The 269584-nt window shown below is 45.8% G+C and overlaps 1 protein-coding gene and 1 non-coding gene across 4 annotated transcripts; one reads left to right on the top strand and one right to left on the bottom strand.

Moving 5' to 3' along the window:
• Window positions 1-21177: 21177 nt before the first annotated feature.
• Window positions 21178-202548, top strand: ARNT2 (aryl hydrocarbon receptor nuclear translocator 2). Of its 3 annotated transcripts, none has more exons than XM_061158849.1 (19): window positions 21178-21247; window positions 53923-54037; window positions 61280-61327; window positions 72157-72370; window positions 77508-77721; window positions 115686-115788; window positions 118376-118441; window positions 118953-119038; window positions 149495-149571; window positions 160222-160356; window positions 162853-162927; window positions 169348-169499; window positions 178953-179025; window positions 180233-180356; window positions 185114-185213; window positions 187823-187961; window positions 188659-188824; window positions 196024-196185; window positions 198493-202548. In XM_061158849.1, exons 1-19 carry the CDS (start codon window positions 21217-21219, stop codon window positions 198540-198542), a joined length of 2130 nt encoding a protein of 709 aa, XP_061014832.1. In that variant the 5' UTR covers window positions 21178-21216; the 3' UTR covers window positions 198543-202548. The 3 variants fall into 3 exon arrangements, with proteins under 3 accessions (XP_061014832.1, XP_061014830.1, XP_061014831.1); XM_061158847.1 differs by having other exon boundaries at window positions 196024-196160; XM_061158848.1 differs by having other exon boundaries at window positions 188674-188824; window positions 196024-196160.
• Window positions 192751-192823, bottom strand: TRNAG-CCC (transfer RNA glycine (anticodon CCC)). The gene has a single exon. It is a non-coding gene; the product is annotated as a tRNA-Gly (tRNA).
• Window positions 202549-269584: the final 67036 nt, after the last annotated feature.

The raw sequence follows: 269584 nt of genomic DNA on the forward strand, positions 1-269584 counted from the left end.
GGATACATTGCTGTTATATAATCCTTAGTACGGAGTTTAAACTGAATTGTTTGTTGTGTAATCATCAGTTCTGGGCTTAAAGAAAAAAATGTTGGTGAAAAGACAGCCCTCAGATTGGGAGAAAATAATAGCAAATGAAGAAACAGACAAAGGATTAATCTCAAAAATATACAAACAACTCCCGAAGCTCAATTCCAGAAAAATAAATGACCCAATCAAAAAATGGGCCAAAGAACTAAACAGACATTTCTCCAAAGAAGACATACAGATGGCTAACAAACACATGAAAAGATGCTCAACATCACTCATTATCAGAGAAATGCAAATCAAAACCACAGTGAGGTACCATTACACGCCAGTCAGGATGGCTGCTATCCAAAAGTCTACAAGCAATAAATGCTGGAGAGGGTGTGGAGAAAAGGGAACCCTCTTACACTGTTGGTGGGAATGCAAACTAGTACAGCCACTATGGAAAACGGTGTGGAGATGTCTTAAAAAACTGGAAATAGAACTGCCATATGACCCAGCAATCCCACTTCTGGGCATACACACTGAGGAAACCAGATCTGAAAGAGACACGTGCACCCCAATGTTCATCGAAGCACTGTTTATAATAGCCAGGACATGGAAGCAACCTAGATGCCCATCAGCAGATGAATGGATAAGGAAGCTGTGGTACATATACACCATGGAATATTACTCAGCCATTAAAAAGAATTCATTTGAATCAGTTCTAATGAGATGGATGAAACTGGAGCCCATTATACAGAGTGAAGTAAGCCAGAAAGATAAAGAACATTACAGCATACTAACACAAATATATGGAATTTAGAAAGATGGTAACGATAACCCTATATGCAAAACAGAAAAAGAGACACAGAAGTACAGAACAGACTTTTGAACTCTGTGGGAGAAGGTGAGGGTGGGATGTTTCGAAAGAACAGCATGTGTATTATCTATGGTGAAACAGATCACCAGCCCAGGTGGAATGCATGAGACAAGTGCTCCGGCCTGGTGCACTGGGAAAACCCAGAGGAATCGGGTGGAGAGGGAGGTGGAAGGGGGGATCGGGATGGGGAATACGTGTAACTCTATGGCTGATTCATATCACTGTATGACAAAACCCACTGAAATGTTGTGAAGTAATTAGCCTCCAACTAATAATTAAAAAAAAAAAAAAAGAAATAGTGCAAATAATAAGTTTTGTACCTATGTACCATTATGTATAATAAATTAGGAGAAACATTAAACAAATTAAAAAAGAAAAAAAAAGAAAAAAATGTTTCATGTGACTAAGACTAAGGAATGTAGAGAAACAAAGATGTTTGTCCTTTCCTCCTCCTTGAGAATTCTAGACCCCATCTCCTCCTCTGCTTCTGTTAGGTCTATACCATTTCTGTCCTTTATCAAACCCATCTTTGCATGAAATGTTCCCTTGGTATCTCTAATTTTCTTGAAGAGATCTCTCGTCTTTCCCATTCTGTTGTTTTCCTCTATTTCTTTGCATTGATCGCTGAGGAAGGCTTTCTTATCTCTCCTTCCTATTCTTTGGAACTCTGCATTCAAATGGGAATATCTTCCCTTTTCTCCTTTGCTTTTTGCTTCTCTTCTTTTCACAGATATTTGTAAGGCCTCCTCAGACAACCATTTTGCCTTTTTGCATTTCTTTTCCATGAGGATGGTCTTGATCCCTGTCTCCTGTACAATGTCATGAACCTCCATCCATTGTTTATCAGGCACTCTGTCTATCAGATCGAGTCCCTTAAATCTATTTCTCGCTTCCACTGTATAATCATAAGGGATTTGATTCGGGTCATACCTGAATGGTCTAGTGGTTTTCCCTGCTTTCTTCAGTTTAAATCTGAATTTGGCAATAAGGAGTTCATGATCTGAGCCACAGTCAGCTCCCGGTCTTGTTTTTGCTGACTGTATAGAGCTTCTCCATCTTTGGCTGCAAAGAATATAATCAATCTGATTTTGGTGTTGACCATCTGGTGATGTCCATGTGTAGAGTCTTCTCTTGTGTTGCTGGAAGAGGGTATTTGCTATGACCTGTGCATTCTCTTGGCAAAACTCTATTAGCCTTTGCCCTGCTTCATTCCGTACTCCAAGGCCAAATTTGCCTGTTACTCCAGGTGTTTCTTGACTTCCTACTTTTGCATTCCAGTCCCCTATATTGAAAAGGACATCCTTTTTGGGTGTTAGTTCTAAAAGGTCCTGTAGGTCTTCATAGAACTGTTCAACTTCAGCTTCTTCAGCATTACTGGTTGGGGGATAGGCTTGGATTACTGTGCTATTGAATGGTTTGCCTTGGAAACTAACAGAGATCATTCTGTCGTTTTTGAGATTGCATCCAAGTACTGTATTTCGGACTCTTTTGTTGACTATGATGGCTACTCCATTTCTTCTAAGGGATTCCTGTCCACAGTAGTAGATATAATGGTCATCTGAGTTAAATTCACCCATTCCAGTCCATCTTAGTTCACTGATTCCTAGAATGTCGATGTTCACTCTTGCCATCTCCTATTTGACCACTTCCAATTTGCCTTGATTCATGGACCTAACATTCCAGGTTCCTATGCAATATTGCTCTTTATAGCTTCGGACCTTGCTTCTATCACCAGTCACATCCACAACTGGGTATTGATTTTGCTTTGGCTCCATCCCGTCATTCTTTCTAGAGTTTTCCTCCACTGATCTCCAGTAGCATATTGGGCACCTACTGACCTGGGGAGTTCATCTTTCAGTGTCCTATCATTTTGCCTTTTCATACTGTTCATGGGGTTCTCAAGGCAAGGATACTGAAGTGGTTTGCCATTCCCTTCTCCAGTGGACCACATTCTGTCAGAGCTCTCCACCATGACCCGTCCATCTTGGGTAGCCCCACATGGTGTGGCTGTTTCATTGAATTAGACAAGGCCATGGTCCTTGTGATAGATTGGCTAGTTTTCTGTGATTATGGTTTCAGTCTGCCTGCCCTCTGATGCCCTCTCGCAACACCTACCCTTTTACTTGGGTTTCTCTTACCTTGGACTTGGGGTTATCTCTTCATGGCTGCTCCAGCAAAGCGCAGCTGCTGCTCCTTACCTTGGAAGAGGGGTATCTCCTCATGGCCATCCCTCCTGACCTTGAACGTGGAGTTTCTCCTCTCGGCCCTCCTGCAACCACGCAGCCGCTGCTCCTTGGATGGGGGGTAGCTCCTCTCCGCCGCCACCCCTGATCTTGGGAGTGGGGTAACAGAAGCAGAAGATATTAAGAAGAGGTGGCAAGAATACACAGAAGAACTGTACAAAAAAGATCTTCATGACCTAGATAATCACGATGGTGTGATCACTCACCTAGAGCCAGACATTCTGAATGTGAAGTCAAGTGGGCCTTAGGAAGCATCACTACAAACATAGCTAGTGGAGGTGAGGGAATTCCAGTTGACCTATTTCAAATCCTAAAAGATGATGATGTGAAAGTGCTGCACTCAATGTATCAGCAAATTTGGAAGACTCAGCAGTGGCCACAGGACTGGAAAACGTCAGTTTTCATTCCAATCCCAAAGAATGCTCAAACTACCGCACAATTGCACTCATCTCACACGCTAGTAAAGTAATGCTCAAAATTCTCCAAGCCAGGCTTCAGCAATACGTGAACTGTGAACTTCCAGATGTTCAAGCTGGTTTTAGAAAAGGCAGAGGAACCAGAGGTCAAATTGCCAACATCTGCTGGATCATCGAAAAAGCAAGAGAATTCCAGAAAAACATCTATTTCTGCTTTATTGACTATGCCAAAGCCTTTGACTGTGTGGATCACAATAAACTGTGGAAGATTCTGAAAGAGATGGGAATACCAGACTACCTGACCTGCCTCTTGAGAAACGTGTATGCAGATCAGGAAGCAACAGTTAGAACTGGACATGGAACAACAGACTGGTTCCAAATAGGAAAAGGAGTACATCAGGGCTGTATATCGTCACCCTGCCTATTTAACTTATATGCAGAGTACATCATGAGAAGCGCTGGGCTGGAAGAAGCACAAGCTGGAATCAAGATTGCCGAGAGAAATATCGATCACCTCAGATATGCAGATGACACCACCCTTATGGCAGAAAGTGGAGAGGAACTAAAAAGCCTCTTGATGAAGTGAAAGAGGAGACTGAAAAGTTGGCTTAAAGCTCAACATTCAGAAAACTAAATCATGGCATCTGGTCCCATCACTTCAAGGCAAATAGATGGGGAAACAGTGGAAACAGTGTCAGACTTTATTTTTTGGGTCTCCAAAATGACTGCAGATGGTGATTGCAGCCATGAAATGAAAAGATGCTTACTCCTTGGAAGGAAAGTTATGACCAACCTAGATAGCATGTTAAAAAGCAGAGACATTACTTTGCCAACAAAGATCCATCTAGTCAAGGCCATGGTTTCTCCAGTAGTCATGTATGGATGTGAGAGTTGGACTGTGAAGAAAACTGAGCACCGAAGAACTGATGCTTTTGAACTGTGGTGTTGGAGAAGACTCTTGAGAGACCCTTGGACTGCAAGGAGATCCAACCAGTCCATCCTAAAGGAGATCAGTCCTGGGTGTTCACTGGAAGGACTGATGCTGAAGCTGAACCTCCAATACTTTGGCCACCTCATGTGAAGAGTTGACTTATTGGAAAAGACCCTAATGTTGGGAGGGATTGGAGGCAGGAGGAGAAGGGGATGACAGAGGATGAGATGGCTGGATGGCATCACTGACTCGATGGACATGAGTTTGAGTAAACTCCGGGAGTTGCTGATGGACAGGGAGGCCTGGCATGCTGCGATTCATGGGGTTGCAAAGAGTTGGACACAACTGAGCAACTGAACTGAACTGATCTCTTCCTCGAGAACCCCAGACCCCTTTCTCCTCCACCTCAAGGACCCCAGATTTCTTATCAACCTGCCCAAGGAGGTGACTCTCACTAACAAACAACCAGCCACGTATTGGGGGTATAAAACTGGGCCTCTCTGAAACATCAGGGTCCTTGTTGGGAACTGATTACCCTCAGACCCGCTGTCATAATAAACTGTTCTCCACTGTCTTGGGTGTCCTCCGAGGTGTGTTTTGTGACTCTGGATTCCACAACAGTCTGGAGTGTAAGAGCTGGGCTACGTTAATTAATTCACATCGAGTTCAGTTCACTTCAGTCGCTCAGTCATGTCCAACTCTTTACAACCCCGTGAACCGCAGCACTCCAGGCCTCCCTGTCCATCACCAACTCCCGGAGTTTACACAGACTCAAGTCCATTGAGTTGGTGATGCCATCTAACCATCTCATCCTCTGTCATCCCCTTCTCCTCCCGCCCTCAATCTTTACCAGCATCAGGGTCTTTTCAAATGAGTCAGCTCTTCGCATCAGCTCTTTGGAGTTTCACCTTCAACATCAGTCCTTCCAATGAACACCCAGGACTGATCTCCTTTAGGATGGATTGGTTGGATCTCCTTGCAGTCCAAGGGACTCTCAAGAGTCTTCTCCAACACCACAATTCAAAAGCATCAATTGGTCAGTGCTCAGCTTTCTTTATAGCCCAATTCTCACATCCATACATGAGCACTGGAAAAACCATGGCCTTGACTAGGCGGACCTTTGTTGGCAAAGTAAAGTCTCTGCTTTATACTATGCTGTCTAGGTTGGTCATAACTTCCCTTCCAAGGAGTAAGTGTCTTTTCATTTCATGGCTGCAGTCACCATCTGCAGTCATTTTGGAGACCCAAAAAATAAAGTCTGACACTGTTTCCACTGTTTCCCCATCTATTTGCCTTGAAGTGATGGGACCAGATGCCATGATTTAGTTTTCTGAATGTTGAGCTGTAAGCCAACTTTTCAGTCTCTGCTTTCACTTTCATCAAGAGGCTTTTTAGTTCCTCTTCACTTTCTGCCATAAGGGTGGTGTCATCTGCATATCTGAGGTGATCGATATTTCTCTCGGCAATCTTGATTCCAGCTTGTGCTTCTTCCAGCCCAGCGCTTCTCATGATGTACTCTGCATATAAGTTAAATAGGCAGGGTGACGATATACAGCCTTGATGTACTCCTTTTCCTATTTGGAACCAGTCTGTTGTTCCATGTCCAGTTCTAACTGTTGCTTCCTGATCTGCATACACGTTTCTCAAGAGGCAGGTCAGGTAGTCTGGTATTCCCATCTCTTTCAGAATCTTCCACAGTTTATTGTGATCCACACAGTCAAAGGCTTTGGCATAGTCAATAAAGCAGAAATAGATGTTTTTCTGGAATTCTCTTGCTTTTTCGATGATCCAGCAGATGTTGGCAATTTGACCTCTGGTTCCTCTGCCTTTTCTAAAACCAGCTTGAACATCTGGAAGTTCACGGTTCACGAATTGCTGAAGCCTGGCTTGGAGAATTTTGAGCATTACTTTACTAGCGTGTGAGATGAGTGCAATTGTGCGGTAGTTTGAGTATTCTTTGGGATTGGAATGAAAACTGACGTTTTCCAGTCCTGTGGCCACTGCTGAGTCTTCCAAATTTGCTGATACATTGAGTGCAGCACATTCACAGTATCATCTTTTAGGATTTGAAATAGCTCTACTGGAATTTCATCACCTCCACCAGCTATGTTTGTAGTGATGCTTCCTAAGGCCCACTTGACTCCACATTCCAGGATGTCTGGCTCCAGGTGAGTGATCACACTTTCTATTACCTCTAGCTTAAATGAGATATAACTGACATACAACACTGTACAAATTTATGATGTAAAATGGGCTTCCCTGATGGCTCAGTTGGTAAAGAATACACCTGCAATACAGGAGACCTGGGTTCTATCCCTGGCTCAGGAAGATCCCCCTGGAGAAGGAAATGGCAACCCACTCCAGTATTCTTGCCTGGGAAATCCTACGGACAGAGGAGACTGAAGGGTTATAGTCCATGGGGTTGCAAGAGTTGGACACAGCTTAGTGACTAAACCACCACTAACGTGTAAAATATGGTGATTTGTTACACTTACATATTATGAAATACTTATCACAATAGAGTTAGTTAACACCTCCATCATTTAGTGTAATTTCTTTTTTTGTTTTTTTTTTTGTGGTATGAATATTTAAGATTTACTCTTTAGAGAAATTTCAAGTTTATAACACAGTACTGTTAACTATGGCCCAGGGATCCCCAACCTATAGCCCAGGGGTCCCCAAGCTCCGCGATCTGATGCCTGCTAATATGAGGTGGAGCTGTCACAATAATGATAGAAATAAAGTACACAATAAATGTAAGGCACTTGAATCATCTCAAAACCGTCCTCCACACCTCTGACTGTGGAAGAATTGTTTTCCACACAACTGGTCCCAGGTTCCAAAAAGGTTGGGGACCACTGCTATGGCCAGGCTGCATGACCACGTGTTTTCATTGCAGAACTTCTCACAATGGCATGATAGCTCCCGTGCGGGATGCCGTTAAAAGCAAGAAAGCATCTACATTTAGCACAGATGGTCAGAAGGAAGCCTCTAAGCAGGACAATGTGTGTGTACTAAGTCACTTCTGTCATGTCCGACTCTTTGTGACCCTGTGGGCTATAGCCCCCCAGGCTCCTCTGTCCATGAGATTCTCCAGGCAAGAACACTGGAGTGGGTTGGCATGCCCTCCTCCAAGGGATCTTCCCAACCCAAGGATCGAACCACGTATCTTATGTCTCCTACATTAGCAGGTGAGTTCTTTACCACTAAAGCCATCCAATAAACGTGTTTAACTTCTGATTTATTTAAATATGAAGAGAAATTTAAGCACTCTTTGAGTGTCAACAATTCCAGCCTCATCAATTAGATACAACTATAGTAAATGTATTTGATAGCATTTAAGCTATTCTTTTTTTCTTTTTGCCTAATTGTAAAGCAAGGGGCTAAAATCACTCACTTTGATTTACCCAATTTCCTACTGTCAAGTCCTTGCCTGATGTGATTATGTTAACGTGCTAATTGAGTTTGATGTCCTTCATTGTACAAGTTACCTTCAGCAAAATAAGAACATAGTTCTGAAGTATGTTTTCTTTGACGGTGTTCTGGGATATAAATAAAACAAATGCCTTGTGAGAGCAGGAAATGTTATCTTTTGGGTTGACCTGGCTTAGGTACAATTTAATTTAAATAATTGAACATATTTATGAGGCGCAAAAGACAAATAAAAGAAGAGCATTTGAGCTGTGTATTGTTCTTTGCCTTCCCCGTTTGAGCTGCAATAACAGTGAGCATGCTGCTATGTGGGTCACAGTGTTTTAGGGGGGACACAAGCCAAGAATATTCTGCTTATGTGCCCCTCAAAGCCATCTTTTACTTGAATTTATATCATGTTCTATTTTTTCCTGACTCAGCTTACACAGACATTTTTGTTATCTTGCATGTTAATATTACTTCTGATTCTTATCTTGAAATCTCAGAAAAAGACCTGAGGCCCAGGTATTGTCTGAGACAAGGAATATTTTTTAAAAGAGACTGAAAGAATCCATTGTTTTCATTTGCAAATAGTCCCAAGAGTAGAAAGAACTTAGGAATGCCAGGTCCCTGCTCCCAAGATCATCTCAATGGGCTTGGGGATTTCTGGTGTTGACTTAAAAAAATGCACAATGCGAGAGTTGTGAACTAAGCTTTATTTGGGACAAAATGAGGTTGGTAGCTCAGAAGAACAGCACCTTAGAGAGCTCTGAGAAACTGGTCCAAAGAGGCAGTGGGGGAAGGTCATGTGATTTTGGTGAAGGGGGAGGACATGCAATCTAGCATGCATTTTTTGCAGAAGGTTACTGTTAGTCACAAGGAGCAGTGGTCACCATGAAGGATTTTAGTGCTTGTCTACATGTGAGGAGATACAAGAATTTGAAATCAGCTCCTGAAAATATATATCTAAAGACTTGTCCTGCCAGTTTTCCCAGAGCACAGAGTGCCTCATTTCTGCTCTCCACCCTGAACTCCTTTCCTGGGGTGCTGAAGGTCAGCAGCTGCAATAGCACCTGATTTAATCCTTATAGAGGTAGATGGCAAGTGCCAATTTATAGTTGACACTGGTTAACCTGTACTGCCTCAAGACAGAGCCAAACGTCTGTGTGTTAGTATCTGTATTAAGAGACCTGTAGGGCAAGTCAGGTGGAGACCATAACATCGAAACCAGAGCTGTGAACAGTGTGGTGCAGGCTGCCTAAGAGCTGATATGTGCAGTCAGACCTTGGATCTGTCTCTTACTCGCTTGGTGAGTTACTTAATCACCCTGAACCTCTGTTTCCTTATCTGAACAATGGGAACAACACTGTATTTCATTGACACCATCAATTGTAAAATATATTTATTTATTTATCTATATATTTATTTATAATTGATTTATGTACCACTGCAAAAATCACACACACACACACAAGAAACACTTGGGTTTTCACCATTTCCATAGGTGTGTGGCCGTGAGATGTTTCTATCAACATTTCAAAAACTACCCTCTGTGATACTGTAATAAGAGATGAATGTTTTTATATATTTGTTAAAACCCATAGAATACATACCACCAAGAGTGAACCATGATGTAAACTATGGACTTGGAGTGATTATGATGTATCAATGTAGGCTCATCAATTGTTTTTGCTTTAAATATTTATTTATTTTTATTTATTTGGCTCTCCTGGGTCTTAGTTGAGGCAACGAATTCTTAGGTGCAGCACGAGGGACCCAGTTCTCTGACTAAGGATTGAACCCCAGCTCCTTGCATTGGAAGTGCAGGGTCTTAGTCACTGGACCACCAGGGCAGTCCCTAGACTCATCAGTTGTGACAAAAGTACCACTTTGGAGCATGATGTTGATAGTGGGGAGGTTGCACTTGTGTGGGCAGGAGATATATAGGAACTCTTTATACTTTCTGCTCAATTTTGCTGTGACTCTTAAAACTGTTCCAAAAAATATACAGTCTACTAAAGAAAGAAGTGGAAACATTTCTAGATTAGAGGAAATGACAGAGACATGGCAACATGTGATCCTGCACTGGACTCTAAGTCAGAATTTTTTTTTTCTATAAGGGACATTTTTTGGGTAATTGGGGAAAAATAAGTAGGGTGTGTGGCTTAGATAATTATTTAATCAGAGATAACTTCTATATTTGAATAATTATAATGTGCTTATGTAAGACAGAGTCCTTGTTTTTAGGAAATACACACTGAAGTATTCAGCAAGGCTTCCCAGGTGGTGCTAGTGGTAAAGAACCCACCTGCCAATGCAGAAGACTTAAGAGACGTGGGTTCGATCCTTGGGTTGGGAAGATCCCCTGGAGGAGGAAATGGAAACCCACTCCAGTGTTCTTGCCTGGAGAATCCCATGGACTGAGGAGCCTGGTGGGCCACAGTCCATGGGGTCACAAAGAATCGGACACGACTGAAGAGACTTCGCATGTATTCAGCAGAAAGGGCTGTCATGTCTCCAGTTATTCTCAAATGGTTCAGAAAAATAATGTGAACATGTACAGAGAGAGAGGAAGTGAGAAAGCAAGTACTGTGAAATGTTAACGATTGGGGTGACTGGCAGGTGTCTCAGTGGTAAAGATTATCCACCTGCCAATGCAGGAGACATGGATTTGATCCCTGGGTCCGGAAGATCCCCTGGAGACAGAAGTGGAAACCCACTCCAGTATTTTTTCCTGGAGAATTTCATGGACAGAGGAGCCTGTTGGGACAATAGTCCAAGGGGTTGAAAATGAGTCAGACACTGCTTAGCGATTAAACAACAACAACAGATACAACAAGCAGAGAGAACTGGAAAATTTCAAAGGTTCACCTCTAAATCATATACTAGATGGGTTTTCAAGTTCCCCTCTAGAAGTCTGTGACCATGATTAAAACAGGTAGATATTCAAAAGACCAAAAGCTAACCCCTCAACAAGGGAGACTAAGCATTCCCAAAATAAATGTTCTTGAACAGAAACAGATTTCCCTTGAACACTGTGTCCTACAGGAAAGGAAATCATTGTCACCTGCCCTTTATTTGTGGTCATTTGCATTCTAATGATTGAACAGTCACAGACCAGTTGGCTGGATAATGAGTTTGGTCTAGACGTGTCGTATCAGAGAGACCACAGTGGATGCCAACAGAATTTCGAATATCACCTGGAAAGAGAGATTGATCATTAACTCTGTTAATTCACTGGGCATTTTTAAGCAAAAATTACCTCTGTAAATATGTAACATGTGAGAAGACCCAATGCACACAGTATTATCTGATAAAAACACCCCGAGAACCTGGTTACGCTGAGAAAGAAAACTGTTGTCGACTGTGAGGTGGTTGCCAAAGTGTATTCACACAAACGGGAATGTGATTACCTAACAAAATATCACTTTCACATGCTGAATTTCTTCATTTATAAGACCAAATCAAAAATGCCCTAGCTTGTGAAATAGTAGTGTCAGAGTGATGTGAGAGTCAGAAAGTGCTGTACATAGAAGAGGAGTTGTTATAATTCCTACTGGAAATGGAATTATTAAAATCCTTCTCATGCACTGGGAAAAAAGGAAGACTTACATGGGCTTTCCTGGTGGCTCAGCTGGTAAAGAATCCGCCCAAAATGTGGGAGACCTGGGTTGGATCCCTGGGTTGGGGAGATCCCCTGGTGAAGGGAAAGGCTACCCACTCCAGTATTATGACCTAGAGAATTCCATGGACTGTATAGTCCATGGGGTCATAAAGAGTCAGACATGACTGAGCGACTTTCACTTTCACTTCACCACATGGCATAGAGCATTGAGCTTTGGGTGGAAGACCTTTTTTCATACTCATTTCCCTCTTGTTCTCCAAGAGTAACTGATGTAGCTTTTCATATGGATCAAAACTATAGCAGGAAATTAAAATAAAAATCCAGCCTAGAAAAGTTAAAAAATATAGATGCTAGGGTTCCTTATCACTGGAAATGTGTGAGATGTTACAGAGAGAAGCAACATTTCATTCTGTGTATCCTATCAAGGAGGGAATAGTAGAGAGGCATGGTGGATCACATGCTCACTCATGTCTGATAAGATACTTAACCACTCTTTCCATGACTATTAGAATACTTCATGAAGAAAGAAAAAGAAAAATAGTCACTCAGTTATGTCTGACTCTTGTCGACCCCATGGGTTGTAGTCCATCAGGCTCCTCTGTCTGTGCAGTTCCCCAGGCAAGAAACCTGGAGTGGGTAGCCACTCCCTTCTCCAGGGTATCTTCCCTACCCAGGGATGGAACCTGGGTCTCCTGCATTGCAGGCAGGTTCTTTACCACTTGAGCCACCAGCAAAGCCCCAGAATGCTTCATAGGGGTCAGGATATGAACTCGGTATCAAAGGAGAAACAGCATAAAGGCAGTAGCTCACAGCTTAATGAAACAAAAACATAAAAAATCAATCCCAGTATAGTTAGATATGTGCTGAAACAAAGGAAACGGAGGGAAATGGAACCCCTCCGTGAGAGAAATCATGAAGTCACTGCTTTTAAGTGAGGAGGCAATAATGGTAAGAAGCTCATGGGTTGCTGTTGTTGTTTAGTCACTAAGTCGAGTCTGACTCTTGGTGACCCCATGGACTGTATAGCCTGCCAGACTCCTCTGCCCACGGGGTTTCCCAGGCAAGAATACTGGAGTAGGTTGCCATTTACTTCTCCAGGGGATCTTCCCGACCTAAGGACTGAACCCATGTCTCCTGCCTTGGCAGGCAGATTCTTTATCACTGAGCCATTAGGAATGGGGGCGGGGTGGGGGAGGGCAAAGGAAGCCTCTTGGTGTGTGTAGGAAATAATAAGTCCTGAATTTTACTGGAAGATAATTGTTGATGGGGAATGGAGATTGAGTGTCAGAGGTAAAGGTCCTTTCCAAAGGCTCAGCCCTTGGACTAACTGGTAAGTGCTTCTTTTGTTGCCTACTAACCGTGAACTTCCAGATGTTCAAGCTGGTTTAGAAAAGGCAGAGGAACGAGAGGTCAAATTGCCAACATCTGCTGGATCATCGAAAAAGCAAGAGAATTCCAGAAAAACATCTATTTCTGCTTTATTGACTATGCCAAAGCCTTTGACTGTGTGGATCACAAATAAACTGTGGAAAATTCTGAAAGAGACGGGAATACCAGACCACCTGACCCACCTCTTGAGAAACCTATATGCAGGTCAGGAAGCAACAGTTAGAACTGGACATGGAACAACAGACTGGTTCCAAATAGGAAAAGGAGTACATCAAGGCCGTATGTCATCACCCTGTCTATTTAACTTATATGCAGAGTACATCATGAGAAGCGCTGGGCTGGAAGAAGCACAAGCTGGAATCAAGGCTGCTGAGAGAAATATCAATAACCTCAGATATGCAGATGACACCACCCTTATGTAAGAAAGTGAAGAGGAACTAAAAAGCCTCTTGATGAAAGTGAAAGAGGAGACTGAAAAAGTTGGCTTAAAGCTCAACATTCAGAAAACTAAGATCATGGCATCTGGTCCTATCACTTCAAAGCAAATAGATGGGGAAGCAGTGGAAGCAGTGTCAGACTTTATTTTTGGGGTCTCCAAAATGACTGCAGATGGTGACTGCAGCCATGAAATGAAAAGACGCTTACTCCTTGGAAGGAAAGTTATGACCAACCTAGATAGCATATTAAAAAGCAGAGACATTACTTTGCCAACAAAGGTCTGCCTAGTCAAGGCCATGGTTTTTCCAGTGGTCAGGTATGGATGTGAGAGTTGGACTGTGAAAAAAAGCTGAGCGCCGAAAAATTGATGCTTTTGAACTGTGGTGTTGGAGAAGACTCTTGAGAGTCCCTTGGACTGCAAGGAGATCCAACCAGTCCATCCTAAAGGAGATCAGTCCTGGGTGTTCATTGGAAGGACTGATGCTGAAGCTGAAACTCCAGTACTTTGACCACCTCATGCGAAGAGTTGACTCATTGGAAAAGACCCTGATGCTGGGAGGCATTGAGGGCGGGAGGAAAAGGGGACGACAGAGGATGAAGTGGCTGGATAGCATCACCGACTCGATGGACATGAGTTTGAGTAATCTCCGGGAGTTGGTAATGGACGGGAGGCCTGGTGTGCTGCGATTCATGGGGTTGCAAAGAGTCAGACACGATTGAGCGACTGCACTGAACTGAACTGATGTCACTTTCTGCATTTCTCTTTGTTAATTTTCTCTCCTTCTTTAATTTCCTCTCACTTTGCAGCGGCCATCTGTGCAAACATCTTCCTAGCCATTCCATCCTTCTCTTGGAATGGCAGCCCCGTGTTCTTGAGTGCTGCTTCTTCATGGCTCCAGCCACAGGGCTTCATCAGGAGCCTTGTTCTTCTTACATGATCAGGCCTCCTATCCCAAGAAGGGACAGTTAAGGTCACCTGCCAAATGGGCACAGCTGGCATAAGGCAGGCATCCAAGCCAGGGCGAGCCCCAGCCTCTCTCTGTTCATGGGGGCCACAGAGAGTATCAGAGAGTTTGAGAGCATCTCCCAAGAGACAAACGTCTCCAGGGAGGAAGATAATGCCTGTCCTATATGGTCCAGTCACTGTCTGCAAACCCACTCAATCACAGCCACCCTGGGGACCAAGTGACTCTGGCCCATGCTAAAAGGAAGAGCTTCAGTCAGACTCAGGAGCAGAGTCTTAGGGTCCCAAGCTACAGCCAAGAGTAAACAATAAACTTCAAATCAGCATATCTTATAGTTGCTTTTGTTGTTGTTCTGTCAACAACCAGAAAAATCTTAGCTAAAATCTGTACTGCCACTGTGATTTTTGTCAGTTTCTTCTTGAATTCCATTTCATATATATTTTTAATTGGAGTACAGTTCCCTTACAATGTTGTGTTAGTTCCTGCTGTACTACAATGTGAATCAGCTATACTTGTACATATATCCCTGCCCTCTTGAGTCTCCTTCCCATCCCACCCCTCCAATTTCTTCTTGAATTTCTAGTAGCATCTGTTGTATATATTTTCATGCCATGTGTTTACATTCCTAGCCTCTTGCCATCTTAAAGTTAAAAGAAGACAACAATTCCTGGGATGTTATGCATCATACAAAGGAAGTCCTGTCTTTCATACCAAAGGGATACAAGCAGAGTCAAGGTGCTTGCTTTCCCCCACCCAGTCTTATCAGCATTTTGTCTGGCAACCCAAGTCATTTCTGGGAATACCATACCCAGAATCACATGCTATGGGCCCCAAGGGTCTGTGTGTGTTTTTTTTTTAAATGCAAATCTCAGCTTCCAAAGCAAGAGCCTCATTTGGAATTTAAAAGAGTTCTAGGTTGTTTAACATTTGAGTGGAATTCCTGAGCCTGTTAACTGGTCACAGTCTACTAGCTCTCATAATTAGCAAGAGACACTGTATTGTGCAAACACCACTCAGTATTCAACAATGACTAACCGCTCTGTTTCAGACTGTTTACTTAAGAGTGAGGTTTTCATCCACAATCGATGTTTCTGGGTAGTTACTTATTTAACACTGAGAGACGAGAGAGGATGAGCACCCAAATCACTCATTCCTCTACTACTTCTCAACACCCTCTTCATTCCACCGCCACCCCCTCGTCCCCTCGTTCCAAATCCCAGCATTGTGGGTAACTTGGCTCCACGTCTTATCTGGCTAGAAATACAGATCAATGGAACAGGATAGAAAGTCTAGGGGTAAACCCATGCACCTATGGTCACCCAATCTATGACAAAGGGCTTCTTTGCTTGGTGGCTCAGTAAAGAACCTATAATGCAGGAGATCTGGGTTTAATCCTTGGGCCAGGAAGATCCTCTGGAGGAGGGCGTGGAAACTCACTCTAGTATTCTTACCTGGAGAATCCTATGGACAGAGGAGTGTGGCAGGCTATGGTCCATAAGGTCGAAAAGAGTTGGACATGACTGAAGCATCTTACCATAGCACACACACAGCACGATCTATGACAAAGGAGGCAAGTGCATACAATGGAGAAAAGACAGTCTCTTCAATAAGTAGTACTGGGAAAAGTGGACTGCTACATGTAAAAGAATGGAATTAGAACACTCCCTTGTAACATCATACACAAAATTAAACTCAAAATAGATTAAAGACCTAAATGTAAGGCCAGATACTATAAAACTCTTAGAAGAAAACATAGGCAGAACACTCTGACAAAAACTATAGCAAGATCTTTTTGATCCACTGCTTAGAGTGATGAAAATAAAAACATAAACAAATGGGGCCTAATTAAATTTAAAACCTTTTACAGAGCAAAGAAAACCATATAGAAAACAAAAAGACAACCCCTATAATGTGGACGGTGACTGCAACCATGAAATTAAAAGACGCGTGCTCCTTGGAAGAAAAGTTATGACAAACCTAGATGGCATATTAAAAAGCAGAGGTATCACTTTGCCGACAAAGGTCCGTCTAGTCAAAGCCATGGTTTATCCAGGAGTCACGTATGAATGTGAGAGGTGGACTATGTAGAAGACTGAGTGCTAAAGAACTGATGGTTTTTTTTTTTTTTTAACTGATGGTTTTGAACTGTGGTGTTGGAGAAGATTCTCCAGGGTCCCTTGGACAGCAAGGAGATCAAACCAGTCAGTCCTAAAGGAAATCAACTCTGAATAGTCTTTGGAAGGATTGTTGCTGAAGCTGAAGCTCCAATGCATTGGCCACCTGATGTGAAGAGCTGTCTCACTGGAAAAGACCCTGATGCTGGAAAAGATTGAGGGCAGGAGGAGAAGGGGACGACAGAGGATGGGATGGTTGGATGGCATCACTGACTGAATGACATGAATTTGAGCAAGTTCCGGGGGTTAGTGAAGGACAGGGAAGCCTGGCATGCTACATGCAGTCCATGAGGTCTCAGAGAGCCGGACAACTTTGCAACTGAACAACAACAACAAATTATGGGATATAATGTGTGCAAATTAAGCAACCGATAAGGGATTAATCTCCAAAATATACAAACAGTTCATGCAGCTCAATAGAAAAAAAAAAAAAAAACACCAAATCTTGTCTAGCTATTGAGCTGTGTGACCTTGGCAAAGTCAGTTTCCTGCCCTGAGCCTCAGTTCCCTCATCTGCAAACTCTGGGGGCTGAATTGGGTGATGCCAAAAGTCCCTTCCACCTGGAAGGTGTGGGGATTGGGGGAGAAGATGAAACATCTCCTTCTCTGTTAAAACTCAAATATGTTTATTACTTACTAAAAACCACAGCACCACAGACTCCAGGCAGACTATGGGACGCAAAGTGTCCCAGTGTCTTGTAGCCGCCCACATTCTAACTTTTATTGCCATGGACAAATGCAAGAAGGACTAAAGATATTTGTAGAGTAACATTTTAGAAAAATGGGGAGAAGGCAACAGCACAGTTAAGGCTTCCCTAGTGGCTCAGACGGTAAAGAATCCACCTGCAATGTAGGTGTTCAATCTCTGGGTCGGGAAGATCCCCTGGAGAAGGGAATAGCTACCCATTCCTGAATTCTTGCCTGGAGAATTCCATGGATAGAGGAGACTATTGGGATACAGTCCATGAGTTCGCAAAGAGTCAGACATGACTGAGTGACTAACACTTTCACTTTTCAACAGCACAGTTGAATATATGTGTGCCTGCCAGTATAACGGTCATGTTCGCTACAATTTTAGTTTTTTAGGGAGACTATTAAAAATATGTTTGGAGATAATACCAAAATGAGCCACATGGAGTGGCTGACATGTGAATGCCAAGGAGAGGAACTAGCTTACTTAAAAGGGGTGTGGAAAGTTGGAGAAGGGAAAGAGTTTGGTGGCAGCGAGGGTACAGTGATGCTGGGGGCTACGTGAAGATGCTCTTACAGAGCAAAGCCTAAAAAAGAATCATCTGGGTAGCAGAAGCATTAAAGATGGATTTTTACCTTGCTTGAGATGGAGTGACAAATCTTCAGTCAAATATCCTTGTTGCTCTTGATTAGTCGCTAGTCATGTCTGACTCTTTGTGACCCTGTGGACTGTAGCCCCCCAGGCTCCTTTTTCTATGGGATTTTCCAGGCAAGAATACTGGAGTGAGGTGTTAATTCCTCCTTCAGGGGAATCTCCCCAACCCAGGGATCAAACCTGTGTCTCCTGCATTGGCAGGTGGATTCTTTACCACTGAGCCATCAAGGAGGCCCTGTGTATTTGTTAAGTGCATGGGGGTATTTGAGTGTACTGCCATTTGGGAGGATGTGGAAGAGAGCTCAGCTCTCATTTAACTGACGTTGGGAAAATCATGGGCAGCGACTTGATACAAGGATGGGGTGGTCCCAGCTGATACCTAGGCTGTTCTCTCTCTATACTGCAATATCTGTCTGGGCCTAGTCCACCTTTTTAAAATTATTTTTTAATATTTATTAATTTATTTGGCCGCACCTAGTCTTATAGTTGTGGTACGTGGGATGTAGTTCCCTGACTGATCTCGGGTAACCTTGGTCTGCAGTGGTTTGAAGTGGGGCTTCAGTTGCCCACCAGAGATTGAGATGGGGTCTTGGAGATAAAAGGACCGAATCCTAGCCACTAGGTCAGTGGTCAGTGACAAGGCCCTTCAACTTTGCAGAAAAGAGTTCCCACAGAGATAGAAAGTCGTGAAACCAGTATTTACTAGAGGACAGTTGGTGTGGATAGACACACAGGCGGGCCAAGAGAGAGAGTCATGCGCCTTGGTGGTAGTTTGAATCACTTTTAGGGGGTGTTTCTTCCCGGTTTCCTTTGGCCAATCATTTTTATTTGCCTGCTACTGACTCTGTATTTGGTTTATCTCAGGATCCCTTCAGTGTGCGTGTGGGCATCTCTTAGCCAAGACAGACTCGAGTGAAGAGGCCTATGGGTAGGTTGATACCACTTACTAGGGTGGCGCCCCCTCCCTTTTTGACCACCATGGAGCCTTTCTGTGCATATATAGCTGGGAAGGTCTCCTTAACTTTGAGAATGAGGAATATGTGGTCTTTTATGTCTTATTTGGGCAGGGCTCAGGGTCCTCCTTGGGCTTCCCAGGTGGCGCTAGTGGTAAAGAACCAGCCTGCCATTGTAGGAGACATGAGACTCAGGTTTGATCCCTGGGTCGGGAAGATTCTCTAGAGAAGGGCATGGCAACCCACTCCAGTATTCTTGCCTGGAGAATCCCATGGACAGAGGAGACTGGAGGGCTACAGTCCATGGGGTCACAAAGAGTCAGACACGACTGAAGCGACTTAGCAAGCACAGCCTCCTGTGTCATCCTGTTTTTGTGGAATTTCTGCTATTTTAAAAAAAATAATTTTTATTTATTTATTTTTGGCTGGGCTGGGTCTTCCTTGCAGCACGTAGGCTTTCTCTAGTTGCAGTGAGCAGGGGCTACTCTTTAGCTGCAGTGCTCCGGCTTCTTATTGTGATGGCTTCTCTCGCTGGGGAGCATGGGATCTAGGGCATGCAAATTTCGGACGCTAGGGCATGTAGGTTCAGTAGTTGTGGCTTTTCGGCTCTGGAGCACAAACTCAATAGTTGTGGCGCTAGGGATTAGTTGCTCCATGGCATGTGGGATCTTCCTGGATCAGGGATGGAACCCTGGGTCCCCTACATTGGCAGGTGATTCTTTACCACTGAGCCACCAGGTAAGCCCCAGGATTTCTGCTGTTATGGAGTTTCTGTCTATAGAGGAGAAACTGTTCAGCGTGGGGCCCATCTATCTCCTGCCTCATGACCAGGGATGGAACCCAGGGGCCCCTTGCATTGGGAGGTCAGAGTCTTAGCCACTGGACCACCAGGGAAGTCCCACCGGCCTGTCCCACCTTGGTGCTGGTTGCATTCGTGCCCTAGTTTTCCCTTGAAGTGTCTTTCTTTCCACCTCTCCATATTCTGCTCATTTTTTTCAGAATAGTTTGTGTGTTCTTGATCACTCTGGCCTCTCTCTGCCCCCATTCATTCACTCACCAGTGGCCACACTGAGCCCCAAGCAGCTGTGTGCTTCTGGAGTACAAACACCTTATTCTGCTGCCCTCATGGCCACGCAGACCAGAAGTCCAGGGAGGGCAGAGCCCCTGTGGCTCTCTTTCCACAGTCCACCCAGTACATCGCCTTGTCCAGGCACACGCAGACATTCAATTTCATGGAATCGATAAACAAATGAATATCATTAAGCGCCTATTAGTCAAATCAATAGTGACAAATACTCCCCTGGAAGACAATGCTGATTTGAAAAGAACATCCCAAGCATTTTTTTTCTCTACTCGCCCCCTCCCTCTCCTCCAAGTGCTTCTTTGTAAGGATTTAAGACAGTCTGATGCTTTTGCAAACGTGTCCACATTAAGAGGCCGTCTTGCCCTTTGTGGGTCTCACCTGGGAGGGGTTCATGCTTCACTGGAGCCGTCTCAGTGGGTGCCATCTCCTTCCTGTGAGCAACCGTGTTGTCTGGAGAAGAAACAGTCCCTCCCAGCTCCCTATGGCTAACTTCACCAGGATATGCAAACAAAAGCTCCCAGAGACTCTTAAATTCTCAGGTGGTTGTGTAAAAGCTCCTGCAACAACTTTGGGTGATAACCAAAGACAGTCACCATGCAGAAAGGAAAGTCGAGCTGACAGCCTTTCTAAGGGCCGAATCCTGCACAATTTCCCGGGTCTGGTGTTCGTTGGGTGCCCTCGGCAGCTGTCCTTCCGTGCCCGTGGCCTTGGAGGTGCCGGGGGCTTTAGGAGTCTCGGCCCTGGGAGCCGAGCGGCGCGGCGCCGGCATGCTAAGTGGACAGCACTGGGGCGCCTTTGTTTCTCTCCATCTTCCCTCTGAATCTTAATGGGCGGCCCCCCACCCTCTCGGGCCCGGCCCCCGGGCCCAGGGACAGCGCTCCTCCGAACTGTGTCCGGGACCCCCGGGGTGGGGGTGGGCGGGGGGAGACTCGGACCCGGAGAGCGGGGAGGGGGCGCGCCTCCAGCCCGAGCCTGGGCACCTGAGCGGCCCCGAGGGGGCGGCCCCCGACTCGGGGGTCCGGCAGCCCGCCGCCCCAAGTCTCGCGGTGCTGCGGCCCGGCCCGGGGAGCGGCGGCCGGGCGCCCCCCGCCGCGTGACAAAGGCTGAGGCCGGAGAAGGAGGCCGGGGAGGGGGCGGAGGCGACAGAGGCGGGGGCGCGGGCGGCCGGGCGGCGGGAGAGCGCGGAGCAGCGCCCGCCCGCGCCGTCCTTTGTGTGGCGGCGGAGAGGCGGCGGAGGGGCGGCGGCGGTGGCGCCTAGGCCTACGCCGGCCGCGCCTGCCCCGGGGGGCGCCCGGCTCCGCGCCGCCCCCGCTCCGCGCCCCCGCCCGGCGCGCGCCCAGCCTCCCGAGCAAGATGGCAACCCCGGCGGCCGTCAACCCTCCGGGTGAGTAGCGGCCGCGGGCCCCGCCGCAGCCCCGGGCCCTGCCGGGGGCCGGAGCGGGCCGGAGGGGCTGGGCGCGCCGAGCGACCCAGGGGACGCGGAGCCGGGGAGCTCAACACCCCCGTTCCCGGGTGGGGTTGGGGGGGTGGCGCTGTCATTCTGCGCGGCAGCCTCAGCACCAGCTCCAGGATCTCCATCCCGGTCTCTGCCCATCCCGGTCTCTGGACTGCGTCCCCTCCGACCCGGGAGCGGCGCACGCCGACCTCGCATCCCTGGGAACCAGAAGCGCCTGTCCGGGTTCCCCTGAAATTCCGAAAATATCCACCTTCGCCTTCCCCATCCAGCGCCTTTTTCTTTTCCGGCCCCTGCCCCTGTGGCATCAGGCGTCAGCCGGTCGGGACGGGTACGAGGGTACCGCGCTGACGAAGGGAAAAGTTCGGAGCCAGGATTCAACAGGGTGGAACTCCGGGATGGTCCCCTGCCCGCCCCGCGCCTCAAGCTTTGGTCCTTTGATCCCTTGGCGACTAGCTACTGTGTGTCCCCATCTTTAATGGTCACACACACACACACAGCCTGTAGAAACAGCGTGGAGAAGCCCAGGCCAATTCAACGTCCTCTGCTTTATAAGGCTGACCAGCTCCCAGGGTGCGGTCTATGACAACTCTGCTTACTGGACAGATTTCAAAAAAATGAGAAGAGGTCCTGATTCAGTGGGAATAGCGACATGGTTTGAAATAGTAGCAGAGAAATTCTATTGTGTTTGGAGAAATGCCCTATCTTGTGAATAGGACAGCCGGAAAGGTGTCCGAGAATGCAAAGGTGGACAGCTCGGCTGACTGCTGCAAAGTTTTGGTTGCTGTGCAGTGACTGCGATGGCCATGGCGTGGTGTTCGGGTGCGGGGGAGTCAGACGGAGGTCAGCCCTCGGGGAATTCCCGGTAGCGGGTAGCCGGAGCGCGTAGCGTGCAGGGTGGGGGGCAAACACGCGCAGTATCTAGCAAAGAAAGAAGTGTCCTCAAAAGTTAGAAAGGAAGGATCCCTTCCATCTGAAGTGGTAAGGCAAAGCCTTTGAAGACTGGGCACTTTAGAACTGGACTTTGAAGAGTTGGAAGTGTGAACACACAGACCCAGGTGCTGAAACCACTTGCAGGTGGAAGGGATGGTGTGAGTCACGGCGGGCTTACTCTGAGCATGCGCAGATGCAGTGAGTGATTGAGGCTCCAGGGGTGGAAGAGAGAGCCGGAGATTTCACAGGAGCGTTTTGGCAGTGGCCAGACTTTAGAGTAGGAGGAGAAGGGAACAACAGAGGATGAGATGGTTGGATGACATTACCAACTCAATGGACATGAGTTTGAGCACACTCCAGGAGATAATGAAGGACAGGGAAGCCGGGCCTGGTGCAGTCCGTGGGGTCGCAAAGTGCTGGACAGGACTGAACAACAACAACAAGGCTTTAGAGTGGATGGACTGAGGATGTGGACTCCCGCGTTCCTCATTAAGAGAATTCTCTATGGTATTGCACAGGGCAGTCACATGATCACAGTGCTTCTGGAAGATCAGTTTGTCAGCTCAGTTGAGGTAACATAGGAATGAGGGAGCAAGGATGGAAGCAGAGAGTCCGGGCTGAGATGAGGCAGGTGCTGGGGAGGTGAGACTTAGTGGCCCTGGCTTAGAACACAGAGAAGAAGGACAGTACTGTTGGGCAGGTGGAGGAGCTCAGACTTGCACCACTTAGACTGGGGGCAAGCCTAAAGGAGACACAGACACAGAGGTGAGGAGCCTGAGTAGCTCCAAGGATGGAGGTTCCATTTGCAGAAACAGGGAGTCTAGGAAGAACAGATGAGTCTCCTGTCCAGAATGCTGAGTTTGAAAGCAGCCTTGCCAGTTTGCTTGCGACTGAAGCCTGCAAGTTCAACCTGTTCAGCTACTTAAAGATCAATGTTAAGTTAATGGATTTAAATGTTATATTAGAAAAAGCAAGGGACATTAAATGAGGATATTTTAGTCCAATATAGGTTTACATTGGAAATAGGAATAAAATCAGAGGCAATGTACATTTATATATGTAGGCTATGGGGCTTGCCCAGTGGCAACCCACTCAAGTATTCTTGCCTGGAGAATCCCATGGAGGGAGGAGCCTGGTAGGCTCCAGTCCACAGGGTTGCAAAGAGTCGGACACAACTGAGCTACTTCCCTAGCTATTCACTAGCTTGCTAGCGTGTGAGATGAGTGCAGTTGTGCGGTAGTTTGAGCATTCTTTGGGATTGCCTTTCTTTGAGATGATGGCAAGATACATCATTGTTTTATGAGCTTCCAAGAAAAAAAATTAACTAATTCAACTCTGACATACTATCAATTGTTAAATGCACTTCCATTTCAGTGACATTTTAGATAATTGCATTTAGAACCAGTGAAATACCATGCCTTAAGAAAAAGTCAGTTTTGCTTCCTGACCACTTGTGGGTAAAACATACGGTCTTTTCTTTTCCAATAAAAAGCTATATAAAGTGTACCCTTTCGGCATCTACCAGGGAGTCCAGTGATGAACCAATAGCCTTTTAGCTTCTTCAAAAAACAGGAGTGATATCTGAAAAAGAGATATATTTATTTCTCAGTCACGATTTATTGAGCAACTAGTATGTGTCAGTTGCTAGGTACTGTGTTAGCTTGAAGTTGGGAAGAGCTGGGCTGGTTTGAGGACCCAGAGAAGGCCAGGGTGGCCAGAGGACAGTGGGTGAGCAGGGGTGATGGTGATGTGGGAGGTTGGAGAAGGGGGTAGAAGCCACACATGGGAGGCATGGATAGGGATAAGGGGTTGAGATTTGATGCTAAGAGCAATAGAGAGCTTGAAGGGTCTTGAGCAGTTGAGGTACGTGGTACCACCTGCAGTGACTGCTGTATGGAGAGTGGACTGGACGGAGGCAAGAGGAGAAGCCAGCATCCTGTTAGATCTTGCTGACATGGACAAGGGCGGCAGTGAGCATGGAGGAAAGGGGATGGATTTTAGATCTATTTGGAGGCCAGATTGCCGTGCTGGGCAGCTCCAGAGGCACCAGGTATATCCTTGGCCACATTGCCTGCAGCAGCCCTTTTTTTGGGTTAGCACCATAGCTATATGGTATGGGGTTTGGAGAAAGAACAGTTGAGGTTGAGTCCTGACACCTGGGTGGTAGGAGGTGATGGGGAGATAGTGAGGTGCATGTGGCCATGTGGTGTCCGTGAGGCTTCTGCACTGGACACTGGGGTGGAGGTGCCTGGGAGACACCGGAGAGGAGCCGCTGGGGAGGCCGTGGGCCACGTGGATTTGAGCAACCAGGGCTGGAGAAGTAAGTGAAGAGTGGTTTTTGCCAGGCTCTCAGCAGCTTCTCTAAGCCCTTTCCTTGGGGGACGTGAGCTCCCCGAGAGTGGAACACCTGGACCACATCCCCTGAGTCCCCCAGTGTCACCTCCATAACTGCCTCATCCTTGACATGGGCTGAGATGCGCGGGGAAGTCATTTTTGTATCTTTTCCAGAACCACGACTCCACTGTGTCAGCTCAGTGCTGGGCTGTTCTTAGGAAAGGAGTGTGCAGTAGACTTGCCCAGCAGTGGGATCCACTGCGTGGGGAGCCGAGGAGGTCCTCACACAGAAGCGGGTGGAGCTGCTGTCATGCAGGTCAGGCTGGTGGGCTAGCTGAACACACAGAACTTGTTCAGTGAAGAGAAACGGGGTCTCCCACTTCTGGTCAAGCCCTTTCCCTCTTGAGGGCTTTAGCCTGTGCTGCTGTGTTCTCTTCTGAGGATGAAGAACTGCTGACCTGTCCTTCCTGCTGTCTCCTACCCACTCCCCACACCTAACCATTTTCCCCCATGCTACTCCTTTTGTTTCCTTCTGTTCTCAGCTTGAATTCTTACTCCATTGGAAGAGGTTCTCCTGATCTCTTTATCAATGGCTCAGTGATAAAGAATCTGCCTGCCAATGAGGGAGACCCAGGTTCGATCCCTGGGTTGGGAACATTCCTTGGAGAAGGAAATGGAAAGAAATCCCACTCCAGTATTCTCGCCTAGGAAATCCCTTGGACGGAGGAGCTTGGTGGGCTCCAGTCCATGGGGTCACAAAGAGTCAAACATGACTTAGCGACTAAACAACCACCACCACCACCACAGCAGAAGGAGGACAGGTCAGACGGATAGCAGCCTGGGGACCAACTGGTGGTCTCTGAAGACCCATATCCCCACCAGGTTCCCTGTGGAAATCCCACAAGGTGCTCCCCTTCCCAGCCTCCTGCTCTGGGTGTGGAACTGCTGCTGTGTCTTGTGTGACCATCAGCAGTCACGGATAAGGCCCCCTGGGCTGTTCTCATTTGCCTGCCTCCCCCACCCTGCCAACCCAGGGGTCGACACGGGTCTCAGGAAGGTGGCATTGAGGACCACTGGCTCTGCAATTGAAAGCAAGGCCCTTTGCGGATAAGCAGAGCCTGCATGGTTTCCCAGACTGTGACAGTTGGGCCATTTTCCAGGCAAATTCATAGAAAAGCAAAAATGTTCACCGGTTAGGAGTTCTTGATTTTACACCTCTTGTGGGACATCTTACCGCTCTGGTTATGTTGCGAGGGCAGCTGAGCAGAGCCTGGAAGGGGGGTCTTCTCCTAGCACCCTTCTGAGGAATTGGATTCTTTCTTCCCATAATCACTTTTTCCCTGAATACAGCAAGAAAGATGTGTGGATTATAAGAAATTTGGAAAATACACAAAAGTGCTAAGATAGTTCTCCTAACCACCATTAATATTTTTGCATATGTTGTTACAGACTTTAAAAAACATTAGAAATTAACACAAAATAGAATTTTAGTGTATATTACATATCATATATTGTAAATTAATACTATATTGGAATAAAATGTACAGTTTACCATTTCCTTCTCCAGGGGAACTTCCTGACCCAGGGATGGAACCCATGTCTCCTGCGTTGGCAGTTGGATTCTTTACTGCTGAGCCACCAGGGAAGCATTTTATTCCTAGTTATCACCAGATGCTATTCTCTTTCTTATTTGAAGAGACTCTGACTGAGCCAAGTGGCAGAGCATCTAAGAACCCAGACATGGGGGCCCAGAGATGTGTCTGTACAGTACTTATGAACTGTGGGGGCACATTCCTGGTTGTCACAATACCAGGGTGGGTGGGAAGGTGGGGGGGTGGTGGCATCTTGGGGGTGGTGGCCAGGGATACTGGCAAACATCTTCCAGAGCACAGGGCAGCTCCCACCACAAAGAATGATCCAGCCCTAAGGGTCACCAGTGGGAGGCTGGGAAACCCCGGTTTACCGGGACAGGACTTCTCGTGGGTCTCTGGGCAGTGGCCACTGGGAAAGGAGCCTGAGAGTTCCATGGGGAATGTGGCTGACAGACACAAAGGGGCCGGCCCCTGAGACCACCAGTCCAGAATAAGAAACCACGGTGGCTTTAGAAACAAGATGGTACTTTTCAGAAAATTATGATATCCGCAGTGGAAGTTAATTTAAATGTGAAATAACAGAACTGCATGAATTTTTTTTATTATTATTTTTAGAACAGCATTGCTTTTTCTATCACATCAGCAAGTTCGAAATGAGGCCTCGTCTGGGTTCATTTGCTATAATTTGATATGCTTGATGGATTCCAAGCCCCCCAAAGAATGAAATGAATGAATGTGATCAAGGATCACAGCTGTGTTCTTTCTCTTTGAAAGCATTTCAGACCAGAAAACTTCTAATTCGGTTCAGCCAGCCTTCCCTGGGCACCCCTCTGCCCCCCTGTACCCGATTCTGGGCGGGTGGAGAGATTCTGAGTGAAATAGGTTGGCCGCACTGTGTGTGCAGCTGGTCTCCTCAACAGGCAGTATTGGGAGTCTTATGCCAATGACCGGGGGACTCTAATGGACAGGAGAGAATGTGGACCCCCACCAGCTCCTCCTGAAGGGCAGAGAGAGAGAGTTACAGGAATGGCTTAGGACAGGGGCTCCCAACCTCCGGGATCTAATGCTTAATGATCTGAAGTGGAGCTGATGTCATAATAATAGAAATAAGTGAGTGAAATGAAAACCACTCATCGTGTCCAACTCTTTGCGACCCCATGGACTGTAGCCCACCAGGCTCCTCTGTCTATGGGATTTCCCAGGCAAGAATACTGGAGTGGGTTGCCATTCCCTTCTCCAGGGCATCTTCCTGACCCAGGGACTGAACCCAAGTCTCCTGCATTGCAGACAAATTATTTACCATCTGAGCCACCAAATGTAAGGCACTTGAATCATCCCCAAACCATCCCCTCCACCCCCTCCCTGTCTGTAGAAAAATTGTCTTCCATGAATCCAGTCCCTGGTGTCAAAAAGTTTGGGGACCGCTGGCTTGGGGGTGCACAGCTCATTTTAGCACCAGAGTGTATGCCTTTTCCTAACGTCAGCCTCACAAATCACAGGTCTCTGTTTCCTGCTGCCTGCCCAGCATCTCCGTCCACGTGTCCCCCTCATTTTGCAAAGCCAGGTCCCACGCAGCAGTGAATGGCATCTCTCTCCATTTACTGGTCCAAGCCTGACATTAATTATTTTAATTGCTTATCCACCTAATTAAGCAAATATTAATTGAATGCCAACTGTGTGTGCACAGCAGTGTGCAAAGCCAGGCGTGGTCCCCACGCCCACGGAGATCCCTGTGGGGAGAACTGGTTGTTTATTAAAGAGTCATGAGCAGGAGGGTATTATTAAAGTAAGTATTAGGCGAAAAAGGTGTCTTTGTGTCCAGATGCAATAGGAAGCCATTGAAGTGTTGTGAGCAGGAGGTGGATTTTGAAAAGACCTCCCTGGCTGTTGAATCAGGCCTACAGACTGAGGGCATCCATCCCCATGGTCCAGGGAGGGGACTGCAGAGGCCCTCTCTAGGTGGCAGTGGACATGGAGAGAAGCAGGTTAACCCCTGAGATGAAGCCAACAGAACCAGATCAGAACCAGATGATGGATCAGATGGAGCTGATGAGCGCTGCAGTGGCCAGGTTCCTGATTCAGTCCCTGGAGAGGCAGGGTACCATTTCCCAAGACAGAGGTTGTTGATGAAGTCCCAGTGTTTGCGGAAGGGGCAGGGAAGTGATGGATTCAGTTCTGGACCTGTTGAGTCTAAGGCATCAAGAGTTCAAGGCATGCAGGTGGGGCTTTGCTAGAAACCCCAAGTTGCTTCATTTCGCTTAGAGCTGAGATTTTCTTTCCTGCTGTAGGAGCCTCGATATTAGGGGCTTCCCAGGTGGCTCAATGGTAAGGAATCTGCCTGCTAAAGCAGGAAACACGGGTTCCATCTCTGGGTCGGGAAGATCCCTTGGAGAAGGAAATGACAACCCACTCCAGTATTCTTGCCCATGGACAGAGTAGCTTGGTGGGCTATAGTCCATGGGGTTGCAGAAGAGTCGGAAACAACTTAGCAATTAAACTACAACAACATATCTAATATTCTTGAGTGAATGGATGGATGGATGGTTTGGTCACCCAGTCTCCCACATTTCAAACCAATGAAAAGCAGCGTGACCATGACAAGGTTCGTTTTTTTGTTTTAGTAACTTTGTTGTAGTAATTACAGGCTTACAGAAAAGTTTTGAGAAGACTATAGAACTCCTGTATTCCCATCATCTAGATTCTTTAAGTGTTAACATTCACGTTTGCTTCGTCAGTTTCTCAGGTCCTTTTTTTTTTTTCCTCTATTTTCTGAACATTTTTTTCTGAACCGTTTGATAATACCTGGTAGACAAAAATGAAAATGAAAGTGTTAATCTCTCAGTTGTATCCGACTCTTTTGTGACCCCGTGGACTGTAGCCCACCAGGGTTTTCTGTCCATGGAATTCTCCAGGCAAGAATACTAAAGTGGGTTGCCATTTCCAGATCAAATCTGTGTCTCCTGCATTGCAGGCAGATTCTTTACCATCTGAGCCACCGGGGAAACCTTTCCCCGTGTGCTCGGCAAACCTTGGTGGGTTCCATACACCATACATAGGTGGCTTCAGGTGTTCCTTGTCAAGTGCAAGTCCCAGGTTTTTTTCTATTTTTTAAAGACTGTAAGGGTAACATTTTCCTAAATAAGTATCGACTTCATTTGACAAATAATTATAATCTAACTATGTAAGGATTATCATATCTCTAATAAAGTCAATAGGGAGTTGAAGGGTTTAATTACCAACTTTCCTGACATACAAATTGGAAAGCTTTTCAGGTAAGTTGCTCATGTGGAATTCCTGAAACGCATTGCAATTAACAGTCGGATCTCCATTCAAACAGTAATTAGTGTGTGATTTGACCTGTTCTTTGTGGCTGATGCGTATCTAGGGTTAGATATATATTTGTGTTTATTTTAGGAAGTGAATTTGCTGCTTTTTTTTTTTGGCTGTGCTGTGTATGGAATCCTGCACATCCTGCATTGGAAATATGGAGTCTTAACCACTGGACCACGAGGGAAGTCTCTTGCTGCTGCTTCTACCGTTCATTTAAAAACACATTTGCATTTTACTGTAACTTCCTAAAGAAAGACCTAGTGACTTAAAAATCAGATTTGGGGGGTGCGTGATTTGCCTGCAGAAACTTGCTGAGTTTTTCCCAAGGTCCGAGAATGCCCCCCGCCCCGCTCTCTCCTCTCTGCTCCCTTCCCTCTCCTGTCTCCTCCGTCCTTTCTTCCTCCCTCTATCTCTTTCTCCTCCACCTCTTCCTTTCTTCCATTTGTCCTCCCTCCCTTGTCCTTCTCTCCCTCCCGCTCCCACTTCTCTTTCATCAAAGACCCAAAGGAACCAGACAGGGTGGAAATGTTCAGGTCACCCCAGTAGTTCATGCTGGGTCATCCTGCTGCAGGTATTTAAAAGCCCAGACTCTGACTGTGTGAGTGGTGACGATGTAAACACCGTCTGCTGGAAGATGGTACAGGTGAGGGCCTCAGTCTTCCTATCTGTAAAATACGCTGAATTCTCTATCAAGCACGACAGTGCTGTGTGCTCAGAATTCAGAGGCGAGGAGGACACTGCCCCCTGGGGTTGAGACAGGCCACGGCGGACCTGGTGTCCGTGGCTTGTGGGCTGGCTAGCTACCCCCTCGTTTCCACTGCTTCCTTACCTGTATAGTGGGGCTCCTCACTTGGTTTTGATGAGAATTAGATGGTTCTCCTTAAGAACTCTGGGGATGAGGCTTGGCACGTGGTAAGCACTGGGTCAGAGGGCACTTTGCTCCTTGTGATTGTCACAGGAGCATGGAACACAGCACAGGGTTCAGGAGTGAAGGGCGGCTTTCCAGCTGGGCAGGGAAAACTTGGGGAGCAAATAACCAAATGTGCTTGTGAAAGAGATGGGGTTCTTGTGCAGTAGGCAGTCTGGGGTTGCTGGGGCTCTTCTGTGCATGTGGGTGTCATTAGCTGTCCGTGCTCCAGTATTCCTCCTCCCAGGCTCAGGGTTGAGAAGGCCCTGGGAAGAAGTCCATCAGCTGTGGCAGCAGTCCCCTCCCCCACCCTGCTGGACTCCAGCTTTCCCCTCCTGTTGTGCTGTGATTGTCCTTCTTGCCATCCGTCCCTGTTTGCTAGACTTTCTGCCTTGGTCTTGCCCCTAAGTGCAGACCAGTACATAATGCCCTGTCACCCCCCTTTCTCCTCCCTCATTGGCATAGTAGGGTGGGGGGAGGGTCCCATCACCCTAGGACTAGTCTCCCTCTTCGCCCCTCCATCCTCTAGACAGACTGTGATGGGCTCCCCACCCAGGAGGGTCCCCATTGAATGCCCAGGGCTGCTGCAATTGCAAACATTATACCGGGATGCCTGGAAGTTGCCTCTGCAGGCAGTGGCTTGGCACTCTCCCCTACCGTGTCTCCTTCCACCTCTTAAACCTGGCTTCACTGGGCCTCAGGCTGCATCCTAAGACATTTCAATTTCCTCAAACACTTTGTGGACAGTATAGGCATTAGAACATGTGTGTCTTTTTAAGTTTATTCATTCATCTTCGTGCGTTCAACCAGTATTCATTAACTGTCTGCCTTTTATTAACCATGGTGCTTAATTGCTGGGATTTTCCTGGTTAGAAAGCACAGCACAGTCTGTGCCGTTGAGCATCCACAGTCTGCATCCATAGTCTGCTAGCAGCCCTTCCTTTCCTTGGTCATTCAGGCTGAGTATTCTGGTCCTTTCCCAGAGCATAGGCGCTGTTGTGCCTATTGACCACTAGGTGGCGGAGTCACACAGGTAGCTCAGTCACTGGTATTAGACCTGCTTGTTAATACCCAGTGCTGGCTAGAACTAGCCTCTAGCCCAGTTCTAGACCTCTGCCCGTAGGCGGTTGGTCAAGTCGGAAGGAAGTTGGCCTGACATTTGTATTTCTTTCTTTAAAAAAATTTTTTTAAAATGTTTATTTATTTATTTGGCTCTGCCAGGTCTTAGTTGCGGCACTCAGGATCTTTAGTTGCAGTGTGCAAGCTTTTAGTTGCAGTATGTGAGATCTAGTTCCCTGACCAGGGATGGAACCTGGCCTCCCTGTTCCAGTGGTTAAGACATCTGTTAATTAGATGCAGACCTCCTGGATTGATTCTCTATCTCTTCTCTCATTCCCCAGCTCCTTGATTGCTTTCTGTGTAGGGGTATATTTCTTTAGAAAGCAAACCTTCAGTCTCATTCCTTGGGAGAAATGTGTCAGCCCGTTGGCATTAGGGGTTAGAAGTTTGTTATTATCATTAATGGGGTGCTGTTGGGAAGGTAGAGAGGATGAGACATATGTCATTGTGCTGCCTTTAACTGGAAAATGTGACTTCTTTTTTCTTTTTCTCTTTTGGACTGTGCTGCACGGCATGTGGGATCTTAGTTCCCCAGCCAGGGATTGAACCTGCTGCATTGGGAGCGTGGAGTCTTAACCACTGGACCTCTAGGGAAGTCCCAGAAAATAATGGCTTTTAAAAGAAGCATCTATATTCACTTTTTCTTTTAAAAGATTTTCTAAACTATACCATTATGTACTACTGTTTACAGCTTGGAAAAAGTGATTTAAAGGTTTGAAAATAGAAGGACCAGCCTTGGTGTGTCAGGCCAGTGCAGACAAAAAGAAAGCTGTGGTCACAATGTTAAAATCAGTAAAAATGAAATTATTGTCAAAACATCTAATGGTAAGAAGAAATTATTACCCTGTGATTTGTTGGTTTTGATCTTAATACACCAAACAACATTTTATAATTGATATGAATTTCTTATCACATGCAGTGAAAGCCTATCTTATTGCTTTACTTTTAGCCATCAAATTAAACCTGTCTTATCCCTTCCAGCTGGCTGTTGGAACATCCAGTTTCATGTTTCCTGGGGAATGCCACCCCCCGCCCCTCCCTTGGTCATTTGTGACACTTTGGACCTTACAGCACTCAGGAGAATTGGAAACGGGCAGTCTGTTGTTTAGTTCAAGTGGGCCATCAGGAAGTTATAGTGCCAAAAAATAAGCAAAATTAGGAAATTGGTGGATGAATTATTTATTTTTAGTTAACGCATAGTTTGACAGTCTTTGTTTCCTAATCCAGAAAACTGAGTCCCTTTATTGGGGCCATTTATATGTACAGACTTATTTCTACCACTCTTTTTCCTTTTTGTCCCACTTTTTCTTTTTCTTTCCCCCTCCTTTGTTTTATTGGAGATGAGGGTTATATTTACCATTCTGTTCTTTCTTGCTCTGCTAGTTTGGAGGTCATATATAGTATGCATGTTAATTACCACTTTGGAAGCATGATTACGCACACTCAGCAGACTTTAGTAATACTGAATGGTCTAGCATCACCTCAGATCACGCCATGAAGCACATACTAGTATTATTTACTTATAGTCAATGCATATTTATATTTATTATGTGGTCATCACTCTCTTTGCTCAGTAAAGCAGAGAGTCCTCCCTGTGCCTGAGACCTTCCATTTGGGGTTGCTTTGGTTTCCTTATCTGTAAAATGGAATAATAACAAATACCTACCTTCAGGAGCAGATGAGGTGAGCTGTTGAAATGAGACGATGCATGTAAGGTGTTTAGCGGTGTTTAGCAGTGTGCTGGATGGTGTCTGTGCTCAGTATGTGTTAGCTCTTCCTATCATTGGAGTCATTTTGTCTCTGAGGACCATTTCCACAGGGATCTGAGAAATAATTTGTAATGGAGCTGAGCAATGGCAGCCTTGAGCAGTAAGCGTGGAAGCACACAGCAACTCCTAACACTAGGAACACAAACCTGTCAAAGCAACGAGTCCCATGATCAGTTATGTCACATGTCCTTTTCAGCGTCTATTGAGATAAACTCAGGTTTTTTTTTTTTAAAGCTTATTTAAGCTATTAATAGATCTCCTAATGGTGAATTATCTGCATCTTCCTGGAATAAGAGGAACATGGTAACCCTGCACGGTTCTCTTAATATTATTATTGTAAGATAATGCTGGATTTGATTTACTAAGATTTTATTTAGGAATTTTCCATCCATATTAATGAGGGAGATGTTTTTGCAAATACAGAATTTATAGTGTAGTCGGTGAAGTGTGCTTGTCGAATAATTCATATATACAGATTACAAATATTCATTGTGTCTGTGAGAGAGAAGAAGGAGAAAGAAGGGGAGGGGAAAGGAGAGAAGAAGGAGAAGGGGAAAAAAGGAAAGACGGGGAAGATGAAGCAGGGGAGGAGGGGTGCAGGGGAAAGAGGAGAGTAGGAAGAAGAGGAAGGAGAGGAGACACAGAGAAAAGGAAGTCACAATATATTTGTCAGGATTGTCTCACTCTCAAAAGACATCCCAGAGACTTCCCTGGTGGTCCAGTGGTTAAGACTTCACCTTTTAGTTCAGGGGCTCTGGGTTCGATCTCTGGTCAGGGACCTAAGATCCCACATGCCTGGCAACCAAAGAACCAAAACTATAAAACAGAAGCAATATTGTAACAGATTCAATAAAGACATTAAAAATTATCCACATCAAAAAAAAAAATCTAAAAAAAAAAAAAAAAAAGACAGCCCAATTCAAACCAGACAGTAATTGTTCCTAAAGTTAAGATAGCCAGGTGGGCATTTGGCTTCAGGTAAAGATCCAGAGGTGCTAGCATTGTACCTTTCACCCTGTTTATCTTCCGTAGGTCCTCTCGCCCTCCCTCCTTGTACTGGTTTTAATCTCAGGCAGAATCCCCCTAGTGGTGGTAACGTTTACATCTCATCAGCGAAACTCCGGCAGAAGTCAGATGACATTGCTGAGCCAGGGTCTCTTGCCAGGGCATGCAGTGCTCTGAACAGACCTGGGCATGTGCCCACCTTTGGGAAGGAGAAAGAAAGACTCTCTCTCTCAAAGGGAGTCTCCATCACAGCTTTAGATGTTCTCTCTGGCCTCACCTTGTCTTGACTTTAACATGTCTGGCTCTGTGTTTACAGGTCTTTTTTATTTTCACTTTTTGGCTGTGCTGCATCTGTAATGCAGCGCGTGGGCTTCTCCATTTGTGGCACTTGGGCTCTCTAGTTGAGGTGTATGCATTTGGATCCCACTTGAGCCACACAGACTATGAGTGGAAGGGGGGACATACCTGAGATGTGGTTCCTAGCACTGTCACTGAAGTGAAGAAGGGGAAGTCAGGACAGGCAGTACAAGACCTTCTGGATTATCCCTAATTGATCAGGTGCTTTTGTGTGTCCCAGATTCCAGTTACTTCATTTGGGTTGCACAAAACTCCCATGAAGTTTTTTTAAAATATTGTCTAAAATTTTTATTATTTATTTTTGGCTGTGCTGGGCCTTCTTGCTGTGTGCAGGCTTTCTCTAGTTGCGGTAAGCAGGGGCTACACTTCTTTGCAGTGTGCGGGCTTCTCATTGTGGTGGCTTCTCTTGTTGCTAAGCGCGGGCTCTAGGGTGATTAGGCTTCAGTAATTGCCCTGAGGCATATGGGATCTTCCCAGACCAGGGATCGAACCCATGTCCCCTGCATTGGCAGGCAGATTCTTAACCTCTGGACCAGCAGGGAAGCTCCCATGGAGTTTTATTTGATATCATCTTCCTCCCTGTATTTATGGAGGAGATGCTCAGAAGCGTTCCCACTTCAGCAAGACAATAGAGTGGGACAGCTGGTCCTGAATGAGGACTCCTCTCCCTCAGTGGGGCTGCATCTCCAGTCAGGATGGCCCATGCCTCCTCTTCCAGAGTATCTTCTCAGGCAAGCCACCATCTGTGTCCCTCGTGGCTTTACTATAGCATCCTCTCGTCTGTAACAGTCAGGTGAAATCTACCTGCAGGCGGAAGACAAAATGCCTGGACCCTTACTGCTTCACTGTCACCTAGAACCTTTCCTTTTCAGTTGTCTGAGTCATAATTTTCCTTTGGTCTATCGACAAAGCAACTTTTACTTTTTTCCTCCCAAACATTCCTAAAAAAAAACAAACAGGCCAACAAAGAATGGATTTGTAAAAGCTCACAAACTCAGGCTTCCAGACACAACTGAAGCCCAAAATCTTTGCCTCAGAGATGTGAATGTGGAGCTGTCTCTGTCTATGGTTGCTTCCAGGAATCTGACATGAACTTTGTCAAATTCCTTGTGAAAAACAAATCTTGTTTTGCAGCACAAAGAGCTCAAGTTGGAGAATCACATAAGACATATAGCAAATGAGTTGTTAAAGTAAAAGCATATCACAAAGATATTTTCACAAAGTACCTGGGATTATTAATCCATATCTAGTTGCTCTTAACCAAATTTTGGCACATTGGGTTTTTTTGCTTAATAGTATATTCTCTAGGGGACCCAAGGATTGAACCTGGGTCTCCTGCATTGCAGGCAGATTCTTTACCATCTGAGCCACCAGGGGTGTCCACTGAAGGTCTGCTTAGAGTAGCCTTGCTTCTGTCAAGATGAACACAAATGAGATAATCAAGATGAACAGGTACTCACAACAGGGACTTGAGCCTTTAAATAGCTCAAGAAAAAGAAGAATGTCCTTCCTGGGAGCCTGAAATGCTATGTAGTCATTGACTTTTTAAATGGATAGACTTTGTGCTTCTGCAAGTGTGGCTCTCTGAATGGCTTTTTTAAAATCTGAAGTCCTAATGGGCATGTTTCTTTTCCACTCTCTTCCATGAAGATGGCTATATCAGTAGCATCTCTAGAGGATGACCACTGAGGATCCTGATCCTTGTTGTTTAGTTGCTCAGTCATGTCTGACTCTTTGTGACCCCGTGGATTGTAGCCCACCAGGCCCCTCTGTCCTTGGAATTCTCCAGCCAAGAATACTGGAGTGGGTTGCCATTCTCTTCTCCAGGAAATCTTCCTGATCCAGGGATTGAACCCAGGTCTCCTGCATTGTTCTTTACCGTCTGAGCCACCAGGTAAGCCCATGATCTCTATTTTAGGTTCCCCAGTCCATCCATGAGGCTCAATTGAATTAAGTACTTTAGAACTGGAGGTTTATCATTTTATTGGTGTATGTATAAAAGAGAAAAGATGGAAATGTGATTGATTGCCTTGCTCCTTCTGTGGTCAGGAAGGTAGATTCTTGAGGTCTATGTTTCTTCTCAAGATAAATGTTGGTTTTTTACTGGTAGCTCCTAACAGCTCCTGGGTCATGCTGGTCTCTGTATTTACTTTAAAAAAAAATTTTTTTTTTTCATGTGGACCATTTTTAAAAAAGATTCCCAAGTGGCTCATTGGTAAAGAATATGCCTGCAATGCAGGCGATACAGGAGACTCGGGTTCAATCCTTGGGTCTTGAAGATCCCCTGGAGAAGTAATGGCAACTCACGCCAGTATTCTTGCTGGGAAAATCCCATGGACAGAGGAGCCTGGCAGGCTACAGTCCATGCGGTCACAGAGTAGAACCCAACTGAGCAACTAAGCGACAGAGCACATTTTTAAAAAAATGTTTTTATTGAACTTGTTACAATATTGTTTCTGTTTTATATTTTTTAGTTTTTTGGCTTTGAGGCATGTGGGATCTTAGCTCCTAGATCAGGGGTCAAACCTGCACCTCCTGCATTGCAAGGTGAAGTCTTAACCACTGGACTGCCAGGGAAGTCCCCTTGTCCCCATATTTTCTACTTTGAGCATAGCTGGACAAGTAGAGTTGGGTTTTAGAATATCATCTTAGAGAAGACGTAAAACAGCGATCACAGGAGCTCCAGGCTGCCACCAAAATTCACTTCCTCTCGATCTTCTTTCAATCAGAGCAAAACCCAACTTCTTAATGGCGCCTTTCTCCCAAGGCTACTACATAGGAGGGGCAGGGCCAAGGAAAGAAAGGATTTGGTGAACACAATGGTGTGGTCTTCAGTCATTGGGTGATTTTCTGTCTGTCTTTATGAAGAGGAACAAAGTTTTCACTTCTCCTAAGCTGGTTAAATTATCTTGTTTATTTTTTAAAAGAATATTTATTTATTTGGCTGCACTGGGTCTTAGTTGTGGTTTGTGAGATCTTTACTTGTGGCATGTGGGATCTAGTTCCCTGACCAGGAGTCGAACCTGGACCCCTTGCACTGGGAGTGTTAGCTCCTGGAACACCAGGGAAATCCCTAAATTATCTTGTTTAGAATCCATTTCACAAATGAAAGGCATTCTTTTTGACACAGTGCTGTTGAACAGCTATCTTCGCTTTGGCTGCGATAACAAAATACTGCAGACTGGGTGGCTTCAACAGCAGAAATTAATTTTCTCACCATTTGGAGGCTAGGAAGCCCAAGGTCAAGATGCCGGCCTGTTTGGTTCCTGACAAGAGCTCACTTCCTGGCTTGTAGATGGCCACCTTCTTTCTGAGTCCTCACAGGGTTGGGAGCAGAGAGACAGGGAGAGGAAGCCAGCTCTGTTCTATCTCTACTTAAAAAGAAACTAATTCTATCACGAGGGCTCCATCCTTATGACCTTATGACCTCCCAAAGACCCCACCTGCAAGTACCGTCCCATTAGGTTTTAGAGTTTCAACATGACTTCCAAGGGGACACCCTTCAATCCCTAGCATTGGCACAAAATTATTTTTAGGATATGCACGTGAGCTTCATCGAGTCCTACTCTTTGCAATGCCCTGGACTGTAGCCCACAAGGCTTCTCTGTCCATGGAATGTTCCAGGCAAGAACACTGGAGTGGGTTGCTATTTTCTCCTCCAGGGGATCTTCCTGACCCAGAGATCCAACCCACATCTCCTGTGTCTCCTGCATTGGCAGGTGGATTCTTTACCTACTGAGTCATTGGGAATGCTTATTGTAGTGATCCGTGTTTGGGTGTTAAGATCCTAGACTCTGGTGGCAAGAGTGAGAAGAGGAGACCTGACTTGCAAGGTGGGGCTCTGTGGCTGTGTTTCTTCTGCTGAGACCTGAGCATGTGTGCTTTATGTACCTGTCCGCCTCTCTTCTGAGACATGTAAGAGTGACTTCTTGGTTCACTGCTCAAATTCATCCTGCATTGAACTGTCTCACTCCATTCTGCATTTGTGTCAGTGACTGGTGGTACATGATAGAAGACAGGTGCTCAGAATACCTTAGCAGAAGGAAAGCAGGGAGTTTTGAGCCTCCAGACTGAAAACAAGCGAGGTTCTGCTGATGGAAAGACTGGAAATCAGCTTACCAGATGGTTTGGGAAGGAAAAACGGAGTTCCATTTTAGACTATGAAAGTGTGAATTGAAAGTTGCTCAGTCGTGTCCTACTCCTTCTGATCCTGTGGACTATAGCCCGCCAGGCTCCTCTGTCCATGGAATTCTCCAGGCAAGAATACTGGATTGGGTTGCCATTCCCTTCTCCAGGGGACCTTCCTGACCCCGGGATTGAACCTGGGTTTCCTGCATTGCAGGCATAGTCTTTATCATCTGAGCCACTGGGGAAACCCTTAAAATACGGAGGTTGACGTTAACTGTGACACTGCTGTGGTGGTGGTAGTTTAGTAGCTAAGTCGTATCCAACTCTTTGAGATCCCATGGACTGTAACCTGCCAGGCTCCTCTGTCCATAGGATTCTCTAGGCAAGAATACTGGAGTGGGTTGCCATTTCCTCCTCCAGGAGATTTTCCTGACCCAGGGATTGGACCCGCATCTCCTGCATTGCATTGCTTCTCTTGTTTTGGAGCACAGACTCAAGAGCACAGGCTCAATAGTTGTGGTGCACAGGCTTAGTTACCACTTGGCATGTAGGATCTTCCCAGAGCAGGGGTCAAATAGGTATTCCCTGCATTGGCAGGTCGATTCTTAACCACTGGACCACCAAGGATTCTTTACCACTGAGCCACCTCTATACATTATTGCCAAGTAGTTGAAGATCACATAGTCATACATCTTAGGAAGATACAAGTCCTTTATTTTAATCCTGTAGTCATGGCAAGGATCTCTAGGATAAAGGTGTGGCCCCATAGCCCCCCAAGCCCTGCTTGGTACTCTCTTGGTGACTTAATCATTTACAAGGCATTTAGACAGTCCCATCCTATCTCATGCAGCATTCTCTGCTGCTCTTCAAGTCTACTACAGTTCCTTCTTATTCCTGAATCTGTCTTCTGAGGGATTGCAGTTTGTATCTAAGTAGCTTGGGTCTTCACTGTTGTGCGTGGGCTTTCTCTAGTTGTGGCGAGCGGGAGCTACTCTCTAGTTGTGGTGCATTGGCTTCTCATTGCTGTGGCTTCTCCTGTTTTGGAGCACAGCCTCAATAGTTGTGGTGCACAGGCTTAGTTACCACTTGGCATGTAGGATCTTCCAAGAGCAGGGATCAAACAGGTATTCCCTGCATTGGCAGGTGGATTCTTAACCACTGGACCACCAAGGAAGTCCCATTTATCTTATATATAGGGAGGTTTTCAATCTTAGCTCATCTAGAATGCCTGTTTATGTTTGAAACTGAGTATTTGGAGAACAGTAAGTTCAAGTGGCATGCCTTGTCTTGGGATTGCTGTTAATATACTATCAATGTAGATGATGATGACCCATGTGATCATAGGGTCATTGATCACCCACAAGTTCAAGGATGCCAGAAATGATCCTGAAATAGGTATTCCACTGCTTGTCCATTCAAAATTTGAGTCATTCATTCAGAAACCAGGGCCAGATGCTAGGGCAAATATTGTAAAGCTGAATTTCATTGGATCCCTGACATCTATGTCTGCCTCTAAGCTTTTGTATCCTGCCCTACTAATGTACTCTGAGCATTTTCCTGTGACATTATTCTTTAAAATCGTGATATTTAATGGCTGAGTGATTTTTATCTGCGTGGGTGTTCCATAATTTATTAGCTTTTAACTTTATGTCAGATGTTTTAGTTCATTTGGTTTCTGTTCAACTTCAAACTGTATTTGGACAGTCAGTATGCATCTGAGTCATTCGTTTTTCCCTTATCCTTCATATCCTTGGCCACCATGCCAAGGCCTCAGCAATAATCAAGAAGTGGCCTCTTCTGCTTTGTACAGGAAGGTGTCTTGCATATTTGAAGACAGTTTCATCTCTCTTTCTGCCTGAAGGACTCTTCTTCAACCTGGGTTTTAAGCGAGGCTCCCTCTAAGATGCTCTCAGGGCAGCCTGTCCATTGATTGACCCCGAGCCTTCAACCCAGGTGACCTGCCCTGTCTTCTGCCCGACGCATGAGACCCACTTTCCTCTGATGGTCTCTGGCTGTTGATTTGACTCAAGCATGAGATGATCCATGGTGGAGGCCCCACTGTGGTTAAAGACATGGGCCTTTGTTTGTCATCTCCCAGAGGGGGCAGATTTGAGTGCCAAGTTCATGCTTACTGTCTTCCTCTAGAGTCATTACCTCACCGGTGACCTCCCGACCTTCTTCTTTGGCTGTTATTGGTTACTCGTCTTCTCCCTAGGTCTGTGGGTTTTGTCCTTTTTATAAAGCTCAAGGTGGGCTTGGACAGTGGCAGGAATACAAGTGCTGACACGCTAGTAGACTCTGGTGCAGTGTCTGCAATCCAAAGGGCACAGCATGGCCCAGGTGGGCCAAGGAGCAGGGCTCTGCATAAGCCAGCATTGTTAGCTGAGGTGGGAGGCTATCTCCCAAGGCTGCCTTGGGACTGGTTCCAGTTCCCTAATGCCAAACCTGCCTGCCAGCCAGAAGTGACTCAAGCCTGCAGACAGAGCTGTGTCCAGGTGGGAGGAATCAGCTGATGGAGGCAGGACCTGGCCTCTTCTTCTCCTGGGTCCGTTGGCCATCTCTTACCCTGTCCAGCACCTCCTGCCTTGCTGCAGAGAGCACCCTCCACCACCACCACTGCCTGCTTGTGGATGAAGGCTGCCTTACAGAGGGTGCACAGCTGGTTAAAGTCTAGCAAGGACCTGGAGTCAGAGTCCCTTGCCTCTCAGTCTAATGGCTTTTCTGTACATTGTTTTTGTTTTGTTTTGTTTTTTTTGGCCACACCTTGAGGCCTGCAGAATCATCCTGGACCAGGGATTGAACCCATGCCCCCTGCATTGGAAGTGCAGTGTCTTAACCACTGGACTGCTAGGGAAGTAAGTCCCTTTTCTATGTTGCGCTGTGCTTAGTCACTCAGTCGTGTCTGACTCTTTGTGATCCCATGGACTGTAGCCTGCCAAGCTCCTCTGTCCGTGGGGATTCTCCAGGCAAGAATACTGGAGTGGGTTGCCACTCCCTCCTCCAGGGGAGCTCCCCAACTCAGGGATCAAATGCAGGTCTGCCACATTGCAGGGAAGTTCTTTAGCATCTGAGCCACCAGGGAAGCCCAAGAATACTGGGGTGGGTACCCTATCTCTTCTCTAGGGGATCTTCCCAAGCCAGGAATTGAACCGGGATCTCCTGCATTGCAGGTGAATTCTTTACCAGCTGAGATACCAGGTAAGCACCCCTTTTCTATACATTGTGCTGTAAAAACCCCACCCTCCAGAGGATCTTGGGGAGTCCTGTGCGTTGCCTTCCTTCCAAAAGTGGAAGGGACCCTTTCTCCCTTGCTTGCTAGGAGGACTTCTTTTTGATCTCTCACTGAAATATTTTGATAACAATCTAGAGATTTCAGTATAGATTGTGGTTGCACAAGAAATCCAAGTCACCAATTTTTCAGAACCTAAGCAGTTAACATTAGAAATTTTGCTGCAAATAAATTGATCAGTATGCAAGACAGTTGTCACGGCTGAATCATGGTCCACAGTTAAGGTAAACAGATCTGTGATGACATTTTCTGAGCAGAATACAAATGTAGCTCATTTCCTCCCAGAGCTTTCTGACATTTCTTCTACACAGATAACAGATTCTTCCAAGAAGGTGTTGGTCACAAGGAAGAAAGATCTTTGTTTAATCCCTCTGTAAAGGTATGGCCGTGATATTTGATGTGCTTTCCTTGGAAAAAAATTGTTCTAAGAGAGATGAATAGTGGGGAGAGAGTTTTTCTTTGGTTAGCTGCCCCTCACTCCCTCCCAATCATAGGGGAAACCTTTTGGGTTTTTGCTTATTTGAATGGTTATTAAAATATTACATTGTCGTATTGTGAAAGTTTGCATGTCATTAATTTTTTTTTTTTTGCAATGTGACAATCAAGGGATATTTTTCCTTATTTAGATTCATATGAAATAGTAGTGGGGGGAGACGAAACAGAATGTTTTACCATTTCCTCCCGGTTTTTTCATCTGTAATGCTCTCAAGTTTCACATTTTCCCCCAGGTTTTCGCTGCCTGTACTGTGTTTTAGAAATTCTATACACCGCCTCTGCATTTGAAATGTGAAATAGTCCTTAGCTAGATGCTGCATCGTAAGCCAGCTCTGTATTCTGTGTTCTGGTGAAGCTTTCAAAAGCCTCAGCTTGTGCTGATGTTGAAATGAGCTGAAAACCTGCAACTTTGGGTAAGGGTAGGCAGAGAGTCATTCCATCCCTGTGTGTAACAGGAAACAGAGTTTCCTGGGGTGGGGGGATGGATATTGGCATTTGGGATGGGGTTGCCCTGGATAGAGCTATGTCTGTCTGTTTGTGCATTTGTCATTGGTTACGACCAGAGATCCTGAGCAAGGAGTTATGCCGGAGGGTTGCATTTGAGGTGGGGGTTTCATCCTAGGTCCTGTTGGGAGTTGCATTTGGGAGAAAATACCTGAAAGCTCCAGTGACTGGACATGAACAAGAGGGTATGCCCCTCAAAGCAGGGACGTGAGTCTGCTCAGAAATTATGGGGCAATCAGGGGAATCCATTTGGGAAAAGGGCATCTTTCACACCATGCTTCATTCCTTCCCAAAATATTTACAATCCTTGGCCAGGATAGCGTGGGTGCAGCCTCCTCCAGGAAGCCTTCTTGGATCTCCCCAGCCATTCTCACCACCCAGGGTCCAGTCTTTTGCACAACTCAGAGCTCTCAGTGTGAAATTACCCGACTGTGTGTCATCACACTCAGGACTGAACTTGTCAGCGGCAGGATGGGGTCTTTTCATCTCCAGCTCTCCCAGTTGAAGCACAGTTCTTGGCTCAAAATCAGAGCTTTGCAAATGCTGTTTGTAGTGGATACAGGCCCTGTTTTCTTATAGCAGCTTCTGCATAAAGAAGGGATGTCCTGATTAACCCCATTTCTTAGTTGAAGAATAGATGGGGAAACTGAGTCTCATGGCAATGAAGCCAGAACTAGAAGCAGATGCCTCTTTAGTGCGGAGGAAGGTGTAAACACTCATGTCTCCACTTTTTTCCAGTCCCCATGTATCAAGTGCATGGAGTGGTTGATGTAAATATGTGGCCAAACCAACCACGTTTTTCTTCCTCCTCCAGAAATTTTTTTGCCCCGTGCAGTCTCAGTGTAGGAGGATCAGGTGACCAAGGCTTTTTAGAATCTTCCTTTCTGGGCTCTGACGATGACACATCATGTATTCTGAGGCACTGACATCATCTCCTTCCTCCTGAACGCCCTCTTGGCAGCTCCATCATTCAGGCTCTGTCATCTTTCACCTGGACCATTGTGACCTTCATTCATTCACAGGAGAAGTGCAGGTACAAGAAGAATGAATCACCAGGGACCAGACCTAGAATGGGAGGGGCAGGGACTGGCCAAGGACAAACTTCCTTGGAAAAGTGATGTTTGAGCTGAATCTAAATGAGCGTTCGGCGTTAGCTTGGTGAAGAGAGAAGAGAAAACTTTCTGACCACAGGACACAGCGCATGCAAAGGCCCTGAGGTGGGAGGGAATGTGGTGTGTTCATAAAACCGGTGGGGCAGTGTGGCCAGAGCCCTGAGGTGGGCAGAAGAGGTGGATGGCAGTCTGACCACCCAGGGACTGGCTGGGAGCTCCACATTTGTGCTGAGAGCAGAGAGAAACTGCTAGGGGATAGAAAGACGCAAAGCCTGGACCGGTCAGCTCCAACTCCCTTGTGAATGATGAGAGGGGGAGAAGAGAAGCAGAGAGGCCACGGGAGGAGGCCCTGTGACAGGCCCGCAGCAGAACCCAGGGGACAGAGGGAGCGTGAGGACGTAACGGCAGGACTTGATGACTGGGTTTGGGAATTGTCACTGAAGAAATGGTATTGATGCCGGTGCCTGTGTGAGTTCACCTGGAGAGAGAGCAGAGCAGAGGGGGCTGTGTGAGTGCCTGGAGACCTAGAGGAGGGGGAGCTGGCTGAGGAGAGGAGGAGGAGGGGTCTGCGAGGTTGGAGGGAGAGGGTGCGGCCCCTGGCAACCAGGAGAGCCTGGTGATGGAGTGGGCAGCCACACCCCGCAGAGAAGGGCAGGGGTGGAGGTGAGATCCCCATGATGATGGCAGCTCCCTAGCAGGGCGACAGAGACACAGGCCTGATGGAGGGGGACTGAAAGGAGACTGCGGGGTGAGGAGATCCTGAGGGGGATGCGACGGGGAGCAGTGACTCTGCCCCATGTGACAACTCTTACTCTGACGAGTTCTTCATCTCCTTTCAGGATCAATTTGCATTTTGATATGTGGTGTTTTGGTCAGTAGGATGCATTCATGTTTCTGTGGCACTCAAGCTTCTCCTTTTGTTTATTTATTTATATATTTGGCTGCGCCGGGTCTTTGTTGCGGCATGCAGGATCTTTAGTTTTCTGTGTCCATGAGGAGGAAAAAAGTTTTCACTACTCCTACCCTGGTTACATTATCTGTTTATTTTATTTTTTTTAATATTGTTTATTTGGCTGCACCAGGTTTTACTTGTGGCGCTTGGATCTTTAGTTGTGACATGTGAACTCTTAGTTGCAGCACTTGGGGTCTAGTTCCCAGACAAGGGGTGAAACCTGGGCCCCTGCAATGGGAGTCTGGAATCTTAGCTACTTCCCTGGACATTCAGCAGGGCAGTCTCAAGCCTCTGTTTTTTTTTTTTTCAAGGTGCTGACCATGACCTCCACACACCTCTCAGTGGAATTCCTTTGCTGGTGTCCGCTTGGGACACCCAAGGAAAACCAGAGTGGAGAGGCTGTGGTTGGTTCACGCAAGATTTCTGGGCTCCCCTGCTGGGCTGTGTGAACCCTCTGAAGGCCGAGTAGAGCTGTGTAGGGCCGTGGGGCCCCAGGGCTGTGATGGGGGCAAGTGCACCTGTTTAGGTGAGGCTCTCATGGATGAGAGCATGGTGTCACCAGGAGGGAGTTGTGTCCACATTGGTTCAGGGCGGAGGGTGTGTGTGGGTGAAGTCCTGCAGGGGCCTTGGGAGAGTGGAGGTTGGGGGCAGCCAGTGGACGCACTCTCAGGGCCTATCTGCTGACCCTTCCCTGGGGTATGGGGTGGGCCAGCCAGGTTAAAGGCAGAACTCTGGGTAGGGAGCTGGTGTGACGTCAGTGAAGGACGAGAATCCCAGCTCAGGCTCCTGGGGCTGTGGCAGCCCCTCTTGGCCTCCCTTTGCATGGGTATCACCCTGGGGACATTTTGCGTGGGGGCTGCAGAGGAGTCAGTTGTATGGCCAACCCCCTTCTGTGGCCCACTGTCACCTTTCCTGTACTCCTGTGAGACATAGCCGTAAAAACCAAATCACAGAAGTGATCTAATTTCTTACAGAAAGTAATTATACTAAGTTTTGTTAGTGTCTATGTATATGTTACCTGGTTTCCCAAGTGGCACTAGTGATACGGCATCCGCCTGCCAGCACAGGAGATGTGGGTTCAAGCCCTGGTCTGGGAAGATCCCCTGGAGAAGGAACGGCAACCCACTCCAGTATTCTTGCCTGGGAAATCCCATGGACACAGGAGCCTCATAGGCTACAGTCCATGAGGTCCCAAAGAGTCGGACACGACTGAGCATGCGCACATGTATGTTACTTAGCAAATGCTTAGACGTCGTTTCTGTGTGCCAGACATCATGCCAAGTGCTTTACCTATATTAGCTTTTTTAATCCTCATGGCAATGTCATGAGGAATTTATATTATTATTATTATATAATAATATTATGGCTATTTTATAGACAGAAGACTGGGGCATAGAGAAGCTAAGTTTTGCTCAAGGGTTGTGGAAAAGTACAGACATGCACACACAATATCTGCTTTAAAAAACATTCTTGTCTTGGGAGGAAGTAAAAGGAGAAGAGGGACTATACCTTCTGCCAGGTATCTGACATAAGGGATCTTCCTTAAGCCCCAGAATAACTGTCAATAATGTGGGCATTTTTGTTATTTATAGATGAGGCGTCTGTAGCTTAAGGGGTGATCCATAACTTGCCTGTGGCCACAGTGACCCAAAGCATGGACACTTTGTGCACATCACACAATGTCCACCTGGGTCTGTGGTTTAGAGTCTGGACGTTATGATGGCTCCTGTTGCCCCTCCTCCCCTACCTGGGAAAGGGTCTGCTGGCTGCCCAGCCTCTGCCTGGGCCCCTTGAGGTGGCGAGGGCCCTGCAGGGGTGGGACTGACCCATGAGAGCCCGCTACCCCCCTTCTCAGCCCTGTGGCCGGGGCATGGCACTGACCTCTGCCCCAGCTCCCTCGTCTGTAAAATGGGCTGATTTATGCCTCTCTTGTAGGCTGGATGTAAAGCTCATGTGAAGAGATTACAATAGAGTGAGCACCTCATGTAAATCTTTTAGGTGAATCTCTGCCTATCAGTTGTAGGTGTACACTTAGCCCCTCCTTTTCAGATTTCCTCCCCAGTTTGGTCACCATAGAGCACTGAGGAGAGTTTCCTGCTCTGTACAGTAGTTCTCATTAGTTATTGATTTTATACACAGTGAAGGTAAAAGTGAGGTCGCTCAGTCGTGTCCGACTCTTTGCGACCCCATGGACTGTAGCCCACCAGGGTCCTCTGTCTGCGGGATTTTCCAGGCAAGAGTACTGGAGTGCATTGCCATTTCCTCCTCCAGGGGATCTTCCCGACCCAGGGGTTGAACCTGGCTCTCCTGCATAACAGGCAGATGCTTTACGGTCTGAGCCACCAGGGAAGCCCCTAGTAAGTGTATATATGTTGATGTTTATCATCATCATTAAGCCAACCCATTCCACTGTTGGACACTCTTTTTATTAAAAAGTCATCCTCTTCCTTTGACTCATTCATTCACTGCTTCTAGCTCTCCAGCTATATATGCTTTTGAATGTGTCTTACAGTGAAACCCTTTAAAAATATTTATTTCTCTATTTGTGATCATTAAATTAACACATCTTTTGATTAATGTTAACTTAGCACAAGTTATTTGGGAAAAAATCCTAGTATATTTAAAGGTAAAAAGAGCTTTTAGGAGAAAATAAAACCCACCTGTAATTTCCACAACAAAAAATAGCCAAGTTTAACACATTGGTGTACTTGTATCTGCCTTCCAGTCTTTTTCTGCACATATAGCAAGTACACACACACACACAGCCCCGGCATCCTCTTGTGCGTGCATGCTCAGTTGCTTCAGTCATCTCTGACTCTTTGAGACCCCATGGACTGTAGCCTGCCAGGCTCCTCTGTCCATGGGATTCTCCAGGCAAGCATACGGAAGTGAGTTGCCATGCCCTCTTCCAGGGGATCTTCCAGACCCAGAGATGGAATCCTTATACTCCTGTGGTTCCTGCATTGCAGGTGGGTTCTTTACTGCTGAGCCACCAGGGAAGTCTCTCTAATTGAATAGCATTTTCTATTCCACTTAAAACCATGCTCTGCCTTGGAGACCCTCACCTCTGACACCAGGTGAGTGAACTTTTCTGCCCACTTTTCCTGGGTGGATGTCCTAGGAGCTTTGCTAGTCAAATCATATGGAGAAGTTGCCAGGTTTAGGGAGCAGGTAGTCGCTTATCCAAAGAAGGCTGACAGCGGATCAGTTGGTAGATATGGATGTAGGTTATAGATGAGAGAGATGTATATTTTATATTTTTATTTGAATGTACTAAGAGTGGTTTTTAAAAGACGTTAGAGAAAAGTTTAACCTTCCAAGTGAATTTTGGTCCCATTGATTGCATGTTTCGCTTGGTTTGTTTGGTATCTAAAACACTATGTTAGTTACCACGATGGTATTTGGTAAAATGAGACATCCATTCCATGAATCAGTTAAGAAATAGGAACAGCAGCAGATTTCCTTGACGTCATAAAGTGTATTTGTCTTAAACCCACAATTATATTCAAGGACCAAGCAAGTTTACTTACCATCACCATAATCATGATCATTTTAATCATTGCTGCTTTAGAGTTTTTTTCCTCTCCCAGACACTGTTTGAGGCTCTTTATAAACATTATCCTTAAATTTTCAAGTGATCCTTTAAAGTAGATTATTATTAAGAAGTTTTTGGGTTGTAATTTGAAATCAGATATGTTTCACTGCAGAACCCCATGCATGACCTTTCTTTTCCCAGTTACTGGTCATTATTATCAAATATCTTGGAAACTCTGGCCAATGAAATAAAGACTTGAAAAGAAATGAAACATTTAACTCTTTGAAGTGAGAAAATAGTATCATTATTTGTAGCCCACAGGTTTGGTAAAATTAGAAAATTCATGAGACTTAATGACAAATTATTAGAACAAATTTGAAAATCTGGTGAAATGGCAGGACACATGGCAATGGCCCTAGAAACTCTTTATCCAGGAATTCAGAGTTTGAAAGCATAATACATACACAGAACAGCAAGGGAGGGGAGGGCAGCTCCTATCTTAGCTGCTGGTCAAATCAGTTGACATCACTTGTGAAGAGTTACTGCAGCACAATTGTCTTCATAGCTACTAACCAATCAGAAAGTATCTGGGAAAGGTGATCTCATTCATACTAGTAGCAATGATCATAATACACAACACAGTATCACATCTTAGTAGCATCATAAAGTAGAAATAAACCGAATGCTGGGACTTCCCTGGTGGTCCAGTCGCTAAGACTTTGAGCTCCCAATGCAGGGGGCCCAGGTTTGATTCCTGGTCAGGGAGCTAGACCCCACATGCCACAAGTAAGCATTTTCATGCTGCAACTCTAGATCCCATATGCTGCAATTAAGACCTGAAGCAGCCAAATCAATAAGTAAATAGAATGAAAGTGTTAAAGAAAAGTTAGTCATTATTAAAAAAAAAAAAAAACTTACGGGGAAAAGGAAGGACTAGAATAAATGAGGTTAGGACAATTGATCTTTTCTTCTGCTGTGGACTGAATTGTATCTTCCCAAAATTCGTTTGTTGAAGCCTTAGTGCCCCAGTTGACTGTTTTGAAGATAGAGCTTATGGCAGGTAGTTAAGGTCATGAGGTCATGAGTCCAGTGCCCTAGGATTGGTGGTCTTGTAAGAAGAGAAAATGTGATGACGTGGAGGGAAGGTGGCAGTCTGTAATCCAGCGAGAGGGTTCTGACTGGCAACCAATTTGGCTGGCACCTTCACCTTGGACTTCCCATTCCCTAGACTGTGAGGAAATACATTTCTTTTGTTCAGGCCACTCAGTGTATGGTATTTTGTTATGGCAACCGGAGCTGACCAAGACATCTTAGTTAACTCTACCTCTTAAGGCTTTGTCTAGTATTAAAAAATCTTTCAACCTAAAAAAGCTAGCAACAAATAGGAGAAAGATTGTCAAGTATTTTCAGAAAATTTGGCAAAGCTTCAGTATCTTTGTCATAAAAAACGTCTTACAACTTGATGAGAAAGAACATCTGAAACTTAGAATAGAAATGGATATAAGATATAGGAATGCAGGGGGAGGTCCAAGAGGGAGGGGATATATGTATACCTGTGCCTGATGCACTTCACTGTACAGCAGGAACTAACGCAACATTGTGAAGCAGTTATCCTTCCATCTAAAAAAAAAAGAAAAGAAAAAGAGATCTACAAATGCAATTTACAAGAGAAAAGCACAACTAGAATGAGCCACGTTTTCTTAGAAATGCTTCTTGAAAATGGGAAAGAAATCTAAAAGAGAGGGGATATGTGTATACATGTGAGTGATTCAGTTTGCCCTACAGCAGACACTTAACAGTGTTGTAAAGCAACTATGTTCCAATAAAAACCAATTGAAAAAGAAATGCTTTTCAAGTTGGGGAGGGGGTAGTTTTGGCCATTGTGGCTGATGAGCCGACATCCATCTGTATGTTTGGGTAGCCCTCTTTGCTGCGGATGCATTTGTGCCTCTCAGTCTTCAAATTCTGTTGATGTGTTTGCTCCCTTGCTCCTCTCCCTTTAAAGCCATGGTGCTCTGGCTTTATAGCACATGCATGTCACATGTAAAGATTGCAGCTGGCTCAGTGTACCCATCACGTGACCTTCATGAAACATACACTTTCTCCATGGTAGAAACTACTTGTTTCTACCTGCCAACTTACACTTGGCATCTTGTACCAAGCCGGGAGGGCACAAGAATATACCCAGTGGGCGTTGATGGAGGCAGGCTGGTTGTGGGCCTGTCCTCACTGGCCCTTCTTCTGGGCCGATGAAACTTAATCATGGGAAATGGTCACGAAGAATAAGATGACAGCAAGTCTGGGCCCTCCCCCTGGCCTGGCCCCTGGTCCAGGGGGCACACCTGGGCAAGTCACTGGATCTCTCTTTCCTTGCATCCCTCATCTTTCTGAAGAAAGGACTGGACTTTCCAAACTCCTCAACCCTTGCCCCATAGGCAGGGTTTTTGTGGAGCATTACAGTCCACAACTTTGTTTTCCCCACATAAAATGGGACAGATACCATCTTCTTTCCTAACTGCACATTGTCTTCCGTTTTCTGCTCCTTCCTCCTCCCCGTCAACCTCTGAGCCAGAAGGTAACTGCAGGTGGGCCTTTTCAAGTCTGCAGACACGGGTGAAGATCTCTCACAGCTTGACATGTCCTTAGTTCAAACCTAGGAACGAGGTAGTTGACTTTAAAAAACTAGAGTCACGTGAAACATTATTTGTTCAGAAAATGCGTTTTAGGAGTCTCCACATGGACTTCCCTAGTAGTTAAGTGGTTGAGAATCTGCCTGCCAATGCAGGGGATTCTGCATGGGTTCGATCCCTGATCTAGGAAGATCCCACATGCAGCTAAGCCCATGTGCCACCACTACTGAGCCCGCCCGCCTTGGAGCCTGTGCTCTGCGGTGAGAAGCCGCACACCACAACAAAGAGTAGCCCTGCTCACTACAACTTGAGAAAGCCTGTGAGCAGCAATGAAGACCCAGTGCAGTCCCCCTAATTAATTAATTAACGTTAATTAGAGACCTTTATGGTATCCTGGGATAGTCACAGTTGAATAAATGTCCTCCTATTAGGACTTCTCAGTCTATTTTGGGTGGACGTTGAAATCTTGGAGAAGGGAATAAGTGTGTGGCTTTTCCCCCGCCTGTATGACCACAGAACCCTTTTCTTGGAAAATCTTAAGGGCCTGATGTTCTGCGGGACTTACTTTGGGAAGTGGGGACTTTTGTTTTTGCCTGTGTTTGCACGGGCACTGAGTCAGCCTTCACTTTGAGGCCTTAAGACTTAACATGGTTTAGCCTCCATTTCAGGAAAAAATACAAATTTCTTATCAGAAGCAGACAGATGTCAGATTATGAGGTCATTGCTGTCCGTACTGCCTAGCTGTCACAATTACAGTACAGTCACTGTCTACAGTGGAGAGGATTACATTAGTTGAAAGAAAAACCTGATAGCTCTCAAATTTTTGTAAATATAGCGGAGTGGCTAAATTAAGATTATGTCTGTTAGTACTGTGAGATTCTTCTTCAGAAGTTTCGAGGAGACTAGTTCAAGTTGACCTTAGAATATGTTTATTAAACACAATGTCTTTGGACATAACTGAGGATCAGATGCCTCTGTGGTTTCTGGGAGGAGGCAGAGAGCTGTAACTTCTGAGCATCACCAGCATTCCTTCACTAACAAGGGTCCAGATTTTCATATTTATCCAAGACTGTCTTTCTGAAATAAATTTTTGTAGACTCTTGCTTCCCTTCTGCCCTGGATAAGAGTCCGGCTGAGAAAATCGAGCCCTGTGCAAGTCATTCCCAAGAGCAATAAACAGAATCAGAGAGGCCACTGGAGGATTGCTCTTGCCATTTAATGGTCTGAGGACAGGGCGTCTGAGTTCACGAACTCGAAGCAAAGTGGGAAGGAGAAATTCTTTAACTGTGGTTTCTTTGAAATGTAGAATGCTCATCATTGCCTTAACAAGCTTCCAAAAGTTTCTAGCTCGTAAGAAATAATATATTATGGTAATGAAGAACAGGGAAGGCACTCTCATCTAATGACAGGCCTACTTATGCTTTAAATTAATCTGCCTTGGAAGGCCTGGCTGTGGAGAGCCACCATCACTGGCTTACCATGCAGCCTGTTGTCGTTGTTCAGTCTCTGAGTTGTGTCTGACTCTTTGCGAGCCCAGAGACCGCAGCACGCCAGGCATCCCTGTCCTTCACTATCTCCCGGAGCTTGCTCAAACTCATGTCCATTGAGTCGATGATGCCATCCAACCATCTCATCCTCTGTTGCCCACTTCTCCTCCTGCCCCCAATCTTTCTCAGCATCAGGGTCTTTCTAATGAGTTTACATCAGGTGGCCAAAGTATTGGAGCTTCAGTTTCAGCATCAGTCCTCCCAATGAATATTCAGGGTTGAGTTCCTTTAGGACTAGTTGGTTGGATCTCCTTGCAGTCCAAGGGACTCTCAAGAGTCTTCTCTGGCACCACAACTCAAAAGCATCAGTTCTTCAGTGCTCAACCTTCTTTATGGTCCAGTTCTCCCATCCATACATCCCTACTGGAAAAACCATAGGTTTGATGATATGGACCTTTGTCAGCAAAGAGATGTCTCTGCTTGTTAATACACTGTCTAGGTTTGTCATAGTTTTCCTTTCTTGTGGCCTGAGGGGGTGTTTTTTTTTTTTTTTGTGAGGGGGTGTTTTTAAGGCCCTGGGACCTCACAGTCCTCATCGTGAATGGAGGGCCAGGAAGGGCTCTATAGTCAGGGATTCTGAGTCCAAATTTAAGTGGGGAGCAGACTTTCTGCTTGAACACAGATGCCCAGGGTGAGGTCGGAGCATTTGTGATGCTGCTGCAGGAGACTGGCTCTCTAGGTGTGCCCCAGTGGGCTAGCATTATTTGGGACCAACAGTGGTTCTTTCCCTGTAGCTTTTGCCATGTGCCTGAACTCCTGAACATCTTACCTGCCTCCAGGGGACAGGAAACAAGAGTTCTTTATGAATGCTGTTAGCTATGAGAATTTTTTTTTTTTAACCACCGAAACTAAATACAGGTGTGCTGCCTGGGATGTTGTTTTCCAGAGGAGAAAGGCAGAGCCCAGACTAGGGAAGGGCTCAGTAGGATCACATGACTAAGGAAGGGCCAGGACCCAGGTCCCCCGGTTCTCCTCCCAGGTGGTGCTTTTGGTCAGCCGGACAATTTTTCTGCTCATCCCTGGACTTTTCTGTCATTAACAAAACCTCTCCTCTTTGCCGAATTACAGAAATGGCTTCAGACATCCCTGGCTCAGTGACGTTGCCCGTCGCCCCCATGGCGGCCACTGGACAGGTGAGGATGGCGGGGGCCATGCCCGCCCGAGGAGGAAAGCGGCGATCCGGGTAAGCCCCCTCGTTTCCAACTGCGTTGGATACGCGTTGCACAACATTCTTGACCTGTTAGGAAAATATTGTCTCTCCCTGTCCCAGAGAGTAAGAGCTCAGCAGTTTGCATCCTGTTTATTAGATTCCGCAGGATTCCTAACCAGGCATGTGATTGCCTCTAAGTGTTTTTGGGCCTCGGCACCCAGCTGGGGACTTCTGTTTGCTTGTCCTTGCTGTGCGAACGGCTCTGTGGTCCTGTTGGGCCTCGCTCCTGCTGGGCCACCTCTCTCAGGGAGGGGGCTCACCCATCCCTCCACCTGAGCCCCCCAGCCAGAGGCAGCCCTGAGGGTCGAGCTTCAGCTCCTGTGGGCAGCAAGGATCCCGCTGGTGCTTTCTGTTCTTTGCTCTGGCTACCAGTCTTTGCTAGGTGCTGTGCAGGAATTCCTTTAAAAAAAAAAAAAACTGGCTCTAGTCCAGCACCTAAAGGCTGGGCAGCTTCCATTGTAACCTACTCTGCCCGTAATGTTGGTAAGAGTGATGAGTTCTGGTGGGACCAGAAAGACCATCACTCTTGAGCCAATGGAACCCAAAACAGCATCTACTCATGATGTCCCACATCTGTGACTGAGCTCAGGCCTCAGAAACAGATCAGCCATCACAGATCCCTGAAGGAAGAACACAGTCGACATTGTCAGACTCTTGTTTATCAACCAACTCCTTTTCTTCAATGGATCAACTTCATTTTCAATGAAATATTTGATATACAAAGTTTCTCACGTAGAGTCAGTTTGTCCTGTGAATGCATTTTCCCATAACACAGGTTCTCCCCGGGAAGACAAGGCTCCTCATTTGTAAAATGGTCGAGCATTTTAAACCCTAGAGTCTCCTCTTAACCAATGCGATTCTTAAAGGTGCCTGGACTGGCCCCAACAGGCGTGGAGGTAGGGGGCAGGTGCGTTTTGAGGATCTAGAATGAAATAGGGTAGGATGAAAAAGCGCCTTCAGCGTTATCATTTCAGATGGTGAGAAGACTGCTGCCTGTGTGCTGATCTTCAAAAGAGAGGCTAAGATTTTGGTGATTACGGAGGGGGTTATGGAGCCTGGTTCCCCACCTTCCCTTGGTTCAGCTCCCTCCCACCCCTAAATGCCCCCAGGGTGCTGATGCAGCCAGAGTTCCATCTTGACAGTGGGACCCATGGAGCTGTTGCGAGCAGTGGGGGGTTGCGAGCAGTAAGTCTGCCTCCGGGGCTTACTGCAAACCCAGATATCCTCCTTTAACCGGCTCTTCTTTCTAACTAGATGCTAAGCTCAGTGGAATCTGGGTTGTTAAAAGAATGCACTTCCTGTCAACATATCAACTTACTGCATGTTTTTTTTTTAAAGAATCCAGGTCTTTTAAAAATTATTTTAAATGCCTATGCTCTCTCACGTCCATTCCCTGGGGACAGAACCTCAGTGCGGGCCCAGTCCTTTTTAAGAAGAAGCCGGCACAGGACTCTCTGATGCCGGAAGGTAGGGCTGGGCCAGCACCAGGGACAGGCAGAGAGGGAAGTGGTCTCTGAGAGACTCTGCCGGAGTCTGTGCCACCTCCCACCCCCTGCCCCCACAGGCTGTGTGCTAGGCTTCAGCGAGCGGAGGCTCCTCCTCTCCTCCACCGCCGAGTTCCTGGCCCCGGCCTGACGTCTGGACCCTGACTTCCACTGGCTCCCTGACTGATGATCGGACCGTGGACTCAGGCGTCTTTGTGAAGGAGTCCTCCCAGCTGCCCCTTTCCCTCCCAGATCACATATACTCAGTGTGATTCTGGAGGTGGAGGGGGACCGTGGTGGGGGGAGACTGGGACACAGCCTAGAGCAGGGGTCCCCAGCCGGCTGGGTCCCCCACGGTACTGCTCCATGACCTGTTAGGACCTGGGCTGCATAGCAGGAGGTGAGCTGCAGCGAGCAATACTTGCAGCCGCTCCGCATCACTCGCGTCACCACCTGAACTCCGCCTCCTGTGGAGTCGGTGGCGGCATTAGATTATCATAGGAGCTCAAACTCCACAGTGAACTGCACATGCGAGGGATCTGGGTTGCCTCGCTCCTTGTGAGAATCATCCCGAAACCTTCCCCCCCACCCCATCGGCGGAAAAACTGTCTTCCATGAAACCAGTCCCCAGTGCCAAAAAGGTTGGGGAGTGCTGGCCTAGAGTTCTGCTCCACTTAGAACCAAGGAAGCCCAACGCCAAGCAAAGGAACCAGAGGTTCAAGGGGATGAGCAACGATTTGCTTGACACACCCTCCCAACCAGGAGAAGGAGGGCACACACCCCCAGAGGCAGATCAGGGAACCAGCCGCCTCCCGGAGGCCTGTCCTTCATTTTCTTCATTCTTAGAGCCCTGCACCTGCCTCCATTTCCCGCTTCAGAGGGAGCAGCCAGAAAACTGTGCTTCCTTCTGCTAAGGCCCTGGGCCTCACGGGGGGAGCTCTGTGTCTCAGCAAAGAAACCTCCCTTTTCACAGGGTGGTTTCCAGAGTAATTCTTACATCTGATATCTTTACACGTTTTGCTGAAATTCTGTGATGGAGGCCATCAATGTTGTAGAGTTGCCACAGCAGTGATAGGCTCTTCTGCTCTCAGCCCCCATGCTTGTACAAAGGAGACCCCGATGGAAGTCATGTTCCTCAAATAGCAGGTCACCCCACTCAGGGTCCCCGCCCGTGAACTGTGGCACATTTACACACGCTTCCCCACCCTTGCCGCCTTGCCCCTCCTCCTCTTCCTCTCCTAGAGTGTTTGGCACAGTTGGAGACACGGGGCGGGGGGTGCGGGGTGGGAGAAGGAGAGAGGAGAGGTGGGCTGTGTTGTTGTTCAGTCGCTCAATCGTGTCCAGCTCCTTGTGATCCCAGGGACTGTGGCACATCAGGCTTCTCTGTCCTTCACTGTCTCCCGGAGTTTGCCCAAACATGTCCAGTATTCTTGCCTGAAAAGTCCCATGGACAGAGGAGCCAGATGGGCTACAGTCCATGGGGTTGCAGAGAGTTGGACATGACTGACATGACTTAGCATATTAGCACACATATCCATTGAGTTGGTGATGTCATCCAACCATCTCATCCTCTGTTACCCCCTTCTCCTTCTGCCTTCAATCTTTCCCAGCATCAAGGTCTTTTCCAGTGAGTTGTCTCTTCACATCAGGTGGCCAAAGTCTTGGAGCTTCAGCTTCAGCGTCAGTCCTTCCAATGAATATTTAGGGTTGATTTTCTTTAGGATTGACTGGTTTGATCTCCTTGCTGTCCAAGAGGTGGGCTGTGGCAGGTAGAAAGTTCCTTCCTCCCGCTCCTCTTCCCTGCCCAGGTCTTCCCACTCTGACTTGGTTATTCTGGTGGAGGAACTTGTCCCGATTCCCAGGATAACTACCCAGCCCTGGGGTTTCAGAGCCAAGTAGAACTGACCCCTAGCGGGTTTGGCTCCCCTGGCCACATGCCTGGCCCAGTGCCGGGGATCCTCTGGCCCGAATGTTCCTTCCACTCCCTGACAGCCTCCCCAGTACACGTCTTAGCAAGCTGCGTGCTCTGCGGGCAGTGGGGACACAAGGTGAAGGTTCAGAAGTTTCAGATTCTTTGCAAAGTGATTCCACATGTGTGGGAGAAGGAAGCAGAAGCCAGTCACCTGGGCTGCATTTTTGTAGAGCGCTCCCTGATCCCAGTGAGGGGGTGGGACGGGGCTGGGGGCACCCAGGGGGCTCACCGGGCTCTTTCCAAAGACAGGGGAGTGGGCTGTCATTAGGTTGTGCCCGCTCCAGAGTCAGCTCCTGTTGGGAAGGGGAGCTAAGGGTGGTGGGGACCAGGAGTCCTAGCCCCTTCCCGCTGCCTTGGAGTCAGATGCGGGCTTCTAAAGCATCATCATTGAGGGGAACGATTTCCAAATCGTGTGCAGCCAGTACACCGGCGTCTCCCTGCAGTGTAAGTCCATGGCTGCTGGAATGTGGTGAAATAAAAGGCATGTTACATAAGTACATGTTTTGCTTGGTTCGGATTTATGCAGTAGTGATGTTGTCATCTGGCATTTGCTGGCACCCATGTCCCTTCTTCACCTTTTGTCAATAGCAGCTTTGAGCTGGCCCAGGGTTGCTCCTTTACTGAGCTCTACAACCAGCCTAGCGGGCACAGCCTCTCATCTTTTCTCATAAGAACAAAAGTGGATTCTTTGATGACTCACAGTGGATGATGCATTATTATTATTATTACACAATCGCTGTGAGGCAGATTCACATTGCTCACTGTGAACCAGATGCAAGCTCCAAAGTGCCTTTCATGACTTTTTATTGAGGGTAGAAATCATACAACAGGAAAGTGAGGCAAAAGGCATTTTCAGCCCACCTTTGGAGGACTCTTACATCATCCACTGATGGTACCGAATTCTTCAAAGTGAACACAGTAGGACTTAAAAGTCATATTTTGATTTCTGTCCTTTATTATCCAGATGCTGCGGTATAATAGAGATACATAAAAGACGTAAAACAAAGGATGATTTACTTGGAGGTTTTATAGCAGGAGAAATAAACAGAACTATTGGAGTCATATTTAAAGTGGAGTATTTGAATTGGTGACAGAAGACCCAAAGACAGGGTCTTGGCAAGGAGTCTTCCAAAAGATCCTTCTGTCCTCATAAGTTGCAATTTTTCTGTGTGGCTGATGAGCAGTGAGTCGTTTTGGGGTCAAGTGAGTTACCCTGAGGATCTGAATAGTCCTTTGTGTCCTGTTTTCTCTCCTGAGTTCACCCCGACACGATACCTTTCACAATTCCTACATATGATCGCAGCTCATATGTGATCACACACCTGCATGGGTAGAAAGGTACAGCTTGGTGGTCCCTGAATTTTCATAGAGAAGTCCTGCTTCCTCAGTTTTCAGCAGACTTCAGAAAACTGCCTCCAGAGCCTGGCACTCCGTCTCTTACACTCTGCCTGATTGAGTTGACGTGGTCCAGACTGGAACCGTTTACTGTAAAGCTCTCCTCTCTACCCGTCTGCCGCTTGAGGATGGGGTAAAGAATTGAGCTGTCCTTATGAAAACGAGGGTGATGAATAGTCCTGGTTGGCCTCGGGCTTCCCCGGTTTCAGCACTGAAGTCCTGTACCCCCACGGATCCCCTCCTTCTGGGAAAATCAGGACAATCGGTCACCCTCAATACTCCAAAGATCCTGCAGGCTGAGGAGGGACAGCTATCTAAAAAATTGCATCTTGCAGGAGTCAGATGATCACACTCCTATCAACTGGAGCTGAAAGGCATTTTAAAGATAACTGATCATCTCACAGCCACTTGAGGTTTTTCTAAATGCTTGCATAAATCCATTGGAATTCTGAAAATGCGATTTCTTTTTCTCAACAACTGAGCTGTTTTTGACAGCCCAAGGGTGTTAAGTAACCTTTCTGTCTGCAGCAAAGTCGCTCTTACGCATGATTACACTAGGTGGCAGTGTGGTTCCGCAGTGCTGCAGGAACCCAGAGACAGGCTTTTTGGTGCTTTCTTCTCCCAGATGTAATTTTCAGGAAAGGTGAGGCCAGGCCTTAGTAGCTAAGAAGCATATTGATGACTTTCCTTCGTTTAGAAAGTTGTGCATTCAGCCTTTATTTTCCCACAACGTAGACAATTCTGCTGCTGCTGTCTGGTATCCCGTTACCCAGTCTGCATTGTGGGGGGTCCCTGTCTCTCTCTCCCAGGGATGTTTTAATTCTGTTTTTCCTTTCTTATAATTTTCTTCCCTGCCTCCCCTCCTCTTTGTGCACGAGTATTTTTGCTATCGTTACCGTCGTCTCTCCAGTTATATAACCCCTTTCGTTCCTTTATTCTGAATGCAAGCCCTCATGTCTGGAAACTGGGGGTTCTACATGGGTATAAATCCCATCGGTCATCTCAGATCAGAACTCTGGTCACACTGCTCATGAAACAAGATAAAAATAAACAAATGATTGTAAAAAAGACAGTGTTCCTTTGCCCTGTGTCATCCCAGTCCTGTGGTTTCCCAAGTAATCCCAAGGCCTCGAGCGTTTACCTCTTTAGGGGGCTCGCCCATGTGCTTGTGGAGTGATAGCTCTTCTCTTGAAAGTTGGCCTGGGACCCCTGAGCCCTCCCCACATTACCACTACCCCCTGCGCCCCAGCCTGAGAGCTGAGGATGGGGTCATATCCCCCATGAGGCCAGCAGCTGTGGTCCTGGAGCACACCCGCCATTCTTGTGGCAAGCTCCTGGCCACCAAGCAGGCTGGACTCCCTTCTGCCTGGAGTCCACCGGAACTGTGTCCTACTCAATCCATCAGGTCCCCTGAGAACAAGACGGGGAGTGCAGAATGCCCGAGATGTTCTTCCCCAAGGAAGCCCACTCACAGTGAATGTCCAGGAGAGTCAAAACATCTGTACTGTTTTTATTTTGTTCCTGAAGACTCTGTACATCTCGTACTAATTAACTGTTCTGCCCTAACATCTTCAAGGAGTAAAATTAATTGACATTAGAGAGGGCTGCTTTGTTGTTTTTCTTTTATTGAGAAGGAGAGTTTGGGATATCAGCTAAACAAATATCAGTCAAAACTTTTTGTTCTGTGTTTGTTTGGAGAGACCCAGTAAAGTGGGAATCCGAGTATGTCTTGGGTGAGTTTCAATAAGCAGACGGCCACTCTGACTAGCTCAGGCACCAAACAACTATATCTCCTCCCACGTCCATTGACTTGGACCCAGAGTTTATAGGGTAATGGCCTTAAATGCCTTTTTCACTTAGACTCATCGAGGCCAGCCAAGTCGTCACATGGCACAACCAGCAGTATGTCTTCTTTGCCTCTAAAGCTTCTTGTTTCCCAAGCTCCCTGGAGCTCTCTCCATCTGTTAATATACCACTAGATAGTCAAAGGAGGAAGTCCAGTGTTGACACATGACGTAGAGGGGTGCAGGTGTCCCCAAAGACAGTGGGAGATAAGAGATGTTGACTTTTCCAGCACGGCAGCCTGTAAAGTGTTCTTGAAGGGTCGAGTCAGTATTTCAGCACTTTGCAGAAGCCCTCAACCATGTGATTAATAACGCTGGTACCGTAGACCTTTCATTTTGTCTTTTCTTGTCCCAAACCTGTTTGAGGACTGTGTGGAGATACTCTTTATTGCACTGTCAATGGCTGGGATTGTTGGAGAGCAGTCTGACCAAATCAACCCCCCTCTGAGCCAACAGCTCATGTGTCCAGTTAAATGTTCTACTTCTAATGAATGTTCACTTGTGAACTTGACTTTTCCAGAATGGACTTTGATGATGAAGATGGCGAAGGTCCCAGCAAGTTTTCAAGGTGAGTTTCCTTTATGTTCCCTAGATTTAAAGAAGCCCAAACAGGCAGTTATCACCTTGTTGGAATGTACAGGGGTTTGAATGTCTTTCATCACTGAAGAAAACCATTGCCTGTTACATGGCATGGGAGGGGAGTTTGGGGGAGAATGGATATGTGTATATGTATGGCTGAGTCCCTTCACTGCGCACCTAAAACTCACAAGGTTGTTAAATGGCTGTACTCCAATACAACATAGTTTTAAAACCTTTAAAAAAAGAAGAAAAAAGCCATTGCCTGTAGCTTGATGGCCTTGTCCTTCATTCTATGCTCATATTTGGCTCAGGGACAGGTCACTCTTAGCAAAACCTGCTATATCCCAGCCTAGATTTTCAAAAGTTAAGTATTAACAAGTGACTAACTCTCTTGGCTTTTTAAATTAAACAGACTGCCAGTTTTAATGGATCCCTTTTTAAAATACAGGCCTAAAGTTCAAGTTTAGAAAAACAATCAAGATAAAGCCTCTTTTTCTACCATGGGAAATAAGGAGAAATATAAGAAACCTGGGTGGCCCTGTTCTGGATGCAGAATACTGGACCTTAAGTTCCTAAGAGCTACATCACTCACTGGCCACATGACAGCATCTCTAACTAGGCTCTGCAGGGCTGTCTGGAGTGCAGACTGCCTTCCAGAAGGATGCTAGCCTATGGGTGCTGTGATGGTAGGTGCGTCACTTACATGAAGGGTGAGGCGTGCCCAGTCCCATGGCTCTTTATTATTATTATTATCTTGTTTTAAGTTACGGGAGGAAGTTTGGCAATGTTGAGAAAAAGAGCAAAGATCATTCCTTCAATTTTAGCAAACTTCCCATCTGGAAGGACCTGCCTTGACATTCCTCCCCCCCCCCCACTGCCCAAGAATTCCTAATTCTTGGTTGCTGATGAATTTGAAAACCTGCCCTGGGTGATGGGTACCTTTCTCTGGTATGCACAGCCCACAGTTTGGACTGACAGCCTCGGTTATTTTATAAAAGCTTTTGAGGACTTTCCCGGCGGTCCAGTGGCTAAAACTTCGCCTTCCAATGCAGGGGGTGTGGGTTCGATCGCTGTTCAGGGAGCTAAGATCCCACATGCCTCATGGTCAAAAAACCGAAACATAAAACAGAAGCAGTATTGTAACAGATTGAATAAAAGTTTAAAAATGGCCCACATTAAAAAAAAAACCAAAAAACTTTAAATGTTTAGAAGAATGATGTCTGTATTGAACTCTGTACCCATGATCTCCCCCAGTTTGCTCATTCCCACGGAAGTTACTTTTGGTCGGGTTCCTTTTACCCGTATTATAGGTGTGAATCCTTTCCCCAAACCCAAGAGGAACAGGCATCTAGTTCCTATTCCTGGGCCCGGACTCTCCAGGTCCATTGAAAGTCTCAGCCTTGATTCACTTTCCTCCCCGAGAACTCTTGAGTTCCGTCCTCCCCTCAGTTCCCGTGAGACAGGAGCGAGGAGGTGGAACCCTCTTTGATCTCGGATGACCCTTCTAATCAAATCAAGATACAGGTTTCAACAACAAGAGCATGTATTATTTTCCCCTGGGTGCAGACAGAACCCAAGGGACGTCCACCTCTTTCTTAGGATACAAATGAATAGCAGGGAGCACAGTGTTCCTGAAAGGAAGCTGGCCTGGGAAATAAGGGCACATGTCACCCCAGGTTGGTTTGTGCTAGCCTTACACAGCTTCCCTTTGTGAGGAAACAAAGCCTTGTGATTCCTCTGGATCAGAATTCCCCTGGAGATAACGTTCCATAGCATGTTGACCTTAGGAAGTGACGGTTCCTGGGTCTCAGAACAGAAGGAGGAAGAGAGAGATGAGGAGTGACATTTGTTTGACATGGAAGATCAGTGTCAGTGATGAAATAACAGTGCAGGGACACAGAGAACTCATTGTCTGAGGTCCCTCCAGGAAAAAACAGAAACCCTAGACTCTGTGCTGTAAGCCTGCCCTTGAGTCAGGTTGTACATAAGTCAGGGTTCAAACCTGGGCTTCTGTGAGCCACATCCTCCCCCCTCCCCGCACATTAAAAATAAGAGGGAAAGATGGGGTGAGCTAACAACATAGGCTGGTGCTGGCGGGAGCCTGGGGCTGCTTCAGTCTGTCGGCAGAAGGGTTGATGGACCCGTCGGCTGCTGGGGACATCTGAGCTGCTCCCAGCTGGGGAGATCACTGAGTCCACCCCTCCCTTCGCTTTGCCAGCTGCACTGGCCACCATCCAGAGGCAGGCCAGAGAGACTGCTGCAGGCTGTCTCCCTTGGTGGCAGGCATGGCATGCCTTGGGGCGGCTTCTGTTTCCTGCTCCTTGTTCACAGTCAGCCGAGGGAGCCCTCAGGCCAGGTGTTGGAAGAGAGAGGGGCTGAGAGGCAGGTGTCTCGCCAGCAATTTGCTGTCTCAGAACCCAGCCAGTGCACTAGACCATGGTTTCTGTCACCCTGAGCTACACTGGTGGCTCAGATGGTAAAGATCCCCCCTGCAGTGCACGAGTCACAGGACACGGGTTTGATCCCTGGGTCCAGAAGATCCCCCACAGGAGGGCATAGCAACCCACTGCAGTATTCTTGCCTAGAGAATCCCATGGACAGAGGGGTCTGGTGGGCTACAGTCCATGGGGTCACAAAGATTCAGACACGACTGCGCAACTGACACTTCATTTCTTTACATCACCCTGATGTGTGCAGCCAGCTTTCCCAGCTTCTCTTGACCGTGGTCCCAAATTCAAATGTCCCACCTGACATCAGGCGTTGTGTCTCAATTTCGGATTTGGGGAATATGGTCACAGTCACATAGGAGGTACATTGTGGCCAATTAGGTTTGCTTCCTATGTTCTCACAGCAGGTCTCAAATATTAAGCTGCTTACGGCTGGCTGCCTGATCACACAGATGTGCACACATGCATTTTTTAATAGATAAAAGAAGATTTATTTATATATATGTGTGTGTGCTAAGTCTCTTCAGTCATGTCTGACTCTGCGACCCCATGGCTATAGCACTTAAGGCTCCTCTGTCCATAGGATTCTCTGGGCAAGAATACTAGAGTGAGTTGCCATTTCCTCCCCCAGGGGATCTTTGCAACCCAGGAATTGAATCCTTGTCTCTTGTCTATTGCGTTGGCAGGTAGGTTCTTTACCACTAGTGCCACCTGGGAAGCCCTTATAAATATATACATGTATATATATCCCCTGCCTTGGGCTTGATCCAGAAAATACTGATGGTGGCTTAAAAAGGGATTGCAAAAAGTTTTTTTAAAGATTTATTTATTTTATTTGGCTGTGTTGCGTCTTCAGTGCTGTGGCAGGCTTTTCTAGTTGCAGCCAGTGGGGACTACTCTGTAGTTGTGATGCGTGGGCTTCTCATTGTGGTGGTTTTTCTTGTTGCCACCACCACAAGAGAAGGGCTTGTGGGCTCTAGGCATGCAGGCTTCAGTAGTTGTGGTGCATGGGTTTAGTTGCTCTGAGGCATGTGGGATCTCCGCAGACCAGGGATTGAACCTGTGTCCCCTGTGTTGGCAGGCGGATTCTTAACCATTGTACCACCAGGGCAACCCCATAGTAACTTTTTGGAAAATGTTCAAATTCTTAAGTATATTACTCTTCCCCTAGAGCTGGCTGCTTCCAAACTTAATATTTTGCATGTTTTCTCACTATTGCTTGGTGACTATATTTGCTTCTCCTTTCTGCAGTTGTCGTCTTACAGCTGATTTTTGCTGATTTGTCAACAGATGTTTTACTTTCTATTTCGCCAGTTCTGGAGGAAATGTGTAGGGGTACTCAGCTGCTGTGCACATGTCCACACCTGTGCACACGAAAGGGCACACACACCTGGTGCCAGGGCCAGAAATGCCCGAGACTCGCTTCACCGTCCTCAGGTCTCAGGCTTCCCTCCCACATGCTGTTAATGCTGCTCTGGGGGTTGGGACATGCAGGACAGGGCTCTGCTGACCAAGGTGCTCCCTTCCCCACACACAAAGTCACGGGCAACCTGGGGACAGAAGCTGGTCTGCAGGGGCCAAGGAGTAGACTGGGGATGAGGAACCGAAGACCAGAGGGGACAGTTTATTGAGCAGTTTGTTGTTCAGTCACTCAGTGGTTTCCGACTCTTTGTGACCCCATGCACTATAGCCCACCAGGCTCCTCTGTCCACAGGATTTCCCAGGCAAGTATACTGGAGTGGGTTGGCATTTCCTCCTCCAGGGGATCTTCCCAATCCAGGGATCAAACCCGTGTTTCCTGTGGCTCTTGTATTGGCAGGCAGATTCTTTACTGCTGGGCCACCTGTATTGTGTAGTGGTCATTAAAACAGAAGAGTGGACACATGAAATAGAGATGTTCTTAAATGTTGGTTTTTTTTTTTTTTTTTTAATTTTTGGCTGTGCTGGGTCTTCCTTGTGGTGCCCAGGCTTCTCTAGTTGTGTCACATGGGCTTTAGTTGCCCCACGGCATGTGGGATCTTAGTTCCCCGACCAGGGCTCAAACCCTAGTCCCCTGCATTGGAAAGTGGATTCTCAACCATTGGACCACCAGGGAAGTCTCTAAATTTGGAGTTTATATCTTAGGAACACCCAAGTGCTCACTCCCAAACCTTTCATTTTTGTTGCTATGTGCTATCACCCTGATTTTTTGCTGTGTTCTTACTCATTCTGCATCCTTTCTCAGAAGACTCAGAAGGTCTTTTTGGAAGGAGTTCTCATACCTGTTGCTCTGAATTTATTTATAGTGCATGGGGCCGTTTACAAACCTGGAATCAAAAGACCTGGATGGGTTTTATTAGCCTCTCTTCCACCCCTTCCTTCACCCTTCACCTTTTGAGGACCGTCTCTGAGCTTCCCTGTGTTCCACCTTTAATCTGTATGACTTTCAACTGTTCCCTCGGACATGGTCGAACCCAGTTGCATTAGTTCCTAAGGAGTTGTGATATTTTGCAGGGTTTCGCAAGTGAACTGCCAACATTATCTAAAAGTAAAGCTATCCACGATAGGAAGATTTTCACAGAATTTTTTTCCTTTTTCTTTTTTATTTTTCATTTATTTTTATTAGTTGGAGGCTAATTACTTTACAATATTGTAGTGGGTTTTGTCATACATTGACATGAATCAGCCATGGTTTTACATGTATTCCCCATCCCGATCCCTTTTTTTCCTTTTTCATCACACCCATTTTGACATTTTCCTCTTGGTTTTGTGCAGTATTTATGCTTGTGGGCATTTTTTTTTTTTTCTGTCTCTCTGGGTTGTAATGGTATTTTCATCTTTTCCCCTGAATTTACCACCCTCTTTTATTTAGAGCTCTGACCATCATAACCCCATTGATAAGGGGGAAACATGCAATGTGGGTGTGTCCTTTATTTTCTTCCCGGCAGGAAAAAGAACAAGATTGTCATTTCACAGAATTCTCAGTGTGCATCTTAGCTTAGAGAGCCAGGCGTTTTGTTTCACGGTGGAGGATGTTCAGAGTACTTCTGATGCAGAGAGGACGGCCAGGAGGGAGCAAGGATTACCCTCATCTTATCAGTCACCTTATGGGGGCCATGTGGACTGTGTTTAGAGTAAGGAGAATTTCAGCTGAGCCTTCTGACACTGCCGAATAAACACCCTTGTGAGCACTCTCAGCCTTTCCAGATGCTCTCCCTGCCTCGACAGCCTTCGTTCCTTTTATTTTTTACTGTGATTTTTTCTTTCCTTTTTTGATTGGATATAGTTGCTGTGCAGTGTCGCGTTCGTTTCTGCTGGACAGCACAGTGAGTCACTGTACGTCTCTGCCTCCTTTTTGGATTTCCTTCCCACTTCAGTCACCACAGAGCCCTGAGTAGAGTTCCCTGAGCTGTGCAGTAGGTCCTCCTTAGTTATCTGTTTTATACACAGTGTCAGTAGTGTATGTGTGTCAATCCCAATTTCCCAATTCATCCCACTCCCCTCCTCCCTTGGTAATTAACAAACTTGGTAAGTTTGTTCTCTGCATCTGTGACTTGAATTCTGCCTTGCAAGTACGTTCATCTCTACCATCTTTCTAGATTTAACTTGTAAGTAGTATTAGAGAACCAGCCTGTCAATGCAGGAGATGTAGGAGATGTGGGTTTGATTTCCGAGTTGGGACAATCCCGTGGAGGAGGGCACGGCAGCCCACTCCAGCATTCTTGCCTGGAGAATTCCCATGGACAGAGGAGCCTGGATGGTTGCAGTCCGTAGGGTCACAAAGAATCGAACATGACTGAGCGACTTTGCAAGCACATACAGTGTTTGTGTTTCTCTTTCTGACTCTCTTCATCCTGTATGACAGCCTCTAGGTCCGTCCCTGTCTGCAGATAGTACAGTTCTGTTCCTTTTCATGGCTGAGTAGGCCCACTCTGGTGTTCTTGCCCGGAGAATCCCAGGAATGGGAGAGCCTGCTGGGCTGCCGTCTAACTCCAGTGTTCTTACCTGGAGAATCCCGGGGACAGGGGAGCCTGCTGGGCTGCTGTCTAACTCCAGTGTTCTTGCCTGGAGAATCCCAGGGACGGGAGAGCCTGCTGGGCTGCCGTCTATGGGGTCGCACAGAGTCGGACACGACTGAAGCGACTTAGCAGCAGCAGCAGCAGTATTCCACTGTATGTAGGTACCACATCTTCTTTATCCGTTCCTCTGTTGATGGACATTTAGGTTGCTTCCATTTCCTGGCTATTGTAAATAGTGTTGCAATGAATATCAGGGTGCATATGTCCTTTAGAATTATGGTTTTCTCCAAGTATATGTCCAGGAGTGGTACTACTGGGTCATATAGTACCTCTGTTGTTAGTTTTTTAAGGAACCTCCATACTGTTCTCCATAGTGGCTTTGTCAGCCTTAGTTCTTATGAACCAGAGAAGTCTGGCAGAGAACTTGGGTAGAACCTACACAGTGTAGCCTGTGACGAACCCAATTACCAGGGGAGATAGCTTGAGACAGTCTTGTCGTTTTGGTGGGTTGGGGCTGAGATTAGGGCTGGAAGCTGTGGGATTAATGCTATGTCGCGTGGAGACAGTCCTCTGCCATCAGGCCTGTCTGGATCAGTGACCTCTTCATAGCTGTTTGGCTCTCATGTCATTGGCTTCAATTCTGATGTCCTTCTCTCCTTGTTCAGCGACCCCAGCTCCTTCTGTTCTCCTGCAGAGATTAACCTTGATGTGAAGTGGCCCGCGTATCCTGCACTGCAGGCGGATTCTTTACCCGCTGAGCCACTGGGGAAGCCAATGGTCCTGGATAGCCCCATGCTTTCTGGGGAAGAGGGGATCATTTCTGGAGGCATAAATAGCCCCAAGCTGTGTCTGTAGAAGCTACCAGGCTTCTCTTCCCCGTCGAGCCTTAGGTATCTCTGCCTGTCTGTCTCCCTGGAGTTCCAGCTCTGACTCTGGGACCAGACAACGCTCTGCTGGGGAGCTGAGTTCAAGTCCTGGTAAATCAGCCCCTCTCTGAGCCCCAGGGTCCTCCTCCACAGAGGACATTCCTGAAGACAGTGTGGGATGGACCTGAATCCCACTCCCTGGTTTCCCTTCGCAGACCCCCCGGATGCTGAGTTGGCAGAGAAGCGCGAGGCAGCGTGCAGCCGCAGCTCCTCCTCCTTGCTCTTGGCTTCCGGAGCCATGTTCCTGGGCCAGGCGGTGGGCCCTCTGGTCCTAGCGGAGGGGTCACGGCTGATGCTGTGCTGTGTCCCTAGCGGTCACCGTTGCAAGGCCCCCGCCCTGGTGCCCATGTGCAGAGGGGCTCATTGCTTTATCGATGCTGCATGTGGGGCCCATGGAACTCAGATGCTAAGTTCACAGGCCGCCCCTGCAACTCCTCCAAGCAGATTCCCATCACTCTGCACCCTGTGGAGGAGGTGGCTTTGGTCCTGGAGACACTTCCTTCTGTTTTCACAAGATGGCATTTTTCCTGTTTCTTGCCTCTGTGATCCTTCAAAATGAAACCATATATATATATGTATTTCATTCAAAATGAAACCACATATATACATATTTTATATATATTTTAATAGATTCAGTAGCTACACTCACTTGTTTATTGGAATCTTGTTGCTAGGTAATTTGCAGCTCTTCCTCATTTTGACCTTCTCTTGGTAGCTCTTTCAGTCTTGTTTCATGAAGCAGAGCATTTTCTGCACTAGCCAATCGATACTGTTTTAAACAGTTGTCTTCATGTCTCCTTCAAGCACCTGTTCTCATGAGTTGGGTTGAATCATCATGATGATGAAATTGCTTTAGATCCATTTTAAGAACTTCACAAAGACTCTTCTCAGATGTTTTACAAAACAAATTGGTCTATGGATCTTTTGGAAATGGGATCAGAAGTAGGCATGCCCTAGACCTGCCTTGGGGTGGTCGCCGTGGTAACTATCAGGAAGCGGGGAGGGAGGGGGCTTGGACTCTAACCTGTGTATTTGGGACATGCTTGTAGAAATGGAGAGGAAGGTCTGGGTCTGCGTTTTTAGGAATATCTGCAGGATCACAGCACACAGACTGAACTGAGGGCCTGTCTGCTCCTGCCCAAAGGCTTCACCCCAATTCCAGCCCTTTCTTTGATCCCACTGATACTCTTCCCATAGTGCACCCCCTTTACCTGCTGCCAGGTCAGAGCCAACTGCCTCTCAGCTCCTCTCCCACCCTCAGCCCCTGTCGCCCCCAGGACCACCTCCTCCTCTCCTCTCTTACTCTCTCCTGTGGGCTTTACTTTCCATGTGCCTCTCAGAGTGTTTGATCACTTCTGCCTTCATTTCCACTCTTCAGGGTGATGTTTTACTGTTCTGACCAAACGCAACGCTCCTTAAGGACAGGAGCGGGACGTGCCTTGGTTCCTTTGGCCTGTCCTCTTTGGGCACCTGGCTCAGTGCTTTCAATACAGAGGTGCTCACCAGGCCACCCAGATCCACTCACTGCAGTCTTTTATTTTTTTTTTTTTAATATTTATTTACTTATATTTATTTATTTGGCTGCACGGAGTCTCAGTTGTGTCACCCAGGATTTTTAGTTGAGGCATATGAGCTCTAGTTCCCTGACCTGGGATGGAACCCGGGCCCCCAACATTGGGAGGGCCGAGTCTTAGTCACTGGACCACCAGGGAAATTCCCTCACCAGTGTCACTCCCCCTGTTTTCTTTGTATGTTCAGGTGAGACCTGCCCGCAATCAGGCCCACTTGGCATCTGCTCCTGGCCTGGAGGGCAGGGTGTACAGAGTCCCGTGAATACGAGCGGTGTGTGAGGCAGCCTTGCCCGGGGCTCTTCCTTTCTTGCTGTCACTGTCACCCTCATCCTATGAGCACCTGTGAAACCCTAAATCCCACAGCAGACGTATGATGTCTTTTTAGACAGTTCTTTTACCCCACATGACAGCTTCGTCTCACTGTCGTGGAACTGGGCTGGCTGTTACTCCCTGTCAAGCCTAGAGGTGCTCATTTCGAGACAGAAACACTTTCCTGTCCCTTCTGTTCGTTTTTTATCTTAAACACATCACCGAGTGTCGCTTTCAGAATTCCTGGCAGCGCTGGGTTTTTCTTAGCTGGCTCTGTTGTTAGAGAGCAGGTACACATATTCTGTTACTAGGCTGTAGGAAATGTGCTGCCGGTAGAGCAGGGGCTTGTTCACAGTGTGATGGGATGTGGGTCTGTGGCATGGCTGTCTGCTTAGGGATACCAGGAATGGCGAGGAGGCTAGATGTGTTTCTCATTGTGGGTCAAAGTAAACCATTTGTTCAAGTCGGTGGTAACTATTACGTTCAATGTGTGTGTGGATATTTGTGCAAGCCTAGCATTCGTGGGTGCACTTGGAAAGCGTGTTTGGTTCAGTTTGGACGCCTGAAGGGTCATGTCTTCATGCTTTATGCTTATTTAAAAATATTAATACCTAGGTACATGAGAACAGTGGAAGCTTTGAGGACATATTTAGAGATGAGACTGAGGTGTCTGTGGAAGTCTGTTTCCACCCCATGCCCTGAGACAGAATCTTGCTAAGGTGTCCAGAAGCTGCTCTAAGATGTTTTCAAAGCATGGAGGTTCCTTAAAAAAAGTAAAAAATAGAACTGCCATATGACCCAGTAATCCCACTACTGGGCATGTACCCAGAGAAAACCATAATTCAAAAAGACATACACTCCCCAGTGTTCTTTGCAGCACTATTTACAATAGCCAGGACATGGAAGCAAGCTAGATGTCCATTCACAGAGAAATGGATAAAGAAGATTGGTACATATATATAGTGGAATATTACTTGGTCGTAAAAAGGAACGGAATTGGGTCATTTATAGAGATGTGGATGGATCTAGCCTGCATACAGAGTGAAGTCAGAAAAGCATATCATATATGTATGGAATGTATATTAACACATTTATGTGGGATCTAGAAAAATGGTACAGATGACCCTATTTGCAGGGCAGGAATAGAGATGCAAATATAGAGAATGAACGTGTGGGGAGGTGGGACGAATTGAGAGAGTAGGATTGACATATATACACTACACGTGTAAAACAGATAGCTAGTGGGAAGCTGCTGCACACCAAGCTCAACTTGGTGCTCTGTGATGACCTAGAGGGGTGGGATGGGGGATGGGTTGGGAGGGAGGTCCAAGTAGGAGGGGACATGTGTATATATGTGGCTGATTCACATGGCTGTACAGCAGAAACTAACACAGCTTGTAAAGCAACCATATACCCCACCGACACACACACAAGGCACTGAATGAGCCATCACGAGTTCGTCTTCTGGTGACTTGGTGTTAGGGGTGTGCCGTTTTACCCCATTAGACAGTAAGCCCTGGTCTGATCCGTCTCTCTTCCCCCACCCTGGTCTCGTGCTTTCGGGAAGAGAGAACCACAGTGAGATCGAGAGGCGGCGGCGGAACAAGATGACTCAGTACATCACCGAGCTTTCAGACATGGTCCCCACGTGCAGCGCGCTGGCCCGGAAGCCCGACAAGCTCACCATCCTGCGCATGGCCGTCTCTCACATGAAGTCCATGCGGGGCACCGGGAACAAGTCCACGGATGGTGCCTACAAGCCTTCATTCCTGACAGAGCAGGTACCCGTTCAACCCTCGTCTGTGCTTCTTGCTCCCCTGGGAACCACATTCCTGGGAGGGCAGAGAACGGTGAGAAGGATGCATCACCAAAAGGCTGAGGTGGGGACGAAGGCAGGAAATTTTATTCCTATGCTTCACCGGGAAACTCTCTTCTGGGGACTCTGTTTCTGATTTTGCATCCTCTGCTTTTTTTCCCTACCATGTACCTTAATAAGACAGGCTTCCCTGGTGGCTCAGTGGTAAAGAACCTGCCTGCCAGTGCAGGAGATGCAGGTTTGATCCCTCGGTTGGGAAGATCCCCTGGAGGAGGAAATGGCTATCTACTCCAGTATTCTTACCTGGAGAATCCCATGGTCAGTGGAGCCTGGCTGGCTACAGTCCATGGGATTGCGAAAGAGTCAGACACGACTAAGTGACTGAACAACAACCACCTTAATAGGACATCACTCAAAACAAAGCAAAAAGAGATATTGTGCTTAGCACATGCTAACCCAGGAAAAAGCCAGCAAACCCAATTCTGTGCTAGACTAGCAATGACGGTGTTATCATGATGAAAGTTTTGGTAGATGATGCAGCAATCATAGTGACAGGATTTACCAGCCAGCACGTAGCCGGCCTCTGCCCTGAGCCCAGTTGAAGTCATGTCCTTTCTGGGTAGGATTTCACTGAATCCTTATTCTGCTCAAGGAGGAAGCTGCTGTTATTCATCCCTGCTTTAGAGATGAAGAAGTGGAGGCTTTGAAAGTGTCTACTGCTCAGTGCAGACCAGGAGTTGACACAGGGTGGTCAGACCCCAGAACCATGTATTTTAACAGCTATCCTGGCCTTTGCAGACTTTGGAACAGTGAACCCATAAGGTGGTCTGTGGGAAGTATTGATATATTGTAACTTGACCATTCCACGCCCTGGAAGGCCTGTGTTCTGGGTCCTTGTTCTTCCCCGTGCTGGTCAGACATTGTCAGCTTGTATTCGCTCATCTGTGGACAAACATGAGCTTTCTGCCTTCCTGACCCTGAGGGCTTCTGCAGGATAAAGGGGACAATGGACTTGGTGCTGGCAGGGGGACAGGGAAGTGATGTGTTGTCAGGGACACAGGCAGGAAGAAGTGTTCAGCCTTGTCAGGGGCTGCCTGGGACAGAGTCAGAACTGGCCTGCTGGGAGGGAGCCCCACATTTGCGTAGAAAGAGAGCAGAGGAAGGGGTTACATGGGGAGATTTGGGAAACCAGTGAGAACAGAGCGTTGGAGGAAAGGGTGAGAGGTATGTCCAGAGACAGAATCATGTGTTTTGCTGGAGTGAGGAATCTAAGCATTAGGTTTAGAAAAAGAGCAAGGAAAGAGGAGCTCACGTGAATTCCTGTGCGGCAGACTTTTTAGCGAGGGTTTTTTTGTCATCCCAGTGCCCATGTGCTCTTCACCCCAAGGTGTGAAGAGGTGTGGCAGTGGGGAGACCCTCGCTGGGAGCCGTGGAACACAATAGTCCAGGGCAGAATGCCCAACCCATTTCCACCTTTGTAAAAGGGTTAGGGTTAACACAGCGATGGCTCCCACCTGGCAGGGTTGTGGAGACAGGTAAGGGAGGAAGCAGAGTAGAGTGTTTAACACGGGGCTGGAGTGGAATGAAGGATGACTAACTGGTGGATAGTGTGAAAGTAGTGTTGATTGCTTAGTCATGTTGGACTCTCTGTGACCCCATGGACTATAGCCTGCCAGACTCCTCTGTCCATGGAATTCTCCAGGAGAGAATGCTGGAGTGGGTTGCCATGCTTTTCTCCAGGGGATCTTCCCAACCCAGGGATTGAACCCAGGGTCTCCTGCATTGGCAGGCAAGTTCTTTACCATCTGAACCACCAGGGAAGCCTAGCTGGCAGGTCAGCAGACAGAAATGCATTATGCACATCCTGATCGCTGGGGTTGGTAAAAGGCTTTTGCTCTACATTTCTTTAATCCTTATAAAAACCTTGTTGGGGTCCATATTTGACATTAATCTCTTTAAGTGACTGGGGATTAAAAACATGGAGGGCCTTTCCTAGTGGTCCAGTTGCTAAAGACTGTGTGCTCCCAATGTAGGGGGCCCAGGTTTGATCCCTGGTCAGGGAACTAGATCCCACATTCCCTAACTAAGAGTTGTTACATGCTACAACTGAAGATCCCACATGCCATAAGTAAGACCTGGTGTAGCCATATTAATAAATATATTTTTTTAAATGCTGTTTAAAAAAGAAAGAAAATGGAGAGAAGAGAGAAGGCAGTTATGCAGGTCATATGCATCCTCTCCCCCTATTCATCTCTCAGTTCCTTGGTAGGCTGTTGATAATGACAACAGCCACATGTGTTAAGTACCTACTGTTTGCCAAGCCCTTACTAAGTCCTTCACATTCAAGATCTCATTTAACCTCACAAAATCTCCCCCCCTACCCCAAGAAAAGAGCATGAAAAAAAACAGAAGCCAAAGATATTACATTGGGAGCCCAGACTTGCACAGTGAAGTGGAAGAGCTGGAGTTGGTGGTCTCCTTTGACTCCACCATCTGTGCTTTTAGACCTTCATGTTGGCTTAACTGGAGGATAGGGGCAAGGCTGCTTCTGGATTCAGGGCACAGAACCTTGGTCATGAGTGGGGTGCTCCCAGAAGATGAAAACCAAAGGCGAGGGTGTAGAAAGAGGGGCCTGTGAGGAGGATGAGCTCTGGCCCATAAGCCCTTCCCATAGTCCCTAAAAAGGGCTGAAACTGTGAAAACATAAATGGAGTCAATTTGTCCACTTCCTCTCCTTCGGAGACACAGAATTCTCTACTTTCCCAGACAACCTGTTTTATGTGTTACAGTCCTTCCTGTTGGGAAGACCATCTTAACACTGAAAATAAAACTGCTGACCCAGTCTTCTGAACTAAGTCATCATCAAGAGGGATGGCACAGCGGAAGTGCGAAGCAAGACAAAGGGGGAAAATAAACGTTTCTTTAAAAAATGATTGTGTAGCCTGCTTCCGCACCCAGTTCCCAGGCAAAGGATGTTAGAGTTCTGACTCAGCCGAGGGCTCGGAGACCTCCCTGGGTTCTGCTCACCAGCTGACTCATGTTTCCTAGTCTTGGAGCTTTTGGGCGCCCTCAGGTCGGGCACGGGGGCGGGGCCGGATGCTCCAGGCTCCACACAGGTGGCCCTTACTCTGTTACAGCAGGGCTTCCACATACAATTTTTGTTGGTTGTTTAGTCATTCAGTCATTTCCAACTCTTTGTGACCCCATGGACTACTCTGTGTCTGCCAGTCTCCTCTGTCCTTAGGGATTCTCCAGGCAAGAATACTAGAGTGGGTTCCCATTTCCTACTCCAGGGGATCTTCCCAACCCAGGGATCGAACTCGAGTCTCCTGCTTTGGCAGATGGATTCTTTACCACTTGAGCCACCAGGGACGCCCACCTGCAATTACACGGAAGCAAGGAATTTGGGGCTTCCCAGGTGCTCAGCGGTGGAGAATCCGCCTGCTCATGCAGGAGATGTAAGAATTGTGGGTTCAGTCTGTGGACAGTCCATGGACAGAGGAGGCTGGCAGGCTACAATCCATGGGGTCACAAAAGAGTCGGACACAATTTAGCGATTAAACAACAAAACAGCAAAGAATTCCCAGTAAGAACTGTTTGCCAACTGCTAATCAGAAGAATCCCTTTTTGCTTTGGGGCCTGAGCAGTATGTGAGGTGCATGGAAGGCTGGCTGTGGACTCCGGTGCACGTGGAAGAGTTGGTCCCCAAGTCCTGCAAGGACGGAGCCCCTTGCATTCAGCAGGAAAGGGCCCCTGAGCCTGACATGAGACTGACAGGGGAGATAACTGCACCTGGGCTGCCTGCAGGCCCTGCAAAGAGAAGGCATCTCATTTGAACAAAGTTGATCTTGCCAGCTCTGCATCCCTCTTGGGATGTTGAGGGCTTCCTGCTGCCCATTCATCCTTCCTGCCGGCACCAACAGTCATGAGCTCTGTGAGTCAGTGTGACTCCAGGGCTGGCACAGCTAAACTCTCTTCTCACCGCCAAGGGACACAGACAGTGTAGGTATCCCTGCCACCTCCTGGGATTCCCCTGGGACTCTGTTGAGATGTCGGCTGTCACAGAGTTCTGGGAGTTTGACAGATAAGACAATGTAAAGTGATGCCCTTATATCTGCTGCCAGCCTTCAGCTCAGCAAGGAAGAGAAGAGGAGTGAGAGCCCTGGCAGCATGGCAGGCAGTGGCTGGGGGGACTCCTGGGGCCTCTCCTTCTCTCCTCCCACTGTCCCGCGGTCCTCCCCTCCCTTCCCGGACCATCCTGTGCTCCAGTGACATGACTGCAGTTTGAATATTTAGGAGAGGCCATTCACACCTCTGTGACCCAATACCTTCTGATTCCCTTGGGCTGGGAATTCCCTCTTTCCTTAAGAGAGAGCAAATTAAGGGACTTCCTTAGTGGTCCAGTGATAAAGACTTCACCTTCTGATGCAGGGGGTGTGAGTTTGATCCCTGGGCAGGGAGCTAAGATGCCACATGCCTCATGGCCAAATAAAAGCATATTGTAACAAATTCAGTGAAGACTTTAAAAATGGTCCATATTTTTTTAAAAAATCATAAAAAAGAGGACTAGTTAAAGACAGTTAACAGTGTTTGGAACAGCTGTTTCTTAGCACTTAGTATGAGCTTTCCAAACTTCTTTAAAAAAATAACTTATTCATTTATTTTTGGCTACATTGGGTCTATTTGGGTCTTCATTGCTGAGTAGACTTTCTCTAGTTGTGAACAGCAGGGAGTACTCTTCCTTGTGGTGTGAGGGCTTCTCATTGCAGTGGCTTCTCTTGTTATGGAGCACAGGCTCTAGGCGCATGGGCTTCAGAATTATGGCACACAGGTTTAGAGCTCCTAGGAATGTGAAACCTTCCTGGATCAGGGATTGAACCCATGTCCCCTGCACTGGGAGGCAGAGTCTTATCCTCTGTACCACCAGGGAAGTCTGTCTTGTGCACTTTTAAAGCTCATTTTCCAGAAAAAAAAAAAGAGTTCCCAAAAGCATTTGTGTATCATAATGAGCTTCTGAATGAAAGTTGAAGGTTGCTGATGAGACTGTTTACTTGACCTGGGTTCGTCCGTGTCGGGTCCTCATGGTGATCTTCTCTTCCCAGGAACTGAAGCATCTCATCCTCGAAGCGGCTGATGGGTTTCTGTTTGTAGTGGCAGCTGAGACGGGCAGAGTGATTTACGTGTCTGACTCTGTCACCCCTGTGCTGAATCAACCCCAGTCAGAGTGGTTTGGGAGCACCCTCTATGAGCAGGTACATCCTGACGACGTGGAGAAGCTGAGAGAGCAGCTGTGCACCTCAGAAAACTCAATGACAGGTCAGTGTTGCTGTCTCCGTGAAGCTTTCTCCCTAGAAAATCTTTCCTTAAACATACTGAGGAATAACACTGGAACAAGTGTATTACCATATGTAAAATAGATAGCCTGTGGGAGTCTGATGTGTGATGAAGGGCACCCAAGGTGCTCTGTGACAACCTGGAGGAATGGGGTAGGGAGGGAGGTGTGGGGGGTAGAGAATAGAGGGGACACAGGTTTGCTTACGGCTGATTCACACTGATGTATGGCAGAAACTATCACGATATTATAAAGTAATTATCCTCCAGTTAAAATAAATAAATTTTAAAAATACCAGGAAGAGGAAATTTGAGGTCAGAAAAAGTTGCCTAAGGTGAAGGACATGTTTGACTTAGCTTGTTTAGTAGCTTCATTTATCCTGTAACATGTTTTTTTTTAAATTTTTTTCATTTATTTGTAGCATGTTAAAAATTCATTTTTAATGCATGATTTTTTCCTATATTTTACCTCCAATTATGGGATGTTGCCACTAGGAGGCATTGTTGACACATTAGCCACAACCCACTCAAGTGTGTGATTATTTGTGAACCTAATTGTAGGTGTTGATTTTCCAGGCTTTACTTATGGGAAGTGAAATTTCTTATTGAGACATTTAAATACAGTTAGCTCTGCTATACCACAAAATAACATGTTATAAAAATCACTGCAAGAAACAAAATGATGAAATAAAAACCACAGGGCTTGGGAGGGGAAAGTGGGCTAGACATGACACTAAAAATTTGTCAGGGACAGATAAGAACAAAACTAGGAACCTAATAAAAATGGGAGCATGCTTGACACATTAGGTGGTTAAGAAATTTATGGCACTTGACCTTGAAACCTAACTTGAAGTTAACTTGTGTAAGTGAGCCTCAGAACTTGGGTGTTGGTGTGAAAATAGTCCAAGGACCATCATGTGAAATCAGGCAGAAATCAAGAACTGTAACATAATATGTGGATAGTTGTGGCTCATAACAGACGTGGTAAATCAAGGCAGCTTCTGTGTGCCAGACTGTGTACATTTTGTGAATTCCTGTGTGGCTGTATTCAGCTGGGTGCAGTTTCTGTGTTCATGTAGTACTTCTTAACAGATAAAATCAAGCATAAGCAAACACAAAATTCACATTCTGATCAAACTGTCGCCCAATGTGTCAGTGTCACTGGAGCAGAATTGCATTTTTAATTATTTTGTTTATTTATTGGGCTGTGTTGTGTCTTAGTTGTGGCATGCAGGTTCTTCATTGTGTCATGCGGAATCTTCCGTTGCAGTGCACAAACTCTCTAGTTATGGCTTGAAGTCTCAATATTTGCAGCACATGGGCTTAGTTGCTCTTTGGCCTGTGGGGTTTCAATTCCCCGACTAGGGAATGAACCCGTGTCCCCCTGCATTGCAAGGTGGACTCTTCACTGCTGGACCACCTGGGAAGTCCCAAGATTTGGTTTTTCAAAAAAAACCGTTATAGTAGAGCTGAGTATACCATGATAGGGCTTCCCTGGTGGCTCAGACAGTAAAGAACCTGCCTGCAATCCAGGAGACCTGGGATCGATCCCTGGGTCTGGAAGATACTCTGGAGAAGAGAATGGCCACCCACTCCGGTATTCTTGCCTGGAGAATTCCATGGACAGCGGAGCCTGGGGGGCTCTAGTCCATGAGGTTGCAAAGAGTCGGATGTGATTGAGCAACTAACACTTCATACCATGATCTCTATGTTCCGCTATATGACAGATCTGTTTGTGTATCGTGTTCTTCCTACCACACCGAGAGCCACTGGAGCCTCATTTTCTTCCGTGTCTGCCTAAAGTACCTCACTGAGTGCTCGGCACACAGTAGGTATTCAGCAGAAGCCTGGTGAGCAGTGAGGCAGTGCTTTTATACTGTAGTAGTCTGCTAGGGTTGACGTAACAAAACACTACAGACTGGGTGGCTTAAACCACTGCCATTTATTTTCTCACAGTTTTGGAGGCTGGAAGTCTAAGATCAAGGTGTTGACAGGTTTGGTTTCTGGTAAGAGCTCTCTCCTGGGCTGCAGACAGCCACCTTCCTGCTCTGTGTTAGGGTTAGTTTCTCAGTTGCGTCTGACTCTGCAGCCCCATGGCCTAGAGCCCGTCAGGCTCCTCTGTCTATGAGATTCTCCAGTGAGAATACTGGAGTGGGTTGCCATTCCCTTCTCCAAGGGATCTTCCTGACCCAAGGATCAAACCTGGGTCCCCTGCATTGGTGGGTGTTTTACTGTCAGAGCCACCGGGGAAGCCCCTCCCTCCAAAGGGCCCAAATCTCTGGATAGGAGTCCCATGTCCAATCTTCTCACCACTCAGGATGAGCTGGGTCTACACTATACTCCAATAAACCAAACTATACCCCAATAAAATTAATTTTAAAAATGTTTTTAAAAAGTGACAGGACAGGAGTACCACTGTCTGAACAATAATAGTAATTTTCTCAGTGTTGGTTATCAATGACACACACAAAGAAGGAAGATAATGAAGGATTAAGGTGTGTGGACAGATTCTATGATGTGGGGGGATGAGCTTTCCGTATGTGTAAAACAATGGTGCTGAAACAGACTCAGAGAAAAACATGGTCCGCCATCGCACAGCTGGGGCTGAATGAGAGAACTCCCTACAGACATCACAGGGGACACGCCTTGGGAAGTTAATGATCTTGGAAGGGATGTGAAAGGGAGAATACATCAGCCAGGAAGTGCTGGTTTGACAGCTGAAATCACCTTCCCTGAAAAGAGCTGTCTTTTTTCCCCCCGACTCCAGTATTTGAACACAGGATGTGGCTTTTGAAAGCAGTCAGGAGACCCAGCTGGAGCAGTCAGTGGGTGGGGGAAGTGATGGTCAAAGGCAGGTCAGTCTCCGGACCAAGGGTTTAACAAACCAGCTCGCCAGAGTTGGGTGGACACTTCTGTCTGTGGGAAGTCTTAATGTGTGTGGCAGTGTTGAAAGGGGCAGCGTGAACCACATTTGAAAAGAAAGGTCCCTGGAGTGAACGTTGGATGGTGGCCTTGGCAGCCAGAGCCAGTGTAGTGGAGTGAGTCCTCCAAGACGCCAGAGAAGAGCCAGTGAACCCTGAGTGGCTGGGCTCCATGAGGTGGGGTGGAGAGGGTGGTGAAGAGGACTGGGTCTCTTCTGGAACCAGAGAGCGTGCAATGCGAATCTCCCAGGACACACTATGTAAAAGCACGTTGATCCAGTGTAGGGAGCTTGGGATAGCTCACTGCAGCCAGGCTGCCACTGGCCTCAGGGTTTTGCTGGACCAAGGACTGGACAGGAGCTGGGCTTCGTAGCCAGCCAAAGTGCAGATGTAATGAAAACTAGTAATAAAAAACCACAGGGATGATATGATGCCTTCAGTGATTGGACTAGGGCTTCTCAACCCTCCTGTCCTTAGGCATGGTGGGTTTCAGGCCCGGAGAGAGGTAACATGGCCCGTTGGATGGAGTGTCAGGGTGGGAGGCAGGGTGTGGGGGAAAGGAGCCAGGCAGGGACTGCTGTGGTGGGGCTGGTTTACCCAGGGCAGCCTGGCACACTTGACCCAATGAAGTTCCCCTTCTCTGAGCCTCCCAGTCAGTAGAGAGTCCCTGTTCCGTACATAAGTTTTGCAGGGCGGCCTGGACTGAGCATGTGGGGCCTTGCGTGTGCATGGTAGCCGGGGGACAAGACGCCTAATGACAGTGGGGCCTGCAGACGCCCATGCTGACTTGAGGATCCCAGGAAAACAATGCTTGCACAGAATTGCAGTCACTGGGGGTGGTGGTGATGAGGGAGTTCTTCTTTGTGGAATTAAAATTTTCCCTGGCTGGAGGAGTGATGACAAAGAGTGGGTCAGAAGATTCACAAAGTCTCCTTAGAATGGAAACCAGGCATCATGGAATTGTTCAGTTGCTAAGTGGTGTCGGACTCTTTGCGACCCTGTGGACTGCAGCACACCAGCCTTCCCTGTCCTCCAGTATCTTCTGGAATTTGCTCAGATTCTTTGTCCATTGAATTGGTGATGCCATCCAACCATCTCATGGAGTGGTGTGGACCAGTGCAATGATGTGACTTGTCTGTGAATAAAAGCTGGGGTTTGTCAATGTGAGGAGGGGCTGGGGGAGCCCTCACCTGGCAGGAGCAGCACTGCTCATAGAGAAAGTGCTGGGAGGGCCTTGGGAGCCGCTTGCTGGTTTGCGCTCTGCGATCTTGGCTGGTCCCTCTCTTCTCTGCCTCTTGTTCTCCTTATCTCAGCCCAGGACATTGCTAGGCCCCTTCCAGCTCTGTTCTACCCTCTTGCCCAAGGCCCCAGTATAGAACCTAATCTACTGATTGGAGAAATGGTAGGAGGTTGGAGAAGAGGAGCTAAAAGCTGCCACCAGGTTCCTGGCTCAGGGCCACACCTGCAGGCCCCTCTGGGCCCCGTTCCCATGAACTCTGTGGATTGTCACAGCCTGGTGGGCAGGGTGGCAACATTGGCCCTGGAAACCCAAGAGCTATGCAGGACACAGAACATCAAAAGTAAGTGGGGAAATCTTTTCAGATCTCTAAGAAAAAGTTAATTGAATCTTAGCTTTCCATGAAAATTAAAATTATATTTTAAGTATTATTTTTAAATATTGTTTTAAAAATGCTACACAGAGACTTGCATCATGTAATAAGGGTGGAGTTTTCTCTCTCTGAACAGTTATATAAGTGGATTTTGAGTAGAAGGAAAAAGAGGTCAAGAAATGACTGAAACTTTGTGCATGCCAAGTCTCTCAGTCGTGTCTGACTTTTTGTGATCCTATGGACTGCAGCCTGCCAGGTTCCTCTTTCCATGGGATTCTCCAGGAGAGGGTTAACATGACTTCCTCCAGGGGATCTTCCTGAGTCAGAAATTGAACTTGCATCACTTTTGTCTCCTTCATTGGCAGGTGGGTTCTTTACCACTAGTGCCACCTGGGAAGCCTGACTGAAACTATAAAGGAATTCTCAATGGCCAGTATCCAATAGATTGAAATTGAATAGCCAGTGACCAGGAGATTTTTGCACATCCAGCTTCTTAGGTTCGAATCAACAAAGTTCCCAAAGGGAAAAAGAAGAGCCGTAGAGAAAGCATATTCATTCTCCAGGACTTGGATTGGCTATAGCTTGAGGGAGATCCTGCTGAGGAATGTTTACTCACAAGAAGAACCTAGCTCCTTGTGAGAACTTGTCTTGGTAGGAGGGTCAAAGGGATCTGTCATCTCATGCTGAGTGACTCTGGATGTAAACCTGGAAAATCTCTCCACCAGTGCCTTCCTCCCAGAGACCTCCATGCCAACAGGAAAGAGCAGCCATGGAACCGGCCTGGTTCAAGTGACAGAAGATCAACTCCTGGGGATTGAGTGAAGAAGGAAATTCATTGGCTTGGGGAACTGAAAAGGGTGTATTAGCTTCAGGCTCAGAAGGATCCAGGTGATTTGAACCCTGCTAACGAAAGCAGGCTATGGTTTTTCCAGTGGTCATGTATGGATGTGAGAGTTGGACTATAAAGAAGGCTGAGCACTGAAGAATTGATGCTTTTGAACTGTGGTGTTGGAGAAGACTCTTGAGAGTCCCTTGGACTGCAAGGAGATCCAACCAGTCCATCCTAAAGGAGATCAGTCCTGGGTGTTCATTGGAAGGACTGATGCTGAAGCTGAACCTCCAATACTTTGGCCACCTCATGCAAAGTGTTGACTCATTGGAAAAGACCCTGATGCTGGGAGGGATTGGGGGCAGGAGGAGAAGGGGTCGACAGAGGATGAGATGGTTGGATGGCATCATTGACTCGATGGATGTGAGTTTGAGTAAACTCCGGGAGTTGGTGATGGACAGGGAGGCCTGGCGTGCTGCGATTCATGGGGCCGCAAAGAGTCGGACGCAACTGAGCAACTGTACTGAACTGAACTGAACGAAATCAGTCAGTCTTTTATTCGCACATTTGGTGTTGATGAATTTGATAGTAGCAAAATTTACTTGTAACCCCAGCATCAGTACCCACGAAATGTTAGAGGTCATTTGAGGACTGGCACAGAGGCCAGGGTCACACGGGATGACACCCTGCCTTCTGGTTTCAGCCCCCATAACTAGAAACACGTGCTCTTCTCGTGTTTTGTGCTGTGATGTTTGGTCTCTGTGCTTTCTGCTGGTGACTTTGCTGTTTAACGTGACCCCCTAGAGCAGTGCTGAAGTCGCTCTAATGTCCTTAAGCACAGGGCTGTAGTGTGCCTCCCAGAGAGAAGACGTGTGTTGGATAAACCTTGTTCAGGCATGAGTCATAAGTGCTGTTGACTGTGAGTTCAGTGTTATGAATCAAGATGTGTTAAAGAAGGTGTCTTTAAATAGAAACACAGAAAATAAGACTCTACGTCCGTCCATTGATTAATAAGAGTGTTGTGACCAGAGGCTGGCGGGAATGTAACCCTCAGTCTCCCTTAGGAGCAATGGTTCAGTGTTTGCTCATTCACTGTTTGCAGTGACTTCACAGAACAGAACTACTGCAAATGGTGAGAATCAGCTGTATGTCTTTGTTTCTTTTTAAACCTTTATTGAGGTGCAATTGATATACCAAAGATTGCACATATTAAATGTATACAATTTGATGAGTTTGGACTTAGGCCCACACCTTTGATACCATTACCAGCTTCAAGGTATTAAACATACCCTTCATCTCCAAAACTGAAGAAGAGAATGGCTACCCACTCCAGTATTCTTGCCTGAAAAATCCCATGGACAGAGGAGCCTAAAGGGCTACAGTCCACAGGGTCGCAAAGAGTCAGTCAGACACAACTTAGTAACTGAACAACAAAGCTTTATAACACCAGCAGAAATAGGTTGCCTTTTCAATACTTCTAGCAAAAATCCTGGGACTGGCTATCCTGGATCAGCTTGGACCACCTGCCTTGCCCGATTCCAGGGGCCAGGGAGGCTGAGCTGGCGTGTGAGGCCAGTGTCTCCACCCAAGACACTTGGACCCAAGAGCAGGGGAGATGTGATTTCCTGGAGGAAGTTAGTGCAGTCACTCAAAGGAAGAGGGGGATGCTGAGCAGGCAGACTGCAAATTGGTGCTGGCTGGGAGAGCCAGGCTCAGAGTGATGCTCCTGGGGAGGGGTGGGTGTTCTCCCAGAGAATGGGGAGCACCTCCTCTTACCGGGAATGCTGGGGACACTGGGGTGACAGGATTCTGAGCTGAAGATGGAGCCAGTGTCAGGTATAAAGGAGGGCAGTGGTCAGATAGAAGTCTGATGGAGGAAGGGGCCACAGAAATAATTATTATGCATCTCAGAGTGACCCGAGCCCCAGCTTACTGTGGAGGGAGAGGAACCAAGGAGAGGTCCCAGTGGTACCAGAGTCTGTGACTGTAACAGGATGCGCCTGAGGGGTAGGGTTCAGAGAACCAGCAGTGCAGCCAGCTGCCCAGGAGAGCACAGAGGGGGCAAGCCCTTCTCTGTATCTTACATGATGTAGCCCAAGACCCCTCCCATCCCCCAAGCCTGTCTGCCGACCCTATCCCTGTGGGTACTGAAATCTGGACAGCCCTGGTCCTGGCTGGCAGACACAGGAGACTCCTGTTCAGTGGCCTCGAGCACTGTGCTGTGTAGGAAGTGCTTGGATCCGTGGACTTGTCAGACTGAGTATATCGGTTCCTTTCCCCACTTTCCTTTTCTGTGGCTCTGTTTCTGCTCAGCTCTTCCTTCGTTCAGAGAATTGGGTCAGCCTTTTGGTTTAATATAAGGAAAAACTTTGCAGTTGTTAGAAGTATCCAAAGGCACAGGGTATAAGCAAGGCTGGATTATCTTTCTTCTTCCCTCCTTCCTTCTTTCTTTCTTTTTCTTTCTGTCTTCCCTTCTTTGCTTCCTCCTCTCCCTCCCTCTTTCTTCCCTTTCTCCCTCTCTTCCTCCCTCCCTCCCTCCCTTCCTTCTTTCCTTTCCTTGTCTTCCTTCCTTCTTTCCTCTCTCCCTCTCTTTCTTTATCCAGTCATTACTTTTTCAAAGTCATGTATGTGGGACTTCCCTGATGGTCCAGTGGTTAAGACTTTGCCTTCCAATGCAGGGGGTGCAGGTTCGATCCCTGGTCAGGGAGCCAAGATCCCACATGCCTTGTAGTCAAAAAATCAAAACATAAGACAGAAATAGTATTGTAACAAATTCAGTGAAGGCTTTAAAATTTAAATCATGTATTTATTCATTCGTTCATTCATTCAGCAAATACTTGTTCTGCACGGCAGTAGAAAGCTCATCTGGGACACAGCCTCTCCTCATCACCGACAGGCGTTTCCAGCTGCTGTTGGATGAATGGATCCCCATTTCCTAACTGTTCCAAATGATTTGTGATAATCTGGGGCGAGCCCCAGCAGGGCTGCTCCCCAAAGGCTTTGGCAGGAAAGCTCCCGTGCGTGATTCACATGTCCCAATCAGCTGTGATTAAGCTTCCCTATCTCCCCTAGAGCTTTGCCGAAGTCCAGAGATGCTTTCAGTCTTGGATCACTGGGTTTGGCCAGGCCACGGTTGGGCCACAGGGAGCAGCTCCCCGGGAAGCCTGCTCAGCCAGCTCAGCTTGAGGACCTGTCATCACACCGCTCCCGGGAGGGGTTAGGATGTTACATAGGCTCTGCAGTCTCCCTGCTGTCTGTGAGAGGGGACGACGCCTGTGGGACTCAGTGCTCGTTTCACTTTTCTTTTTGCACCCAACTCCAACAGTGAACTATTCATAGCTATAGCAAACTCTTTTACCTTTTTAAATTAATTAATTAGCTAATTAACGTATTATTTTTGGTTGTGCTGGGTCTTCGTTGCTAAGCACGGGGTTTCCTCCAGTTGAGACGATTGGGGGCTTCTCCCTAGTTGTGGTGGCTTCTCACTGTGGAGCATGGGCTCTAGAGCCTGCAGTCTCTAGAATGTTGTGGCACACAGGCTTGGTTGCTTCGAGGCGTGTGGAATCGTCCCAGACCAGAAATCGAACTGGTGTCCCTTCATTGGCAGGCGGATTCTTAACCACTGGACCACTGGGGAAGCCCCATCTTACATTCTTATAGCACATTTCTACCCTGTTAGTAGGAACGTGCTGCAGTTTAGACCCAGTCATGTGAGGAGAGGTGACCAATACACCTGCCCAGGACTGGGGGAAGGTGTTGGCGCTGGTACTTTATAAAGGCTTTCTGCTGACTCTGCTGCATAGATGGGCTTCAGAACCCTCACTTCTCTGGGCCTGAGTGCAGTTCTGTTCATGGAGTGAGGGCGGGGGTGGGGGTGGTGGTATTGAACTTATTTCACAGGTGAGGAGCATGGTGCTTGACGTCACTGGGAGCTTCCCAGGACCACACAGCTGAGGCCCAGCAGCTCCTACAGATGGAGCGCGTCCTCAATGCAGACAAAGCATCTGTTTCTTCTGAGGCATCGAGATACAAAGAAGCCTGGAAAGCCTTGGCCTGGCCTGATGCAGCACATGCAGAGCAGTCCATCCATGAACTCTGGGGGCCCAGCTCAGAGGGAAGACAGGGCAGCAGCCCAGTTCAGGGTCACATGACTTGTAGATGGTGTCAGAGCTTTGAGACTACAGTCAGATTCCCCAGGGGTCTCCAGGGTCCCCTGGTCTAGCACAGTCATTCTCAAAGTATGGTCCATGGTCCAATTGTGTGAGCATCACTTGTAAACTTGTTAGAGAGGTTGATTGTGGGCTGAACCCCAGACCTACTGAATCAGAAGCTCCAGGGGCCCAGTAATCGGTATTTTTTTCCCACCCTCCACATCATTCTGATGCACACTGAAATCTGAGAATCACTGGTTTCCAGAAACCATCCTGGAACTTGAGCTCAAATCACCTGGATTGAGTCCACCTCTATTTTGACCTTGTCAAGCTCTTTGATGTCTTGAGTTTAGCATTCCTCCTCAGAAAGATTGAGGATACATGGTTTTATAAAGTGTCTTATGAACAATGAAGCTGAAGGCACATGTGTAGTTGACCTTGGAAGGTAGACCCTGGTAAGATGTAGTAAGTGTGCTCTGTGAACCAGCAGCACCTTCGTCTCCTGGGAGCTTCTTAGCACTGTAGTCCTAGGCCCCATCCTGAGCCTGCCGACTCAGAATCTGTTGGGTTGATCAAAAAGTTCATCTGGGTTTTTCTGTATGATGTTATGGAAAAACACAAACAAACCTTTTGGCCAACCTAATACATTTTAATGAAATGTCCAAGGGATTTATGTGCACAGTCTAGACTGAGAAGCCCTGAACTAAAGAATTCAGCAAGTTGTGGTTGGGGGCATGCAGCAGCTGGGATCAGGGGCATCCTCCGACTGCTAGGCATGGCTGGGTGCTGGCAGGAAGTGGTGGAGTTGGCCCCAGCAACTATTTTTTTTTTAAGACTTTTGATGTGGACCATTTTTAAAGTCTTTATTGAATTTGTTACAGCATTGTTTCTGTTTTATGTTTTGGTTTTTTGGTTGTGAGTCATGTGGGATCTTAGCTCCCTGACCAGGAATTGAACCCATATCCCCTGCATTAGAATGCAGAGTCTTAACCACTGAACCACCAGGGAAATCCTGGTCGCAGCAATTTCTGCTGACCAGCTTGGATTTGCCCTCAGGTCCAAGGCCAGGCCTTCAGGGAGAGCAGTTGGAGGAGCAGCCTTTGGAGGTTTGCAGCCCTGGGACCTCACTCAGTAATCCACACATGACAGATTCTCCATCAGTGTGGGGAGGAGGTTTGCAGGGTTGGTGGTTAGCATCCTCCGCTGGGGAAGAGGAGGGGAGCAAGGAGCTGAGGATGGCCCGTGAGAACCCGAGCTAGAGCAGAAGCAAGTCCAGTTATGAATGACACCACAGAGGACAGCAGGCACGCCTGGGAAAAGAGCCAACGGTTGTCAGCATTGAGCCTCACCCACCGAGGCAGCTGGGCCTCCTTCATGACACTTTGCACAGGAGAGCAAGGACAGAATTGTGTTAGACTCAGCCACACAGTTGGGTCCTTCAGCGAAAAATGTCAGGCTGATAATTGGTCCCACAGGGGTCCCTGAACTAGGAAGTCCACCCCAATGGTATCAGTTCTGGAGAAAGATGGTCTATTTCCAAATGTCAATCATAAAGGTAACTTCATGAAAACCAGACTTGAAAATCTATAGCTTATTTTCCTTGGAATAGCCAAACTCCATCTTTGGACTGATGCCAGACCCTGAAATCCTAAACACCTTCAGCAGTCCATCCGTTTGTTACCATATTAGGTAACACCAATACATGTGCCCCCCTACCAAAAAAAAAATCCCCACTTTATCCAAGTCAACTGTGAGCACTGTTAGAGCATTTCTATTGTTTGAAATAAAAATAAAGTGTGTTAGTGGCAAGGAAATCATGTTTATTTGATTCCAGCTCCTTAGAAATTGCCCAGTTGTGTAATAAACACTTAGGCCACTGGAAAAAGCCGTTTAGAGTTGGGTCGCCAGAGGTGCTGGTGAATGCACGTGAGAGTGAAATCTGAACCTCGCGGGCTGGCTATTTTCAGGTCTTCCTAGTGCCTTTCCCACTGGAAACCACAGCCTGCTTAGATGTGTTACCCCAGATGTCTCTCTGGCGCCTGTTCAGTTCTTTCTCATTGTTAAATATTTATACAACCTGCCTTGTTTTGCTTTCCTGTGTCCATAGCTTGCTGATGCTGCTCAAACATTGGTGTTTTTCTCTCCTGTTTATGGTGAAAGTTATTTCATGAGTCTGGACAGATTTCCAACTGGGGCTGCTGGGTTCATTATCACTGTGGTGTCACAGCAGATAAAGGGCTCGGGCAGTGTTTGCACACACATCCGCAGGTTGTGGCTGGAGAGTCAACTTCTCTGCCGGCAGGGAGAGCAGAGAGAGCTCCCCAGCCCGCGTGTGTGCTCACCAGGGTGGCTGGAGGATGACAGGGGTGGGCATGGGGGCAAGGCGAGGCCCCTGGGGGTCATGGAAGGATCCCTACATGTGGAGTCAGATGCACCTGGTGACAGTTATGGTTCATGACCCTTTCTTTTGGGTGAATGACTCAACCCTCCTGGGCTCAGTTCCTCACCTGTAGATACAGACCTATAGGACTGTGGTGAAGTTTGTGCAACATGACACATGCGTGTGTGCTAAGTCACTTCAGTCATGTCCGACTCTCTGTGATTCTATGGACTGTAGCCCGCCAGGCTCCTCTGTCCCTGGGATTCTCCAGGCAAGAATACTGGAGTGGGTTGTCATTCCCCTCTCCAGGGGATCTTCCTGACCCAGGGATCAAACTCACATCTCTTATATTGCCTCATGAACAGGTCGGTTCTTTACTACTGGAACCACCTGGGAAGCCTGACATGACACGTGGGATAGTATTAATGATTGCATTTGAGAACTGGGGAGATTTCGTTCACTTTTAAAAATTTATTTATTTATTTACTTATTTTTGTCTGTGCTGGGTCTTTGTTGCTGCAAGTGGGCTTTCTCTGGTTGTGGCACGCTGGGGCTACTCTCTAGTTGTGGTGCTCGGGCTTCTCACTACAGCGGCTTCTCTTGCTGCAGAGCAGCAGCTCTAGAGCACAGGCTCAGTAGTTGTGGCACAGGGGTTTAATTGCCCTGAGCCATGTGGAATCTTCCTGGGCCAGGGATTGAACCCACGTCCCCTGCATTGACAGGTGGGTTCGTAACCACTGGACCACCAGGGAAGTCCTCATTCACTTTTAAATAATTGAAAATTAGATTAAAACACCCTTCTGAATCAGTGGTTTTCCAGACTATCCGTCTTGCTTGCTTTATTCCTCTTCTTGCCCCAATAAAGCGTCACTGAGGATTTTGGCACTGTTGACAAGGGAATGCAGGTAGCCTGTGACCTTTCTGAGTTTTGTCCAATTGTGAAAGGATGGCTTCCTCCTCCCACCCTGTGCTCGAGGTCATCTATCACGCATTCAGGAGGAGGGGGTGTGAAGATGTGTGTGCTCTCTTTCTCTCTTTGTTCTGTCGATTCATTTGTTCATCCGGTATGTATTTATTGAGTACCTACTCACTTTGTGCAAGATGCTGTGCTAAGTGTTGGGGATACATGTGTGCTCTATTGCTTTAGTCGTGTCCCACTCTTTGCGAGCCCATGGATTGTAGCCCACCAGGCTCCTTTGTCCATGGGATTCTCCGGGCAAGAATACTGGAGTGGATTGCCATGCCTTCCTCCAGGGAATCTTCCTGACCCAGGGATCAAACTCACATCTCTTACATCTCCTTCAATGACACCACCTGGGAAGCCCCACGAAACTGATGCAGCCTATACCAGACTGATGCTCTCGTGGAGGTTACAGTTCAGTGAGGAAGAAAAACAGCAAAGAAATGATGACTTGCAATACACTGTGACAGGTGTTAAGAAGGCAGAGTCCAGAGGGCAGGGAGAATGAATAACATAGGATCTGACTCATCTGGGCAGGCTGGAGTGGGCTCCTGTGAGTGCGTGAGGCTTTGTGAGACCTGGCATGGAAGCTGAAGGCTACCCATGGAGAGAGTGGTGGAGGGTGAGGAACGTTGGTGCTTAGTCCCAGAGCAGTACGTAGCCAGGTCACTGCAGGTCTTTAGCCAGGAGAGTCCTAGCTTCCATGTTGCTTCTGAGAAGCTCATTGCAGCTACAGAGTGGAGAACATGTAGGGAAACCAGCCTGGGGGGTGGGAGGAGTCAAGGTAACAAGGGTGTTGGAATTGTCCAGGGGAGGTGATGGAAGCAGGGATTAGGATGGTGTCCTTGAGCTGCAGTCACAAATCACCGCAAACTGAGCAGCTTAAAACAACAGAAATTTACTGTCTCCCAGTTCTGGAGGTCAGGAGTCCAGAATCACGATGTCAGCAGGGCTGAGTCCTTCTATAAGCTATGAGGAGGCTGTACCAGGCCTCTCTCCTAGCTTATGGTGGTGGCCAGCAATCCTGACATTCCTTGACTTACAGACACATCATTCCTGTCTCTGCCTCCATCATCACATGCTTGTATGTCTCCATGTCCACATTTCTTCTTCCTATAAGGATGCTGATTGTGTTGAATTAGGAGCCTCCATGATAAGAGCATTTTAACTTGGTTATAGCTTGATTGGGCTTCCCTAATGGCTCAGAGAGTAAAGAATCTGCCAGTGATGCAGGAGACCAGGGTTCAATCCCTGAGTCTGGAAGATCCCCTAGAGAAGGAAGTGGCAACCTACTCCAGTATTCTTGCCTGGAGAATTCCATGGCAGAGAAGTCTGGTGGGCTAGACATTCCATGGGGTCACAAAGAGTCGGACATGACTGAGCAACTAAACAATAACAACACAGCAATATGTTTTCCATCCCATTATAAAAGCATGTGAATTAGACTTGAGAACTCTGAATCTTGCTTCAAATTCACTCTGAGATTTTACCACATAAAAGAACCACTGGTGCATTTCTTTGAAATGGTAAGATCACCTCCTAAAGACCTGTTTTCTACAGGACCATTTTTGTATCCTGGCTTTTCTTGAACTGAGGAACATGCAAGAAGTTCTTGAAACACAACCACTTTGTAAATAAGTTTTTAAAATTCCCAGCTCCTGAAATGGTGGTTCTCAAATCTCCATGCACATCAGAATCTCACTGGATGTTTTAACAATTGTGATATCAGGTCTTCACCCCATTTCTCTGGATTCAACTGTGTCAAGCCCAGCATCTGTGTTTGTAAAAGCAACCCTGGTGATTCCTGTATGAACTAGATGCTGCACCCTGGGGCACCTCCTGCGGGATAAACCCCCATCCAGTCAAATAATACAGCCTCATCTGCGTACACCAGGAGAGAGAGTTCAGCAAGATCAAAACCACAAAGAAACAAAATATTAAATATGTAATCAGTTAGCAACACCATTGAAAAATGAGCAACTTCAGCATTTTTGAACCTCTTTGCAAGTCTTGATTTCCTTCTATTTTTTAATGATTTTTTTTAATTTTTTTTTTTTTTTTTTGGCTAGGTCTTCATTGCTTAGCTTGGGCTTTATCTACTTGCGGCAAGCAGGGGCTACTCTGTATTTGTGGTATGTGGGCTTCTCAATGCGGTGGCTTCTTTTCTTGCAGAGCACAAAATCTAGGTGAGCGGGCTTCAGTAGTTGCAGCACACAGGCTCACTAGTTGTGGTACGTGGACTTAGTTGCTCCAAGGCATGTGGAATCTTCCCAGACCAGGGATGAACCCATGTCCCCTACATTGGCAGGTGGATTCATATCCACTGGATCACCAGGGAAGTCTGAGTCTTGACTTCTTAATGAAGTGTCTTTTGTCCTAACGTTGTGTCTTTTTTTCTTAAATGTATTTATTTAGCTGCAGGAGGTGTTAGTTGTGGCATGCAGGATCTTTAGCTTTGGCATGTGAACTCTTAGTTGCCACATGTGGGATCCAGTTCCCTGACCAGAGATTGAAACCAGGCCCCCAGCACTGGGAGAATGGAGTCCTAACCACTGGACCATCTGGGGAGTCCCTTTTGTCCTAACTTTGATGCTCAAGAAATACAGACAAGGACACTTTTCCCCCCTCCATGTATCAATATAAGAGATAAATATAACAAAAATAACCTAGAGTAGCATTGTTTTTAGACAGATGAAATTATCTGGACTCATTGCTTCTTGCTGGTATGATTTCAGTTTCAGTAATATTCTCACATGACGGTCATATTTTGTAATGCTTTGGTTAAAAATAACTCAATTGCAAAAACTCCAGTGTGATCAAGAAAATTAAAATAGTTTCCTTTCACTTCACTGAAAAAAAGAGACACATTCCCCTCTGAAAGGTTGTGACTCACACCTAACAGTTAAAGAAAATGCACTTTTAGCACTGATCTTTCCTGTTTATTGCTTGCTCAGAAGACGTTAATTGAGGAAAACATCTGCATACGTTTTTCCCGTTATTTTTGTAGATTGTTTTCTTATCCTCCAGTTTTCTCAGGCAGCCATCCGGGTTTCAGTTCTCCATTCTCTGGTGATGACATGAATTACTCTCCAGTAAGTAGCTGATAGTGTCATTCTTTAACCTTGAGTTGAAGGCTCGTATGATGGGGACCTAGAGCCACTAGAGCAGTGTGCTGTGTGGACCCAAGAAGTCACAGGGCCAACATTTCTCTGGGTCACTCTGCGCCTTCCAGAACACGCCTGACTCTTTGTGGAATGTCCACAGGGGCAGAGCTGACGACCTCGGCAGTCAGTCCCATCTGCTTTGGAATAATATCCTTACGCTCAGCCGGTTTGGTCACCCCTGTGGTGGTGGTTTAGTTGCTACGTCATGTCCGACTCTGCGACCCCATGGACTGTAGCCTGCCAGGCTCCTCTGTCCGTGGGATTCTCCAGGCAGGAATACCAGAGTGAGTAGCCATTTCCTTCTCCAGGGGATTTTCCCAACCCAGGGATTGAACCTGGGTCTACTGCATTGACAGGTGGGTTCTTTGCCAATGAGTCATCTGGGAAGCCCTAGGGCCTGGAGTGGCAAGCATTTCCCTAGCCATGGGACTGACATGTGCAAAGGCTCTGTGGCATGGAAGCTGCTGTAATGTTGGGGGAGGTGAATAAGGTCATGCAGTGTGATGAGGGGAAAGACCAGGCCATGGTAGCCCTGGAGGACAGTTATGCACTAGAATTCAAACCATGTGCAAGAAATGGTCCCTGAAAGCACATTCACATAATCTGTTCTTCATTTTTATGCCTTTTTTGCTCCAGGGAAGGAAATGGTTTCATTTGGAATCCAAGAATGAAGGGAACTAATATATAGAGAGATGCTCTGTGAAGTAACTTTGCAAATATTTCTCATTTAATCCTCATGACAAGATATGGTTTTTGGAGTTTTGATTTCTTTTTTTTTTGTATATGGATATCCAGTTGTACTGGTCACCTGATGTGAAGAGCTGACTCATTGGAAAAGACCCTGATGCTGGGAAAGATTAAGGCTATGAGAAGAAGGGGATAACAGAGGATGAGATGGTTGGATGGCATCACCAGCTCAATGGATATGAGTTTAAGCAAACTCCAGAAGATAGAGAAGGACAGGGAAGCCTGGTGTGCTATGTAGTCCATGGAGTCGCAGAATTGGACTTGACAGAGTGACTGAACAACAACAATCCATTTGTTCTAACACCTTTGTTTTTAAAAAGACTGTCCCTTTTCTACTGAATTTTCATATAGTTTTTTTTTTTTTTTTTAATGTGGGCCATTATTGTTTCTATTCTGTGTTGGTCTCCTCTGTCAACTCTGTTTTGCAGTTCCTGTGATGATCTCCTGATGATTCCCACAGAATGTTAGATGTTTGCTTGTCACACTCACCTCCTTTTTCTTTTTTTTTCCTGTGACTTCTGGGACAATTCTCAGAGGGTCCTTCTAATTCATCAATTGAGCTTTCAGCAAGGTCACTTTGTACTGCCTTCACTTGAGTTTTCAATGATGAAATCATGTTTTTCATCTAAAACTAATCTCTTCTGGTCTCAGGTTGTTCCCTTTTTTAATTATAGAAGATCTCCTCAAATATCACTGAGATTTGGTATTCCGAAATATTGTTTTCTTTCTCGGAATGTGTTTCATAGAGTGGCATGGTATTCTTCTAACTTTTCAGATCAACTTCCTTCCTTTTGGAGTAGAATTTTTTCATCTTTTATTGATTTTCATCTATTAAGCTAACCTTGCCCACTCCCTCACCTTTTTAATCCTGGGTTCCTAACATTTATTAAGACTTGAAATTACTCAAGTCTCTGTATATTTCTTTGAAACTTAATTTGTTTAGGTTGAGGGCCTGGTTGTTTGGGAAGGGCTGAGGTTTTGCAGGCAGCAGCAGCTATGTGCACTGGGCAGCCTCAAGCCAGCAAGAGTGTCACCCACTGCTCTAACTAAAATGCTGCCCCTTGGAAGTGTTATGCCTGATGTCCGAATCCCCGAGTGGGAAGAGAGAAGGCCTCCAAGACAATGCAACTCGCAAAAAGGGAAGTTTATTGCTGACTCGAGTCAGGGCTCCTGCCACATCCAACACAGTGGTGCGGGGTCAGAGAGCCCCGAGCCCAAGCTGTTACACAAATTTATAGGGTGAGCACACGCCGTTGGTAGTTGGTTTAAGCGGAATGGTTACAAGTTTGCAAAGCAATTTCATTGGTCAAACACACTCAAAACTTTCACGCCTGTGGGACTTTCTGGGGGGGGTTTCTGCCCCGTTCCTAATTGGCAAACAACGGTCAGTGTTAAGCTGATTGGTTGTATCCAGGTGGCCTGATAATCTTACCACCCAGAAGTAGGAAGGCCTACTCCTAATCTAAGCTGCCTGCCATGGCGTTACTTCTGCTCGCCTCACAGAAGCAGCCTCTCCTCTTTATGGGGCAGGTGGCTGCTGTATGTCAAGGTCATGTGAGAGCTCTGTCCTTGGCCTTTCTGGGTCCAGACCCTGGGCGACCTCTCCTCTGCTTTCTGACCCCCTGTCTCTTTCCTGCTTGCAGAATTTCTTGTTGGTCAGTCACTAAGTCATGTCTGACTCTTGGCAACCCCATGGACTGCAGCATGCCAGGTTTCTCTGTCCTTCACCATCTCCCACAGTATGCTCAGACTCATGTCCATTGAATCGGTGATGTCATCCAACCATCTCATCCTGTGTCACCCCCTTTTCCTTCTGCCCTCAATCTTTCCAAGCATCAGGATCTTTTCCATAGAGGCTTCTATTAGGGAACTCTTTCACATCCTTCTCAGGCAACCCATTCCTTTGCAATTGTTGGGCTACAAAACTGCTCATATCCATTCCCATCACATCCTTAGATGTACGATTTCTTGCAGAAATCCCTCCATGTTTCTGATCCCTCCATGTTTCAAGGCCCCTTCCACTGTTTTTCTACATAGGTGCAATTTTTCCCTGATACCTTTTTTTTTTAGTTTTTTTTTTTTTTAATTTTTATTGGCATATAATTGCCTTACAGTGTTATTTTGGTTTCTGCTGTGTAGCAAAGTGAATCGGTTATATGTGTACATATACATTCATGCATGCATGCTCAGTTGCCTCAGTTGTGTCTGACTTTTTGAGACCCCATAGATGGTAGCCCACCACGCTTCTTTGTTTTAGGGATTCTCCAGGCAAGAATACTGGAGTGGCTTGCCATTTCCTCCTCCAGGGGATCTTCCAGACCCAGGAATCGAACCCTGCATCTGCTGTATTGCAGGCAGATTCTTTATTACTGAAGCCCATACATACACACATATGCCCTCTCTTGTAGATTTCCTTCTTGTTTAGGTCACCACAGAGCACTGACTAGCCTTCCCTGTGCTGTACAATAAGTTCTCTTCAGTTATCTGTTTTATACATAGTGGTGCATATATGTTAATCCCAATCTCCCAGTTCCTCCTGCCACCACCCGCTTCCCCCTTGGTGTCCATACATTTGTTCCCTGCATCTGTGTCTCTATTTCTGCTTTGCAAATAAGATCATCTGTACCAATTTTCTAGATTCCACATAAAAGTGATAGTTGTTTTTTTCTGACTTACTTCACTCTGTATGACAGCCTCTGGGTCCGTCCATGCTCTTTTTGTATTTCTCTGATCATTTCATGAGCAATTTTCAGGGCAGGCGATGCATGACCTGCGTTTGCCTTCTTGAACTGCGTGTCAGTCTGGGCTCTGTTCACACCCCAGGCAGCCCTTCTCTAGCCGAGGATGGAGAGTAGGGTTAATCATCCCCCCTTGGGCTTGCATTTCTGGCATTTTTGTAGCATGATACCCCGAGAGGAATGTATTTCTTTAAATCACACTCCAGCATATTCCAAACGGGATGAGGAATTTGTACTTTGTCTACAGATTAAATAGCAGAAGAGGTGCTGGCCGCAGGCAGGCTGGGGGGTGACGATTTTATAATGAATAGCAGAGCCTGGGCTGAGCACGAGGCACTCATGTGATTCATGTTTGGAATGCAAGCACTGGAGAAAGTGGTCAGGCTCTCGGTCTTTTCAGGGACTTCTGAGAACTGTTGTTCAGGTGATTGAGGTTGATGTGGCCAGTCACCAGTGGTGGAGCTCTGTGCTTTGGATTTACCCCAAATGTTCTGGTCTTGGGCTTCTCATTGTTGTTGTTCAGTAGCTAAGTTGTGTCCGACTCTTTGAGACCCCATGGACTGCAGCATGCCAGGCTTCCCTGTCCTTCACTGTCTCCTGGAGCTTGCTCAAACTCTTGTCCATTGAGTCATTGATGCCATCCAACCATCTTGTCTGCTATTGCTTCCTTTTCTTCCTGCCTTCAATCTTTCCCAGCATCAGGGTCTTTTCCAATGAGTCAGCTGTTCACATCAGGTAGCCAAAATATTGGAGCTTCAGCTTCAGCATCAGTCCTTCCAATGAATATTCAGGGTTGATTTCCTTTAGGATTGACTGGTTTGATGTCCAAGGGATTCTCAAGAGTCATCTGCAGCACTCAGCCTTCTTTATGATCCAACTCTCACATCTGCACATGACTACTGGAAAAACCCTAGTTTGATTATATGGACCTTTGTTGGAAAAATGATGTCTCTGCTTTTTAATATGCTGTCTAGGTTTTTCATAGCTTTTCTTCCAAGGAATCTTAATTTCGTGGCTGCAGTCACCATCTGCAGTGATTTTGGAGCCCAAGAAAATAAAGTCTGTCACTGTTTCCATTGTTTACCCATCTATTTGCCATGAAGTGATGGGACCAGATGCCATGATCTTAACTTTTTGAATGTTGAATTTTAAGCCAGCTTTTTCACTTTCCTCATTGCACACAGTGATTATCCCTCTGATGCCCTCCTTTTGCAGAGATGTCACCTACTCCCACCTAGTTAGTGGCTCATTAGCGCCTTTCCCAGATGATGGGGGGAAACAGAAAGACTGACATGAAAACCAGACTGCCTGGCAGGGAGGCTCCTTCTCAGTGTCTGCTCAGAGGCTCTTAGTTACTGCACTCAGTCCTTTTGCCAGCTCTAGTCAAGGGTTCCCATGAGCCTGTTTTTTATTTCCCTGTTTCACAGCTACAGGCTAGAGTTATAACCCAAATCCAGTCACTAGTTCCCTTGGTCCAGAAAAGCTAGAGGGCTCAGAGGATCGATGTTACCCTTCAAAACTATCTCTGCTCCTGCAAACAGTCCACTCCGGGGTTGCCCAGGATCATGGTTCTGCTCAGTAAACATTGTTCCTGTTGCCAGTTACTTCTTTTCAATGTTGATTTAGGAAAAAAAAAAAATCACAACTTAAAGGTGAGAGTTATGTTCTATCTGAGGACCTTACTGAGGACTGTGGCCTGGGAATCAGCACTCAGATTGCTCTGAGGAGCTCCTGCAAAGACGTCAGGGGAGAGTCAGGATGTACAGGTGCTCCTGTGCTCATTTGCTAACTTGTGTCTGACTCTTTGTAACCCCGTGGACTGTAGCCCACCAGGCTTCTCTGTCTGTGGGATTCTCCAGGCAAGAATACTGGAGTGGGTAGCCATTTCCTTCTCCAGGGGATCTTCGCAACCCAGGGATAGAACTTGCATCTCCTGCATTGGTAGATGGATTCTTTACCACTGAGCCACCAGGGAAGCCCCAGATATATAGGAGTTTTTGCTAAAAACAAAAACAAATGCGCCAGATAGTTGAACATGCAAACATTATCGTTAATCACAAAAAACAGACATCTCAAACATGTTAGTCCTTTCTTTGTATGGGAAGATGCAAGAATCTGGGCTTAATGAAATCATTCCTCTGATCACATCTCTGCTATCTGGGGCCAGTATCCTGTTTTTCTCCATCCTGAATCCCCTCAGGGCACACCATCAGGCTGCTGCAGATGCTGATGGCTTGATGGCAGGCAACATTTATTGTTTACCTGAAAGACAGGCAACAATTTTCTGTCCACACCAGCCAGCTTTTTCACTGCAGACTGAATGCTGTCTGTGGACAGCTGGGGCCATGAATCCCCAAGTCTGGCATCTCTCTTTCCCTGAGTGGTAGAGGTGGGCAACATTAGAGAGTCATGCTCGCCTTACAAGTTTCTTGCTTCTGAAATCGAAATGATTGTTATTCTTGCACTTAAAGTACAAATCATGTGAGTTTCCCCAGGCAGTTCTGGGGTAGTTAGAAGGTTTGCTTTTTCAGTATGATGTGGCCTTTGCAAAGCACGTTCAGTATCTGCTGCCAGCGACATCAGGGGATGGGTGGGTCTGTGCAAAGCACATTTCCTAAAATCTGGCAACTCTGGCTCTTCTGCCTCTGTGTGAGAGATGGCGGAACAGCCCCGAAGACTGGGCTTCTCTGTTCGCTCCTGTTCATGCCTTCCTGGCCCCTATGGCTGGGCCTCAGCCTCTCACACTGAGGTCCATCTAGACAGGACTGCACCTCTTTTGCAGACCCCTCACTCCATTATGCCTGGGCTTGGGGCACCCTGCCTCTCCAGCTCCACCTCTCTGGACATCCAGGGCTTCTCTTCACACTGCCTCTTCCAGGAAGCTTCCCTTGATAGCCCTTGGTGCCCTCTAACATGAAGCACTCTCTGCTCTGTGCTGCCCTTGCATTGTCTCTCTGTGCCTTGTCTGGACTGCTCCTCCTTAGTTCAGTTGGTTGAGAAGCTGGGTGAGAATGGTGTCTTGTCTCCTTGTAACTGTGAACCTGCTGAAACCTGCACTTGGAAGTTTCCATCATGTGGAGCCGATTTATAGATTCCTGCTCCCTGTGAGCTTCTAGATGTTCATGAGCTTCCACGCACCTTCTGTTGACAATATTATTTTGACGAAAAACTGCTGTGTGATTTATTTCCGTTTTGGGGTAATTGGGCTGCCTTTTGTAGTCTATTCCTGTCCCAAACTCATCACATGGCTACTGCCCTCCTTTTCCCTCCTTCTGTGAGTTGTGAACACTGGATGTGATGTGGGAGAGCCTGCCCAGCACATGGTCTCGGTGGGCAGCGTGTAACTCTAGCTGGGTAGAATGGCCTCCCTTGGTTGCTGCCATTAAACCACATGTCCTTTCTCATAAAACACCTTCCAGAGAAAGTGCCAGTGTTCCCAGCAGATAAATAGCTCTGAATGGGCTAGTGTGACACTCATAGCCTGCCATTTACTGGAGAAGTGGGTTTAAAGGAGATGCAGCTTTGATCCCTGGGTCAGGAAGGTTCCCTGTAGGAGGAAATGGCAACCTATTCCAGTATTCTTGCCTGGGAAATCTGGGCTTCCCTGGTGGTTCAAAAGGTAAAGAATCTACCCGCAGTGCAGGAGATGCAAGAGATAGGGTACTAACCCTGGGTTGGGAAAATACCCTGGAGAAGGAAATGGCAACCCACTCCAGTATTTTTGCCTGGAGAATGCTATGGACAGAGGAGCCTGGTGGGCTACAGTCCCTGGGGTTGCAAAGAGTCAGATATGACTGAGCACCCACACACACAATAGAAAAGAATACAGGTACCATCCTATCAGAGAACAAAGCATTCCCTGAGCCGTAGGGGATTCCTAGAGGAATAAGACAGTGTCCCTTGTGACTTCCCTGGTGGTTCAGTGGTTAAGACTTCGCCTTCCAAAGGGGGTGCACGTTTGACCCCTGTTCTGGGAGCTGAGTCGGACATGACTGAGCACACATACACACTCACGGAAGCTAAGATTCCCCACATGCCTTGCAGTCAAAAAACCAAAACATAAAACAGAAGCTATATTGGAGCAAATTCAATAAAAACTTTAAAAATGGTCCACATTAAAAAAAAAAAGTCCCTGTCCTGAGAAGCCTGAATGCTGTCATCACTAGTAAATGATTGCATGTGGATTTGAAAGAGTAGAGCAGTGTTGCAGACGAGATAATTATGAATGTATTCTTGATGAGAAAAAAAGTGTGGAAAAGAAAAGTCTTCTTTCCAGAGCAAGAATTTTAGAGGCGAGGGAAGAGGGAAGCACTTTCTGATACATTTCATCTCGTAGCTTCAGCTTCATGTTCATCTCCAGTATCTGCAACTTCAGACCCCTGAATGTGACTCGGGCAGTGCTTCTGGGTGGCGTTAGCTTGGCATGGCTTGGAGCAGAGCAGCAGGAATCCACTCAGCCACTCCTCCTGGGCCCCCAGAGGCTTCTCTAGACAGGAGTTTTCTCACTCTCCTTTCCCAAACCTGAATGAGCTTTTGCTCTTTGTGAACCTGTCCCGCTGAACCATGGACTGCATTGCTAGCCCACCCTATTCTCTGAGAGGCTCTTGGGAAACGGCCCTCTGTCCCTAAAGACAAATGGAAACCTAGTTTTTTAAGGAATCTCCATACTGTTCTCCATAGTGGCCATATCAGTTTACATTCTCACCAACAGTGCAGGAGGGTTCCCTTTTCGCTCCACATCCTCTCCAGCATTTATTGTTTGTAGACTTTTTGGCGATGGCTATTCTAGCTGGTGTGAGGTGATACTTCATTGTAGTTATGATTTGCATTTCTCTAATAATGGGCGAGTTGAGCATCTTTTCATGTGTTTATTGGCCGTCTCTACCATATGACACAGCAATCCCACTGTTGGGCATATACCCTGAGAAAACCACAATTCAAAAATACACATGTACCCCAGTGTTCACTGCAGCACTATTTATAATAGCCAGGACATGGAAGCAACTAGATGTCCATCGGCAGATGAATGGATAAAGAAGTTGTAGTGCATATATATGGTGGATTATCACGCAGCAATGAAAAGAAACAAATTTGAGTCCGTTATAGTGAGGTAGATGAACCTAGAGCCTTCTAAGAGGCAAAGTCAGTCAAAAAGAGAAAAACAAATATCATATATTAAGACATGTATATAGAATCTAGAAAAATGGTACTGATAAACCTAGTAGAGAACAGACTTGTGGATACAGTGGGGAAGGTGAGAGGGGGACAAATTGAGGGAGTAGCATTGACATATATACACTATCATGTGTAAAACAGATAGCTGGTGGTAAGTTTCTAAATAACAGAGGGAGCCCAGCCCAGTGCTCTGTGATGACCTAGAGGGGTGTGGTGAGGGGAGCGGAGGGAGGCTCAGGAGGGAAGGTATATATGGAGATTTTATATATATATATATTTATATATATAAATATATACAAATTATATATATACACATAAATATATATATATGTATATATATAATGACTGATTCATCTTGCTGTCAGGCAGAAACCAACACAAAATGGTAAAGCAATTTTCTACCAATTTAAAAAAAAGGGAAACCTGTCCAGGAGCAGAGGAGCCAGAGTGAGGGACCGGGGGGCTAGGTAGCCTCAAATGTAGCCGAGTTTCTCCGTCTTCCTAGGGTAGGATCCATCTCTCACCCTGATTTCCTCTGAGGTCACCTGTAAAGAGAGAACATATGTATAGAGTCTGTCATCCAAACATGGACACTTTGAGAGTGAAAAGAGACCCCACTAATAACCATGCTGGGTCATTAGGCAAAAGCTAGTATGGGCAGGTGTGGTCATTCTAACCACACCTGCTCTGAGGGGTGCTGCCCCTTCCAGAACTCCATTCAACTACAGATGTAAATCCCTTCCAATGGTGTCCTTGGGATGACTGAGACGGGCTAGCATGATCTACAGGTCTCTAAAATCAGAAGGAAAAACTGAAAAGCAGTAAACACATGATAAAAATAACAAGGGGGGCAAAAACTGGCATTTTCCCAGTCTACGTTTCTGATCCTGAAACAGCTACTGGCTGGCTACAGTCCCCTGCAGATGGCTGACCTACTGTCCCCTCACTGCCCATCTGCTTCTGCTTGGTGGGTGCTATCTTGTTTTCTGCTGAGGGAAGTATGCTATGAAGAGCACAGACTTTAGATCAGATCCTGACTCCCCACTCCCCTGTGATGAGGCTCATCTTGGCTGGAGTTTTCAGTATCTTTGGGCTTCAGTTTCCCCATGGGAACGGGGCAATCCACCCAGGGGCTAGCAAGAAGAGGATGTTGTGGGTCTCTGCCCAGGGTGCCAGGAATAAAGGGCTGCATTGTTTATAGAGAATCACAAAACACATGTAGAGAATGAACTTGTGGACTCAAGGCAGGAAGGAGAGGGTGGGATGAATTGAGAGAGTAGCACTGACATATATACACTGCTGCTGCTTGCTGCTGCTGCTAAGTCGCTTCAGTCGTGTCTGACTCTGTGCGACCCCATAGACGGCAGCCCACCAGGCTCCGCCATCGCTGGGATTCTCCAGGCAAGAACACTGGTGTGGGTTGCCATTTCCTTCTCCAATGCATGAAAGTGAAAAGTGAAAGTGAAGTCGCTCAGTTGTGTCCGAATCTTAGCGACCCGGTGGACTGCAGCCTACCAGGCTCCTCCATCCATGGGATTTTCCAGGCTAGAGTATTGGAGTGGGGTGCCATCGCCTTCTCCATATATACACTACCATGTATAAAATAGCTAGCTAGTGGGAAGCTGCACTGTAACTCAGGGAGCTCAGGTCGGTGCTCTGTGATCACCTGGAGGAATGGGATGGCGTGGCTCCAGAGGAAGGGGATACATATATGCATATAGCTGATCCATGTTGTTTTATAGCAGCAACTATAGCAACATTGTAAAGAAATTTTATTCCAGGGGAAAAAAAAATAAAGCCTAATAAGTGTTAATGGCTGTTTATGATCACCCTGTACCAGCAATTCTTGGCAATATCAGTGATAAAATATTTCTCCCCTCTGAGGCTGGTGGGTCCCAACACCCTTCTCCCCAGTCTAACTTGGTACACCACTGTGACCTAATTCCTTAGGTTGTGATATAGATCAAACAAATAATGCACAGAAAATGCTTAATAATATTTTATGATAATAACCGGCCCTTAGTAAAATCCTCTAAAAGTTGATCCTTTGTCCTTCCTTTTCTGTCCAAAGTCAGAGATTGTTGTATTGATCTGGACTATTTGGTTGCATGCTTTAGTTGTGTCCGACTTTTTGCGACTCTATGGACTGTAGCCCTCCAGGCTACTCTGTCCCTGGGATTCTCCAGGCAAGTGACAGAAATTAAAATTGAACTAGTTTAAGCATTAAAAGAGGAAACTTTCTGGCACCAGTGATTTGAACACTGAGAGGGTACACTTTCACTGGTTTATGTTTTCATTGCTTTCTTAGAATCAGCTTCATTGTCTTAGATCCAATTCTCCATGAAGTTGGACTCATTACCACTGAAAAAATTATTTTCAGATTCCTAAAGAAAAAGAGAGGAGTGGTAGCAGTGGTCACATTTTGCCTTTGGAGGATTCTGACTGACGTGGCTGGATCATGTCCTAGTCTTCCAGCCAATCACTAAGGACGGAGGAGTAAGGTATGGTGATTGGTCCAACTTGTGTCAGGTTGCCCCGCCCTCACCCAGTCACTTTGGGCATAAGGTGGATGAGGTGCTAGGATTGGCCTCAGCTCAGTTCAGTTCAGTCGCTCAGTTGTGTCCGACTCTTTGCAACCCCAGGAATTGCAGCACGCCGGGCCTCCCTGTCCATCACCAACTCCTGGAGTTTACTCAAACTTATGCCCATCGAGTCAGTGATGCCATCCAGCCGTCTCATCCTCTGTCGTCCCCTTCTCCTCCTGCCCCCAATCCCTCCCAGCATCAGGGTCTTTTCCAATGAGTCAACTCTTCCCATGAGGTGGCCAAAGTATTGGAGTTTCAGCTTCAGCATCAGTCCTTCCAATGAACACCCAGGACTGATCTCCTTTAGGATGGACTGGTTGAATCTCCTTGCAGTCCAAGGGACTCTCAAGAGTCTTCTCCAACACCACAGTTCAAAAGCGTCAATTTTTTGGTGCTCAGCTTTCTTCACAGTCCAACTCTCACATCCATACATGACCACTGGAAAAACCATAGCCTTGACTAGACAGACCTTTGTTGGCAAAGTAATGTCTCTGCTTTTTAATATGCTATCTAGGTTGGTCATAACTTTCCTTCCAAGCTTGTGTCATTTACTCAGTCCTCAGTCAGTCACCATGGATACAGGGTAGATGAGGTACTATGATTGGTCCAACTTGTGTTAGGTACCCAACAGTCAACCCAATCACTGTAGCCTGTGAGATGGGATCTTATAAGATGACCGCTTCTTGTTTGACTTTCATAATAATGGAATATAATACGTGTTATTTGCTCAATCATGTCCTACTCTTTGCAGTCCCATAGACTGCAGGAGCCTGCCAGGCTCCTCTGTCCATGGAATTCTCCAGGCAAGAATACTGGAGTGGGTCGCCATTCCCTTCTCCAGGAGATCTTCCCAACCCAGGGATTGAACCCAGGTCTCTCTCACTGCAGGCAGATTCTTAACCATCTGAGCCACCAGGGAAGCCAATATTGGAATAGCACAAGGTAACCAACAAGGACCTACTGTATAGCACAGGGAACTCGACCCAATATTCTGTGATAACCTATATGAGGCAAGAGTGTTAAAAAGAATGAATATATGTTTATGTGTATGTATAACTGATGGACTTCCCAGGTGGTGGTAGTGGTAAAGAACACACCTGCCAGTGCAGGAGATGTAAAAGACATGGGTTCAATCCCTGAGACAGGAAGATCCCCCTGGAGAAGGACATGGCAACCCACTCCAGTATTCCTGCCTGGAAAATCCCATGGGCAGAGGAGCCTGGTGGGCTATATATAGCCCGTGGGGTCACAAAGAGTTGGATACAACTGAAGAGACTGAGCATGTCTAGCTGAGTCACTTCCGCTGTGCACCTGAAACTCACACCATGTTGTAAATCAGCTACAATAAAGTAAACCTTTTTTTAAAGAGAATACTACAAAAGCATTGTGGTGGAGGAAGTTCTGGGTGGGCAGAGAAACAGATGTCCCTAGTATAACTACTGCCCAGAGACCCCTCCTCTAGTTTGAGAGGAAAATAGTTTGGCTACAACTTGAGTACTAGAGAAGACTCTTGAGGGTTCCTTGGAAAACAAGGAGATCAAACCAGTCAATCCTAAAGGAAATCAACCTTGACTTTTCATTGGAAGGACTTGAAGCTGAAGTACCAATACTTTGGCCCACCTAATATGAAGAGCTGACTCATTGGAAAATATCCTGATGCCGGGAAAGATTGAAGGCAGGCAGAGAAGGGGGCGGCAGAGGATAAGATGGTTGGAGGCATCACCAACTCAATGGATACAAGTTTGAGCAAACTCCAGGAGATGGTGAAGGACAGCGAAGCCGGGCGTGCTGCAGTCCAAGGGGCCGCAAAGAGTCGGACATGACATGACTGAATGACTGAACAACAATAGCAACAACTTGAGAATTGGTATATTTGTACCCTTTAGCTGTGTCGACACCTGGCAGAGATAGTGAACTATGAAGAAGATGTATCCACCTCAGTGGCAGAAGGGTGGCTCTCTCCTAGGCTCCAGAGATGCAGTTTATGGTCTGGAGCATTTGTTCTGGAGCAGGCCTCGTGCACACTGCTTAGATTCCTGTGTTGTGGAGGTGGGGTGGGGGGTGGTGTTTGTTCCTGTGTGCACAGCTGCTCTCATGGCTGGGCTCTACCTCTTGAGAATGAGGAAGGACACATTGTCACTGGAACAGCAACCAAAGTCTCTTCCAGCCCCTGGGCTCCCCTTTCAGGGGCCACACATTTTTGGAACAACATCAAATATTGTCCATCATGGAGCCATCACTGTGCTTTTGTTGCTAATCATTTTCTCTTGTTTTCCTCCCTTTTAAACCAAGATAAGATGTTTCCAGTTTTCTTAAGGATTCTTTTGATGAAATAATTCTAATTTATATTTGTATTTCTGTGGTAGCCTGGGGAGCTGTTTTATGAGCACAAAGCCTTCTTTTGTGATCTTATCCAAGACAAACTTAGGATCCTTCTTTGTTTCAAAAACTTACTACCGACCAAAATAGTACTTAAAAAATCAGCTTACTGAAAACAATTATAGAAGGGCCCTCTGCCCATATAAAAGGCTACTCTGTTGTTGGAATCATTATAATCATTGCTCTTCTAATGTAGGAGTCAGCAAATGTTTTTTTGTAAAGGGTCAGATAGGAAATATTTTTGGTTTTGTGAGCCATGTATTTATTCTCTTTCACAATTAATTACTCAATTCTGCCTTCATAGCCTGGAAGCAACCGTAGGCAGTAAATAAGTGAATGACCAGGGCTGTGTTCCAATAAATATTTAAAAACCAGAGACTGAGCCAGCTGTGGGTCATAGGTCAGAGTTTGCCAACTCTTATTCTAAAGCATCTTTTCTTTTTAACTGTCTTTGAAAAATTGTAGTTAAAATCTGAGATGCGTCATAATTCTTTCCATTCCATGGAGTGGAAACACTGAATATTGGTCAATGTGTTGGCCACAGGGTTCACTAGGAGCTGGTATTAAGAGCCTTAAAATTTTTTTCATTTGATGTAGTAATTCCATTTTCAGGAATCTGTCCTAAGATAATACGGCTATTTTTTCCTTTATAGTTGTTTACCACTGCATTATTTGCTGTGGAAAACCTAGGAGTGAGTTAATATCCAATAATAAATTCTCTACTCAAAATAATACCACAGAGCCTTTCAAATAACATTGGTGATTAAATCCTTATGAGTTTATGTTGTAATAAAAAGTGGAAAAATATACACCATGAAACCTCATTTAGTTAAAAGAAATGAGCAGACACGCATAGAAAAAAGATTGACAGAAAATATGCCTAAGTGTTGATATTGGATTGGTCAAAAACGTGCTTCGGGTTTTCCTGTACAATGTGACGGAAAAATCTGAACGAACTTTTTGGTAACTCAATAGTTTAGAGAGGAAGATTATCTGGGCTTTTACTGTATGTATGGTTGCTTGATTTTTTTTTTTTTTTTTTAAGATCACTTTAGTTTTAGAGGCTTCCATGGTGGCTCAGATGGTAAAGAATACGCCTGCAATGCAGGAGACTGAGGTTCAATCCCTGGGTCAGAAAGATGCCCTGGAGAAGGGAAAGGCAACCCACTCCAGTATTCTTGCCTGAAGAATTCCGTGGATAGAGGAGCCTGGTGGGCTACAGTTCATGGGGTCATAAAGAGTCGGACACAACTGAGTGACTAACACTTTAGTTTTATAATTTAAAATTTTTTATTTTAAGGAAAAAAGTAAGGAGTTCTTCAACCTTTTAGCCTGAGGCAGTGTTGTGTGCATTATTCTTAGAGCAGCCAAGAGGCAGGGGCTGGGCCAACTCTAAAAGAGCTTCTCAGACCTTTGCTCTGTATTTCTTTCTTTTTTTTTTTTTTTTAATTTATTTTTTTTAATTTTTTTTTTTTTTTTTTATTAGTTGGAGGCTAATTACTTCACAACATTTCAGTGGGTTTTTTCATACATTGATATGAATCAGCCATGGATTTACACATATTCCTCATCCCGATCCCCGCTCCCACCTCCCTCTCCACCCGATTCCTCTGGGTTTTCCCAGTGCACCAGGCCCGAGCACTTGTCTCATGCATCACACCTGGGCTGGTGATCTGTTTCACCATAGATAGTATACATGCTGTTCTTTTGAAATATCCCACCCTCACATTCTCCCACAGAGTTCAAAAGTCTGTTCTGTATTTCTGTGTCTCTTTTTCTGTTTTGCATATAGGGTTATCGTTACCATCTTTCTAAATTCCATATATATGTGTTAGTATGCTGTAATGTTCTTTATCTTTCTGGCTTACTTCACTCTGTATAAGGGGCTCTGTATTTCAACACAGTTATCTTAAAGCTCACAAAGTGGCTGCCTGGAGCCTGCCAGTCACTTATATTCTAATTCTCAAAAGAGGTTATTGAGCTCCTCTGTTTAAGTCTTTGAATCCCCACAGAACTGTCAAAGCAGGCAGGTCTGATCCTGTTTCCAGTGAAGGAGACCAAACACAGAGAAAGAAGGTGACCTGCTCCTCTCCCACACTTGCACACACAGGAGCTATGACTCCTATTGTTGCTGCCCTGTTCACTTTGAAGTGGCAAACCTAGACAGTGTGTTAGAAAGCAAAGACATCACTTTGCTGACAAAGGTTCATATAGTCAAGTCTATAGTCTTTCCAGTAGTCATGCACGGTTGTGATAACTGGGCCGTAAAGAAGGCTGAGTGCCAAAGAATTGATGCTTTTGAACTGTGGTGCTGGAGAAGACTCTTGAGAGTCCCTTGGACAGCAAGGAGATCAAACCAGTCTATCTTAAGTGAAATCAACCCTGAATACTCACTGGATGGACTGATGCTAAAGCTGAAACTCCAGTATTTTGGCCACCTGATGTGAAGAGCTGACTCATAGGAAAAGATCCTGATCCTGGGAAAGATTGAAGGCAGAAAGAGAAGAGGGCAACAGAGGACAAGATGGTTGGATGGTATCACTGACTGAATTGACATGAGTTTGAGCAATCTCCAGGAGATGGTGAGGGACAGGGAAGCCTGGTGTGCTGCAGTCCATGGAGTCGCAAAGAATTGGACACAGACTGAGTTGTCTGAAGAACAATAACTTCAGATTTGGGCTATGTCATCAAATCTCTCCCAGATTTGGGCTATGTCGTCAACGGTTCTCCTTCGTACATTGAATTCAGACAAAATATCTGCTTCCGCCAGCTGCCTGTTGTGTGGAACATTTCTGGGGCTTCTTTGGCAAAGGGGCCATTGTGTAATGTGAGTCCTCTGCCCTGGTGACCAGCTCAGAGAAAAGCTTGTGGCTTTTGTCCTAAAAGAAGGATTGGGTGGGAGGCTTTGGGCACTGGACTGACTACGTTCAAAGAACGATGAAGCCAGAGAGCCAGAGTGAAGGGACTAGTGGATGTGGATGTTGTGGTCCAGAAGGGGATATCTGAATGTAAAGCCTCAGAGGGAGCAGTTGTGGATGCCTGTGAGTTCCACAAAATGGTGGTGGGTGTGCTGTCTGCCAGGGAGTGGGGGGAGCATGCTCAGAGTTGAGGAAGGCAAGGACAGAGGCAGGGAGGTTGGGTGGATCCTTCACATGGATGCCGAGCCCATCCATGATGGATGGCAGCACATCTTGGGGGCAAAGAGAAAGAGTATGAGTGATGTGCTGATGTCTAAAATGAAAGAGGAGAGTGACCCTAAGGTGGGAATACTCCAGAGACCACAAGGGCTTGTGGGTGGATGAGGCTGACCTGGTGTGTCTGGGAGGAGCCAGGGTTATGTGACAGGAGTGCTGACTTGGAAGGGCTCTGGATGCCCAGGAAGATGGCAGACCTGCCTCTGAGCCCGTAACACATAGGATATGAGAGAACAGGTTTCTTCTGAGAAGTGATGCCACCAAGGAAGAAGGTCAGGCTTTCTGAAAGGAGTTGAGGATGTAAACGGTTGTTTATTTCAGAGTGGACATTCCAGAGGGCACCCTGGAGGAGATTAGGGAGGAGAGGAGCAGGGGGCTGGGATGGCAGTAAAGAGGACAGAGAGGAGAAGTGACCGGAGTGGCCGGGAGTTTAGTCACTGGCTGCAGGAAAGCAGGATGGGATTCATGGTGGGACCAGCCAGTGATGGGATTGACAAGGAGGGAGTCCTCCTGACCTAATGGATGTGGTTGGGGGTGGGAGGAGATTCTGGAAGGGGTCAGCATTGGTCTGGTTGATGGTGCATCTTAGGGACCCACTGGGGACCTGCCCTAGAAATCCAGACCCATTGTTCTAAGCAGACCTGAGGTTTCTCTGGGTCAGGAAAGAAGTAAAAGCAGTGTGTGTGTGTGTGTGTGTGTGTGTGTGTGTGTGTGTGTGTGTGCGCACGCACATGCTCAGTCATATCTGACTCTTTGTGATCTCATAGACAGTAGTCCACCAGGCTTCTCTCCATGGGATTCTCCAAGCAAGAATACTGGAGTAGGTTGCCACTTCCTACTCCAGGGGATCTTTCCAACCCAGGGATCGAACCTGTGTCTCTTGTGTCTCCTGCCTTGGCAGCCGGGTACTTTACCACTTGTGCCACCTGGGAAGAGCAGTATAAATAGTGGGTATGTCTCCATATTCTGGGGAACCCTATCACAAGTAAACCCACTTCCCAGCTGTCCATGGAATAGGGGGTGATTCTCAGTCCATCATGCTGGGACTCACTGCCCAGGGCCAAGGGATGGTCTCATACCTCCATACATCTTCCCTGCTATTAAATCTGTTGAAAATCCAGTTTCCATTAGCCCTCAGGAACACACCTACTGCAGAAAGTAGGCATGCTTTCCATTCCCAAGGAGCCTGGAAAGGGGGTTCGTTGTGCCAGAGGAAATTGGAGAAACACACAGAGAAATAAACTCTGAAGGAGTCATCCCTCGGGGTCACGACAGCAGGCTGTGGAAGTGTGTTTTCTCATTTCCTCATGTTCCAGGGCTCATATGCTTCACAGCTGTGATTTATTTTCAGAGCACGCTTTGGAATTTGACAGACTCTCAGGCTGGCCCTTTTCTCAGCTGAAGCCGTTTGCCATTTGGCGGATGACAAAGCCAGTGACAATTTCCACTAAAACAGCCGTGAAAAGAAGACATCTGATAGACAGGTGTCAAACCTGGGATGCAGACAGCACTGAATCGCTGACAGACACCTAGGGTCTCTGCTGCGTGGGAAGTGCCAGAGTCTCCCCCACCCCCGAACAGCAGACTGAGAGCTGGGCCCCTGATAGGCTTGAATTCTGGGATACATGTCTGCTTAAAGATGTGTGGCTCCGTAGTGGGCATGATGTAATTGCTGGTGTTTAGAGAGCTGAGCACCTCATACCCTACAGAGCCCTGGTCCACATGGGGTATGAAGGCTGCAGGGTCCCAGCTGCTGCAGCAGAAGGTAATGGGGAAAGATAGCTGATCCCACCATTCAAAGCCCCTACTGCCTCTTCTCTGCTTGGGAGTGTGAGCCATTTTGGCTCGGGGGGTGCCTTCTTCAAGGGCTTTTTTATTTCAAGTGATAGAAACCCATTCAGGGACTTCCCTGGTGGTCCAGTGGCTGGGACTTTGACTTCCACTGCAGTAGGGGGTGGTGTGGGGTGGTATGAGTTCGATCCCTGGTTGGGGAGCTGGGATTCCACGTGTCTCATGGCCAAAGGACCAAAAAGCTTGGAGCAGAAGGGTTATCATGGTAGATTCGATGAAAGAAAAAAGTGTTAGTTGCTTGGTCGTGTGCGACTCTTTGCGACCCCATGGACTGTAGCCCACCAGGCTCCTCTGTCCATGGGATTCTCTGGGTAAGAATACTGGAGTGGATAGTCACTTCCTCCTCCAGGGGATCTTCCCGGCCCAGGGGTCGAACCCTTGTCTCCTGCAGCTCCTGCATTGGCAGGTGGATTCTCTACCACTGAACTGTCTGGGAAGCCCCCATACTAGCATGTTACTTAATGCCAATTGTGTTAAACAGTCCTTTCGTGGATGGGTAAAAATGACTCAGTCCAACTAGCATATATAGTCCTGCCTCAGTGCCCATGCAGGACCTGACACAGAAAGCAAAATCCACAGAGGCTCAAGTCTCTTCTATGAAATGGGGTAGTATCTCTTACATAAAATCATATAGCATTTGTACATATCCTTGGCTGTGTCTCACATCATGTAGGGTCTTAGCTCCCCAATCAAGGATCAAACCTTTGTGCCCTGCAGTGGAAGCTTAGAGTCTTGCCCACTGGACTGCCAGAGAAGTCCCCCTCCTGTACACTTTAATTAATTTCTTGATTACTTGTAACAGCTATATGTAATAACAGTGTAAATGTACGTGCGTGTGTACTGGGTCACTTCAGTCATGTCTGACTCCTTGGGAGGAAGGAAGGAAGGAAGGGAGGGAGGGAGGAAAGAAGGGAAAAAGGAAAGAACGAAGAAACAGACATGAAGCTCTGCATGAAGAACCTAGAAAAGATTTCCCAGAGGCTGTGCCGTATGAGGTGGTCCTGAAGGGTGAATTCACCAGGACGACAGCTTGTGTGGACAGGGAGAGAATTTCTGGCAGGAAGGACCACATCTGCAAATGCCGGAGGGCACAGGGCACTTGCAGAAACATCTGCCTGCCGAGGGCCCTGATGAGGCCGCAGTCACAGAGAAACACCTGCCTCCCGAGGGCTCTGATGAGGTGCGGTCCACAGAGAAACACCTGCCTGTCGAGGGCTCTGATGAGGCGCAGTCCACAGAGCTGCTCCTTGCACCGTGTGGAACTCTCTAACCACATCTGGGTACTGAGCACCCAAAACGGGGCCAGTTGGAACTGAAATGTGCTGCTCCTGTAAGATACACCCCAGTTTCAAAGATATAGTATGAGAAAAAGCGACATAGCCCATTAATAATTTTTGCATGAATTGCATATTGAAAGGATAATGTTTGGGGTATATTTTTAGAAGTAATTTTACCCATTTCTTTTAACTTTTTAAAAACCACTTCTGTTAGAACATTTACAATCACATAGGTGGCTCTTAGTATGTTTCTCTTGGACAGGACACTCGGAAGTGTAGGGGAAATGAGGTTGAGTGGCAGACAGGGACCAAAGGCTTTCTAAGGAGCTCCTGTACGCAGTGCAGTTTTAAAAGTTTTTATTTTATACTGGAGTACAATTGTTTACAATGTTGTATTAGTTTCAGATGTACAGCAATGTGATTTAGTTACACATGTATCTGGGCTTGTCTGGTGGTGCAACAGTAACGAATCACCTGTCAATGTAGGAGACATAGAAGATACAGGTTCTATCCCTGGGTAGGGAAGACCCTCTAGAGTAGGAAATGGCAACCCACTGCAGTATTCTTGCCTGGAAAATTCCATGGACAGAAGAGCCTGGCGGGATACAGTCCATGGAGTTGTAAAGAGTTGGTTATGAGTGAGCAACCGAACAATAAATACATGTATCTATTCTTTTTCAGATTCTTTTCTCATATAGGTTATTACAGAGTATTGAGTAGAGCTCCCTGTGCTTTACAGTAGGGATACATGAAGAGGTCGGGATATACACACCACTATATGGAGCTTCTCTGATGGCTCAGATGGTAAAGAATTGCCTGCAGTGCAAGAGACCTGGGTTCGATCCCAGGTTTGGGAAGATCCCCTGGAGAAGGGAGTGACAACTCACTCCAGTATTCTCGCCTGGAGAATCCCATGGACAGAAGAGCCTGGTGGGCTACAGTCCATGGGGTCTCAGAGAGTTGGACATGATGGAGTGATTAATACACACACATCATATAAAATAAATAATCAACAGGGACTTATACCTAGCAATGCAGTTTTAAACCAAGAGGTGCACAGTCAGATATGTATTGTTTAGACAGCCATCAGTCATGTGAAAGGTGGATCAAGGAGAAAGGATGCTGAGGGCTGGAAGTGAGTCTCCCTTGAGGAATAAATGATGAGCCAGACAAGATGGCAAGACCAAGTGTTTGGGAGGTGAGGGAGAGGAAGGTGAAATGACATTTAGAATTCTGACTTTGATTGTTGTTGGCTGGAGATGCTTTAGCTGGTGTCTGGGTATGGTTGATGCTGCCTTTGAGGTGTGCAGTCATCCACTGGTGGTTTAGATCTTGGTGCTGGAGGTGTAGATGTAGGTTCGTTAGGGTAGAGGCGATGGTTTGGGGATGATTTAAATGCATTACATTTCTTGTGTACTTTATTTCTAATCTGATGCTGCCGCTGATCTGACTGGAGGGACCAGTCCATGGCCCGGAGGTTGGGGACTCCTGGCATAAGGGATACATAGAACAAGGAGAGAAGATGGCTGAGGTTGGAGCCTCTGGGAGAGGGAGGAGCCTCTGGGGGAGGCGAGTGGAGAGTGCTTGTCAGAAGCCAAGGGGAGGGAGGATTTTCAAGAATCATTGTGCCTCAGCAAAAACAGTCAGATAAGTCAAAGGGAAAGCATGTTTTGGATTTAGCAATAAAAATGTCGTTAGTGACCTTGGTGAATGCCGTTTCCATGAAGCCGTGGAAGACAAAGCCAAACTGGGGGGACTTGTGATGGAATTGGACAAAGCAGAGACAGCGGGTGTGGACCATTCTTTGAAGAAAACAAAGCATTAGGATTGTGTGGATTTCATTGCTTAAAGAATGTTGGGAATTCCAAGAAACAATTTGCATGGCCCCATGTGTTTTCACTTGGAGAGCTCTCCCCTCACCTGTACCCCACAATCAAAGACAGAGGTTCATGCAAATGTCTTTTCTCTCTCTCTGTCTCTGTCTCAGGCCGGATCTTGGACCTGAAGACCGGGACAGTCAAGAAAGAAGGGCAGCAGTCATCCATGAGGATGTGCATGGGTTCCCGGAGGTCCTTCATCTGCAGGATGAGGTCTGTTTGGGGGAGCAGTGGGCTGGGGCTCTGGTGGGGCTTCTCTCGTCCCCGCCTGCTGCTGAGCATCCTGAGGGGCTTTCAGATCACACCTTTACCCTGGTGACGTCACCTCCTGACTGCAGCCCCATGTCACCTCCTTCTTGGTCTGTCTCATCTGTAAATGGAGATGAGGAGTTGGCAGTTGGAAGTAGAATTCTGGAATTCATGGGAGAGCTTGAGGCTGAAAATACAGAGTTGAGGGTTGACATCAGTGAGATTGGAAAAGACCCTGATGTTGGGAAAGACTGAAGGCAGGAGGAGAAGGGGGCAACAAAGGGTGAGATAGTTGGATGGCATCACCGACTCCTTGGATGTGACTTTGAGCAAACTCCGAGAGATGGTGAAGGACAGGGAAGCCTGGCGATCACAGAGAATTGGACATGACTGAGCAACCTAACAACTGCACAACTCTGTCTGTTCAGCCGGCAGGGGCAAGCCGAGTGGCTCAGACTCACATGCATTAGTGTCCACCAGGGACAGAATGCATCAGTTAATGTAGTCCAGCACAGCAAGGGCTTGCCTCAGTGCTTTGGCCAGTAGAGTAAATGCCCGTCCTAGCTAGAGGGACATTCATTGTAGTACAGCAGGGTGAATTCTTCATTGCACCACCTAAGAAGTTGCCTTGTGCATAAATTTATTGGAAGTATCAAGTATTCCATTCCTAAGCAGCCTCCAATGCCCTTATTTAATTAATTTGTCTGTACTGGGTCTTATTTATAGCACGCAGGATATTTGATCTTCATTGTAGCATGCAGAACCTTTAGTTGCAGCATGCAAAGTATTAATTGAAGCATGTGGGATTTATTTCCCTGACTAGGGATTGACCCCAGTCCCCCTGCATTGGGAGCACAGTCTTAGCCACTGGACCACCAGGGAATTCTCTCTAATATCATTACTGTGCTGTGCCTAGTTCCTTAGTCGTTTCCAACTCTTTACGACCCCATGGACTAGAGCCTGCGAGGCTCCTTTATCCATGGAATTTTCCAGGCAGGAATACTGGAGTGGGTTGCAATTTCCTCCTTTAAGAGATCTTCCTGACCCAGGGATCAAACCCAGGTCTCTTTCATTGGCAGGCAGATTCTTTACCACTGTGCCACCTGGGAAGCCCTCCAATACCAGTATCACTGACCTATCAACCAGAACCAGGTGGTCCCCTCCCTGCCCTGGTACCTTTGGGTTGCTTTTTCCAGTGCCACACCCACACTACCTGGATTTACCTGTGAGGCAAGGAGCACTGCCATCTGCTGAGAGCATGGCCTTCCCCTCCAAATAAAGCATCTTAGTTTCAGGAAGACACTGGGCACAACCTGCCAGAGGGCAGAGGGCTGTGCCAGCATCCCTAGGTGGCTACCTCTTGGATGGATCCTGCTGTGAAAACATGCCCATTCTGGCAGCTGCCACAGGCCTCAGGATATAATTGGGCTCTTGTCTTTGCTGCACTGAATACCGAGACATTGAGGACATCATCTACTGTGAAGTTGGGAAATGGAGGTGCAAAATGAGAACACAGGTCAGAGGTTGACCACAGTGCAGGCTGTGGATACTTGGAGCCTGGGATGCAGAGACAGTTACGGAGAAGGGAGGCAGAAAAGATGCTGCTTGAAAGGGCAATGGGACATCTCACACCCCCTGCCTCCCAGAGAAGGACCCATAGAAAGATCTGATTCCAGACTCATCCTCCTCCTGTCCCCAGTTTGTCCGTTGCCATTCACAGGCTCACAGTGGTTTGCTCATTCCTAGTGCCAGAACATTGCAGGGGAGGAGGGACTTTCTACACTGTTAATCTGAAGCCTGAGAAGATGATTCTGTTTGTCAACTGGCAACATCTGTTTTGAGTCGATGCCTCTGCTTGGGCCTGAAGAGATGCTGTAGCTGTCATCACCACCCTTCCCTTGTTCCCTGAAAGCCCCCAAGTTACACTGAAATGATCTGCAGGGTGGAGCATGTGTCTGGCCATAGGTCTCTGGCTCCTGGGCTGGGCTGGAGACCGTCTACCTGTGCACTGAAGAATGGGTCCCCTCCCTTGCCTTCGGTGATGATCAGAATTCATAGACATGCAGCCCTGCTTCTGCACTTTGGGAAGAAATTAGCTATACGGCTCACCTGACTAAGTGTGGTCACATTAGATAAGGTCCATATATTTGCCTTAAGGTCAAACCAGTCAGTCCTAAAGGAAATCAACCCTGAATATTCATTGGAAGGACTGATGCTAAAGCTGAAGCTTTAGTACTCTGGCCACCTGATACGGAGAGACAACTCTTTGGGAAAGACCCTGATGCTGGGAAAGACTGAGGGCAGGAGGAGAAGGGGCGGCAGAGGATGAGGTGGTTGGATGACATCACTGACTCAATGGACATGAGTTTGGTCAAACTTCAGGAGATAGTGAAGGACAGGGAGGCCTGGTGTGCCTCAGTCCAAAGAGGGTCACAAAGAGTCAGACATGACTGAGTGACTGAACAACAACAAATATACTTGCCTGCAGCACTGTGGGCTTTATAAGATTGGCTGGCTCTTCACCCGTTCTAATGTGTTTCTCACATCTTAGGTGTGGAAATGCTCCTTTGGACCATCTTCCTCTAAACAGACTAACCACCATGAGGAAGAGGTTCAGGTCAGTAGGCCTTACAGTTTTTATCTTTATTTTTAAAAATATTTATTTATTCGGCTGTGCTGGGTCTTAGGTGTGGCACATGGGATCTTTAGTTGCAGCATGTGGGATCTAGTTTCCTGACCAAGGATCAAATCTAGGGCCCCTGCATTGAGAGCACAGAGTACTAGTCCCTGGACCACCAGGAAAGTCCCAGTAGGCATGATGGATGTTTTGGGGCTATGCCAGTAGATAGCTTCAATGCACTAAGCTAAGGAATAGCTGAACTTGAAGACAGGTTAGCCATGGAAAGCACCAAGAGACTCACATTTCAGAGTTACTGTGAAATGTGTTGGGTGGATTTATTGTGGACAAGCATACTATGAGGGAGGAGGGAAAGGAGGATGCTGGGAAGTGAAGCTTCAGAAACACAAGGTCAACAGGTGAACCCAGAAGCTTAGGTACTAAAGGAGTCATGGGCGTCCTTGCCTCACCCCCAGGTGCTGAAAGCCTGCTCATGATGTTCTTTCTCTAGGAATGGCCTTGGCCCTGTGAAGGAAGGAGAAGCCCAGTATGCTGTGGTCCACTGCACAGGCTACATCAAGGCTTGGCCACCAGCAGGTAAGGAGAACCTGCATCTTCATTCCCAGGGAATTGAATGCTGGTTCATGTCACCATGGTATCCTGTTAGAAATGCATTCTTATAGAAAGAGACTGGAAAATACTCTTATTTTCCATTGTAGTTAGAATGTAATGGTCTTTGTAATGGAAAAAAAATCTTGCTACTTGAAACAAAGGTTTGTAAAAGAGTGATCCTGCAAAGGTGATTGGTGCCTCACAAATCCTTTCTGTGATCTGTCACTGAGAGCTCTCTGGAAAGTCAGAGGGGCATTTGAAATGATAATTGTATTCAAGTCGCTAGAGAAATGTAAATCAAAACCACAGTGATGAAATACGTCTCACACTCACTAGTATGGTTAAAATAGACAATAATGCATGTTGGTAAGGGTTTGGAGCAACTGGAACCCTCATCCTTTGCTGGTGGGGGTGTAAAATGAAGCAGCTGCTTTGGAAAACAGTCTGGAAGTTCCTCAAAATGTTGAGCCTAGAGTTGCCATATGACTTGGCAGTTTCACTCCAAGGTGTATACTCAAGAGAACTGAAAGCTTATATTCACAAAGAAAATTGTACCTGAATGTTCATAGCAGCATTATTCATGGTAGCCAAAATATGGAATCAAATTACACGTGTACATTTATGGATAAATAAAAAGTGGTATACCCTTATGATAGCTTCAATGCACTAAGCTAAGCTAATAATAATTCAGCAATAAAAAGCAGTGAAGGAGAAGGAAAGGGTGGGACAAATTGAGAGAGTAGCATTGATATATACATTAATACAATACCATGTGCAAAATAGCTAGTGGAAAGCTTCTATATATCACAGGGAGCTCAGTTCAGTATTCTGTGATGATCTAGAAGGGTGTGATGGCAGAGGTGGGAGGGAGGCTATGTATATTATCTTTGGTGAAACAGATCACCAGCCCAGGTTGGATGCATGAGACAAGTGCTCGGGCCTGGTGCACTGGGAAGACCCAGAGGGATCAGGTAGAGAGGGAGGTGGGAGGGGGGATCAGGATGGGGAATACATGTAAATCCATGGCTGATTCATGTCAGTGTATGACAAAAACCACTACAGTATTGTAAAGTAATTAGCCTCCAACTAATAAAAATAAATGAAAAAAATTAAAAATTAAAAAAATTTTAAAAAAATAAAAAAAATTAAATCACAATTTTTTTACAAATAAGGAAAAAAAAAAATAAAGCTAATGAGAAGAGCATTAATCCTCTAGAAGAAATTTATAGCAACCTTCCAGGTCTAAAACTTAAAAATGCCTTTCAATTATTTTGTATATTTCTTCATACAAATTAGCAGTTAACAGTTATAAAGATTTCTTCAGGATAGATACAGTCAGCCCCAAATCTTCTGAAAGAATAAAGCTAAACACCGTTTAGCTTTGAGAGTCCTTTGGACTGTAAGGAGATCAAATCAGTCAATCCTAAAAGAAATCAGTCCTGAATATTCATTGGAAGGACTGATGCTGAAGCTGAAACTCCAGTACTTTGGCCACCTGATGTGAAGAACTGACTCCTTGGAAAAGACCCTGATGCTGGGAAAGATTGAAGGCAGGAGGAAAAGGGGATGACAGAGGATAAGACAGTTGGAAAAAAAAGAAAAAAAAAAAAAGAGGGAGGGGTTATATGTATACTTATAGCTGATTCACATTGTTTAGAGAAGAAACTTACACAACACTGTAAAGAATTATCCCGCAATTAAAATTGACTGGCAGATACCAGGGCTGGAGAGAGAGGGAAAAAAGCAATGAAGTACTGATTCATGCTATAATATGGGTGAACCTTGAAAACATCATGCTAAGTAAAAGAAAGTTAGACACAAAAGGCCACATTACAATTCCATGTATGTGAAACGTCCAGAATAGGCAAATCCATTGAAACAAAAAGTAGATTTGTGGTTTCCAGGTTCTGGGGGGAGAGAAAAATTGGGAGTGACTGCTAATGAGTTATTATTGTTCAGTTGCTAAGTCGTGTCCTACTCTATAACCCCATGAATTGCAGTACGCCAGGCCCCTCTGTCCTCCACTATCTCCCAGAGTTTGCTCAAATTCATGTCCATTGAGTCAGTGATGTCATCCAATCATCCCACCCTCTGCCACCCCCTTCTCTCTTTGCCTTCAATCTTTCCCAGCACAGGGTCTTTTCCAATGAGTAGGCTCTTCTCGTCAGGTGGCCAAAGAATTGGAGCTTCAGCTTCAGCATCGGTTCTTCGAATGAATATTCAGAGCTGTGTTTCTTTCTGAGGTGACAAAAATGTTCTATATTTAGATAGTAGTAATAGCTGCATAACTGTGCGAATCTACTAAAAACCACTGAATTATATTCTTTAAGATGGCAAATTTTATAGTTGTGAATATTTTATTTTACCTTAATTATATTCCTTCACTGATGCTCTTCCTTCCTTTGTGGAGATCTGAGTTTCTGATCTGTATAATTTCCTTCTTCATGAAGACCTTCTTTTTAACATTCCTTACAGGACAACTCTGCTGATGATAAATTCTCACCATTTTTGTTTTTCATAGAAGGTCATTATTTCTCCTTCACACTTGGAGGATAATGTCACTGGATATAGAATTTTAGGTTGGTGGTTATTTTCTTTCCACACTTTAAATATTCACTTCACTTTATTGTTTGCATGGTTTCTGATGAGAAGTCTATGTGATTCTTATCCTCATTTTTCTGTATGTAGTGTGGGACTTTTTTTCTGGCTTCTTTCAAGATTTTTCTTTGTTTTTGGATTTTTGCAGTTTGAATATGATAGTATAGTTAGTTTAGTTTTTGTGGGATTTTTTGGTTATCGTTGTTGTTGTTGTTTAGTCCCTGAGTTGTGTACAACTCTTTGCGACCCCATGGACTGTAGCCCACAAGTCTCCCCTGTCTTTGGGATTCTCTAGGCAAGACTCCTAGAGTGGGTTGCCATTTCCTTTTCCAGGGGATCTCTCCAGCCCAGGGATTAAACCTGCATCTCCTACTTGGCAGATGGATTTTTACCACTGAGCCACTAGGGAAGCCCCATTGATTATTTGTACTGGTTGGTATTTTTTCTGAGCTTCTTGCATCTGTGGTTTGGGGTCTGTCATTAACTTTGGAAAGTTCTTGGACATTATTTCTTCAAATATTTCTTTTGTTTCATTCTATTCTCCTTTTGGTATTCCAATTACACGTATATCTTTTGAAACTGGACTAATGTTTGGGGGTATTCTGTCCTGGGTTTTTTATTGTTTTTTGTCTTTGCATTTCAGTTTTGGAAATGTCAGTTGATATATCTGCAAGCTCACTAATTCTATTCTTGAGTATGTCCAGTCTACTGATGAGACTGTCAAAGGCATTATTTTCTGTTAGTGTTTTTTTTGTTTTTCTAGCATTTCCTTTTTATTCTTTCTTAGAGTTTCCATCTCTCTGTTTACATTACCCATATGTTCTTAATCTTATCTACTTCCACTAGCGCTTTGAACATATTAATCATAGTTATTTTAAATTCCCAGCCTAGTCATTTCAAAATCCATGTCATATCTGAGTCTGGTTCTGATATTTAGTTGTCTCTTTGAGCTATGTTTGTTCCTGCCTTTTAGCGTATCTTGTAAATCTTTGTTGAAATCCAGGTGCAATGTATCAGGTAATAAGAACTGAGGTAAATAGGTCTTTACTGTGAGGTTATATATTAATCTTGTGATAAGTTGGCAATGTTTAATGTTTGAGATATAGATAGATATTGATATATCGGATTTATTTATAGTATATCTTATTTGTATATGTTTTTCTACTTAGACCATGCTCGTGCCTGTGCTCAGTTGCTCAGTCCTGTCCTACTCTTTGCGACACTATGGATGGTAGCCCACCAGGCTCCTCTGTCCAGGGAATTTTCCAGGCAAGAATACTAAAATGGGTTGCCATTCCCTCCTCCAGGAGATCTTCCCAGCCCAAGGATGGAACCTGCATCTCTTGCATATCCTGTATTGGCAGGCAGATTCTTTACTACTACACCACCTAGGAAGCCCATATTTAGATCATAATGCATAAAATCATCAAGGTGTTGCTTGCCTTAAGGTTGAGTTCAAAGACAGGAACTCAGAAGGCAGTGATTTGTTTACAGTGTCCAGAGCCTGGACCCTAGCTTTGTAGTTCCATAGTCTTGACCATGCTGCAGAACTCATCAGACCCAGGGTTCTTAAAGAGAGTCCTCCAAAGCTGACGTGTTAATCAGGTACAACTCTGTGATGCCCTGGGGCTTCCTTGTCACTGGCGTGGATGCCCATGGCTATTGTCCAGGAAATCTATGAGGTTTGAAAGTACTTGAGACAACAGATTTATGCTGGAAGGTTGTTTGATGAGAAGCAAAGAAGAGCAAAGGGCTGTGGGCAGCCTGGTGAAAGATTTCTAGCCGTGGCTCTCTGGGACATGTGATGGCCTCAACCAAGCCATCTGCTGAGCAAGGCTCTTGGGCACTAGACTGAGGCTCAGCCCTTGGGGAATGCAAAGATGTGTTGGTGAGGGACAAGCAGGTACACAGATGACTCCAGGAGGGTGTGGCCAGGCAGTCAGCCCTGTGGATGGAGGCGGGGTCCTTTACCTGCCCCAGCGTCAGGAGAGGCTCCCCAGATGAGACTCTAGAAAGCTACCCCAGTCCTGCCAAATTCAGCCTCTTGGGACCAGCGGACCATCTCCTTCTTGATGCTCTCCTCGTTTGAATTCATCGTCCTTGTTATACCAGGCAAACTTCTCTTCCTGTTTCTGGCCTCAAAGTGCTCTTTTTCTACCATTTTATTTGAGTGCCATGCCTGCCTATCACAAGAAAGGAGGCTGAGGGCCAAGGTGCAGGCAGGTGACTGCATGCAGAGAGTCTGCCAGGAGGATTCAGGGCAAGACTTCCCTGGTGGTCCAGTGGTTAAGATTCCACTCTTCCAATGCAGGGGACATGGGTTCGATCCCTGGTTTGGGAGCTAAGATTTCACTTGTCATGTGGCCAAAAAGAAAAATTCTAAAAATGTGATTCAGGGCCCGCTTTTCTGGAGTCCTGTGGAGTTCTATACCCAAGAGAGCTGAAGGGTACAGGGTAACAGGACAGAAGGGCTTGTGAGGCATTAAAGCTCCAACAACTGCCCTTGAAACTTTGCCACATGAGAAACAGTTGAAGGAGCCGGGAGTGTTTATCTTGGAGAAAGCAAGGCATGACTTTTGTCTTCAAGTATTTGAGGGGGTGTCATATGAAGGAGGAATTAAACTTACTTAGGATAGTTCCAGAGGGCACAATTTGGACCAAAAGGCGGATTTTTCACTGAATAGGAAGAAATGAGCAAAAGCTCTGAACAGGGTGTTACATACATTTACAAATATGAATACACACACATGCTAAGCATTGGAAAGAATTCAGCCTCCTGTTCATCAGAACTGCAAGTTAAAATAATTTTATACCATCTTCTTTTACCTATCAAGTAGCAAAAAATTTATAAGACAAAATACACACTATTGGGAAGGTTCAGAAAAATGGACACTTTTGTGTTCTGCTGTGCGTGTGTGCTCAGCTGATTCAGTCATGTCCGACTCTTTGCAGCCCTATGGACTGAAGCCCGCCGGGCTTCTCTGTCTGTGGAATTTCCCAGGCGAGAATACTGGAGTGGGTTGCCATGCCCTCCCCAGGGGATCTTCCTGACCCAGAGATCGAACCTATGTCTCATTAAGTCTCCTGCATGGCAGGCGGGTTCTGTATTCACCTGGGAAGGTGAATATTCTGCTGATGGGAATTTAAATCAGTACAAACCTTCTGTAGAATAACTTGAGAATATATATTAAATGCCTTAAAATGTGCAGTCAATATACAGGAATTAATCAGAGATGTGTGTATTGTATGGTTAAACATTGTTGTGAAAAGCTTGAATTGTTTTAAATTTCAAAGTCTAAATATTGTAAATATCTAAATTTCAACAATAAAGAATTGGCTAAAACTAGCATGAAATGTCTATATGATAGGATACTGTGCTGTGTGCTATGCTTAGGTGCTTCAGTCATGACTAACTCTTTGTGACTCCATGAACCATAGCTCACCACGCTCCTCTGTCCTTGGGGATTCTCCAGGCAAGAATACTGGAGTGGGTTGCCATGCCTTCTTCCATCGGATCTTCCCAACCCAGGGATGGAACCCAGGTCTTCTGCATTGCAGGTGGATTCTTTACCGTCTGAGCCACCAGGGAAGCCGTGATAGGATACTGGACAACCATAAACAGGCGTGCTTTCAGAAGGTATTTGAGAATGGAGCATGAGCCTTTGCTAGTAGTCTAGTGGCTGAGATTCCACTCCCAATGCGAGGGCCTGGGTTCAGTCTCTGGTCAGGGAACTAGATCCCACATGCTACAACTAAGAATTCACATGCTGCAGTTAAAAGATTCTGTATGCCAAAATGATAAAGATCAAAGATCCCACGTGCCATAGCCAAATAAACAAATAAATCTTTAACAATAAAAAAAGAATGAAGCAAAGTGCTAAGAAGTATTAAAAAGAATGACAGGTTATGCAATCGTGATCCCACTTTTATTTTTAGATTATAAATGAATGGTGTATCTATGTGTTGAAAAATTGTACATAGAATAGTAATCATATTTCTGTGTAGTAGATTATTGGTTACTTTTTTCTTCTCTCTTTGGTCTTGCATTTTCCAAATTTTTACATGACTTTCATCATCAGAGAAAATGGCATTTTTAGGCAACCAAGTAGAATTTTCTAAACAGCATTTCATACCACTGGATTGAGTGGTTTGCTATGAATTCAGAAATTGTGTCATTTTGTTTGTTGTGTGTGTGGTTTTTTGTTTTTTGGTTTTTTTTTTTTTTTTGGTTTGGTTGTTGTATTTAGTTGCTGTGTTTCTATAAAGATAGAAGTTCTGGAAATTAAGCTTGTATCCACACATGATGATTCAATCATGCCTCCAGCATCATGAATTGCTATATGTCTTGTTCTGTGGATGTTAATGCTGTTTCTTGATTAATAACTCCATTCTTTTTTCTATTTAAACTTTTTAAAAATATATTGGAGTATAGCCAATTAGCAATGTTGTGATAGTTTCAGGGGCACAGCAGAGTAACTCAGCCATTTTTATACTTGTACCGATTCTCCCCAAACTCCTCTCCCATCCAGGCTGCCACATAACATTGAACAGAGTTCTCTCTGCTATTCTACTCTAGGTCCTTGTTGGTTATCCATTTTAGATATAGCGTGGACTGTATTTATGTGATTGATAACTCCATTCATTACACATATCATACACTATTTTTCACTTACATTTAGAGCCCTCAAGGCCAAATGCATGCTTCATTTTCTCAACCCAGTGGTGAGCTCAGACCTGGCACATAAAATGTATTACTATTTCACACACTCTCCAGGAGATTGTGATGGACAGGGAAGTCTGGTGTGCTGCAGTCCATGGGGTCACAAAGAATCGGACATGACTGTGTAACTGAACAACAACAGACCAGATGGGTGGATGGATGTGTGAAAGGAAGGAAGAAAAGGGTCTTCCCTAGATTAAAAAAAAATTAGTTGTTAACCTAAGGGGAATGGGTTTTGAAAGAATTCTTTGCCAGAATTTCCAAAGATGTTTATAGAATCCACTTTCCCAGAAATCTTCTGAGATGGCACAGACAGTCATCTGACATAGATGAGGTGGCTGGAATGAGGTCATTGACACGCTTACTCTATAATAAGGTCATGATACCGGAGCACTGGAACGGCCACTCACTTGATACTTGAATGACGCCTTGTAAATGTCCACGAGGAATGCTGTCCCTACTTGCTCATGGGCTCAAACTCCTTAATTATAAACAGTGACTTGGTTAGGAGATATGAAGGTGCCTAAGCACCAAAGTTGCTCAGAATACCTACAGGCGACCTTAGAAGTCTCTAAAGGTGAGTAGGAGCAGTAGATTTTGTGAAGCAGCAGGGACCTTGTGAATAATTCTTTGACAGCCCCCTGGCAACACTTGTGCTTATTTCTGAACCAACAAGTTGTGCAGGCAAACTTTTACCTGGTACCTGTTGACTCCATTGTAAATATAAACATCCCCCAAAATTCTGCTATATTCCAGAAACCCTTTCTATTACACAGTGACTTTCCCAGTAGCAAAGGAGACATCACCCTCGCTGCAGAAGAGATCACCAACGGCAGGTTGCATTTTCCAGTTTGTGAGGTATGCTTAGGGTCCAGGGGTAGCTTTGAAATTCTGAAGATGGGAATTGCCTCCACCCCATGGTCACTGCCCCAGCGCCTTGCATTTTTCAGACTGGCATTCTGCTTTGAGCCAGACTCCATGTCTATCACAGGGACCTCTCCTCTAGTCATCATCATCTGATGTGCTTGGTTCATCACCACAGAATAATCCGTGGAAAATGTCTGATTAACTGGCTGTGTGTCTGCACAGGAGAGCCAGGATCTGCCCCGGTGGAGGTGGGTGTGCTTGACTGAGATTGGGTTACCTCCCTCTGGGACCATCCTGATCAGGAAGAGGCTTGGTTCTTGGCGGCCTCTGGTGCTTTCTCATCGGCAAGGCTGATGCTTTCCTTCATGATGCTGATGGACTTTCAGTAAGCCTTGGCCACAGCATGCCAGAGGCCTGAGGTTATTTCAGGGTTTTGGCTATAATCTGCAGTGGTCAGGCCAGTGTTGCCACTTCAGCAGACAGCTCAGCCCCACCATGAGCTCATCCACAACAGCCCCGCGCTTCTCACAGTTTTCCGGTTGAACACTGTGTTCGTTGTTTTTTTTTTTTTTCCCTTCATTTGAAAGTCTCCAAAGACTGCTCTTCTGTTGGAAGCTACGCACCCACAAGGCTGGATTCCCTCCTCTCACCAACCCTCAGCCATTCTGTCCTGTCCAAGATGGACATATTGATGTTTGATATTCTGGTTGGACATCAGAGCCATGATCTTAACTTGTGAGATGGAGCATTGGCCACCTCTTCCATCCTCCTCATTCTCAGGCAGGGCAAAGCCACTCTTCCATTTCTTTCAGTGGATACTTTCTGAGCACAAGCCATGGGCCAGTTACTTTCCTAGTTCCTGGGGAACCTAGGGAGAGTCTGATATAACACCTGCCCTTTAGAAGCTCACAGTGTGGACTTCCCTTGTGGTTCATTGCTTAAGAATCTGCCTGCCAATGCAGGGGACACTGGTTCCATCCCTGGTCTGGGAAGATCCCACATGTCTTGGGGTAACTAAGCCTGTGCACCACAACTACTGAAGCCTGTGCTCTACAACAAGAGAAGCCACTGCAATGAGAAGCCTATGCTCCACTAGAGTGTGACCCCACCTCATTGCTATTGTAGAAAGCCTGCACACAGCAATGAAGACCCAGCACAGCCAAAATAAGTAAACAAGTTAATATTTAATTAAAGTAAAAGAAGTCACAGCACAGTGGAGGAGACAGTTAGGCATGTGGGTCATTGCAAAGCCCTAGATCAAGAGTCACACAGAGGACTCATGAGAGAAGCACATGGACAAGAGATCCTGTCTACTGGGAGTGTCAAGGTTGTCTGCTCTCTCCTATGCTTTGTGGCCAAGCCTCGCTGAAAGTCTAATAGGTGGAGAGTAACGTTTGAGCTGAAATGTGAACATAAAGGAGTTTTCTAGGTGGAAAAAATTGCTTTCTAGGCATGCAGAGTTGTGTTATGTAATGACCATGGTCTTCATTTCAGAGTGCTCACAACGTGCGAATCACTGTGCTAACTCTGTGCATTGTGCTTCAGTGTTTGTGAAAGTGTTTGGTCACTCAGTTGTGTCTGACTCTTTGCGACCCCACGGACTATAACCTGCTTCTGTAGGCTCCCCTGTCTGTGGGATTTTCCAGGGAAGAATACTGAAGTGGGTTGCCTTGCCCTTCTCCAGGGCATCTTGCTGAACTGGGGATTGAACCCAGGTCTCCTGCATTGCAGGCAGATTCTTTACCATCTGAGCCACCAGGGAAGCCCACTTCAGTGTTCACAACAACTCTCATGAGGTCCAGGCGTTGTGATTACCTCCCTCCTGCAGGTGACATGCTGGAGGGTCAGCATAGCAACTTAATCAGCCCAGTTCACACAGTTAGTAAGCAGCCAAGTCTGGGAATGAATCTAGGCCTTACTGATGCTCTGATGTCGGGGAGAAGAGAGGTGCTGCCTTGGGAATCATGTGTGATTGACTGTGGCTGGAGGGAGTGTGGCTGGACAGGTGGGTAGACTCAGATCCGGAGGCGAGGCCTTGTATGCTAAGCCTGGGGGTTTGGACCCTCCTCTGCTCTCTATGGGGTGTTACTAAAAGCCAGTGAAAGTTCTTAAAGATCATTCTACAAGCTGGATTGAAGTGACAGGAGGGACAAAGATAGGCCTGATGGTGGGGGAGCCCAGAGAGGACTGACCCAGGAGAAATTGTGAGGCCTGAACGAAGGCAGTGGCCGTGCAGATGGAGGGGTGTGTGTCGCGTGTACAGACAGCAGGGAGATGTGAGCTGATGGGAGAAAACAGGTAAGGGCTGGGCCATGCTGGATACACAGCTGGTGGATGAGGAGGCTGGAATTCAACCCCATGGAGGCCATACCCCAGAGTCCATGTGTTTTAAGAACTATGAGAGATTGCCTACCCCACACCTGCCAATTAATGTGCAAATAATATGGGACTTTGGATCTGCGATTTAGATTTTAGATATGTTGTTGTTGTTGTTCAGTTGCTCAGTCATGTCTGACTCTTTGCGACCCCATGGACTGGAGCATGTGGTCATTATTTTATATTCTTCATCTGTCTTTCAAGAAACAGGTTTGCCATTTGCAGTCAAGTCCAGGACTCTGTTACTGACAATTCTTCCATCTTCCTGGTTTACTTGCTCACCTCTGCTGGCTTCTGGACTATGTTTCCTCCATATCTGATATCACGTCTCAGTGCCAGGTGGGCCCTTTCAGTTTGCAGACTTAAGCCCTTCCTGTGTCCATGCTCAGTTGCTGAGTGTATCTGATTCTTTGCAAGCCCTGGGACTATAGCCTGCCAGGCTCCGCTGTCCATGGGATTCTCCAGGCAGGAATACTCGAGTAGGTTGCCATTTCCTCCTCCAGGGGATTTTCCTGACCCAGGGGTCAAACCCACGTCTCCTGCATTGGCAGACAGATTCTTTACCATTGAGCACCTGGAAGGCGCACTCCCTCAAGACTTGCCCTCGTTCTTGCCACTGTCAAGCCAGAGCAGTTCTGAGCTTGTAGTTTGGTCTTGCTGGGGACCCTTCCACAGCCTCCCTTTTCCTTCATGTGTAGCTTCCTTAGCACTCCCCTTCACCCCATCTTGCCCAAACAATCCTCCCTGGTTTCTGATATTGAGATGTTTGTCTCTCATCTCAGATTCTGGGAGTTTCCACTAACTTGGGAGGGACAGGAAGTTACTTACGTGGTCTCAGATTGCTCTTTTGACCCCAAAGCACCTGTTGTACTTCTAAGCTTTGCTTTGTAAGTGGGAGATCCAGGTCTTTAAGGTCACCAGCGGGAACCCTGAAGTGCAAAACACCTACAAGTCAGCATTTCCTAAAGTATATCCTGAGATCTCAGTCTCAGAGATACTTTATAAAGAAAGGAGTCCCTGGTCAATAATTAGGGTACCTTTCTCTCTCTTAGGGATTCCCTTGTGGCTCAGCTGGTAAAGAATCTGCCTGCAATGTGGGAGACCTGGGTTCGATCCCTGGGTTGGGAAGATCCCCTGGAGAAGGGAAAGGCTACCCACTCCAGTATTCTGGCCTGGAGAATTCCATGGACTGTATAAAAGTCCACAGGATCGCAAAGAGTCGGACACGACTGGGCGACTTTCACTTCACTTCACTTCACTTCACTTCTCTCTCTTAGAGACTCCTACTCCAAAGTTCCATGTTTCCTGAGCATGCCTACAGTGATGAAACTTCTTTGTCTTTGTTTAAACTATGTTTCCCAAATGTATTTGGCCAGAGAATCGTTTTTTCCCCCTAAAACTTTTAACTGTCCCCCAGAGAATACTTTGGAAACATGCTGTGAACAAGTGGCTGTTTTTTTCCCCTGTGTTTGGTGGAATGCAAAAAAAAAAAAAAAAAATATGTCTTAATTCTCATGTGAAGATGTGAGTCCCAGGATAGACTCCACCCAGCATTACTGAAAAACAACCCAACTTTCCATGAGTGTTTGCACAGGGTTAATGCAACCCTTTAGTTAAACATGAAGAGGCCTTTCTGGCCAACAACTCTAAACTTCATCTGAAACAGCAGTCTCCAGTTACACTTCACTTGTGAGTTGTTTATATGACTCGGGGTTTATTTAGACCTGGCATTAGTGGAGCGTATTTCCAAAGAAAAGGTAATTGAATGTGGGGCAAAACGGGCTTGTGAAACCAATTAGGAAATCATTGAGATCTGTTTAAATGGCTGGAGTTATTCCGTTCCTATTAAAAACCACTTTGAGAAATACTGAGGTTCCTGCCAGGAAGCATTCCCTCCTGACACCATTCCTGCCAGCCCTGGCATCCAGCCTTGGCCACCCGCCCTTCCTCAAAGCAGCCTGTTCTTTTCTCTGTTGTAACACTTACCACCTGGCATTGTGATGCTCTGGTTCTCTGCTTCCCCTACCTGCTGGCAACTCCTTGAGAGCAGGAGCTGGTGGCATGCACGCTGAATCCCTACTCTGTAGCATACTGTCAGGCACTTAACAGGTGCTCAACAGGTATGTCAAAATGATCCCATGGCCAAACTCTGAGCTGGTGTTGGACCAAGAAAGTCAGAGTCAAAGAGAACCTTCAGCGTTACCCCAAGCCAGCCCCTCCTCTCCATAGAGGGGAAATCTAAAATCCTGTAAGACTCCGCATCTCAGCTGACCCCAGCACTTCTCCCCTCCCCTTGACCACAGCCCAGACCCTGCATGGGAAACCTGCAGCCAGGCAGAGTTCAGATGCCAAGAGGCCAGCTCAGGAATGAGATGATTCTGTGTCTGTTGACGAGTGCCTGGGAGGCCGTTACCAGCATCATAGCAAAAACTAGAGCTGGACATATGGAGCCCCACCTGCCAGTTGTTGTTACTGTTCAGTTGCTAAGTCGTGTCTGACTCTGCAACCCCACAGGCCCTGAAATTGGTGACCAGCCTTTGAGGTTTTTTGGAAAAGGAGCTTGAAATATGGTCAAGGCTGTGCTTTGGCAAAATGAAAAGTAGCAATAGCATAGGGAGAGGTGGGGCCAAGGAGGGAAGATGGTTGGAGTAAGTGCTAGAAGAAGAGACTTTTGAGCACCTGTAACAGGAAGGTCAGGCTTACCCGGTGGCTCAGGAAGAATTTGCCTGTGCAGGAGTGCAGGAGATGCTGGTTCGATCCCTGGGTTGGAAAGATCCCCTGAAGGCAGGCATGGTAACTCACTCCAGTACTCTTGCCTAGAGAATGCCATGGACATAGCAGCCTGGCAGGCTACAGTCCATAGGGTCGCAAAGAGTCGGACACAACTGAAGTAACTGAGCGTGCATGCAACAGGAGGGTTGTGTGAAGGCAGTGTCTGAAGGGGTCCAGGGTCCGTGACTGGGGGCTGCTGGAGAAAGGAGCATCCTCTCCTGGGAAGGGAGTCACAGTCAGGGAGGTGGAAGCAGCCAGATCGCAGAGTCTGTGAGACGTGGACAGCTGAGGATGCCAGTCTTTGACTACAAAGGATGAAGTTCCCAAGGACCATGTAGAAGGAGGTTATTTGGGAGCTGGTTACTTTGAGACAAGTTACTTTGAGCAAGGCCAGGTGGAGGCTGGTCGTCATTGGAGAGGAATGTGGAGCAGAAAGCAGCAAGACACTGATGGTGGTAAAAAGTGACAGCAGAATCGGGATGTGAGCGCTACCGGGGGACTGGCTATGATGAGTGCTGAATTGGCATCGTGGCAGAACTCTTGGTGCCAGCCAGTGCCGAGCCTGCCCAAGACAGAAGTATTGTGACCAGAAGCTGGAGAGACAGCGTAGCCCCAGAGCAGGGATGTTAGACACAGCCCTACTTTTTAGATGCCTGTTCTGTACCAGTGAGGATTTATAGCTTCTAGGAGCTAGAAATGGGGGAGAAGTCAGTCAATGAAGCTTGTCATTTATTTCTGAACTTTGTATGTGCCTGCATGCTAAGTCTCTTCAGTCATGTCTGACTCTGTGTGACCCCATGGACTATAGCCCACCAGGCAACTCTGTGGGGATTCTCCAGGCAAGAATGCTGCAGAGGGTTGCCATGCCCTTCTCCAGGGCATCTTCCCGACCCAGGGATTGAACCCGAGTCTCCTACATTGCCAGGCGGATTCTTTACCGTCTGAGCCTGAACTTTCTATTACTGAAAGCTAAAGATAGCATGGAAGAGCCACAGCTAAGCCACAGAGAGAATGAGAGGGTCAGTCTTCTGAACTTCCTTTGGAAAACAGTCCACTGCTTTCCAATGACATCCCTCTTCTGTCAGGAGGAGATAACATGGACTCAAGAGTCTTGAGGTGGGCAGGAAAACTAGGGGCACCTCGTGGCCCACTCCTCTCTATACTCCTGGTGAGACTCAGGCCTGGTAAGGGCAGTTCTTGTGCCCCCTAATTCCTTTTTTCTGACATCCCTGCTGGACTCCCGTATGGCTTTATTGTTATAGGCCCTTAGCCCTTTGTTTATAGATGACACCTTACTGGAAATGAAGCTCTATCTTCTGAGTCAACAAGTTTATACAAGAAATACTCATTTACAGCCTTCCCTTTAGGCACAAGAAGATGGTGTGTTTATTCTCATGATTCAATGGCAGTTAATTTGGAAAGAAATGTTGCATCTCTGCCAAACGTTTGACAATTAAATGTCTAGCATCATCATGTGCATTTTCCCTCAATTTGGTAATCAGGAGCAGGATTCTAAAGGCTGAATTTAAGTACAACATGCTCATGTTTCTGACATGGTTGGAGAATGAGGTGTGAACTGGGAAAATTCCCCAGGTGTATGAAGCCCACTTTTTTTTTTTTTTAATTAATTAATTTATTTATTTTTTTCAGTGGGTTTTGTCATACATTGACATGAATCAGCAATAGATTTACACGTATTCCCCATCCCGATCCCCCCTCCCACTTCCCTCTCCACCCGATTCCTCTGGGTCTTCCCAGTGCACCAGGCTCGAGCACTGGTCTCATGCATCCCACCTGGGCTGGTGACCTGTTTCACCATAGATAATATACATGCTGTTCTTTCGAAACATCCCACCCTCACCTTCTCCCACAGAGTTCAAAAGTCTGTTCTGTACTTCTGTGTCTCTTTTTCTGTTTTGCATATAGGGTTGTCGTTACCATCTTTCTAAATTCCATATATATGTGTTAGTATGCTGTAATGTTCTTTATCTTTCTGGCTTACTTCACTCTGTATAATGGGCTCCAGTTTCATCCATCTCATTAGAACTGGTTCAAATGAATTCTTTTTAACGGCTGAGTAATATTCCATGGTGTATATGTACCACAGCTTCCTTATCCATTCATTTGCTGATGGGCATCTAGGTTGCTTCCATGTCCTGGCTATTATAAACAGTGCTGCGATGAACATTGGGGTGCACGTGTCTCTTTCAGATCTGGTTTCCTCAGTGTGTATGCCCAGGAGTGGTATTGCTGGGTCATATGAAGCCCACTTTTTAAAATACAAACATCACAGGCCAGCCTTTTTTCTTAATCATTTATTATTATTATTACTATAAAACAGCCCATCTTATTAAATTTAGAAGATCTATAAAATCTTAAAAAATAAAATTCACTTAAAACCCATTTTTTAACAGATTTTTTTGATGTGGACCTTTTTTAAAGTCTTTATGGAATTTGTTACAATATTGCTTCTGTTTTTATGTTTTGGTTTTTTGGCCATGAGGCATGTGGGATCTTAGTTTTCCAACTAGGGAATCAAAACCACACCCCATGAGTTGGAAATCAAAGTCTTAACCACTGGACTGCCAGGGAAGTCCACTGAAAACCCATTTAAAAAACTTTTTTAATGTATTATGAAGTAAAAAAGAAGTCTCCCTTTTCACCCTGGTTCTATTCTAGACATTTTTAACTTTTCATGGGTATCATAAATGTTTCCAAGTTAGTACTTAAAACACTACTTAATTCTTTTAAATGACTGCATAGTATTCCATCAGCTGCTCCCCAAATTGGAATGTTAAGATGGTTTTCAGGGACTTCTCTGGCAGTCCAGTTTTTAAGACCACCTTCCAATGCAGGGGGCACAGTTTGAATCCCTGGTCAGGGAACTAAGATCCTACAAACTGCAAGGTGTGGCCAAAAATTAAAAATAAATGAAAAAAAATTTTTTTTTAAGATTGTTTTCAGTTGGGGGCTCTTGCAAAGGGTACCATAGTGGATGTCATTGCACATGATTCTTTTCCCATGAGCACTTCTGTTTCTGCAGGATGGTCTCAGAAGTGGAATGGGATGATGCAAGTACATTTTAATAGATGTTATCAAATTACCTTACAAGGCAGATTGCAGATGGGTCCATTCTTACCCTCTCCTCCCAACTCTGAATGTTTCCATTCTTTTGTAAGTTTTGCCAATCTGATAAGTATTTTGGGGGGGTGAGGGGAGATGATGTATTTTAAATTGAATTGTCTTCATTAGTGAAATTGAGCATCTTTTCTGGATATATCAACTATCTGTACTTTACTGTGAGTTGCTTGTCCATGGTATATATGCACATTTTCTTGTGGAGTGATTTGTGCTTTCCTTGTTTACTTGTCCAGATGTTAGTTGTTCAGTCATATCCGACTCTTTGTGACCCCATGGACTGTAGTCCTCCAGACTCCCCTGTCCTTGAAATTCTGCAGGCAAGAATACTGGAGTGGGTTGCCATTACTTGTAGGAGGTCTTTATAATATTATAAATATTACAGCTTTGTCTACTGTGTGTTGCAAATCTTTTCTTCCAGGCTGTTGTTTCTCTTCAATATACAATACAATATAATTGTATTATATTTCATTGCACAGAATTTCTCATCTGCTTACATAAGGGGCCCAGAACATGCTCTTGTCTTTTCCCCTAATAATTCAGAGTTGGCTTGACAAAAGTCTAGAGCTGGATGGGAATTGAAATGATAATTCAAAGGTGTCCTCAAGGTTTTTCAGCTCACTGCTGTCTCCCCTGTGGCTATTGTTTTTTTGTGTGTGTGGGTTGTTTGTTCCTTTTTATGCTCCGTAAGGATTCCCTGTCTTCAAATTCACCTGCTGGTAAATAACTTCACTCTTTCCAGGTGTCTTTTTTTATACTGTGCTATCCAATCACAGATTTCTGGTTCTCATCCTTCATGGTCTAAACCAGGGGTCTCCAACTTCTGGAATCTAAAGCCTGATCATCTGAAGTGGAGCTGATTGATGTCCCAGGTAGCATAGTGGTGAAGAATCTGCCTGCCAACACAGGAGACACAGGTTCAATCCCTGGGTTGGGAAGATCCTTGGAGGAAGAAATGACAACCCACTCCAGTATTCTTGCCTGGGAAATCCCATGGACAGAGGAGCCTGGCGGGCTACAGTCCATGGGATCACAAACAGTTGGACACAAGTGAGCACGCAATCCACGCCATCCTTCATGGTATAGACGAGGGGTCCCCAACCTCTGGGATCTAATGCTTGATGATCTGGGGTGTAGCTGATGTAATACTAATAGACTTAAAGTGCACAATAAATGCAATGGGCTTCAATCATCCTGAAACCATCCCCACTGCCTCTCATGAAAAAATTGTCTTCCACAAAACTGATCCCCATTGACAAAAAGGTTGAGGACTACTGGTCTAGACAACTTGTTGGTACCATGGGTAGAAGGAATGAAATAGACTGTGAGTGGGGCTGACAGCCTTTCCTGAGAGTGAAGTGCCCAGACTGTAGTGAATGACCTTTGAGATCTCTGTTCGGGCTGGTAGAGACCTTGTTCTGGTTTTCTGAGACTGATAAACATAAATTTGTTCATGGAGAAGTTGGCTTTTGTAGGCTTTTTTCTTACATGAGAAATACTTATTCAGTGCCTCGCCCTTGACTGCATGGGACTCAGAACTGTGACACTGTAAAGGAACTGTACTGGACTTGTTAAGACACCTCCTTCCCCTGACACATCCCCAGAGACATTTTTCTCTGGCCAACGCTGGTCCCACCAGACACAGAGACACACCCGACTCTGATGAACCCTTGTCTGTAAAGCCTTCAGGAGTATTCTGCCAACAACTTCCCAGCCAAGAGGTGTGTCACAGAGTACTTCGTGTTATAGGTTTTTTGCATCTGTTTGTCTCCCCTGCTTATGACAGGACCAGATCATATGCATTGCTGTATTATTTGAGCTACTGAGCACAGGGCTTAGAACATAGAGGGGCCCCGGTGAGTGTTTGGTGACTGAGTTTCTCTTTCGTCTCCTGCTCATACACCCTGCAGAACCTACCTAGAAGGAACCCAGGTTTACTAATACCACTATTTAACACTGTTGTTTAGTCATTGCTATGGAAAGAATTTGTGCAAGTTTATAATAAAACACTAAGCTAAGATAACAGAAGCAGCAAGCAGGTTTTATTTTACGGCCCGCTTTGATGAACTGTTTTGTGCCTGCTTTTCAGTAACTAGTAGGAGGGACATCCCTGGTGGTCCAGTGGTAGAAAGTCCACCTTGCAAGTCAGGGGACAAGGGTTTGATCCCTGGTCAGAGAACTAAGATCCCACATGCCTCAGAGCAACTAAGCCCACACACAGCAAGTACTGAGCTACATGCTCTGGAGCCCACTTGCCACAACTAGAGAGGCTGTGCATCACATCAAAAGATCCCACGTGTGACTAAGACCTGATGCAGCCAAATGAATGAATGAATGAATGGATAAAATAACTGGGGGGGGAATATGCCATTATTTATTAGTGATTAGTGATGCTTGTCTTGGGTGCAGAAAGGGGGTGTCTCAGTTCACATGTTAGATCTGTGTCATGGCTAACCTACATGTTCAAAAATGAACATATAGAGCATTCACAGAGGTGTTATGGGTTGGAATGAATTCCCTACAGAATTCATGGGTTGAAGCCCAGTATTTTAGAATGTGACCTTATTTGGCAGTAGAGCCCTGCTAAGTTAAGATGAGATCATACTGGTGTTGTGTGGGCCCCTAATCCAGTACAACTTGTGTCCTTATGAAAGGGTAAACCAGCTACAACCTTTGTGCAGAGAAACCTATCTTTGAAGGGTGGAAATCACAATTAAACTCTCATTACAGACTATTTCATAATTAACAACTATGGCCCCATTCCATATCAAGACTTCATGATGTGACCAAAACAGTAGGGAAGCTGTGGTTTGAAATGCCTTTCTTATTAAGTGTGGGTAAAGTAGGATTTGCCTTATGAATTAAGAATTTAACTTATGAAAATAGAATTTATTTAACTTACAAACATAGAAAAAGAATAACAAAATAACATGAGCAAACTAAAAGGATAGAATTAATGAACAAATATAAATGAGAAAGATTAAATTAGAAAACAAAATTATTATCCTGTTGATAATAGTTATTCATCAAGACTGGTAAAAGAAAACCTATAGGGGTGGGATGGGATGGAGAAGATGGGAAGGAGGCTTAGGAGGGAGGGGATATATGTATACGTATATGGTTGATTCATGCTGTTGTACAGCAGAAACAAACACAACATTGTAAAGTAATTATACTTCAATAGTAAATAAATCAGTTCAGTTCAGTTCAGTTGCTCACTCGTCTCTGACTCTTTGTGACGCCATGGACTGAAGCACACCAGGCCTCCCTGTCCATCACCAACTCCCGAAGTTTACTCAGACTTATGTGCATTGAGTTGGTGATGCCATCCAATCATCTCATCCTCTGTCATCCCCTTCTCCTCCTGCCCTCAATCTTTCCCAGCATCCAGGTCTTTTCCAGTGAGTCAGCTCTTTGCATCAGGTGGCCAAAGTATTGGGAGTTGCAGCTTCAGCATCAGTCCTTCCAATGAACACCCAGGACTGATCTCCTTTAGGATGGACTGGTTGGACCTCCTTGCAATCCAAGGGACTCTCAAGAGTCTTCTCCAACACCACAGTTCAAAAGCATCAATTCTTTGGCTCTCACCTTTCTTTATAGTCCAACTCTCACATCCATACAACTGCTGGAAAAACCATAGCTTTGACTAGACAAACTTTTGTTGACAAAGTAATGTCTCTGCTTTTTAATATGCTGTCTAGGTTGATCCAAACTTTTCTTCCAAGGAACAAGCATCTTTTAATTTCATGACTGCAGTCACCATCTGCGGTGATTTTGGAGCCCAAAAAAGTAAAGTCTTTCACTGTTTCCATTGTTTCCCCATCTATTTGCCATGAAGTGATGGGACCAGATGCCATGATCTTAGTTTTCTGAATGTTGAGTTTTAAGCCAACTTTTTCACTCTCCTCTTTCACTTTCATCAAGAGGCTCTTTAGTTCCTCTTTCCTTTCTGCCGTAAGGGTGGTGTCATCTGCATATCTGAGGTTGTTGATATTTCTCCCAGCAATCTTGATTCTAGCTTGTGCTTCATCCAGTTCAGTATTTCTCATGATGTACTCTGCATATAAGTTAAATAAGCAGGGTGGCAGTATACAGCCTTGATGTACTCCTTTTCCTATTTGGAACCAGTCTGTTGTTCCATGTCCAGCTCTAACTGTTGCTTCTTGACCTGTATACAGATTTCCCAGGAGGCAGGTCAGGTGGTCTTTTATTACCATTTCTTTAAGAATTTTCCATGGTTTGTTGTGATCCACACAGTCAAAGGTTTTGGCATAGTCAATAAAGCAGAAGTAGATGTTTTTCTTGAACTCTTTGCTTTTTCGATGATCCAACCAATGTTGGCAATTTGATCTCTGGTTCCTCAGCCTTTTCTAAATCCAGCTTGAACCTCTGGAAGTTGACGGTTCACATACTGTTGAAGCCTGGCTTGGAGAATTTTGAGCATTACTTTCCTAGTGTGTGAGATAAGTAAATAAATAAAGACTGGTAAAAGAGAAAACTTCTGATGAGTCTAATCCTTATTTTTTAAAAAAGAAAACAAATGCTTGTTAAGGGTGAAGAGATTTATCAAAGAAAGTTTAAAACCTTATAAACATAGTGTGCATGATTTAAATTTATATATGTTAAAATTTTGGGGAAGAAAGTTAATTTCTGGGAAAATTGAATCAAAGAAAGGTTGTTTTTTTTTTTTTGTTAGTGAGAGGAGATCAAAACTAGGCAATAACTTGAAAAAGCTCACAAAGAACAGCTCTCCCAATGGTGCCAGGCCTCAAAGTTTTATGAGCAAATTATTTCAACATTTACAAAGCATAGGAAGACAGCAAGTGTTTGGCTTTGTTTCTTAAAGTTCCCAAAACTTTAATACAAAACCTGACATGGGCACTTCAAAAAGGAAAACAATGAACCCAATTTCATTTATGAACATACAGGTGCTGAATATAACATTAGCAAATCAAATTATATATTTATTTATTACAAGACTACTTGAATGGTTTAATATTAAGAGACCTGTTAATTTAATTAATTAATGGAGGAAAGTGAATTGATTTTATCTATTAATGTTTTTAAATAAGTATCTATAAATCAATAATAGAAATATGTTTTCTTAGTGCAGACAATACAAATATCTGAAACCAACAATCAGTATCTTACAGACTGGTGAAATATTAGAAGGGTTTTTTTTTAAATGAAGACTATAAGAAGAATGTTCACTACTACCTCTATTAATCAGCGTTTGTGTTGCAATTTATACTCCAGGCACTAAAATAAGAAAAGAAAGTAAAGTATAATTACTTAAAAGGGAGAAAAGAAAGAAAGTTATAGAATTAACATTACTTGCAGATAATATGATTACCTAAAATATCAAATCAAATCTACTGAAAATATTTTAGAAAATTGGGTGCAAAGCCATTTATAAAATACTAAAAAAAATCGGTAACACATTGGAAAATAAAATGTGAAAAGAATACCCATCTATAAAAATAGCAACACTTTATGTATAGAAAACTATAAAACACTGATGAAAGAAATCAAAGATGACACAAATAGATGGAGAAATATACCATGTTCATGGATCAGAACAATCAATATAGTGGAAATGAGTATACTACCAAAAGCAATCTATAGATTTAATGCAATCCCTATCATGCTACCAATGGTATTTTTCACAGAACTAGAATAAATGATTTTACAATTTGTATGGAAATGCAAAACACCTCGAATAGCCAAAGCAATCTTGAGAAAGAAGAATGGAACTGGAGGAATCAACCTGCCTGACTTCAGACTATACTACAAAGCTACAGTCATCAAGACAGTATGGTACTGGTACAAAGACAGAAATATAGATCAATGGAACAAAATAGAAAGCCCAGATATAAATTCACACACCTATGGACACCTTATCTTTAACAAAGGAGGCAAGAATATACAATGAGAAAAGAGAATCTATTTAACAAGATGACACCACCCTTATGGCAGAAAGTGAGGAAGAACTAAAGAGCCTCTTGATGAAAGTGAAAGAGGAGAGTGAAAAAGTTGGCTTAAAGCTCAACATTCAGAAAACTAAGATCATAGCATCTGGTCCCATCACTTCATGGCAAATAGATGGGGAAACAGTGGAAACAGTGTCTGGCTTTATTTTTGGGGGCTCCAAAATCACTGCAGATGGTGATTACAGCCATGAAATTAAAAGACGCTTACTCCTTGGAAGGAAAGTTATGACCAACCTAGACAGCATATTAAAAAGCAGAGACATTACTTTGTCAACAAAGGTCCGTCTAGTCAAGGCTATGGTTTTTCCAGTAGTCATGTATGGATGTGAGAGTTGGACTATAAAGAAAGCTGAGTGCCAAAGAATTGATGCTTTTGAACTGTGGTATTGGAGAAAACTCTTGAGAGTCTCTTGGACTGAAGGAGGTCCAACCAGTCCATCCTAAAGGAGATCAGTCCTGGGTGTTCATTGGAAGGACTGATTTTGAAGCTGAAACTCCAATACTTTGGCCACCTGATATGAAGAGCTGACTCATTTGTAAAGACCCAGATGCTGGGAAAGATTGAGGGCAGGAGGAGAAGGGGATGACAGAGGATGAGATGGTTGGATGGCATCACCAACTTGATGGATATGAGTTTGGGTAAACTCCGGGAGTTGATGATGGACAGGGAGGCCTGGCATGCTGCAGTTCATGGGGTCGCAAAGTGTCGAACACGACTGAGCGACTGAACTGAACTGAACTGAACTTAACAAGTGGTGCTGGGAAAACTGGTCAACCACTGGTAAATGAATGAAATTAGAACACTTTCTAACACCATACACAAAAGATAAACTCAAAATGGATTAAAGATCTAAATGTAAGACCAGAAGCTATAAAACTCATAGAGGAATACATAGGCAAAAGACTCTCTGACATAAATCACAGCAGGATCCTCTATGACCCACCTCCCAGAGTAATGGAAATAAAAGCAAAAATAAACAAATGGGACCTAATTAAACTTAAAAGCTTTTGCACAATGAAGGAAACTATAAGCAAGGTGAAAAGACAGCCTTCAGAATGGGAGAAAATGATGGCAAATGAAGCAACTGACAGAATTAATCTCAAAAATATACAAGCAGCTCATTCAGCTCAATTTCAGAAAAATAAATGACCCAATCAAAAAATGGGCCAAAGAACTAAACAGTCGTTTCTCCAAAGAAGACATATAGATGGCTAACAAACACATTAAAAGATGCTCAACACCACTCATTATCAGAGAAATGCAAATCAAAACCACAATGAGGTACCATCTCACACCAGTCAGAATGGCTGCTATCGAAAAGTCTACAAACAATAAATGCTGGAGAGGGTGTGGAGAAGAGGGAACCCTCTTACACTGTTGGTGGGAATGCAAACTAGTACAGCCACTGTGGAGAACAGTGTGGAGATTCCTTAAAAAACTGGAAATAGAACTGACATACAACCCAGCAATCCCACTGCTGGGCATACACACTGAGGAAACCAGAATTGAAAGAGACACATGTACCCCAATGTTCATCACAGTACTGTTTACAATAGCCAGGACATGGAAGCAACCTAGATGTCCATTGGTAGACAAATGGATAAGAAAGCTGTGGCACATATACACAGTGGAATATTACTCAGCTATTAAAAAGAATGCATTTGAATCAGTTCTAATGAGGTGGATGAAACTGGCCTATTATACAGAGTGAAGTTAATCAGGAAGAAAAACACCAATACAGTAGATTAACACATATAGATGGAATTTAGAAAAATGGCAACAATGACCCTATATGTGAGACAGCAAAAGAGACACAGAGGTAAAGAATAGACTTTTGGACTCTATGGGAGAAGGCAAGGGTGGGATGATTTGAGAGAACAGCATTGAAACATATATATTACCATACGTGAACTAGATTGCCAGTCCAGGTTCAATGCATGAGACAGGGCTATCAGGGCTGTGCACTGGGACAACCCTGAGGGATGGGATGGGGAGGGAGGTGGGAGGGGGGTTCAGGATGGGGGACACATGTACACCCATAACTGATTCATGTCAATGTATGGCAAAAACCACTTCAATATTGTAAAAGTAATTAGCCTCCAATTAAAATAAATAAATTAATTTAAAAAATAGCAACACTTTAAAATGCATGTTAGTAGCATTAACATGAAATGCAAAATGTTTCTTAAACTATAAAATAATATTGAGGGATATGAATTTAACTAATACGTGAATTATGTATGAATATAGCTAAGTGGAGAGTCGTGTATGCTTTGATATAAAGGCTTAGTATTACAAAGATTTCAGTTTTTTCTAAACCAATCTATATGTTTAGTACAATTTTAATAACTGTCCCAGTGGAATTTCTTTCAAATGAAAGTTAATTCTGAAATTTGTATAGTCCACTAAATATAAAAGTAGCTAATAAAATTTTCATTAACAGTACTAGGGAGTAATTGCCTTACCGTATGTGAAAATTATCTTTTAAAGCCTAACTAATTAAGATGTGATCAATGAACTTTCTAAATCCAATTATTGAACAAACATAAGACCTAAAACAGACCCAAGTATCTTTAGAAATGTGGTGTGTGATGAGGGAAGCATTTTCAAAAGGAAAAAGTAGTGCACAGTTTGAGGACAACTGATCATTTACAAAACCATGAGATACAGCATATCAAAAATTTCAGATTTATTAAAGGTAAATGTAAAACTATAAAGTGCTATATGAAAATATGAGTGAATATTTCACATGATCTTGGGGTAGAGGTTGTACTTTTCAAAGAATGACCCCCAAAGGCAAAAACCAGAGTAAAAACTGACAGTTTTGATTATCTATACTTTAATAATACTCTAGAAATAAATGAAGAAAACACTAAGGAAAGAAAAACATAAAAAATAACTTAAATGAGACCCACATATATGTGTGTAATAAAATATCTTTTTTTACTTCAATTGTTTATAACCTGCTTTGGAAACTTTTCAGCTTATTGAGAAACACTTATGTGTTTTCATCTTTCTCAATAAGCTGAAAAGTTTCCAAAGCAGATTATAAAACAATATTAGTAAAAAAAGATATTTTATTACACACATATACACACAGTAAAGGACATAAGGATTTTACTGTAATCAAGGTTAATTCCAATGTTTATCTTTTTATTTATCTATAGTTTTCTAGGGTCTTTCCTGAGATCCAGTGGTTTAGACTCTGTGTGTCCACTGCTGGAGGCTTGGATTCTATCCCTTGTCAGGGAACTAAGATGCTGCATGGTGCGGCCAAAATAAAAAATGATATCATATAGTCTTCTAAATTTGCTTCAAAAAGGCTGGCCAGAAATATACCAAGACATCATTTTTTGATATTCTTTTGGTAGGTGGCTTTTTACTCCCCTTATTTCTATCCCCCTTTTTTTCAAAATATTGTTTATATACCAGCTGCATTGAAATATAATTCATGTATCATGAAGTGTATAAATTAAAGTATACCATTCAGTGGTTTGGAGTGTATTCACGTAGTTTTACAACTATATCATTACAGTTAGTTTTTAAATATGTTCATTATCCCAGAAAGAAATTGCACACCTATTAGCAGTTAGCAGTTACTGTTTCCCCCCAAATCTTAGACGACCACTAATCTACTTGTTTGTTTCTATGGAATCGCCTGTTCTGGACATTTCACATAAATACACTCATGTAATGTGTGACTTTTTGTGATGGACTTCTTTCACTTAGCATGATATTGTCAAGATTTTTCATGTTGTAACAGGTGTCAGTATTTTCTTTTTTTATTGCGCAATAATATGCTAGTATCTGGATCTGCCACATTTTGTTTATACATTCATGCCTTAATAGATATCATGGTTGTTTCCACTTTGGGACTGTTGTTGCTGTGAACATCTATGTACCCATGTTAGTGGACATATGTTTCCATTTCTCTTGGGTGCACATCTAGGAGTGGAATTGCTGGGTCATATGGTAGCTCAATGTTTAGCCCTTTGAGGAACTGCCAGATTGTTTTCCAAACCGACTGCACCATTTTACATTCCCACCAGCAGTATATGACGGTTCGTTTCTCCATATCTTCACCAGCACTTCTTATTGCATTTTTTAAAAATTGTAGCCCATCCTAATGGATATGAAGTACTCTCATTATGGTAGTGACTTGCACTTCCCTGATGACTAACGATGTTGAGTATCTTTCCATATGCTTACTAAGCATTTGTATACTTCCTCTGGAGTAATGTTCACATCCTTTGCCCTTTTGTTAACTGGGGCTATATTTGTCTTTTTATTGTTGAGTACTAACCGTCAAAACCATTTTAAAAGATCATCTATTACTTGGGAATATTACCCAAACGTTTGGAAAATAGAGAACATCCAGATATCTGGATGATAATCTGGAGATTACACATCACTGCCCTGTCAGAGGCTTTTGGTCAGAAAAGCATGTGAGAGCTTGATCCTGAATCCTTTCCGCCAGCTGGTGCCAGAGCCCACCCCTGCCTTCCTGTGGTCACCAACAGCCTCCTCCAGACCTTGGTAGTCTGAGCGGTGATGATCACAGCTTCCTTGGCACTGGGGTCCCTACAGCTGCAGAGCCACCTATGCAAATATTCAGCCCCAGTGTTTTAGGTGCCAGCCCTTCCATGGGAAGACTGAGCCCAGCATCCTGAGGAGAACCTTGAGACAGGCACATAAATCAACTTCTTTAAGGAAGTTTGGGTTTACTGAAGAATTTTCTGGATATTTCACAAACACTTGGCTCTCATTCACAACTAAAGATTACCTGCCCACATTAGGACCAAAACTATTTATTTAATAAGTTACAATTTTCCTCTTCATTTCTACAAAGCCAAATTATGGTAACATAATTTTAGCTGGTGTATTAAAATGCATTCTTACAAAGGAGCCTATTTATACACTTCAGTTCAGTCCAGTCACTCAGTCATGTCTAACTCTTTGTGACCCCAAGGGCTGTAGCACGCCAGGCTTCCCTGTCCATCACCAACTCCCGGAGCTTGCTCAAACTCATGTCCATCGAATCGGTGATGCCATCCAACCATCTCATCCTCTGTTATCCCCTTCTCCTCCTGCCTTCAATCTTTCCCAGCATCAGAGTCTTTTCCAGTGAGTCAGTTCTTCCCATCAGGTGGCCCAAATATTGGAGCTTCAGCTTCAGAATCAGTCCTTCCAATGAATATTCAGGACTGATTTCCTTTAGGATTGACTGGTTTGATCTCCTTGCAGTCCAAGGGATTAAGAGTCTTCTCCAACATCACAATTCAAAAGCATCAATTCTTCAGCACTCAGCCTTCTTTATAATCCAACTCTCACATCCATACATGACTACTGGAAAAACCATAGCTTTGACTAGACAGACCTTTGTCAGCAAAGTAATGTCTCTACTTTCTAGGTTGGTCTAGATGCTATCTAGGTTGGTTATAGTTTTTCTTCCAAGGAGCAAGCGTCTTCTAATTTCATGGCTGTGGTCACCAACTTCAGTGATTTTGTAGCCCAAGAAAATAAAGTCTGTCACTGTTTTCATTGTTTCCCCATCTATTTGCCATGAAGAGATGAGACCAGATGCCATGATCTTTGATTTTTGAATGTTAAGTTTTAAGTCAGCTTTTTCACTCTCCTCTTTCACTTTCCTCAAGAGGCTATTTAGTTCCTCTTTGCTTTCTGCCATAAGGGTGGTGTCATCTGCATATCTGAGGTTATTGATATTTCTCCCAGCAATCTTGATTTCAGCTTGTCCAGCCCAGCATTTAGCATAATGTACTCTTTATACACAATATAATATATATTATACATATGTGTATATATATATATATATGATGTACTTTTTAAACACTTAAGGGACTTGTATCTTTGGTTCCCATTAAGTCTTCTCCTCTGCACTTCTAGGCTGATGCACCTTCTTTTTTTTTATTTCTAAAATAATTACATTTATTTATTTATCAACTGTACCATGTAGCATGTGGGATCTTGGTTCCTTGGCCAGAGACTGAACGCATTCTCCCTGCACTGGAAGGCAGAGTCTTAACTGGACCACTGGAGAATTCCTGATGCAGCTTCTAACTGAGACATTTTATTTTGATGATAAATCAGGGCTTCCCAGGTGGCACTAGTGGTAAAGAACCTGCCTGCTAATGCAGGAGATGTAAGAGATGCAGGTTCGCTCTCTGGATTGGGAAGATGCCCTGAAGAAGGGCATGGCAACCCACTCCAGTATTCTTGCCTGCAGAATCCCATAGACAGAGGAGTCTGGTGGCCTACAGTTCATGGGGTCGCAAAGAGTAGGACACGACTGAAGTGACTTAGCACACACTCATGCATTTGTGATAAAACCACCACCATTTTATTATACTCAGATTCTGTGGGCTAGGGGTGGAGACAGGGTGCAATATGGATGACCTGTCTCTGATCCTCTGAGTGTCTGGGGCTCATTGTCTAGAAGCCAAAGAGCATCACTTCCACTTATTTCATTGATCAAAGTAGTCTCAAGGAAATCTAACTTCAAGTCTTGATAGAAGGTACATAAAGAGCATTTGTGACTACTTTTAAAAATCTACGAAAGCTCTCAACACTGGTGGGGTGAAGAATCAATCAACAAGTGAACTGTGGTGTCTCTAGGCAGATGGTCTCAGGGGTCAGCCAGTGACAGCCTCGCCCTGCAGAATCCCTCCTTCCACAGGGTAGAACAGAAAAACATGATTTTTTTCATCCTGACTGGATTCAAGTGTTCTTCCCACCACTCACTGTCTCCTCTGCTTCCTGTTCTGGACTGTAGCATAGCACCCTCATCCTTAGTGTGGCAAAGGTGTATCTGAACCCACTGTTCTCTTTGTCCACAAATACACCGTGCATGCATGTTCAGTCACCTAAGTCATGTCCAAATCTTTGCAACCGCATGGACTGTGGCCCACCAGGCTCCTCTGTCCATGGGATTTCCCAAGCAAGAATACTGGAGTGGGGTGCTGTGCTCTCCTCCAGGGCATCTTCCCAACCCAGGGGATCGAACCTGTGTCTCCTGCATCTCCTGAATTGGCAGGTGGATTCTTTACCACTGAGCCGCTGGGGAAGCCCACAAATATACCTGCTACCAGCAATTGGGGAGTGAAATCAGGGGAGTGAAAAAGAAGCTGACATTTGGGTCTTGGACTGAGGGGGGTTCCACACCATCCTCTCACTCAAGCCTCACAGCATGTGATGGATTATATCATACCCTTTTGGACCTCAGTTTTAATGCAGGCTGAGATGGAGCTTGGCTCAGTGGTGAAGAATCTGCCTGCCAGCGCAGGAGATCCAAGAGACTTAGGTTCAATTGCTGGATCAGGAAGATCCCCTGAAGAAAAAAATGGCAACCCACTCCATAATTTGAAGTGTCTGTATATACTTCCTACCCAACTTTCCTGTATAACCAAGTGTTTTAGCCAAGTTTTGCAAATGTATACATGAATAATTTGTTTCATCTTCCTTTGGTTCCTCAGCATCTTCCATAGATGCAGATGATAATGTGCCATGAAATTATCAAAAGAGGGACTTCTCTGGTGGTTTAGTGGTTAAGACTTCACCTTCCAGTGCAGGAGGTACAGGTTCGATCCCTGGTCAGGGAGCTAAGATCCCACAGGCCGCAACGAGCAATTTGAATGCCTCAACTAAAAAAGATCCCGTGTGAAAGATCCTGCGTGCCTCAGGGCCAAAACATAAAATAGAAGCAATAGTGCAACAGATACAATAAAGACTTTAAAATGGTCCACACCAAAAAAAGTCTTAAAGAAACAAATTATCAAAAGACATCAGGCAGAGAACTGAGCAGGAAATGAGCAAAGGACTGGTTATTCATTGACTGACTCCCTAGACCCTGCAGGGTCCACAGTAGATCTACATTTTTAATCATGTAAGTAAAATCATGGACACCTGTACCTCTTTTCAAGTCGCCCTGGACATGTTGCTGACTCTGGCATCTTTCATTTCAGGAATGACTATACCTGAAGAAGATGCCGATGTGGGACAAGGCAGTAAATATTGCCTGGTGGCAATTGGAAGACTCCAGGTAAGAAGGAGCTCACTGCCTTTTTAACCTCCAAGGAGGGCTTGCTATTGCAGCGAGCAAGAGTCTGTGGTCTGGATGACTTTTTCCATCTCCCGTGTCCTCAGCACGGGTTCTGCATCTCACCTTATGGGAGAAGATGAGGCTGAATCTGGGAGAAGAAAGTGGGGACTGTGACCTGCGAGCGGCAGAGTTCTCACTTCAATGAGAGTCTGCACCAGCCCATCCTGATATGCACCAGTTATTGCAAAGTTGAGCTCTGCTCACATCACACCCATTTTCTTTTTTAATTGAAGTATAGTCCACTAACAATTTCATGTTTGTTTCTGCTGTACAGCAAAGTGAATCAGCTCTATGTATAGAAATATCCCCTCTTCTTTAGGTTTCCTCCCCGTCACCACAGAGCATTGAGTAGACTTCCTTTTGCTGGACAGTAGGTTCTCATTAGTTATCTATTTTATACATAGTATTGGGCTTCCCAGGTGGTGCTAGTGGTCGAGAACCCACCTGCCAATGAAAGAGACACAAGAGATGTGGGTTTGATCCCTGGGTGGAGAAGATCTCCTGGAGGAGGGCATGGCAACCCACTCCAGTATTCTTGCCTGGAGAATCCCATGATCAGAGGAGCCTGGTGGGCTATAGTCCATAGAGTCGTAAAGAGTCAGACACGACTGAAGTGATTTAGCACATCAATAATATATACATGTCAATCCCAATTTCCCAATGCATTCCACCCCACTTGGTGTCCATAAATTTGTTGTCTACTTCTGTCTCTGTTTCTGTTTTGCAAATAAGTTTATCTGTACCACTTTTCTGGATTCTACATATTTGTTTTTGTTCAGTCATTAAGTTATGTCCAACTCTTTGTGACTCCATGGACTGCAGCACACCAGGCCCCTCTGTCCTTCATTATCTCTCAAAGTTTGTTCAAATTCATATCCATTGAGTTGGTGATGCTATCCAACCATCTTATCCTCTACTGCCCCCTTCTCCTCCTGCCCTCAACCTTTCCCAGCATCAGGGTCTTTCCAATGAGGTGACTCTTTGCATCAGGTGGCCAGAGTATTGGAGCTTCAGCTTCAGCATCAATCCTTCCAATGGATATTCAGGACTGATTTCATTTAGGATTGACTGATTGGATCTCCTTGCTGTCCTAGAGATTCTCAAGAATCTTCTCCAGGACTACAATTCAAAAACATCCAGATATAGGTGATATTGTATATATTTTTTCCTAATTCTTTTCCATCGTAGGTTATTACAAGATACTGAATATAGTTCTCTGTACTATATACACCGTCAGTCCTTGTTTCACACCCATGTCTAGTCACTGTGAGTGTTTCCCTGTGGTCTGCAGGATAAAGCACCCACTCATCTTACAATCCCATCTCCTCCCTCCCCTCTCTCATGCCCTATTCCCAAACTACATCATCACCTTTCCACAAGCCTGCCATGCACATCCCCACCATTGTGGACATCCACAGGCTGTTACTTCTGCCTGTTGTTAAAGGAGGCTCCTTAAACAGGAGAACTCCTTCCCCTCTTGTTTACTTCTGTTTCCTCATCCTTCAAGATTCAGTGAAACAACTCCCTTGTCTGCTTAGTCAAAATGAATCACTCACCTCCCTACTCATCCAGCATCAAGTTTATATGTCAGTTAAGATTCTTCACTGTCTGTTTTCATATAGTTAGTTGAGGGCAAGGTCCTTCCTTGCAGACTCCTCAAGGGCAGGAAATGTGTCTTTTTCATCTTTTGAGAATTAGATATTCTGAATAATGTATTAATGTATAAATCCCACTGGCCTGATGTCTAGTGCACCCAGTAGCCACTAAGTCTTTCTTCCTGTGGCATTGAGGGCCTTCCAGGTACTGATGGTGAGGCCGTAGTAGATATAGTTCAGAGAACACTGGTACCGCATGTCTGTGGCTTCCTGGATCTCACTGTTTTCAGATAGATGAATAAGCTGTTTCATTAACACATGATAAGCATTGTTTATTCCTTGCAAACAGGGGAAGAAAGAATACTTGAGTGAATTCAGTTCACAAATGTAGAATTTCCAAATGGTGTAATCAGTGCCTTAGACTCGTTTGGGCTTTGTTGTTGGCTCAGTGGTAAAGAATCCGCATGCCAATGCAGGAGAAGCAGGTTCAATCCCTGGTCCCGGAAGATCCCATGGAGAAGGAAATGGCTACCTGCTCCAGTATTCTTGCCTTGGAAATCCCATGGACAGAGGAGCCTGGTGGACTCCAGTCCATGGGGTCACAAAAGAAGCTCAGAAGTGTAGAGAAAGTGGTCTACTGTTCCAGTTAGTCCAAGGTATGACCAGGGCAGTTTCAAACATTTTATTTGTTTTTTAGATTAATTTTATTGCAATATAGTTGCTTTCAGGTAATGCTGTGTTAGTTTTGCTGTACAGCAAAGTGAATCAGCTGCACATATACATATATCTCCTCCTTCTTAGATTTCCTTACCATTTAGGTCATCACAGAGCAGTGAGCATCATTTCCTGTGCTATACAGTGGGTTCTCATTAGTTATCTATTTTATACATAGTATGAATAGTGTATAAGTGTCAGTCCCAATCTCCCAATCCATCCCACTCTTCCTTCCCCACCTTGGTGTCCATATGTTTGTTCTCTACATCTGTGTCTCTATTTCTGTTTTGCCAGCAAGCACATCTGTACCATTTTTCTAGATTCCACAGATAAGTGATATCATGTAGTATTTGTTCTCTTTCTGACTTACTTCACTCTGTATAACAGTCTCTAGGTCCATCCACCTCCCTAAATGGAACAATTTCATTCCTTTTTATGGCTGAGTAATATTTTGTTGTGTACATGTACCATATCTGCTTTATTTATTCCTCCATTAATGGACATTTAGCTTCCATGTCCCAGCTATTATAAATAGTGCTGCAGTGAACATTGGGATGCATGTATCTTTTTTCAAAATTTATTTTAATTGGAGGTCAGTTACTTTACAATATTGTGGTGGTTTTTGCCATACACTGACATGAATCAGCCATGGGTGTACATGTGTTCCCCATCCAGACCCTCCCTCCCCATCCCATCCCTCAGAGTCATCCTGGCACCAGCCCTGAGCACCCTGTCTCATGCATCAAACCTGGACTGGTGATCTATTTCACATATGATAATATACATGTTTCAATGCTATTCTCTCAGATCACCCCACCCTCGCTTTCTCCCACAGAGTCCAAAAGACTGTTCTTTACATCTGTGTCTCTTTTGCTGTCTTGCATATAGGGTCATCATTACACCATCTTTCTAAATTCCATATATATTCGTTGATATACTGTATTGGTGTTTTTCTTACTTCACTCTGTATAATAGGCTCCAGTTTCATCCACCTCATTAGAACTGATTCAAATGCATTCTTTTTAATAGCTGAGTAATATTCCATTTTGTATATGTACCACAGCATTCTTATTCATTCATCTGCCGATGGATGTCTAGGTTGCTTCCATGTCCTGGCTATTGTAAACAGTGCTGCGATGAACATTGGGGTACACATGTCTCTTTCAATTCTGGTTTCCTCAGTGTATATGCCCAGCAGTGGGATTGCTGGGTCGTATGGCAGTTCTATTTTCAGTTTTTAAAGGAATCTCCATACTGTTCTCCATAGTGGCTGTATTAGTTTGCATTCCCACCAACAGTGTAAGAGGTTTTCCTTTTCTCCACACCCTCTCCAGCATTTATTGTTTGTAGACTTTTGGATAGCAGCCATCTACATCTGACCAGCATGAGATGGTACCTCATTGTGGTTTTGATTTGCATTTCTCTGATAATGAGTGGTGTTGAGCATGTTTTCATGTGTTTGTTAGCCATCTATATGTCTTCTTTGGAGAAATGTCTGTTTAGTTCTTTGGCCCATTTTTTGATTGGGTCATTTATTTTTCTGGAATTGAGCTTCAGGAGTTGCTTGTATATTTTTGATATTAATTCTTTGTCAGTTGCTTCATTTGCTATTATTTTTTCCATTCTGAAGGCTGTCTTTTATATAAACCTTGCTTATAGTTTCCTTCATTGTGCAAAAGCTCTTAAGTTTAATTAGGTCCCATTTGTTTATTTTTGCTTTTATTTCCATTACTCTGGTAGGTGGGTCATAGAAGATCCTCCTATTATTTACGTCAGAGAGTCTTTTGCCTATGTTTTCCTCTAGGAGTTTTATAGTTTCTGGTCTTACATTTAGATCTTTAATCCATTTTGAGTTTATTTTTTGCGTATGGTGTTAGAAAGTGTTCTAATTTCATTCTTTGACAAGTGGTTGACCAGTTTTCCCAACACCACTTGTTAAAGAGATTGTCTTTTCTCCACTGTATATTCTTGCCTCCTTTGTCAAAGATAAGGTGTCCATAGGTGTGTGGATTTATCTCTGGGCTTTCTATTTTGTTCCATTGATCTATATTTCTGTCTTTGTGCCAGTACTATACTGTCTTGATGACTGTAGCTTTGTAGTATAGTCTGAAGTCAGGCAGGTTGATTCCTCCAGTTCCATTCTTCTTCCTCAAGATTGCTTTGGCTATTCGAGGTGTTTTATATTTCCATACAAATTGTGAAATTATTTGTTCTAGTTCTCTGAAAAATACTGTTGGTAGCATGATAGGTATTGCATTAAATCTATAGATTGCTTTTGGTAGTATACTCATTTTCACTATATTGATTGTTCTGATCCATGAACATGGTATATTTCTCCATCTATTTGTGTCATCTTTGATTTCTTTCATCAGTGTTTTATAGTTTTCTATGTATAGGTCTTTTGTTTCTTTAGGTAGATTTATTCCTAAGTATTTTATTCTGTTCGTTGCAATGGTGAATGGAATTGTTTCCTTAATTTCTCTTTCTGTTTCTCATTATTAGTGTATAGGAATGCAAGGTATTTCTGTGTGTTAACTTTATAGCCTGAGACTTTAGTATATTCACTGATTAGCTCTAGTAATTTTCTGGTAGAATCCTAAAGGGTTTTCTATGTAGAGGATCTGGTCATCTGCAAACAGTGAGAGTTTTACTTCTTCTTTTCCAATCTGAACTCCTTTTATTTCTTTTTCTTCTCTGATTGCTGTGGCTAAAACTTCCAAAACTATGTTGAATAGTAGTGGTGAGAGTGGGCATCCTTGTTTTGTTCCTGACTTTAGGGGAAATGCTTTCAATTTTTCACCATTGAGATAATGTTTGCTGTGGGTTTATCATATATGGCTTTTATTATGTTGAGGTATGTTCCTTCTGTGCCTGCTTTCTGAAGGATTTTTATCATAAATGGATATTGAATTTTGTTAAAGGCTTTCTCTGCATCTGTTGAGATAATCATATGGTTTTTAATCTTTCAATTTGTTAATGCAGTGTATCATATTGGTTGATTTGCAAATATTGAAGAATTCTTGCATCCCTGGGATAAAGCCCACTTGGTCATGATGTATGATCTTTTTAATATGTTGTTTGTTGGATTCTGTTTGCTAGAATTTTGTTACAGATTTTTGCATCTATGTTCATCAGTGATATTGGCCTGTAGTTTTCTTTTTTTGTGATCATGATGCTGTGATCACTCACCTAGAGCCAGACATCCTGGAATGTGAAGTCAAGTGGGCCTTAGGAAGCATCACTACAAACAAAGCTAGTGGAGGTAACGGAATTCCAGTTGAGCTTTTTCAAATCCTGAAAGATGATGCTGTGAAAGTGCTGCACTCAATATGCCAGCAAATATGGAAAACTCAGCAGTGGCCACAGGACTGGAAAAGGTCAGTTTTCATTCCAATCCCAAAGAAAGGCAATCCCAAAGAATGCTCAAACTACTGCACAATTGCACTCATCTCACACACTAGTAAAATAATGCTTAAAATTCTCCAAGCCAGGCTTCAGCAATATGTGAACTATGAACTTCCAGATGTTCAAAATGGTTTTAGAAAAGGCAGAGAAACCAGAGATCAAATTGCCAACATCTGCTGGATCATCGAAAAAGCAAGAGAGTTCCAGAAAAACATCTATTTCTGCTTTATTGACTATGCCAAAGCCTTTGACTGTGTGGATCACAGTAAACTGTGGAAAATTCTGAAAGAGATGGGCATGCCAGACCACCTGACCTGCCTCTTGAGAAACCTGTATGCAGGTCAGGAAGCAACAGTTAGAATTGGACATTGAACAACAGACTAGTTCCAAATAGGAAAAGGAGTACGTCAAGGCTGTATACTGTCACCCTGCTTATTTAACTTATATGCAGAGTACATCATGAGAAATGCTGGGCTGGAGGAAGCACAAGCTGGAATCAGGATTGCCAGGAGAAATATCAATAACCTCAGCTATGCAGATGACACCACCCTCATGGCAGAAAGTGAGGAAGAACTAAAGAGCCTCTTGATGAAAGTGAAAGAGGAGAATGAAAAAGTTGGCTTAAAGTTCAACATTCAGAAAACTAAGATCATGGCATCTGGTCCCATGACTTCATGACAGATAGATGAGGAAACAGTGGAAACAATGGCTGACTTTATTTTTCTGGGCTCCAAAATCACTGCAGATGGTGAATGCAGCCATGAAATTAAAAGACACTTACTCCTTGGAAGGAAAGTTATGGCCAACCTAGATAGCATATTAAAAAGCAGAGACATTACTTTGCCAACAAAGGTCCGCCTAGTCAAGGCTATGGTTTTTCCAGTGGTCATATATGGATGTGAGAGTTGGCCTATAAAGAAAGCTAAGCACCAAAGAACTGATGCTTTTGAACTGTGGTGTTAGAGAAGACTCTTGAGAGTCCCTTGGACTGCAAGGAGATCAAACCAGTCCCTCCTAAAGGAGATCAGTCCTGGGTGTTCATTGGAAGAACTGATGTTGAAGCTGAAACTCCAGAACTTTGGCCACCTGATGCGAAGAGCTGACTCATTGGAAAAGACCCTGATACTGGGAAAGATTGAGGGCAGGAGGAGAAGGGGATGACAGAGGATGAGATGGTTGGATGGCATCATCAACTCGATGGACATGGGTTTGCGTGGACTCTAGTAGAAGTTGGTGATGGACAGGGAGGCCTAGAGTGCTGCAATTCATGGGGTCGCAGAGAGTCAGACATGACTGAGCAACTGAACTGAACTGAACTGAACTTGTCTGGTTTTGATATTAGGGTGATGGTGGCCTCATAGAATGAGTTTGGAAGTTTATTGTCCTCTGAAATTTTCTGCAAGAGTGTGAGTAGGATAGGTGTTAGCTCTTCTCTAAACTTTTGGTAGAATTCAGCTATGAAGCCATCAGGTCCTGGGCTTTTATTTGTTGGAAGATTTCTGATTACAGTTTCAATTTCTGTGCTTGTGATGGGTCTGTTAAGATTTTCTCTTTCTTCCTGGTTAAGTTTTGGAAAGTTATACTTTTCTAAGAATTAGTCCATTTCTTCCAAGCTGTCCATGTTATTGGCATATCATTGCTGATAGTAGTCTCTTATGATCCTTTGTATTTCTGTGTTGTTTGTTGTGATTTCTCCAATTTCATTTCTAACTTTGTTGATTTGATTCTTCTCCCTTTTTTTCTTGATAAGTCTGGCTAATGGTTTGTCTATTTTATTTATCTACTCAAAGAACCAGCGTTTAGCTTTGTTGATTTTGGCTATGGTCTCCTTCGTTTCTTTTGCATTTATTTCTGCCCTAATTTTTATGATTTCTTTCCTTCTACTGACCCTCGGGTGCTTCATTTCTTCTTTTTCTAGTTGCTTTAGGTGTAGAGTTAGGTTATTTATTTGATTTGTCTCCTGTTTCTTGAGGTAGGCTTGTATTGCTATGAACCTTCCCCTTAGCACTGCTTTTACTGAATCCCACAGGTTTGGGGTTGTTGTATTTTAATTTTCATTCATTTCTATGCATATTTTTATTTCTTTTTTTATTTCTTCTGTGATTTATTGGGTGTTCAGAAGTGTGTCATTTAGCCTCCATATGTTTGTATTTTTAATAGTTTTTTCCTTGTAGTTGACATCTAATCTTACCACCTTGTGATCAGAAAAGATGCTTGAGATGATTTCAATTTTTTTGAATTTACCAAAGCTAGATTTATGGCCCAGGATGTGATCTATCCTGGAGAAGGTTCCATGTACACTTGAGAAAAAGGTGAAATTCATTGTTTTAGGGTGAAATGTCCTATAGATATCTATTAGGTCTAACTGGTTCATTGTATCTTTTAAAGCTTGTATTTTCTTGCTAATTTTCTGTTTAGTTGATCTATTCATAGGTGTGAGTGGGGTATTAAAGTCTTCCACTATTATTGTGTTACTGCTAATTTCCCCTTTCATACTTGTTAGCATTTGCCTTACATATTGTGGTGCTCCTGTGTTGGGTGCATATATATTTATAATTGTTATATCTTCTTCTTGGATTGATCCTTTGATCATTGTGTAGTGTCCTTCTTTGTCTCTTTTCATGGCCTTTATTTCAAAGTCTATTTTATCTGATATGAGTATTGCTACTCCTGCTTTCTTTTGGTCTCCATTTGTGTAAAATATCTTTTTCCAGCCCTTCACTTTCAGTGTATGTGTGTCCCTTGTTTTGAGGTGGGTCTCTTGTAGGCAGCATATATAGGGGTCTTGTTTTTGTATCCATTCAGCCAGTCTTTGTCTTTTGGTTGGGGCATTCAACCCATTTACATTTAAGGTAATTATTGATAAATATGATCCCGTTGCCATTTGCTTTGTTGTTTTGGGTTCGAGTTTATAAACCTTTCCTGGGTTTCCTGTCTAGAGAAGATCCTTTAGCATTTGTTGACGAGCTGGTTTGGTGGTGCTGAATTCTCTGAGCTTTTGCTTGTCTGTAAAGCTTTTTATTTCTCCTTCTTATTTAAATGAGGTCCTTGCTGGGTACAGTAATCTGGGTTGTAGGTTTTCCCTTTCATCACTGTAAGTATGTCCTGCCATTCCCTTCTGGCTTGAAGGGTGTCTATTAAAAGATCAGCTGTTATCCTTATGGGGATCCCCTTGTGAGTTATTTGCTGTTTTGCCCTTGCTGCTTTTAATATTTTTTCTTTGTGTTTGATCTTCATTAATTTGATTAATATGTGTCTTGGGGTGTTTCACTTTGGGTTTGTCCTGTTTGGGACTCTCTGGGTTTCTTGGACTTGGGTGGCTATTTCCTTCCCCATTTTAGGGAAGTTTTCAACTATTACCTACTCAAGTATTTTCTCATGGACTTTCTTTTTGTCTTCTTCTGGGACTCCTATGATTCGAATGTTGGGGCGTTTAAGATTGTCCCAGAGGTCTCTGTGGTTGTCCTCATTTCTTTTAATTCTTTTTTCCTCTCTGCTTCATTTATTTCCACCATTCTATCTTCCTTCCACCTCATTTATCCTACCTTCTGCCTCAGTTATTCTAATGTTGGTTCCCTCCACAGTGCTTTTGATCTCAGTTATTGCATTATTCATTGTTAATTGACTGTTCTTTATTTCTTCTGGGTCTTTGTTAAACATTTATTGCATCTCCTCAGTCCTTGTCTCTGGTCTATTTATCTGTAACTCCATTTTTTTTTTTTTCAAGATTTTGGATCATCTGTACTATCATTATTCTGAATTCTTTTTCAGGTAGATGCCGTATCTCCTCCTCTTTTGTTTGGTTTGGTGGGCATTTATCATGTTCCTTTGTCTGCTGAATATTTCTCTGCCTTTTCATTTTGTTTAGATTGCTGTGTTTGGGGTGTCCTTTCTGTAGGCTAGAAGTTCATGGTTCCTCTTTGTTGTGGAGCCTGCTCCCTGTGGGTGGGATTGGACTAGTGACTTGTCAAGTTTCCTAGTTAGGGGAGCCTGCATCGTGTTCTGGTGGATGGAGCTGGATCTCTTCTCTCTGGAATGCAATGAAGTGTCTAGTAGTGAGTTTTGGGATATCTATGGGTTTGGCATGGCTTTGGGAAGCCTGTCTTTTAATGCTTAGGGCTGTGTTCCTGCTTTGCTGGAGAATTAGTGTGGTATGTCTTGCTCTGGAACTTGTTGGTTCTTGGGTGGAGCTTGGTTTCAGTGTAGGTATGGAGGCTTTTGTGTGAGCTCTTGTCTATTAATGTTCCCTGGAGTCAGGAGTTTTCTGGTGTTCTTAAGTTTTGGATTTAAGCCTCCTGCCTGTGGCTTTCAGTCTTATTCTTACAGTAGCCTCAAGACTTCTCCATCCATACAGCACCAGTGATAAAACATCTAGGTCAATGGTGAAAAGATTCTCCATGGTGAGAGATACCCAGAGAGGTTCACAGAGTTATGTGGAGAAGAGAAGAGGGAGGAGAGAGATAGAGGTGACCATGAGGAGAACAGGGGGAATCAAAAGGAGAGAGAGCAGTCTAGCCAGTAGTCAATTCCCTATTTGCTCTCCACTGCATGTATCTTTTGAATTATGGTTTTCTCAGGGTATATGCCCAGGAGTGGGATTCTTGGGTCATATGGTAGTTCTATTTTTAGTTTTTTTTAAGGAACCTCCCTACTGTTCTCCATAGTGTTTGCACCAATTTACATTCCCACCAACAATGTAGGAGGGTTCCCTTTTCTCCACACCCTCTCCTGTATTTATTGTCAAACATTTTGAACTCATACTCATGATCTAGAAGGATCTGTGATATTAAATCCACGTGGATTGTTCTCTAACTCAGTCTCTATCACTGTCTCTGTCTCTGTTAAAACTGCTTCCCTGTGGATTTCTCCATTCCAGGTGACCAGCTCTCCTGTGTGCATGGACATGAGTGGGATGTCGGTGCCCACAGAATTCTTATCTCGGCATAACTCTGATGGGATCATCACATTTGTGGACCCAAGATGCATCAGTGTGATTGGCTACCAGCCTCAGGTAGGTGGTTTTGAGCTCATGGAGTCGGCTGGAGATTTAGTTTTATTTAAAATGCACTTGGGCTTCCCTAGTGGCTCAGATGGTAAAGAATCTGCCTGCAATGCAGGACACCTGGGTTCAGTCCCTGGGTTAGGAAGATCCCCTGGAGAAGGGCATGGCAACCCAATCCAGTATTCTTGCCTGGAGAATCCCATGCAGAGGAGCCTGGCAGGCTACACACCATGGGGTCACAAAGAGTCAGACACAACTGATCGATTAACGCTTTCACTTTCAAAATGCACCTACCTCATTTGTTCAAGATATAATACAGTGACGATACAGGGAAACACAGCATAAAAATCCATCTCCTTGCCTGGGTAATGGCCTTCCAAAGCAAAAAAGGTTATTGTATGCAACTGCACTGCTTAAAATTAACTCTCTATTTTTTGCACTAACCATTTTGTTTAATCTAGCTCTAGATTTTTCTCAAACTAGAATTAAGGTGTGATTCCTGCTAATTATTCTATGAAAAAGAGACTCTCATATCAATTAATTTTGATGAATACCAAACAGGAAATCTCCTTAGAAACGTTAAAAGTATATTCATGTGAAAGACCCTGAAATGTCTTAAAGATGTTCCCTGAATTTTGTCTCACCATTTGTTTCTCAAATGTATATGGATCCTCTTTTTACAAGAGGCTCATTTTCAAGGTCTTTTTTTTTAAAAAAGTGAAAAACACAAAAGTAACAAGAAATACCAAAAGGCAGGAGAGATTGTTCCAAATTAAGATAAACCATAGAGATAAAATAACAGGATGCAATGTAAGAGCCTTCATTGGGTCCTCAGCCTGAAGACGTATAACTATAAAGGACAACTGGGAAACAAGTAAGGAAATGTTAATATGTTCGGTGATTTTGTCAAATAATTATTGATTTTTAAAGGTATAATATGGTACATTATGGATCTGTAAGGAAATGTCATTTATATGGGGCTTCCTTGCTAGCACAGATGCTAAAAAATCTACCTGCAATGCAGGAGACCCTGGTTCAATCCTTGGGTCAGGGAGATCCCCTGGAGAAGGGAATAGCAATCTATTCCACTGTTCTTGCCTGGAAAATTCCATGGACAAACCATGGGGTTGCAAAGAGACACATATTTCATACGTGAGGAGTGTCGTGATTCCTGCTAATTGTTTTCAAATGATTCAACAAAAACTTAAATATATAAATATATTTTAAATGTATTTTAAAATAAGATATATGTAAATATATTTTAGATATATTTGTGCATAGGTATGATATTTCATTTGCATTTACTTTTTATGTTTCACTTATATATTTATATTTGCATATATATGAAAGAAAGAGAAAAATGCAAATATGACAAAATACTGACAGTTGATGAATCCAGTTAAAATGACCCACAGGTGTGAATTACACTGCCCTTTCAGCTTTTCTGTAGATTTAAATTTCTTCCAATATAAAAAACATTTGAACAAAAAAAAAAGAAGAAAAAGAATCTTTGTTCTGAGGAACAAAGTTTGGGTGACATTGATGGGTTTTTTTTAAATTACATGTCTATTTTAGAACTAGAAACAGACTAAATTGAAATATGGGAACCATTCATTGAATTCTTCATCTCCAGACTGATGTAAACCTCAGAATACTGGGATGGAATGAAAGGGAAAATTAATCTCTTTCCACATTCACTGTGACCTCTGATGGCCTCTGTTTCCAGCCAGATTCATTTATCCACCAGCCATCTTCCATGGGCATCTGGATCTAGGTGTTTCTTGGCACAGATAAGACTCCTTTCCCCTGTCCGCGTCAGCACCCACTGAGGCCTTTTGCTGATTTGGGTTCTGATCGATGACTTTGTTGAAACTCTTTGCCGCTGAAGATACTTCCAACTGGACCAGTTTCCTATAACCCATTTGCTTTTGGACGGTTTCTGTCATTCCAGTTGGTTTCATTGCAAAACACTTTTGTTTGGGGTTAATGCTGGGTCCTTTGAATAAAACATAGATGAACGAAGGTAGGTTGTCAACAGACTTAACAAGTTTAGTTATTTTATGATAACTGCTTTTCTCCAGGCACGAGAGAGCTGCAGTTCCCCGCATTTAAACGATTCCAGGTTTCATAGGCTACACATCCATCTTCAAGCTACCACTTGTGTTCTTTTTATGTTTATTAAAATGTTTATTAGAGCTTGCCTGTACAGTCTGCCTTTCCAAGGCAAACAGAAATAAAATTGCATTCTGAAGCTGCTGCTCTAGTGCCTTAGCAAAATTAGAAGTCAGTACTGAACATGCCAGAGGCACTGAGGATGGGGCACCAGATGCCAGCTCCTTAATCGCTCAAGGAGAACATTTCCATCCACTTTTTTCCCCCTTATGATGGTGTGAGCTAGAGGAGATGAGTTGAAGGGGATGTATGTGAACCTTCTTGTCTAACAGTGATATATAAACAATGAAACTTGGGGTTGGGGAGTATTAAAGCTTGTCTCTCTCTCTTTAGGATCTTCTAGGAAAGGACATTTTGGAGTTCTGCCACTCTGAGGATCAGAGCCATCTTCGGGAGAGTTTCCAGCAGGTACCATGAATGTTCATTTCCAGCTGATGTAGAAGCCGGATACACATGGATATGGTCCTTCCATGTGCCAGGCAGGCAGCAGGGACCCCCTCTACAAGGCATCAGAGGGCCTCTCAGACCGAGGGGAGGCAACAATCAGGATGGGTCTTAACAGATGAGCAGAGAAGAAATGACAGAACATTCTAGACAAGAGGCCAGCACCAGAGATGCAAGGAAGAGCACAGCCAGTTGGGAGAGTTTTAAGTAGTTCCTCATGGCTAGAGCGACACTGGCCAGCTTGTAGGGAGGAGGTGGGCAGTGGTCAAAAATGAGGCCGATGAGGCCAGATTCTGAAGGGCCTCATATGCCATCACAAGGAACTTAAATTCTCTCCTGAGTCGTTTAAGTGAGGATTCCCTTGAGGATTTGAAATGGAGCGGTGTTTTTGAAAAACCATTTTGGCAGCCCAGGTATGTGGAAGAGACAAGGATGCAAAACAAATGGAACAAACGACAAATCAGAAGGCTGCTTCTGTTGCCCTGGTGATGAGACCAGAACTGGGGCAGGAGCAGCAGAGGAGGTGGTTGCTGGGGTAGCGATGCTGACAATGTGGATAGAGACAGTGAAGGAGCGAGAAGGACCAAGGGTGACCATGGGGGTCTGAGAGAAAGGCCAGTATGCTCACTGCATCCAGAGCATTGTTAGAATTGGATGCTGTTTACTGAGCACCTACTATGTGCCAGGCAGTGTGGAAAGCCCTTTTGCACACACTGCTTTCCCGAAACTTCACAACAGTCACAGGAGTGGGTGTTATTATCCTCATGCTACAGGCGAGTCAAGTGAAGCTTCATGAAAGAATTCCATAAGGTCACATGGGTAGGGAGTGTGTGAAGCAGGACTGTCACTGCGGACCTGCCCCCTCTTGAGCCCGGGTCCAGAGAGAGAGCCAGTTCCTCAAAGGGCTCCGAGGACTCGCTTCAGTCCCTGCAGGGAAAAGAATGGGTGATGTTACAGAAGAAGGGCCTTTGAATTGCTTTTTAAGAGGGAATCATGGTTTGTCATTCATTTGAGAGAATAAGTCCTTGACATTCTGCTTTGCAAGTGGTTCAGAATGAGCTCCTCCGACACTGAGCTCTCCTGTGAAAGGCATGGAACTGTCTGCATGCACAGGCCTAGGGCTCCAGTTACACCGCACCTGTACGTGCACATCACTTGTGCCCTGCTGCTCTGTTCTTCCCAGATATCACCAGCTCCTGGTTACCTTTCCAACTGCTAGACTGCTTTGTTGTCCATCCTTCCTCTCTGCCTGCATCTCCAAGCCATGATACCCTAGGGCTCTGTTCTTGGCGCCTTCTCTCCTTCTCTCTGGTATCCAGGTGATTTTACCTCCTGGATGAGTTCAGTCCAGATCATCACCTGCGGATGTGCAGATAGCGAGCCCACACCTGCACTTGAGCGCCCATGAACCTTCCCACACAGCGCTCCCCTCTCCTCACAGCCCCCAGTCTCCTTTGTGCCGCTGGTCTTCTGGCTGCAAAATCAGAAACCAAGAGAGTCTTCACTCTTTCCTTGATTTCCCACATCCTGCCTGATTGGTCCTCCTGTCTCCAGCCCACCTCAAAAGACACCTGTAACCTGCCCTCTTCTCCCTCTCTTGTTCTTACTGACCTTGCCCAGGCCACCCGTCCATGTATTTTGAGTTTTACAACAGCTTCCTTGAGCTTCCCAGGTGGTTCAGTGGCAAAGAATCTGCCTGCCAATGCAGGAGACACGGGTTTGATCCCTGGGTTGGAAAGATCCCCTGGAGAAGGAAATGGAAATGCACTCCAGTTGTCTTGCCTGGGAAATCCCATGGACAGAGGAGCCTGACAGGCTGTAGTCCATGGGATCTCACTCAGACACGACTTAGCAACTGAACAACAATGGACCCTTTGTCACATGTTATCCTGTATAATCCTCAACCCTTCACAATATCTTATCATTCCTACTTTTTGCAGTGAAAACCAGGACTCAGAGAGGTTCAGTCACTTGCCCCAAGTCACACAGCAAGGTGATAACAGAACTGGAATCAGAGTCTGCCTCCTTCCGAAGTGTCCACCTCCATCCCCAAACTCCCCACACAGGCCTCTCCATCTGACAGCACCTCGGAGATTTTAAACTGCTGACACTGTCAGAACCTGGTTAGTTTGGAAGAGAAAGAGGAGTAAAACATCCATCCCACCCTAGGATTCTGCTTAAGTAACCCTTGCTCTGAGAGCTGCCACCTCATTCCAGGGGCAGGAGGTGAAACCAAAGCAGCCCCACCCGATAGCCAGTGGCTAGGGTGGGTCACCTGGCTCAGCAGGCAGCAGCCAGCAGCCGCCTGGACAAGCTGGAGAGCCAGGCCAGGGCTCCTCGCCTGTGTTCTTTGGGTTCCAGCCACTAGCGGTCGGGGTGGAGGACAAATGTTGATAAAAGGAAGTGACTTATTTTTGCAAAAAAGCACAGAGGAGGCTGTGAGTTCAGAGCAAGCTCTTTAACTCTGGATTTAAACAGAAGTTTTGAATGACCCAGATGTGACACTTTAGAGTGGGATCGCGAGTTCATGAGGAATTTGTGGTTGGTGGGATGACAGCATGCCAGATGGGGCCCCTGTGGGTTGGGAATCCCGAGTCTGCTCTGGACTCTGCTGTTGGATCCCCTCTCTGGATCCCAGGTGACCTGGATATCAGATGGAAGAGTGGGACCCAGGGAGATTAAGGCAGGCTCCTCCTTTTCTCTGCTCAAATGTCTTCCAAAGTGATGGTGGTGGTGGTGGTGGTGGTGATGAGTGAAGGTGTTTGCAGGAACAGCTGGGCTGGGCTGGCTTTATACCTGGCCTTGGTGGTCTCAGGTACTAGCATCATACCTGAATAAAGCACAGGTGAATGCACCAGCCTGGTCTCCAGGCCTGGACTGTGACACCCCCACTGCCTTACATGCGTGGTCCCACCCACATGGCACCTTAGGTCTCCCCACCTCCAGACATGTGCTCATCTGCACTCTCTGCCCCAGGGGACCCTTCCCCAAAACTTTGTTATTGTTCAGTCACTCAGTCATGTCTGACTCTTTGCGACCCCATGGACTGCAGCATGCCAGGCTTCCCTGTCCTTCACCATCTCCCAGAGTTTGCTCAAACTCATGTCCATGGAGTCAGTGATGCCATCCAGCCATCTCATCCTGTCACCCACTTCTGCCCTCAATCTTTCCAAGCATCAAGAGTCTTTCCCAGTGAGTGAGTTCTTCGCATCAGGTGGCCAGTACTGGAGTTTCAGTTTCAGCCAGAGCTTTACCAGCCAGCATGTCACCCAAACCCACCTCCCTCCAGGAACCCTTTCAGGATCCTGAGAAAGGCTGTCTCCTTGATTTCCTGGTAATCCATGGCACCTGATCTTATGTTTCTGTCGTTGTGTTTGCTCTCCGAGTTACAGTTACCATGCGCCTGCCCTTTCTGTGCTGGGTGAGAGGCTCTCTGGGGATGACATGACTGTTCTGTCTCAGCTCTAGCGAGTCAGGGAAAGACAGAGGTTAGGTAGAGGTCAGGTAGGAGTGGGGTCCCGTCCTGCCCCTACTCCTCCTCAATCATGAGGCTTTGGCAGGAGAGTTCCCTGTTTTCATTGTTGTGGTTCAGTTGCTCAGTCGTGTCCAACTCTCTGCAACTCCATGAACTACATACAGCACACCAGGCTTCCCCATCCTTCACTATCTCCCTTAGTTTGCTCAAACTGATGTCCATTGAGTTGACGATGCCGTTCAAGTGCCCTATGTTATATCTTTTTTAGTTCTCTGATACTTCAGAGATCCTTGGCCAGATGCAGTGGAAGCTAATTGCTTCTTGGGACTTTCCTGGTGGTCCAGTGGTTAAGACTCTGAGCTTCCAATGAGTGGGACCTGGGTTTCATCCCTGGTCAGGGAACTAGATCCCACATGCCACAACTAAGACCTAGCACAGTCAAATAAATAAATAAAAAGAAACTAACCTTTCCTTTCATGGTGCCCCATGGGCAGAATCAGATTTCTGTCCCATGAGAATGGGGTGAATGGGGCTCTTTTCATTTCTGAGTTGAAGACAGCAGGCCTTTAATTTTGAGATTAACCTCCTCTGTCACAAGGCTTTGGCAGGGGAGTTCCTTCCTTTGTGGCTCAGCTTCCAGATACACCAGGCACTGTTATGAGGACCACGGGAAGAGACATGCACAAGATATTTGTAGGTCAGCCCCCGTCAGGTTCAGGGCTGGGCTCCCTCCCGCCCTCGCTCTTTACCCATGGCTCCAGGGGCCAAGGGGCTTCCTTGGTGGCTCAGACAGTATAAAGAATCTGCCTGCAATGCAGAAGACACGGGTTCAATCCCTGAGTCAGGAAGATCCCCTAGAGAAGAAAATGGCAACCCACTCCAGTATTCTTGCCTGGAGAATGCCATGGATGGAGGAACCTGGCAGGCTACAGTCCATGGGGTCACAAGGAGTCGGACACGACTGAGTGACTAACAGCAGGGGCTGAGCTCGCACACAGGCGGTGCCTGAGAGTGTGTGTTCCATGAAGTTAAAATATTCACACCATCTCAGGCATCCTGGTTAGAGGAAGCAGGAAAAGGCACTATCCTCAAGCTTCAGGGCACAGTAGACGTGGTCTCACCATGGGGGCGCTGCCTGCACCCCAGGTGCTTTGTGCAGACTCAGAGAACCCCCCTGGAAAACGGCACTGAAGGGCACGTGGCCTTGACCTCTGGCCCACTTCCTGTTGAGGCTGCAGTTTTGCTAGCAGGCATCCCTCGGCATCCTGGCCTGGCCTCACCCCACCACATAGATGTGTTGAGTCAGCTCAGAAAATGTGCTTGAGGCGCCTGCTCCCTGCCAGGTCCTGGGCTGAGGGTGCAGGCACTCAGCCACCATGGGGTCTCTGCCCCCGGCTGCTGCTGACATTCAACCAGAATAAAGTACAAGTGCCAAGGGTTGGGGGCAGGGGCCCGGGTCCCAGTTCTTATCTCTGGTCGCACTGTGATCTGCAGTCAGGAGGCTGGTTGCCTTGCAGCCCCAGGATCTGGGACGTACAGACCAGGAGGGGGCACTCCTGTCCCCCTTGCTTTGTGCTGGAGGCGTCATCACACCCAGCCCTGGACCCATCAGCCGTCTGTATCCTTTCTCCTTCTTTCCTGATCTGGCTGAGAGCTGCCCCTGGTGTCACCTTCTGCACCCACACCCTGCCATCTAGTCTCTGCATCTTGGGGTTTCTGCGTGTGATAGATTGTGTGTGTGCATAAAGCTGGAAAGCCAGCTCTGTGTCCTCTGAAACACCCTTGTGGTTTGGAAATAAGATTTCGGTTCCTGTCCCAGCTTTTCTACCCAAGTTGTCTGATCTCAGGCAACTTATTTTATTTCTGTGACGCTCAGCATTATCTTTGTAAATTGTAAAAGCCCACCTCTCCAAGTTCCTGTGAGAGATTACATTGAGAAGTATCTTGGAAACTGTACTGCAACATAAAAGTCATAATGGAGGAGCTTCCCTGGCAGTCCAGTGGTTAAGATTCCCACTGCAAGGGGCAAAGTTTCCATCCCTGCTCAGGGGACTAAGATCTCATATGCCTCGTTTGGCGGGGGGGTGGGCAACAAAAAAGTAACAATAGATAATGCATAGAAATTTGCTATTTTACTGTATCTCCTCCCAGAGAGTATATTTAACCCAATCTGCAATGTTAAATGGAGTTTAAGAATTTCTTAATGTGAAGCGTGAAGAAATAAACCCACGAGTACAATGTCACTACATACCTGAGTTAACCTCATGGGGGCACGGGCACCAAGCTCGGAGTGCCCTAGTAGCCAAGGCAAAAAGGGAAACCCTCCAGCATATAGAGTTTTCATGGTCTGAGTTCTAAAAGCTAAAATATATAAAATGGGCTGATATAAAATGGGCTTTGAAGGGGTGAGTGGAACAAATTGGGAGAGTAGCATCAACATACGTACACTATCACGTGTCAAATAGCTAATTAATGGGAAGGCGCCGTATAGCACAGGGAGCTCAGCTTGGTGCTCTGTGATGATCTAGAGGGACGGGATGGGGGGAGGCGGTGAGAGGGAGGGAGACTGAAGAGGGGACGGGATATGTGTTTATGTAGAGCTGGTCCACGTTGTTGTACAGCGGAAACGAACACACCATTGTAAAGCAATTATACGCCAGTATTTTTTAAAGGGCATTGCCTTTCACAGCGTGGTGACAGAACTACCCCAGTTCAGTGTCCCATCTCAAGGGGGAGTGGACTGAGCTTTCCCTGAGGGTGACCGCCCTCCCTCCGTGCCCGTCGTGGCCGTGATGCTCCTGCTCTGGGCTCCCGCTGGCCCCCGCCAAGCCAGCACTGCCTGCTGCCTCCCCGCTCTGTCTGGCACCTTCCTTCCTCCCGCTGACTTCCTTCTCCAAATGTTTGCTCAGGTGGTGAAGCTGAAAGGCCAAGTGCTGTCGGTCATGTATCGGTTCCGCACCAAGAACCGCGAGTGGGTGTTGATCCGCACCAGCAGCTTCACCTTCCAGAACCCATATTCCGATGAGATCGAGTACATCATCTGCACCAACACCAACGTCAAGTACGTACCCGCCCACCCCTCCCCAGGTCCCAGCCAGCGCTGGTGTTCCGGGCCGCTCTCCTCCCTACAGGCTCCGGCTCTGCCGGCAGCTGCAGATCCCTGCAGGGGGCTAAGGAGCAGGACGAGGGGGAGATTGGCCCCTCTTCACTATCTCCTCCCCGGTCCCCCTTCTCAAGGCCCTCCTGATTGGGAACCCTCAGTGCTGACTGATGACCCTGGTGGTACTCCCTCTCTATCACACTGTCGGTCAGTTCAAGCTGCTCTGGTTTCCATGATCTTCTCCTCCCCAAGTGCAGGGCCCAGCAGAGTGGAGCTGGGGGCTTCCTTGGAGCTCCCTGTTATGCCAGCTGAAGCCGGGAGGTAGAGGAGTGAGGCTGAGCCTCTTGGTAGTTCTGGGACGTGAGGGGGCAGGCGTCCTGGGGATGAGCACCTCAGGGTTACAGGGCTTCTTGGCTGTCCGGTCACCGACGCAGTCCTCTGAGATCCTTGCTGGCTTTGCTGCTGTACCCTATGTATGTTAACACATAGACCTGAGCTCCGGTCCTGGCCCCCGATTCCCTGCTGTGTGACCTTGACTGTGTCCCTTCATCTCTCATCCTCTTTCCCCATTGGTGGAAGGGGTGATAACAGCTCTCTTTCAGGTTCCCCGGAGGGTTTGATGAGGTCAGGCTTCTAGATACAGGCAGGTCACACCTCCTCTCTGGATTTATTCTCGAGGAAATATCAGAAGTCCAAAGAACCAACATGGACAAAGGCAAAATGATGTCCACATGCAAGGGAGCACGTGGAAGCTGTGCCCAGTTTTGGGGGTGGCAGGGGGGCAGGGTGTGAGACGAGCTTACATGGTGGGAACTGTGCCCATGCGTCCCCGTGTCTCCGGTCAGCGGCACTGCTGCCCTCCACTTTCCCAGGTTCCACACTAAGCTGTGGAGTCTGTCCCCAGCCTGGCCACCTCCCCATCCTCATCTATGACAGCCCTCCTCCCTGGTCATCAACACCTCCAGGCCATCACTGTGAGTGACCTCCTGGCTTGCCCAGAGCTCTCCATTGCCGTCCCCGGCTCCCTGAGTTTGGCGGTTCCTGTCTGGGTCCCCAGAAGCAGCCTCCTTTCCAGCACCACCCTGAGTGTCTCAGCTTTGGCCCTGCTGCTGGACCACAAGGCACAGAGCTGGACAGATGGGTCCGCACAAGACCCCTCAGAGGACTGGTGACCTGGGCTTCAGTCCCAGCTCCCACCTGGGCAAGTCATCTGCTCTTTCGAAGCCTCAGTTGCTCGTCTGTAAGATGGGGAGAATGACAGACCCCACCCACCCATCCACCCTTGGATCCTCAGTGTAGATGGTGCTTTTATATCTCTCTGGTGGAGCAGCAGCCCTGGGCGGTGGGATGGGGGGGTCTCCAGTGGTCATTACTGATTGGATAGAGGCAGCTCCATCCCCCCTGCCACGTGGCGCAACTGCACAGCAGTTTCGTGGCTTGTTCTCTGCCAGTTCCACCAGATTGGCTAAGCACGTGCTTGCTTCTAACTCTGGGCACATCGTGTTGTCTTCCAGCGAACAGGGAAGCCAGGGCCATCTGCGTGAACCCCTCTTTGTTCATGTGGGTCTGTCTAGTCGCCTCCTCTCCTGCTCTCCTGGCTGCCAGCCAGGGCGAGGCCACCCTCTCCAAGGCCAACCCTCCACTTTCCTTCTAGCTCCTGGTACATCCTGTCTCCCATGGCCCAGTGCTCATCCAGTCACGCTACAGGTTTCCTCCAGAGGCCCTTACCTGGGCACATGCCTCCTGATCTTAGAAAACCCCTCTGTTGCCACTCTGCTTGCTTCCCTCCCTGCCCTGCCACATGTTTGTATTGGACGCCCTCGCTGTTCATCTCTCCTTGACCTCCGAGAACCTGGTGTGGTACCAACTCTGCTAACTTGCTCTCCCAGAAGCCACCAGGGACCCCCATCAATAACCCGTTCTCACTGGTCACTTTCCCCCAACTGCCAGGCCATCTCCTCTCTCTTTACATCTTACTCCTTGACTCACCTGATGCTCTGACTTTTCTTACACCTCCTTCTCCTAGTCAAGACTTTCTTGGTGGTAAGAATAGCAGGAGTGAATCTAGTTAAGTTGTAGATCCACTAATGCAAAAAGGTAACATTTTATTTTTGCTGGGCCTGTGCCATGTGGGATCTTAGTTCCCTGACCAGGGATTGAACCCGCACCCCCTTGACCACAGTGGAAGCATAGAGACTTAACCACTGGACCACCAGGGAAGTCCCATATCTTTATTGTTTTTTAATATCTGACTTTGTCTAGTCACTGCTTGGTAAACTTAGTCCAATGAAGGAGTTTTTGCTTTTCCCACTCTCCCCGACTTGGGCAGGAGAGGGAACAGAGTGTGGTGCTGTTAGTGCTGGGCCTGTGTTCTGCCCTGGCCTTGGAGAAAATGACAAAGCTTGAGAAACAGGAGGAAGAGTGAGACATGCAGAGTGCAGAAACTTGTAGTTCCTTCTTTGTTCAGCAGCATGGGGTGTAGAGGTGAGACACAGGCCGGACCTGCAGGGGCTTCTAGGATGAAGTAATAGGTGGGCTCATTGACCTGGAGCCAGGGTTGGGCAGCAGGAGCCCCACGGATGAGGCTGAAATGCACAAGAAAGCAGGTCTGCTCAGCATCTGTTCAAACCGCAGCTCATCTGCAGGCTCGCCTTGCCTGTCCCAGCCCCACCAGCTACCTGTGCCTGGAGCTGTGGAGATGGGCCAGCCTGCCACCATGCCAGGCCATGGGCAGCATCCGAGAATGTCCACTGTTTTGATACCGACATATTAACCAGCTCTTAGTGATAGCTACATCCACTTATGATCCTGCCCCTCTTCTGTTTACCTCGTCTGCCTTCCTCCCCACACCTGGGCTCTCTCCTGGTCCTCCCTCTGCATGCGTGATGCCTGGTGTCCATGGCCTGATCCAGGAAACCTCGGAGGGTGTGATGTAAACAGCCCACCTGTCACTAAAGCCACTCACGTGCGGGCCGCGCTCAGCAGTAGAGAGCAGATTGCCAAGCTGGGGATCGGCAGAGTCCTCTGGATTTGGGGCAGAAGAACAGACTGAAGCTCTCCTTTTTGGGGTTTTGGTTGTTTTACATTTATAACTATTCTTCTTTTTTTTTGGTTTCACTGCATCTTCATTTCTATGCACGGGCTTTCTTTAGTTGTGGTGTGCAGGCTTCTTATTGCAGTGGCTTCTCTTGTTGCAGAGCATGAGCTCCAGAGTTCAAGCTTCAGTAGTTGTGGCGCACAGGCTTAGGTGCTCCAAAGCATGTGAAGTCTTCCCAGACCCCTGTCCTGGGATCGAAACCATGTCCCCTGCATTGGCAGGTGGATTCTTAACCACTGGACCACCAGGGAAGTGTGCACCATGCTTCATTCACCTCCAACATGAGTACACGCTTCAGCACTCACAGTTGCATGCCTTGTAATGCAGCACAATGGATGGTCACTGAGCACGTGTGCCAGGCGTCCAGTACTCTCAGGATGCCTCTGCTCTGGTCCCTGCCACCCCAGGTGTCTCCCATCACATGGAGAGTGTGAGAAGTGAGTGGCAGGAGGGAGGGAATGCAGGAGGGAGTAAAATGCCACAAGGAGGGCATGGGGGAGGCAAAGAATCAACAACTTCCACCCAGGGCCTCTGAGAACGCATCCCTGGCAGGTAGTGTCACAGGGGGGCCTGGAAGGAAAGGAAAGCCCCCTCCTCCTAAAAGCAGCCACAGGCAGAGTCTCTGACCTATTTTCCTGGAAGTCAGGCATCATGGACAAAACAGAGCACTCTGTTCCAGGGGTGTCCTTACATCTCTTCTCAGAACGATTGCTGCCCGCAGCTCACTGAGGTTGGACCGGGTGAGGAGCTCCCTCCGCACACAGACTCACAGCAGAGGCTGAACTAGTGTCTGCTGGCCTTTAAGGCCCTCTGCGTGAGGATGTAGCAAATGTTGCCTGTGGACAGTAGAGGGCAGTGACAGCCATCATGTGAACAGTCTGGCTTCCAGTTTGTACCTGCCCGTCCTCGCCAGCAATAGGCAGACTTATTGTGGAAAGGTTCTTTCATGCTCTCTGCCTGTGGGGGGGACAGGGGAAATTGCAAACCCAGTTGCATTCAGTCTGGAGCATCCAAAAGAAACATCCTAGGGAAACAGAGTGTGAATGGTTAACATTTGAAGCTGCTGAAAGGGAGGCCTCTTTGTCCCCCACTTGCCTGTTTTCCTATTACTTTGAGGCAGGAAAAGGGAAAGTCCAGAAATCACAGGCTCCCGTTTTACATGCTGGAGGCCCAGCTTTGAAAAGTGCCCGTGTCCGGGTGTCTGGGAATGGACACCATCAGGAAGACACGCCGTGGGCTGCCGCTAAGCAGGGGTCATTGGCACGACTCAGGTGCTGTGCCTTCCTGTGTCCCACTTCTTAACAGGGGATGGAAGGCATTCCTTCGCATCTGCTGGGGCTGAGCACGCGCCCTCCTGTGCGACCACCCCTTACAGAGTCCCTGCAGGTCTACATGACCGCAGCTTCCTGTTGTGTTGGTGTGTGTGTGTGTCCTTGAAACTCCACGGTCCCCATGTCTTCCGGGAGGTCTTCCTGGGGGGTCCAGCCTACCTGGCCGGTAGTTGGCAGGATGTGAGAGCAGAGAGTAAAAGGAAGCAAAGAAAACCTACAGGGAAGGTGTCGCTCCTGGTCTGTGCAGAGTTTAGTGAGGAAGGAGCCGAAACACCCTGTCGAATCACTAAGGCCCATCTTATCTTGGGTCCCGCCCTCTCGTCCACCTGCAGCAGACAGCTGGCAGAGAGCCGGGACCCACGGATTCTGTTTGGGGTCCTCTCTGGCCCACCTCCTGCTCCTCTACTTCTGCCTCCATCAAGGCTTTGCCATCTCCCAGGTGACCATCCATCATCCTCACTGGCGGGTTCTCCCTGCCTTCCATCTGGCCCTGGAAGCATCTCTCTAAAACCACACTCAGGCTGCTCCCTGTCCCGGATCATACCAGTTCCGAAACCTTTCACAGGCACCCAGAGCCCTTCACAGGGGGCATGCAGATGGTGCTCAATCCGTGGGGGTGAGGGGACAGGATATTATTATCCTTGCTCTGGTCAGCTGAGCTCTCCCGCCCCCGCCACCCTGCTGGCTCTGAGCTGGATTCCCATTACTTCCAGGGGTATGATGGCAGACTGCCCCTGACAGCCCCCCTAATGGCTGGTTGCTCACTTATTCTGGCCGAGTAAAAACCTCTGCCCTGGGAGCATCAGAGATAATTGACAGCATCTGCCAGCATGCTGTACCTCCTGATGCAGCCAGGCCACTCTGACAGGAAGCCGGTGCTTGGTGTGTCTGCGGATCATTAGCTCTGGGCCCCCAGCTAATGGGTGGTGGGCGGGGGCAGCAGTCTGTGGAATGGGATCCGGTTCCCTTCTGTGTGCTGTCGGTCAGCTTTCAGCCCAGCCACCCTGTTCCTCCCTCTCTGGAATTTGCAAGCACACCAAGGTTTATTTTCATTCCATTGCCATGAAATGTCCAAGAAAGCTCCTCAGACCGCTTCTCAGGATGGGGTGGCCCTCGGGTCAGCACTTCTTCCCCACGCGCTCAGCTGCGGAAGCGGAAACCAAAGGCCCAGACCGAGCATCTCATGTCCAGACCACAGGGACAGTGAGGTTGGCATCCTGGGTCTTTGCCAGCCGGGCCTGAGACTTTGTTTTCTTTCTATATCCTAGCAAAAGTCACTGTCTGTGGTCTTAGAGCCCCCAGAGCTCAACAGAGCAGAGAGCAGACGCCCGTTGTAATACCTCTGGCTCTGATCACGTCTGATCATGCTTCTGTGCTAACTAAAGCCCTCGCCCTCCTCCATGCATCACAGACACACACCAGGGCGCACAGCTGGGCAAGTGGAAAGGGCTGGGTTTCTGCCTCATTCATCCCATGCACCACGCCCCCCGGCACAGCAGCACAGCTGCCCACTCATCAAGATTCTGTGCTTGGGCTGGACACCAGGGCTGAACCACGAGGTAGGAGTGGTCCTTATGTCCTGGAAAACCTTCTGTGTTCAAGGTTGAGTATCTGAAAGCTTATTGAAAGGAAGAGGGGGGTGGTTCATGGATTCCTGCCCTGGAGGGGAGCTCACTGCTACAAAAATCCCAAAGCACAGATTTTTGTTTTCTCCTACCTGGTGGCTCAGGATGGTGTCTTGGGCTCACAGCTCTGGGATGGGACACGTGGAAAGGTGGTTCCTATTAAATCTTTGGGATGGAGTGCAGGGGCTGATGCAAGACACACTTGGTTTTGAATCCTGGGTTTGCCATACTGACCAGTGTCACCCTGGGCACGTCATTGAACTCTATGAGCCTCCGTTTCTTTATCTGTAAAATGGGACGTTTTGCAGAGATGTGAAAACGTTGATGAGGTTCTGGCTCTGAGTACCACACTTGGATTTTACAGGGTGTGCCAATGAGAGATGAGGGTGCCTGCAAGATGTAAATCAAAGTAAAACACAAAGCTGTCAAGTCAGAATCAGAAAATACAGAAAGTTGTCATTTTTCAATAGACGATTATATCAATTCTTTAAAATGTTTTTGAAATGTCCATTTTTTTGAAAATTATTTTTAGTGCTCCTGTTTCCTGGTGTTACTGGGCTTAGGCTGCCTGGTGGGCAGTCACATGGTGTTGGTTTTATTGTTAAGCTTTTCTCCAGGCTCTGACGCCAAGGTTGGGAGACATACTGCGGGCTTCCCAGGTGGCTCAGTGGTGAAGAATCCACCTGCCAATGCAGAAGACACTGGTACCATCCCTGGGTTGGGAAGATCCCCTGGAGAAGGAAATGGCAACCCACTCCAGTATTCTTGCCTGGAGAATTCCATGGACAGAGGAGACTGGCAGGCTGCAGTCCACGGGGTCACAAAAAGTCAGACACGACTGAGCAACCAACACTTTCATGCTTTTCACTTTCAGATAGAACCTCCCTTCTTCCTGTGTTGTGATCTCTAACTCAGCATACTGCCATTGTTTTTGCCAACTTACCTGTCTGCCCCTGGAGGCTGTCAGCTCCCCAAGGCCAGAGACCACATAAGTTCTGAGTTATCTTTTCTCTCCAGTGCCTGGCAGACACTTGGCATAGATAGCTCAGCACACTTCACTGAAGACATGGCTCACCTGGGCTTAGTTCTTTTTTTTTTTTTTCTGGCTGCACTTGGAGGCACATGGGATCTTACTTCCCTAACCAGGGACCAAACCCACGCCCCCTGCATTGACAACTCGGTGTCTTAACCACTAGGCCACCAGGGAAATCCAGCCAAGCTTAGTTTTAAATAAACTATTCACTGGGTCTTCCAACTAGATGGGGTCCTCTTTTAAGATGTCTTCTCTTGTAGGGGGCACACACGCTAGGGGCCCCAATTAAAAGGCGTGGCTGGAGGCGTAAACAGTGTTTAGATTGTACACCTCTGAATGCTGAGGAAAAGAGTTGAGAACCACAATTTAAGTTATTTTGTGTTTGTCCAAAGCAGAATTGGAACTCAAACTGGGAGTCGGTAGGGAGGTGCGTATGTGCTAAGTCGCTTCGGTTGTCTCCAACTCTTTCGAACCCATGGATTGTAGCCTGCCAGGCTCCTCTGTCCATGAGATTTCCCATGCAAAAATACTGGAGTGGGTAGCCATTCCCTCCTCCAGGGGATTTTCCCAATCTAGCGATTGAACCCAGGTCTCTTGCATTGGCAGGCAGATTCTTCACTGTCTAAGCCACCTGGGAGTTTTAAATATAAAGGGGGTTTTAAATATCTCTACCCCAAGGACTGTGAGCTTACGTTGTGAGGCTAACATGGTCCATATGAGTGCAGACTCTGAGCAGAAAGCCCTCTGACCAGCATCTTTGCTCTCCCCCTGACCCAATCACACCGCTCCCCCCAGGAGCCCTCCAGGTCCTCAGATGCTGATTCAGGTTGAGACTGTTCAGCAGCGGCCCCTCTGCAGGGACCTGCTCCCTGATTGAGCTGGTCCACAGCTGCCCTGCCTCTCCGTCCGCTCCAGGGAGGGTCTCATGGGCTCTCCTCCGTACACCTCAGGCCGCAAGTGAAGGGTGCAGGGGATCTGTGAGCTGTTCTTGCTGCAGTCCTGCCTGCCACCTTCCTGTCCCCGGTGTGGCCAGGGTTGACAAAGGGACACCCTAGCATCATTCATACTTTCATAGTGAAAATGAACACGGAAAATCTTTACAGTTAATGCAAGCACTTAAGATTTTTTTTTTCCATGTTCCAAATCTCACTCAGTCACACAGGATGTAACGTTTGTAGCTGTAATCACAGCATCCGTAACATTTGGTGCTCAACGTTTCCGCACACTCTTGTCACACCTTGTGGTGTTTCCAGTCCTCCCTGTGGCCACCGCTGCTGACCGTGTTTACTCAGCAAATGAATAGATGTGGTTTACAAAGCCGCTCCCCTGTCACAGCCAGCTGTGTGGGGACAGCTCTTGTTTCCTGCCCCTGAATCATTTCCTTAGCACAGCCCCTGCTGCAGGGCGACCACCTGCAAGGCTGTGACCGCAGCCGCCCTTTCTGATGTGGCCTCCGTCCTGTTTTCCGAGAAGACTGCGTCCACACAGGCTTCTCTTGCAGGGTGTGAGCGGGATAGTTTCAGTACCATGCCAGCACACTGCGCGCTTTTACCAACTCAGTAGGTGAAAAATTGTACTTTGAGATTATTTTAATTTGCGCTTATATTGCTTATTTTAATGGTGAAAATATTTCCCTACTTGCTCATTATATGTATATAATATATATATACACATATATATATTTATGTATTATTGTTGTTTAGTCGTGAAGCCATGTCCGACTCTTTTGCCACCACATGGACTGTAGCCCTCTAGGCTCCTCTGTCCATGGGCTTTCCCAGCAAGAAATCCCATTTCCTTCTCTAGGAGATCTTCCTGACCCAGGGATCAAACCTGTGTCTGTTGCGCGTCTGTGTTAGCAGGCAGGTTCTTTACCAGCTGAGCCACCAGGGAATCAAAAGCAACTATACTCAATAAAATTGACTTTTTTAAAAAAACCCACTTATTTCCTAAATATTGGCAACCTAAGCCAGGTTTGATCCCTGGGTCAGGAAGACCTCCCCTCCTCCCAGAGGAGGAAATGGAAACCCACTCCAGTATTCTTGCCTGGAGAATCCCGTGGACAGAGGAACCTGGCGGGCTACAGTCCATGGGGTTGAAAAGAGTCAGACACCACTGATCGACTAGCACTTTCACTTTCCAACTTACAATATAAGACTTGGAGCCTTGATTTGGAACATGAAGAAATAAAATCAGTCAAAACTGAAAACGATTTAGAGATCCAACGGGTGTCACCTGCTGTGCCCTTGGGGAGCAAGGGACATTCAGGTTCCACCCTGTCACCCCCACATCTATTTTTCCTGACTCTGCTGACCCCTTGTTTCACAGGCAGCTCCAGCAGCAGCAGGCAGAGCTGGAAGTGCACCAGAGAGACGGGCTGTCATCATACGACTTGTCGCAGGTGAATTTCTAGAAAACTCTTTCCCAATTAGAACTGTCTCCAACCAAAAGACTGCAGACTAAATCCCCTCAGCCCAGCAGGTGCTGTTGCTCCCTCCACCCACACTGCAGAAAGCATTTTGGGCCCCATAGTGTGTGTGTGTGTGCAATGGAGGTCTACTGTGACTCTTCCATGCAGAACTGAGCCATGCAGAGTGTAGAACGCAAGTGTTGAGAGCTGCGGTCAGCCAGTACAGTAAGTTCCCTCCATACAGAGTTCAAGCTATGAGCTTTCAAAGATGCAAATGTGGGTTTGCATATCCAACCACATGAGTTAGTTCTCATGTCTGGCGTACACTATCATGTGTGTACAGCATGTACAGTGGTTGTGCCTGTGTGTATTTTACTGTACAGTACTATATAGAGGACAGCAGTGCAGTGTCTATTTCAAGCCCAGGGTGTCGGGAAGCAAGCATAAAAGCAGTGATGATGTAGCTGGTGCTCCTGTACTTTTTAAGGTACTGTACTGTAAGATTAAAAATGTTCTCTTAATTTTTTTTGTGCAGATATGTGTGAAAAGTATTATAAACCTATGAGAGTAAAGTACTATATAGCCGAGTGTGTTAGTTGGGCACCTAGACTAATTTTGTCAGACTTACAAGCAAATTGGTCTTATGAACATGCTCTCAGAACAGAACTGGTTCATATGTAAGGGACTTACTGGTACTGAGATCCAGAGGCTGTGTGGGAACTCGGAGACCACCCAGCTCTGAACCTTGTCAGCCCTGCAGCCTTTACGCTGCCCCTCCCACCTTTAATCTGCACCCCAATGTTCTCAGGGCACCTCTTCCTGACCATCTCCTCAGGCCCCCCTCCTTCCCTTCTCCTTCCTCCTCTTCTCACTGCTTCTGGCCTTAGAGAAACTGAAGCTTGTGTTGGTACTTGGCGTCTCACTCCAATTAAACTTTATGTTCACTTTCCCTGATATTTAGACTAAGTTGATCATTTTTATTTCTCTCTCTCCAAGTGATCGGTGGAACTCCAGTGAGCCTTCTGTGACCCCTTGTTCACACCCACACCTGTGTGTTCTAGGCTTTCACATATACAAAACTCCCTGCCCTACCCAGCACCCCAGCCTGAGATGCCAGCGATTCCGAGGGAGGGGAAACTGGTATGTCTGTTCTGCCCCTCACACCCAGGGATGCTGTTGTGTTTTCATTTGCAAACAGGTGCCTGTCCCCAACCTACCAGCCGGGGTTCATGATGCAGGGAAGTCTGTGGAAAAGGCAGATGCAATCTTTTCCCAGGAAAGAGATCCACGGTTTGCCGAAATGTTTGCAGGAATCAGTGCGTGTAAGTTCCCAAAGAGTGCTGATGTGGTGGGATGGTGGGGTTTATAGTCGCCACAAGCCAGCTGGAGGCAGCCACCCTTGAGGGTGAATTTACGGTGACTGCTGCAAGGTGTAAAAGGAACACAAAATTCAGGGGTCCTAATGAATCCTCTCTTTTCTCAAACTCACCTCTCATTTACCTGTTACCTGGGGCAACCACCTGACATCTCATGGGCCTCTGACAAACACCTGGGCCTCTGACATCTCATCTTCAAAATTTGAGGAATTGGAGTAAATGAGCTCTATTCATCATGGTACAGTTTAGTATTATCAAGCCAAAGACATGTCCCTATTTTTAAAAAATCTTAATCTCTAATGTAGAGAGGACCATATTTTAAAATAAAAATAGGCATAAAAAGGAAAGTAAAAATTATCCAGTATCCTACCACATAGATTTAATCTTTTTTAACTTTTTAAAGCTTGTCCTTTTTGTCTTTCTACACATTGTTGTTGTTCAGTTGCTAAGTTGTGTCTGACTCTTTGCAATCTCCTGGGCTGCAGCACACCAGGTTTCCCTGTCTTTCACTATCTCCCAGAGCTTGCTCAAACTCATGTCCATTGAGTCAGTGATGCCATACAACCATCTCATCCTCCGTCTCCTGCTTCTCTTCCTGGCCTCAACCTTTCCCGGCATCAGGAACTTTTCCAGTGTGTCAGCGCTTCGTATCACATGGCCAAAGTATTGGAGCTTCAGCTTCAGCATCAGTCCTTCCAATGGATATTCAGGGTTGATTTCCTTTAGGATTGACTGGCTTGATCTTGATGTTCAAGGCCAAACAACGAACATGGAGGGAGCATAGCGCCCCCTCCAGCAGGAGACAGCTGGGTTAAAGATTTACTGAGCATGGCCCTGCCCATCAGAGCAAGATCGTTTTCTCCACATATGAATTCTTTTTATATACAGAATTGAGCTCATACTATTTGGTAGCTTACTTTTTCACATGTCTATTACAAACATCTTTCTAGGTTATTAAATAATCTGCATTGTTACTGCCTGCATAGTGTTCCAATGTATGAGTGTTCATAAATCTTCGTTTGTGGTGGTCACCAAGGTGTCCACCTGTGTTAGTGTCACTATTAGAGAAAGTGGTACCATTCATGGGACTTCCCTGATGTCCAGTGGTTCGGACCCAGTGCTTGCACAACAAGGGTTGCAGGTTCAATCCCTGGTCAGGGAACTAAGATCCCTACTTGCTGCACGGCGCAGCCAAAAAAATAAATAATAAAATGATATAAGAAATTTTATAAAGAAACAAAATGGTGCTGCCAAAGTTCAGGTGTCACATGGAACCCACTTGTGTAGCCGCCTCACTCGCCCACTCAGACTGCCACTGAGATCAGCAACATATAAAACTTGGAAATGTTGTTGTTGGTTCCAAAATTCAGGAAAAAAGATTCCATTTTCATGGGATCAGCGAGATACAGCACAATTGGGATCAGTTTAGGGAGATACCAGCCGACTCATGCCACAGAATTGTGGGAAATGCAGAAAAGGGACAGGACCCAGTGCCTCCCAGGACCAAGGAGCAGGGACAGCGTGGCCGGGGGGAGGACAGAGAGGACCTTGGCAGGTCCCAGTCCTTCTGTCAGCTCGTGGGGTGGAAGACCCCAGCCCTTATTCCCACGTGGCTGGGGACCAGATGCTAAGAAAGGAGGAAGCTGCCTGAACGGGTGGCTCAGACGGTAAAGATTCCATCTGCAGTGCGGGAGACCTGGGTTTGATCCCTGCATTGAGAAGATCCCCTGGAGGAGGGCATGGCAACCCACTCCAGTATTCTTGCCTGGAGAACCCCATGGACAGAGAAGCCTGGTGGTCTATAGTCCATGGGGTCACAAAGAGTTGGACACGACTGACTGACTACGCACAGCACAGCCTGAGCTGAGGGCAGCAGGTGCCAGCACAGCACAGCGTCCAGCCCTGAGCAGAGGACAGACCTGTTAGCATGACGCGAGGGCTCCCTGCTGGTGCTCCCCCTCCTCCCCATCGTGGGTCATCCACATGTGCCAGCTGCCCACAGCAGTATTTCCTCCACTTTCATAGAGAGATGTGGTTTCATCCAGCAAGAGGAAACAATCCCACATCTCACTGGTTCCTCTTCCTCTCAGATAAGCCTGAAATATTTGGCCACACCCACAGCATTTCTGGGAAATCCTTTTGAAATTTTAATATTGTACAGACATAGACATCTTCCCATAGAGATGACAAAATAGAAAAAAAAAAAAAGTTAACAGAAAAGGAAAAATAAGGGGAAGGAAAATACATAATCTCAAAATTTTTCCACCAACCAAGCTGCTTTCCTATATGAAAAAGCAATAGAGAGCTGGCTCAGTGGTTAAGAATCCACCGTTCCATGCAGGGGACATGGGTTCGATCCCTGGTCGGGGAACTAAGATCCCACACACAACAGAGCAACTAAGCCCACGTGCTAGAAATACTGAACCCTCACACTCCGGAATTTGTGCTCCACAATAAGAGAAGCCCTAGTGCCTCAACTAGAGAAAAAACCTGCACATCACAAGGAAGACCCAGTGCAGCCAAAAAAAGGAACAGAAGGACCTTCTCAGATATGTGCCATCTACTTATACTTCCTGGAAAAAATGACTTGCAGGAGAAGTCATTGTGAAATGAATCAAAATACAGAACACAAGATTGGAAATGATAGGTTGGAAAAGCAGCAGCAATGAAAAAGTGAAACTAGTGACATGTAGAATTAATATAAAAATTGTTAGAAGATACAAAAGATATTTAAAAATAAAAACCCAAGTCAAATCAGTTCAGCAAAAATACATACTTTGGGTGAGGGGACTAAGAACCAAAATTTCTCATCAGTCTATACTATTTTATCTCTGACATTTACAAAGATATATAACTTCAAGTATTTAAACATAACTACTAATGAATGGTAAAAAGAAAGAAAAAAAAAAGGAAAGGAAAGAGGTCTCACTTCCAAACCATTTCCAAGAAAAGACAAGGACATTTTTAGCAACTTGCAAAATACTCAGAAGAAAAATAAAGTGAAATAGCAAGAAACTATGAATAGCATGAGTAGTGCAATAAGTTGATGCCCAAGGGCTCCTGACTGATAGTTGTGGAATAATTGGATAGTTCTGGAATGGTATGCCCCCCAAAAATGATATTACCATAACAAAATGAAACTATTTAACCTGGAAGAGTTGATGGTGATGATGCTCCAAAACCAAGGAGGAAAGCAGAGGTGTTGACCTTGCCACACAAAGAAAAGTTAGAGCGTTCAGTGGGCAAAGAAGCTTATTTTATATAGATAAAAGGTGGAACCTAAAAATGAAGATACATCATGAACATTGAAATGTGAAATCCAAAAATAGTCTGAAACACAAGAGATCCTGATAAAGCCAAATTGCAGTGGAAGATTTCAATATGCCTTTCTCCATCTCTAACAACTCATGTAGCTCAAAGTAATAACAAAGATATAGAAAATTAAAAATTATATATATATATAATTTTAAGTGTATGCGTGCTCAGTCGTGTCTGACTCTGCAACCCCATGGATGATAGCCCACTAGACTCCTCTGTCCATGGGATTTCCCAGACAAGAATACTGGAGTGGGTTGCTATTTCCTCCTCCAGGGGATCTTCCCAACCCAGGGATCGAACCCATGTGTCCTTCATTGGCAGGCAGATTTTTTTTTACTACTGAGCCACCTGAGAAGCCCATGTGATTTTATAGACATATGTAATTTTGTACCACACAAACATCCTGGAGCACTGAGAAAAAGAAATGTTTCTTATTTAACCAACAACCAAAAATCTTAAATACATGAGAGAAAAACGGCTTGTTTATAGTCAAGAGAAATTCAGAAGTCTTTCTTACTCCTGCAACTTTTAATTTTATTTAATTTTTTGGCAACCTCATGTGGCTTGCAGGATCTTAGTTCCCTGACTGGGGATCAAACCTATGCCCCTAACAGTGGGAGCATGGAATCTTAACCACTGGACCTCCAGGGAAGTCCCCCTCCTGCAACTTTTAGCCTCGTCTCTTTCTCTCCAAGATGCAAGGCCTTGTGATTAGGTTAGAAATACACACCCAAGAGTCTGATCCCTTTTGGTCCTGTAGGGATTTCCCACTGCGCAACACCATCATTGCAGCAGAAGACCATGGAGCAGTGAAACTGCTCAGCGCCTCTCTGTTTTTAAAAACGTCATGGAGGTTTGTTGACACATGTGGGAGATTTAACCATGGCCCCTTTAGCCCAATCCCGGGGCCCCAGGTCTGGGATCCTAAGTGTTCATCACTGCTAATGGCCACCCAGGGAAGGATCGGCCCGCTCCGCCCATCCCCCCACCAGCAGGCCCAGAGACAGGTGCAGATGTGGGGTCTGTCTAGGCACAGAATAGCTGCCATGTAACTCATCTGCATCTCCTTTATTCTGGTATCTTGCTGCAAGTAGAGATGTTAGAGATTATAGGAATAAGATGCAAGCGGGGTCTTTGAGCTTCTGGGGAAATGGCAGGGTGCTTCGAGGGAGCCCTGGGCCCCTCGATTAGAAGAGGGAGTGAGAGAGCTCCCATCCCCACTGCTGTTTCTCAAACTACCACCCTCTTGCTCGTGTCAGATCTAAAGGCCCAGCTGGGATTTAGCCCATTTCTTTAGCCTCTCTCTGTGGGTGCTCGGGGCTCCCTGCCCTGGGGTCTGTAGGGCTGGAACTCTTCCAAGGTGACCCTTGCTCTACTTTTCCCAGCGGAGAAGAAGATGATGAGCTCAGCTTCTGCGGCAGGAACGCAGCAGATCTACTCCCAAGGAAGCCCGTTCCCTGCTGGACACTCGGGAAAGGCCTTCAGGTACCAGTCAGGAGTGTGGGGCACGGGGCAGGGGCGGGCAAGAGGGCAGGAAGAGGGCCCTCCCCAGTGAAGCCCTGGGTCTCAGAGTCTGGCTCTGTGTGCAGCAAATACTGCCAACCTCACTTAGTGCTTACCCATTCGAATGCCCGGGCTTCCCAGATGGCTCAGTGGTAAAGAACCTGCCTGCCAGTGCAGGAGATGTGGGTTCAATCCCTGGGTCAGGTAGACCCCCTAGAGAAGGAAGTGGCAACCCACTCCAGTATTCTTGCCTGGAGAATCCCATGGATAGAGGAGCCTGGCAGGCTACAGTCCATGGGGTCGCAAAGAGTCAGAGATGACTAAGCACACACACACACACACACACACACACACATTTGTATGCCAGGGCCAGGCTGAGGGGTCCAGGAGCTCCAGTTCTGACCTGCAAGCCCTTGATGAGCCACCGTAAGTAGAAGGTGTCGATTACTCTTTCTTGGATGTGAACGGTGCCAGCCACTGTGTTGTGCAGAGGTGCCTGCCATGGAGAAGGGAGTGGGGTGGCTCTAGCCAGGACAGACCTAGGAACACCTGACAAGGCAGCAGGAAGTACCCTGTCCCTGGGTTTCTAGAGGCCAGAGCGACCTCCAAGGGGGAGAGGACCACTCAGCCCATCAGCCTAAAGGGCTGCCTATGGGAGGTATAAGTAGGATGTTGTGCTTCCGGGGGTTGGTTCTTAGCATCAGGGGTCTCTTGTAAGTCACTGAGGAAGCCAACAGCACCACCAGGGATGGGGTCTGGCTCCAGGGGCTCCCAGGGCAGCAGGAGCAGGGGCTGGGGAGCTCAGACAGACACCTTCAGGGAGGGCGGTGGGGACTTGTGTAAGCCATCGGGTGCCCCCAGACCCACTAGAAGAAGCATCTTAGACCCGTGCCTGGTGGGATGGGGCTCCCCAGGCAGCCCAGCCTCTGACTGACTCGGCCAGAGCTGAATGTCCAGTTGAAAAATCAGGCAGGGATCAAGACTGGGCAGGTGGACCAGCCACCCCAGGGAGAGGTCCCAGCTGGGATGGCCCTCACCAGGGGTCAGTGGACCGACCTCGGGGAAGCAACAAGTGGTCAGCAGCTACTCCATGAGACATTAACCCCTGAGGTCACAGAGTGGCTCTGCCAACCCCGCAGCTGGGCTGTAGTAGATGGTGACTTGTTCTGAGTCTCTGGGGAACTCTCCTGGTGCAGCTACTCTCTAGTCTGGGGATGGGAGGACAAGATGGTGGCCCCCTGTGAGCTGCCCCTGAGACATGATGCCTGCTGGTCACCTGGCTCTACAGAGCACTGGCTAAGGCTCCAGGCTCTTCCCCTGCTGCTGGTTACTCACCCACTCAGCACATGGTAACCTGCTGTAGTTCCATGCCAGGCCCGCCTAGGCCTGTGTTCATTGAGTCCTTGTAACACTTGCTGCTTCCCCCTCTCCCTCCCATCTGGACAGAGGGCAGCCAGGATGAAGCAGAGGCCAGAGGTGAGGAGGCTAGCCAGGCACAGCATGGTGGGGGCAGAGGTAGGGGGAGGCCCGGAAGCAAAAAATCAGATGGGCACCTGCTGCAAGGGTAGGTACACAGGCATCAGGATTGTGCTGAACGGAGTCCAGGAGACAGGAGACATGGGGACTCCTGGAGTCTGGGAGGAAAAGAATAAGATGAATACATGAGTCTTGACTGCTCTGCTTGGCTTGGGAGTTTGGTCTCCATCACTGGGACGGCTCATGATAGAAAAGGGGCTTAAGGAAACGAGGTCCCGGAGAAAGTTTGTGATGACAGGGTGTAAGGGGTGGAGTGGAGGAGTGAGGCTGCAGGCAGGTGCTTAGAATAGATGGTCCAGGCAGAGATGCTGAGTTTGCACCAGCTGTTGTCACTGAAACAGAAGAGGGGGGCCAGTCCCCTTGTGGAGCCTGGCATTGGGGAGGCTCTCACTAGATCACTGGTCTATAGAACAAATGTGTTAATTAGTTAAAAGAGTGCCATGAAGCTGTAAGCTTGTAGGATGGACAATTTCCTGTACATCTGCAGGGCCTGAGCTGGATTGAGTGGGAACGGACATGGGGTGAGTGGCACTGAGCCCTTGGCAGGATGGCGCAGCTTTGGCTGCATGTCCCTAAGTTTGTCCCCCACCCAAGTCCTGCTATGGTCCCACGGGCCCTGTGCACCAGGACACCTTTCCTGGGGTCCACAGCACTCCTGCCAGCTCTCCAGTCAGTGCTGTGAGGGCAGCCAGGGCCAAGGGGTGGAGGAGACCCCAGCCACCCCAGTAGAGAACAGTGATCAGAAAAGGCCCCGAGGTCACATACACACATCAAGAGGGAGATGGGAAATGAGCCCTGTGTTAAGTGAGGAAGGGATCTTGGGAGTGAAGTTCTTCTTAATCAAGGTTAGTGCAGGAATTTTTTTTTTTTTTTGGCTGCACTTCATTGCGGCACTCTGGCATCTCTAGTTGTGGCACACAGGCTTAGTTGCCCCTAGGCATGTAGGATCTTAGTTCCCCAGCCAGGGATGGAACCTGAGCCCCCTGTGTTGGAAGGTGGAGTCTTAACTGCTGGATCACCAGGAAAGTCCCATGGTGCTCTTTCTTCCCTCGCAGCTCTGCCGTGGTGCACGTGCCTGGAGTAAACGACATCCAGTCCTCGTCCTCAACAAGTCAGAACATGTCCCAGATCTCCAGGCAGCTCAACCAGAGTCAGGTGGCCTGGACAGGAAGCCGGCCGCCCTTTCCAGGACAGGTATGGGCGTCAGCAAGGGCTTTGCCCCAGGTCCCCAGAGGGCGCAGAGCACCTGAGCTGTGCTCTCTGGGGATCCCGACTCTGAGACCAGGTCAGTGCATGGAGCTGGAGCTGACTGCCTCAACCACGGCCGGGCTCCTAGGAGCACAGGGGCGAAGGGTACTTTGAGAACCAGGTACACATCAATGGTACCAAGGTTTCACAGCCTTTTCTCCCAGCAGTCTGGAGGCAGCTCTGGGGAGCCCAGGGGAGGGGACAGGCACTCAGAGACCCTCCATCAGGAGCAAGCCCCTCACCACTCAGGACCTCAGTTCCCTTGGCCCAGGAGTGCATGAGGACATCAACCTGGGGTCGCACCTGGCTCCCTGTCGTCACTGTGGGGACATCTGTATCCTGGACTGGTAGAGTCCTTGCCAAGGTCCCCTAAGCAGAAGGCAGAGGACTTAGATCACTGAGTCCCTGGAGGGCAATTTCAACCAGACCCTGAAGATCCAGGGCCTGAGTCCTGTTTCTTGGGCCAGCACATGTTGGCCTGATCCTGGGCATGGCACCCAGGAGGCCACTAGAGTCACTGTCAGCCCAGAGCAGGGCTGCCAGTGCAGGCTGGACCTGCTCGGGACAGTGACCAACCGGGGCCGTGGGGGTGGGGGGTGCTGCTGGTGATGCTGGCCTTCTCTCCGCCTTGTCCTGATTGTAGCAAATCCCCTCGCAGTCCAGCAAGACTCAGTCTTCTCCCTTTGGGATCGGAACGAGCCACACATATCCCGCAGACCCCTCGTCCTACAGCCCTCTCTCCAGTCCGGCTACCTCCTCGCCCAGCGGGAACGCCTACTCCAGCCTAGCCAATAGGACTCCAGGCTTCGGTAGGTGGGGATGGAGGGGAAGAATTTCTGGAAGAGCCAGCTAAGATAATTTCTGAACATTCTGGGTTTGGGGGTTTGAGCCCTAGGCTCTCAGAACCCTGGTACCAGGTCTGGAGATTTCCAAATTCTCTTCTCTCTGGCCATCAGGAGGCCAGTGGTGTCCCTAAGAGACTTGTTGCCTAGACCTGGACTTTGTAGATTGACTTTATCATTGTCAAGGCTCTCAGTCTCCTGTGTACTGACGTCATCTGAGTGCTATTTTAACCATTTATGGCCCTTGGCAAGGACTTTTAGATCACCCAAGTCAAAAACCCTATACAGTAAGTCCCCTACTTATGAATGAGTTCTGTTCCAAGAGTGCATTAGTGAGTCCAACCAAGTTAGCCTAGATATCCAACTAATACAACTGGCTATATAGTACTGTACTGTCATAGATTTATAATACTTTTCACACAAATAATACATTAAAAAAAGCAAACATTTTTAATCTTACAGTTCCATACCTTGAAAAGTACAGTAATGCAGTACAATAGCTGGGCATATTTGCATCTTTGAAAGTTTTTATATAGGGAACTACTGTGATCTTGTTTCAAAAAGCTAGGGATGATCCCTAAGGTCATAGGGATGATGCATTGCGTCAACAAATTATGTACATGATAAACATTGTAAAGTTCTCTCTGTTTTTAATATTACAAGAGGGATCCTATCCCACGGAAGAACACCTTGCTTAGCTTTGTTTGCACAACTCCAGGCCCTAAAGGGTTAACTGCCTGCTCCCTCTGGTGGACTTCCCAGGAGCCCCACCACTGCTCACCCTGCGGGTGTTTAAATGACTCACTCCGAGTGTCTGCCAGGGTCCAAGTCCCACATCACAGAGCAGGAACTCAGAAAGGCTCCTGATGCTGGCAAGAAGCCTGAGCTGGTGTCCCCTTCCTGCAGGGCTGTCTGTGGAGACAGTCATGCTCAGGGGGCATTTCCTCTGCAGAATGGATCATTCTCAGGCAAGCATGAAACAGAGTCCAAACACCTGAGTTTCCATTTGAGCTGCAAGTGTCCCTTTAGGGCTATGTCAGCTTTAGGAAGTTTGTGGTGCCTTGCCCCTGGCCCACACCTGAGTTGTCAGCTGCCCCCACCCCCTGTCCAACCCCACCACTAATAGCAGCACTTTTGACCCCGCAACCCCAGGTCTGATGGTTGGGGAAGCATTTCCCAGCCCTTTAACTGTCCCTCCCCCTCAGATTCAGGTGTCTCTCTGAGTGAATCCCATAGACTTGTAGCAGGTTCTCATACTCAGCCTTTAAATATCCTTGCCAGATGATTTGGTGAGTTTAGAAGCACAGCCCCGTGTTTCAGGAAGGAGAGGCCCTTCCTGAAAGGCAGCTGCTTTCAAACCAGCCAGGAGCTCAACTTAGACCCACCCTGAGGTTGGAAGTCTCTGGTTCCCAGGAGGGCCCCCCGCTTTCTGCATGTGGAGAGACACCACCCACACCGCCAGTCTCAGCACACTTGGCACGCAGGCACCTAGTCCCTCCTGGGAGCACAGGGCCCACCAGGCACTGACCTACTTGCTGGCCCTCCTGATGCCAGGCCCTGTGCTGAGCCCTGGGAGGAGACTCGGTTCTGACCGGGTAGAAGGTTACAGTGCAGACCCTGAGGCAGGAGAGACAGACAGGTACAGGGAGGCAGGCAGGCCCGTGCTGGAGGTGCAGCAGCCGAGTCTGTTGGAAGCAAATGGGGGAGTCAGAAGAGGCTCCCAGGAGAGTCAGCACTTCCCCTGGTGTGGCCTAGAAGCATCTCAGGGCGGCCCTAATGAGAAATGAGAGGAAGCCATCCCCTGCCCCAGCGACTAGAGCTTTTAGCTCTGTGCCTCTGTCTGGTCTCCACTTAGCAAATGCTGGGCTCTGAAGTGCAAATGGAGGTGGAACACAGGAAGGACAGAGCCGGGGGCTGAGGCTGCCATACAACCCGCTGACCACGAGCAGAACTGCACAAACAGGGCTCCAGGCTGAGCAGCCACTGTTAGAGCTGCCAGGCTGCTAGCTTACTTCAGATGATGATAATACTGTAATAATCATGAGAGCAGCTCACTCATACCACATGCTTACTTTGTGCTCAACGCTTTGCACACTTGAATTTATTTAAAGCTCATGGAGGGCTTCCCAAGTGGTGCTAGTGGTAAAGAACCCACCCACCTGCCAATGCAGGAGACATAAGAGAAACAAGTTTGATCCCTGAGTTGGGAAGATCCCCTGGAGTAGGAAATGGCAACCCGCTACAGTTTTCTTGCCTGGGAAGTCCCATGGACAGAGGAGCCTGGCAGGCTACAGTCCATAGGATCACAAAGAGTGAGACACGACTTAGCGACTGAGCATGCACACATATACATATGCCTTCTGAGATGGCCCGTACCCTGTCTGTGAAGTGTGTCTCTCTAAATAAGTCTACTTCTTACCTATCAGAAAAGAAATGTCTTTAAATGTTGCCAAATGTCCCTCCAGGATGAGGGTAAGGGCAAAATCACCCATGCCTGAGAACCACTGAGCTAAACCCAGCCACTTAGGACCTCTGAATGGGACTTCAGGTAAACCTTGAGACTTACTGCAGTTTCCAAATCAAATGAATCTCACCAAAATTTTTAGTTAGCAAAAGTTGAAAGAACATTGAGTGCCAATAATTTTTTTAAGGAAGTTGTCATCCCCTTTGTCTACAGTCTAGAAACTGACAAGCTCCCCAAGATTCTGACTCTTGTGAAAGCCCACCCGGTCAGCCTAGATGGTAGCAACCTACTCGTATATTCTGTTTGGAATCCCTGGGCTGGCAGGTGGCCCAGGCATCCAGCCAGGGGATGTAGCAGCCGAGGTCTTACACAGGCCGCCCACAGAACACAAGAATCACGGCATGGCTGGAACCCATGCTTAAGGTTTGCAGTCACACACGTGGCTTTCGGATAGATGAGGCAACAAGAGGATGTTGATTACCACTGGGGCTTTTTCCAGAAAGAGGCTTGTAGGTACATATCCTGGGGGCGGGCCACGAACATGCCCTGTTCAGGGCTTCAGCATCAGAAGGATCTCGGTTCAAACCCTGGCTCTGGTATTTATAAGCTAAATGAGTTGGGCATATTTCCTGACATCTTTGAGCCCCAGTCTCTTCATCTGAAAAACGTGGACGATGGACTCATCTCATAGAGTCAGAGTGAAGAAGAAATTAAAGAATGTCTAAAAAGTACCCCGAAGGATGCCTAGCACCTGGTCAGTACTCCAAAAATGCCAAGCCCTTTCCCGCTTCCTTAGCTAGCTTATGCTGTTTCTAAAGCAAACCAGTCCTTCCCTGGTGGCCCAGTGGTTACGAATCCGCATGTCCAGTGCAGGGAGCATGGGCTTGGTCCCTGATTGAGGAGCTAAGATTCCCCCATGCCACGCAGCAGGGCCATAAATAAGTAGGCACACCCTATAGCAGTGTTAACTATTTAGTCGTCATGTTGCACTTTACATCCCTATAAAAATAAATAAATGAATAAAGCAATCCAGTTCATTGATTTTTTTTTTCTATTGCACACAGTTAGGAAGAGCACTTCCCTTCCCAGAAGTTTAAGAATTTTTGTTCTGAAATCTTGTCTTGTTCATGAATACAGCCACCCCCAGACACAAGTTGGGGAAGCTAGTCTTCCTCTAATCCTCCCCCTCCACCCCCTCCCCTGGCTCTGGCTGTCACCAAGGAAGACTGATGAGAGGATGGGTATTAGCTTCATTATAAGTTGGTGATATCCAGGAAGCCTTCAACAGGAATAGAAGTGAAAGTGTATAGAGCATTCTTGTTTCTTCCTCCTTTGCTCCTCTTTCCTTTCCTTCATGCTTGCCTTCAGCAGATAGTTTTTTTAATTTATTTGGCTGTGAGGGATCTTAGTTTTGGCAGGTGGGATCTAGTTCCCTGACCAGGGATTGAACCTGGACCCCCTGCATTGGGAATGCAGACTCTTAGCCACTGGACCACCAGGGAAGTCCCAGCAGACACTTATGGAGACCTGCTTTATTTCAGGCACTGTACTCAGTGAGGCCTGGAACAGATGTTTTAATATACAAGGTCCCTGCCCTTGAGTTACTCACATCTGGGGATGAGTCATCTTAGCATGACGGGCACCATCCTGAGAGACAATGCAAGTGCCACAGGCCAGCTGAGGAGAGAGCATGGAGTCAGTCGTTCAAGGTCACATTCGATCAGGTCTCGGAGTACGAGTAGAATCCTGCAGGCACAGAGCAGGGGGAGGACACACATGCCAGAGAGAACACAGGTACAGCGGCACCAAGCCAGTCATCCCTGAATACATGAGGACAGCCCCCATGGTCTGCCCCAGCCTCACCTTCAGCAGAGGTGCCTGTGTCCATCCATCCTCTGTCCCCGAAGCAGATGGCCCAGCTCATGCTCAACCTTGCGGCCTCCAGGATGGGGTGGGTATCTGACCAGTGGGGCTCCTGTCACTGCTCCAGCTGGGGCTGCTGCACATTTCGTCTTCTTTTTTTAAACATTTTATTTATTTATTTATTTTTTGCTATGCTGTCTTTGTTGCTGCATGTGGGTTTTCTCTAGTTGGAGCTAGCAAGGGCTACTCTTTAGTTGCAGTGCACAGGCTTCTCACTGCAGTGGCTTCTCTTGTTTTGGAGCAGTCTCTAATGTGCACGGGCTTCAGTGGTTGTGGCCCTGTAGCATATGGGATCTTCCCAGACCAGGGATCAAACCCAGTTCCCCTGCACTGGCAGGCAGATTCTTAACCACTGGACACCCAGGAAAGTCCTACGCATTTAGTCTTGCCACAGTTTTGAACCAGGACTGTTCTAGATTGTTCTATTCACAAATCATGGCAACCCACTCCAGTGTTCTTACCTGGGAAATCCCATGGACAGAGGAGCCTGGTAGGCTACAGTTCATGGGGTCGCCAGAGTCGGATACAACTTAGCAACTAAACCATCACCATTCCCAAATCAGGCCAGGGGATATGATTCTACGGAAAAGTTGTCCCTGGCCCATGGAATATCATGAGAGAGTGTTCGGGAAAGGCATTTCAGCAAAGCCAGATGCATTTGTTTAAACAACAGAATCCTATGTGCACAGTAGATTGAACTCCTTCTTGTGTACAATAGGGAATTGTATCCTTACCTGAGCTTCTGGACCCCTTTACCAACTGTATTCACGCAGACCTTGAAAGGTGCCATGGTGAACCATTCAAGGGAGAATATGTTTTATTAAAGCCCTTCATGTCTCAGGCAGTAGGTGAGATGTGAGAGAGAAAGGGATTGACTCTTCCCTCTGAACACCATCTAACACTCCACCTGAGATGAACCCAGTGCCCACTCATCAGGCGGGGAGTGGGGTCGCCCATGGTCAGTATAACTTGAAGAACAAGTGGGCCAAGATGGGATCTGTTTATCCAGAGCTGCACAGTGAGCCCATCGCCTCCAAAATGTCGTTGAATGGTTTGGAACAAGGAAAAGTGCCTGCAGTTTTTAATATGCCTTAGGATAAACCAACCCTGGTGGACTTAAAAAATATTCACAACCTGAAAGTTGGGAGTTATATTTTATTTGATGGGAATGGGCTTCCCTGGTGGTTCAATGATAAAGAATCCTGGCAATGCAGGAGACCAGGGTTGGATCCCTGGGTTGAGAAGATCCCCTAACGTAGGAAATGGCAACGCACTCCAGTATTCTTGCCTGGAAAATTTCATGGACAGGGGAGCCTCACAGGCTACAGTCCATGGGGTCGCAAAGAGTCAGACATGACTGAGCACGCACAGGATTTAGGACTTCAAGCCTGTGAGGTAGCATCTCAAGTAACCGTTAGAGAACTGCTCAGAGGAGGCGAGGGGAGAAGCCAGGTCATATAGAAGTTTTGCAACAAAGGGCAGGTAGTCTGAACATCAAAAGATTATTGTTAAAGACCAGATAACCAGATTAAGGAATTTAGCACTTTTCCATGTATGGGAAGATACAAGAGTCTGGGCTCACTGAAATCATTCCTTTGATGTACACCTCACCTATCTGGGGCCAGTATCCTATGTTTTCACACCCTAAGTTTCCTCAAGGTTCCCAGTAGGGAGTGGCTGCAGACTGATGACTGCTAGATGGCAGGTATTCTTTTCTTCCTCAGTCCCCTCAGGGCTCACCAGCTCACAACTGTGGTAGCTGCAATTGCTGATGACTGTGACATCCTTGTTTACTGTTATGGCAGGAAATATTCCATTTCTCGCCCCCTCGGGTTAATCTTTAAAATGTTTTAGGCAAAATCTTTAAAATGTTATGGCAGGAAATATTCCATTTCTCGCCCCCTCGGGTTAATCTTTAAAATGTTTTAGGCAAAATCTTTAAAATGTTATGGCAGGAAATATTCCATTTCTCGCCCCCTCGGGTTAATCTTTAAAATGTTTTAGGCAAAATGTTTAGGCAAAATCTTTAAAATGTTTTGTTTAAGTTTTGTTTTTCCACCAGGTATTTTTTGTAAATTATGGAGAGAAGCAAGGTTGCTCTTGTTCACAAATTAATTTGACAATTCCCACAAAGAGACCTATCCCCTTGTCTAAGCTGTACCCAAAGGCCTTTCCTCTCAAACTAGTGGTGCTGAGAAACACTGCTAAAGAGACGGGCAGAAAGAGCCATGGCTCTTGGCCCCCATGGAAGGACCCTCATGGAATGCCATGTGTTGCTTCAGCTGAGTTACCCAGAAGGCAGTGAGGCTGGTGGAGGTCAAGTTTTGCTGGGTGAGGCTCTTCTACCGGCAGGACAGGGTTCCTTTAAAGAGCAGTCTGTGAGCCAGGGCATTTGCAGTGGCAGAGACTGCATATTCATTCTCCTGCACATCTAGGAGATGGCTTCTCTCAGCCACAGACCTGCCTCCAGCAGTGATCATGAAGGACTGAGGTTTGTAAGACTTTAAGCACCCTGGCAGGTGTGCCTGGGGAGAACCACCCTCACTGCCCGATACCCCACCGTCTGGCAGAGAGCTTCTATTTCTGTTTCACCCACCCAGCTCTCAGGTGCCAAACCAGCTTCTTATCTGACAGCCAGCATGAGGCAGAGGGGGACAGTGAGCACTGTCAGCCTGCCCTGGATGGAGTGCTGGGGTCCTCTGGGCTGCAGTGGTTCTTGGGTCTCCCAAAGTCATGGGCTGGCTTTTAAAGGAAGTGTCCTCTGCGTCGGATCTTTCAGCTGAGAGCGGACAGAGCAGCGGGCAGTTCCAAGGGCGGCCCTCGGAAGTTTGGTCGCAGTGGCAAAGCCAGCACCACGGACAGCAGAGCGGTGAGCCGCACTCCCACCAGCAGCCCGGTCAGACTGAAGTGTTCCAGGTAAATCAGCGAGCACCGCCTTCTCGTAGGTACCCGCGCCTTCTCTCTGCTTCCTTTCCCCCTCGGTCTCTGCCTCCCTGCTGTAGCACCGACTGCTGATAGATTGTGAGTTCTGGCCCCTCCCAGGAAGGTCGTAGCCCCGACTCAAGGGGCTCCAGGAGCTCCAGGAGGAGAAAGAGGCGAGGCTCCCTTCTCAGCCCCACGCACGTATTGCTGATTGAAGCTGCCTGGGCGCCTTGCAACTCCTCCGTTGTCTGATCCAGCTATCCTCAACCTTTTTGGCACCAAGAACCAGTTTTGTGGAAGATGGTTTTTCCACAGATAGTGAGAGGGGATGGTTTCGGGATGATTTAAGTGCATTACATTTATTGTGCATTTTATTTCTATTGTTATTACGTCAGCTCCACCTCAGATCATCAGGCTTTACATCCCAGACATTGGGGACCCCTGGTTTGAGCCATACCCTAAGTGTGCAACAGATATTGCTGGCATACCACAGTGCAGGACTCGACCCCCTTGGGTGTCAGAGCCCCACTTTCAGCCAGGAAAGTTCTCACTGGGAAGAGGCTCCAAATGGGGGTGTGAGCCTCCTGGTGTCCCATCCACCCCACCAGGTCTTCATGTGGGAGAAACACCCGATAACTAGAGCCCCAAGTGCCTTCTGTCACATTCCAGAGCCTGCCCCCAAGGCAAGGCTGGAGCAGGGACACCCGGGACCCACAGGACTATAAAGCCCTCATGGGAGAGCTCTCCATTTACCCCACCGTCACCCACACTGGGTCTTCCCTAGTGGCTCAGTGGGAAAGAACTTGCCTGCCAATGCAAGAGACATGAGTTTGATCCCTGGGTCGGGAAAATCTCTTGGAGGAGGAAATGGCAACCCACTCCAGTGTTCTTGCCTGGGAAATGCTGTGGACAGAGGAGCCTGGCGGGCCACAGTCCATGGGGTCACAAAGAGTCGACCATGACTTAGTGACTAAATAGCAGCAACACCTCAGGCTCCTTTCCCCCCAGTTCAAGCAGCACCTTCACAGGCAAAGTTCTAGAACCCAGGTCCCCAAAGAGACAGAATCCTTTTATACTTGCGGAGAGGTGCCTCACCCAGGCCCTCACCTGACCACTCCTGACCCGTGATGACTATCCCCCTTCCTCCACCCGTCATGCTGAGCCCTGGCCCACCCTTGTGCCTCACAGTCACCATGTAAGGCAGATTTCCCTAACCTGGCTCTTCATGGTCACGATGCTAAAAGGAATTTTTGGTCAAATACATTTGTGAGACATGATTAAACAGTTATTCAGTTTCTTTTTTAAAAAATTATAATTGCTTTACAATGTTGTGTTAATTTCTGCTGTACAACAAAGTGAATCACCATATGTTTACATGTATCTCCTTCCCCTTGAGCCTCCCTCCCACCCTGCCATCCCACCCCTCTGGGTCATCACAGAGCACTGAGCTGAGCTTCCTGTGCTATCTGGCAGCTTCCCACTAGCTCTCTGTTTTACACATGGTGGTATATATCGGTCAATGCCACTGTCTCAGTTTGTCCCACCTTCTCCTTCCCCTGCTCTGTCCACATGTCTCTTCTCTACATCTGCGTCTCTATTCCTGCCCTGCAGATAGGTTCGTCTGTGTGACTACAAGACTTAACAGAGCCTTTATATACTATTGATGACTGAGGGTTTTCAGGTGAGCAAAGTACACCTCGTTTCCCAAACCCATTTGTCCACAGCATTCTTTTCTCCCGGAGTGTCTCATGGGCCGAGAATTGGACACAGCACGCTTTGGGGAAATTGCCATAAAGGATTGAAATATAGCTCTGCCCATTTTCTGGATGGGTAGTCTGAGTCCCAGAGAACTTGAAGGACTTGTGAAAGGTGAAGTCTAACCCCACAGGGATTTGGCCTTGTCCTCGATGTACACGGTGAAGACAGACCACTCAGTTCTCCTTACACGTAGCCCTCCTGCCCTTCCCTGCATTGCAGTGCTCTTGTATCTTGATTGTTGGTTGTGTGTATAACTTGCTTGGTACCAAACTGGTACCAGTGGGCCTCTTGTTCACCCTGTGTCCTGACTAGGCTTTAAATAGACAGAGCTTCCTGCTGCAATGACATCTCCCAGGACAGCAAAGCTACCCAGGGTCTAAGACATTGGAGGAACCCAGCAGAGCATCTGTCAGATGGTGGGGGCAGTAGGGAGGGTATGTGTTCCCAGGCTGCCCTGTTGGAGAGATGCCGTGAGGGTGGCGGGCAGGCTGGGCTCCTGGGACATGCCACTGCCCGGGAGAATGAGGGATGAGCCGACTCCCCTGCGCTCTTTTCCTCTCTCCCACAGGACATGCTGCCCATGCCCGGAGATCCAACCCAGGGGACCGGCAACTATAATATCGAAGATTTTGCCGACCTGGGCATGTTCCCGCCGTTTTCGGAGTAGCTGCGGGCAAAGCCAGGCTTCACAGAGCAGTGTTCCCCCTGCTGTGACGTCGACGCCGTCGTGAACGGGACCCCCTTGGCCTGCTTGTCCTGTGGCAGGACCCCCCACCCCGGCAGAAGACACCTCGTTTCCCCCCACCCACGCCGTGTTCCCCCTGCCACCGTCTCATTGCTCAGCTTCTAACCCTCAGCAGTGGCTGCTCTGCCACCAAACAGGAGCCTGGTAGACATCAGGGGTGGGTTTATTTATTGTATTTTACTTGTGTGTGCTTGGGAGGCCGACCCATTGGGTTCCTAAAATCTGGTTGTGAATAATCTCCTGTCGGACAATTCATGTCTATGAAAAGTTCACTTACAGCCCAGAGAGCCCAAGCGGCATGCCCAGGCCTGCCCTGGAAGCTGGGACCTGGTTCCTCCTGGCTTTTAACTTCCGTCCGCGTGGGGCTCAGGGCGGAGTGGGGAGAGAGGACACAGCCTGTGTTCTCAGAGCTGGGGGTGAGCAGCCGGGGACCCGCAGGGGGACGCCGGCTCCCCCGTCTCCCGGCCCAGCCGCGTCCGTCTGGGTTGCCATGAGACGTGTCCTTTGTGCCGCATGATGTGAATCCCTGTCCTGATGGGTATGTTGTGCCCGTGTCTGTCGTGTGTGGCAAGAGCGAGTGTCTAGACCCCAGGGTGTGTGGCGGAGGTGGAGCCCCAGCCAAGCTGAGGAGGACACGTGACCAGAGGGAGCCAGGCCTGGGGCCTGGGTGCCAGGCCAACAGGCTGAACTGAGCAGGCGGGCGCTTGACAGCAGCCCCGGGAGTCCTGGCCCAGAGCTGCTCGCTCTGCTAGGTCAGTTCTTCGGTCCAGGCGGGGACAGCGACATCTTGAGAGGGGCAGAAGATGGGTCTTTGAGGGAGAGGACTTGGGCTCCAGTTCTGGTTTTGCCACACACCCCCCACCCCAGGGCCTTGAACCCTCAGGTTGTCTCAAGACAGAGTGAGAGCTGACTTCTAGAAGCTTGCCTGGCTACCTTCTGAGCCCCTGGCCCCTGGCTTGCTGTTTCTCTCCGATCTGAGATGATTCCCCATTTTTACTTACCACCACTCCATCCCGTGCCCTTTACAGTAAGGAAAGAAACTCCTGTGTCCTTTTCCCCATGGTCCCCCTCCTGTCCTGCCTCCCCATCCCATCAGCTCACTGACACCCATAGGGAGACACACTACCTACCTGTGGCCACCTCTCGGCAGGCAGAGGAGCCCATGCCCCCTGCAGGCGCCTGTCTCGAAACAATCCTTGTACCCGTGTTCCCAGGGTTCTGAGGGGCCTGGCGGAGTGGAGTTGCTTCTAGGCTGCCTGAACTGGGAGTGAGCCCCACCTGCAGCAAGGAGCCACTCGGAGAGTGTTTGCTCTCACCCTCTGCATCTCAACCCGAGCACTGGCCGGCATCCAGAGCAGATGGGTGTCCATTCTGGCCTGGGAAGCTCCAGCTTGAAGTCCAGCATTGTTCACGAGCTTACCCTCGGCTGGTAGCCAGCTTTGTGTGATCCCAGGTCATGGGCTCTAAATTAAAACTGACCTGACAGTTTCTAGAGTGGCTTTTAATCCTCGTGTATATAGTGGCGATTGGATTTGGGGTTTAGATGCACAGGATATCGTTTTTAACCTTTAGAAGCCTTTTGGCTCCTGGGGAAATGGCAGGTGGCTTGAACGTCCCCCGACCCTGACAGAACCAAGACCCAGAAGGGGCCTCCCCTTGGTGTGCCCCACCCCTGGGGTCACCTCTGCCCCCCCTGCAGCCTTGAACTTGTCCCAGACAGTAGACTTAATTATTTCCCAAAAAGAGGCACCAAAATAGCTTTTGGATCAAAGAATGGGTTCTCAGTGAAATGAAAACAGACTTCTTGTGACTTTGAGTCTATAAGTCTGAAAGTTTGAGGGGGGAGGTATGTTTGTCTCTTCTGGTTTTGGAGGGAATTTGGGGGTTTTCTGACGTACACACACTGATCAGCATGCTGACTGGGAGCCTGCCACCCACCTGGACTGTACTGGGTGCTGAGGGGATGCAGAAGGACAGAGGAGAACAATCTTGCCCCCGGGACCTTTTATCTACTTACACAACGTCTAGGATGAGAACCTCTCAGTTCTTAGTCCTAGTAGGCAAGGATTTGTGGGCAAATGAAAGCCAGACGTAACGGGAGAGCATCATAACTAAACAGCCCCAACCTGACTTCTCTGGTGGTCCAGTGGTTAAGACTCTGAGCTTCCACTTCTGGGGCCTGGGTTTGATCCCTGGTCAGGGAACTAAGATCCTACACACAGCACAGTGTGGCCAAAAAAACTAAATAAATAAGCCCACCTCCCCTTCCAGCTTTGTCCCAGGAGCCCTGGAGGGGCATCTGACTGCAGTGTGACTGGCAGTTTGAGTTTCCTGTTTTCTTTATTCCCCATTCCACGATTTGATTGTGTTAGAAGCCATCATGTGGCCTCTCAGAAAACAGGAGCACCCAGAGGACCACACGTCTGAGGGATTCTTCCCCACCCCCCACACCCCCCCACCACACACACACACACACACACACACACAAGGAATTTTGAGACAAATGAGCATTAAAGTCCTAGAGAGCCTAGTAATGTCAGTTTGCAGAAGCCCCTCCCTCTGGTCCTGCCCATCCAGGAGGCCAGAATGCCCACGGACCCTGCGTCGGCGTGGCCTTCAGTTCAACTTCCTTTCCTACTGGAGATGGATGAAAAGCTGGATTGGGAAGGGGAACAACACTAGGACTTTGGCTCTGGGACTCTTCCTCACTCACACCTCATCTTGCATCTCCCAGGCCTTCCAGTGGCTTCCTTCGGCTGAGCAAGCAGAAGGCTCTCCCCCAAATAGAGCCATGTGGTGGCTGCCTGAACCATTGGTGAGCACACAGACACAGCCACGCTGAGGCTTGGCCAAGGCAGGGCTAGTGACTGTGATGGTGGCTACAGGGGTTCTACTGGCTTCATCTTTAGTTTTGGTTTCAGGGAGCAACAGAGCCATCACAGACACCCACATTCTTCTCTGCATCCCCCAGTTGGTCAAATTCACCCTTTTGTTGTTTCGTGAATACCTGTTGCAGTGAGAATACTGTTAGTTGGTGGGACTGACATTAAAGAGCATGACTGTCCTGAGTCCATAAGAGACTCTGTCCCCCAGACTAGCCACCCTTGACACTGTCAGTGCCGTGACCAGGCTCAGTCTAGAGATGAGTCAGGCCCCAGGGAAATGACCATGTTCCCTCCCCTCTACGTCAGCACCTGGACTAGCAGATGAGCCCTGAATCTCTACCCTGCCCCTGACGCACCTGCTCCCTAACATTTATGACATAAGCAGGACCATGCTGGTCACTTCACAGCTGTAGCCTGTCATGAGTCAGGGTGGAAATGCTCCTTCTTTTACTGGGAAGTACGGGTTTGATCATTAAGTCGCTGTGTCCTGACTTGCCAGGGACAACCCAACTTGTCCATCCAGCCCTCTCTCCTGGCCAGATCCTCATCTTGGGTACAAAGGGATCTGACTATCCTCCTTTTCCTCACTGCCTAGGGGCAGAGCAGCTTGAGAGGCATCATGCTGGAATACCCGCACCTCTTCATGCATAGGTAGGTGTGCCTGGGTCTTGGGGCCAGAGACCGTGAGCGGTAACCATGAAAGTGGAAAAAGGCAGGTTTTATGGGAACAAGGCAGTCTGCTTCCGGTTAACAATCTCATTTTCCTCCAAAAACAAGAGAGTTCCCAGATGAGCTTCAGAGGACAGTTTCAGCACTTAATCGTTTCTCTTTTAACCTTTCTTCTTATCAATGTGAACCGTGCTGTGGATAAATCATCATTTGTATTGCTCGAATGTTCTCTATGACTAACAGTTATTAAGTCAGTTGTGTATATGTGTAACTAATGGAACTGCCTTTTAAAATTTCATTACAATAAAAATGACTTTGCTCTGAACACTGAATAGCCCAGGCCAGCTTTGTCACTGAACAATTAATTCATAGAACCTGCTCTTGAAGTTGGGTAGATGTTCTCATGTTACTCTTCCGAAGGGCTGTGTATTCTTGTCCCAAGGAAAGGGTGTAGAAAGCATATATACTTAAGAGTGACTCTGTCAGGGGATCAGGCTACATAAAATTTTTAAAGAAACTAATAATTCTCAGCTTTGTGTGTTAGGCAAGGCTCTCTGGAAGACTGTTTGCAAATGCTATTTTTGTGACCATTATTAACCTCTGTGATGTGGATATTACTCCTGGTTTATAGATTCAGAAACTGGGACTCAGAGAAGTTAAGTGACTTATCTAAGAACACAAAGGTTGATCTTAGGTCTCATTACAAAACCTTGTATCTGTTGTACTCTTCAAACACTCTCTTTCTTAAATTCTCCCAGGGACTTCCCTGGAAGTCCAGTGGTGGTCCCATGTTTAAGACTTCTCCTTACAATCCTAGGGGTGCAGGTTCCATCCCTGGTTGGGGAACTAAGGTCCCACATGTCTTGTGGCCAAAAAATCAAAACATAAAATAGCAAGTATTGTAACAAATTCAATAAAAACTTTTTAAAATGGCCTACATTTTTCTTTTAAAAGAAGATGTGGGATTGGCATAAAGAAAACTAGATCAGTAGAACACCATAAAGAATCTGAAAGTATGCACGTGTTCAGAAAGGAGAATATTTGGTATGTGCGCCGCTGAAGCAAGCCAAAGCTGTTATTTACAAGAGTCAGCATTACAAATCATGGGACCAGACAGACTTCCAGTAAATGGTGCCAGGGAAAAGCACATGGGAAAAGAAGTAACTGTACCCTTATCTTACACAATGTACAAAAGATAAATTCCCCACAGATGAAAACATCTGAGTGTTGAAAAGCAATATATGTAAAATCTTTAGAAAAAAATCTGGGAAAATATATTGATGAAATCAGTTAGGGAAGGAGATTTTAAACCAGGCACAAAGACCACAAACCATACAGAAATTTTTAAAAAGTTTTGTTTGAGGTCACTCAAAAATAATCAGCTTAAAGAAATGGACAAGACAACCAAAAAACTGGTAGAAATATTTGCAATGTATGTACCTAACAAAGTGGTATTCGCATCATTCAGAGAGACTATTCTGAATATAAGGATTCATAAAAATGAATAAGAAAAATACAGCTCAATAGATAAGTAACCAGAGGCTTCCCTGGTGGTCTAGCTGTTAAGACGTTGCCTTCCAATGCAGGGGATGCAGTTTCAATCCTTGGTCCGGGAGCTCACTTCCCTAAGTACCAAAACATAAAACAGAAACAAGATTGTAACAAATTCAATAAAGACTTTAAAAATGGTCTGCATCAAAAAAAGAATTGTTTTTCATAGATAAATGATCAGAGTTTGAATTGCCAGTTCATAGAAACTCAGTGGCATTAGATGTGTGAGAAAAGACTGAACCTCACTAGTAATGAAGGGAAATGCAAAGTTTAAGCAAGATAAGGTCTATCTCTCAGACATACCAGGTCTGATAACTCAATTGTTATGACCATATGGGGAAACAGGACAGACACTCTGGGAAGGGTTACACAATATCCCAACATGTCAAAGATGTACGAACCCTATGACTCAGTGAGTCCAACTCCAAGTGTCTTTCCTAGGAAACCTCCCACATGTGTACAACAAGGCAGGTGAAAGGAGACCTACTGCACTGCTTGTTGTAGTGAAAAACTGGGAACCTGTCTAAGCATCCTTTAGTAATGAAATGAATAAACTGATTGATGTAGGCCCACAAAATTTGTGTGCCGCACTTAAAATGATTTTGTAGAAGTGTGCGCACCTTCTAAAAACATACTATTACATTTAAAAGATTGTACATATTTTATAACTCAAGGCGATTACGTATTGTGTTTCTGCATAAATAGACATGCAGCAAACATTTTTTAAAAAGCACCTCCTGGATGGGTAAGTACAACTGTGAACAGAGAGAGGAGGAGTGGACAGAGTGACTTGTGTGGTTGAATTCCTTAAAGCAGATTAAGGCACAGGAAAGAAAGAGGTGTTGATTGAAAATAAAGAGAAAGATATGGTATTTGTTTTTCTCTTTCTGTGTTCTCTTACTTCACTCTGTGTGACTGTCTCTAAGTCCATCCATGTCTCTACAAATGATCCAATTTTGTTCCTTTTAACGGCTAAGTGATACTCCGTTGTGTATATGTGCCACATCTTCTTTATCCATTCATCTGGAGAAAAAGTATCTGAAGCAGTTATGGCAAAATGTTAAACAGCTATTTCATCTTGGTGATGAGCATATGGTATACTTTTCTCAAATTTGCTGTATAGTAGAAAAAGTGTTAGTCACTCAGTCATGTCCAACTCTGCGTCCCCATAGACTGTAGCCTACCAGGCTCCTCTGTTCATTGGATTTCCCAGGCAAGAATACTGGAGTAGGTTGTCATTTCCTTCTCCATAGATCTTCCTGACCCAGGAGTGTTCCATTGCATTGATATAAAATTCTGTGTGCATTTATATTCATGAAAGATGAAACTCTAGTAACCTATCTCCACATGATAGAATCTCAAATGAATTTACCTTTTATGTAATTTTAAAATATATATATATTTATTTGCTTACTTGAGTGCACCCGATCTTAGTTGCAGCATCTAGTTCCCTGAAAAGGGAATTGAACCTGGGCCACCTGCATTGGGAGCTCAGAGTCTAAGCCACTGGACCACCAGGGAAGTCCCTATCCTTGTAATTTTTAATGTTATTTGTTTTACGAAGAATGTATGTTACTTATAAAGTCTTGAAAAATAATGAAAAGCAAATCACCTGTCAGAATAAGAAAATAATTCACTTAGCCACACTACCTTGAAATTGTTGGATCCCTGGTCGAAGAATTAAGATCCTGCATGCCATATAGCGAGGCCAAGTAAATAATTTGTTTGAACCTTGAAACTTTGAACTTAAAAAGGAAAAAAAGAAAGAGCCATAGCTGGACACAGCTATGCCAGATCAGGCAGTGCAGGAATTGCCAGGTAAGTTCAGAGGAGAAGAAATAGTGAAAAAAGCCCGAACAGTTGCCAGGACATGGCTTCACCTGCATCCTCCCTTTAATTCTTCCCCCAGCAATAGACAACTAGATAAAAGCACACTCTCATCATAGATAGAGCAATAGTAATTATTTTCCTGGTGTTACTAATGATGTACACTCATTATTTTTAAGATTGTAGCATATAGAAAAGCATGAAGAATGAACGATTGTATTCTGATTCACGCTATTGATGAGGGCCCCAGTGAACAGAGAAAGGCGATGGGGATGAAGCACAGGGGTGTGGAAGCGTGAGGCTGCTCAGGTTGGGAGGGGGAATAAAGCAGGAAGAGCATCGGCCAGGTTCTCATGGTGCTTTCTCCACTTCCTAGACCCACCTCCCAGCCTCCCCTCCCAACAGCTCCTTATCGTCCTCTGGGAGGAAAATAAGATCATCTCCCTGTTAACCATGTTGAAGCCCAACAGTTATGAAATTAGTTCTCCCACAAACCCTCTCAAGCGTGTTCTTTCCATAAACACTTGTGTGGCACCTGCCTCTTGTCACACACAGGGCTGGAGCTACACAGTGAAGACCCAACCCCACCCCTAGAATATGAGGTTCCTAACTTATGGTTCCCGGGGGGAAGGATGGGGGAAGGGATAGTTAGGGAGTTTGGGATGGACATGTAAACACTGCTGTATTTAAAATGGATAACCAACAAGGACCTACTGTACACACAGGGAACTCTGTGTTATGTGGCAGCCTGTATGGGAAGGGGTTTAGGGGAGAATGGATACATGTATATGTATGGCTGAGTCCCTTTGCTGCCCACCTGAAACTATCACAACATTGATAATCAGCTATACCCTAGGACAAAATTAAAAGTTTTAAAAAATGCATTAAAAATTTATTTAAAACCTTGATATGAAATATCTGAAATTATTGTCATATTTGTGATGGGATGTTGTTTAATTATTGCTCTAACTTTATCTTTGTCTCATCCAGTATTAAAGCATGCAGTAGGCACTTGATAGGGCTTCCCAGATGGCTCAGTGGCAAAGAATCCGCCTGCAAATGCGGGAGACATGGGTTCGATCCCTGGGTTGTGACAATCCCTTGGTGAAGGAAATGGCTACCCACTCCAGTATTCTTGCCTGGAAAATCCCATGGACAGAGCAGCCTGGTGTGCTATAGTCCATGGGGTCGCAAAGAGTCAGATGCCACTTAGCGACTAAACAACAACAGCAATGAGGCACTTAATGTGTTTGAATTAATAAGTGATATTATTTAGTTATGATTGAATGAGTAGCATTATTGAATGTCATTAATGAATGACAAATGTCATTTTAAAACCCTCTTACACTGTTGGTGGGAATGCAAACTAGTACAGCCACTATGGAGAACAGTGTGGAGATTTCTTAAAAAACTGGAAATAGAACTGCCATATGACCCAGCAATCCCACTCCTGGGCATACACACCAAGGAAACCAGATCTGAAAGAGACACGTGTACCCCAGTGTTCATCGCAGCACTGTTTATAATAGCCAGGACATGGAAGCAACCTAGATGCCCATCAGCAGACGAATGGATAAGGAAGCTGTGGTACATATACACCATGGAATATTACTCAGCCATTAAAAAGAATACATTTGAATGAGTTCTAATGAGATGGATGAAACTGGAGCCCATTATACAGAGTGGAGTAAGCCAGAAAGATGAAGACCAATACAGTATACTAACACATATATATGGAATTTAAAAAGATGGTAACAATAACCCTATATGCAAAACAGAAAAAGAGACACAGATGTACAGAACAGACTTTTAGACTCTGTGGGAGAAGGCGAGGGTGGGATGATCTGAGAGAACAGCGTTGAAACAAGTATACTATCAAGGGTGAAGCAAATCACCAGCCCAGGTTGGATGCACGAGACAAGTGCTCAGGGCTGGTACACTGGGATGACCCAGAGGGATGGGATGGGGAGGGAGGTGCCGGGGGGATCGGGATGGGGAAAACATGTAAATCCATGACTGATTCATGTCAATGTATGGCAAAAACCACTACAATAGTGTAAAGTAATTAGCCTCCAACTAATAAAAACCAATGGAAAAAAATTTTAAAATAAAAATAAAATGCCCATTTTGATTGCTAATATGAAGTAAAAAATTTTATTGTGGTTATGTTAATAAAAAGAAATCTTTATGAAGAAAAAAGTAAAATGGATAACCGACAAGGTCCTACTGTACAGCCCAGGGAACTCTGCTCAGTGTTATGTGGCAGCCTGGATGGGAAAGGAGTTTGGGCAAGGACAGATACATGTATCTGTGTGGCTGAGTCCCTTTGCTGTGCATCTGAAACTGTCACAGCATTGTCAATCGGTTATACTCCAATATAAAACAAAAAGGAAGGAAAGAATCTGACATTCCAGAATGTGCTAAGGGTTTAGGCGGAGAGCACCCACCCTGCAGATGGACAAAGGGAGGTGGGTTGGGGGAAGAACTCAGAAGGCTGTGATTCACATGACTTCGTCAACAGGTCCCAACAGATGGGGCCCATCAGAAGCAGAGCCTCCCCACTGGGCACCCGGCTTGTTGGCTCAGCTTTTGCAGAAAGCGCTTAATGGGTTCCCGTCTCCAAGCCCAAGACCCTTATAAATCATGAAATAGGTACGCCGCCCCTCAGCAGGACACCGGATTAAAATGCCTGGAATGCAGCCGGCCTCTGGTTCTACAGCCCAGCTCCTAATTCTTCCCACACATTTCACTTAAGACTGAAATAAAAATGCCAAAAACAAAGAAACGTGACCTGGCGCTGACGGGGAAGAGAAAAAACATTTCATCACAGCGGTTTATCAGTGTGTGAGCCCTGCTCTTCCACCAGGGTCCTTGACAGTAAAAGCCATGCTGGCTCATGTTTCTCATGGAGTCTCCACATCCCTAGAGGGCTACCATGTTTTCATCATGGCCACATTGGGGCGTAAGCTGGACCCACAGAACTGAGCTCCATCATGATGGCATCACACATGGGTTATTGGAAACCTTGGTGATCCTTCAGATTCCCGACTAGTCTTCTGAGATCTGCCTTTGGAAGCCACGGAAAGTCACCTTGTCACATCAACTCAGTGAGCAGCCAGGATCCCGAATGCTCATAAGATGCTAGAAACCTTGGAGTTATATTATCTTAGGTTCATTTCCCACTGGCAGAATACAGTGTTAATGCGCTTCCAAGTCACCACGTAAGGGGGGTGGGGAGGAGACTTTTGTCTGAAGCATGGGTGCTCACACACTTCCTGTGTGGCCTCTTCCAGGGGCCAGCTCCTAGGAAGGTGGGACAGAAGAGAGAAATGATCCAGGGTGTGGTCCTGAGGAGGCTTTCAGTGGGGGCTTCTTCAGGCTTTCTGTTCATCAGTCTCTGTGCAATACTTGGGACAGTACATGGAACTCAGCGAATGATCTTTAAATGTTAAGGAATTCTTTTGCTGGACAGCTGAAACTAACACAACATTGTAAATCAACTCAACTCCAATATAAAATAAAAATTAAAATTTTTTGGAAAAACTGTAAGAAATTCATTTTGCTCTAAGTCACAAGCATTGGACAGAGGAGGCAGAGGCAGGTTCCTCAATTGTCCAGCTCCACAGTGAGTTCATCACGACTGCTGGCAGCTTGAGAGTTTTCTGGATCCTGCGTCTGAGCCAGGGACGGGTGTGCACACTTGTATTGTCATTCCTGTCTGCCTCAGGGAGATGGAACGTATTGAGGGCAGTGGAGAGCTGAGATGAGATGCAGTTAGCATTGGGTCATGATGAAAACTGGCTGAGCTCAAGTGAGAGGGATGGGCTGGGAGTGGGGGCAAAGGGGAAGAGGACCAAGGTCAGGAGGATTGGGGAAGAAAGAGCCTCAACTGTGGAATCTGAGCTTTGCCCTTGACTTTGAGTGGTTCTCCTACAATTTTGTGGGTGTGTGGTCGAGAAGGAAGTGTGAGGAGGTGCAAAGAATAGTAAGTAAGGGGTGACACTTAGCCTAATCCGAACCAGGATCAAGAAGGATTTCTAAAAAACAACATATAGGAAACATTTGAGAACCCAAGGGTGAAGGCACTTCTTGTTGCCTGAGAAGACAGCTTCATGATGCTGGAGCCAGGTGATAGAGAAATGGCATATTCCAAACAGATAGCCTGAAGATAAAAAAGAAATGACAGAGGGACTTCTCTGGTGGTCCAGTGGTTAAGAATCCACCCACCAACGCAGGGGGTATAGCTTTGATCCCTTGTCTGGGACCTAAGATCCCACATGCCTTGTGGCTGAAAAGCCAAAACATTTAAAATAACAGAAGCAATATTGTAATATGTTCAATAAAGACTTTGAAAATGGTCCCCATCAAAAAAAAAAAAGTGGAAGAAATGGGAGAGAGGCAGAAAGTCAAGCTGTGTGGCAAGGGCCAAGATGGGAATGTTGGTTCTGAGTGCCCAGGGTCTGCCAATCCTGGAGACGGCCCAACATCCAAAGGAACTGAACTCCAGCATGACTTTAGACCTTCTGAGCAGAACACAGAGGTCCCTGGGACTCTGTTAGTCTGCTGGGGAGAAAAAAGTGGCTGCCCACGGACCTCCATCCATGTTCACACATACCAGCTCTCTGCTTTCACTTTCAGGCACCAGAGTCTGGGTCTCCTTATCAAAAGGCTGTCTTCAGCCTGCTGGATTCTACTTTGCAGAAGCATACAGAGCCCAAGTGCCTAAGATTTTTACATCCGCCAAGACCAGCCCTTTACCAATGATCAGTGACAGTCCAATAACAAATACTACACTGCAGCAAAGAATAGGAACAGTCACACTTCATTTTTCTATCAGAAAACAAGAAATTCAAAAATATTTTTAAAACTATGCCTGCAAAGAATTTCACCTTTCCTTTTCAATAAAAATAAATCTTAAATTTTAGAAATATTTGATAGTGTAGATGTGGAAAGGACCTTGTCCACCAAGAAACCTGTTTTTCAGAACTTCCCTTTTGGTCCAGTGGTTAAGAATCTGCCTGCCAATGCAGGGGACACTGGTTTGATCCCTGGTCTGGGAACTAAGATCCACATGCTGTGGCCCAGGTGCCACAACTACTGAAGCCCACACACCCTGGAGCCTGTGCTCTGCAACAAGAAGCCACCGCAATGAGGAGCCGGCACACCGCAACCAGAGAGGAGCCCCTGCTCACAGCACACAGCAACAAAGACCCGACCCAGTGCAGTCAAAAATAAATAAATAAATAAATTAAAAAACAAGAATGGGGAAGAAAGTGGTCATCTTACAAAGGGGGGGGGGGGGCAAAAAAAAAATCTGTTTTTTCCAGGACTAGGGAAATCTACTTTATCCTGGTTGACTTGAGACTTTTCCTATTTTAGCAGTGAAAGTCCTATGTCCCAGAAATGAAGAAAACCAGGACATCTGGTCACCTACCCAAGACCTCAACATTTCCTGACAAAGATAGAACCCCTGAAAAGGAAGGAAGATGTTGACGGGGTTTTATGGAACCACAGAAGTTTAATGCTAGAGGGAATTTTGGTAATAGATGAGGAAAAGGGGGTTCCGAAGTTTAGTCTGTTTATTCTGTTTCCCAGAAGCTTGGGCAACAGAGGAAACTTATCTCAGCCTGATTATTCTAGATGAGTGAAGCCAAGAATCATACCCACAAACAGCCCGTGAGAAGCTGGGGACTAGGTGGCACAGTGGTAAAGAACCCGCCTGCCAATGCATGAGACACAAGAGATGGGGGTTCGATCCCTGGGTGGGGAAGATCCCCTGGAGGAGGGCACGGCAGCCCACTCCAGTATTCTTGCCTGGAGAATCCCATGGACAGAGGCGTCTGGCAGGCTACAGTCCATGGGGTCATGAAGAGTTGGACACAACTGAAGCAAAACATTCTTCTTCTCTCCATCACTTTCAACACAGCAGGTATATAGAGAATGATCCTTCCACTTTGACCTGAAAAAGGCTGACCAGGTCATATGTGCACATTCTACCCGAGTCCATCTCATAAAAGGAATAGCAACTGAACACAAATCTGGCTTGGCAGTTTGGCTCACGGACAAAAACCCTGAGTTTTTTTGTATTTTTTTTTTTTTTTATTTTATAACTTTTTTTTTTTAGGTTCTCATCAGTTTTCTATTTTACAATAGTGTATATATACACAGTATCAACAGTGTATATATGTCAACCCCAATCTCCCAATTCATTGCACCTAACCCTGAGTTTTTGAGGTTGAATTTCTGAGAAGGGGCTTCCCTGGTGCCTCAGGTGGTAAAGAATCTGCCTGCAATGTAGGAGGCCTGGGTTCCATCCCTGGGTTGGGAAGATCCCCTGGAGAAGACAATGGCAACCCACTCCAGTATTCTTGCCTGGGGAATCCTATGGACAGAGGAGCCTGGCGGGCTATAGTCTATGGGGTTGCAAAGAGTTGGACACAACTAAGAAACAGATCAGGTAGGCAGGACGATCAACCCATGACCCAAGGCAAGGGGCGAGGGAGAGTTCCACTTGCCTGGTCTTCCACCAGAACATGCAGGAATGCAGACTCTCTGTCTCAGACGTTATGGCTCAAACAGAATATCCAGAAGTGCCTGAAGCAACACGGAAGGTCCCTTCTACCTACACAGCAGCCAAGGAAAGCATGTCAGGTCCTGAAGAAGCACTTGGACAGGCAGAGACAACAGCTGCCTGAGCTGGAACGACGAGTTGATCGGATGCAGAAACAGCAGGCCTGGGAGTGATGTCAAGCAGCTGGGCATCCTCAGTGCCAGATGGTGGTCATCATGGACTCCCACTGCCAGATAGCACTGACCAAGCAGGAGGGTTCCGCCTCTTCCCTGAGACCCTCCTTTCAAGCATGTCCATCTGCCACCATCACCACGCCACAGTTGCACAGATCTAGAAGACATATGCTGAAGCTGAAGCTCCAATACTTTGGCCACCTGATCAGAAGAGCCAACTCATTGTAAAAGACCCTGATGCTGGGAAACACTGAAGGCAGAAGGAGAAGTGGGTGATCGAGGATGAGATGGTTGGATGGCATCACCGACTCAATGGGCATGAATTTGAGCAACTCTAGGAGATGGTGAAGGACAGGGAAGCCTGGCATGCTGCAGTCCATGAAGTCGGAAAAGAGTCAGATATGACTAAGCAATTGAACAACAACAACAAAGAAGACGTGGTGCTTATGGAAGCCTCGGACAGCTGACCCCAATCCCCAGGGCACAGACTCCTCACCCCAGGAGGAGGGAGGGAGTGCAAGATCTCCAGCAGAGAGGTGGTTCTCAGGATGCTGAGAACCAACTTCACTCTCTCTAGGAACAGAGTGGACTCATTGAGAAATGAAAGATGGAAGGGGAGACCATTTCTGGAGAGGCAGCTCCTAGCTCTAATTTTTTTTTTTTTTGTAATTTATAAAATAATTTGTTATCTATTATTTTTAAAATTTACTACTTATTTATTATTTTTCTTCTGGTTGCCCGGGATCTTTGTTACCGTGTCCAGTCTTTAGTTGTGGCACGCAGGCTTCTATTATTGCAGAGCACAGGCTTAGTTGCCTCATGGTACGTGGGATCTTACCTCCCTGACCAGAGTTGGAACCTGCATCCCCTGCACGGGAAGGCGGATTCTCAACTACTGGACCACCAGGGAAGTCCCCCCAGCTCTGTAATTTGTTGGGACAAAAGGAAGGCAGAAATTATGGCGAGGTTAAAGAAACAGGGCAGGGGAGACCCCTGACAGGATAGGAGCAAATGGCACAAATCCCTAAAACCAGAACTGTCTCTTCTTGCCCAGCAATCTGCATCAAAGAAGGCAGTGTGGCAGAAAAAAAATGTAACACAGAGAGAAAGACCAGCTGTTCTAAAAAATGTGAATCTACATGTTTTGATTTTCTTTAAAAATAGCATCTCTTTATTTATTTGTTTTGGCCATTCCACGGAGTATTCAGGATCTTAGTCCCCCAACCAGAAATCGAACCTGGGACCCCTGCAATGGGGGCACAGAGTCTTAACCATCAGATCACCAGAGAAGTCCCTGAATCTACGTGGTTTGAGACTAACAAATAGGTTCACTGACAAAGGTTAGGGATTTTTGTTCTTTTTTTCCTTGGTTTGTTTTGCATTAGAAGCGTTGCATTCTTATCTTTCTGAAACCTTTTTTCTTAGGAGGCCAAGATTATGCTCCAGAAATACCCTAGAATGGATAGATACCTAGGATGCAGTACAGGAATATTCATCTTTGTATCTCTACCTTCCAACACAATGTCTGGAAAAGTGATCAAGCATGTTTTTAGATGGATTGAATATCAGAAAATGCATCCAAGGGCCATGATAAATTTGCCCACTGGGGTACCATACTCTCCATCTGTATTCACCTCCTTGGCCTGGAAATAATGGTGATGTACTCACAAAAACACAGAGACTACAGGGGGTTGACCTAAACTTGCAATTACAACTTTGACTTTTAGAGGGGGTTATCATTCACGCAAAAGGGTGGAACAAATCCCAGAGAAATTTCCAGTGGACCCTGGAGACTCCTAGATGGTTATGGATCAGTGGCTAATGTTGAGTAGGAAGAAGTTCAAAGGAGGGGCTGGATGTCGGCATGTTTATCTACTGGACAGTGTCTCATCTCCAGTACCTTTACTGCCTGCTGCCTGACCCAGCCTCTCTGAGTCTGATGAAATGCTCACTCCTGGGATCTTCCAGGAGGGACCCCACACAGGAACGCCTGGGATAGGCAGGGGCTGGACCTGGAAGTGTTGTTCAGAGACTCAGTCTGTGTGTGGATCTGTAAATCACAGACTGTTGCTCTATTTATTTACATTATGTATATTTTTTGCTTCCATATGGGCCTTTCTGATTTGTGTTGGGATCTGAAGACCGCAAGAAGAGAGGAGCACAGTTTGGGGAATAACAGTCAGATGGTGAGTCTGATTGAGCTTAGAAAGAGGGGAATCCACTCAGATTTCAGAGATAATGTCCTTTGTCCTTTATCTGGGCTTTCCTGGTAGCTCAGACAGTAAAGAATCCGCTGCACTGCAGGAGGCCTGGCTTTGATCCCTGGGCAGGGAATATCCCCTGGAGAAAGGAATGGCTACCCACTCCAGTATTCCTGCCTAGAGAATCCCATGGACAGAGTAGCCTGGTAAGCTACAGTCCTTGGTGTCAATGGTCCTTTATCAATAATAGAGGGTGTTTGGGGAAAGCTAGGTCACAGCTACCATGCTGAGTCTGAGGCTGAGAGCGTCTGTGGAGATGAGATCAGCATGGTGGGGTAGAGTGTGATGTACGTGTGGACGGGGTTCAGCTCCAGTTCCAATACACACAGTCTCCAGCTGCCGTGTTTGCATTTCTCAGCATCAGTGATGTCTGCAAAGGTGCTTCTCTCATGGGGTGAACAAAGGGTGGAAAATGGTATTTCCAACTCAAACAAGATAAAGATGGAGGTATTCCGGAGCAACACAGGAGGTGTCCATGCTGACCTAAGATAGCAAGAGGACCCAAGATAGCAAGACCAATACCCATTCCAGGCATGGGTCAAAGGCAAAAGCAACTGGGCAAGAAGCATGGAGCTAGAGAATACTACCTTTTTGGAATGGGTACACCTGCCAATGAGATCTTCCCTCTTTTTCTGTTCATAAATAAATTAAAAAATACAGGAGGGAGTGTGTTTTAGGAGGAGGATTATTCTGGAAAGAGGATGGTGGTTACATTTATTGAAATTCTTCCAATGACACGTGTTGCATTTTTCAAGTGAAGATAAAATTCACATAGCATGTTCCATTGTACAATTCGGTGGTTTCAGCCTATAAACAAGGTTGTGCAACCGCCGTGACTAATTCCAGAACATTTCATCACCCCATAAGGAAACCCCATACCCCTCCTCTTCCCCTCCTCCCTTCAACCCCTGCAGCCACTAATCTCCTTTCTGTCTGGATGGATTTGCTTGTTCTGTACATTTCATATAAATGGAATCCTACTGAATGCGGCCTTTCGTGTCTGGCTTCTGTCATTTAGCCGTAAGGGTTTCAAAGTTCATCCATGTTGTAGCGTGTATCAGTACTTTAATCCCTTTTATTGCCAAATAACATTCCTTCGTATTAACATGCCACTTCATTCTCTTAACAGCCTTTCAAAAAGCAAACTTTTTTATTTTACCCAAGTCCCGGTTATTAACCTTTGTTTTTGTGGACGTGCTTTTGGTGTTCCTAGCTAAGAAATCTCTAACTCAGGATCCCCATGGTTACCTCTATGTTTTTCTACTAGATATTTTATCATTTTTTTAAGATATTTTAAACCAAGATGTTATTGTTAATTTTTAATATTTATTTATTTCCAACTGAGTGGGGGCTACTCTCCGTATTCTGTGTGGGCTTCTCACTGCAGTAGCTTCTCTTGTTGCAGAGCACAGGCTCTAGGGCGTGTGGGCTCAGTAGTTGTGGTTCCTGGGCTCTAGAGCACAGGTTCAGCAGTTGTTGGTCCACAGCATGTGGGATCTTCCCAGATCAGGGATGGAACACATGTCTCCTGCATTGGCAGGTGAATTCTTTACCACTAAGCCACCTGGGAAGCCCTGATATTTTGTCATTTTAAGTTTTATCTTATTCTTGGGTACTTTCTCTTCATATGTATTGCTTCAAGGGGGTTATTTCACCTTTGTTTTTTGTTTCATTTTTCTAATTTTGGAGGAGGGAAACATTCTCAGCTCCATGAGATTGGGGATCTCTGTTAGTTCACTGATCTCGCCTACAGCTGGGAACATTACCTGTCACACAGTGGATACATGATGTTTGATAAATGAATTAATTATTTCTAAATTTCCCTCTCCCATCTGCCAGAAGCACCTCAGCTTCCTTGTCCTACTTGGTGAGAACTTCTTCTACTTCACATTCTTCTTCCTACACAATGGACTGCATTGTCCTAGGTGTGAGCCACGCTCCCGTTCCTTGAGTTTGTAATCACAGAAAGGCCTACGGAAGGAACATATCCAGGGACCTCCCTGGTGGTCCAGTGGTTAAGAACCCACCTTCCAATACAGAAGATATGAGTTCAATCCCTGGCCAGGGAACTAAGATCTCACATGCCACAGGGCTACCAAGCCCTTACTCTGTAGAGCCTGTGCTCTGCAACAAGAGAAGCCCACGTGCCACAGCAAGGACCCAATGTGGCCAAAATTTAAAAAGAAGGAAGAACCTATCCAAATTACTAAGAGAGAAAAGACATTAGAATGTATATAAAAAATGCTTCCCACACTACTTTAGGCATTGTGGTTGTTGCAACAGAAAATTTATTTGATTCAGATTATTTTAGAGTTATAAGGGAAGCCTATCCTATCAACAATATGAGGCCTTTACATATTGGGGAATTAGCTAAAGTAAAACTACAGTGAGACATCCCTCCCATCCATCAGAATGGCTGAAATGAAAAATAGTGACAACACCAGACACTGGTGAGGATGTGGAGAAGATATATGGCTCAGACATTGCTGGTGAGGATGCAAAACAGTACAGCCACTCTGAAAAGTAGTTTGGCAACCCCTTTCAAAACTAAAGAAGTGGATTTACCATACAAATCAGTAATAGCCCTCTTGGGGATTTATCTTAGGAAAAGGGAGACTTATTCTTCACTCAAGAAATTGTAAATATTTTTAAAAATTGTCAATGAATGCTCAAAACAGCTTGTAGCACAGGGGAGAAAAGAAGCTAAAGTTAACTTAAAGTTAACCTTTAAAATATATTTCAATATGCAGTACATGCTAAATTGCTTTAGTCATGTCTGACTTTTGTGACCCTATATGCAGTTCAGTTCAGTCGCTCAGTCGTGTCCAACTCTTCGCGACCCCAGGAATCACAACACGCCAGGCCTCCCTGTCCATCACCAACTCCCAGAGTTTTCTCAAACTCATGTCCATCAAGTCGGTGATGCCATCCAGCCATCTCATCCTCTGTCGTCCCCTTCTCCTTCTGCCTCCAATCCCTCCCAGCATCAGGGTCTTTTCCAATGAGTCAACTCTTCGCATGAGGTGGCCAAAGTATTGGAGTTTCAGCTTCAGCATCAGTCCTTCCAATGAACACCCAGGACTGATCTCCTTTAGGATGGACTGGTTGGATCTCCTTGCAGTCCAAGGGATTCTCAAGAGTCTTCTCCAACACCACAGTTCAGTAGATACAGACAGATACTACTTGATTCCACTTATATTAGGTACCTAGAATAGTCAAATTCAAAAATACATTGGTAGATGCCAGGGACCAGGGGAAGGTGGGGGGAAGGGGAGTTAGGGTTTAATGGGGACAGTTTCAGTTCAGGAAGGTGGAAAATTAAGGAGATGGATGATGGTAAGAGTTGCACAAGAGTGGAATGTACTTAGTGCTACTGAGCTGTGCAGTTATATATGGTTAAAATATTATGTTTTACATTATGTGACTTTTACCGCAATAAAAAGATATTTTAAAAAAATAACAGACTATTGATTCATGTAATAGCTTGGGTGAGCCTTGAGAAAAGCCATTCTCAAAAGGATACATGCTACTTGATTCCATTAATGTGAAAGTCATCGTGAAATAACATCATTACAGAGACAGAGAGGGGATTAGTGGTTGCCAGGGGTTAAGGAGGGACAGATGGGTGTGGGTAGAGAAGGTAACATGAGAGGGTCTTATGGAGATGTTACAATATCTGCACTGTGGTGGTGGTTCTGCAAGGCTATACACACACACATGTCTTGCATAAAGCTACACACACATGCACACACATACAAGTGAATATAAAACTGGTAACATCTGAATAATCTCTGTGTATAGCACCAATGTCAATTTCATGGGTTTGAAGTCATCTAAGCTATGAAAGGGGCTTCCCTGGTGGCTCAACAGTAAAGAATCCACCTGCCAATTCAGGAGACACAGGAGACCTGGGTTCGATCCCTGGGTCAGGAAGATCCCCTGGAGGAGGGCATGGGAACCCACTTCAGTGTTCTTGCCTGGAGAATTCCATGGACAGAGGAGGCTGGTGGGCTACGGTCCATGAGGCCACAAAGAGTCGAATATGACTGAAGTGACTGAAATGCACATGCAAGCTATGAAAGAGGAAAACAAAGGGGCAGAGAAGGCAGGAAAAGGATGGTTGCGACTTCCCTGTACATTTCTCCACAGTCTCCTATGAAGCTATCATTATTTCAAAATAATTTTTTAATGAGGCTTTAAGTACAGTATATTTCTAAATTACAAAATGTTTTTCCAGTTATGCTGATATGAACTAGTGTCCAACCTTCAAGAAAGCCAAAAGGGAACCATAATTTTTTTTTTAACAAACATGTATTAAGGAAGTACCATCAGCAGTGTCAAATGACACAGCTGTCAAGTAATATCCGGCCTGGAAAGTGTCCATTGACCTTGGAGCTTAGGAGTCACTGGGGACCCGGCTGGAGCAAGGCCAGCGGTGAAGCTAAGGCAGGATCCAGGTGCCCGTTCTGTGAAGACTAGCCCGCAAGGGCACAGATTCCAGGAAAAAAAAGGTCCCCAGACCTCAGTCACAAGGTGACACCCAGCTTTCAGAAAAACTCAGTGAGTGAAACAAGCAGCTAGTTGACCGGATGATTTTGGGCAGAGCCGGCAGGTGAGGTTGTGAGGTTCAGAGGTCCCAGGAGCACGCAGAGAGCCAGGGGGCAGGGAGATGGGAGGCCCTGATGGACACTTTTTATTGTACAAGCACATGTTCAAGGTAATCTAAGGATTGTAATTGAAGTACTCACCCAGGCTGCGCTCGTGCCGGCTGGACGTGCCGTCCTTAGACGACAGTCTTAGGATAAAAGATGGGACCTATGTGTGCTTTCCTTCCTCCACTAAGTGGTCATTATTGATCTCGGGAATACAGCGTTGGTCTCATGAGGCTAGAAAAGACAGTTGCGAGTTTCTGTCATTCAGTTATAGACCCTTGGCCACACAGAACCATGTGCAAACCTTCTGATCCATTCTCTCAGAACCTGGGAGTTTATTACATCAAATTTACTCAACAGAAGGAAAAGTTAAACCCACAGAATTCTTCATTTCAGTTGTATTTGTGTAATAAGTAATGATTTAATATTAAACTATGAATATTTCATTCCCTTTGTCCTCTTCTGCCCTGACCAGCCTCCACTCAGGGAGCAGGAATAGCCCCCATCTTGGGAATAGAAAGCACCTTTTTAAAAAGTATTTATTTATTTGGCCATGTTGTGTCCTAGCTGCGTCATGTGGAGTCTTCCAGTTGCAGTGTGTGGGCCCAGTAGTTTCAGTGGGCTTAGATGCTCTGTGGCACGTGGGGTCTTCAATCTGTAACCAGGGATCTCCTGCTTTGCAAGGTGGATTCTTAACCATTGGAACAATGGGAAACTCCCAGAAAGCACCTTTAAAAAGAGAGATTATATATAGACGCAGAGAAAATACTGAAGAGACTTTGCAAGATTCGGCCTGTATCAAAAGTTTGAAAGCATTTTCTAGGCATCCTAGGATCTAGACACAAAAACACAAAGCCAAGATTGGAGAGCTGAGGGGAGCTTTCACTTCCCTTTGGGTACAGAAGACTCATGATGACCTAATGATGATCGTTTTGCCTGCAAGGGTTCAGAATATGTCACCCCCAAATATGGCATTTTGGCGTAGTGATTATTTTTAATTAAAGATATTTGAGAAACAGCCAGTGCAGGATGCACAATCTGACCCTCTTTTGCCCCCTCGAAAGCAGAAGATAAATCTCCCATGAAATTGCCCTCCCATTCCTGTCTGGGAAATCCCCTGGACAGAGGAGCCTGGCGGGCTACAGTCTATGAGGTCTTGAAAGAGTCGGACATGACCTAGCCACTAAACAACAACAACCAGGAGGGTAGAAGGCAACCTTATCACCAGAGACAGGGAGTTAAGGGCTGAAAAGGCTGTAGAAAAATGTCTTGTTACTTTTTTATCATCTTGCTATACTGAGCCCCAGTTATTTTTCTGTTAATTCTTCAAAAATGTATTGTTTCTTTGTTAAAACTTCATTTTATTTTTAATTGGAGAATAATTACTTTGCAACGTTGTGATAGTTTCTGCAATACATCAACATGAATCAGCCATAGGTATACATGTATCTTTTATCTGAGAGGGATAAACCTGTTCTGGTCACTTCTTTGAGTTTCATATTTAGAGGGATTCCTGTTTATACAGCCTTAATCCAACTTGTTTGTCTTATTTTAATCTGTCCTTTTACTACAAGTTTGGGAGCCACTTGCTCCATCTAAAACATGAACGTGAAAATGCTAGTCACTTCTGTTGTGTCCAACTCTTTGCAACCCCATGGACTGTAGCCCACCAGGCTCCTCTGTCTATGGGATTTCCCAGGCAACAATACTGGAATGGGTTGCCTTTTCCTCCTCCAGGGGATCTTCCAGACAGGGACTGAATCTACATCTCCTAAGGCTCCTGCATTGCAGGTGGATTCTTTACCATTGAGCCACCAGAGAAGTCCATCCTGGTCAATATCAGCACCCAGTGTCTGATCCTGAATTAATACAACACACAGATTCTGATCCCGGGTCAATACTAACCCCCAGTGTCCAATCCCGGGTTTGCCAACACAACAGAAGGTGGCAAGGTTAGAGGATGTCACCAACAAGAGAAGCAGCCCTTGCCAATGTCTAGGGATCAAGACTTCTCTTAATCCCCTAGAAATTAGACCACCTTCAGGGAGCTGAAAAGTGGAGCAAAAGCGAAAGGAGAGTCTCAGATTTGATTCCAAAGGTACTAACTTTTTTTTTTTTTTGACGTTTTATTTATTTATTTATTTTTTTTTTATTAGTTGGAGGCTAATTACTTCACATTTCAGTGGGTTTTGTCATACATTGACATGAATCAGCCATGGAGTTACATGTATTCCCCATCCTGATCCCCCCTCCCACCTCCCTCTCCACCTGATTCCTCTGGGTCTTCCCAGTGCACCAGGCCCGAGCACTTGTCTCATGCATCCCACCTGGGCTGGTGATCTGTTTCACCATAGATAGTATACATGCTGTTCTTTCGAAACATCCCACCCTCACCTTCTCCCACAGAGTTCAAAAGTCTGTTCTGTATTTCTGTGTGTCTTTTTCTGTTTTGCATATAGGGTTATCATTACCATCTTTCTAAATTCCATATATATGTGTTAGTATGCTGTAATGTTCTTTATCTTTCTGGCTTCAAAGGTACTAACTTTTAAAGCAGAGTTGAGTGAAAGAACAAGTTTCCTACCATCTACAGAACTAACCTGAGTCCAGTCACAGAAATAAAGTTGTATTGACACACAAGAGAGGTGTGGCTATATCTTGTTGCCGTGCCTCCATGACAGCAGGGGAAACTTGAAAATGAGGGACTGTTAGGCAGCCACAGAAATCATCTCCGTGAAAAGGCTGGAGCAGCCTGACTGAATGTGGGCGTAGCCTTGACAGAAGCAAAGAACTTAAAATTTGTCTGTTTGTTTCAGATGCAGGGCTGTGTGGCTTTGTGTGCATCTAGCCGTCAAGTACAAGGAAAGTGTGGATGGGGAATTAAGGAATTTGGTGGTAAAGAATCCACCTGCTAATGCAGGAGATCTGAGTTAAAGCCCTGGTCCAGGAAGATCCCACATGCATCAGAGCAACTAGGTCCATGTGCCACAACTACTGAGCCTGCGCTCTGAAGCCCAGAAGCTGCAACTACCAAGTCCATGTGCTGCAACTACTTAAACCCAGAGCCCTAGAGCCCATACTCCACAACAAGAGTAGCCACTGCAAAGAGAAACTCAAGCACTGCAACTAGAGAAAAGCCCACACAGCAACGAAGATTCAGCACAGCCAAAAATAAATGAAATTAGAAAAAGAAAAAGGAACACCAGTTTTCTGGGATTTCCTAGAAGGGAGATGCTAAGCTCAAAGTGTGTCTTTAGGGAAAAGAGATGTGCTGTGTTAGTTGCTCAGTCGTGTCCCACTATTTGCAACCCCATGGACTATAGCCCGACAGGCTCTTCTGTCCATGAGATTCTCCAAGCAAGAATACTGGAGTGGGTTGCCATTCCCTTCTCCAGGGGATCTTCCTGACCCAGGGATCGAACCTGAGTCTCTCACATTGCAGGCAGATCTTTTACTGTGTCAGCCACCAGGGGAGCCCAGGGAAAAGAGGCAGGATGTCCTAAACCGACTGTGGGAGTGTCTCTCTCTTTCAAGCAGCCCCATTACTGAACAGACCGCTAGATACCCCCTCAGATGTACAGCCTTTGAGGAAATCTGTCTCGGTGTTTGACCACCAAGCCAGAGCGACACAGGTGTTCCCCAGGAGTCCCCACAGACCTGTCCAGGGTGTGTGAGGTCCCATCTGGGAAGTAGGGAAAGCAAGGCTGGACTTAGACACCTGCTTCTCCCTCTGTGCCTCACAACCAGATTTACAGCACAGGCGCAGGGAGGAGGGTGGTCCAAGGAGGGGGCCAAGTCCAAACAGCACAGCATCCTCAGCCAGGTGGTTGATAGAAAGGTGTATCCTCATCCAAGGATGTGTGTGTGTGTGCATGCGGCAGGGGGCTGGAGCAGGGTGAAGCAGAGAACCACTGCCTTCCACCCCCACCCCCCACCCCTTTTACTAGACTGCCTCCCTTCTAAAGCCAACCCAGCTATGAGCGGGAGCTTGTTGATCCCTATGGCTCCTTTGCTGGGAAGAGAAAAGAGGAGCGTTCTTGTCACCGTATTCAGCAACACTAGACTTGCCACTCAATCCATGTTGACTAGATAAATCATACCATCAGAATGGTCACCCCTCCAGGCCAACCTGCGATCCTCTCACCCAGCCCCTCACTCATATTCATCACTAGATCAACCTCTGAAAGACTCTGGATTTTCTCTGAAGTCCCAGGTACATATTGTAGCTGCTACGCAGTGTGGCCGTACTTGTTTGATCTATTACTCTCTGAGAGTCTTGGAGGTCAAAAATCCAAACCCAGTCTCACTGTGCTGTAAAACTAAGGTGTCTGCAACTGGCTCTCTTCGGGCGGTTCCGGGAGAAATTCCTCTCCTTTCCTTTTCCAGCTTCCTTGGGCTGCCTGCACTCCTTCGCTCAAGACCCCTCCCTCCGATAACGCCAATCTTTTCTTTTCACAATCAAACATCTTCAACTACCAATTCCAATCCTCCTGCCTCTCTTTTATAGGGTTTGTGATTCCCTTGGTCCACCCAGATAATCCAGGGTCATTTCCCATCTCAAAATCCTTAATTTCATCACATCCGTAAGGTCTCTTTTACCCGTATAAAGTGACATAGTTCCAGGATGCAGGCATAAGGATGTGGACCTCTTTGGGAGGCATTGTTCAGCCTACCACACCTCCCAAGGGAACTAGAGTCTCATTCAATCGGAAGTGCCGTGGTTCTCAAAAAGCAGCCGTGTTGGGACTGCCCTGGTGGTCCAGTGGTTAGGAGTTCTTCCAATGAAGGAGGTGCAGATTTGATCCCTAGTCCTGGCCAAAAAACAGAAACAATATATAGTGAATTCAATAAAGACTATAAAAATGGTCCGCACCAAAAAAAAAACTTTAAAAAAAAGCAGTCATGTTACAATATGGTCTGTTCTCTCTGTTGCCTCGCAACACACCAAGGAGGAGGGACAGAGCCCTAGACAGTCAAGAACTCTGAATTTGAGCCTTTAGGGTGTTCACTACTCCACATTCTCATCCTCTGGTGTTTTCGGGTATTAATATAAAAGGCAGTAACATGGAACTTCCCTAATGGTTCCATGGTAAAGAACCTGTCTGCCAATGCAGGAGATGCAAGAGACACAGGTTCCATCTGGAATTAAGAAGATCCCCTGGAGGAGGAAATGGCAACCCACTCCAGTAATCTTGCCTGGAGAATTCTATGGACAGAGGAGCCTGGTGGGCTACAGCTCATGGGGTCACAAAGGGTTGGACACAAGGTTATTGACTCAACAACAACCACCACCCGAGGCTGCTGTGCAGATGCGTGGAGATGACACATGTGGGCAACACTCTCCGTGCACCTGGGAAATCTGCCTCCTGCCCTTCATGTGCCCCTCCCTACTTAACATGTCCTGCTCTCTCATACCTGTGATGCCTACAAGTGCTGAATTTGACCATAATGAAGTTGGCTCCGTGACAAGAGCCATTTTTCCTCTGCTGGCAGACTTCAGTGAGGGCCTCTGCCATTCAAAAGGCAAATGACTCACACTTGATGGATGTGCAGCATAATTCAAGCATGTCTGGGTTCCCTGTCACTGTCAAGGTCGGTGGAAACTCTAAACAGATATGCACATACACACTCATGCACATTCACCACCCAGGACACTACGGTCTGTTGATACAACTTCCTGCTGAGTCAGCAAACATTGAGTGACCCTGCTCCCCGCCAGGAGGCCATGACCCGGGCAGATAGATGGTGGGGACCCAGAAGGAAAGGAGAAGTGGTCACCTCTGTCCCGGCGCCTCTGCAGCCTCTCAGCACCCGCCCGGGCTCCTGCCCTCTAGCTGGTCTTCCACACTTTGGCTCACAAAACATCTGTTTAAAAGTGCAAATCCGGGGCTTCCCTGGTAGTCCAGTGGTTAAGCATCCTCCTGCCAACACAGGGGACGCAGGTTCAGTGCCTGGTCTGGGAAGATCCCACATGACACAGAGCAACTAAGCCCATGTGCCACAACTACTGAGCCTATGCTCTAGAGCCCTCAAGCTGCAACTATTGAAGCCCGCACACCCTAGAGCCCATGCTCCACAACAAGAGAAGCCACCAGTCATCATAATTTGAGAAAGCCCATGCTCAGCAACGAAGAAGCAGCACAGCCAAACAAATAATAAAAATCAATTAATTTAGAAAAGATAAACATGCAAATCTGATTGACGCTTCTCTTTTTAAAACCCTTTATGGTTCCCCCCTGGCAGAGACCATGCTTTGGCACATGGCCTTCAAGCACTACCTTAAGGCCCAGCCCACCCATCACTCCAGCTTCATTGCCCGCTGTTGCTTCCCTCACCCACTGGCCTCCACTTGACTGCTCCTGCAGGCTGCCGCTGGCCTCCTTGCCTTTGACTTTGTAGCAACTTTGTTTTCGATGCCCAAGTCCTTAACTAACGTTCCTTCCAAATTTAGCTCAGGCCTGACCCCTCCAGGAAGCCTTCTCTGGGCCCCGGCCTGATGAGGCTTTCCTACCCCCAAGCTCATATCTGTGGCTGGGGCCACTTTGCATGAAACAGCTGTGGGTATTTCTCAACAGATGGTCCTCTTAAGGACAGCGGCTATCCTGCTCACTTCCATATCTCCAAAGCCTCATACAGTGCTCGGCACCCAGTAGGAGAAGAGGATTAGAATGAATTCAATCGGGATTTCGGTAGTGGTCCCACGGTTAAGACTCCTAGTGCAGGAGGCCCGGGATCAACCCCTGGCCAAGAAACTAGATCCCACATGTCACAACTAACTGAAACTAAAAAGATCTCACACACCACAGTTAAAAATCCTTCATGCATGCTACAAGGAAGATGGAAGATCCCGAGTACTACAACTAACACCTGGGACAGCTAAATAAATAAGGGACTTCCCTGGTGGTTTGCGGCTTCCCAGGTGGCTCAATGGATAAAGAATCCACCTGTAATGCAGGAGACACAGGAGACTGAGGTTTGATCCCTGGGTCAGGAAAGGTCCCCTGGAGGAGGGCATGGCAACCCACTCCAAAATTCTTGCCTGGGAAATCCCATGGACAGAGGAGCCTGGTGGGCTACAGTCCGTGGGGTCACAAGGAGTCAGACACAACTGAGCAACTGAGCATGCACACACTGGTGGTCCAGTGGTTAAGACTTCCCCTTCCAAAAAAGAGGGTTTGGATTCAATCCCCTGTCAGGGAGCAAAGATCCAATACCCCTTGTGTCCAAAAAACCAAAGCATAGAGTCGAAGCAGTATTGTAACAAATTCAATAAAGACTAAAAATGGTCCACGTCAAAAGAAAAAAACTTTAAAATAAACTAATTAAATAATTTATAAATAAGCAAACAAATAAAATGAATTCAACAAACGTTCATCCCAGCAGAAGATGTTGAGCTACCCTGTTTTGTGCCCTCTTCAAAGTGCCTCAGCTCCCCAGTGTCGGTAAAGCTGCCCGTAGATGCTGCAGTTTATAAAAATCTCCCTTGGTGGCAGTAAACCATTAAACCAGCAAGTCCAGCACTTTAGAAACTCCCAGAAAAGGACAAATGTGACGGAAGCTGGCATTCATTACTCACCACCAACATTTGTTTTTCCACCAAATGTGATTCTTGATTAATGCTTTTGTAAAACATTTGGGAAAAATAGAAGAAAACGATTAACGTGATGTTCTCTGATTCCCATATCCCTGTCTACCATCATCAGCAATATATTACCCTCAGGCATCTGGTGAGCATCTCTCCTCTCTGCTCAACCCTTTGGAGTAGCAGGGAGAGACTCAACAACCCCATTTGAAGCAACCATGTCGATGAGCGTCACATTGATGTCACTGACCCCAGGAAGATGGTGACACGGAACAGTCACCATCTCCTGCTTGAAGGCTGACGTGTGAGCCGAGAGAGCTATTTTATTTATTTCTTCATTTCCTCCGTTCCCTGCCCTCAAATGGCTTTGGGGAAAAAAATTATTTTTTCCAACCAAGATTTGGACTCAGCTGATATAGAAGGCAATCAGCAACCGATGAAGATTTCTTGTAATAATTGTTCAACAACAGTTACCTCTTGTTGACACTAAATATGCTGTCATTTTTCCCTAACAGGATCTCGGTTTCATAATGACCAACCCCACATTTTACAGATGTGGGAGCTGAGTGAGACTCATCTTAAATTTTTATTTATTTATTTTTGGCTGTGCTGGGTCTCTGTTGCTATTCAGAGGCTTTTCTCTAGTTGTGATACAAGGGCTTCTCATTGCAGTGGTTTCTCTTGTTGCCGAGCACAGACTGTAGGGTGTGCGGGCTCAGCAATTGTTGGGCACGGGTTTAGCTGCCCCATGGCTTGTGGGATCTTCCCACTTGTGCCCCCTGCTTAGGCAGGCAAATTCTTAACCACTGGACCACCAGAAAAGTCTCTCATCTTAATTATTGACCTGAGACATATTTCTGTGTGTTTTGTTATTCGAACATTTCTGACCAGAGACTTACCAATCTGCTGTTAGAGAGAACCATGGGAAGTTGTTAGAGCTTCAAATTGACCAAATGTTCATTATGCAACTTATGATTGTCATAATCACTCACATTTTGCTATGTTAGGTTTTTGTTCCAACCTTGTGTATATCATCAATGTAAAATTTCAAAAATAATACATCCTGAAATTTTGAGTGAAGAAGATTTTGGTGAACTTTATACTTTCTCTGATTGTCCGAGTGACATATATGCTAGCGTCTCAGAAGATGATAGTTCTTCAGAACATAGTTCTGATTCAGATGATGTGAATATTAGACCAACAAAAAGACAAAAAACCTTAGTGATTGATTCTGATACAGAAGGTGAACATGAAACTCACCATACTAGAGAAGGCTCCTTTGCATCAATCCTTTGCTTTGGGTTGAAGACAACATTTCATGAAAATTAGAAGACTTTACAGGTGTGTCAGGTATAACTATTGAATGTAATAACCTGCAAAGTGTTAGTGAAATAACAGAATTAATTTTGAGGCCAGCCAAAATAAAAACCGTCACAGGCGATAGTTTCTGCAAAAATCCCCCAGTCAACAATGAGTTAACTAACTACAAATGACTCAGTCAGTCAGTGACTGAGCCTGAGGTTTGACCTTAGGACAGTTCTGACTCCAAAGCCCTTGCTCTGAGCTACTGCATTCAGTGTGTGTGTGTGTGTGTGTGTGTGTGTGTGTGTGTGTGCGCGCGCGCACGCGTATGTGCCCACATGCTCAGTCACTAAGTCGAGTCTGACTCTTTTTGACCCCATGGACTATAGCCCACTATAGCTCCTCTGTCCTTGGAATTCTCCAGACTAGAAGGCTGGAATGGGTTGCCATTTCCTACTCCAGGGGATCTTCCTGACGCAGGGATCGAATCCACATCTCATGCATTGGCAGGCAGATTCTTTACTGCTGTGTCACCTGGGAAACATACAGTGTCTGAGTCCTCAAACTCTGCCCCAAATCCATGAGTTCTGATTCAGACAATCCTAGCAGCCAGAGGTCATTGGACCCACCACTCTCTCTTATCACCCACAGCATTTCTGCTAAAGCAGCGAGCTGTTGCCTGCCAAGGTGGTCTGCTCAGCAAACATTGTGAGGTGAGCCTCCCCCCGCCCCCCTTCCCAACCCCGTGCAAGTTCAAAGCTATTATCGCTCCACCCATTCACACTAGTTTGACCTCTGGGACCTGACAGAATCTTCTTTTGCAGGAAGGCCCTTGGGTATCTGGAGACATTAATCCCTTTCCTAGGCTCTATCAGGACACAGGATGGAGCCCAGGGACTGGCCAAGGGGCCAGCACAGAAGTTGAATTGAGAGAGGGGACTGATCTTGAGGAGGTCATTGGCACTCAGAATTGCTGGGGTGACATGTAAGGTCTTCCCAAATTTTCCATCTGCCAAATGGAGCTGAACTTAGACTTCTGCCTGGGGATGAAGATGGCAATGGCTGCTCCCGTAAGAGTGGTCCAGAGGCACACCGAGTGACAAGGAAGGTGAGAGGGGTGAGAAGACACAGCAGCAGTCACTAGGCCTGGCCCATCCCTCACTGCATCCAAGGGCCCCTTGTAGAAACAAGCGGCCAGATCTAAGAAGTGATTCCCATGCTCTAATCCTGTCTGACCAGCTGGACTCCCCATCTTAGAGGGGATGGTTGTGACTTGGCTCTCCTCTGTTCCTTTTTCTTCTTTTGCTACTGCAGTCTCTGAAAAAGAGTTGAATACTGGGACTTCCTTGGTGGCTCAGTGGTAAAGAATCCACCTGCCAATGCAGGAAACACCATTTCAATCCTTGATCCAGGAAGATCCCATATGCTGTGGGGCAACTAAGCCAGTATACCACAACGACTGAGCCTATGCCCTAGAGCCCAGGAACCCCAACTACTGAGCCCACAAGCCATAGCTACTGAAGCCTGCCCACACTCAACAAGAGAAGCCACGGAAATGAGAAGAGTACCCCGAACACCACAATGAACAGTAGGCCCCAATTGCCGCAACTAGAGAAATCTCCCAAAGCCGATGATGAATGGCATCAACGACTCAATGGACATGAGTCTGAGCAAACTCCAGGAGATGTTGAAGGACAGGGAAGGCTGTCGTGCTGCAGTCCATAGCATCGCAAAGAGTTGGACATGACTGAGGGACTGAACAACAACAGAGAAACCCCTTTCAGCAACGAAGACGAAGCACAGCCTTAATATATAAATAAATAAAATCATTTTAAAAAACAACCGGATACAAGGATAGCAGACTTTCTCTGCAGAGGGCCAGAGAGTAAATATTTTAGGCTCCTGTGGGCCATACAGTCTCTGATACAACTACTCTTCTAACACAGTAAGAAAGCAACCATAGACATAGGCACAGGTCAGTGGATGTGGTGGTCTGTGGCAAATCTTTAATCTTAGACACTGAAATTTTAATTGTATACCATTTTAATGTCAACAATATTACTTAATTTTTTTTCAAATACTTAAAAATCACTCAAAGTTTGCCAGTCATACAAAAATAGACAGGGGTCTTATTTGGTCCAGAGCCCATAGTTTTCTGACCCTTGGTCTAGGATGTTTACTGATGCCAAGTGTCAGCTGGGGTGAGAGACTCTGGACCATAGGATTTCCCAAGGGCTTTGACCCAGGACTCTGAACTTGAGCCACGTGCAGTTGTATCCTGATGACTCTTCTGGAAATAATGTGGATCCTGGCTCTGAGTGGATCCTCCCCTGCAGCTTCATTTCTTTGCCCAGGGCTGTGCCAAGTCCAACATCAGGTGCCTCGTCACATCCGTTTGCGTCTTCACTTGGTGGTGTCACTCCTTGGAAGGCTTGGCCCGCACAAGGGGAATATTTGACAACTGCCTGGAGCTTTGACTCGTTGCTGAAAAAGGGCCTAGGGGAAGAAATATGATCAAGAGGAAACATGAAGGCTTCTGGACAATAGCAGTTTGACAGGAAACCAGGCACTTGGGGAAGCAGGAATGAACAAAGATTTGGGGCAGGCCACTGAGTGGATCAGCTAAGTTGCTTCATTCATGTCCAACTCTTTGTGACCCCATGAAGTGTTGCCCTACAGGGTCCTCTGTTCATGGGATTCTCCAGGCAAGAATACTGGAGTCGGTTGCCATGCCCTCCTTCAGGGGGATCTTTTCAACGCAGAGATTGAACCCGGGTCTCGTTATGTCTCCTTCATTGGCAGGCAGGTTCTTCACCGCTAGCAACACTTGGGAAGCCCCAGTCAGCAGAGGACTCTGTAGTTATTCTTCCTGGAGCTGAAAGTTTCTATTTTCCCATCATAAAACATTTCTTAAACTTGATGTACCTTTTTTTGGGTGCTGTGATGAGAGAGTTTCTAGTAAAAAAAAAATACAGCTAATTTTAATATCTTCCGTTGTTTGTAGCAAGTTGTTTTCTTAATCTGGACTTGGGATTTTGAGTTCTGTTAAATATTGTTATTTCTTTTAAATCCTTTGTTTGTCTTAGGAAAGTCCCAGGGCTCTTATTCCCGTTTGTGTGTTGACTAGTTCGCCAAAACCACTCTGTTCAGTTCTGTTCTGTCCTGTTTTCTGTGCTGCCTGGGGAAAGGAAGACCATATGGTTAGAATGGAAATAACAGGGTCAGAAGACAGAGGCTATCACTAACCAACAGGTCAAAGGACTTACCTTCACCCTTCATTGCTCCTTGTCCCAGGAACGGGTATAAAACTCCCCAGGCCCTGTCGTGAAGGTGGGTGAGAGGTACGGAGTAGACAAAAGAGTCAGGTCTTACTGCTCACAGGAGAAGTCCAAGGTACGTAAGTCTCCTACATACAAACCTTCAAGCTGCAAATTTTCAAAGATGCTAATGTGCATCACTGGATCACTTTTTCAAGAGGGTAGATAAAATTGAGTCCCGCAAGGAATCAGAACCTGTGCCATCAATGACAGACATGAGTGACATCTCAGCTTGCCCTCCATCTCCTGTTGCTGACAACCCTTCCGCTCTACCATCTCCCACCTCCCCTCCCACCTCCAGTCAGTAACTCTTCTTGCCTGTTCACTTGATGCCAGCCCCTGTGTGCCCACTGTTGTACTGTACTCCTGTACTTCTCAAGGTTCTGTACTGTAAGATTAAAAATATTTCCTTTATTTGTAGTGTTTGGTTTTTATGTATTATTTGTGTGAAAAGTATTATAAACTTATTACAGTATGGTACTATACAGCAGATTGTGTTATTTGGATAACTAGGCTGACTTTGTTGGACTTAGAAACAAATTGGACTTACAAACACGCTCCCAGAATGGAACTTGTTTGTATGTAGGGAACTTACTGTCCTTTTGCCAGTCGAGTTCTGACCCACTAGCCCAAGGAAGGAAATGAGACATTTCCAAGTTGTCAGCAGAGTGATTATGTGAACCATATGTTGAAGGCATTGTAAATATCTATTAGTTCACAGATTATGGGACATGTTGATGGGTTCTGAGAACGTATGATTTCACTTAGGCGAGGTATCAAGTGTGATCAAATTAATAAAGACAGAAAGCAGGGTAGAGGTGACTAGGGGCTGGAGGAAGAGGGGACCGGGCAGTCAGTGTTTATTGCAGACAGAGATTCACTTTGGGAAGATGAAGTTCTGAATATGGATGCTGATGACAGTAAAGTGAATGTACTTAATGCCACTTAAAAATGAATAAAATGGTAAATTTTATGTCTATTTTACTACAATGAAAAAATTACCCATTCACAAAAGAAATATAGGGCTTCCCTGGTGGCTCAGTGGTAAAGAATCTGCCTGCCAGTGCAGGAGACACGGGTTCAATCCCTTGTCTGAGAAGATCCCACATGTCGAGGAACAACTATGCCCATGCGCCAAAACTACTGAGTCTGTGCTCTGGAGCCCAGTAGCCACAACTACTGAAGCCAGCATGCCCTAGAGCCCACGCTCCACAACAAGAGAAGCCACCACAATGAGAAGCCGGCGCACCGAAATAGAGAGTAGCTCCCACTCACTGCAAGTAGAGAAAAGCCCACACAGCAGTGAAGACCCAGCACAGTCAAAAATAAATAAAACTATTTTTTAAAAATGCAAAACATACATTCCAAAACCTATAAAACTTTGTTGAAAGAAACTCTAGAAGACCTAATAAATGGAAAGACATCCCATGTTCTCAGATTGTAGGACTCAGTTCTGTTAACCTGCTGCTGCTAAGTCGTGTCAGTCATGTCCGATTCTGTGCGACCCCATAGACGGCAGCCCAGCAGGCTCGTCTGTCCCTGGGATTCTCCAGGCAAGAATACTGGAGTGGGTTGCCATTTCCTTCTCCCAGTTCTGTTAAGATGGCACTACAAATGGAGCTACAGATTCAATACAATTCCTCTCAAAATTCCACTTAGTTTCTTTGCAGACACTGACAACTGATTCTAAAATATATATGGAAAAAAAAATATATATATATGGAAAGCAATTCCCTGATGGTCTAGTGATTAGGATTTTGGGGTTTCACTGCTAGAGCCCAGGTTCAATCCCTGGTCAGGGAACTGAGATCTTGCAAGCCTTGCTGCATGGCTATATATATATATATATATATATATATATATATACACACACACATATATATAAATTTGAGGGACTCAAATTAGTTAAAATTTCTTTAAAAGAAAACATAAAATTGGAGGACTCACACTTCCTAATTTCAAACTTACTGCAAAAATGTAATTACGGAGACTTCCCTGAGGGTCCAGTGGCTAAGACTCTGCACTATCAATGCATGAGTTCCATGCCTGATCTAGGAACTAGATCCTGCATACCACAACTAAGACCCAGATGCAGTCAAATAAGTAGATATAAACATATAGTTTTTAAAACTTATATATATATATATATATAAAGCTGCAATTATAGAGAAGCCAATGTGATAGCAGTATAAGGTTAGACATATAGATCAATAGGATTGTGCTGAAAGTCCAGAAATAAACCTCACATTTAAAGTCAATTGATTTTCCACAAGAGTGCCAAGATTATTCAATGGAGAATGAATAGTCTTTTCAACAAAATGGTTTTGGACAACTGTATATCCACGTGCAAAAGAAAGACTTTGGACACCCTACCATATATGGGGTATGAGTTAGGGGGTCCAACTTCATGTGCAAAATTTAACTTAACATGGATCAAAAGATTAAATGTAAGAGCTAAAATAAAGCCCCAGACACTGCTGGTGGGATTATGAAATGGTGCAAACACTTAGGAAAACCACTGGGCAGCTCCTCAAAAGACACACAGCAATTCCACTCTTATGAATATACTCAAGAGAAACACAAAGATGTATTCACACAGAAACTTGTACAAAAATACCCATGCTACTCTTAGTCACTCAGTCGTGTCCGTCTCTTTGCGACCCCATGGACTGTAGCCTGCCAGGCTCCTCGGTCCACAGGGATTCTTGAGGCAAGAATACTAGAATGGGTAGCCTATCCCTTCTCCAGGGGATCTTCCCAACCCAGGAATCAAACCAGGGTCTCCTGCATTGCAGGCGGATTCTTTACCAGCTGAGCTACCAGGGAAGCCTAATATTCATAGCAGCATTATAGCCAAAAGTGGAAACAGCTCAAATATCAATTAACCGATGAATGAATAAAGAAAATCATGTGGTATATCTATATGATAGAATATTGAAAGTGAAAGTCACTCAGTCGTGTCTGACTCTTTGTGACCCCATGGACTATACAGTTCATGGAATTCTCCAGGCCAGAATAAAGGAATGGGTAGCCTTTCCCTTCTCCAGGGGATCTTCCCAACCCAGGGATCAAACCCAGGTCTCCAACATTGCAAGCAGATTCTTTACCAGCTGAGCCACAAGGGAAGCCCAAGAATACTGGAGTGGGTAGCCTATCCCTTCTCCAGCGGATCTTCCTAACCCAGGAATCACGCCCGGGTCTCCTACATTGCAGGCAGATTCTTTACCAACTAAGCTATCAGGGAAGCCCTGATAGAATATTATTCAATCAAAATTAAAGGGGAAGGACTGCAAGGAGATCAAACTGGTCAATCCTAAAGGAAATCAGTCCTGAATATTCATTGGAAGGACTGAAGCTGAAACTCTAATACTTTGGCCACCTGATTCAAAGAACTGATTCATTGGAAAAGACCCTGATGCTGGGAAAGATTGAAGGCAGGAGGAGAAGGGGACGACAGAGGATGAGATGGTTGGATGGCTTCACTGACTCAATGGACGTGAGTTTGAGCAACCTCCAGGAGTTGGTTGGTGATGGACAGGGAAGCCTAGTGTGCTGCAGTCCATGGGGTTGCAAAAGAGTCGGACACAAATGAGCAACTAAACTGAATTGAACTGATTCAAGTTACAGCATGGATAAAACTAAAAAAACATTATTTTAACTCTATTGTATTCTTAATAAAAAGGACCACATATGTTTTATTTCAGCTGCATAAAATACATTAAATAGACAAGTTAAGAGAGACAAAGGTGATTTGTGGTTGGCTAAGGCTGAGGGGCAGTGCCTGCTAATTGCTACCATTTCTTTTTGGGGGATAAAAAAGTTGCAATGTTGATTGTGGTGATGACTGCACAACTTTGTGAATATGCTAAAACCATTGAATTGTGTATTGTAAATGGATGACTTTTGTAGTATGTGAATGGTATCTCAAAAAAGCCATTATGGAAAAAATTATCCATAATCATCGTTAGTATGTTGGTATGTATTTTTACAATGTCTTTATGGCCTTTCCCCCACTTATTTTATTAAACATGTTTATTTATTTTTTTTGGTCACACCTTGTGCATTATGTGGAATCCTAGCTCATACCATAAGGAGTAAAGGGTGTAGTGCCCATCACAAGGGTCCTTGGGAGGCTGGGGTTCTCTGTTCCACCTACACAGCTCCCTAGATGCTCCACTGGTCTCCCCAGACTACTGGTTTTTCCAGTAAGTCACATACGGGTATGAGAGGTGGACCATAAAGAAGGCTGAGCACCGAAGAATTGATGCTTTTGAATTGTGGTGCTAGAGAAGACTCTTGAAAGTCCCCTTGGATGGCAAGGAGATCAAATCAGTCAATCCTAAAGGAAATCAACCCTGAATATTCATTGAAAGGACTGATGTTGAAGCTGAAGCTCCAATTCTTTGGCCACCTGATGCAAAGAGCCAACTCATTGGAAAAGACCCTGATGCTGGTAGACTGAAGACAAAAGGAGAAGGTGGTGGCAGAGGATGAGATGGTTGGATAGCATGACCAACTCAATGGGACATGAGTTTGAGCAAACTCTGGGAGATAGTGGAGGACAGGGAAGCCTAGTGTGCTGCAGTCCGTGGGGTCCCAAAGAGTGGAACATGACTGAGCAACTGAACAACAAGATGCTCCACAGATGCCTCAGAAGCAATGAGGATAGGGTAGCGGGTGCCAGCTTTAGTCCATTTTTGCTTCCCAGGTCACTGAGTCACACAACAGTGAATGTTTGTTATTCACTGTCACTGAGCTCAGTACTTTATGGTGAATCTGGTCACTTACGTCTTCATCAGTCCCACATGATAGACGTGGTCTTTGCTTTACAGATGAGAAAACGGAGGAAGTTTAAGTCGTTGTCTGAGGGTACAGAGAAATCTGTCACCAACTCCTGCCTTCTCAGATCACACTGTGAAATGTGGGAAACCCAGGGATAAGGCTCCATCTGATTTTGAGATTCTGTGGTGTACATCCTTCATCTTGTGGGCAAACATCTATTGAAATCCTGCTTTGCTCACAGCAGGTCCTGTGTATGGCTGTTGCAGGCAGATGGGTAATATTGAATACAAGATCCCTGTCTTTAGGAAGGTCACTGCTTGTTTAGTCCCTTAGAGAATAAATGCAGCTTCATTTTGCCTATTTCTTTTCTTTTTTTTTTTTTTTTTTTGGTTGCACAGCATATGGGATCCTAGTTCCCTGACCAGAGATCAAACTCATGCCTCTGCATTGGAAGTACAGAGTCTTTAAACACTGGACCTCCAAGGAAGTCTCTTGCCTATCTCTCACCTGATGAAACCTCCTCATTCTTTTTTTATCTGATGTAGCAGAAACCTTGGTAAGCTTTTCTTTCATCTCTTCATGGGCCAATGGTAAAATGCCTCTGACTTTCCCTAGTCTTTGGACAAGAAGAGCTAAGGGAGCCGTCTACCTATGTCTAGGCTCAGTCTTCATTCCTTTGGAGTCCAGCCCTTCCCCACCAATGGTCAGTCTCCATGGTGACAGGGTAGGCACTTGAAACTGCCCCCAGGGAGCTGGTAATGGCTTTCTGAGTGATAGGTTTGCTGCTTGCTCCCCGCGCCCTACCCATTTACCCTTGGCCCTGGGAGCAGGAGGGTGAGTGGTGATGGGGGAGGGGTTGTAAGGATTCACAGTCTGCTCCTGGGGCTGTAGAACTCCCAGGGCATCTTCAAGGTTGAAGCACTGTACGGAGGCATTAGACATTCACTGTGCTTGCTGTCCTCTGGGTGGGAACTGCTACCTGTAAGAAGTTAAGACAGACTGACTTCTTCCAAACCCAGCCCATTCTGAGAAAAGAAGTTAACCAGTAGCTGAGGCTGGTGTATTTTTAATCAAAGTGTAGTTCTCTGACCGGCAACATTAATGTCTTCCAGGAACTTGTAAGAGGTGCAAGTTCTTTCCCCTCAAACACCCTCCTCCCAAGGTAGACCTACTAAGTCAGAGGTTGAGGGTGGGGCAGGCACAGTGAAATCATTTGGTGTTGTTTCAGGGGGCCTCCAGGGAGCTCTGGTACCACGGTCGTTTATGTCTCAGCACAGAAAAGAATTCAGTAAGAGACAAAATTATAGATAAAAAGTGGTTTATTAGAATAGGACACTTGTGAGGTTTATAGGCAGACAGATGAGAAATGCCACACCCTGAGAACACACTGGACTGGGCCAGTTTTATAATGAAAGGAAAAGTGGGGCAAACAAGGAGGACTCCTTTGTCTTTCTTGAGTAGACGCCGTGCTTCCATCATCACTCCTCCTCCAGGTTGGGCAGGCAAGTTTTCTTGTCCCTACAGGTCAAGTTAGGTCCACAAATTACTGTTTTTCATGTGTGCAGAAGCGTGTCCTAGGGATAATTAACTTGCTGAGCTCACTGGGCAGGATATGGGGCTCACGCCACCATCGTTTTACTGTTTGGGGGCATATCGCCTGCTTCTGCTGCATGGTTTTGTTGCTAAGCAAGTCTGCTTGGTTCCGTGGTTATGCAAACCTGCTTTCTTGAATAATCATTAACTTACAGGCATCCCATATTTATTCTACTTACAATCCCCTGTGCTAAGTCACTTCAGTCATGTCTGACTCTGTGACTCGATGGACTGTAGCCCACCAGGCTCCTCTGTCCATGGGTTTCTGCAGGCAAGAATAGTGAAGTAGGTTGCCATTCCCTTCTCTAGAGGATCTTTCTGACCCAGGGATCCGACCCAGGTCTACCTGCATTGCAGGCAGGTTCTTTACCCCTGAGTCACAGGGAAAGTCCCCATAAACCCCTGGTGGGGTTAACTATTTAATCACCTACTTTGTCCCTTTATTCTGTCCCTATCACAGTAGTCTGTGCTTCATCAAGCCCCCCACATGATCCCAAAGTATGTTAAAACTTGAGAGCTGTTGTTCTAAAGCAGTGGGATTCAAATTTATCTGCACTTTGGGCTCAACTGGAAGCTTCAAAGGGGGCTTCCCAGGCTGCCTGTAACACAAGATGCAGTAGACAAGGGTTCGATCCTGGAGGAGAAAATGGCAACCCACTCCAGTATTCTTGCCTGCAGAATCCCAAGGACAGAAGAACCTGGTGGGCTACAGTCCATGGGGTAGCAAAGAGTCGGAAACGACTGAGCATGCAGCACGCAGACACACCCATCCCGGTAGTGGGCTGCAGCCAGCTTGTACCAGCTTGCAGGATCTGGATAAAGGGAGTTGGTTACGAAAGCACTGAGAAGGCCAGAGAGGCAGAAAAAGAAATGGAGTGAGCCCTACAGGAGAGAGCTGACAGGGAGCAGGTGCTGGAGTCTGGGATCTAGACAGTCCTGAGTGGCAGCTTGCACCCCTACCATTGCCATCACTTTGGTGTTCCAGGAAGTCAACGCCTACATTTCTGCCACATCACGGCAACCTGAACTGGAACCCGAGAGTCCAGCCTCTCCACTGCTGCTGCAGGAACAACAGCTAGGAAAGCCTTCTAGTGTCCCTCTTCCAAACTTCCCCTAGTGCCCACCCTGGCCAGAGTCTAACTGATGTGCAGGAGCATCTAAATGCAGTGTGCAGGGCCCAGCCTCCCTTCACACGAGGCAGTGTACGGAGGAATGGAAAGGGGTCTGAGGGCCGAAAGGACCAGCACAGAGTGAATGGGGGAGACTTTCATGACCTGAGGTACCTAAACAGGAAAGTACAGTAAGTTCCTTATACACGAACCTTCAAGCTGCAAACTCTCAAAGATTTGAATGTGAGTTCACATGTCCAATCATGTAGGTTAGTTCACGTGTCTGGCGTACATTGCCATGTGCTTGCATCCTCTAGAAGTGGTTGTGATGCAGGAGATAGGCAGACTCCAAGTTAGACATTTCCAACTGGCCTCCTGTTTGCATTTCATGGGGCACGAAGAAGTGGGCTTCAGGCTGGACACTTAGAACTGTTAGCATTTCTTGAGAGATAGGTGGACTCCAGTTAAGGCATTTACAATCAGTCTCCTGTTTGCCCTCTGAAATGAAAGTAACAGAAACAAGGTAAATAGTCTATGTTTGTCTCTTGTAAACACCTTAAGGTAATAGTCATGGTAATAGTCAAGATAATAGTCAAGATAATAGTCATGGTAAGGACAAAGAGAGGCAAAATACTGTTTGAGGAAAGGATTAAGGGATCTCCGTTCCTCTATTTTTGGGACAAGGTAGACACTATACATGCGCAGAAAATGACTCCTTGTGGATCAAAAGTCAGGGGATAATGCCAGGCTGTAATGAGTCTTCTTCCTCCCAGAAACCTTCACCTCAAGATCCATCTTGGCTGAGGGGTGTGTATGTGCCCAGGGGAGGGTCCCAGGGTAACTCAGGTATAGAAAAGGAACCAGACAGTTGGTCTGCAGGAAGCCAAAGACCCAGAAGAACGGACATGTTAAATGACTTAACCATGTCTTTACTGTGTTCCTCTTCACTAGGGGGGAAGCCCATACCCTTCTCTCCAGGTGTGCATCTCTGCCTTGCTTCTGTCTTAACTAAATAAACCATTTCTCTGTGTTCTCCTACTGGTTCTTGTGCTATGTCTATAATAATAAACTTTGTACCTGCATTTACAGTTTCTGCCTCTGTGATAAGTGCATTTTTCACTGGAGGCAAAGATCCAGGGTAAAATAGCTTCTAGCCTCTAACCCTTGCAGCCCTGGTAGTTAGGATTCCTGGCTCTTCAGGCTATTCAGGTTCAACTCCTAGGCAGAGAATTAACATCTCGCTTCATGCCACTGCTCACTACTGCCTTGCTGAGATCAGTTGTGTTTGTGTGTACTTCACTGTACAGCCGTGTATAGTACACAATAGTACAGCATCTTTATTTCAAGTCCAGAATGTCTGGAAGCAAACATAAAAGCAGCACTGATGTTACCAGTCCTACTGTACTTTTCAAGGTACTGTACTGTAAGATTAAAAATGTTTTCTTGGGACTTCCCTGGCAGTTCAGTGGTTAGGACGCTTCATTCCCAATGCAGGGGTCATGGATTCAATCCCTGGTCAGGGAACTAAGATCCCAAATGCCGCATGGTGTGGCCAAATAAAAAAATTGATTTTTAAAAAGGTTTTCTTTAGTTTTTGTGTTTGTTTTTCATGTGTTATTTGTGTGGAAAGTATTATAAGCCTATGATAGTACAGTACTACGCTGACTGCGTTAGTTGGGTACCGAGGCTAAGTTTGTTGGACTTAACAAACAAATTTGACTTATGATCACTCTCTCAGAATGAGACTTGTTTGTATGTAGGGGACTGACTGTATCTCAACTGCACCCCAGGCAGAATATCAGCTCAGAGTGAACTTGTCTCACAAAAACAGGTTTGTCCATTCTCTTATTCACTCATGCATTCACAAGCACGTTCATTTAGTTATTTGTTAATCCAACAAAAATCCAGCCAACAGTGAGTGATGGAAGCGTCCCTCCTTCCCTCTTTTATACCCTACTGACTCCAAGTCTCTGTGTGGGCTTTGAGGATTCCATGCAACCATTTGTCCTGCACAGAAACTGCAGCCAAGAGCAATAGGAGAGTGGGTGAGGACACCTAGCCAGGCACTTCACAAGCTCAGTAAATGGCCTACAAACCTGGCGCTGTGATTCCTCATGTTTTGCCACTGCTTGTGGTTCAGTGTGTTAGCACAAGTATGTGTGCCCGACACACAGTGATGCCAAACACACCAAAACATCAGAGTTTGGAGCAGGGAAAGTTTTATTGTAGGGCCATGCAAGGAGATGGGTGCTTGCATGCTCAGTCCTTCACACCCTAAAAAGCCCCAAGCTCTCCGAAGGGTTTCAACTAAGCACTTTTAAAAATCCACTGAGCCAGGGGGTCGAAGGGTCTGTGATCAGTTTATGCACAATTCTCTGATTGATGGTGAGCTAACATGGGGGTCCCAGGAGTGAACTTAGGCTCCAAGAGGCCTGGGGCTGTGTGCTCGGGGTCTTCAAGTAGTTAACATCTTCCATTTGGTGGGGGGTTTCACATCTGTAGAACAGCTCAGGAAATTTGCCTCAAATACTATTTGTATCCCTGGAGAAGGGCAAGGCAACCTACTCCAGTATTCTTGCCTGGAGAATACCCATGGACAGAGGAACCTAGTGGGCTACAGTCCTTGGGGTCGCAAAGAGTCAGATATGACTGAGTGACTGAGGGACTAAACACTATATGCGTCAAATACTATTCAGAGAGGAGCTAAAGCAGAAGATATGGGGAAAGGCCTGTCCTAGGAAGGTCCCAGAGGGTCCTGCTTGGTTACAAGTTTACCTCCAGGAGAGCAAAGAGAGCTTTCACATCAGTCTTTCTATTAAAGAGGCAGAAGCACACCTTCTCCTTGAGGGAGCGGGCCTTTCTCTGGCACTGAATTCTAAATAGAATCTGTTGAGTGGAGCTTTCTAAGACAAACTGGTCCAGCAAAGTCCATTTGACCACTTCCAGTGTGGGCATCAGAGAGAAGCCCAGGGGCCAACAAGAGTCCTCTGTGTCCAGAGTACCGGCTCCCGCAGGCACTTGGGAGTTTGGGGGAAGACCGTGTATTCTGGGGGGTGGGTATCTGTGATGAGACGAGGCCCCCTGGTGCCCTCCAACCTCAGCTTTTGCTGATCACAACCACCTAGCAGAGCCACCCTTGGGTTGGGATGAGCAGACGGTGCATCCACCAGGGAGGGTCACTGTCCTGCTGAGTTGTCTCCTGCTTCCCATTGAAGTCTGCTACGGGAGGGGAGGCTGATGATGGTGGGAAATGGCCCTCTCCCTCACCTAAGACAATCCCCCGTTTTAAAAATCACCCTTCCAGCTCCTCTGGCAAGAGCCTTACACGGAATCAGGGGAGCCTCTGTGTGAGTTGAGCGGGGATAGTCTGAGGGGAGGAACGAAAGCACCTGAGGACAAGGATGTCCTTCAGGCTAGAGTGTTGCTGTTGTTCAGTTGCTCAATTGTGTCTGACCCTTTGTGACCCCATGGACTGCAGCATGCCAGGCTTCCCTGTCCTTCACTATTTCCTGGAGTTTACTCAAACATCGAGTCAGTGATGTCATCCAACCATCTCGTCCTCTGTCGTCCCCTTCTCCTCCTGCCTTCAATCTTTCCCAGCATCAGGGTCTTTTCCGCCGACTCTTCACATCAGGTGGCCAAAGGATTAAAGCTTTATCTTCAGCATCAGTCCTTCCAGTGAATATTCAGGCTTGATTTCCTTTAGGATTTATCTCCTTGTAGTCGAAGGGACTTTTAAGAATCTTCTCCAGCACAATTTGAAATAATCAGTTCTTTGGTGCTCAGTTTTCTTTATGGTCCAACTCTCACATCTGTCCGTGACTACTGGAAAAACCATAGCTTTGACTATACAGACCTTTGTTGGCAAAGTGATGTCTCTGCTTTTTAATATACTGTCTGGGTTTGTCATAGCTTTTCTTCCAAGGAGCAGATCACAGTGGCCCCAGTGAATAGATGTGGCGGTTCCAGATAGGAGATTCTGGTGCAGCTGAACGAGTCTTGGTTAGCCACCCTGGGTGGGGTGGGCACGGAAACAAGGGGAGATGTGAGGTTGAGTCTCAAGGAGAAAGCAAAAGACAGAAAAAAGAATCTGACATGAAGGATAAACAAAGATAATAAGTAATACATACAGTAAGAGGTGACAGATACAAATTGGTACTTGTCATGGGCACATGCCATCTACTTCTACAAGAGTTAAATCATGTGATGCTGTGGCTTCTGACTTTTAACATCCCCTGGAAAGAGTTCTGGGTGGAGAGCAGGAGGAGGAACTCTGTGCTCTGGGAAAAATGGGCAGAACAGGCCTTTGAATAGTTAAATATTTTCAGAAGCTGATTTTTACGAGCCTTAGGTAGGAGTTAGAAGGGTTCCAGGTTAGGTGTTTACAAGAGACAAACACTGGCTATTTACTCTGTTTTTGTTGTTATTTCCATTTTGGAGGGCAAAGAGGAGGCTGATTGTAAATTCCTCAGCTGGAGCCCACCTATCTCTTGTTTCAGGAGATGCAAACCGGAAGCCCACTTCTTCATGTCCCATGAAATGCAAACAGGAGGGCAATTGTAAATGTCTAAATTGGATCCCATCTAACTCCTACCTCAAGCCCAATTTATGTATCTTCTCAGATCTAGAAAAGCACTAAAATCCTTCATGGTGATGACTGCTCCTCAGGATTAGAAGAAACCTTCTGTAAATATATGTGCTTGATTGCATGTAGTCTCCCTTCACCAAAGGGCTTCCCAGATGGCACACTGGTAAAGAATCCACCTGCCAATGCAGAAGACACAAGAGATGCAGGTTCGATCCCTGGCTTGGGAAGAGCCCCCGAGAAGGAAATGGCTACCCACTCCAACATTCTTGCCTGGGAAATCCCATGGACAGAGGAGCCTGGCAGGCTACAGTCTATGGTATTGCAAACTCTCAGACATGATTTAGCAACTAAACAGCAGCAGCCTGGAGGAAAAACCATGGTGTCTCCTAGAGGGACCAAAGACTGATCGGCACATTTCTGCTGTTCTTGGCTATGGTGTTCTGTGGCTAGAGTGACCAGGATGCAGAGGCTCAGCAGGAGGAGGAAAGCCATCATTGCATGCAATTTGACGTTCTCATGGCAGGAAGTCAGTAAGTTGTATGAGAATTCTCTAGAGGTCAAGTTGACAGTCTCATTGTGTTTTGCAAAGATAGCAAGGGAAATATTTCATTTCCTGTTTGGTATGTGTCATTTTGCCATCTGGAGCTGACATCGACTTAATGGAGTCAACCTTGATGGATTTGTCTTCCAAAACCAAGAGGCCAATAGCCTATCAGAGTGCACCTGGTGATCAGCCCGTGAAAGGAAGAACATCTCAGTGACCGTGAAGCCGACCAAACATGGAGGCACCTGTCGGCACTAGGAAAGAACTGTTCTCATGGTGGGAACGACCAGAGGGCCGTAAGCATGTAGAGATATATGGGTGATTAAAATCCAGGTGAGCTGTGTCTCAAGAACACTGTGCCCTTGGGTCTTACCCTTCTGTATGCTACTTTTTTTTTTTTGGCCATGCAGCATGTGGGATCTTAGCTTCCCAACCAGGGATTGAACCCCTGTCCCCTGCTTTGGAAGCTTGGAGTTTTAACTTTTGGACCATCAGGTAAGTCCCTGTATGCTACTTATTGATCCATCCTTTTATCTGCTGCTTAACAGAGCTGGAGCAGAGACTCTGCCAACTCCATTTCTTGGATCCACTTGCCAGAGGGAGTCCTTTTAGAATTTGCCAAAAAAGAAGCATTAGAAAGAAACTGAAGAGAGGGAAGGGGAAGAGGGACTTCCCCCCTGTTTTTCCCTGTTCTTGGCCAAATTGATCCAGAGCAGCATCTCTGGGCACCCCCCAGGACCAGACACCTGTGGAATGCCAGGTCTGGAGTGAATAATAAACGTATTTCTTTAAGAAGGCCTCGAATGGCATCCAAAATGTGTTCAGCGGCTTCTGAAAGAAGACCAGGGCAAATACCATCATAGGGGACAAGAACAAGTCCAGAAAGCCAGGTTCCTCCCTGGATATGGAGGATGAAGCATTCGGAGACAATTCAAGGAGAAAAAGCTACAAGCTGGTAAAATAAAACATAATACAACCATGCACATACACAAATGTTCAACTCCACCACTAATTTTTTTTTTAAAAAGGAACAAAGAATCAGTAGTGAAATGCCATCTTCTACTTGTATAGACAGTTTAGATACACATTGATTCTCAGGAAATAATTATTGTTAGGCACAAAATAAATTATGTAGTGGCTTCTTTACTGACATGTTATTTACAACAGTGAAAAAGTTAAGACTATATACCTAATAGAATGATGTTAGGTAATTATTGTAACTTGGCAATAAGAAATACTATTTAGATATTTAAAGGTCTAAATCATACATTTACAATATACAAAATGTACTTTGTAGGCTAAGTCTACTATATAGAATAGTACCTTTAAAATGTCTAAGTTAACATAATCCTGTAAACAAGAATCTATTGACATATAAAAGTGTTTGCAGAATAACATTACATAATAAAATAGAAAAAGCAAAGTTAATAGCAAATAGTATAAGGATTTTCCTGGCAGTCCAGTTGTTAAGACTTCACTTTCCAATGCAGGGGTTTTGGTTTCAATCCCTGGTCAGGGAGCTATGATCCCACATGCCTCATGGCCAAAGAACCAGAATATAAACAATAGAACCAACATTGTAAAAAATTAAATAAAGACTTTAAAAATGGTCCACATCAAAAAAACAAACGTTCACTATGATCCCATTGAGTTAAATACATGCATGTATGTGTATATATGTAAAAGAAATTTCTTTAAAGGAAAAATTTTCAAAGTCCTCTTGCCCAAGTCTCACCCCAAACCAATTAAATCATGATAATAATTAATTGGGGGACTTCCCTGGTGGCCAATACAGGTGACACAGTTTCAACCCCTGGTCTTGGAACTAGGTCCCATAGCCATGGTCCAACTAAGCCCCACAGCTACTGAGCCTGAGCTCTAGAGCCCACAAGCTGCAACTACTGGAGCCCACTTGCCTAGAGCCCATGCTCTGCAACTACAAAGTAGCCTGGCTCACCACAACTAGAAAAAGCCCTAGTGCAGCAATGAAGACCCAGTGCAGCCAAAAATAAAAACAGTAAATTTTTTTTAAAAAGTACTTAGTAGTATAGTACTCAGGCCTCAGTAACACCTCAGGAGATAACCACGTACAGTCAGGATTGCAAAACAGTGCTGTAAACACACCTTGTCTTAATCTATGCCCTCTTCTCTATACCTCTAAAATTAAAGTGCTATTTCAATTTTTTATTAAATTGGTTTGATTTAATTAAGTTCATCAAAATTGGGTTCCTTCTGATTGAATTGATTATTTTCTAATTTAATTTTTGGTGAATTCCACTGGATCCCAATTGATTTGTGTGTGTGTGTGTGTGTGTGTGTGTGAACATTTGGTCTTTAGGAAAACAGATAGTTCTCATGGGACAGGCTTGTGGCAGAGAAGTTTGGAGCACTTTGCTGGATCGAGGTGTCAGGAATGTCTCCGTAGCCATCCTGACCTCACCTCGGTAAGCCATCTTCCCCGCTCCCCATCTGAAGAACATCTATCTCCATTTATTCCACCATGCCTTTTTATTATTTTTATTTTATGTTTTGGCAGTGCCATGCAGCACCCAGGATCTTAGTTTCTCAACTAGGGATCGAACCTATGCCCCCTGCATTAAAAGCGTAGAGTCCTAACGTTCCCAGCAGAGAAATTCCCACCACCAAGCTTTTTTTAAAGGAGTAAGGAGTCAGGTGGATCACAGCATAGCCGAGGGGACTGAGCTGTCTAGTGGGCTCACCTTTGCAAGGAGGTGGTTCCAAATGTTTTCAAACATAAAAAAAATGGCATTGAGCACCTCAGCAAACTCAACATGTAGGGCTAACAGTAGGGTGAAAGCCTCCTGAAGAGCCCCATCCAGCTCCACCCAGCTTGGTCCAACTATTGGGACCCCTCCCATCACTCAGGGTCTGTCTGGACTTACCTCCTGCTGCCTGTCTTTGTTTCCATGGAGACTCTGTTGCTAAAGGGGAGGAAAAAGAATGTTCTCTCTACTCTTCTGAGTTCTGTGGCTGAGATCCTGTATGCAGTACAAGATTAACAAGGGAAAATTTTAATAACATAAATATACACCTTCCCCTGCTGTATGGGTTTCCCTGGTGGCTCAGCGGTAAAGAATCCTCCTTCCAGTGAGGGTTCCATCTCTGCGTCAGGAAGACCCCCTGGAGAAGGAAATGGCAAGCCACTCTAGTATTCTTAGTGGAGAATTCCATGGACAGAGGAGCCTGGTGGGCTGCAGTCTATGGGGTCAAAAAGAGTCGTACACGACTGAGAGACTAAACAACAACAACAATATGAGCCCCACATTCTGTCCAATGAGCTCAGTAAGTTAATGATCCCTGGGACATGCTCTCTGCACACATAAAAAACAATAATTTGTGGACTCAGCTTGACCACGTAGGGACAAGAAAACTCTCCTGCCCAACCTGGAGGAGGAGCTGATGATGAAAACGTGATGTCTACTCAAGAAAGACAAAGAAGTTCTTTACCCCCTCTCCATTTTTCCTCTGATTATAAAACTGTAGCCCAATAAATTCTCAGGGCGTGGCATTTCTCACCCAACTGCCTGTAAACCTGACAAGCGTCCTATTCTAATAAATTATTTCTTATCCGTCACCTTTCTCTTGCTGAATTCTTTTCTGTGCTGAGACATAAAGGACTAGGGTACCAGAGCTCTTTGGAATCCCCCAAAGGACACCTAATGGTTTCAGAATCAGATGAGTTTGAGAAACACTTGTCCTTCCTGGGAAGTTGTTAGAAGTATCAACTACTGAGCCTAACCTCAGGCTTAGGAATTAGTGACTCAAGTATTTTTTAACATGCTCTCCGGATGATTCTTGGAGTGAAAAAATGGGAGAACTGCTGTTTCTTTCTTTTTTTTAATCAAACACATAGCAGTTCTTTTTTATTGGAGTGTAGTTGTTTTACAACGTATGCTATGTCTTCTCTACAGCAATGTGAATCAGCTATATGCATCCATATATCCCATTCTTTTTGGATGTCCTTCCCCTGCTGTTTGAAAACAATGGTCTTAAAACCTTACTGTTCAGTAGAACTGTCAGGGGAGACTTAGTTTGAAAACAGTACTGAAGCTTAGGCCTCAGAAGGTGATCCCCACTCAGTCGCTTGAAATGAGGTCCAGTCGTTGGTTATTTTTGCTTGTTTTCTTAAAGTTTTCCTGGTGATTCTAATGCCACCAGGTCAGAAAATCTTGGTTTTTAAAATTTTTAATTGAAGGATAATTACAATATTGTGTTGGTTCCTGCCATACATCATCATGGATCAGCCATAGGTATACGTATGTCCCCTCCCTCTAGAGCCTCCCTCCCACCACTCATCCCATCCCAGCCCTCTAGATTGTCGCAGAGCCCTGGTTTGAGTTCCCTGAGACACATGAAAACCTTAGTTTTAAAAAGAAAGGTGGTCTTGAGCAGAATCCTCTAGAAGGAGCACGGACACACACACACAGAGATACACACACACACAGATACACACACACACACATACACACAGCAGGAGCTCCAGCACACACAGATACACACACACACACAGACACACAGACACACACACACACACACACACACACACAGCAGGAGCTCCAGCTGGTCCAGCAGAGTTGCAGCATCTCTGATGTTTATAACGCAATTAAATTCATGCCTTTCGTTAGTGACCTTTGGTTAGGTTGAATCACTTCCTTTGGAAATAAGAGAAAATGCCTCCATTGTTTTTGACAAGTTCTCCTCATCTTTGAAAATATTTTGCGAAACGACTTTTCTCCGACTTGGAAGCCTCCGACTTCCTCTAGATTTTGTCTCTACTGACCTAAGCAGACAACCACATAATGTTGTTGGAAAAAATGCTTGGTTTAATAGGGATATTTTTCACATCGAAATTGGAAGTGCTCTTCAACTTCAGCCACTGCAACCCACCCCACCCTGCCCCCACCCCATTTTATGGCGGGGATGCTGAGACCCAGAGAGCCTCCAGATATCTCGTTGGGAGTGAACAGAATATTTATAGCTGAGCTGGGAGCAGGGCCAAGCCCTTGCCACCTTCCCCAGGTTTATTTTTTCCAGATGACACTATATGGGCAGTAAACATTACACTGGAACTTTCCCTAGTGCAGTTGGAAAGTGTAGGGCCTCTGGGCATCAGCATGTCCAGGTTCAAATCCTAGCTCAACTAGATGCCAGCTGTGAGAATTTTGACAAGTGACTTCCTCTCTCTGTGCCTCAGTTTCCTCATCTGTAAAATGGGGATTGGGACTTCACTGGTGGTCCAGTGCTTGAGAATCTGCCTGCCAATGCAGGGGAACATGGGTTTGATCCCCGATCCGGGAAGATCCCACATACTGTGGAGCAATTAAACCTGTGAGCCACAACTACTGAGCATGTGTTCCAGAGCCTGGGAGCCACAGCTACTGCCCCTGCCCTAGAGCCCATCTCAGCAACAAGAGAGGCCACTGCAATGAGAAGCCTATACACTGCAACTAGAGAGTAGGCCCCACTTGCTGCAACTAGAGAAAGCCCTTGCAGCAACAAAGACCCAGGGCAGCCAAAAATAAATAAATAAAAAAATTTAAATGGGGATGCACAGAGTTCTTGTGGGAATTAAAGGTAAGGCGCACGGAATGAGCTTGCATGTAAGTAAGTGACAGTCCTTTCTCTGGTCCATGAGGTGCTTTGCCCCATTTTTTTGCACCAATTTCCAGCCCTTCTCTCACTTTGGCCTTATGTCCCCTCCCGGCATTCTGTTTCTCTGTCCTGGGGGTCTGTGTGCTAAGTCAAAAAGCCTGGACCCTCACACTCCAATAGCGGGAAATGCTGCTCAGTAAACTGAGTAGGTGGAAGTTTGGGATCCGGGAGTAGAGGGCGCCCCGAGATGAGGATTTTTGAGCACTCTTGTTCAGAGCACAGACATATTGATATATCTAGGCCATCAGCAAACCTTGCCAACTGGGCTGCTTGGGATGATGCCCTTGGTCCAGGGGAAGCTTAAGCCCTTTCAACAGTGACCAGAGAATTCTCCATCATCAGAGACTTGGCCTGGAACGTGGAGACCACTGCAGACATGGTTTGGCCCCTGATGGGCCATGTGACATCTGGCTGGACACCGGGCTTCTCTGACCCATTCTTCCCCTTGGCCCAGCAGGTACAGATGGTTTCCACTGGTTATAAAGTGCTATGACCTTGTTGCAGTTGATCCTCACAATGACGGGTAGTGGGGGCAGGTGTTGTTACCCCATGTGATGAAAGGAGAAGCCGACTCTCAGGAAAACTTGCCCAAGGTTGTGGTTTAATACAAGGAAAAGGCACAGAGGAAGCAGCCCCCAGCCTCCCAATGCCACCCTGTTTTCTTACACCCACCTCCATGGGCTGACCTCACGCCCCCATCCCTCCCCCCACCATCCTGGCCAACCAGCCTGGGCTTCTCTCCTCTGTCCTTCCTTTTCCATGAAAGTTTACCTTTTTTCTCCACCAGGGCCTAGTTTAAGGCTAGACTTTTTAAAAAGATTTTTGTTGAAATATAGATAGTTGATTTAAAATGTTATGTTGGTTTCAGGTATAAGGCAAAGTGATTCATATATATATATATATATATATACATATATATATATACATATATATATATACATATATATGTATATATATATATATATATATATATATATATTGCTCCAATACTTTGGCCACCTAATGTAAAGAGTTGACTCAATGGAAAAGACCCTGATGCTGGGAAAGATGGCAGGAGGAGAAGGGGGCAACAGAGGATGAGATGGTTGGATGGCATCACCGACTCAATGGACATGAGCTTGAGCAAACTCTGGGAGATAGTGAAGGACAAGAAAGCCTGGTATGCTGCAGTCCATGGAATCACAAAGAACGATTATATATATATTATATATATATAAAATATTATATTATCCAACAACATATTAAAAAAAATCATACACCATGACCAAGTGGGCTTTATCCCAGGAATGCAAGGATTCTTTAATATCCACAAATCAATCAATGTAATACACCACATTAACAAATTGAAAGATAAAAACCATATGATTATCTCAATAGATGCAGAGAAAGACTTTGACAAAATTCAACACTCATTTATGATTAAAACTCTCCAGAAAGCAGGAATAGAAGGAACATACCTCAACATAATAAAAGCTACATATGACAAACCCACAGCAAGCATCACCCTCAATGGTGAAAAATTGAAAGCATTTCCCCTGAAATCAGGAACAAGACAAGGGTGCCCACTCTCACCACTACTATTCAACATAGTGTTGGAAGTTTTGGCCACAGCAATCAGAGCAGAAAAAGAAGTAAAAGGAATCCAGATAGGAAAAGAAGAAGTGAAACTCTCACTGTTTGCAGATGACATGATCCTCTACATAGAAAACCCTAAAGACTCTACCAGAAAATTACTAGAGCTAATCAATGAATATAGTAAAGTTGCAGGATATAAAATTAACACACAGAAATCCCTTCCATTCCTATATACTAACAATGAAAAAACAGAAAGAGAAATTAAGGACACAATACCATTCACCATTGCAACAAAAAGAATAAAATACTTAGGAGTATATCTACCTAAAGAAACAAAAGACCTATACATAGAAAACTATAAAACACTGATGAAAGAAATCAAAGAGGACACAAACAGATGGAGAAACATACCGTGTTCATGGATTGGAAGAATCAATATTGTCAAAATGGCTATTCTACCCAAAGCAATCTATAGATTCAATGCAATCCCTATCAAGCTACCAACGATATTTTTCACAGAACTAGACCAAAGAATTTCACAATTTGTGTGGAAATACAAAAAACCCCGAATAGCCAAAGTAATCTTGAGAAAGAAGAATGGAACTGGAGGAATCAACCTGCCTGACTTCAGACTCTACTAAAAAGCCACAGTCATCAAGACAGTATGGTACTGGCACAAAGACAGAAATATAGATCAATGGAACAGAATAGAAAGCCCAGAGATAAATCCACGAACCTATGGACACCTTATCTTTGACAAAGGAGGCAAGGATATGCAATGGAAAAAAGACAACCTCTTTAACAAGTGGTGCTGGGAAAACTGGTCAACCACTTGTAAAAGAATGAAACTAGAACACTTTCTAACACCATACACAAAAATAAACTCAAAATGGATTAAAGATCTAAATGTAAGACCAGAAACTATAAAACTCCTAGAGGAGAACATAGGCAAAACACTCTCCGACATAAATCACAGCAAGATCCTCTATGATCCACCTCCCAGAATATTGGAAATAAAAGCAAAACTAAACAAATGGGACCTAATGAAACTTAAAAGCTTTTACACAACAAAGGAAACTATAAGTAAGGTGAAAAGACAGCCCTCAGATTGGGAGAAAATAATAGCAAATGAAGAAACAGACAAGGGATTAATCTCAAAAATATACAAGCAACTCCTGAAGCTCAATTCCAGAAAAATAAATGACCCAATCAAAAAATGGGCCAAAGAACTAAACAGACATTTCTCCAAAGAAGACATACAGATGGCTAACAAACACATGAAAAGATGCTCAACATCACTCATTATCAGAGAAATGCAAATCAAAACCACAATGAGGTACCATTACACGCCAGTCAGGATGGCTGCTATCCAAAAGTCTACAAGCAATAAATGCTGGAGAGGGTGTGGAGAAAAGGGAACCCTCTTACACTGTTGGTGGGAATGCAAACTAGTACAGCCACTATGGAAAACAGTGTGGAGATTTCTTAAAAAACTGGAAATAGAACTGCCATACGACCCAGCAATCCCACTTCTGGGCATACACACTGAGGAAACCAGATCTGAAAGAGACATATGCACCCCAATGTTCATCGCGGCACTGTTTATAATAGCGAGGACATGGAAACAACCTAGATGTCCATCAGCAGATGAATGGATAAGGAAGCTGTGGTACATATACACCATGGAATATTACTCAGCCATTAAAAAGAATTCATTTGAATCAGTCCTAATGAGATGGATGAAACTGGAGCCCCTTATACAGAGTGAAGTAAGCCAGAAAGATAAAGAACATTACAGCATACTAACACATATATATGGAATTTAGAAAGATGGCAACGATAACCCTATATGCAAAACAGAAAAAGAGACACAGAAATACAGAACAGACTTTTGAACTCTGTGGGAGAAGGTGAGGGTGGGATATTTCAAAAGAACAGCATGTATACTATCTATGGTGAAACAGATCACCAGCCCAGGTGGGATGCATGAGACAAGTGCTCGGGCCTGGTGCACTGGGAAGACCCAGGGGAATCGGGTGGAGAGGGAGGTGGGAGGGGGGATCGGGATGGGGAATACGTGTAAATCTATGGCTGATTCATATCAATGTATGACAAAACCCACTGAAATGTTGTGAAGTAATTAGCCTCCAACTAAAAAAAAAAAAAAAAGCCTGGTATGCTGCAGTCCATGGAATCGCAAAGAGCGATTATATATATTATGTATATAAAATATTATATATATATATAATATATATATTCTTTTTTAGATTTTTCACTATTATAGGTTATTACAAGATATTAACCCTGTGATTGTAGGCCCTTGTTGGTTATCTATTTTATAAACAGTAGTGTGTATATTTTTAATCCCAAACTCTGATTTATCCCCCAACCCAATTTCCCCTTCAGAAACCGTGTTTATTTTCTATGTCTGTGAGTCTATTTCTGTTTTATAAATAAGTTCATTTGTATCTAAGGTTTAGATTCCACAAATATGAATATTTGTCTGTCAGACTTACTTTACTTGGTATCTTGATCTCTAGTTGCATATATATTATTGAAAATGGCATTATTTCATTCATTTTTATGGCTGAGTAGTATTCCATTGTATATCTATCTGTCCCACATCTTCTTTATACATTCATCTGTCAGTGGACATTTAGGTTGCTTCCACGTCTTGGCTGTTGTAAATAGTGCTGCTATGAACACAGGGGTGCAAGTTTCTTTTCAAATTATAGTTTTCTCTGGATATATGCCCAGGAGTGGGATTACTAGATCACATGGTAGCCTTATTTTTGTTTTTTTAAATGAGGCTAGGCTTTAGACAAAGTGATCCAGTCTGGCCCACAGTGGGTTCATGCTTTACCACTGTCAGGAAACTGAACTAATATTTAGCATGACTTCCTCAGACGAAATGTCACTCCGGAAGAGAATGACTGACTCATGCATGACAGAGATTTCTGGTACCTTGGCAGGTCAGAGAGACAGCTGCTGCTGTTGATGGAGCTGGCCCCTGGAGGGTGGAAGAGACACGGAACTGAGGAAGAACTGAGAGGCTAACCATCGGGCGTACTGCACTCCACTTTCTGACCTCAGCTTCTCCGTCTGTACCAAAGTGACTCTAGGTGCTGGCTGATGCAACATGCAGCTCCAGTCTTCCCATCCTCCTTATCGTCTCAACACCCATTTCTGTGGGTCTGTGGATTCAGGGGATATACTGGTGCTTTCCCCTCCACTTCCCTACCTCCCTTATGAGGAATTCCAAGTTCCCTAAAAAATCTCCAACCCCACCGTCTCTCTTCCAAGAGCTTTGACACACTTCAGGCCTTTTCAACTTCACCCAGGCTTCTACCATCCTGTTTGCATCTTGCAGACAGAGAAACTAGAAACAGGAAAGCAAAATGTTGGATCCAGAGTCTTTCCTGGTGGTCCAATGGTTGAGAATCCAACTTGCAATATAGGAGACATCAGTTCAATCCCTAGTCGGGGAACTAAGATCCCACATGCTGTGGGGCAACTGAGCCTGAACGCTCTGGAGCAAAGATCCTGTTTGCTACAACTAAGACACGAAGCAGCCAAAAATAAATAAATATTTTTTTTAAATGATTGTTAGCTTCAACAAATAAAACTTTAGTAGCATTTGGCTGTCAGACTTGTGGAGTGAGTACAAAGTGGGTGGGATCTTGTTCTCTCCTTCAAGGCAGTCAGCAATGGAGCCAGTCAGCAATGGAGCCAGATGAGGGCCACTGGAGGGGAGGAACCAAGAACTGGAGGGGTTTGGAGGAAGGAACTTTGCTCCGCGTGGAGACACCCAGCCAGTCAGGAGCTGGCAGAGTCTGTCCTGAGTGGCAGTCCAGGAAAGAAGGGAAAGTGGGTCACTGTGGGGTGTTGGTCTTCCTTTGCATTTATTGCACAAACAAAACAGCAACAACAGAAATCAGGGGGGAAAAAATAAAACAACCACAATCTTTTCCCCTTAACACATCAGATGTTTCTATTTTTCCAAGTCCTTTTCCAGGCCCTAGTGACATTTATGCAAAAATGTTTTGTTGCACTAAACACAGCAGGGCCTGACTCTGAACTCAGCTGTTCCCACTCAGCCTCACATACGAGCATGCTTCCATGTTGCTACACAAACTTCCCCGGTTTAATAGCTGCGGTACGCATCACTGGATGCTTTCGTCAATGCCTCCGACGACAGATGAGTTGTACAGTTTCCTGAAGCAAGCATGATCATTAATGTGATTCAACAGGTTTACTCACTTATTCAACACTGAACTTCATGTTATATTTTTCTCATTTCCTTGATAAGTTGGGAGGCGAAATATGTATCAGTTCTCTTATTGGCAAATTGTATCTCCTTGTCAACCACGTACTGCAAGAAGGTTAAATTATCTCACTTCTTCATACAGAGAAGGAGAAATGTGGTATGACATCCCTTATTTGTAGAATCTTAAAAGAAATGATACAAATGCAAAACAAAAAGAGACTCACAGACTTAGAGAAAGAACTTATGGTTGCCTGTGTGTGTTAGTCACTTAGTCATGTCCGACTCTTTGCAGCCTCATAGACTATAGCATGCCAGGCTCCTCTATCCATGGAATTCTCCAGGCAAGAATACTGGAGTTGGTTTGCCAATCCATTCTCTCCAGGGGATCTTTGCCTGTACACACTGCTATATTTAAAATGGCTAGCCAACAGGGACATCGAGGAACTCGCTCAATGTCATGTGGCAGCCTGGATGGAAGTGGAATTTGGAGGAGAATGGATACATGTATATGTATAGGTGAGTCTCTTCCCTGTCCAGCTGAGACTATCACAACATTGTTAATTGGCGATACTCCAATACAAAACAAAGTTTTAAAAAAATTATCTCACTTCTGTGAAATGAAAAATGTTGCTGCCAAATCAGTAAAGAAATACTGTTGTAGCCATCCATTCATCACATTATAATGGCCCCAACAGTGGGCCCTGAGGGGACTCAGGAGGAGAAAACACAGGATGCTGGCCCCAGACAGTTAGGATGCATATCAGTTCAGTTCAGTTCAGTCGCTCAGTCATGTCTGACTCTTTGCAACCCCATGAACTGCAGCACGCCAGGCCTCCCTGCCCATCACCAACTCCTGGAGTCTACCCAAACCCATGTCCATTGAGTCAGTGATGACATCCAGCCATCTCATCCTCTGTTGTCCCCTTCTCCTCCTGCCCCCAATCCCTCCCAGCATCAGGGTCTTTTCCAATGAGTCAACACTTTGCATGAGGTGGCCAAAGTATTGGAGTTTCAGCTTCAGCATCAGTCCTTCCAATGAACACCCAGGACTGATCTCCTCTAGGGTGGACTGGTTGGATCTCCTTGCAGTCCAAGGGACTCTCAAGAGTCTTCTCCAACACCACAGTTCAAAAGCATCAATTCTTTGGAGCTCAGCTTTCTTCACAGTCCAACTCTCGCATCCATACGTGACCACTGGAAGAACCATAGCCTTGACTAGGTGGATCTTTGTTGGCAAAGTAATGTCTCTGCTTTTTAATATGCTATCTAGGTTGGTCATAACTTTCCTTCCAAGGAGCAAGCGTCTTTTAATTTCATGGCTGCAATCACCATCTGCAGTGATTCTGGAGCCCAAAAAAATAAAGTCTGACACTGTTTCCTCTGTTTGCCCATCTATTTCCCATGAAGTGATGGGACCAGATGCCATGATCTTAGTTTTCTGAATGTTGAACTTTAAGCCAACCTTTTCACTCTCCTCTTACACTTTCATCAAGAGGCTTTTTAGTTCCTCTTCACTTTCTGCCATAAGGGTAGTGTCATCTGCATATCTGAGGTTATTGATATTTCTTCTGGCAATCTTGATTTCAGCCTGTGCTTCTTCCAGCCCAGCGTTTCTCATGATGTACTCTGCATATAAGTTAAATAAGCAGGGTGACAATATACAGCCTTGACCTACTCCTTTCCCTATTTGGAACCAGTCTGTTGTTCCATGTCCAGTTCTAACTGTTGCTTCCTGACCTGCATATAGGTTTCTCAAGAGGCAGGTCAGGTAGTCTGGTATTCCCATCTCTTTCAGAATTTTCCACAGTTTATTGTGATCCACACAGTCAAAGGCTTTGGCATAGTCAATAAAGCAGAAATAGATGTTTTTCTGGAACTCTCTTGGTTTTTTGATGATCCAGCAGATGTTGGCAATTTGATCTCTGGTTCCTCTGCCTTTTCTAAAACCAGCTTGGACATCTGGAAGTTCACAGTTCACATATTGCTGAAGCCTGGCTTAGAGAATTTTGAGCATTACTTTGCTAGCGTATGAGATGAGTGCAACTGTGCAGTAGTTTGAGCATTCTTTGGCATCACTTTTCCTTGGAATCGGAATGAAAACTGACCTTTTCCAGTATTGTGGCCACTGCTGAGTTTTCCAAATTTGCAGGTATATTGAGTGTAGCACTTTCACAGCATTATCTTTTAGGATTTTAAATAGCTCAACTGGAATTCCATCAAGGGGTGATTTTCAGTGAGCCCACTCTCAACTTCCCATATATACTGCTACTGAGTTGCTTCAGTGATGCTCAACTCTTTGCCACCCTATGGACGTAGCCCTCCAGGCTCTCCTCCACGTAGAGGAGCGTAGCCTTCCACATTCCTCTGTCCATAGGATCTCCAGGTGAGAAAACTGGAGTGGGTTGCCATTTCTTTCTCCATCCCATATGTAGAAAAGTGCTAAATTCCTTAACTTGAGATGTCTGGTTTCTTTAATTAGCGGTAATCTCTCTCTCTCTCTCTTTTTTTAACCCATAATGGGAACATGATTAACCTAATAATATAAAATAATTACATACAATATGGCTGGTCAAGCAGAGAGATGGGGTAAGTGGAAGTGCATGCATGCACATGTTTTCATCTGCTCAGCCAGTCTATGTCTTTTGGTTGGAGCATTTAATCTATTCACATTTAAAGTGAAAGTGAAGTTGCTTAGTTGTGTCTGACTCTTTTCAACCCTGTGGACTGTAACCCACCAGGCTCCTCCATCCATGGAATTTTCCAGGCAAGAGTACTGGAGTGGGTTGTCATTTCCTTCTCCAATTTATATTTAAGGTAATTATCAATACGTATGATCCTATTACCATTTTCTTAATTTGGGGGGTTTATTTTCTGTGGGTAGGGCTTTTCCTTCTCTTGTTTTCTGCCTAGAGAAGTTCCTTCAGCATTTGTTGTGAAGCTGGTTTGGTGGAATTCTCTCAATTTTTGCTTGTCTGGAAATCTTTTGCTATTCCAACTACCTGGTCTTTGTTGCAAAAACTGCTATATATCGTGGCTCCTCCCTTGCCTCTTTGGTGCAGAACCTCAGATTGTTCTGAGAGTCCCCGGTCTCCTTCGCTTTAAGTCCTTAAAATTTCCACCAAAATAAAACATAACGCTCAACATTTAGGTTGTGCTTTTTTTTTTTTTCAGTTGACAATTTGTCACTCCAACACCCTCTGCTTTATATGTAGAGAAACAGGGCCTCTGAGCACTTAAGTAAGTTGCTCAGGGATTTCCCTGGTGGTCCAGTGGTTAAGACTCCGCCTTCCAATGCAGGGGGTGCAGTTCGATCCCTGGTCTGGGGACTAAGATCCCACATGTCTCATGGCCAAAGAACCAAAACATACAACAGAATGATATTGCAACACATTCAGTAAAGACTTAAAGGAAAAGAAATTTGCCCAAATGACACAGGTTGTGAGGGGCTGAGCCAGCTGGCCGCAGAACCCGGAATCGCCTCTCTCTATGAGGAGCTGGATGTTGATGGGAGGTTGATCCATGAACACTAGAGATCAGCTTTTCTTAATTTTCAAATTCTGTCACTTGCTGACTCTTTGTACACTGACATCATCCTCACAACGTCTGTGGCTTCTGGAGTGGGAAAGAGATTTTGTTTCCTGGGAGGCCACTGAGAGCCTCTGTCACCCTGAGTGGAGGTGACACCATTGGCTGGTGATCACACAGGTGCCATTAATGAGTGAGTGCCTGTGCCCACGTACAGGTACCTTGCCTTGCCTCTCCCTCAAGTTTATCAGCCAAGGTGCCGCAGACCCCAGCAATCAAAGGTCAGGCGATGAGGGACTGGCGTTGTGTTCTAGACAGGGTTTGACCGAGAGGAGAGTGTGCACTGTGTCTGTCTGGGTGTGTATACTGGGGCAGGTGATGCCTCCAGGCCAGGTGCTGGGCAACCAACCCTCTCATCCCACTGCAACTGGACCAAACCTGAGGGTCAATTCAGATGGAGGCTCCTGCAAACACAACCTGTCAGTCCCCACACAGTGTCTGCCCTGGGCTGGCGGGCAGCCTCCAGCTTCCTGCCTGGGTACAGCACCTTGGTTGATAAGCTTGTGTACATAGGGTATCCAGTTATAAAAACTGAATTTGTCATCTCCCTGCATGCGTGCTAAGTCACTTCAGTCGTGTCCAATTCTTTGGCACCCTATGGACTGTAGCCCGCCAGGCTCCTCTGTCCTTGGGGATTCTCCGGGCAAGAATCATCTCTCTAGATTTAACTAATTATAGCAAATTTAGGGTTGACTTCTAAATTTTTAATTTTATATTGTTTATTTATTATAGAGGCACAATAAAAACCCAATCCAGTATTCATGCCTGGAAAATCCCCTGGATGGAAGAGCCTGGCAGGCTACAGTGCATGGGGTTACAAAGAGTTGGACACGACTAAATAGCAAAACAACATAAGCAAAAGTGCCTGTTGTGGCGGCACTGCCTGGAATAATTTGCAATCCACACGTTTTTCACGACCTTCTCAGGTTTTCCCCTTCATCCTCCAGGGGACAGAATGGGAATGAGTAATTGCATCTGACTCCACTATGACCTCAACTGGCGCATCTTCTCAAGAAGACTTTTGTCTGCTGACTGCCCTTCAGGGGAGTGTGTTTATATTTATGTCTCGTTTATTCTCCTCTTCAGTGGGTTGTGGTTTTCCGGGAGAGAAGTACATTTCGCTTTAGGATAAAATGGAAAATCCGATTGTTCAATACTCAATAAATCCCATTTCCTCTCCTTTTTTTTTTTTTGAAAGATGAGCTGTTCAGGCACGTGAGGAATGATGACTGCTTAAGAAATACAAGGCTTCCGGTATTGGTCAGTTTCTGTGGTATCTCGGCCTTTTCATTTTAATGACATGAATCTTCTCTGCCATTAGGTTAATCTTACCAGAGCATCCCGTGTTCATTGATCACTCAGATCTTTACTGACAGGCCCCAGCACGCACTTTGTCACTTTCCACTCACATGCCTTCTGCTTTGGAAATATTGAATTAAGTTCCCAGCTTCCAGAGATGCTGTGCTCCTCCCAGGTCTTCACATGTACTGCTGGTTTTGCAAAGAACACCTTTATTTTCATTACCTGCCTGGACCATTCCTCTGCATCCTTTAAGCATGAGGTGAGAACATTCCTGCTGGCACAGTGGATAAAAATATGCCAGCCAATGAAAGGGACATGGGTCCTCAATCCCTGGTCCAGGAAGATGCCACCTGTGCACCACAACTATTGGAGTCCAAGAGCCCTAACACTCGAGTACCACGCTACTGAAGCCCGTGCACTGAGCCTGTGCTCTGCAACAAGAGAAGCCACCTATAGTACAGAATCTGCCCACAATTCAGGAGACCTGAGTTTGAGCCCTAGGTGGGGAATATTCCCTGCAGAAGGGAATGGCAACCCACTGCAGTATTCTTGCCTGGGAAATCCCATGGACAGAGGAGCCTGGTGGGCTACAGTCCATGGGATCCCAAAGAGTTGGACACAACTGAGTGACTTTCACTTTTTCACTTCCACAAAGGTCAAATATACACCAACTTTCAAAGACTAAGTAGAAAAAAGAGAATGTGAAATATTTCAGTCATGATTTCAATGTTGATTGCCTTACTCTCACTGCAGTGGACATGGGGTCAATCCCTGATCAGAGAAGTTCCACATACCATGCATGTGGCCAAAAAAAGTGGATATATGTACGTGTGTAACTGATTCACTTTGCTGTACACCTGAAACTAACAGAACATTACAAATCAGCCATACTTCAATAAAAACATTTTCTAAAAAGATTTCTGATTTGGTCCCCATTGTCTCTTAATGAGGCACTTCTCCTTCCTCCCTCACTCCCTCCCTCCCAACACCAGCTACTTCCATCTCATTCCATCTGGGAATCTGACCTGCCCACTGTCTTCCTGGTCACTCGTCCCATATTCATGAAGTCTCCTTGGCTCTCTGCCTTCCTCTCCACCCTCACTCCTGCCTTAGTCCTTGGTGACTTCAGTATCTAAGCTTCTTGACCTGAATCCCTCAACTCCCCTCCCTCTTTTCCCCATTAAAATTCCAAAATCCCTTTACTTCCCTCATATCTTTGTGGGTCATTATCACAATCTAGTCTTTAAAATATCTTCACTTCCCTTATTCTTTCTTCCTCTGTTATCATTCCCTGACAAAACTCCCATCCTGGTTGATTCCACCTCGTGGCTTTCCTTGTCCTTGCTCCTGATGCCCTGAATGTCATTGGAGGAAAGTTCACAATCTAGATGTCTGGTCCACTTTGCTTATTTATTTACTTGGTTGCACTCTGTCTTTGTTGCTGCCCTCGGGCTTTCTCTAGTTGAGGCGATCGGGGGCTACTCTAGTTGCCGTGTCCAGGATTTTCATTGTGGTGGCTTCTTTTGTTGCTGAGCATGGGTGGGGGCTTCAGTAGTTATGGTGCACAAGCTTAGTTGCCCTGCAGCATGTGGGATCTTCCTGGACCAGGGCTCACACTTGTGCCCCCAAGAATTGGCAGGCAGATTTTTATCCTTTGGACCACCAGGGAAGCCTGACTAGTTCACTTTATTTTTTATTTTTATTTTTTTTAGTTCACTTTAAAAGTCATAACCGCAAGCTGGAACAGGCAGGCAACACCCCATGGCAAGTCCTTTTTTTTTTTAAAGTAAATCTGCTTTTCTCTTCCTCAAGATGACAATTTTATTAAGTCAGGCTACTTCTCCCTCCATGTCCATCTGAGGACCAGATGTCCACTGAGAGGCTGTGTCTTCCCTTAGAACAGTTTTCAGGACCACCCATGCGTGTCCCTGTAGGGACAGCAGTCTGTTTTGGGCTAGAACCAACATGCGGAGCTGATTGATTCATGCATGACCCAAGCATCGGTTTTTCCTTCCTCCCTCAGCTAGGAGTAGAGAACCTTCTTCAGGACACTGTGGGTGTGAGCTAATGCCTTGATGCATCATCTCAGGACTTCCCTGGTGCTTCAGTGGTTAGTACTCTGTGCTTCCACTGCAGGTGGCACAGGTTCAATTCCTGGTCAGGGAACTAAGATCCCACATGCTGTGTGGTGTGGTCTAAAAATAACAATAATAAAATACAATAATTCTTTTTAAATCTTAAAGAAATATATCATCTCAATACAGCACAGAGATTATAGCGAATATCTTACAATAAATTTAAATGATATATAATCAGTAAAAGAGCTTCTCTGGTGGCTCAGACAGTAAAGAATCTACCTGCAATGCAGGAAACCCGGGTTCAATCCCTGGGTTGGGAAGAAAGGAATGACTGGAGAAGGGAATGGCTACTCACTCCAGTATTCTTGCCTGGAGAATTCCATGGACAGAGGAGCCTGGTGAGCTACAGTCCACGGGGTTGTGAAGTATATTGAATCATTATGTTGTATACCCGAAATAATACAATACTGTAATTCAACTATACTTCAATAGAAAGAAAGGAATAAAAGAAGATAGTAAGAAAGAAAGGAACAAAGGAAGAAAAAGGAAGGAAGGCAGCATTTCAGATCATGGCCAGACCTACTGAAACAGTGTATGTGCCAAGTTGTGTTTGACCCTTTGAGACCCTGTGGACTGTAACCCACCAGACTTCTTTGTCCATGGGATTCTCCAGGCAAGAATACTGGAGTGTGTAGCCATTTCCTCCTCCAGGGGATCTTCCCAACCCAGGGATCGAACCCGGGTCTCCTGCATTGCAGACTGATTCTTTGCCACAGAGCCACCTGGGAATTTGAAACACAATCCACTTGATAATAGGATCCCCCAGGTGAGTCCAGTACACACTAAAGTTTGAGAAGCAGTTATATAAAACATGCTATTCTGCTTTTAGATAAAAGAAAGCAATCCATTTTTATTACGGAGGGCTGTTGATAATGGCAGGAATTGTGACTTCAAGTTGGTAGCCTTTATGTTTTCATTAAATTACTATTATATATCTGTAATGCTATTTTCTCAACTTTATTGTGACTGTATTTCTGAATGGTTATGAACTCTCTATTTATACACTTGATTGAAAAGATTCCAGAGAAACAGTCCTAAATCTCTTTCCATTCCTTTCTCTCAAGCTTTAAATGGTACTTAAGCCTTTATTTGGGCTTCCGAGGTGGTGCTAGTGGTAAAGAATCTGCCTGCCAATGCAAGAGATATAAGCGTGGCTGGGTCGATCCCTGGGTTGGGAAAACCCCCGGAGGAGGGCATGGCAACTCACTCCAGTATTCTTTTGTAAAAAAATATTTTACTTTTTAATTGAAGGATAATTGCTTTACAAAATTTTGTTGTTTTCTGTCAAACCTTACTCCAGTATTCTTGCCTGGAGAATCCCATGAACAGAGGAGCCTGGCAGGCTACAGTCCTTGGGGCCACAGAGTCAGACACACTGAAGCAACTTAGCACACACACACATGAGCCTTTGTTTAACAAAATGAAACTTTGTTTTTCACATTCAATCAGCAGACTTCCTGAGGGTTTACACTGAGAGTGATGTGGGAGGGTGAGATGGGGAATAAAAAACTACTGACAGTTCCTGTTTTCAGGGGGCTTACAGTTTATAGCAGAAAGCTAATACACCCATCCAAGCAGCCACAGAACAAAGGAGAATGTGGGTCATGGAATGAGAATGCTTAGACAAAGTGTCCTGTGATTCAGAGATGGGAGTGGTCACTTCCTGCTCCTGGGCTTAGGGAGGCTGTCATTAAGAGGTGGCCTTTGTGCTGAAGGATTTAGACAACCAGAGGTGGAGGGAAGCTATTATTATAGGAGAGGACACAGACACACTTGGGTGATGCTGATTCAGTTCTGCTCACTTCAGTTCAGTCGCTCAGTTGTGTCTGACTCTTTGCAACCCCATGAACTGCAGCACGCCAGGCCTCCCTGCCCATCACCAACTCCCGGAGTTTACCCAAACTCATGTCCATCGAGTCAGTGATGCCATCCAGCCATCTCATCCTCTGTCGTCCCCTTCTCCTCCTGCCCCCAACCCCTCCCAGCATCAGGGTCTTTTCCAAGGAGTCAACTCTTCACATGAGGTGGCCAAAGTATTGGAGTTTCAGCTTCAGCATCAGTCCTTCCAATGAACACCCAGGACTGATCTCCTTTAGGATGGACTGGTTGGATCTCCTTGCAGTCCAAGGGACTCTCAAGAGTCTTCTCCAACACCACAGTTCAAAAGCATCAATTCTTTGGTGTGATGCTGATTAGGGTGTCTTAATTAGGAGGCTTGGTTGTCAGGGGCAGAAACTCAACCCACTTCCTCATTAAGGCAGAAAAGGAGATTTTTGGCTCAGGGAATTCATGGATTTTTTAATTTCTATTTTTATTTATTTATCTATTTTTGGCTGCTGGGTTGTCGTAGCTTCGTGCAGGCAGAAAGCAGGGTCTCCTCTTTGGTGTGGAGTTCTGGCTTTCTCACTGTGGTGATGTCTCGTTGTGGAGCACGGGCTCTAAGTGGAGGACAACCTTAAGGGATGAGGGCCATTCAAAATCTGTTGTTTTACATACTTTTTTAAAAAAAAAGTCTTCATTAAATTTGTTACAATACTGCTTCTCTTTTATGTTTTTGTTTCTTTGGTCACAAGTTCTCTGCATCAGAGATGGACACTTCCTGCATTGGAAGGTGAAGTCTTAACCACTGGACTGCCAGGAAAGTCCCTCAAAATCTGGTCTTAAATCAGTTTTCTGGGGGAGGGCTAAGCCACACAGCTTGCAGGATCTTAGTTCCCCAACTAGGGCTTGAAAGCAGGCACCCTGCAGTGGAATCTCAGAGTCTTAACCACTGGAACACCAGGGAAGTCCCCAGTTAAAAAAATCTTTTAAAGCTTCTTTCCATTTGTACCCACTTGGGTCTATACATCAGATATTTATTCTTCTATACTTCTGCCTATGCTACTTCTTCTATACGAACACATTGGACGAATTCTACAATTTTGAACTTAAAACCAACCTCCCTTCCTAAAATATTCCCTCCCTTCCCCAGCAGCGCTCATTCTTCTGGGTCTCATCTTACACACCCTTGGAGTTCAACACTTGTAACACGGCTCAGTGATTACCTTTTCACATTTGCATCCTCTGATCCCCACGCAGAAACCCAGTTTCAATCACAATGAGTGTTTCCCCTGTACCTAAAATAATGATTAAATATCTCGATAAATTTGAAAGCTATGACACAAAGTGAAAGTGAAACTGAAGTCGCTCACTTTGCGACCCCATGGACTGTAGCCTACCAGGCTCCTCAGTACATGGAATTTTCCAGGCAAGAGTACTGGAGTGGGTTGCCATTTCCTTCTAGGCTCTCTACAAGGGATCCCCAAACTCCCATTCTGTCAACTATTGAAGATTAAGTTTGATATAATCAGATCCTGTGAGAGGATCCATCCTAACACAACCCATCCAGCTTTTCCAGAGCTCTGATGTGATTCTCTCTTCGACTGACCCCTGAATCCTGCTTTCTGCCATCCTTGCCAGCAGATTCCAAATTCTAGCCCTTGGAACTTCCGGAAGTACAATCAGACTTCCCAAGTCGGCCCTCGTGATTTGTTCTTCAGACTCAATTTTGAGCGTTCTTTCAAGAACTCTTCAGAAGGCAGGGTGTGAGGCTGCGAGCGTGCTTCAGCCTGTCTGGAGCAGTCTGGATATGTGACTTCAAAATGGCACGTAGCACCCAGGTGTGGTCGGACTGGGAACAGGACATCGACAAGGAATGAGCAAGAAAAATCGCCAGTGGTATTGAGGGCACAGTTGAGATTGCGTTAACGTGCTATAGTCAGTCATAGCAGTGTTCCACAGCCCATGACCAAGAATGAGACAGGTGTTTGTGTTTATCCAGGGCTGGAGACTGGCAAGGACAGAGCCCGTGGACAGAAGAGGACTCCCTGGTGGTCCAGTGATTAGGTCTCTGAGGGGCACAGGCTTAGTCCCTGGTTGGGGAGCTAAGATTCCACAAGCCACACGGCATGGCTAAAAAAAAAGTGAATTTGTTCAGGCTTTCCTCTCTACCTTCTCAGGACAAATTGGTGTATTTTTAAAATCTATTTCTCCTCCTTATTTGGCACAGCAAATGATAAGACACCTTCCATATTATTTTCCTTATTATATGTCGCTTAAAATTGGATACACTCATGATCCCTTTAACAGAGACTGCATAAGAGGACATAATAAACTTTGTCTCCTCAGACTTTCAGAACTGAAGTGGAGTTTCTAACTCATCTATGACTAGGGTTCTTCTGTAAGTGTGTGAGAATCAGGCTCCCAGGTTGGGTGCCATGGAGGATAGGAATGGGCCTTCTAGATCTCTACTCTCTGTTGGAAGAATATGGGGGGTGGGGACTGGGGTGCATATGTAAAACCCTCCATTATTAGACTGACCATTTCAAAGAAAAAGAATGGTGAAAATTAAAGCAGGAGTAATTTGTTCATCATGAAGGAAAAATGTCTGACTATCAGAGTGTTTAAACAACGTCACAACAAAGCCGAACACTGACCTTCTTTGAAAAAGCAAACTGCACCTGACTGGGAAATAATGCCCCTCAAAAAGGTGAGACCACTACATATGTCACGGGGACAGTATGACCAGATCAGAGGGCTTTTGACTGAATTTAGAAGAAGAGGAAAATGGAGTTTCTGGCAGTCCAGTGGTTAGGAATCCATGCTTTCACTGCAGAGGGCTCAAGGAACTAAGATCCTACAAGCTCTGTGGTGTGGCCAAAAAAATAAATCAATAATAATTTTAAAAAAGAGGAAGAGGGAGACAAAAACAGAAAACCTGTGAAAGCAGTTACTGTGGAAGACAGGTTCAATGTATACAGAAAGAGCCACGTGATTTACATGAGACTATTATTTGAAAGATTTTATGTGGTATTGGAGAAGACTCTTGAGAGTCCCTTGGACAGAAAGAAAATCAAACCAGTCAATCCTAAAGGAAATCAATTCTGAATATTCATTGGAAGGACTGTTGTTGAAGCTAAAGCTCCAATACTTTGGCCACCTGATGCAAAGGGCTGACTCATTGGAAAAGACCCTGATGCTGGGCAAGATTGAGGGCAGGAGGAGAAGGGGGCAACAGAGGGTGAGATGATTGGATGGAATCACTGACTCGATGGACATGAATCTGAGAAAACTCCAGGAGATGGTGAAGGACAGGGAAGCCTGGCATGCTGTAGTTCATGGGGTTGCAAAGAGTTGGAAATGAGTTAGCAACGGAACAACAATCGCTAAGTTATGTCCAATCTTGCAACCCATAGACTGTTACCGTCCAGATTCCTCTGTCCATGGATTTCCCAGGCAAAAACACTGGAGTGGGTTAATATTTCCTTCCCCAGGGGATCTTCCCAGCTCAGGGATTGAACCTGAATCTCTAATGTCTAAGGCATTAATAGGCAGATTCTTTACCACTGAGTCACCTGGGAAGACTTGATATGGATCACAGTAGAGTGTAATAAATGCAACCTTGCAAGAATAGGGTGATTTGGTGTGATAGGAACTCAAGATAGGAATATGAAGATTCAAAAGCATATACACTTTTTAAATGACCATTTATATGGGAAATTGAACTAGTGCTACAGACTCACAGAGCATGACCATAGACTGAGGGCCAGGAACTGCACCGGGCCCTGAAGATATGATGATATTTGAGACAAACATGGTTCCCACCCTCTTGGAGGTTCCAGGCTAGTGGGGCTGAAGGTAGAGAGGGTAGCATATTTAAGGAATTGAGAGAAGAGTCTCATGAGGTAGGGCATGATTAGAGACAACTTTAGAGAAGATAAAGAACTCAGAGGCCATATGAAGGAGTTTAGACCTTACTCTCAAGCTGGAAGGCAAGGGGCTGCTACAATCTCAGCCCCAGAGATGGCATCTTCCATTAAACTGTGAGCAGGTTCCCAGCTGCTAACCACGTCTTCTTGAAATCCTGGATGGTTGACATCCACCAGGAGGGTCGCAGCTTGAGATCAGCTCTCCAGAGGAGACATACGGCACATCTGAGACGGTGCTGTCTTATTGCACCCTGGAAACCAAGTGGCTGGGACTAGGGAGGTGATTAAGATGCACGGCCCGCCTGGGACAATGCACTCACCAAGGACTTGGTTGCCTGAGCTGCTCAGACCTGGGAAGGGCAAAAAACACATACCCGACCCACAGAAACTGAACCAGAACTGTATCTGAGTGTCTCCTGTGGAAGTACAGGTCAGCAGTGGCCTGCTGCAGGGGCTCTGGGTACAGCAGACCTGGGTATGGCATAAGCCCTCTTCGAGGAGGTCACCATTAACCCCAGGATAGAACCACCAGAACTTACACAGGACCAAGGAAACAGACTCTTGGAGGGCATAAACTAAACTTGTGTGCACCAGGACCCAGGAGAAAGGAGCAGTGACCCCACAAGAAACTGTCCCAGACATACCCATGAGTGTCCAGAAGTCTCCAGTGGAGGCATGGGTTGGCAATGGCCTGCTTCAGGGTCAGAGGCACTGGGTATTGCAGTTGTGCCTGGGACCTTTTGAAGGAGTTTGCCATTATCTTCATTACCTCCACCATAGTTTGGCTTCAGGTCAAGCAACAGGAAGGGAACACAGCCGTGCCCATCAACAGAAAATTGGATTAAAGATTTACTGAGCATGGCCCCGCCCATCAGAACAAGACCCAGTTTCCCCTTCAGTCAGTCTCTCCCATCAGGAAGCTTTCATAAACCTCTTATCCTTATCCATAGGAGGGCAGACAGAATGAAAATCACAATCACAGAAAACTATCCAAACTGATCACATGGACTACAGCCTTATCTAGCTCAATGAAACTATCAGCCATGCCATGTGGGGCCACCCAAGACAGACAGGTCATGGTGGAGAGTTCTGACAAAACGTGGTCCAGTGGAGAAGGGAATGGCAAACCATTTCAGTATTCTTGCCTTGAGAAGCCCATGAACAGTATGAAAAGGCAAAAAGGTGTGACACTGAAAGATGAACTCCCCAGGTCAGTGGGTGC

The sequence above is a fragment of the Dama dama genome, chromosome 13, assembly GCF_033118175.1.
Source record: "Dama dama isolate Ldn47 chromosome 13, ASM3311817v1, whole genome shotgun sequence".
NCBI lineage: Eukaryota > Metazoa > Chordata > Mammalia > Artiodactyla > Cervidae > Dama > Dama dama.

Coding starts and splice junctions, on each gene's coding strand:
- ARNT2 (XM_061158847.1), top strand. CDS start 21,217: ATGGCAACCCCGGCGGCCGTCAACCCTCCGG. Junction 54,038..61,279: donor GGAGGAAAGCGGCGATCCGG/GTAAGCCCCCTC, acceptor TGACTTTTCCAG/AATGGACTTTGATGATGAAG. Junction 61,328..72,156: donor GGTCCCAGCAAGTTTTCAAG/GTGAGTTTCCTT, acceptor GCTTTCGGGAAG/AGAGAACCACAGTGAGATCG.